This window comes from Trachurus japonicus, chromosome 15 (assembly GCF_045865225.1).
Source record: "Trachurus japonicus isolate A0001 chromosome 15, Traja_1.0".
Lineage (NCBI taxonomy): Eukaryota > Metazoa > Chordata > Actinopteri > Carangiformes > Carangidae > Trachurus > Trachurus japonicus.
In genome coordinates this window covers 8,766,925-8,975,532 of record NC_140921.1, presented here as the reverse complement: position 1 = coordinate 8,975,532, position 208,608 = coordinate 8,766,925, and the positions used below count along the sequence as shown (strand labels likewise).

Sequence of the window (208,608 nt, the reverse complement as noted above, 5' to 3'; positions counted from 1 at the left end):
TAATCAGCCTGGAAAAATAAAGACTTGTATTATACTTCCATCACCACTGATATTGAATGTTTCAGGCTTCCTCTCCTTCTGTGTGTGTGTGTGCTGTGTAGATGTGTGTGTGTGTGTGTTGGCCGAGATTACGGGCCACAGTTTTATTCATGAATAGGAGCCAACCAGGGACTTTAAAGCATCGCGCGGAGCCCCTTTCCTGAACAGCAGCCATAGCCGTGTCAGAGCTGTCGACGCGCTGCGCTCACCGACTAATCTGACAGCGCCGCGCGAGCCCTAATCCCTCACTGTATCGTAATCTATTTACTTTGCATTCTAAGAGGATTTCCAACCAAAAAATATACAAGAAGCGATGTTGGAAATGGACAGAAGATCAGCGAGGATGCTTTTCTGCTCCCTTTTTTTTTTGTTTGTTTTGTTAGCTTTCAAAAAAAAAAAAAAAAAAAGAAAATCATTGTATGTTTTTTGGGGAGTCAATCCCCTGCGAGAGGGATGGGTGAAAGGAATTACATTTCTGACTGATACTAATACTTCTCTTATGTAAACATCAAAATGTTATATTTCCTTTCTGATGATACAGTCACACTGCAGAGGCTGCTGCAGATAAGTGGCATCTGTCGTTGCCTTTAGTGCATCTCTTGACACGTTCATAATTTACAAACCAAGGCTGCATTATCTCCTGATTGTTTGACTTGACAGCTCGAATAAAAGCTGCAAAAAATTGCTTAACAGGCGAGCACGAGTTCCTCCCATCTCTCCGATGGCCTACACAGGAGGCTTCTTTTTCTTTTTTTCTTATATTGCAAACAGTGAAATCTCCTCTTTCATAACACACACAAACACACGCACTCACACACACACACACACAAAAAAAAAACAAAGTACGAGACCAAACGCTCTCCTCAGTTACCCTTTAAGCAATTATGTCAGCTTTGTGAAATCATAAATACTTATGCTTCATTTAAAATGTGGCCAGCAGCAGCTTTATTGTAAAACACCGCCTCGCGCTCAAATCTTTGCCATCCGAGATGACTCGCAGAGATAGGCTTATTAGTGGTATTAACATACTGCGCAGCGTGCTGGAGCTGTGAAACGGCCTTGTTAACATTTGGAAATGAATCAAGCCTGCAGCACTTGCTATTATCCAGGTTATCTGTTCTCTCTCTCTCTCTCTTTCTCTTTTTTTCCTCCTCTGTGCAACAGCTGTGCAGTGTTTCTGCAGAGGCCTTATCACATCTAATGATGCCGGATCTCTGATTGGACTGATAATGTTTTTTCCCCTCAGGGGCCAGTTGTATGTGTGTGTGTGTGTGTGTGTGTGTTTTAGGTTTGTTTCACTGATCTCCACAAGTCACACTAAAAATCCTAAAACATGACACGCGCCAACGAGACAAAATGAATCGCAACCGAGAGAGTGGTGTTGGTTTCTCTTTCTCTCAGTTATCATTTCCCATCATGCACTTTGCATTTGCATATGAATCAAACCACAATTGTTTCAACAACAAAGGAACTTTACAACAACATCATCATCTCTAAGACTAAAAAAAACATTAGACTTGTGATTTAAACAAAGCTCGAGGACTGAAGTTATGATTAATGTGACTTTTGATTTGTGGTCAAACAACATTAAACCCAAACACTTCCACTCCCCGTTTACTGTTAATAAGCAGATTATAGATAAAGCGGCTGCATTTATTTATATTGTGTATTGATGATGTGTTTATGCAGCAGCTTCCCCACAACTGTGAGGAGTTAAAATTGTAAACAAATAAGGGTAACGCTTTATAATAAGTACACAGTATTCAGCATTAGTTAAGCATTAAATACTGAATTCATCATTTATAACACGTGGATACTCATTAGTATGTAGTGTATAAACACAGTTAAAAATGTCTTACTCATCACTGATAAGCACTAACTGTATTTATAAACTACATACTAATGAGTGTTTATGCGTTATAAATGAAGAATTCAGCATTTATTAAGGCTTAACCAATGCTTAATAGTGTGTACCTATTGTAAAGTGTTACCACAAATAAGTTAATGAACACTTTAGAGTTTCTTATATACCATTTATTAAGAGTATCTCTTGGATTCACACAATATTGTGATTAAACATGATTTTGATGGCGATGTTTCAACTGGTGCAGCTGTTTTATCATTATTATCTTCAAATAACCTCAGAAACATTGGTTTTATATCAGTAGGAGTAAAACAGGGAGCTGCTCCTTTAATCACGATGTTGTATGACAAACTGTCTTTAAACGACTTTTTGCCAAACAAAAGAAAAACATATTTGTTCCTACGTCCTTCATGTTGCATATAAAACATGCACTATTCATATAGTTTTCTGTTTTAATGATCTTTTAAAGTCATTTCCAGGTTGAGTTACTAGTAAGTAAAAGTTAATACTTTAATACTTTTAATACGGTTTAATAAGAGAAGTAAGAAACTTTATTCTTTTCTTTTTCCAGCTGTTATTTTATAATTTGGTTTAGTTTAGTTTTAAGGGTTAAGGATTAAGATTCGCCCAAACAATGGAGAAGCGTTCTTCATCCTCTTCTCTAAACTTAATTCACCATGTTAACTTTCTTTTGTGTTTTTAGAGGAAAGTGTTATTTCCTTTTCCCCCCACGGTGAACGACTGCTGTGATTGTCTCTGTATGTTTTAAAGGTCAAATGTCACCGTGAGGAATGTTTAGATTCTGCTGTACAACATCCACGCTGCCTCTTCTCTGTATCACATGTCACACATCAGTCAAACTTTGTGCACGGACGCCGCACGTGGAGAGAAATTTGAAGAACAAACTTAAAAAATGAAAAGAGGAAATGTGTCAGACAGAAACCTGTTGACACACGGAGACGACGACATCATCACCATCATCATCGGTGGGAAACACTAACGCCTGCAGGCCGCCCCGCTCTCTCCATTAAAGCTGAGCAGCGCTGCAGGGAGGAAGACAAGTTGTGACTTGGGACGAGAGAGGCTGCCGCATCTTTTCCAGATGAGATAGTGTAAAGCCCCTCTTCAAATACCTCTGCGCTCCTGCGTCCTCCTCTCCTCGCCCCCGACCACACGGACTCACCGGGAAGGAAACAGGGGAAAGTGAGGATGTCGTCAGGAAGAGAAATGTAGTTAAACAGAGAGACTGAGCTGCAGGAAGGAAGGAAGGAAGGAAGGAAGGAAGGAAGAGTGTTACTGCTCCGACCCATTGACCGCCTCATAAAGAAACGTCTTGCCTCCATATTGGTTTCTCCAGAATGATGCAGCATCTTTACGAGAGGAAGTCTCAGTGATCAGAGTAGAGTATGGAGAGTTAGTTTGTTGGTCCAGGATGAAAACATCCCAACAAAGAATCAGACGAGCAGCCATGACGGTTCCTAAATCATTTGGATCCGCTCAGTTTCCATCTCGCACTGTCTTCAGGTCGAGTTTCACTTTGATTAACGATCAAATAACTTCTCATGAATCATCATCATCATCATCATCACACGATCAGTTAAGAGGATAAACATGTTCACTGTGCTGGTGCAAAAGGACGGCATTGATTATTTCCTCCCATCAGTAGATCGTTTAGTCTATAAAACATAAACAGTGTTGTATCCCAGCGGTTCGTTTTGTTCAACCAGCACCAAAGAGACTTCATTTAGTATCAAATATGATTTTATAAGACAGTTTATTCGATTTTTTGCTTGAAAAACGACTGATTGATTCACCAATAACCAAAGCAACGACAATAATGATAATGATTAAGTGTCGTAGCTGCACTAACCTGACAGATCTTGTCTTTTGTTATTGTCAATTACAAACCAATGGGCTCTTTGCACAGGTCCACTACTTCCTGAACTTAAGGCTGCTCCTTTGTTTCCTGTCTTACATTATTTGGACAAACTGATTAATCCAGGTGTGTCTGAGTCGTCACAATGGTCAGACACACCTGGATTAATCAGGTTGTCCAATAATGTAAGACAGGAAATGAAGGAGAAGTATTAAGTTTAGGAAGTAGTGGAGCTGTACAAAGAGCCCATTATAAACCAATTAAGTGAAAACTTCGACTTGGGGGCAATTTTTTGCTCATTTTTACAGATCTTTCTACCTCTGAACCTTTATTATTATCTCTATGTTAGTATTTCATGTCTATTTTAACTAGTTTGTTTGGTAGAGAGTCACAAAACATTAAAATCAACTAAAGTATCAGCAGAGTGTTTTGTGGACGATGCGTTCAAGAGCTTGGTGTTGTTGTGTCTTTAATGGTTGTTCAACCCTCAGAGCAGGAAGCAGCTGCAGGCCTCACCTCACCTCTACCCTGACTTGATATCAAACAAAACAAGATGCAAGAATAAAAAAAAACAGAAGTAGAAGGAGAAAAAAGAAGAAAAAAACGAAGGCCTTTCGTGACAAAGCAGAGAAACCGGAGACGACGACCTGGACTACACCCACGTCGCTGTACAGTTGACCCCCGATTAACCTCCCAGGTAAATATAATCCTCCTCTGTATCACCTCTCACTCCTCATACCGGCCTATGAACACACCAGGATGCCAAGGTCTGGCGACAGTCGACAGCCAATGAAAGACAAGTGTGTGTGTGTCTGTGTGTGTGCGTGTGTTGTGTGTTGTGTTTTTTTTTTTTTCTGTCCTGCATGGAAATGGAAGACAAAAAAAAAGCGTCCCAGCATGCAGGCTGCTGCTATCAGTGCATCTGCTGCTCCTTCGTATCGTTTTCTCTCTCACAAATACATACGAGGCCTTCGCTGTACACACACACACACACACACACACACAGACGCACCAACCGGTCGCCGTTCGTTGTCTTTATCAGTCTGTCCGTCTCTGTTTCTCTTTCCTAGATACAAATCACAACCGCTCATGCAAAAACGGTCCAGCTCGCTCGCTCGTCAGTCGGTTCCAGTTCATTTCCTGGACAAGTGTGAACCAAATGTCAAACAGTAACAGTTTCCACAGTCCTCAGTCCACTCCACCCACATTCAGACAGACGCCGGACGCCTCCAATCAAATCAAATCAAGGCCCCCGTCGTCGACCCGAGAGGCCAAAAGGTCAACGGGCCGACAACAACAACGGTGGCAGTGGTGCGATCGATCGTTTCCTATTGAACAAACAAGAGTGTGTGAAGGTGTCAGACCCTGAGCTCAGGTTAAAACACATGAACTGGCTCAATAAGGTTCATTTTCTCTTCACATATCAAAGTTTTCCTCGAACGCAGCTGTGAAACTTTGACCTCTGGATGGACTTTTTTTTTTTTTTTTAGTGAGGAAGTGACGTCATCTGATCGGTTATGAGTCACTTTGCCTGTTGGATCAAACCATGAGGGTGAAGGAGTTCAGTTTGTTTGGTTTGTCGTCGCTCCTCCTTTGGACATAGCTGCGATTTAACGTATTTTGTTTTTCTTCATGGTCGATGGTCCGAGAGAAATGAACTCAGGTGGATTTGAGCTTTTTTTTTTTTTAATACACACTAGTGAAGTATTTAGTTATGAGTCGTGTGCATTGTCTTCTTTTGTTTTATCGTCGTCTTCATCTGGACACACGGTGACTTATTGTGTCTGTACACTGAGTTCAAGATGGTTTATCATCTGCAGCCAGGGATCATTTAAAGGTTGAGTCATGTGTTTTTAATGCGATTACAACAGTCATTTTTAAATGGAAACGTTAAGTGTGTGTTTAAAGGGTTAGTTAACAATAAACTACTTTAATCTTCTCCTTGGGCGTAAAAATAAGCAGATATCAACAAAAACAAACAAAAAAAAACACTGAATTAAATAGTTTAGAGTTTTAAAATCCTTGATAGTCACATAAAACTCAACTTTTAAGAGTTTATTTTTTATATTTTTAACATCTATTTGTATTTCATCAAACTACATTTGGTGGTTTGGTGTTAATTCGTTTTTTATTTCATTAGTATCCTGTCAGTTTATTCAACCCCATAATAATAACAAAACTATCATCAAACAATCAGATATTCAGGTTTTGAAATGATGTGAGAATGGATTTTCAAAATAAGAGTATGTTTTTCTCACTATAACATAACATAAATATGTTGTTTTATTTTGAAGCTGTGGATAGAAACAAACCTATAAAACTTTTTTTTTTCCCTCCACAGTGACACTTAGTATTTTTTCAGCCAGAATAGTTTACATATAGATGATAAATAAGAATCTGAATTTTGTTTTGCATTTCTCCTCCTCTCATTTTTTTTTTTTTTTGATTTTTCTCGCACGTCTTCTTCTGTTTCTTCTCCTCCTTCTTCTCCAGCTCCTTAAACAATCCACATAAGACCATCGACCGCAGCAGCAAATGTTTGTCCGATGCAAATCCGAACAAATCCGCCGCTGTCGGTGGACACTCGCTGCGCTGTTTGCGGCGCGTCGTCTTGGCGCAAACACGTTTAATGTCCTGGTCCGCAGATATTTATTCAGCTGCTGCGAGTTCATTTACATAAAGAGAGAGAGAGAGAGGAGGAGGGGAGGAGGGGGCGACGGTGGGCTGCAGCTGATACACGCAGGAGGAGGAAGAGAGGAGGGATACAATATGTTGGCTATCGATCAGAGTGATAATCTGATCAGGTTGATAGGAGGAATTATTGATGGCTTTTTAAAAAGAGAGACAAGAAATATAAACTTAATTCTTGATAAGATCTTTTTTTTCTTTTCTTTTTTACAGTCACCTTTTTAGAGATTCACCTAATATTATATAGGATATATAAAGCGAAGATTTAGAAATGAAAAAGGACCAGAAAACCAACCGGCAAAACTATTGATAATCAATTAATCGATGACACTTTTAAATGCAAATATTCATATAGCCAGAAAACAGCAGATTTCAGCGTCACACTTTCATTATAAACTGATCATCTGTGAAGCGGGACACGTCGGAAACTGATAGGATTGATCAATTCATCGAGAAAATAATCAGTCGATAAACTTGATTAGATTAGAAGTTTAAAATACCCGGGCAGATAGAAGAAGAAAAAAAAAATAACATTTAGGTTTTTGTTTGTTTGTTTTCTCTAATTTTAGAAATAATCGTGCAGGCCCATTCGTCTGGATCTGAACTGCAGCAGTAGAGAAGCAGAGTAAGCGCCTCTCTCTCTCTCTCCCTTCCTCCCTGCTCCTTCGAGGTGGTGGTGGTGGGTGGGGGGTAATTTATTTGCACAAGGACGGTGGTGTTTTCTCTTATTGGGGCAATTAATTTGCATGAAATCTGTTTTTTTGCGGCTCGCGCCTCCTCTTGCTCTCAGTGCGGCCTTCACGGCACGCTCGTCTAAAACAACCTTGCCAGAGAACTGACGCAACCCCCCTCCTCTCCTCTCTTCCTCCTCTCCTCCATCACCCCCCTCCCCTCTCTTTATAATACGTTTATGCCTGCGAGCATGAACACATTACACACACACACACACACACACACACACACACACACACACACACACTTACATCTGACCCCCTAACCTGGCCCCACCTACGTAATTACCGCATCAGAGGCGGTGGTGAAATTCTTGCAGGTTATTTTGGAGAAAACCAACTCAGGGCGCAGGAGTAATTATCACGCCATTACAGCGCTGCATTCAATTACGCCTCGATCAAATGTCTCCCGGCTCAATATTTAGGGCTTTTTAACGCCGCAGTTTAAAAAGACACTTGGTCTCCCTAAAGCAAGGAGGAGAGATGTTAGTGTTTCAATTTAAGACAGAGAGGATTAAAAACCGGTTGCTCTCTAAAATGGAAATGCGGGGCCTACACGCCTTCACGGCTTGTATTAATTATGGACTCATTTGCATTTACCCCCCTTATAATTAAAAGGGGGAGAGAGAGAAAACAAACAAACAAAAAAAAATCAACTAGCTTTTATATAAATAAAAGTGTGACTATAGTTCAAAAGAGAGAAGACAGGAACCTGGAGTTTGTAACATGCATCTGTATAAAAACTAAAAGGAGACTTGACTCCATGTTGGGAGTTCAAGCTGAGACAGAATCCACTGTGGAAAAAATAAAATATGACTTAATGGATCTTTATTGGATGAACATGTATGTAAGGGTGGTCGCCTTAAAGATACATTCAACATCTCACTGTCATGTTGGAGCTATAAATCCACATTTCCTCTCCAAAAAAAAATAAAAAATAAAAATAAAAATGCTTTGACTCCAGTATCAAGCCAAGTGCTGCGGTTCAAACATGTCCAATAATCACGACAATGCCCAAGAGAGGAGGTCTGGTTTGAAAATGTAAGAGGCTAGAATAATAATAATAATAATAATTATAATAATAATAATAATAATAATATCCGGAAAACAAAATGTAGCCTGGACCAAAAGCCCAGAATAGTTCTGCATCTATATTTTAGATTTAGTTTCCCCCCCAAGACATTTCAAATCGCCAAAACATATCTTTTTTCTGAAGTAAAACAATGTATATAAAAGCTGAACTTTATGGCCAATTTGTTCTCTTTGGAATATTTGGAAAGATTTACATACAGTTTTTTTTTTTTTTTTTTACTTGTTTTTTTTTTCTCCCAAAGTGGTAATAAACAATTTTTTTTTCAAATTCGGAAAAAACACCAACTAAACATGGTCACTGTAACTGACCCAAATACATATTTACATATTTCAGCTCCTCAACGCAGCTGACTAAAAATCTCTGTCATCCTAAAATAACAAATTTCAGAAATAAAAACTATACAGGATTTGATTGGGTTGGAGGTAAAGAGGGGCAACTGCAGGCAGTTCCTGTCGGTGCACCAGAGGGCAAAATATTCCTCCCATCCAGAGAGCTGGTGGTCAAAGGAGTTTGGTTGAAATGACTTTTTTTTTTTGTTTTGTTTCTTTCGTTCTTTCCGTTGTTTTCACAAACAGTTTGGTTTTGTTAATCTGATCCAAGAAGAGGAGGGGAAAACCCCCCCAACTCTTCAGCGTCAGGGAAAACTGCTCCTGATGTTTTCTCTTCACAGGACTTTAAAGGACTGCTTCTCCTCCTCTTCTTCTTCTTTTTTTTGTTGTTTTTTTGTTGGATTTTTTTCATTTTTTTAAAAAAAAAGACGTGGAGAGGAACGAGAGAGGGAGGGAACAAAAAACAAAGTCCGATCGCGGAGCATTCCTGCTGCTATCTTGTTATCTTATGGTTCATAAACTCTTTTTGTCTTTTAAAAAAACAAGCAAATACGCTAATCTGGGGGGGAATAAAAAAAAATAGAGGGGGAGCAAGACGAGCAGGACGGGTGAGGGCGAGGAGGAGGAGGGAGAGAAAAAGAAAAAAAGGGGGGGAAAAGCCTGATCACAAGACTTGGAACCTCCAGGAGGCCTGGTCTTTGTAGTCCAAGCAGTCTGTGGTGTTGAAGTTGAGCTTCCACGAGGACGCCGCGCTCTGCTCTTTGTAATCCAGGCAGTCGGAGGAGTTGAACGCCAGGCCGCCGCCGCCGTACGCCTGGTGGTGGTGGTGGTGGTGGTGGTGGCCCGACGACTGGCTGATGTGGTGGTGCGCCGCGTGGCCCGGCATGGAGGACGCCGTCATGGGGCTGAGCTGGTGGTGGGCCGGGTGGTGGGAGTGCATGGGCGCCAGGTACGACCCGCAGTCCACGCCGCTGAAGTACGAGCTGGACGGCGCCGGGTAGCCCTGGCCGTAGCCCGGCGTCTGGTTGTAGGACATGGGGTAGGAGGCGGCGGCGGCGGCGGCGGCCGAGCCCGACATCGAGCGCTGCATACAGGACGCGTTGGACGGCGGTCCCGGCTCGGGGAGAGGGGCCACGGCGGGAGCGGGGGCGTTACCGGGGGAGATCGCCGGGCTCCAGATGGAGGAAACGGTGCTGATGGAGGTAGAGGTGCTGCTGAGAGCCGCCGCCGCCGCTGCTGCAGCCGCCGCAGCCGCCGCCGCCGCCCCCTGGCCCGTGTGGTTGGTGGAGGAGGACGAGCCGGACGAAGAGGACGAGCCGGTGCTGGAGACGGCCGGGGGCGTGAACTGGCCGCTGCTCTCCGAGCCCGTGCTCTCCCGGGCCGGGGACGACTTCTTCTTGGGCGGCCGGGCCTTGGCGTTGCTGCCGCTCTGCTGCTGCTGGCGACACTTGGCCCGCCGGTTCTTGAACCACACCTGGAGAGAAAAACAAAACAAAATAAAATAACACAAGAACAACAGGAGTTAGAAACCGAAAGACATAAAACAACCTCAACATTTCACCCCCCAAAAAAAGAAAAGAAAAAAAAAAAGCGGCTCCCATGCAGGTCGTGCTCTGAGTACATTATGGAGGAAAATTGGGGGTTATTAGCCATCGAGGTTCATTTCCACCCCGGCCCCTTGGCTCGGACCAGCCAGGGGTCTAATTTCATACCTGGTAGACGGCTCTAAGATAACAGGCTATTGGGTTTCACCACACAGTAGGGTAACTCTAGAGCACCGAGAGGGTAGGATCATGTAGAGCATTTTGTTTCACACACACATTCTGAGAATAACTCAAATTGTGTGTGTGAGAGCGAGGGAGCGAGAGAAAAGAGGGAGCGAGAGCGAGGGAAGCCGGCCTTGGTTTCTCCCCCTAATGCCTTTTCAAGAGTAGTATTTGTTCAGCATTGTCGAACAGCAGCAGTGAAGTTGTTTGTGCAGCGTTTTAGTCCGGTCCTCTTGGTTTAAAAGATCCCATATTTCAGATCAAATTACACGGCACGACTGCGGTTCTGCTGCATCAAGTAATAATAAATGAAATAGTCACGTGATTCAGGTTAAAAAAAAAAAGAAGCTTTTTGTTCACACTTCCTGAAATGTTTAGTTGTGTTTACATCACGGTGCAAACTGAACTGTTGTTTGATCTGAATCAGTGCCCTCTGAGTGAGCAGGCTGCTGTTAGTTATATAAACTCAACTGATGTGTGTGTGTGTGTGAGTGAGGTGAGCTATAAACCAAATATATTAATCAACAATGAACCCTTGAACACAACCCAAAAGTCAAAAGTTCACCATTATTATTATTATTATTATTATTAATCAAATGTCCACCCACCCACATCTTCATGATCCTCTTTTTCCTGAGCTACCATCCAAAAATAAACTGCACCAAACCTCCATCATTTTCCTCCAAAGCTCATTTCTATGACCCACGTTTTTTGGTTTTTAACACGAGTTTTTGTTTGTTTTTAATAGTATAATAGAGAGGAAATAGCCCTACTAGCCCGAGTATTAGCAGCATTAGCAGCATTAGCCAGCTTGAGTTAACCATCAACTTGTAAACACAGATGACGTCACCAACTGTCAATTTTGATTAGCGTTAGCCCAAGTTAGCTAAACCTCATTTCAACGTCGTGTAAATCTAAAGGAAAAATTACATAATTAACAAAGAAAAAGCTGTTTTTATTTTAAAATGTACTAGTTTCTATACTACAAAAACATTTTACCTAATCAAAATCGTCACATATTTAACATATAGGAGGCTATAACCTATATATATTTTTTTTACCTAGCTAAAATTAACGTAAGTTAACGGTTGATTGACGCCAACAAGTGGCTTCATTTAAAAAAAAAAGAAAAAAGGTCAATTTCGACGATTTAAATGAAAAAACAAATTAAACAAAATACGTTTTATAATTATTGGACTTGGAGTCTGTAAAATAAAGCTATCCTTATCACATTTCAGCTTCGAAAATAAACATACGACAGCTAATACGCCTAGTTAGTTAGTTAGGCCATTAGTTTTAACGAGTTATTAGCTTGTAGCCTAATAACCAAAAAATACCCCCAGAATTAACCGGAGAAACGGGAAGTGCAAGGTTAAAATCCCTCGTTGTTTTTTTATTTTCTTATTATAATAATTGTTTTTTTTTTTTACCTGGACTCTGGACTCGGGCAGGTTGATTTTCAGCGCCACCTCCTCCCGCATGAAGATGTCCGGGTAGCGGGTCTTGGCGAACAGAGACTCCAGCACGTCGAGCTGCGAGCGGGTGAACGTCGTCCGCTCCCGGCGCTGCTTCCTGGGCGTCGCTGCGGGAAAAGAAAAGCGACACAGAAAAAATAAGAGACTATAAATAAAGTGATAAAGTGAGCGGAAGTCCAGACCAGGCCCAGAGTTTTAAACAGGTGGGAAATAATAGCTAATAATTAACCGAAGTCACAGACAGTCTGATTTAATTTACCTAAAACATCAACTCCACGTGTTATTATTGGAAGTTGCATAAAAACATTTTGTAAACTATATTTTGTAAACTATCTATAAGAGCCAAGAAACTCTCCAAAAAAAGTTTACAAGCCTGAACACTTCCTGTTAGTATAATAGGCCCATGTTACTACCGTTTTTCAACTAGAAGTCGATTTAATGTTCTTTTACAGAAAACTAAAATTATTGTGTTTTAAAAAAAAAGAAAATCACACACACTTTATTCTCACACACACTGTTCATTAGGCCTATGCTTAATATTTTTAAATCCTGTATGGCTCATATCTACTTTTTAAATATTATAAAGGGTTAAATCTGTTCATTTTACACAATAAAAGTAAAGTGTCTTCTTAACTTTTGCATCGTTTTTAGGCTCAGGACTCACTCTTCATTAATGTAGCCCATTATAAGGCTATTGTTAGGCCTATTATTAATATTATTATTAGCCTATAGACCTTGTCGTTTTTTCTTTGTTTTTATCATGATGGAGCTGGTTTACTGGTGCAGATGGATGCAGGTGTGTCTGTCCTGGTGCATTAATCTTTTAAAAAGTGTGTGTCTATGTGTGTGTGTGTATGTACGCGCGCTCGAGAGAGAGGCAGACTCGTACCTGGGTAGCCCACTGAGGGGTGCAGCAGGTCCATGGCAGCGCCGCTGAGCCCCAGGCCGTTGACGCCGTAGGGGGGCTGTTTGAGGTAGGACATCATGCTACAGGCGGTCACTGCTCCACCCAGCTCAGGCCAGTGGTTCGGTTTCCCCCGATGCTGCAGCTTGACGGGACAGGGGGCCGATCCAAGTCACTGCAGGTAGGACAGCGCAGCGCGGGAAGAAGGGAGAAGAGAGAAGGAAAACGTGAGAAACAATGTCAGAGAAAACTTTAAAAAAAGAAAGAAAAAAAAGAAAACCAAACACGTGAATGAAACCAAAAGCACGAGCCATGTGATTTACACTAGTTCTGTCTATAAAACTTCATCTTTTCTCATCCTGTTCACCGGTGGAGATCTGGATGAGACCCGTCTCCACTCTGGTTTTACGCACGAATTACGCACAAACGCACAAAATCCATAAAGCGGCGGTCTCATGACAGAGCGTGTTGTGGGCTAATTATTATTTAGTGGCGGGAGGAAATAAAACCATTAATTAGTAAAAAAGGGATGAAGTGATTATTTTAAAAACCAGAGACTCGGATTAAATCCCTTCAGGAATATTGGATTTTTTGGAGAGAGGGGATAACGGGGGTCAAACGGCGGCTGACTGAAACCCCAGCGGAGGAAACACAACCCGTGAAGTGACGCTGCAAAGCGGCTCATGAAGAATTCAAATCACCTTAAAGACTAAAACATGAAACAGAAACAAATCACAGCTGCTCCGGAAACACCGCGCTGTCCATGTCTGTGTCTGTCACCGACTATTTACTGGATATTTACTCATCTATTTACTATCGATAACACACCAAACACACCACCATCAAGTCGCTCGGTGTGTGGATCAGTCTGAACTTTTTCTCCACCAGAAAAAACTTCTTTCTTCAACAGACTAATTAATTATTACACCCAAATTATCTAACAACCTCTATGACGTAATGCGGCATTTTGAAGACGTGACTGTCCAGATCAATAATCAATGTAAAAACTGAACAACAGGAACCTGCTCATTAGTTTGTTTTCTCCAGTATTTGAACATTTTAAAAGACAAATAACTAAATCCTGTTCAAAGGTTTAAATAAAAAACCTGAATTTATTTTGTCCTTCAATTAAAACGCGTGTTTTTTATTCTTTTGTTTCTTATTTTCTTGTAATTTTAGTTTTTATTTTCCCTGCAAATGAAACTCACAACCTCCTGAATTAAATATGTGAAGCCTGTGTGTGTGTGTGTGTGCGCGAGTGTGTATGTGTATGTGTGTGTTTGAAGGCCTGCATTTGCACTGACACACACAGACACACACACACGCTCGTAAAACAGATGGATTATGGCTGTGGTTTGATAATCTATAAAAATCACAGCTGTGGTTTCTGAACTCTTTCTGTTCTGACTCAGTCTGTTTGTCTCGGGTCGTCACACCGTCTGTGGATTTTCCTCCTGTGGATCCTGAGCTCCGCTGCAAACAGCTCACACGCAGCAGAATAAGAACATAAATACTGAATAAACCTGCAGTTTAGAGGGTTTTTCTTCTTCCCCAGGTTAGATATAAAGAATAAAAACCTGGAGTCAATTTGACTTGTTCCTAAAGGGAATTCAGTTTGTTACATTTATCTTTGCACCAGTTTTCTCTTTATTCTTTCCATTTCTCGACCTCTTTGATTTGTCTCCACATTATAAGACTAAATGGTGAGATTATATTTTCTATAAATCCCACATGTTATTTTAATCTGCTCTATAAAATACAATAAAATAAAAACATGAACCCTGTTTTATTAAATCCTGCAGCTCTGTTTGTTTTTACCTCTAATTACAGATTCAGCTTCTTAGAATAAAAACAATTTGCTCTTAATCAACTAATCAAACAAGTCTCATCCAACATTTAACTCCATTAAAATAAAAGCCCTGATCTTCCTGCTTCCAGCTTCACATCTAGTTTTTCCCCCCTCTTTCCTAAACTGATAGTTTGGGTTTTTTTTCTTTCTTCTCGTCTTCTCGCTGCACTTTTAGCGCCTGTGAATTAAATTAGTGGAGATTATTTTAACAATGAGCTCGTTGACTGACCAAACCAAAAAAGAAAAAACCCACCAAACGTGTATTCCAGCAGCGGTTTCCTCGGCCCCTGCAGCCGCAGCCAGGCCGCGGAGAAAAGGGCCGAGATCTCGGTGCAAATGAACTCAATTAGAATTTAGATTAGACCTCCGGGGAGCGCGAGCGTTTCAGGAGGAGCTCGAGCTTCTTATCAGCAAAATAAATTAACAAAAACCAAAAAAAACACGCCTCTCCAATTATCTGCTAAGTGCTTCAAACGCTCTAATGGACAATTACTCTAAAAAAAAAAAAAGAGGAAAGAAAGGAGAGAGAAACTCACAGGAATGAAGTGGAATAGAAATATGAACATTATTATTATTATTATTATTATTATTATCTACTCTTGGAGGAAGTTCACTCAGTTTTATCCAGCTGCAGCTCCCGTCCTGCACCGCGCGGATTCAATTGATAAAATAAAATTTTAAAAAATCCCTTACGCGTGCAGTGGTGCAAATTGAAATCGTGAAGAAATGTCACAGTTTAACCAGAGAAGAGTTTTGTTGCTGCTGTTTTTTCTTCCGTAAAACTAAAACAGAGCGAGAGCCACAGAGCTGCTCCACCACCGCAGCTGCAGCGTCTGGAGAGTTTGAGTTGCAGGAAATGAAAACTAAATAGAAAAAAGTTAAGAGACAGAGAAAAGAGAAAAGAGGAGCAGAAGCTTTTTTTTTACCTTGTTTTTCCTCCTACTTCTTCCCTTCCCTTCCCTTCTTTCTCCCGGAGCTGTGGCGGCCAGGCGCGGAGCGGCAGCAGTAAATTATCCAGCGGTAGGAGGAGGAGGAGGAGGAGGAGGAAGTCTGCGGGGCATAGAAGTGGTGGAGCGGCGGCGGCGGCGGCTGCTGACTCGCTCAGAAACAAACAACAGTGCGCGAACCGAGCAGCAGCAGCAGCATGACGAGGAGCGGAGAGAAGCTCACACACTCACTCACTCACTCACTACTGTAGCTACTAACTACTACACAACAACACACACCAACCAACCAACCAACCAACCAACCAGCGCGTCTTCACCTCACCACCACCTTCTTCGCTGCGGTTCCGGTGTGTTTTTACAGCCAAATAAATCAAACTCATTTGCTTTCATTCAGGGGGCTTGTCGTTGTCTGTCTGTCAGAGTGTTAAGGTGATTTCTAATGGAGACGGATGGAGGAGATTGATCACCTTCTCTCCGCCCTGCGCCTCTATGAGCGGAGGACACCTGCGGATCCGCCTCCCGCAGCCAATGGGCGCGTCCGCTGCGGCTGACGGACGGCGCGGGCGGCCAATAGGCGCTCAGAGAGGCGGCTGGAGGGAGCCCACTCCCACTCAACCCCACCACCACCACCACCACCAGCAGCTCCTCCACCCCTCCTCTTCTCCTCCTCCTCCTCCTCTTCTCGGTCCCGGTCCCGAGACCTGCTGCAGACGAACCACTGAGACTGAGACTGAGACTGAGGTCCTAGAAAAGACGGAAAGAAACGTGTCCCGGGCCTGCAGGGTTACGCTGCTGCTGCTGCTGCTGCGGGAAAAAAGAAAGAAAGAAATTAAATGTAGAGAAAGAGGCAGAGTTTGGTGTTTAGTGATTTGCATGCAGCTCACAGAGGAGGGGGCCCGTGCATCAGTGCAGCGGCCACACAAACTAAAGCTGCAAAAACTCATCTGATGCTAAAATCTCATGCATTTGACCAAAGTCTCTTTTATTTGCTCTAAAAATAATAATAAAAATCAAGAATCTGAACGCTTCAAGATGCAAAAATGTGAAAAATAGTTCCTCTGAGGTTTGAAATCAGATGTTAGTTTGACAGAAAACACGTTGTGTGTGGTTATTATTATTGGATGTTTGTGTTAACTGTTGCTTCCCTGTGATCGTTTCCTTTCAAAATAAAACGAAGGTGAGAATTAAATAAAAAAAGAAGTTAATTTTATCCATTTTGATTTTTATTGTGATACTCCCCCCTCCCTCCCTCCCTCCTTCCCTCTCTCTCTCTCTCTCCCTCCACACACATGCACCAGTCTCATGAATATTAATGAGGTCTAATCCCCATTTAGAATTACATTTGAGGATGGTTGACGTAAAGTTTAATAGGGATAGACCTCCAACTCACTGCGGAGGGAAAAGAGGAAGAAGGAGAAGAAAAACCAGCGGCCACTGAATCAAATCCTACAACTTTCTGTTCATGTGTTTTTATTGATGTGTGTGTGTGTTATTTTTTTAACCAAGTAGTTCATTTATTTTTCTTTTTTCTTTATTTTATTGTATTTTATTTTAGTCTATTTATCGTCTCTTTGTGGCGACCGCAAAAACATCAACTTCTATAAATGAGGCCTGAGCTGAAAGCGAGCTAATGTTCAGAGAGAGAGAGAGAGAGAGAGAGAGAGAGTGTGTGTGTGTGTGTGTGTGTGTGTGTGTGTGTGTGTGTGTGTGTGAGGAGGAGGGGTATCAAAGTGGAGGCAGATGGGGCTTAAAAGTCATGGAGGAGACACTTTGACAGAGAAACTTAGACATCAGTGGAGATGCAGGAGGTTTGTGAGTGGAGTGGAGGCCTGTTGTAGTGATGCTGCTTATTACAGAGAGGAGAGAGGCACCTGAACGCACCACAGAAACAAAAAAAAGCACGTAAACGCACCAGGAATGTATAGAAATCCAATTTTTATTTTTATTTTACACACAAAGAGGTAAAAACTCTGCAAGAAGAGGATGGAGAGAGGTGTATTTTTGTTCTTGTTGTTGTTGAGATGAGAGTCTGGACTCTGTGTGTCCTGCATGGCCGCTGACTGCAGGTCAAACACTTTAACGCACCTTTTTTTTTTATTTCCACCACATCTGAAGTCTGAGCAGTCAGAGGCCGAAATAGAAATACCATCACCCCTCCTCTCCTCTCCTCTCTTCTCTTCTCCTCTACACATACACACAGAGAGAGGCTCCGTTAAATTATGCAAAAAGGCCATTCAACAAATATGGTCCTCACAACACAAAAGAGTCGGTTATTCTGACATTTCCCCTACAACATGTCCTCCTGTTTTCCCCTCCTCTCTTTCTCTCTCTCCCTCTCTCTTCTCTCGATGTGAGAGAGGAGACCCCGAGATAAACCCCCCTGAACAAGTATCAACTTATCAAGTTGCACCAACCTTTTGTAATAAGAGTATTTTGTCTAATCCCAAATTGCAGTTGAATTTTCTTAATGCTGAGCTGGTAAAGCCTGTGGGATTAGGCGGCGAGGAGAGGAGAGGAGAGGAGCGGAGAGAAGAGAAGAGAAGAGAGGAGAAGAGGAGGGGGAAAAGTTTTGTCCCTTCTTCTTCCTCTTCTTCAGCAGCCGGCAGGATTGGATTGGAAGCGGGGATCTGCGGGGATGTTGTCGGTGCTTATTAAAACGATGATGCATAAAAACACAGAAGCCCCGGCGCTGCTTTGCACTCCCTCAGGTGCACCTTTTTGTGTGTGTGTGTGGAGGGAGAGAAGAGGAGAAGAGAAGAGAAGAGAGGAGAGAAGGAAGTGAAGCAGAGGCCGAGCGACCTGTGAGGTGAGGCCAGGAGGAGACATCAAAGCTCAGGAGAGATAATCCATTCAGCTGCAGCCGCCGCCGTTTACGCAGCAGCAGCAGCAGCAGCGGCGTCGCTCTTATTCACCGAGAAACAGCAAAGTGACTCCAAATGTTTTTACCGAGAAGCAGCGGCGGAGAGAGAGAAGAGAGAGAAGAGGAGGTAAGACCGGCTCTTTATTCTCCATACACACACTCACACTCTCTCTCACACACACACACACACATGGGAATATCAAGAGTGTGTTTTCATCAGAGGCCTCAAAGTGTGTTTAGGATGATTTAAGGTGGAAGAGGAAGTTCAGTCAATTAAAAAGAAACTTAAAAAAGAAAGAAAAGAAAAAAAAAAACTTTGGTTAAATTTAGGAATTTACCTTTTATTTATCAGGATAAAAAAATAAAAAAACAGTTTTTCCAAACATTATAAAAATTATTTTAAATATTTATATGATGACTTTAAATCCATCTACAGGTGACAGGTGCTGTGGACAATTTCTACTGTTTTTTCACACACACACTCTCACATAGACACTAACACACACACTCTCTCACTAACACACTGACACACACACTCTCTCTCGTGCTTCACCGGTTTTGCCTCCGCTGTTCCTCGTGCAGGTTTTTTGATAAACGCGCTGTTAATGCAAAGTTTAAAAAAAAAAAACCAACAACAAACAACAACAAAACAAAAACAGCGCTTCGAGGAGAGGAAGAGGAGGAGAGGTAGAGGTAGAAGAGGAGGAAGAGGAGGAGGAGGAGGGGGTTGTGTTGGGTGGGGGGGGGGGGGGGCTGGACGTAAAGTGCGTGATGTGCACGTGCAGAGAAGAAGAGAATCAGCAAATTAATTTTAATGCATCAGAAAGGGCCGGGGAGGACGTCCGCTGTCACAACCGATTTCCCTGCTTTAATCGGGGACTGGGGGCTGGGGGGGTTGAGGGGGGGGGCTGCCTGCAGCGACGGAGCCGAGGTTCAAGCGCAGACACCGGGGTTTGTTACAGGGAGACGCGCGTCAGGAAACTGCATGGAGGATTTTTTTTGGAGGAAAAAAACAAAACAAAACAAAACAAAGGGAGATAATTTAAAACGGTGAAATTATTTTTTTTCTTTATCTAAAAATGATTAAATCGATAGTTTTTTCTGACCTTCAGCTGTGATTTCCCTCCTCTTTTTCCCTTTCTCTCTCTCTCTCTCTCCATCCATCCATCCCTCCCTCCATCCTGGCTGCGGGTGACCGAGCCTCTGCAGCTCTGCAGCCCGGCGACAGCGCGCACAGAGCGGCCAGAGAGAGAGACAGAGAGAGGGAGGGAGAGATGGAGGAAGGAAAGAAAAAAGAAAAAAACATCTGCTCGGTACAAAGTGATTTCTCTAATCTTCCTCAGAGGAACCTGCTCAAACAAAAAAAAAACAAAAAAACAAAAAACCTCAACGCCAATTTTAATTTATAAACACGCAGAGTCGCAGGGGAACTGAACAGAGCGGCCGAGTAATAAGCTTTTTACTAAACGCAGCTCTCGCCGCTGAACGCAGTGATACGGGGCCAAGGCAGCCGGAGAGAGAGAGAGAGAGAGAGAGAAAGAGAAAGAGGCGCCGGCGTGGATTTCAATAAGTTTTTTTTTTTTTGTTATGTGAAGAGAGAAAAGAAAAGGAAAAGAAAAGAAAGAAAAAGTGTGGATCGGCGGCAAGATGGATGGATGGATGGAAGAAAAGAATGATAGTGTGGAGATGATAAGTTTTAGAAGAGTGTGTGTGTGTGTGTGTGTATCTGTGCGTGCAGTTGTAGAAAATAAAAAAATAACAGACTTCAAATAGGCTAACAGATTCAATCAAAACTCGACGTTAATAATAATTATTATTATTATATAAAGCGGTTTGTCCACTGATAAACATCTGCAGCTTTAAAATAAAACAAGAAAAGAAATAAAAAAGCGTTTGAACCTACATTAGAGGCTTAAAAAAAAGAAGAAAGAGGCCACACGCTCTCCCTGTGGAGTATGAAATCATAAGGACTTTATTATTATTGAAGACTTGGGTTATGACACTGGAATAAATAAACAGGTAAATGTTCACACGTAGAGAGACAAACTGCACCAGGTGTGGAGCTCTAAAGAGATGCACGTGGAAGCATATTTCTCTTCTTCAAGAATACAATAAATACAAATCCCCCCCTCCCTCCCCCCTTTCCTCCCCACCCTCACCCAATCCCCCCTCCAAAAAAAAAAAAAAGTTGTTGAGCAAAAATGCAGTGAACTGTGATGGTAGATTCAGTTAACAAGCAGCTTATTATAGGACAAAAACGGCAATAAATAATATATATAGGTGTTTTTTTTATGTTTTTGTTTTGATCCTGACAAATAAAGATTTTGTTGCTATTGGTCAGAGCAGTGATGGAAATATACAACATGAGTTTTTTTTGTTTTGTTTTGTTTAGTTTAGTTTTTTTTGTGTTTTTCTTAAATGTTAAATCTTTTGGTAAAACTGCTTTCAAGCCAAGACAATAAAAAAAAAGCAATAGGAAAGTTTAGATTTATGAAGGTCGAGGTGTGTGTGTTTCCTCACCGGTTAAGATATATATATTTATATATAATTTTTTTTTTTTTTACAAGTACAAACTTTTAAGAGACATAATTAAAAGATAAAACAGTCAAGTAATGAAGTAGCTTGGAACAAAAAAAACAACAAAAAGACAAAAAACAATGGTATAACCAGTTTTTTTTTTCCTTTTTAAAAGTCCAACATAATCGTCAGCCCCCTCATCATCATCATCATCATCATCAATCCTCCTCTCAACACGAGGAAGAAGAAAAAGAAAAAAAAAGATAAAGATAAATCCCCCTTTAAACCCTGTTGTACCTCAAACCCACTCCTCTTTTTATTTTACAGACAAGTACCGATCGATCGTTTTAAAAAGCAAAAGGAGGAGTAAAAATAAAATATATCAATCAATCAATCAATCAATCCATCAGTCAATCAATCAATCGATCAATCGATATGTGGGACAGTTCAGTTGGAAGTCGAAAGTAGAAAGTTGGTGCCAAGGCCGAGTCTCTGAGGGTCACGTGACCCCAAACAGCAACAACAACAACCAGATAAAGGTTCAAATAACTCATAGAAATGTCTAGAAGCCACTATCAAATAATAATAATAATAATCATAATATTATCAATAATAATAATATCAATAATAATATCAATAATGGTTAATGATACATTTCTTTTATCGGCTACATCTGTTGGTTGTGTTTCTGTGACAATCATTGAAGGACACACTTCTCCTCCTTCTTGGCCATCTTGCCTTTGTTCTGCTCCAGCGTTCGCTCCAGGTGCTCGTCCTCCTCCTCGGCCCTGCGGAGGGCAGAGGTCAAAAGGTCAGCCGTGTGTGTAGGTGTGTGTGTGTCTGTGTGTGTGTGTGTGTAGGCGTGTGTGTGTGTATGTAGGTGTGTGTGTGTGTGACGGGGGAAGAAGAGGGGGGGGGGCAGGTGTGCGCACGCAGGTTAACACACACACACCGTCTTCGCCACCGTCATCCTGCTGCCACCTGTGGCGTGTGGCTGCAGGCGCCCTGATGGTGGACAGCGGCGATGGTGGCCGATGCAGGCGTGTGCAGGATGCAACATGTCCTGCGGTGTGTCTTTTTTTTTTTTTTTTAGTATTTATTTGGGCTTTTAAAGCAGAAGTAAGCTGAATATTTGTGTTAATATAAGTCTTAAATAGTTCTATCTTCAGCATATCGACAGCAATCACTTACATAGAGTGTTTGGTCTGAAACACGGGTCTATCAGTCACTCTGCTCTGCTGTAAGCCGAGGAGAAAACTTTCCTTGTATCCTACAACCTTCATCCAATGAGGAGAGAGAACGGCATAAAGGGGCGGTCCTCTCTGTGTGTGCAGCCAAGGGATGCGCGTGAATGTGGTGACGTAGGGACGAGAGCGGGGACTCCTAACTCCATCGGCTGACAAGAAGTTAGCCAAAACGGCCGGATCGCTTTTACTTTTTTGGGCTTTTAATGCCTTTAATTGACATCTCAGTCGAGAGAGAGAGAGAGGAAATGTGGAGGCAGAGAGGGGGCATTGAAATGCAGGAAGCCCAATGCGGGATTCGAACAGGGGCCGCCTGCAGTGAGGACGGTAGCCTCAACATGGAGGGACAGCTCTACCAAGTGAGCTAAAACGTCTTTTTTTAAAAGTATATTTTTTGGTCTTTATTGGATGGTATAGTTGAGAGAGACAGGAAAATGCGGAGGCAGAGAGAGAAAGGGGGGAATGACATGCAGTAAAAGGCCGCCCAATGCGGGATTCGAACTGGTGCCGACTGCAGCGAGGACTATAGCATATGGGACTCGGCATATGGGGTGCCTGCTCAACCCACTGCGCCACACGTCCACAGTTTCTGAGCTGAAAACTAACCGGACGTCCCGTCACTGAGACGAAAACAAACTCTCAGTCTGTTTGTGTTGTTGTGTATGTGTGTATATGTGTGTTGTTGTTGTTGTCATGTGTTGTTGTTGTCGTGTGTGTGTGTGTGTTGTTGCCGTGGGTAACTCACTGTTTCTCCTGGGCGTCCAGGTCTCGGACCAGCGCGTCCCGCTTGTTGACCAGGATGACCAGCTCGTCCAGCAGCAGCTGCTCTCGTCTCTTCTGGGCCTCGGTCTTCTGCCAGTCTGCAACCACACACACACACACACTCGGTCAGAGACGGACACACACACTCAACAGGACGACGACGACAACGATGACAACATCATCGTCATCATCATCATCATGGCGTCTTCTCTTCTCTACAAACTCCTTCCCTCGCTCCGTCCCAGTGGATGAGACGCCACTTTCAGGACTCTGGCGAACACACGACGCCTCAGTGAACTTTAACGTTACGATTCTGCTGGAATAGAAACTCTCACACACACACACACACACACACACACACACACACACACACACACACACTGGACACGTTTATCAGGAGCCATCAGATCCTGGAGGACGCCGCCGCCGCCGCCGCTGCATCACGACGGACGTGTTTGGTAAAAGTTCATCTTGTCATTAATCTGTTGGAGCTGGAGACCAGAGCTGTGTGTGTGTCTGTGTGTGTGTGTGTGTGTGTGTGTGTGTCTGTGTGTGTGATGTGTAAACACACTCCGTCAGGTTGTGTGTGTCTGTGTGTGTGTGTGTCTGTGTGTGTGTGCGGTGATGATGTGTTGACCCGGGCAAACACACTCGAGTGATATTGTCATGTTAATGTGAAGCCGCGACGAGTCGACGCTCAGATACACGAGAGGAGAGAGAGAGTCCGACCGACTCCCACAGGAAAACGCTGCTGTTTGAAAAAGTGCTGAGTCATGGTTTTAAAAACACACTGACTTGTGTTTGTTTAGAGACGATTTATCATGACTCGGATCAAATCACATCACTTGAGTTCACCGTTTCCTGTCGATGTGACTCACTACAAACCACAGACTGTCATCCAGCGTCGTTAGAAGTGACGGATGATTGAAGAAAACTTCGCGTCACCAGGCTCTTCTTGGCCAAATTCACCAAAATAAAAGTGTTGACCAACATAAAACTTATAAAATAGACATTAACTTGTAATACAATAGAAGCAAAATGTTAACTTTTAATGGCTCTGGGACTTTCTTGTAAATTATATTCCTTAAATTAAAGAGTTTCACCTCATTTTATTAGCTTGGTGCTTTTATTTTGAAGGAAAGGCCTGTCTCTCCTGGCCCCAGACTAACAAACCACAGACTCTCATCCAGCGTCATGAGAAGTGACGGATTGATTCATGTCATAAACATAAGTGAAGTTTCTGTTTCCACATTTTTAAAAAAAAGTTTCATCGTCCAAACAAACAGAAACAGAAACACGTCGAACGCTGAGTCAGCGCCGGTTTGTTCCTCAGCTGAATAAATAAACAAGCAAACAAACTAACTAACAGGTGAGCCCCCGACTCCGCCCTCAATTCTCCAGGGTCTTTGCAGGAAGGGGCCCCACAGGGCCCCGCAGGGTCCAGGTGGGACCCCGATCCAAATCCCCTCAGCCAGCCTCCCACCGCCCACCGGAGAGAGCTCGCTCCCCCGAGGCTCAAATATCCGCCTGGCGCCCTCGGCTCCACATTCACCCAGCACCAGCAGCTCTTCCTCCCCCCTTCCTCCTCCTCCTCCTCCTCTTTCCTCCCTCCCTCACCCGCATATTAACACTGAACTGGTGTTTAACAAAAAAATTATCAACTATTTGCTTTTAAACTTCCTTTTTTTTTGTAAAATTTTAACAAAAATCTAACTTATAATTGGGAATAAAAACAATAAAGCGTCATCAGAGCCACATGTTCGACTCTTCCTCCTCCTCCCTCACCCACCTATTAACACTGAACTGGTGTTTAACAATAAAATCATCAACTATTTTGTAAAATCTTAACAAAAATCTAACTTATAATTGAGAATAAAAACGATAAAGCATTATCATGTTCACACACGACAACTCCTCAGCTCCCTGTGAGAACGTGTCTCCTCCAAACTCTCCATCCTCTCACACACAGAGGAAATAAAAACCTCGCTCCGTCCCAGAGAAGGAATCAAACGCCACCGAGTCGAGGCCGAGGCCGAGCCGTGTGCGACGTCTATCGCCCCTCTATCAATATTTAACCGTCTATTGATTCCACTATAAAAGCCATGTTGTAAAATGTCAGTCCCAAAATAAGTGTGGCTTTATTAAAAATAAATATTCCCCCTCCACCTCCTCCTCATTGAGTCAAATTGCGGCAGTCAGGCTGTGTGTGTGTGTGTGTGTGTGTGTGTGTGTGTGTGTGTGTGTGTGTGTGTGTGTGTGTGAGTGAGTGTGTGTGTGTCACGCTGGGCCCAGTGTGTTTGTCCTGAAAGGTCTGCGCTCTCTTCATTGGCCCCGCTCGTCCCTTTGAAGTCGACCACAGAGCGAAATGAACACAGTCCCAATATTTGGCTCTCTACGTTCCTCTCTTCCTCTCTGTCTGTCTTTCTCTCTTTCTCTCCCCCCCTCCCTCGTTCTGTCTCTTTCTTCCCCCCTCGGGAAAACAAATTTACTCTGCTCCGGCTTTGTAGAGGAAAATACTTAAAAACTGCCAAATATGTTCAAACCTGCGTCTGATGACGAGGAGTGCTTCTGTTTTTGTTTTTTTGTTTTTTTTAAAGAAGAGGAATTAGGTCGATCAGAGCAGAGCAGAGCGTCGAAAAAAGAAAAAGAAAAAGCAGTCGAGTCATCGTGTGAGTCATCATCTTTAGATAAATGTGAGACAGGAATGTGTCTCTGTGTCCGCCGCCATAACTGCACTTTCTCCCACAATCCTCTCTCTCCCTCTCTCTCTATAAGGCCGGCCCACGAGAGGAGGGTTCAGGAGGACGGAGAGAGAGAGAGAAAAAAAAAAACTTCCCACAAAAACACAGAGGTATGTTAAAAAAAAAAGAAAAAAGAAAAAAGAAAGTCCTCCTCCTCCTCAGCCAAAAAGCCAAAGTCCTAGTCGACAACTCAGAGGGGAGAGGGAGGAGAGTGGGGGTGAGGGAGGGAGGAGGGGGTCGGAGGATGGGATGGGGGGATGAAGGGGGAGATAGAGGGGGGGTCACAGAGCTGTCAATCACATGTCTCCGAGCCCCGCCCCCCTCATTAGGAAGGTAAACAATAAAGAGAGCCGATGAGAGACGTGACCAGGCAACAACCGGAGCAGCAAGGCAGGCTGGGTAACGAGACACCCGAGAACAAACAAAACACCCTGCAGCCACTCAGACCCCCCCACTCCCACCCCACTACACCCCCACGTTAGCCCCGCCTCCCCCATCACAGAGAGAGAGAGAGAGAGAGAGAGAGTGTAGAGAAGAAGTGTGTACAACTCACACGGTCGGTGGGTGCGTATTCAGATAAGCCTCGCCGCCGTGCACGCCGCTGGTAACCATGTGAGTCTGCACAAGGCACACAAGAATGCGCTGGTTCAAATCCCCATGAACCCCTCCCTCCCCTCCCTCTCTCCCTCCCTCTCTGCCTCCCTCGCTCTCTCCCTCCTCTCTCCCCCCTCCGACACCAAATTTATTCAAGAGAGCAAACTGGTCCAAAGCCTCGTCGTCGTTTCTCTCAAAGCGAGGAGAGACGGTCCGACATGCATCCGTCTGTCTGTCTGTCTGTCTGTCTCGCTTCCTGTCTCACACACGGACGGAGCGCCGACGTGACATCAGAGGAGTTTTTGATCCACAGCTTCATGAGTCGAGCTCACATCTCCAAACTTCTTCTCCTTCTTCCTCCTCGTCTTCCCTCTTTACGCCTCCTCCCTCCCTCCTAAAAAAAAAGCTGCTTTTGGCCGAAGTCCAAGTGGAGTCAAGAGACAAAAAGTGTCACCAAAAGGAGAAAAGAGCTGATAAATAAGAAGAGAAAAAACTCCTAAGGCTCATGTAAATGTTCATAAACGACATGTGAACGTTAAAAAGTGACGTGTTAAAATCAGCAGAAATAAGATCGATGGTTCATATTTTCTCTCTGATCCCACAGACACACATCATGTTGTGTTGTGTTGTTGTGTTGTGTTGTTGTGTCTGTGGCCGAGGCCTGAGCGCTCGCTGCAGCGTGCGACACAGACGCCCAGTGGGTGACGTGTAGCTTCATTGTGATGATGAACGTCGTGGCCTCGAACCCACAGAGGAAACCGTCCTGCTGCCAGAGACACTCACAGTGTATTCATCCACAGCTGGAAATAGATCCTCACTACAGCTTTGGCTACTGTGTGGGGGAGTTTAAGAAAAATATATTTAAATATGTTGTATCATCCTCGCGTGTTAGTTAAATACAAATATTGGTAACACTTTATAATAAATACACACTATTAAGCATTAGTTAAGCATTAATAAATACTGAATTCTTCATTTATAACGCATTAATACTCATTAGTATGTAGTTTATAAACACAGTGAGTGCTTATCAATGATGAGTATGAGTTTATAAACTACATACTAATGAGTATTAATGTGTTATAAATGATGAACACAGTATTTAATGCTTAACTAATGCTTAATAGTGTGTACTTATGATAAAGTGTTACTGTACCAATATTTGTATTTAACTCAATTGCCCCTGGTGGGATTAATAAAGTTGTTTGAAGTTGAAGTTCAAAATAAAACAGACTTTTTATGACTGTCGACCGAATGCTTTTCTTATACATAAACTAAACTATAAACAGAAGAAACAGAGCTTCAGGAACTGACTTGTTATTTTCACATCCTAGAGTAAAACACTGCTGACACATCAGCACAATTTCATAACATGAAGTTATTTTAAATCACTGTGGCTGCTGGTTAGTTTAACACAGATTGATTAGTGTGAACGGAAACCAGGCTACATTTGTCCGTGCTTTAAACGACTTGAAACGACATGAAAAACACTGGACAAATGCACCGTTTCTGTATTTACATCAATAAGAATAATATGTTAACAGTTTAATTCAATAATTTAAGTTGAGTGAAACACTTTAGCTGATGTAACTCTCCTCTTGTAACTCCATCCCCCTGAGCCACACACTGAAGAATCTCATCAAAAACTTTAAGAAACTCGACTAGAAACTGTGTCCGACAGCAGGAATTAACCAGCTCCAACTTGATTCAACAGAATCACGATGCAAACACGAATGCAAACTAAAAACTGCACAGGTTCAGCATCTGTTCTGCCAGATGTTACATTAACCAGCATGTGACATCACGTTAGCTACACAACAGCAGGTGTGAGGAGAAGATCCTGCACGTTTAAAACTAATCGAGGACACACTTTGGTGAAGAACACAAACAAAACATTGTTGCTCGTTACTGAAAACTAAAGTCGGGGAACAAAGTTAGTTTCTATCATCGGTTCCAGTCAACTAGCAATCCTGAAAGAGTTGGCGACATCATCAAATGTCGCCCATGTGATAGGATTGCACAGTGCACCTAATCAATCAGGGTCTGTAGCGCGCCGCCCCGATGTGTTACAAAGCCCAAATAGATTTACAAATGGGAAGTAAGTGTGTGTGTGTGTGTGTGAGAGAGAGAGAGTGTGTGTGTGTGTGTCAGGGGTGTGGAGAGGGATAAGCTCCTGCATAGGATTACATATTGATTTTAAACATATAAAAAAGCTTATCATATCAAACCGTAACAGGAAAAACTCTGGGACCCGGCTATGCATAAATCCCTTTTAGATGGCGAGAGGGCGTCCACTTTAAAAACACGCACGCACGCACACAAACGCACACACGCTCGCGCGCACAGGTTCCCTTTAAAGCAGCCAAGACACCGTTCTGTGTGTGCGCAGACATAGGTGTGAATCGGTAAGCAGATAAAGAGGGCATAGTGGATCAATTTTGTGGCAGGGAGATGAGAGTGTGGCATACAGATGGCATTTTCCTGCCTGGCATCACACCAAGGAGCTACAAGGAGGTGGTTATCGCCGAGCACGCTCTGAAAAAAACACAACAACATCGGCCCCCGACCCCCCCGGCCCCCGCCACCGCCGCCTCCACCTGGCCCCGGTCTGGACGACACCTTTCTGCTGCGGCTGCACATTTGATCGGACGATGAAAAACAGTTTTTAGAGCGTTGGTCGACGTGTCGGCTCGTCCTCTCACTGCACTCAGTACAACTCAGTACCAAGTTATATTAAACAACAAAATAGTATACAGTATATGCTTTTAAAAAATACATTATTTAAAGAGGAACTTTCACTAATTAATATTTTGTCCTTGATATAAACTCAACTCAACTTTATATAGCCCAAAGTGCTGCATAACATAAACACAGTCCAGTGCCAGCAATATAAATAAGATTAACATAACATAATAACTTATATTAACAATAAAAGTTAGGGCAATAAAGACAATCACTGAAATAAGGTAAAAACTAATAAAAGCTGTACTAATAACAAAAAAAAAAAGCCAAGGTGAGTCGAAGGCCAGTGAGGAGAGTTGGGTCTTTAAAATGCTCAAGGGTTTGAGCTGCTCTAATGTGGAGTGGTAAGTTGTTATATAACTCTTCAGTTTGGTTTTGGGGCAAGCCAGCAGTAGCTGGTTGCTTGACATATAAATATATGGGTTATATTCTAGTCCATTATTAATATATGGGTATCATTATATTATACAAGCTCAGTCGGAGCTGTTTTGTCTTGTTAGTTTTAACTGTAGTTATTGTTTTGTTTAAAATGTGTGCAATAGTGTATGTATCGTTTCATGTCTACGTCTATATTGTCCAGTGTGAATGTGTTTTCATTTATTGTCTCCATGTCATACGTTTTTGACCCCAGGAAGAATAATGGATGCTAAGCGGATGCTAATGGGTATCTGACTAAACATAAACTGTGGATCAGTGGGACAGGATTTCAGCAAATATTGTGTTTTCACTGGTTTTAATGATGTATGACGGAGGATATAGAGGTCAAACCGGGGTCATGACCTGCTCTGCTGTTAATGTGACATGTTGCCTGTTACTTCTTGTTCTCTCGTGTCCTCATTTCTCTGCCTATAAATTATAAATATGTACAAATAAAACACTCAGAAAAACTCTAACACACCATTTCTGTTCATTTTTCCTTGCTTTCCAAGAATATTATAAATGTTATCGTTGATCATCACTGTTATTATTCAACGTAGAGGTGAATTCATGCAAAACCGCTGATGCGTGTTCCTGTTGAGGGCAGTTTCTCAGCAAGCAGTCTCTGCATTTACCTCTAAAACAACTCTGTCTGGTAACGTTCTGTTATTATCTCTCGCGTGGTGAATGTGCAGGTCATAACTTGTCCACCAGAGCGTTTTGGAGTTGTTGGATTGTGTATTTGATGAGTTTGATGAGGGAAACCAAGAAATCCCATTAGCCTCTGTAGCGTAGCTCTGAGCAGCTCGCGGCTCTGCTCTGCCGTTCTAAAAATAGCTTGCACCGACAATTGAAGGTAACGAACCTACTGCTATGACTATAGGGATTATAGCAATGGGCCAATTTGCCAAATGTTGAACTATCCCTTTAAAAGTGATGATACTGAAGTTTGTTACAGTTGGGACTAAACTACACTGTTGTTAATGAGACGTGTTTAGTTCCACTGAACCTCTGCTCCGGTGTGTTTGTGTTTGTGTCGTGATTTTAATGAAGGAAATAAAACATTTCAACGACGACTAAGTCATAGAAACACGTAGACGAGTTTAGGAACATTTAAGTTTCAGGATTAATGTCAGAGTGATCCTTCCTGTCTCTCTTCCTCCTCCTCCTCCTCCTCTTCCTCCTCCTCTCCTCTCAGCAGCACAGATGTAGAATAAAACATGGAGTTGCTCTGTTTTCTCTCTCTGTTCATGTAACTATAGAGACGATACGACTGGTTTAATCTGATTTTACACACACACACACACACACACACACACACCTGACAAACAGTGTGATGACTGTTGAAGGAAGCTGTAACACACACACACACACACACACACACACACACTGACCTGGACCGAGTGTATGTGTGTGAGTCTGTACATTATGACGACTGTGGTTCAATATGTGACTGGGTGGAAGAGATAGTGTGTGTGTATCATTGCAGGTATATATTTTTCTCAGCAGGGTGTGTGTGTGTGTGTGTGTATGTGGGCAGGTGTATCTCAGCGATGTGTGTGTGTGTGTGTGTGTGTGTGTGTGTGTGTGTTTTCTCTTCTCTGCTCTGACTCTCTCTCTCTCTCTGTGTCATCGACTGGTCAAGCAAATCAGCAATTACTCGCACGCCCGGCCATCGCTCAATGGAGCTGCCCAAGCACCAAATAAGAGCTGGGGAGGTGGGCGCCAAACACACACACACACCTACCTACACACACAGAAAGAGACCAACGACACGACATTGAGGTGGACACTCAAACACACCTGTAAGATATGAACACATAGATGCAGACAGAGACCAGAGACCAGATGCTCTCTCTTTAACACACACACACACACACACACACACACACACACACACACACACACACACACACACACACACACACACTCACACACACACACACACACACACTCACACACACTCACATGCCAACACACACACACACACACATTTACACACTTACACACACACACGCCGGTCTCTTCTATCTGTGGCGGCGACAGAACGGCAGAAGCCTGTGAATGTTAAGTGTTTCCCTCCGGCCGGCTGATAAGTTAGTCAGCTGCAAATCCAACAAGTCCACACGACACGACACACACAATACACACACACACACACACACACACACACACACACACCACCTCTCCACCTCACCTCACACACGCTATCTCTGCTCTCTCACCTCTACACACACAGACACACACACTAACACACACACAAGGTAGCGGCACACGATACATGTCAGATACAGAGAGAAATATGCACTCACACACAGACACAGGTGTTAATGCAGACATGCTCACACACTTCAGCCCAACATGACACACACAACTACACACACACAGACACACACACAACATAACTACACACACACAGACAAACACACAACATAACACACAACATAAAGCAGACACACACACACACACACACACACTCTGACTCCTCGCTGCTGCAGCTCAATAAATATAAATAAATAAAATGGCCGAATGGCGGCGAAGAGCGAGCAAATCAACCCCCGGACGCAGGCGGTGCGGCGCCGCGGCAACAACGTCTGCTGCTGCAGCTCCTGCTCGGCTACGCATGTCTGCCCCCCCCCCCACTAACACGCACACCTCCTCCCCCCTCCCCCTCTCCTCTCCTCTCCTCCCCTGCTCGGCCCACCTCCTTTCTTGCTAATTACAATTGATTTATTATGGACCAGGTAGCTTATCAGGTGCCCGGTGAAATTACAATGGGTGTCTGAAGGCTGTAGGGAGGAAGAGGGGGAGGGAGGAGGGGTGAGGAGGGGGAGGGGGGGCAGTGGTGGTCAATGTCGAATGGTAAAATCAATTAGCATTGATTGGCAAAAGGTTCATTTTGCCAAAGAGGACACAGTCGAAGGGGATTAAACTTCCCTGGCCCCCTGACAACTTTGATACGACACAATGGCTGCTTCTCTGGCTGCGGTATAGTTAACAAGCTTTCAGTAATATAACTACATTTTTTTTTTTTTTGTTACCTCACACACACAAAAAAAAGTCTCTGAATGCTTCTGTGGCTAGATTTCAAATCAGGCATCGACTAGTCAGGTCTAGCTAGGAAACAGATAGCATTGATCAAGTATCAGGGAGTGAAATCCCTCGCATCTTAATCCTCATCAAGAAGCCGACGCAGAATTAAAATCCTCCTGCTTAAGGCTCGACATGAAGGTTTTTGTTCACAGCTCCACAAAAAAAAAACTGCTAGAAAACACTTGTGAAAACTGCACAGAGAGAAAGAGAGGTGATGTTAAACAACCTCGGCTGCAGCTTCACCCTCATGAAGAAGCAGGAAATAAATCTCAACTGTTGCTGTTTGTCGTCTTTAGTTTAGTTCGTCTCCATTCAAACCACTAAACATTAAAAGATTTATATTTAATGATATATATAATAAAACCAACAGATATAAACTCTAAGAGGAGGAGGTATAGCTTATTGCACAGCGCACTTTAATCTTATAGCACTTTGGCCATCTTGGTCTAGTAACAGCACAGTGTGTTTAATTTTATCAATCATTTATTGCCTTTGACCGTCAACATCTGTGATCTGTGCATTGGTTACGTGTAGTGCTTTGTGTTTGTATGTTGTTTTATGCCCCATTGGGGACAAATAAAGTTGTTGAAATCTTGAAATAAATCACTATTATTTGTCATGTTGCTTCATGAATGCGAATATTTTATCTCAAGTGGAGCTATTTTGTTTTTGAAATAACTTAAAAGCATCAGCAGCATCTGTGATTTGAAAAGCCAGTTATTTAAGAGTTTGTTTTGTTGCATCTTAAAATGATCAAATTGCAAACATAAAGATCCATCAAGAAAATTTCAGAAGCACAAAACCTTAAAGTATTGAACCCAAATTGATTCACATGTGCTTTGATGGAGAGACTATAAGAGGAAACGAGAAGAGTTTGTTGTTTTATGCTCCCAGTCCCCACACCTGCAAATGAATTACCACCAATGGGGACAAATAAAGTTGTTGAAATCTTGAAATAAATCACTGTTATTTGTCGTGTTGCTTCATAAATGCGAATATTTTATCTCAAGTGGAGCTATTTTGTTTTGCCAAAGTGGATCTAATGGCACGACTCTGTTGCATTGATATGAGTCACAGACTTTTAGCGCATACAGCTCAGCTTCTCTTCTTACCCTCGATGGCCAGCATGGCTCTCAGCTCTCTGTTCAGCAGTTCGAAGCGTCTCTCCAGATCGTGCTCTTTCTCCCTGTGGCAAGTTAAGAGTGAAAGAGAGAGAGAGTGAGAGTGACACAGAGAGAGAGAAGAGAGAGAAGAGAGAGAAAAAACACACACACAACAAAGTTCATCAATATGTTAATGACTAAATCATTAAGCACTTAAAGAAACCTGCAATAAACATCGATTCAGCCACTCGCCTGAACCTTCTCCGGCTTCGCATTAATCTACTGCACATAACTGATACACACACACACACACTGCGCCGCTCGCAACAAAACAGCCCTGGGTTGTGAGCTAATGTGTGTGTGAGAAAAGAAAAAAGGGGAATAGTATAAGCAAGAGGTGGTGAAGGACTGTGCATGAGATGAAAGAGAGAGAGAATGCAAAAAGGTGTAAATGCATTAATATATGGACATGCCACCACCATGAGTGTGTGTCGCCCTGTGTGTCCGTGTGTGTGTGTGTGTGTGTGTGTGGCACAAATTGAATTCTTTCCTCTTTCAGCCATATTAAAAAATGAGCTAATTCAGTCCCTAATAGAATTTGTCCTTCACAGGCGCCTTTTCTCTTGGCCTCCACAAAGAGAGAACAGAAAGGGCTAATAATCAGCCCTTCTGTCAATTGGCCACTTTAAAAGCCTCCCCTTTCCCACGATATAATGTGATTATGAATACTTCAATCTCTCCTGCTCGCACACTTTGAAATCCCAACAGCTGCAAATGAAGAAAAAAGGCAGCAGCCGCCGCCACCCGCTCGCTCGCCTCGCCTGTGTGCATGTGTGTGTGTGTGTGTGTGAAAGCGTGCGTCTCTCCACCTGTCGCAGCTGACCACATACAAAGAGACTGGCGATAGAGTGATGATCGCCACATTTCTATTGATTTCATATTCCGTCCACATGTAAATCAATGAGCAGGATAGACACATGGGGTGAATGGAGTGGCGAGTACACACACTAGTACACGCTACACAACAACCACCAACCACCGCCGCCCTGTGCAGCTTGTTTTTAATGATTTTTTTTTTGGTCTAGTTGGATGTTTTTACGGGGTTTTTGCTGCTTCTCGGCGCGTGAAAAAGTTATCGAAAAGGCAAAACAAACGGGCGCTAATGCAGCCGCCTCACAGGAAACAGCTCTCATCCATCTGAGCATGACAAAAAAAAAGGGTAAAGGGTTGTAACGTACAGCAGAGAGAGCTGGTTCTGTCGTCTGATGAGGGCGTTCTTCTTGTTGACCAACATGAACCACTCCTGCATCATGGCCTCCTCCTCCTCCTTGTTGTTTCCTGGAGAGCAAACACACAGAAAGAGAGAAAAAAAAAGAGAGAGATGAGCAGAGTTTAACACGTGTTAACAACAGTGAAGCGTTTCAGTAAAATCAACACCTCGCTGCTAAAAAAATCATCGACGCTGTCAGATGCACAGTTAAAGTCGGGGTGTGACATCAGTTATTACAGCGGATTTTAAGCCTCACGGATAAAATATCAGTTTTTTCCACCGTCGACTGTGTCTGTAAATAACAAAATTAGAGCATGGAGTGTAAAACAAGTGTCCGAAAACGTACACACACGACAGAGATGAGCCTCTGTTAAGTCTTTATGCCACTGCAGAGTCAGCGTCCATTTATATATATATATATATATAAATACGCTGCTGCTCGCTTATATTCCTTGTGTAAACATTCACATACTTCACACCACGTCTTCACAATGTCAATACGGCTTCAACCGGGGCGGGATTAACTCAGTGATTACCGTCGAGCGCCTTTACAGAGTGGAGCCTCTCACTGTAGGGCAACACATATCCCACCAATCACTCAGCGGGCCTTCACAACAACAACAAAAAAAAACTCTCCAATGCTTTAACGCAATACCTGCTACACACACAGACACACACAGAGGCAGAGAGAGCTAGCAATGCTCAGATGCATGGCTAATGTAAGCTTCGCCCACGCCTGGGGCTAAAGCTCTATGCTGTAACTTACTTACAAGGTACAATAGGATGCGCACAACTGATACGGACACAGCACATCGAATGTGGAAGCTTCAAACGCTGCGGCCGCGTAACGGCAACAGGATCAGCCTCCGTCGGTCATGTGTGACCTGGAATAAAAGGACTCCAGACACGGACCCCTCCTCGTTTCTCACATCCACTCAGATGTTTTTGAAATAACTTAACCATCTGCAGCATCTGTGCATTTGAAAAACCAGTTATTTAAGAGTTTGTTTTGTTGCAGTTTGGCATCTTAAAATGATCAGATTGGAAACATAATGATCCATCAAGCCCATCAGAGGAAACAAGAAAAGTCACAGTTATTTAAGTCTTGTGGTGTGTAAATATAAGTATGGAGGAATAAAAAAGATCAAATGAGACATAAAAGATTCATTTTGTATATTAGGATAGAATAAAAATCGTAGTTACAATAATAGGATTGAGCCTTTAATGTATGATCATCTTACATTATTCCCCTAATTCCTATTAGTCTAAAATGAGACTTAATTATAATTACATGATCATCCTGTTTAATCTGTCCAGACGAGCAGATTGCTATAAAATATTCAACAATCCAACACTTAGAGAATATAAATATTATGTTTTCATTATTCTACACTTGTATATTTTGCTGTTTCCACTGTGGTCAGTTCACTTAGCCTCTGTTTATGTCTAGATTTTGGGATCTGAGCCTCGTGGCACCGGAGGCGAAGTTAAACAGCGGCGACGGCATTAATCTGACACTCAGTGCGTCTGTGAGGGGAAGAAATGGATGAAAACAGAGGAGGCGAGATGAAAGATCGTCTTAGGGCTTATGTTATTATCTCTCGCTGTTTTTTTTCTTTTTTTTTCTCCCCTCTCTTCCTCAAGAGGAAGGTTTAATAGTCGAGAAGCTACAACAGGCATCATAACAGAATTAACACTAAGACGCCATTTCATACCACTTATTAATTGGCGGTCCTCTGAATAACAACAAAGGCTCTGCTGTGTGTGTGTGTCAACATATATACGCTAAGTTTTTTTTTCTCTCTCTAATGTATAGAAAACAATCTGCAGAGGATTGAAACAAGTCACGTGTGTTTCATTCTCTCCGACGGATCAAATGTCACCGACGTGGCGTTTTAAGCTCATTACACTGATGCTTTTATTGAGAGACTTTCTGGATCTGTGCAAATGTGACTGACTGAGCTGCTCAGCACCAAAGAAAACCAAGAGAAGTGTGTCTCTCTCTCTCTCTTTCTCTGTGTCAAACACACACACACACACACACACACACACTCACACACAGCAGCGCTCATGGCAGAGGAGAGAGAGAGGGCGCATTGGGGCCGCTGCGTCATTGACGACAAAAGGCAGGCGCGTGGATGATGTGTGCGCGGACACCGGTGAGTGTGTGGACATTTGTGATACTCTGAGCCAGCAGATGTATGTAATTTCATTTAGAAGGGTGGAGCGGGAGGGAGGGAGGGAGGGGAGGGAGGGGGGGAGGAGAGAGAGAGAGAGAGAGACGAGGAAAAAAAAAAGAATGTGCGAATGAAAGAAAGCTTCAGGATTTAGTGGAATCGGGGGCTCGTGGATTACTGTAGTCAACTTTGAAACGGACGACACTCGGAGGGGGGATAAAGCCGGCGCTGACAGGTCATTGTGCTGCCTCGAAGTCAAATAAAACAAGCAAATAATAATGGCAAATATTAAGCTCCTGTGACATTGTGGCGAGGCGGGCTAGAAGACGAGGGGGGATTATAAAGCTATATCCCCCACCGCTAGCCAGCCAGCCAGCCAGCCAGCCAGCCAGCAGCCACCAGCCAACCACCAGCCGCATTTTATGAAAAGGAGAAAAAAAAAAGGGGGGGAAGAAGAAGAAGAAGGAGGAGGAGGAGGAGGAGGAGGAGGAGGAGGAGGAGAGGGAAGAGAGACAGAGAGAGAGAAAGGCAGGAAGGTCAGAGGAAAGGTAGGGAGGAGAAAAGACAAGAAGGGAAGGGAAGGAAGGATGGAGGAGAAAATGGTGAATGTGGGAGTGAAATGGGATAACTGGGAGGGAGGGAGGGAGAGAGGGAGAGAGGGCAAGCAGGTGAGCGATTTGAAGGCAGAGAGAGAAAGAGAGAAAGAGAGGAGGAGGAGGAGGAGATGGAGGGATGGAGGCAGGACGAGTGGCGCAGGACGCTTGACAGCTGCTCAGCATCCTCCTCCCTTCACTCAACCTCTTCAGGGTCGAACTCTGACCTCCAGATGCTGCCGGCTCTTAAAGAGACAGACGAGTCTCTGAGATTAATACAATTTTTTAAAAAACTAATAATTTATTTTCCGTCCGAGACAGTTCAGTAAGATTTTTTAACGCGAGTACCTTTTTAAAACTAATAATTATTCACTATCTGTCCTTACGGTATCTTACAAATTGCTTGTTTTGTGTTTTCGTCCAAGGAATAAACAAACATTTAAAATTGCAATAAATGGACTCATTTAGCTCCAGTGTTCACATCAGTTAATCAGCTCATTAGATTAAGTGTATTATTTTAATTAAAGTGACGGTAAATTTAGACAACAAAGAGTAAAAAAATGAGTTTAAAAGCAAAAGCAAAGAGCTTCGATTCCCACTGGGACGACCCCCTTTTTCTAAAAAATGTATCCACTTGCTGCTACTGTAATGAGTGCATCGTCCACCACATTGAGGGAGAAAAAAAACACAAAACAAACATACAACAACAACAACAACAACAACTGCTGCTGAACGTCGTGTTGTATGAAGACAAATGGTGTAAATATCCCTGGCAGGCGGCGCTGACACTGTGTCTGAATCCAGCCTTGGCTCCGAGACGCTGTGGATCCATGCTGGCTCTCAGGGGGCCATCTTGGATCAAAGCATCTGGCAGTTTGGCAGGTTGCATTCTGGGTCTTGCTGCTTTTGCCTTTTACACGCCATTTCTCGGTTGCTCGACACAGAGCGGGGCAGAGCGGAGAGGAGAGGAGAGGAGAGAGGAGAGAGGAGAGAGGAGGACGGGCCAGGATCTACTGAGACTGAAGCTGCAGCCGTAAAAAAAAAAAAAAAAAAAAAAAATTGGCACCGGTACAATGTTTGATCAGGACATCAAAGGATTAGTGAAATATGTCTGATGGAGATACCCCGGGTTTCCCTGCCGACCGGAAACTTTATCGTCATTAATATCATGTTTTAGTGTTATACCTCGGCTATCAACGCCGAGGCCGCGATGGTGAAAAAAAACACACACACACACAAGATACAATCAACTCACACACACATGCACACACACAGATACAACTGATACACACATCCTGACAACCCCTCTATCTGATTGCCTGTCTCCTTCTCTTGTTTCACTCACACACTCACATACAAGCAGGATTCAATGATGTACTGTGGTTATCCTTAAGGCATGACATGAAAAAGACTGGTTTGTATTGGGTCAATGCGTTTATATGCATCCGTATGAGAAACACCAAGAGGAGGAATATAAGGAACTAAAACAGAGTCGGCCTCATAAGATTAAGATAGTTATCTCCTCCGCTGTTTCATTCACAGCAGACTGGAATAATGAGACCCATCCTGATGCTGCTGCTGCACTGCTACTTGTTAATTATATGTGTACTGCTATAGACTGTATGTGCTAGCTCATTAAACACATGCACGAGAAGTTTTTTCTGGTTCTGGACTAGAAAGTGGACCCGGAATTCACCAAATTCACCAAAGTAAAAGTGTTCACCAACATAAAACGTATAAACTAGACAATAACTTGTGATAAAATTAAATACAATAAAAGAAAAAGGTTAACTTAATGGCTTATTTGGACTTTCTTGTATATTATATTCTTTCACCGCATTTTTATTAGCTTGGTGCTTTTATTTTGAAGGGAAGGCCTGTCTCTCTCGCCCTGGTTCTAGTTGCTGTTGCTTACCGAAACAGCCATCAGCAAATACCGATTGATTTGACTGGATTTCCAATCGACTAAAGTTCACAAAGCATCAATGAGAACATACAGTTCGATTTGTCAGATTTCATATAATCACAATGTTATCAAGATCACGACACGTCCAAATCTAAGGTGATGCTTTTGATAAATGTAAAAATGCAACGTTAAGACGTAAAAGGACGTGTTTGTTTGGTACAAAACCCAACATTAGTCACATCAATTTTATATTTTTGTAAAAAAAACAACACCTGTCCATATAATCACTATATGATGTGTTTTACATATCGTGCAGCTCCAGCATCAACCAAAGAGAGCATCACGACTATTTTCACAATCAATTATTTCCCTTATTGGGGCTTTTAGCAGTAGAGGATGCTCTTTGAAATTTCTCAGAGGCCTAGATAACATCTTCACATTCTGTGTTTAGTCTGTTTAGAAGCTACATGTAGTTATTTTACAACACAAAAAACCTACAGAAAAGCAGAAAATCTTCCCAACTGAGAAGCTGGAAGCTGCTGTTGATACTTTGACCTTTGATCAGTCGCCATCTGGACACTTAAAAACTACAGGTATTTGTTTTGTGGTTTAGAAATCTTGGGCGGGGGGGGGGGGGGAAATCGTCTTTAACGTTCGTCTTCCCTTGAGAAAAAACTTCCTTGTGTTTGTGCCTTGAAGGAGCTTGAGTTTGGATAACGGGGCAGAACGAGCAAAGACAGACAGACAGAGAAAAACATTAAAAAGCTGTGATCACAGCACGTTCATCTCATTTCTTATCCCACCATTTTGCCATTTAATCCAATAGCTGCTAATCCAATTTGTCTATCGGACATGTAAAAAGGCAAAGGAGGCGGGGAGGAGGAGAAAAGGAGAGGGGGGAGAGGAGGAGAGGAGAGGAGAGGGGAGGGGAGGAGATAGAGCCGAACTTCTCTTCTGTGTCCAAGTCACTTTCTGAATTGCAGTTTATTTAGGGACGAGCCGCACTTGTGTCTCTCCCATCGCTCTCTCTCTCTCTCCATCCGAGCGTCAAGCCCCGTCTGATATCAGCGGGGATCAGGGGGAAGATGAAAGCCGAAGACGCATGAAAGGAAATGAGAAAAAAGAAGGAATAAAAAAGAAACAGGATGAACATTGTTTCCTGTGATTAGGTAAGAGCTCGTTAAAAGGCTGTCACCGCTGCGGCGATGTGAATATGCATGACAGGGGCCGGCCTAATCACAGAGGTCTGTGGCGAGGAGGGGGTGGTGAGGGGTAGGTGGGGGGGGGTTGTGCCTAAGTAGCCGACTGAAGACTTGATTTAATTAATGTGAGTAGAGGAGTGTCTTGTTAGGAGGAGGAACAGAGAGTGTAAAGGTTTCTGGTGCTCGTGAATTCAGCTTCAGCCAGAAAACACATCATCGAAAAACCTGCAGCGGTGGAGATGGAGGAGGTTTTCATTCCTCCTTCTTCTTGTTCTTGTTTTTCTTCTTGTTCTTCATCTTTCTTAAAATGCTGCTACTAAAAATAAAAAAATAAAAAAAGGAGAATAATATAAACTCAATGCAACAGTTGTGACAATCCCCTCCCAACTCATATTTTCAACACTTCTTCTGTTATGTCGTCTTTCGTCTCGGCGCTGCACATGTGCTTCCTTCTCCTCCTCCTCCTCCTCCTCCTCCTCCTCCTCCCTCCTCTCCTTCGCTCTCTACTGGAGTGGTGCTTTTTTTTTTTTCCAGGGAGGCCTGGACGAGGCCTTTTTAGCTGCTGCGACCCCTCAATGGGCACAATGGCCCCAGCATATAGAACAGATTCCTGCTTTATTGAACCTGTGTATAATGTCTGGTGAATGGAGCACATTAACCGATTCACACTCACCTCTCTCCCCCCTCCCTCCCTTCCTCCTCCGGATAGCAAAAAAGGGAGAGAAAAGTAATAAATAAGAAAAAAAACCCTCCTCCACCTCCTCCTCCTCCTCTCACACTGAGGCATAATGACTGCCTTTTCCACCGGTGTCATTTGTCAACCACTGCTTGCTTTACAACTTTACAAAAGAGGCGGAGGTGGAGGAGAGAGCAGGAGACGCAGCAGCGGGGTGGGACTGAGTGGGGAGGGGGGGTTGAATTGGGTCATAAGTGGGGCTGCATAATTATTTGTTTCTAATTGCTGAGTGTGTTAACAGAGGGAGCTCAGTGGAGGATGATGGGAAATGAAACGCCGCCATGCAAGAACAACGTGCACAGTCGCTCAATTACTTATGATACGTATGATTAGATTCCTGTTTCCATAATCAATGATCAAAGAATAAGAATAACGTCCAAAAAAAGAGCCACTGAGAGCGATTAATACCTGCTGAGGAGGCGTCGCTGCTTAATTAAATAAAAAAAAACAACAATTATCTGCACGCTGCACGCTCAAACCAAACACAGCTGCACCTCAACATCTGGAAAATGTCCATTAACGTGACAGTTGACGATGAAACGACAGAAACAGCAATGATTCAAAACGCTACATCGACTGGATATGACACGCTGATTTGTGAACATAATAAAAAAAACATGAAAACAAAAACACTAGATCTATGATTCTGTTCAATAATTAACCACGGCTGATAAATTCACTGTGGTTCTTGGCGTTTCTCGTCTTTGCTATAGAAACAACATTAACAGACGAGTCATCTGATCTGCAGCCTGCTGCTTTATGTTTATATTTATGTCGTGGGGTTTAAAACCATAACCCGGAGCAGCCGAGCGCCGAGACAAAACCGTAAAAATGCTCCTCGTGTTTTTCGCCGTAGAGGAAAAAACCTCGCTGTTGTGTCGCCTCTGCTTGTTTTTTTTTTACACTGAAACAGAAACAAAAGCCGGCGTTGTGTATCTGCGCTCGGGAATCAGACGCGTGACGTGTACCGACAACACAACAGAACAAAACAAAACAGAACAGAACAGCGCCGGCGTCGTCTGGGTTTTTTTTTTACATGGGCGTCGATTTGTCTCTGTGACCACCTCCACTCCTGGAAGAAGAAGGTGGAAAAGCAACGACAAGAAGAAGCAGAGAAATAAAAGACACGAAGAGTTTCTCAGTTCAGGACCAACAGAGATCAATAATCACAGTGATGATGAAGATGATGGTTGGTGCTTGTTGTATCTTGTAGGAGTGAGAGCTGCATGTGTGTGTGTGTGTGTGTGTGTGTGTGTGTGTGTGTGTGTGTGTGAGCCAAAGCCTTTTTTAATGAGCAGGACGACAGACACATCTCATGTCGCTGTGTGAACATTTGTGTTCAGAGAGCGTTTTAAACACATGATAGGTTTGTCCTCCTCTCATCCTCCTCTCTCTTTAAACACACCCACCTCCTCCTCCTCTGGCTCCTGTGCTGATGTCTACACACACACACACACACACACACACACACACACACACACACACACACACACACACACACACACACACACACACACACACACACAGAGCCCTGGGCAAACACATCTGACCTCAGAGCTAACAGTAGACCAACCTCCAGACACTTCTCATTCCTCCACCTCAGAGGTTAAGACGGGGGCGGGGGCTCGGGCAAACAGAGTTCACATAATGGACTGACTCCTGAGATGAAATGTTCATATTACACACACACACTGAAACAGACACACACACACACACACATTTCCTGCTGCTCAAACAGAGAGATGAGAGCAGTTTAGCTCTTCTCCTCTTTTGAATTTCTCATTTGAATTAAATAAACTAATCGTGCATTTATGATCACACTTAACGATTTGATTCTTTAATTCTTGTGTTATTAAGGAGCTGAACAGTAAACTTAAAAGGATAGTTCAACATTTTGGCAAATTGACCCATTGCCATAATCCCTATAGTCATAGCAGTAGGTTTGTTACCTTTAATTGTCGGTGCAAGCTATTTTTAGAACGGTGGAGCAGAGCCGCAGAGCTGCTCAGAGCTACGCTACAGAGGCTCATGGGATTTCTTGGTTTCCCTCATCAAACTCATCAAATACACAATCCAACAACTCCAAAACGCTCTGGTGGACAAGTTGTGACCTGCACATTCACCACGCTATGAGATAATAACGGGATGTCAGCGGTTTTGCATGAATTTACCTAGAAAACAACTCCGTCTTCTTATGTTTTTATGACTATTTTCTGGGTTAGCAACGTAAATTTCGTTGAAAACCTTTCAATGACAATAAAGGCTATCTATCTATCTATCTATCTATCTATCTATCTATCTATCTATCTATCTATCTATCTATCTATCTATCTATCTATCTATCTATCTATAGGTTCAGATTAGAGAAAGAAAAACAAATGTCATTCCTGGAGTATTTCTCTGTCTGGCAGGAACCAGCCAAGCTGTGACAATCACACAAATTCACTCCTCCTCCTCTTCCTTCTTCTCCTCCTCCCCTCATCTCCTCCCCCCTCTCTCCCTCTCCCTCTCTCCCCCCTCCCCAACTCCATCAAATTGTGTTTTTGCTACAAATCAATAAACATTATCAGAGAGTGGCAGACTATGGGCTGGTGGAGGCAGCCTCTGTCTGTTAAAGCCCAGACCGCCCTGTCTCTATCACAGGCTGGGTGAGAAGGCCAGGAGGATTCACACACACACACACACACTAACACACAGCAGACAACACACACACACACACACACACATATATATATATATACACACAACCATACATGTAACAGGGACTTATAGTAAGCATAAGATGGAAGCAGACACGCTCGACGATCAGAGAGGAAGAGTTGTTGGACGCATGCACACTAGTCCTATGGGGGAGTGATTTCCTCGCATCCGCACATACGGAGACGGTGGAAAACAATCAGAGTGCGCCGACTGGAAAAGAAAAGAGCAGCAGCGAAGCATTGAGGTGTTTAACAATAATCCCAGTGCAGTACAGTACAAGCTGTTTTGACCACGCCACTCAACGTCAATAAGAAATTAAAAAGAGGAAGAAAGAGAAAGAGAGGAGAAAAAAATAAAACCCAACGACGGCTTTAAACACTCCCTAACCCATTAGGTCGCTGCTGTATCGCCGCTCCATGCTTGTCAGCTCGCTTTAGCTTTAGCGTCAGAAATCCCTGCTCTCTCTCTCTTTCTCTCTTTTTTCTCCGACGCTCAACAAGAACCATTTAACCGAGCTCTAAATAAGATGATTTTCAACCTGTCCCCACTTAGCTTGGGGGGCTGGAAAAGGGAAAAAATCAGAGGAGGAGGAGGCCCTGCCATACACCGTTTCTCAATTACCTTTCTCATTATTGTCGCCCGCGTTCATTACTACTATTATCATCATCCTTCCTCCCCCTTTTTTTTCTGTTGCACCCCCTCACTTTAGGCGAGCTTAGGCCGCCGCGGCTGTCGTGTTTGGATGAAGAGGAGGAGGAGAAGGAGAGCGGCAGAATCGAGAGCTTTTTTTTTTTTTTGCGAGGCCAGAGCACTTCAGGTAATTAATATAGCAAGAGGGGGCAGATGAGAGGAGACGGGAGAATATGTGAGTGTATGTACGCCTGTGTGTGTTTTTTTCCTTGAAACGCCTGATTGGGGAGCTCACCTGCCGATACCCCCTAAAAGGTATTTCATTAGCGGGGGCCCTTTTACCATACAAGCAAGAGGAACAAAGCCTCGGTTACGCCTGTCTCCACTCCAGCTCGACGAAGGCCCCTCCAGGACGCCTGTAGCCGTGTGTGGGGAAGAGTAAAAAAAGAAGAGAAGAGTGGAGAGGAGAGGAGAAGAGAAGAGAGGAGAGGCTATCCCCGTTCATAATCTCATGACAAAAGGCAAAAAGGCATCATCCTATTAACAGCGTGATCTTCACCAGCTCATGCTAGCTGCTTTCCACAGGGGGCTCTCCTTTATTATTAAGGTGAGTGGGTGATAGGGAGCAGGGAAGGCGCCCTATTAGCTCTGGGACAAGAGACGGTATGAAGGAGTGGGGGAGAAAGAGAAGAGGAGAGGAGAGACCCCATGCTAGGGTCTTGCTCCCAGTCTTTTTTTTTCTTTTCTCCAGAACGAGACCCTTTGCTTTGCTTGGACCTTTGGGGGCTGCGCTCTTCTATTAGGGCTGCAGCGATATATACACAACACACACAAAGTAGTGTAGTAGGGGAGAGTTTCTTCAATCAAACAACCTCGACACCTGCAGCGATGCACACTGGGAAAACATCCTCCGCTCCACCTGGTTGGTTATAAAGAAAAAAGAAAAAAGAAAAACTAATTTGAAGACGGCGGCTCACCTTGCTCATTCTTCTCCCAACGTTTAACCATTTAATAAAACGTGTCAGAGATCGGCGCCGTCGAGGGAACATGTGTGAACGCTGCTGCTCTATTTGGTGCATGTAGTTCAAGACATGGTGAAAGTTCAGAATCAGATCTCTTCTTCTCTGTATCGGCTTAAAATTTCGATTGAAGCTGCGGTCACACAGAATAAAACTAAAGCACGATGACGTCGCTAAAAACCCAGTGGAGCTGCTTCAATGTGAATCACGGTTCCCACTCGTTTCTTGAAATCCTATTTCCAAGACTTCTCCGGACATTTTCAGATTACGCCACACACGAATACGTACATCCCCCGTCCCATTCACGCTTTTCAACAGTTGTACCATATTTTGTACATTTTAACCAGTTTGTTTCTCTGTTTATTCCTCTCTCACCCCCAGAAGTCTGATTTAAAGATGTGCAGTATAGACTTATCTATGAAATAATCTCTTACATGCTTAAAAATTGTGACAAATTTATCATAGAACAGTGTTTTCTGCTCCTCTATCTGTCATTTAGCAGAGGAGACGGTCCAACACTGGAAACACTCATCAACTCAAAGTCTCTAGTTTTCTCACAAGGCGCTTCTTTCAGAAAACAAATCCTTGGTGGGGTCTGAAAGAGTCAAACAGAGCTCTGATAGCTGATGTCACAATGTGATAAATATTTTTTTCCAAGGCAACTCAAGCTTTTCCAGGACATTTGACTTCTTTTTCCTCATGTGTTTTCCATGACTAGAAAAGTAGTCAACCATTTTCCAGGTTTTCCAGGATGCGTGGGAACCCTGATGATACTCGATTACTTGTTTGCGAACAACATTAAAACTGAAGACAGAGAGACTTGAGGTGTTAAAGAGGGAGGTGAAGGGAAATTCTTCTACCGAGTGTCCAACAGTAGAAAAAAAACTCAACTAGAAACAGACTGTGTGTGTGTGTGTGAAAGAAAGAGAGAAAGAGAGGGAGAGAGAGATTAGAGAGAGCTCTGTTTTTCTATTTGAGTGTTTTGTTTTCTGCTCGGTAGGGGTGCTTGCCTCTAGCCTCAGGTTACACAGGGGAATTGTGGGAAAAAAAAGTATCTTGAGCAGTGTTTGTGAACGACAGCCATGGCAGCCTGAAGAGGTGAATTTCTCACTTCTCCTTCGAAAAGATCAAATTCTGCCTTTAAAAACCAACAACAAACTGTTCGTCGGTTTACGTCTAAATTTGGGATGTTGTTGGTAACACACACACAAAAACACACACTAACACACATACACAGAGAGACCGAAGCTTATGCTGCAGTTGAACATGTTCCAGGAGCTTTATCGGTACAAACATAAACATAGACGTCCTACTCAGCTGCAAGCGCCCGGCCAAAATTCTGTGTGCACAATGACCGGTGGAAAATTTTTTGGCTGTTTCGTACGCCCACACACACACACACACACACACAAACACTTACACACAAACACGCTTACGAGACGGTGAGATGAACTGTCAAGCAAACCACCAGGACTGGGACATCCCAGGAGGAAGGGAAGAATAAACGAGGATGCGCGGCAGCAACGAGCGATTCAGAGAGATTTTACCAACAGGTTCTGAAAATCAAGTCGGGGACGGTCGAGTGATTCGGCGCCAAACTGAGAGAGAGAAAAGAGAAAAGTCTTTAACCTGAGCACACACCTGAAAAATGACGACAAGCGCCTTTATTTAGCTTGTTCCATGTGTTTAAATGGACTTAATGTGTTTGAGCAGTTGGTGTTTATGTCAGTAACTGATGTGTGAGAGGTTCAGGGACAAGAAAACGAGACGGGCCACTACAAATAATTGTACATGTACCTTTTTTATTGAATTAAAATAACCTTTTTTTCTCTTCTTAAAGGGATAGTTCAACATTTTGGCAAATTAGCCCATTGCCATAATCGCTATAGTCATAGCAGTAGGTTCGTTAGCTTTAATTGTCGGTGCAAGCTGTTTTTAGAACGGCGGAGCAGAGCTGTGAGCTGCTCAGAGCTACGCTACGGAGGCTCATGGGATTTCTTGGTTTCCCTCATCAAATTCATCAAATACACAATCCAACAACTCCAAAACGCTGTCATGGACAAGTTGAGACCTGCACATTCACCACGCTATGAGATAATAACGGAACGTTACCAGACAGAGTTGTTTTAGAGGGAAATACAGAGACTGCTTGCTGAAAAACTGAAATTGCTGAAATTCATGCAAAACAGCTGATGCGCGTTCCTGTCAGCAAGCAGTCTCTGTATTTACCTCTAAAACAACTCTGTCTGGTAACGTTCTGTAATTATCTCATAGCGTGGTGAATGTGCAGGTCACAACTTGTCCACAAAAGCGTTTTGGAGTTGTTGGATTGTGTATTTGATGAGTTTGATGAGGGAAACCAAGAAATCCCATTAGCCTCTGTAGCGTTAATTAAAGGTAACAAACCTACTGCGAAAACTATAGCAATTATGGCAATGGGCCAATTTGCCAAAATGTCGAACTATCCCTTTAATTCTATTTGCTGAAATCAACTTAAATATGTGTGCGCAGGTTTATCCTGTGTGATCCTAATATTCTTTGTTCCAATACAAACGCACATTAATCAATGCTTTATACTAATGTTATGTGCTTCAGGGATTCAACCTGTATTTAAAGATACAATAATAGTTGTTGTGCTACTGTGTGACAATCTGCTGCTTCAACACACACACACACACACACACACAAACACAAACACACACACTCTCTCTACCTGCACAGACAGAGGTCAATCAGTGAGACAGAGGAACTTTGAGGGACCTTTTATAAAGGTTTGTCAAAAAGTACAGAAGACTAGCGCAGATAGCGGAGAGATGCACTTCCTCCAACTCGCTCCTTCGCCGCCTTACAACCCCACACACACACTCACACACACACACACACTTCTCATCATGGTTGTCCTCCATTCTCCTCTGTAGCCCAGTAAAAAAAAGCCTGTGATGACCTGGGTGTGTAGCTTATTAACCTCTCCATCAGTTCTTATCAGCCAATGAATAGCCCAGTCATCTGCCCCTCCTGCTCAATCTGAGGGCAAAAAAAAAAAAAAATTTCTCCTCACGTCAGGCCTATAATTCAATCCACACACAAATCATTTAAGAAGTGCGCACATACACTCTCTCACACACTCTCTTTCGCTCCCGTTCACACACACACAAACAGAGGGGAGTGGATCGGTGGAAACGTTTCGTCCACCTCGGTCCTGGTCGGCTTCAAAGGCTGATGTGGACCAGATGTTACAGAAAGCATCAACAAAAGGAGAAAACAACAGCGGTGGTGTAATATGCTGTGTGTGTGTGTGTGCATGTGTGTGTGTGTGTGTGAGGGCCAGAATAAATTAATGGCTGATTTCTCCCCTTGCTTTGATGGCATTAAGAGCCCTCTTCTTCTCAATGTGCCGCGTTAAATGCTTTTCTCTCTTTCCCTCCGTCTCTCCCTTCTTCTTTTTTTTTTTCTCTTTCTGACAAGCAGGGCCACCCAGCAGAAAGCAACTGATGCAAAACGCCGGAGTAATCCCTCCTCCATCCACCACCACCACCACCACCACCACCACCAGCCCCCCCTCCCTCCCTCCCTCCCTCCCTCCCTCCCTCTCCCTCCTTCTATCTTCAGTCTTTGACACAGTAGCCATTATCTGTGGGATTTAGTTAAACCAAACCTTCATGTATTTGTTAGGCCCTGGGTTCGTTTTCTCCTCCGACTGCTCTGCTTGAGTGTGGCCGGGCTGGAGGGGGAGTGGGAGGGGAGTTACATCATCAGCTGCAGCTACCTCGGAGGGGAGGAGGAGGAGGGGAAGGAGGTGGAGGAGGGGGGGTCCTACAATGCCGTCTTAACTGGATCTTAAAATGTGGTTAAATCCAAATCTGCAAATAAAATGTAACCTGGTTTGTTTTGATTGCAACGGTATTTTACTGGATTCAAAAGCAACAGCAACACAATGATTCATTTAAACCAAAAAACTCAACACAGTCGGATCATGTGATGCTTCGTTTATGCCTCAGTGACACAATAATGTGTGCACTGGCTCATGCAACAGGAGGGAAACACACAATACGACAGTTTTATCTAACACATGTCACATGAAATATATAAAAACTACTTCAAAAATTCGACTTTTAACCCATAATTAGGAATAAATATACTTCATTACCACCACAGCCATGTTGGAGAAACTGTGGAGATGTAAATGTGAACCTTTCACATGTGTCCTGGCTCTGTCCTAAGATCACAAAATTTTGGGAAGATGTTCATTCAGTTATAGGCAGAATTTTGGGTTATGGTGTCTCCAACATTATTATATCTTGGCGTCATTGCGGGAAATGTTGTGTTGAAAGATGATAGATACATATTGAGAATTATGTTAGTAGCCTGTAGAAAGGCAATTACAAGAAAATGGTACAAGACAGACCCACCATGACAGGAAGATTGGATGGACGAAAATACATATTACGGAACAACTGAATTATAAAATAAGGATTCAAGAGGATCAATGCTGCCGGAAGTGGGAGAAATGGACTGAATATATAAAAACGACAGGACAAGGACCATCACATTGACATTAAAACAGGACCAAACTGTAGAAGCATGGTGATCCAATATGTTCTTTTTCAGATATTTGCTTTTTATATGTTCCCCCTCCCACCCCTGCCCACTTGCATAATGTTTATACACTGCTAAAAATAAAGTATATAAAAAAAAAACGACTTAACCTCTCTGTCTGTGGCTCGTTAACCCAGACAAACATATAAAAACAAAGTTCTAACATTAGAGAAAATGTTCGTCCAGTTGAAACCAAACACAAAATGACAAAAGGAGTCTTTTCTGATCTCCATCTTGACGATTTCCAGATCATTGTTTCCCTGTCAGCTCGTACCTGTGAGGTCTCACCACCACCACCACATGCGGCCACGGAGCTAAAAGCGCTGTTATGGAATCACTGTTGAAACTCGCAGATAAGCCCGGGCTCGGTGGGGCTAAGCTAAGGTTAAGCCAGGTGGCTTAGTTCCCCGAGTATGTGTTTACACACACACTGAGGTGTGAACCATTTGGGGGGCTTAAGAGGGGCGGAGAAAACACAAGTTGATTTAGTGCTAGTGAAAACCTGAGTACCTGTTGATGGCGCTGGTGGCGGGACGGCTTAACACAAACATCAGCAGCAAACCTGTGGGGATCTGGGTCTGATCCACGCCAGGAGTCAGATTATTTAACACACCGGGAGAGTAGGGACGGGTGTTTAAAACATTTAAAACACAATGTTGTTACATGTGTTAATCTGCAATTTATAATTTCTTCATCATCGTCATTGTAGCATCACATTTTTTAGTGGTAGTCAGTCTGAACAGAGTCGGACAGGTGGAGACTGTGGTCGTAAAAAAAGTTTTTATACAGTATTAGTTACTCAATTCGTTAATTGGAATTTAGGTAACACTTTATAATAAGTACACACTAATAAGCATTAGTTAAGGGTTAAATACCGAATTCTTCATTAAAATAGCATGAATACTCATTAGTATGTAGTTTATAAACACGGTTAGTGCTTATCAATGATGAGTTAAACATTTTTAACTGTTTATAAACTACATACTAATGAGTATTCATGTGATATAAATGAAGAATTCTGCGTGTATTAATGCTTAACTAATGCTTAATAGTGTGTACCTATTATAAAGTGTTTATAATTAATTTATTATTAATATGGAACTAAGTTTGTCATCGTTTCTCGAAACCTTTTAAAAGAAGAACCTACACAGTGGCTTTTTTTTTGTCTTGCAGGTGCGTTCAAACACCACAGGGAAACTGGAATTTACTTTTCTTTTTACTATTATACCTGGTCGGATTTGTTTTAGTTCATGTAGATACACTGGGGTTCTTGTGCAGCTTCTTATCTCAGGATTTAATATTTAAAAAGTCTTACACACTTTATTTTAAACGCAGGTTTTGCGGTTTATGAGACAAATGTGTTTATTTGTAAAAGGAATAAAAAGAGAGGAGGGCAGAGAAATTTTTCTGAATGAAAAAAAAATGAGAGTGCAGTGATAGCCCCCAGTGGAGGAGGAGGAGGAGGACTCAACCTGCTGACAGACAGCTGCAATCTTTTTAGCATAAGTGGCTCCGCCTGCTCCATTAGCAAAGAGAAGGAGGAGGGTGGGTGTGTGTGTGTGTGTGTAGGGAGGTAGTGGGGAGGGGGAGGAGGAGGTCGACCCCCCCTGGGGTAGATGTTAGAACAAATTTGAGGGGTGTCATATTACACGCCTTGTGACAGGAGGCCGAGGGGAGGTGAACGATGAATTTGCTTAATGAATTAATCTGCGGACCAGTAATGGCTCTGCTAACAACATTAGTCATCCTTCTTACATCTCTGTGCTGCTATGCACTAGTTGTTTCCCCCTCGTCTCCCTCTTTCTCTCTCCCTCTTTTTTTCTGCACAATCATTTCATCCTGTCCTTCGTCATCTTTACTTTCCATCTGTCTCTTCTTTCTCTCAGAGGTGCAGCTCGGTCTCCTTTTTCTAAACTAATAAAAATATATTAAAGTAAAAACAACACCCTGCCCTGTTGAGGTCTTTAGATAAATAAATATATAAAGAATTAAAGTCTGTTTAATAACAAACTCCCTAATATACAGTAAATTCCCCTTAATGTGTTTGTAAATGTGACGAGCTGCCACACGCGGCGCTTTTCAATTTGGAGCAACACATTACATTACAAGTGACACCAAACGTGAGGCTGTTAATGCCACTGGGCTCTGGATTGAGCTTTGATTCAATACACAAATGCAAAATTGCTGTGTTTAAATAGATATTTAAATGGAAATGTATTGGGAAAGACAGCTGTTGGTATTTGTAGCCTGGAGTGCTCATTACAATGGGAAATAGGGAGGAGTGGGAGGGTGGCGGGGGGCGATGACAACGGCAGCACGGCGAGCAGCTGTGTTAGCAAGTGAATGGTGTAATTACTGGCCAAACCTCTGTCATTAACCTGCATTGTCGAGTGCTACCACATCCGTTAACATAAGAAAGCCTTGATTAATTGACTGCAAGGCTGAAATTCAATTATGTCATTGGGCTGCAGTTTGCAAACTAGATAATAATCAATTGCATAAATACAAACAGCGAAATAACCCAAAACATCCTGAGAGCGTTTGTGTGTTAGAGATGAGAGCGAAGATTACATTTACAGTCACAAATACATATAAATACATGTGATAGCTTCACTTGAAACCAAATAACACAAAACATACTTAACACTTAAGAGAAATGAAATCAAAAACTGTTAAAGCGACAGAAGCAAAACAAGAGAATCAAACTGCTGCTGATTAACAAAAGTGCGATTTGTAGTTGAATGTGCAGCTCGTCGCCTCAGTGGGTGTGTGAACATATTCAGTTTGTTTGTTAATGTGGAACTTGTATATTTAGTGTGTGTTTATGTGTGTGTGTGTGTGTGTGTATATGTGTGTGTGTGTGTGTGTGACGATGTGTTTGGCAGCTTGCAGCACGGTTTGTTGGACCGACCGGCTGCTGCTGCATGGGGTCTCAGGCAGAGAGGCGGCTGATGAAAGCATTGGCGGGATGCTCCAATAAAGAGCAGATTATCATAAGCGGCCATTGTCCACCTCCCAATTCTCTCCAACTAACCTCCCCCCCTCCTCACCTCTCCCCCTCCTCTCCCTCCTCCCCTCTCCTCCCTACTTACTCACCCCTCTGCTGAAAATGTTAATCGGCCCTATCGCTGGCAGGCTGCATGGCCCAGAGAGGGAAACTTTAACTGATTGAAGGGAAAAAATTATGACAATTACCCTAGAAATAATTTTAAAAAAAGTGCTATAATAAAATAATAAAGTAATATAGAGACAGAAATAAAATGGAAGTGATACAGGAAGTTCACGTCACAATTATTCCTGTTTAGTTTGCAAACAAATTTTCCTTTCCACGTCTCCGAGCAGCAGCAGCTACACCCCACGTTTCCCTCCGTCGCAACAAACCTCCCCTCCCTCCCTCTTTCCCTCCCTCCCTCCCTCCCGTTGACTCCATCCACCCAGCTCGTTTTATCTGAAGATTCTCAGACAATGCCTAGAGGATCCCGTTCCCTAATCTTCCTAAAAATCCCCCTTTCATCCCCACTGTTAAAGAATGTATGAAAGGCTGACACCGAGCTGGAAAAAAAGAAAGCAAGGAAAGGGGAAAAAAGAAAAAAAAGAAAGAAGCGGAGCACATCTGGGGAGTGAGGGTGGTGTCACTGTGCAAGGGCTGGAGGGTTGGAGGAGGAGGAGGAGGGGCGAGGGTGAGGGCAGAAAGCGCAAAAGGAGGTAGGAGCTCAGCTCAGCAATGGTCGCTTGTGCAGAGTCCTCGCATGATGACTAATTAAATTGTTTTGCTGCTCAAACATTAAAATGGCCGAGGAGATTAAAGGCATGAGCGGGAATGAGTCTGTGTGTCGGTGGGGAGAGAGGGAGAGAGGGAGAGAGGGAGAGGAGAAGAGAGGAGGGGAGGGAGGGTGGAGGGTTTAATCTGTGTTCTGACCCAGCTGAACCTAGGAGTCACACACTCTCACACACACACACACACACACACACACACACACACACACAATTTCACACAAAACAAAAAAGCTCAAATCCTTTGTTTTGTCCCCCTCCTCAAAGGCAAAAAAGAAAAAGGCGATGGGGTTTTAAAGGAGTGATCCCTAGATTTCTTTCGCTCCCTACAGGGAAGAAGAAGAGCGCTGCATTTGCTCCTGAAGTGAATTCAAGATGACCACAAACACATTCCACTGTGGTCTAATAACAAAAACCCAGTCGATTGAAAGTGAGTGCTCTTTTCGTAACCCTGACGACAAGAGACAAGAAGAAGAAAATGACCAAAGGCTTCAAAAAAAAAAAAAAAAGAAAGAGGGCAAACGCATCTTTTCTGCGTGGCCGCTGTGTCTTGGTATCTCGGTCGCCACGAGCTTAGCTTACGAATTGGGGTCTGTGATTGGGGATAAACAATAGTTGCAATCTTCCTCTTTCTCTTTTTTTTCTCTCTCTCTGTGCTCGACTATTTCAATCAACATTTGCGGCGCCTGAGCCCTCAGCGTAGCCCGTAGTTCCTTCTTTTCCAATCTACGACAGAGAGAGTGTGTGAAAGTTAAATGATGCAAGAAGAAGAGTGGAAAAATACGACAAAGAGGGGAAAAATTGGGTGAATTGTTCAGTTTAGCACCTGAAAAACTAAATCATCAACACTAATGAAAACAAACAGCGAAACCCTCTGTCCCTCCGTCGTTCAGGCTGTGAACTGGGGAGGGTATTATAGTCTAAACACTTTTTCTTCTCTCAGTGCTGAAAGATTAGACTGGTTATCCCATTAAAGTTGGTAAAATGCCATTCTTGTGTCTTTAAGCTCTCGTATAGGAGGTCAAGATGAGTCTGCCTGCGCTTACAAGGCGGGCACGGATGTAATCTGCCCAAAGTTACAATAATTAATGTTAAGCTTCTCCCAGCAATACGTTTGTAAAAGAACTGGTCCTGATAATATACTTAAAGCTGCACACGCTGTTTGTGTTGCTGCGACGAGACAAGGCAGGGCTTGATGTGCATGTGCATGTGCATATATGTGTGTGTGGGGTGTGTGTGTGTGTGTGTGTGAGAGAGTCCCTATGCCACTCACGTAGCCCAGCTTAAATCTTTAGTCAAACTATAAGCTGATGCTGCCACAATGCTGGATTAGGACGACAGGCATGGGAAAAAGAGTGAGAGGCTGGATGACGTGACGCTGAGGAAATATAAACATAACACACACACACAGAGACACACACACACAGACACACACACACTCAGTGACAATGACGCCTGAGCCGCGGCACTATTAGTGTTAGAAGTGCAAATAAAAGGATCAGTGAAAACATTAATACTCGCTTTAAAGGAAGGAAACGCTATTGTCTGTAGATGCCATCTTTAATATGAGATAATAGATGCATCAATATGCTTCCAGAAACTTAACGTTATTGTATCGGAAAGTGATTTAAAAAACCATTTAACGCCAGACAAAACCAACAAACGCTACAATTAAATACAAAAAAATAAAAAATAAAGATGTGCCTGCAGGCTTCGGTTGTTGTGAACGAGTGGAGGATTTAGAGCCACAGGTTGACATTTAAGCCGTTGACGTTCTGCACAGTCCTCCACATAATCACAGGCCCAGTCAAAGCAGCCGGTCGCTCTCTTCCCAGTGTGAAGGCATTGACAGTCCGTCCTGTCCCCCCCCCCTTTTTTTCTCAAGATACTGAGGAGGATAGGCTGCATGTGCAAAGTACATTAAGCTCTTGCTGGATCCCTCCTTGTGCCATTCTCCTCTCGTCGACTCGCAGACACAAAGGCAGATTAAAGGAGCGCGCGCCATAAAAACCCTGTGTCAATCTTATCGGCTTCGAGTGCAATTTTTAAACATATGTTAATCTGGGGAGAGCTAAAACTCATTCTCTCCTCTCCCTGCTTGTTTATCTCTTATCAAATGCGCAGTAGGTGAGGGGCAGCTTTGCGGTGCGGCTAAGTGCCATTATTTGGATAATTGCGTCCATTGTTGCAGGTTATATAGCTATTTGAAATGGGAGGTGTGTGTAAATAGGTGCAGAGGCCAGGTAGGGGGTGGCGGAGATATATTCAAACAGGGGGCAAGGGGATTTTCTGCGAAGGCTACATGATGCATTTGAATGCTTCTTCATACCTCAAGCTGAATTTTCAATAAGGAGAGTTTGATATGTTTTTTTTTCTGTGCAACAATACCTTTAGAAAAACAACAATGCCAAGGTCAGAGGCATTACACGCATCGGCAGAAACACGTCGATGATGAATGGTATCTTCATTCTACTGACAATCACAATAAATAAAAGTTCACATTCACACAGTTTACATTCTTTACATTTCCGTGTGAAAAGGCTGCATGATACTTGAACAAAACTTTCATACTGTAGCACTGCAAAGAGGGTAATACAGAACAAAAAATGAATAATATATATGTAATGAATACGCAGCCTCTGTTCAAATGCACCAATAATCTGCTCATGAAATCATTTAAACTCCTATAAATAATCTGTGTGTTGCAGGAGGTGAACGTTCTCCTAATGTTGCATGTGTGAAGGACAGTGCTCCCAGTGGTGCAAGAATAACAAGTTCATTAGTCGAGAGAGGGGGGGGAGGCGTCGTCGCAGGAATTCAAATTCCCCCCCGACCCGGACCTGGCCTCCGATTGGCTGGCTGCGTCAGCATGGCGAGACTCATTAGAGCCCAGCAGTAATTAAGAGTTGTTAGAAAGTGAATTCTCCAACCGCAGATTAGAAAATTAAACTATTTACTGATTACATATTAATAGAAGACAACAATGGCGCTTGCCATAAGCTTGGAAGGCAACCAAGGAATAAATCTGTGTACTTAATTACCATAAACAATGGGGGCATAGAAATGGAGTTTTATGCACACTCCCTCCTGTAATGTGTCTGATATCAGAAGACACTTGACAATTCTTGTTCAATTATCTCTATTATTTAATGTGCTGTGAACTGCCTCTGAGTAAATAAATTAACCACCCCAATTACTTTGGATTCATCTGGGGAGGGCTGTGGCGTAATAGAAAATGCCGCAGAAAGCTGCATTGTGCCCAAACCAGGGGAGAGAGAGAGGGAGAGAGAGAAAGAGGGGGGAGGAGGAGGAGGAAATGTGTGAAAAAAACAGAGGGAGACAAGGGTGAGAGAAGAGAAGGAGAAGTAGAGATTCACAGGGATAAAAAGGAACAAATATATAAAGTGATGCAGAGAGGAAGAGGAAGAGAATATTGATTTAGGAGAAAAACAAAGACGTGGCGGAGGGAGTTACTTAAAAAGGGAAGGTTTTTTTTTTTTAAATAAAAGATTAATAAAGACCTAGATCCATGTGGGAAACATTAAACATGCATGTGTAGGCAACATGACCAAGGAGAAGAAGAAGAAAGGAGCGAGGAGAGAGGTTTCAAGGAATGACAAAGCAAAAGCATGTGATATCAAAGAAAGGCGTATCGAGGACCAGCAGAGCACAGTGGATCTTCCCAGGCTTTCTGCTGCTGGAGCAGAGAGATGAACAATCAAGTCATGGGTCAGTCGGTCTGTCTGTTCACATCTGCCCATCAGTCCTGCAGTGCTGTGTGCTGCCACAGCACCGCTGCACACTGAGCTCACCCAAACTCACCTCCAGAGGTCCGAATCATATGATCATATGACTGCGCTGCACATCCACACTCTGTCTATGAACTAACTGCAGAAACCCCCGACACACTGACTCCAACATGGCTGGTTTCAGAAAGACAAACCAACAGTGAATGAGTGGGTTGATATAATTTATAATAATATATAGATATGTTACTGAGAGAATTACATTCAAACTAAGGAACCAAACTATAAGACTTGATTTCATATAGATGGGAAAGATAAGGTCAAACCCTTCAATAGATGTTTTTTCCCTATTTTCAAGCAGTATCTTAATATTTTTATGTATGATGTGCTTATGTTTAATCATTTTTATTTCTTCTTTTGATAAATTGATGTTGGTTTGTTTTGATGTTGGTCTGTATGTGACATGTCTTTATGCCTATTGCCTGTATGACATGTTGCCTGTGAAGCACTTTGGTGCAAATGCTCTTCACTTTTAAGGTGCTATATAAATAAATTAAACTTATGTTGACTGCTGTTTTACTTAATGCCCAAATCCTCCCCTCGTCATGTTATGTTATGTTGTATGTTTTGTGCCCAACTGGCACATGTGTATGTTACTAAAAGAAAACAAATAAAAAAACAAAAAAACAAAACAAAAACATGGCTGAATCTATAAGTGTCTTTGTTGACCCAATCTCCATTTAAATATCAGATTATGAATTAATTAATTAAATCTGAGTCAAATTACCGACTACTTGAGTCATATTCTCTTCCCATCCAACCTGTTTTTGTTTTTTAAAGTCAGCCGCTGTCTTTTGTTTTTTGTATTTGTTTTGTATTTCAGGAGCACATGCTTCGGTTTGAGTGAGGAGAGGAATTGAAGTTGACGGAGGTTCGGGTTGGAGTTTTTCTGTGTCCTTTTTCATTGAATTCAGAAAAAGAGAGGTCTGAAGGTTGATGACAGCCGGACTCAGAGACGCAGCTGCTGGGAGAGGCTGAGCTGAGGCTGGTCTCGTGTTTACAGATGAACAACAAACATGTGATCAAACAGGTAAAGTGGCGTCCTGTGTCTGTCTGTCTGTGAGCACAAGTAGAAGCAGCTCAAACAAATGTCCACATTAGCTTTTTTAGCTCGAAAAGAATACATTTTCATTATGTGAGAATAAATAAAATGTGAACTAGAAAAAGACCTCACAACCGGCTTTTATATGGTGATTGGTTCGGTTGAAGTTTAATCGAGCTGATTCATCACCAAATTCGTCTTGATGCGTGGGAGAACTTCCCCCCAGAACATTTATTGGCAGCCGAGGAAAGTGCTCAAGCTCAAGATTTGCAGAAAGTAACGTTCTGTGAAAACTGTGCGCGGACTTTGTAAAAGGTTCAACATTAAACCAGTCACTTGGACATCTGAGCAGATATTGTGGAAATGAAAATGAAAAGGACCTCTTGACATTGGCAGAGATTCAAAAGTGTGGCTGGCTGGCAGAGTTTATAAAAAAAAAAAAAAAAATCAACACTTTCTGGTAGCTGGTGGAAATTTTCTCAACGCACAGCCACCAGTCAGATGGTGCGGATCAATACCGGATGTTTTGCTAACAGCCAATCAGCCGCCACTTCAATCATGCATTCGGGGGGAATTCAGAGAGGGAAAAAAACGAAAAAAAAAACGAAAATATCTATCATCTATGACAGCCTATAGAAAGGTGACCTCAGTGTCCGAGGTGATAAAGGTTACTTTAGTGACCACCTGTCACTGGCGCATCTCGCTCCGATGCCTCCAGACCTCGGCCCCTAAAGGCACAATCCATAACCTATTGGACGAGTCTCTGGGATAAGTGCTGCAAAATGAGATATGGAAACGGGAAAAACACACTTTTCAGGAAGTGAAGCTCAAACATCATGTGGTCGACTCGACTCGGTTTCCCTTCCCTTCGCTGCGCCGCAATGCCAGTGTGAGACGGATGCCAATTTCTGCTGGTGCCCTAAATACAAACTGATGTCTGCACAGTCTTTCCTGCAAACAGATTGTTGTATGTTTAATTGCTGCTGATGATTACAGAGCAAATGTGGCACTTGAAAAATATATATACGTATGTACACTAGTGCTAGATCCCTCAGTGTTGACTTGAGGAAACCACATTTTCTCAATTTCATTCCCCACTGATGTTATAAGGGGCTGAAAAGCAACCAAGGTGAATTTCTCTCCGTGATATCCTTGTCTTTTTTTTATTTTTTCTATTTTTTTATTTTGTCCTCACCTTCCCTGTTGTCGCCCTCTCTCTTTTCTCTTTTTTCTCGGGCGAATCCTATTTTTCAGGACGGGACCACAGGTATATATTTATTTATACAACTATATAAAGAGAAATCTTTATGGCTGAAGGTGTTTGGAAGTAAATAACCTGGCGTCTTGCTGGCTAGCGGCTGCTTTATCAGTGGGCAAAGGAGGAAGAAGGGGGTGGAGAAGAGAGAGAGAGAGAGAGAAAAAACAGCCCTTCAGATTGACACAATGGCATGCGCTCCAACAGGGGAAGAGGGCACAGAGGCAGGGAGGGAGGCAAAAAAAAAAGAAAAAAGAGAGCGAACACAACAAACAGAGGAGAGATAGTCTCGATATCAGAACCCAAATAGGATGGAGAAGGTGAGCGCAAATCCCACCGCCCCAGTTTCCTTTTCTTAAAAAAAAAAAAAAACCTCCTGTGTTGCTTTTTTTAAAGGATTTTGGGGGATAAATCCACCAAGTTAGACGCTGATATATCAGAAGGAGCATGAGAGCTGCTGCTAAATTACTACAGCGAATACTTGCAGCTGCACTTTCAGAACATTTGCAAACATCAAAATTTAACACTTCCCGGGACCATGTTTTTTTTTCTTTCTTTCCTTCTTCTCCTTCTCCCTCCAACAGGAGTGAGTGAGTGAGTGAGGGATGGGACGGTTTCACAGTATCACAAACGGGATGCTGCTATTCTCCAATTTCAGTTAGGGACTTAACGGAGCCAAGGCCCCTCTTTTTGGCTCGGCACACTGTCTCATGTCTTAACAAGGCTTTACCCCCGGCCAAATCTTAAATAAAAACCTTCCGAATCCGGCTACGGCTCGGGCTCCTCCGTACGAACGCCAAACCAAAAAAAAAAGAAAAAAGATTGCACTTTGTATGCACGGGTGTGTGTAAGCATTTGTGTGTGTGTGTCTGCTGCTGTCGTGGATTTGTGAACTGTGTCAGTGCTCATGTTGTGTGTTGCCGTCTTTTTCTTTCTTTTTTTTAAACATTTCTTCGCCTCCTCTCTCCTCCCTTTAACTCACCCCCGTCTTTCCTTATACAGCATATCAATGAAGGCCAGATATGTACTAGGGGAAGGAGGGTGTACGCATATGTGTGTGTGTATATGTGTGTGTGTGTGTGTGTAGCTGTGCATGGCTGAGCGCACTGTTCAATAGTGTGGAGGCTGGCTGGCTGGCTGGCTGGGGCCGCAGCTGGCAAACGGCTGCAGCGGAGACTTCGGCTATCGCACCCAGTTATCGTTTCCCCCATGAAGGGCTCCCTTATCACCCCAGCCCAGAGAGGTCTCCCTTCTTCTTCTCCCATCCCCGAGACACACAACTACCCCGCTCTCCCTCTCCCTCTCCCTCTCCCTCTCTCCCTCCCCGCCCCACCCTTTCCCCTCCCTTCTCCTCCTCCCTCCCCTCCTTTCATATCCACCCAGCGCTCCGTCGCTCAACATTCAACCGAGAGCGAAGGAAGGAGGGAGAGAAAGTGAGTGAGGGAAGGAAGGAGGGGGCTTCAAAGATTCTCTCGCACACATAAACACACGCACAAACTCCCCCCCCCAAGTGTACATGTGCATGCATGTGTGTGTTTCTGTGTGTGTGTGTGTGTGCATGTACGCTCAATTTGCCAAAACAGTTTTTCCAGTGTAATTGGGCTTGGGGTACCTGTGTCCATGAGATAGCGCAGCCTCTTCTCCACGCGAGCTGCTCGGGCGTCTATGTGCCTCTGCTCGCTCTCCAGCGCAGACAGCTCCCCAACCACATACTGACTGGTGTCTTTGAACGCCTTCTGTCAACCAGAGAGAGAGTGAGTGTGAGAGAGAGAAAGAGAGGGAGAGAGAGAGAGAGAGAATGGTTGTGAGAGAAAAGGAGGAGTAGTGCGATACAGCATTAAACAGAGACGGCAAGCAAAAAAAAAGGATAGAGGGATGAGACAGAACGAGGGAGATGGTGATGAAGGTGTGAAAGAGAAATAGAAATGAAAACAGAGGGAGGAGGAAGTGTGTACAGATGTGCAGCGTCTACAAATAAAACAAAACAAAAAGAGAATTTCCCCGAGAAAAGAGTTTAATTTCACAACAGATTAAAACCTCCAGCTCCAGACGAACTGTTGCTGCCTCTTGTTTCATCTGAGCTTTGTTTGGCGTTGTTTCTCTCACACTCCTTCTCTCACATCTTCAAAACCACTTTTTATTTATTTTTTATTTCTTTAGCTGTGTTATATTTTTATTTATAAATTTGTTATTTTGAAAGGACTGCACAACTCTAAAATAAACCGGATTAATTTTAATGAAGACATATTCAAGTGAATCTTCATTCACACCAAACTATCAAGGTAACGCTTTGAAATGCTAATTTCCTTAAATGATCGTTGGTCACTTCACTTTGCAAAAACTTGATTTACATAAAAAAAACAAATGGTTGTTTATCAATGTTGCCTTTTTTTCCACAGCATTCGGTATCGAAATTATTATCAATTAGTTATTAGAGAATAAAATAAACAGAATAAAGTGGCTCAAAGGAACAAACATAACAATTCAGCTGCACTTAATAAATACTTCAATGTATCAAGGAGAAAAACAGTTGACAACAGAAGTTTGTGTGTTTTAGGCGTCAGGTGTGTGTGTTGTGTGTGTGTGTGTGCGTGTGTGTGTATTCACTTTAAGTTCTTGTTGGTGAAATCTGGAGAACCAGTTTTGCAGGAATAAACAATAGCAGGACGGCTGAAACACCAGGAGGCACATCTGAACTTGTTACTCCGATGAATAGAGGCAGGCGACAGGCGTCTGCTCCGTGAACTCAAACATGTTACGTCACCAGGGAAACCGACACCCTCGCTGCATCACGGGCCGTCATCATCATCATCATCATCATCATCATCATAAACCGAGGCAGTTAAGCCCATGGATTCATTATTGATCAATGACTAATATCCCTAACGTCACTTTAATCTAACAGTATCCACATATAGAATGAAGAATCCAATATTTAATCCAGAATCAATACCACTGGTGAGTAACGATCATCACTGACTGATCTTTGATATTTCATGTTTAACGGTTGTATTTATCTGCCTGCTTAATTCATTAAAGGGATAGTTCAACATTTTGGCAAATTGGCCCATTGCCATAATCCCTATAGTCATAGCAGTAGGATTGTCACCTTTAATTGTCGGTGCAAGCTATTTTTAGAACAGCGGAGCAGAGCTGCAAGCTGCTCAGAGCTACAGTACGCTACAGAGGCTAATGGGATTTCTTGGTTTCCCTCATCAAACTCATCAAATACACAATCCAACAACTCCAAAACGCTCTGGTGGACAAGTTGTGACCTGCACATTCACCACGCTATGAGATGATAACGTAACGTTATGAGACAGAGTTGTTTTAGAGGTAAATTCATGCAAAACCACTGATGCGCATTCCCGTCGGGGGCAGTTTTTCGGCAAGCAGTCTCTGCATTTACCTCTAAAACAACTCTGTCTCGTAACGTTGTGTTATTATCTCATAGCGTGGTGAATGTGCAGGTCACAACTTGTCCACCAGAGCGTTTTGGAGTTGTTGGATTGTGTATTTGATGAGTTTGATGAGGGAAACCAAGAAATCCCATGAGCCTCCGTAGCGTAGCTCTGAGCAGCTCGCGGCTCTGCTCCACCGTTCTAAAAATAGCTGGCACCAACAATTAAAGGTAACAAACCTACTCCTAAAACTATAGGGATTATGGCAATGGGCCAATCAGCCAAAATGTTGAACTATCCCTTTAAACCAAACCTTATATTAAAATCTCTATACCAACACACATACGCACTCTTCCACACACACACCAGCCACTCCATATCTAAACACACACACTCATCATCACTCTCTAACCATAAGCACTTAATGCACCGTCCATTTCTGACCCCTCTTCACCTCTGTCTCCCGGCTACTTGCTATTCTCCAGAGAAACTCCCTCTGAGTGAGGAGGAAAAAAAAAATGTTTATTCAAATTCACCACTGAGGATGCATCCGAAAAAATATCTCCATTTTATTGCTGATGCACTTCGTTTTTCTTAATGGGAAGGAGAACTAGTGAGCAGGAGAGAGAGGGAGAGAAAGTTTTTATTTCATTCCACCCAGGCCAGCACTTTTTCCCCCCCTGCACTCCCTTTCCCTTTTCCAGTGTGCGAGTGTGTGTGTGTGTGTGTGTGTGTGTGTGTGTGCATCTGTGTGACTCTGTGCACATGTGATTTGTGCAAATGTGTGCGTGCGTCGATTCCCAGCAGCCCCCCCCTTGCGCGCTCTCGCTCTATCACCATATTTTTCCTTGGCAAATCAATTTTACACATGATCAGCCCACTCCCCTTGCCGCGCTCAGCCCAGCCGTAATTAAGAGGAGGGAAATTACCATATATATTATATTAATGCAAACATCATTCAGCAGGTAATTCTTGGCTGATCGGGATAATGGAAAGGTTGAACACCCATTAACCCTGGGGCCCAGGCACTACGAGGAGGAGGAGGAGGAGGAGGAGGGTGTGTGTGTGTGTGTGTGTGTGTGTGTGTGCATAGGACTGGGGTCGAGGGTAAGAAGAGGGGCTGCCTGGGAAGAGAGATTCACCCCCATGGTCTCCAGTGGCTGGCACACACACACACACTTGCACACACACTCGCACATGCTCGTTGAAATAATAGCATTCTTATAGACACACTCTTTGTACGCACAAGTTCAAACGAACGCACGTCGCCGAGGAGAGAGCACGAGCTTGTGTGTGTGTGTGTGTGTTTATACACTTGAAGGACACGGTTCCTTCCTTCCTTCTTCTTCTTCTCACACATGCACCTCTGAACGGACGGCTGATATCTACCATTGTTATAATTAAAATGGCAGTCTGTTAGATCAATACTTAGATGTCTGTGCGGAGAAGAGAAGAGAAGAGAGGAGAGGAGAGGAGAGGACAGCGGAGAGAGAGAGAGAGAGAATGAGGTTGACAAGGTGAAGAGAGAGAGAGCTCACTGACAGATTTATCTAAGACAAGACAGGAGAGACAGAAAGAGAGCTGACTAATAGGAAATATATAAAAAAAAGAGGGGAGCAATTAAGAGACACAACCTCACTCCTGACCTTTTACTCCCCCACTTTTACTTTTCCCTTTTTTTTCCCTCTCAGACTCGATCATCTGTCCATTACACAGACTTCACCAGGCAGAGCAGAGCAGAGGAAAACCAGGATGTTGCTGTGTTTTAAAACTTTCCTCTGCTTCCTTCACCTGTCTGCTGCTGCTGTGAAGTTTCAGGTTTGTATTATAGTGAGAAGAAAGAAAGAAAGAAAGAAAGAAAGAAAGAAAGAAAGAAACAAACAAACCTCTTCTTCAAATGGTCTGCGAATGTCGATCTCTGTCGGCGAACCTCTGTCCTCCTCGGCCTTCCTCAGATCCTCAGGGATAGACTTCTGTCTCTTCACCTCTGTTGGTGGAGGAGAGTGAGTAGATGGACAGATGTCAGCGATTAAAAGCAAAATGTATTTATTTATTACTCATATTTCGTCTTGTGAGATTTTGTTAAGATTTAAAATCTTTTGATTTATGAAAATTTGTATCCTTTTCCCACTCATTTCTCTTGAAATGCTTAGTTGTTGCATCACTGTCAAATGTAATGGACTGAGCGCTCCTGTGTGCATTATCTACTCACAATACACCTATATAACTGTATGCAATTATTCCCAGGGAGGTTGTGGGCTATGAATATCAGGAATTTCTACAACTTGTGTGATTTCTGTGGCCACTATTTGTTTGTAATGTGTTCAGTTTGTATGTTTATGGAAAAACCATAATAAAAAATGTAAAATTGCTGCAAACTACTGCAAAATGAAGCAGTAGTTTAGCAGTAGTAGCTTATTTTCGGTCGTATGCACATATGGTAAAAATCAACAACAACAACAGTCAAATAATCATCATCAATCTTCCTTCCAGATTATATTCAATCAAACTTATGAGTCCATAATTATGGCATTATGCCGAAAAGGAGTGGGCTGAAGCTATGGAGCTACACTTTAATCCTACTCATGTATTAAGCCTTAACTATTTATATTTCAATGGTGCCAAAAAAACTAAAAAAAGATGCCAAACTGCTTATCAAAGTCAAAACATAGTTATCATAATAACCCCATAATCCATCAACCTCAAATTGAGGAAACCTGCAATGCTTCTGTTTATTAATAAATGACCATTACAGTGTTTGTTTCTTAGTCTGAACCGATGAGTTACTGCACTTTTTCACTGTTTATGGATGCGTCCTGTTCTTTCATGTGTTCACAGGTGCCACTTGAGAGTTTAACTGTGACAGAAAAGTAAAGAAAACGTTTCTCCACATGGCAGCAGACGATGAACAGGTGAATAATTACAACCTCTGCACTGTTTGCTGCTCTCAGGTGTGAACTGGATATATGTGAGCCGAGTGTTAAGCGTGTGCAAACGTACCTCCCTGGGTAAATACTGCATGCACTCTTATGTGTGTCTGTGTGTATTATATATATATGTGTGTGTCTGTTTGTGTTGTGTTGTTCCCCACCTGGTCTGCTCTCCACGTACTGACTGAACGACTTCAGCTGTGTTTTCCGGACAGCCGAGTCCTTGTTGAAGACGACGGGGCTGCGCAACTTTTCTGTCGCCCTGCGCAGCCGCTCCGCTCGCAGCTCCTCTGCGTTATTCTGTCAGACACAGAAAAAAAAAATATATACATTCAGTCTCAGCAAGTACTAATCTGCAGACGCTAGACGTACAGTAGTGCATCCAATAATGGCTATTTGTAAACATGTTGATGAGGAAATCTGAACTATTTTTAAGCTGCATTCTCCACCTCTTGTGATTTGTTTTTGATTTTTGCACGATGATGTCGAGAAATGTGTAAAAATGCACAAATGGGTGAATAAAATCTAAACAAAGACAGGTCACACTGAGCAGAAAACACATAAACACACACGGATGGAGTCGTTGGTTTAACTTCAAATTACTGACTTTCAAAAAAAAAAATACAATGTCAGCAATTAGTCTGCTCCCTCTTCTCCACGTCCCGTCTATTATTCTGTCAGCCTCCACCAGCCACTTAGATCTGCTCTCCGCCTTTTATTAAGCAGCCGTTTAAGGATTTCACTGCTGCTCCATGATTATTGTGACCAAAATCACACACATGTAAAACGACACACCTACTGACAGGCCGCCAGATAAGTCTGGAAGAGGTCGATATGTTAGCTACATTGTTGTGTTTGCATGAATATCACACACACACAGACACAGACACACACACAGAGTCACACACTCCCCCTCACTCATGAGAGAGACAAAAAGGAGGCAATTAACTTGACTTTCAACAAAACCCCGAGCCAGAAAATATATTCAGATTATGCAAAATGCAAAAAAACGCTATTGTTTTCAAAGTGAACATGTGTTAAAAAGCTACACGCTCGCTTCTCCCACTATCAAGAAACGGCATGCAGAAATGTTTTATTACCAGGCCTCCAAATATGCCAAGCCGAGTGGAAAAAGAAACCGACTCGGGGCTAAGATTGACGTTGTGGCAACGTTAATAAGACGGCGAAACATGTAATAAAGTCGACAATTAGGGCAAACATGTTCCACTGCTTGAGACGGAGCGAGATAGTCAAGCAGAGCAAGGACGGCTAATAGAGAGACGGCGGCGCGGGCGGAGAGCGAGCTGCAGACTGGGAGTTGTTAGTTTAGCTTCAGATTATTGACTTTCAAAAACAATGTCAGCAATTAGTCTGTTCTCACTTTGTTTTGTCTATTAGTCTGTCAGCTTGTACCAGCCACTTAAAACCTCACGTCAAGTCAAATCGAGGCAAATTTATTTATGAGGAGGCGCTATGAACAAAATGCCCAATTAAACATTTTAAAACATAAGGACAGAGCTGGGATGTGTGAAAGTGCCTCTGTTTGTGTGTGTGTGTGTGTGTATATTTATACATATCTATCCAAGTCCACGACAGCACCAGCTCCAAAAAGAGCAGAGTACATTTAAAATCCTGACAAGTAAAGGGTAAAACTGAAACTTCCTGAGTCATGAAGCTCTTCCTGGAGAACCACAGTCGGTGAAAGTTTATTATAAAGAAGAAGGATGGGCAAAACATGTCAACTAACTAGTAGTTACTTTAATGAACACATGCAGGTGACAGGTCCTTTAAAAACATCTGCATGAGATTATGGTCTTAAACTGATGCTGTTATTCCAAACTGGATTAATCAATAATACCTCTAACGTCGCCTTCAGTGCCTCCTGTAAATAATAAGTCACTCACCTTTGACATTTTATGTTCAGCTGCACCTTTTTACATGTTTTTAATCTTAGACTTTCTTCACGTTACTCTTAATTAGGGATGCACGATATCGATAACTATCAATACTGATAATAATCGGCCATGATATTGACTGACAGATAAGTATGATAATGACATCACTAGAACCAATTATAATTAGCAGACATTGCTTTGATTTCACAAATTTTCAGTCCGTTTGCCCACTGAGTTGATCTGAAACAATCATAAATGTATTATATATATATATGTATATTATGTATTATTGTGTTAAGTCAGAGGCAGAGCTATAATGTTAAATTCATCTTTACTTTCTTAACATCTAGGTGTCTATATTAACTATTGAAAATGTTATTGGTTATAGGTATTGGTTACGAGAAGCAGGAAGCTGGCAGTTATTGGTATCGGTGCGTTCCTACTTCTAATGTCTTAATTCAACAGAAGGAAAGGAAAGATTATGTCAGATTTTTCTCATCAAATACATTTACTTTTAGTTTAAATTCATATTTGAACTAGGGCCGGGACTTTAACGCATTAATTACGATTAATTAACTACACAAAAATTAACGTATTTTAATCGCACTTATAAATTTTTTTTTTTTTTTTTTTTTCTCACTTGTGTCTACGTGCGGTGCGCCCGCACGCGAGAGAGGCGGCAGTTTGAGAGGCTGACTGGCAGAGATGAGAGCTGGTGAAACACTAGCATGGTTATTTAAAACACCATCTCTGATCTCTGCCTGCACATACTGTAGATACACAGACACGGCGCACGCTAAATGCGCTATATAGCGCTAATTGCTCAGCTGCAGCGCTATATCTATGACCTGTCACTGTCACAGGTGCAGCTCATCTCATTATGATAGGACTTCACCCTCAGAGCTGTCTGTCTTCAGACTGTCCTGACCTGTCCCTGAACATCACACAGAGACAACATGGAGCTGCCTGTGTGATTGGTTACTGAGTTTTATTAATGTTTACATCAAGCTGAGTTCAACAAATCAGTTTATGCTACTGTGATTGAAGTAGCCTAGTTAAATACTACAGTAATCATCATAGTGTATTGGAAGGAAAGACCATTTAATCTGTATGTATCAAATATTGATTAATGAATTAATCGATAATTTGCATCCCTAGTCTGTTGGTCTTGGTTAAGTACCACCTGAATGCTTAAGCTTATGTATTCAGTCATTCAATGGTATACTAAAATCCATGTGGTCAAATATTTATATGCGATTAAAATGTGATTAATTGCGATTAATTAATTACAAAGCCTCTGATTAATTCGATTAATTTTTTTAATCGAGTCCCGGCCCTAATTTGAACTGATTTCATTAATCAAAGATTTGTTAAGTTAATGTCTCCATAAACTAAACCTCATATTCTGCACTTCCTTAACCATGTGAATCCAAAAAAAATCACGTTATTGCCTCAGGAGGTTTATATTCTCACATAAGATGTTTTTGCTCTGGAGAAATGCCACTGTAAACTGTCATTTATTTTTGCAAACTCACACTAGGTGAACTAAGAGTTTTGTTAAAGTCAACATAACCACATATAATCTACAATAACAGCCCTCAAACAGCATCAAAGAACCACCAGAGGTGAGTTGACCTGTACTGACTCGACATCCAGCTCCGTTAACTTCAGAGTTTGAGTTTTTCCACAGAACAAATAATGACGTCGTGTGTCTATAAGTTCCTGTGGACATGAATCCATCAAGTGGCTGATTTCATGAACATCTAATCTGCTTGTTTATAGGAAAAAGTGTAACAATCACTGATAATTGGATGTCAAAGGATTTATTGGATTAATGTTGTGGTCCTTGTCATATTTTCACACGGAGGATTTATTGTTGCGTGTGTGTGTTTTTTTTTCTTTCTTTTTTTTTTTATACGTTGAGTTTCTTGACTGGTGGAAACTGCAAGCCTCTGCAGTATCGTATAGGGAGCTGTTTATTTAACAAAAGGATAAATCCCCGAGGAGCCTGATTAGGACACTGGCGGCCGTCGGCCCAATTATCACTTTATTGTTTAACTGTTGTGAATCCGTCTTGTTCACTGGGCTACGACCACGACGACGACCGGAGGTGAAACGGCCCAAACCCGCGTCAAGGTTAAAACCGCCGGCTACTGTTACAGCTACAACTGTACAACTTTGATGAGCACGTCGTCGTCATCGGCGCATGAACACACCACAATGATGACGACGACGACGATGATGATGATGATCAAAGATGGCGGCCTTCAACACCTTCTTAAACAGGGTTCCCACTCTTTTCTTGAAATCATTTTCCAGGACATTTTCAGCTGCTACAGTCTGATGGACATTAGTTTTTACGCCACACACTGATTCATCCTCTGTCCCACTCATGCTTTGGAGAAGTGTTCTTTTCTTTTCGACAATTCGACCTTATTTTGTAAATTTAATCAGTTTGTTTCTATGTTTATTCCTCTCTCTCATTCTCTCTCCCAGAAATCTGATTTAAAAATGTGCAGTCTATGGCTCTAACTTATGAAATAATCTCTTAAATGCTTAGAAATTATGACAAATGTATCATAGAACAGCACAAACATGTTTTTTTTTTTGGAAATGAAAACCTTAGAAGGGTCTGGAAAAAGTCAAATAGAGCTCTGGTAGCTGTGATAAATCTTTTTCCAGGACAATCCAAGCTTTACCAGGACATTTGACTTTTTTTTCTCATTTTCCAGGTTTTCCAGAACTTAAAAACTAACTGTACCAATGTTTTCCTCTCCCTCCCATACCGAACACCTGCCCACTTGGCTTCCTCCCCTTCGTCTCTCTTCTTGGCTCTGGGACAAGCAGATACTGGGTCGTCCCCTCCCTCCTCCTCCTCCCATCTTACCCCCCCACGTCCCCCACCCCTCCTCTCTCCCTCTTTCTCTTATCGCTGCTATCATCGCTGTGGTAAGCTGTGGCAGTGGTGATTCAGTGCTTTCGGTGTGTGTGCGAGTCTGTGAATGTGCATGCAGGGGGCTGCGTGACTAATGTTGCAGTCTGCTGAGCGTCGCATGCCCTTATCGTGCGCCACCGAGGCTGCGCATACACACAATCGCTAATGAGAGGGTGAGCGTGTGTGTGTGTGTGTGTGTGTGTGCGTGTGTTTGTGATGTTCCTGCAGGTCGTTCCACCCGCCTGAAGGACTTTTGGGATGCCCGATCCCCTTGGGACAAGACAGTTTATATATATTTTTTTTAAAGGACAGAAGAAAATAAAGTGACAGACGTCTGCATATAGAGACACGTTTACGTTCATGTGCACGCAGCAACTGTAACTCATCTGGTTTAGTTGTGTCAAGTCTATTTTCATTTGATGCAGCTTCATGTTTATGTCACAATGTGAACGATTAACGGCACTAGAAACTTAGCTGAGTGCAAATCATGGCTAAATGCATTTAACAGCCTAAAATGAAACGATTTCAGCAGCTGATGAAAAACTTATCGATTTAGTTTAACAACAGGTAAATGAATGCAGAAAAAATATTCTAAACATAAGGTATAGTATAAACCAGTGGTTTGGTCCAGAGACCCCCAAGGGTCCTGGAGAGGGTTGAAGGGAGTCCCCAACTTTCTCTTGAAATTTTACTAATTTTTAAACTTTTTTTTTTTTTGAGAGAGAGAGAAATTTTACCACTTTTTGTAGAATTTCTTTTAAACTTTTTGAGAAATTTTTACCAGTTTCTTCTAAAGTTTTTTTAAAAGCTTTTTTTGAGAAATATTACCACTTTATTGAGAATTTTTTTTACCACTTTTTTCTTGAAAATGTTTAACTTTATTTATTTTTTATTTTTTTGAGGATTTGTTACCACTTTTTTCTAGAATTTTTATTTTAAACTCTTTTTTTTTGGGGGGGGGGTTACCACTTTTTTCTAAATGTTTAAATGTTTTTGGAGAAATCTTACCACTTTTTTCCAGAAATTTCTCTACAATATTTCAACAAGTTCACGCCAATGGCCCTAATTTGAACGTACAGTGACTTTAAAAAAGTAACATTAATCAGTCTATTAGTATTTGTGTATTTTTTGGTGTTTGTTTCAAAATTTTGTCCAATGGGGGGGTCCGTGGTCTAATTTGTGTCAGTTTAGGGGTCCTTGATCTAAAAAAGTTTGAGAACCACTGGTATAAACTATACTAATTAAACTATATCGTCATTGGCTGTTGCATTTTAGGACTGAAGCCACAACAGGTAGAGCTCTTATGTCATGTATTAAGGAATAATTAAGTAAAGTTCACAAGTGGGTGATTATTATCTGCTTATCGACATATATCAACAGGAGTCTGAAAAGAAAGTTAAATCTGCAGCATCATCTCTGGATTTGAATAGAAAACACATTCAGTTCTGTATTATGTCATGGTAACCAACCTAATCAGCTGTTAAACTGAAGCCCCGCCCACTTTAATCAACCAATGACGACACTGAAGTTCACTGAGCAGGAGGCAAAACTCAGATAAACTGAATGTGCAGAGTGAAGAGTTTCACATTTGGTTTTTGAAGTCAATAAAATTGTGATTCTACTTTTACGACTGTGGGGGTCAAGTGGGAACACACACACACACACACACACACACGCTCACATGCACAAACACACAGACACCGACACACTCTCTCTCGTGGCCATAAAGGACTAAGCCTTTTAGGCTTTGAACACAAGAGGGTGTTTATGTGAATTGATGATCAAAGACACCCTGTGTCGCCATAAGCACAGAGGGTTTTGCTTGTACTGACAGCTACACACACACACACACACACACACACACACGGACATGCACACTCACTCTCACTTTATACCACTTGACATTCAAAATCAATTAAACAGATGTTAAGACTGGTCGACTGCGTTGACTCAATATTCACATCAGAAGATATAGACACATGCCGCAGCAACATCTCCCCCCTCCTCCTCCTCCTCCTCCTCCTCCAACCATCCAGACACACAGCGACCGTCTGAAAAGGTCATAGTCAATAGAGGGGACGGCTACATGTTATGTAGAGCATTATGATGCCCCTGTGTGTGTGTGTGTGTGTGTGTCAGGGGTTTAGTTTAGACAGACTCATATGGACGCGAGGGGATAAACCGCAGTCTAACATGAAGTGGTCCGACTGACTGATGTGTACGCAGGGTCGGTCAGCTGACAACCGGGGTCAATCGGACCTGATTGATTGGACTGACCCTTTGATGGTGCAGAGAGAGAGAGAGAGAGAGAGGGAGAGAGGCGGATAAAAGGAAAGAGAGGTGTGTATAAAAAGAAAAAGAAAGAAAGAGATGTAAAGAAGGAGAAGAAGGAAACCCAGTGTGTGTGTGTGTGCTGTACTGTACATACCTCCAGTCCGTCTGCGGGGCTGAGCGGGGAGGTGGAGGAGGCGGTGGGGGAGGACGAGGAGGAGGTGGAGGACGGGGACGAGGGGGAGGCGACTCCTCGTGGGCCGACCTCCGCCAGCTTCTTCAGCTTCAGGTCCACGTGTTTACTATTGGTCCCTGGACACAGAGAGAGAGAGAGAGAGAGAAGGATGATGAGTACAAATTACAATAAAAGGGGCATTTCCAGTCGTAGTCAATGTTTACCTCAGATATCAGATCTCCTATGATCAGTTCATTTCATACCGTCCATTCTCCCAACTGCAGCGTGTGGACGTTGATATTCGTTTTTTGTTCATGAATCTATCGTTTTGTCAATGTTTGTCAAAATGAATTAAATTAAATCAAAATTCGGATGTACCCCGGCTTCCGCATTGTTGCTTTCCGGCTCAGACAATACGTCCCTCATAGATATCTAAGAGAGTCCCTCTACTGTTGTGTTCTCTGACCCGGATTTTGCTTTAATTTAATTGTAAAGCGATTTTTAAAATTTAAATGATGGCCAAAAAGACGTTACTTGTGACCACAGAACAATTTTAAAATGAGTCCGGAGCCGGTCTGGATTAATGAACATTAACAAAACGATTCTTGAACAAAACGAATACACTGCAGTTGGAGGAGTATGGACGGTATGAAATGAACTGATCACAGGTGACCTGATATCTGAGGTAAACACTGATTACGACTGGAAATGCCCCTTTAAATAAGTATAACAAAATGTAAAATGTAAAATTCAGGTATTAAACCGTACAGACAGTGCATACACACAAACACACACATGTAGACACACACTGACACAGCTGAAGAGACGAGAAAGAGGAGACAAGTTTGCATTCATGTACACGCACACTCGGGTAAAGCTATTGATAAGCAGCACACACACACACACACACACACACACACACACACACACACACACACACACACACACGTACGTGAGAGCAGGTATAAAGCATATACACTGTGTATATATATGTGATGTGTGAGAGAGATAGAGATCTGGACAGACGAGGCGGCTTTAAGTCCTGTTTGTACTGCAGAGAGCTACCCAGGTATCGAGTGTAGTAGCCTACATTGCTTGGACTATCGCCATGGTAACCACAGGGAAAGGATGGAAGGAAAGAGGAACTCATATTTTGAGTGTTTGCTCTCTCTTCTTCTCACACTCTTTTTTTCTCAAGAGTTTATTCAACAGAACGACAACCTAAAGCCTCCGCAGCGATTTTCAAGTTGAATCAACTCTGTCTGAAATTTAAAAAAAAGAAAAACGAAGCCTGAAGAAGGTTAAACAACCGAAACGTTGGCCCTAGAGCTTAGAGCTGCAGCACTTAATCGAACAATAATCGATTATTAAATTTAGCGTCAACTATTTTGATAATCGAATAATCGGTGTTCGGAGTTGTTTTTTCAGAAAAAAAGTCCAAATTCTCTGATTTCAGCTTCTTAAATGTGAATATTTCTGGTTTCTTTGTTCCTTTATGACAATAAACTGAGTCTGTCTTTGGTTTGTGGACAAAACAAGACATTTGAGGACGTCATCTTGTGGTTTGGGAAACACTGATTGACATTTTTCAACTATTTAATTGAGCAAACAACTAATCGATTAATCGTTTAAATATACGACAGATTAATCGATAATGAAAATAATCGTTAGTTGCAGCCCTACTTTTAACAATAAAGAAGAGAAGAGAGAAAATATTATGAAAACCTACATGAGAGTGTAAGGCTGCGTTAGTTTGAGTTAAGTGTGCCTAATAAACTGGCAACTGAGTGTACTTTATCTTTTTCATTTACACCATAAAAACCTAATTTCCGGTGCTAAACGTCTATATTTTCAATGTATAAATTATTTGTGAAATTATTATATAATACACATAATCTATAATTGCCACTTTCTTTCCTTTTTTTTCTTTTCCAACCAATGTTTCTTACTCCATCTGTCAAAGTTAAATCTCTGCTTTTCTTTAACTCAAATACATTATGGATCATTTGTGTTCTCCTTTCCTTCTCCTCCCTCCCTCCCTCTCTCTCTTTCTCCCTCCATCTCTCTCCGTCTCTCTGCCTTCCAGTAGTTGTGTACAGCTTTTATTTTCCAGGGACTGGTAACCACAGCTCCCCTGCCAGGCCAGACCACTGCACTGAAGAAGATGAAAGAACAGGAGGGCAACCGTTTCATGTGTCATCTCTCCCCGTGACACACACACAAACAAACACACACATACCCCATGATGCATGCGTACAGATGCCAAACAGACACACACATATACACATACACGCTCTCTTGAACTTGGAGGATATGAAGGAATTCACATACAGACTCATGTAACATGCTAAAACACCACAGAAGTGAATGACCTGGGAAATTAACGACATTAGAGGGTGAATATTTACAGAATGAAGAAGTGTGTGTGTGTGTCTGTGTGTGTGTGTATCAGCAGCTAATTTAGTGGCACAATCACCTCCATCCATTTCTTTCAAGACTACAGAAAAAAATTACCACCAACAAAGAACAAAAACATAAACACGGTGAGAGAGAGAGAGAGAGAGAGGGAGAAAAAGAAGAAAAAAAACAGTAAAAACAAATGGCGCGGAGATATTGCACTTCAAAGCTGGAGGAAGCATTTGTCTGTTTTCATGTTTGTTTCTTCTGCTCCCTCACTGTACTCTCACCTATCTCACATCGGCAGGAAATTGAGGAAGCAAATAAAATAAATTAAATACAAAAACAAAGTAATTAGTTTACCTCTGAAGATTTGAGCAAATGCTTTCCTGCAGATATGATTTTATTTTTTGTCTGGGGAGCACTTTTCAGAGTTTATTAATTACTACTTAAATACGTTTCTTAAAAAGGGAAGAAAATAAAGAGGAGGGAGAGTAAAAAAAACACAACAACAACAACTGTATGTCTGCAACAAACTAATGTACACTGTGTGAAGCAGCAGCACCAGTGGGTTTTGGAGCCAACAGGATGCAAAGGTCAGAGCGAGGCAGAAGTGAGCCGATGATTATTCATGAAAGACGGACGGACGGGGTGAGTGACGGGAGAGTGTGTAAGTGAGTCAGGAGGAGAGGAGGAGGTGGGTGAGTAAAGCTCAGATCAGACGTGATGTGTTCAAATTTTGATGAGGGCAGTTCAGACTACAGGACCCGACCCGCCGGTCTTAGTTGAGTAAATGTTTGCGCTGCACTGAGGAGATATGATTACCTACTGGGTTAATGTGGAGTATCACAATGACACACAGAAGAAATCTCACACCGGTGTCTGAGTGCGATACATTATGTCCTTGGTAAACTAACTGTGTGTAACTGTAACTGTGTGTGTGTGAGGGCATGCGATACAGGACATTGAGGCCAAATCCCATTTTGCATGTTTTCAGATGATTTATACGTATATCATATCAGGATTTTTCAGGACCTACGAATAAAGGGTTGTGACAAATCTCCCATAATATCCCGGATACACCAGGTCCAGGTTACACAAGCAAACAAAAAGTCTGTATGTTACATTCAATAACATTGTTCATCATCTGATTTGCATGAAAGCCCCAACATTTAATTCAAGTTAAAGGGATAGTTCAACATTTTGGCAAATTGGCCCATTGCCATAATCCCTATAGTCTTAGCAGTAGGTTTGTTACCATTATTTGTCGGTGCAAGCTATTTTTAGAACGGCGGAGCAGAGCCGCGAGCTGCTCAGAGCTAGGCTACGGAGGCTAAAAATTCATGCAAAACCGCTGATCGGGGGGCCGTCGGGGGCAGTTTTTCATCAAGCAGTCTCTGCATTTGCCTCGAAAACAACTCCATCTCATAACGTTGTGTTATTATCTCATAGCGTGGTGAATGTGCAGGTCACAACTTGTCCACCAGAGCGTTTTGGAGTTGTTGGATTGTGTATTTGATGAGTATGATGAGGGAAACCAAGAAATCCCATTAGCCTCCGTAGCGTAGCTCTGAGCAGCTCGCGGCTCTGCTCCGCCGTTCTAAAAATAGCTTGCACCGACAATTAAAGGTCACGAACCTAATGCTATGACTATAGGGACTATGGCAATGGGCCAATTTGCCAAAATGTTGAACTATCCCTTTAACTATTTTACCACTTGTCCAATATATAAAGGCTTTATGATACAAATGTCGATGTATTACAGCGTAGTAGTGGTGTCTCACTTCAAGGAAAATATTTCTATCTAAGGCGTTAGGACGTAGTTGAAAAGATATGAATGAGAAATGGGATGTTGCCTCACATACAAGTATAAGAACGAGCAAGTGAGGAATGAGTGAGTGATGAGACAGAGAGAGAGGTGGATGAAAAAGGGAGTATGTGTGGAATAATACTGTAAAACTAAGCAGGCAGTTTAGTTAGACAGAGACAAACATGCAGCACCACCACCACACAGCTTCAGCCGCGGCTTTTACCCAGAGATGTTAGCTCAGAGCCGGGGTTAGTAAGCTCCAGGGGGCCCCGGGTGCTGGAGGAGGTGGAGGTGGTTGGACGTGGAAGTGGCGCCTCCAGTGGCAGTGGGTTAGTAACCAGTGCAGACGCAGATGCAGAAGCAGATGCAGATGTGGCCGCAGCAGCAACAGTGTCAGTGTCATCATCATCACCACCATCATCATCATCATCAACACCATCACCACCACCACCAGCACCAAAGTGGAGCTTCGCCTCCTCTGCCCTCCCCTCTTCCTCATCCTCACCCCTTCCACCATGATGCTCATAATGACCTCTCACTCCGTCCAAAACATCTGTAGGGACGTAGGGAGAGGAAACATGGAAGGGAGGGAGGGATGAAGGAAAAAAGAAAAGAAGATAAAAGAATGAGACAGTCAAGGCGGAGATGTGAGGAAGGAGGGATGAAGTGAGGAGAAGTAAAAACGATGGGTGTTAGAGGAAGGAGAAGCAGAAAAAAAGTTTGGTTAGTTCGTGTTAACAGTTGACTGAATACAAGTTAATTGACATGATTCAATAATTCCTTTATTAAACATCCCGGTAACACTTAAATAAGGGAACACATATTCACCATTAACTAGGTGCTTATTAATATGCATATAAGTAGCTTACTAGCTCCTTATTAGTAATTATTAAGCACGTATTAACACCTTATTCTACACAGCCTTATTCTACCTCTATTACACCATGAATTAAGGAGTAAATTAATGCATTGTTGTTTCTGAATAATGATGTGAATAACCAGTGGGTTATTTGGGCCTTGTACAGGGGCAGTAGCACAAGAACAGTAATTCTTCCTTTATCACTCTGAATTAGTAGCATTAATGCATTAATTTACAATGAATAAGCGATAATAAGGAGTTAATATCAGGAAAAGTCTTAATTCATGGTGTAATAGAGGTAGAATAAGGCTATGTAGAATAAGGTGTTAATACATGCTTAATAATTACTAATAAGGAGCTAGTAAACTACTTATATTCATATTAATAAGCACCTAGTTAATGGTGAATATGTGTTCCCCAATCTAAAGTGTTACCCACATCCCATAAACCACCACGATTTGTCCATTTGTGCATTCATTGCAACTTGCAGAACTTAGGTGTGTCTGTGTGTGAAACAACAAAATGAACAAATCTTCCCATCAGCTCCGTGAAAAAGAAAAATATCTGACACACAAAGTGAAACTGAGACTTTGGTTTAATTTTCTGTTGCCTGTGTTTTTCTATTTCCACATAAAAGAGAGAAAGGCAAACAAAACAAAACAAAAAGAAACACACAAAAACATGAAAGCACATGTTCCATTAAGTCTCCTGAGGGGCTCAGTACAACAGTGTCTCCACATTAGGAACAACCATGTTAGGAGAAACTCAAATGGAGACCTGAGCAGCTCTAGCTGCATGGATAACCCACCATGGATTAAAACAAAACAATCAGTAAACAGCGTCTGACATCGCAGGCTCCCCTCTCTGCTATTTACGACTCGGTGTGGAGAGGGACCGAGAACAAAGAGGGAAGGAGAGAGAATCAAACTAACAGCATTTCCTGTTTTTTTATTTTATGTGTATGTGTGTGTGTGTGTTTTTTTTTCTTTTCCTAATTTGCTAGCTGCGATGCGGAGCGTGCTAGCAAGCGCCGTTCCTGCGTGGCTGGCTCAGGCCTAATTAATGGGAGGCCATGGTGATGGAGTTTGGAAAGTTTCTTTGCGGGCAGACACTTGGAGGGGGCAGCCCGAGCCCGAGCTGCATTAAAGGACCGTGAATGGTGTTGAGGGGAGAGAGGGAGAGAGAGTGTGTGTGTGTGTGTGTTGGGGGGGCTAGGATTAGCCGTTCTGCTCGGGAGGCCTTGTGTATCACAGCCCACAGCATTTCTCTTCTCTTCTCCTCCTCCTCCTCCTCCTCCCTCGTTCCCGTTCTTTCCTCCAACTCCATTTTTAATGAGATCAACAATTAGTCCAATTCAGAAAAGCTGAAAGAGCAAATAAATCAAGTGCTGCCTCGCTCCCTCTGCCTCACTGTCTCTCTTCTGTCACTTCACCAAACAACTCGCCGCTGATCTCACTTCATGTTGTTTATAGAGTTTGTCTTGTTTTACATGCGTTCGTTCGTCCTCAATCGATCATTTCTGATTAATCGTTGAGTCTTGTTGTTCTTAACTTCCTCTCCTTTCACTGTCTTGTGACTATTTTCCTCATTTTCTGTTTTATATGATGTGAAACTCAGTATTTTTAGGCCATCGTGTGCTTTATGAAGCTGTAACAGGTATTTTTCTTTTCTTTTTCTTTTTTTTTTTTAAACTGAGGTCACATGTCGATGTCGGGTCATCTCTCCATCTCTCCATCCATCTCTTCCCTGGACTCACAGTCTATCGCTCATCCTCCTCATCATCTCCACTCGTCTATCTCTCCTCGTTCACATTTACTGTCCATTTTATCGCTGCCTTCCTTCTCTTCGTCCTCACCTGTCTACGCTCTCACCTTCCATTTCACGAACACTGCATCCTAAAACTACCTGAGCAGTGCGACCGAGAGAGAGAGAGAGGAGTGTAATGTGGAGGAATCTGAAACAAATGACAAGAGAGGCCTAATAATAGCCATTATCGTAATAACCCCAATTTCAAGGAAATGGAAAGCAGTGGGAAATGCGCGCGGCAGCATTTGCTACCCCTGCAAGCCGTTATTAGAAGTGTTTGGTATTTTGGAGCATAATTTGGCCGCACAATGTGTTGTGTTGATTAACAATTACTGGGCGAACAAGACAAGGGAGAAGTCGCAGGGTAAATTGCTGCTCTGAATATGAGGGTGGTGCTTTTTTAGACCCGCGGCCGTTGTCAAATGACATTTTGTTTTTCTCTGAGGATTAGGCAGAACCCCTTTAGAGAGCATAATGGAAATGTGCGAGTCGTAGCGGAGTGTGCGTATGAAGAAAGTGAGTGTATGTCAGAAGCATGCTAGTGTGACTTTTCTTTTGTATTACGGTTAATGAGTATTAGTAAGCGTTATAGCGAGTGTATGTGCTAATTGCGAGGCCTTGTGATAAAACTCTGAAACTCTGCTGATGAAAAGCAGCGCGGCCAAAGAGGCTACATGTTCATGTTTGCAGTTGTTGACTTTTGACTCTGTGTGTGTGTGTGTGTGTACTGACCTGCAGCAGGACTGGCCTTGCTGCCCTTCCCTCTCTCAGTGCTGGTGGCGTCCAGCAGGCTCATGTCAGACATCTTGACTCCGGATCGAGCCTCAGCTATCAGCTGCCGGGCTCGCTCTCTCAGCTGTCTCCGCCGCTCTGCATCCCGCTCCTGCACAAACACACACACACAGACACACAAACGTGAACAAAAGAACAGGTAGATGCAGAGGAAAGAAATCACAAAGAAGGGAACCTCTAATGTTACATAATTCAAAATGCTTGTTTACAGTAGCAACACACATTGGCTTGTATCAAACACTATTAAAAATGAAAGGGATAGTTCAACATTTTGACAAATTGGCCCATTGCCATAATCCCTATAGTTTTAGGAGTAGGTTCGTTACCTTTAATTGTCGGTGTAAGCTATTTTTAGAACGGCGGAGCAGAGCCGCGAGCTGCTCAGAGCTACGCTACGGAGGCTAATGGCATTGCTTGGTTTCCCTCATCAAACTCATCAAATACACAATCCAACAACTCCAAAACGCTCTGGTGGACAAGTTGTGACCTGCACATTCACCACGCTATGAGATAATAATGTAACGTTACGGGACAGAGTTGTTTTAGAGGTAAATGCAGAGACTGCTTGCCGAAAAACTGCCCCAGACGGGAACGCGCATCAGTTGTTTTGCATGAATTTACCTCTAAAACAACTACTAGACAACTTCTAAAAATAGCTTGCACCGACAATTAAAGGTAACAAACCTACTGCTAAAACTATAGGGATTATGGCAATGGGCCAATTTGTCAAAATGTTGAAATATCCCTTTAATTAATGTTGCTATGAACATTTTAACAATGTGCGCTACAGGCTGAGACATTACGAACCCTAATCTCTCTCTCTCACACACACACACACACACACAAAACCTACACAAACAAACCTGCTGCAGCAAAAACAAAACAAAAAGTTTTGTTATCAAAATAGAGGTGCACACATCTAACTGCATTGTGGAGTTGGGAATGACACACACACACAAACACACACACACACACACACACCATCTCGCCACTAGACAGATACAGTATTGAGCCGTCACCATCAGAGTAATGGCAGAAATGCCATTTTCAGGGCAATCCAATCTGATCCCACTGATAGCACCGGCCACCACACACACACACGCACACACTCACAGAGCAAACGGGAAAACCTTGATGATGTCAATTGACAAACACTTAACTGATAAAGACCCCACCGAACACACACAAACACACACACACACACACACACACACACAAGCATAGTAGGGGGGAGACGGCGACGCACAAATGTCCAAGAACAGGTTTAATTCAGAGTAAAGTTTTCAAACTCTGACGCAGAAAATGAGCCGAGACACAACAGCAGAGAGAAACATAATGAATTCAAAGCTGCTCTGAAAAGCAGATGGGGGCAAAGTAATGAGGAAGCACACTGATTCACAAAGTGTTCAGGCTGTGTGGAGTTGTGTGATATTTTCTGCGGCCGGTCGTGCTCGTTGCAGTGCATCAGTCGATTCTGGATGAGACTAAGGTAAAAAAAAACAACAAAAAAAACAAAAAAAAACATATTGGATGCTGTAGTTGCTGCTGCTGCTGCATGATTTAAGCCTCTGTGACAAAAACAACAAGTTACAGACACTACAAACACAAACTTGTCTTAATGTAAATGCAAACACTTACACACTCTCTACCACAGAACTCCACCTTACATCACCACCCCCTCCCTCCCAAACACACACACACACACACACACACACACACAACCACCTACGACCCAGGGGAGAGCGAAGCTGCATTTCTCTGTCACTGTTCTCCCTCCCTGTGGTTTTCTGTTAATCAGGCTTCTCCATATTGAGGCAGGGGTTTTAGGGCTGGCCCTGCTGAAGCCGCCCATTTATCCATTAACAAAACAAGCAGCGCCCGCTAATGAGCTACATCTCTCCATTTCCATGTCAATTGTTTGCTTGTAGCCATTGTTAGGCCGGGACAATGGGGCTGTTTTGTAAATGACAGCAACCCTAATGCACTCTGTGTATGTGTGTGTGTGTGTGTGTGTGTGAGAGAGAGAGAGAGCCCATGGGGATGCCCACAGGGGGAAGGGAACACACCTTAGAGAGAAACTGGTAAAGACAGAGAGAGAGAGGGAGAGAAAGAGTGAGTGAATACTTCTTCTTCTTCCACGAAACAAAGCAGGGAATTAGGATCTAAGGTGAAAGAAGAGGGGAGGTGGTATCTATCTACACTTCACTTTTGCAAGAAAAAAAATCACAATACAAAAGTCTTTACAAGACAAAAGTGAAGAAGACACAAGGTAAAAGCACAAAACTTAATCTTTTAGCTACTTAAGTCAATGGTTGGAAACAAGACTCAAAGAGGTGACTGACTGCTCGAGTTTTGTTTTTTGTTTTTTTTCATTGAGCAAAAGTTGTGAATACGACATCGTTCTGGTACTTTTTTCTTTTTCTTTTTGCATCATTGTATGTTATGTTCAGAGTTACGCGTTGTTGCAGAGACAAGAGCTGGGACACCGGGTCGGAAGCTCTGATCTTACAAGGTTGGTTTTCGGCCAAGAGAAGTTAGGTGGAAGGCAGAGAGCCTCAATTCTCCCTGGTAAGTCATTTATTAAACCATCGCAATTACTCCAAAGCTGTTTAAGTGAAAATCTTGCATAGTTCCTCTTTAGTGCATAATCTATAGTTACAGGAAAATGTATAGTTTTTGTGTTTGTCTATAGGTATGCAGGCTGATGACCCCCTCACACAAACAGCTTCAGTGCATATTTAACATTTGTTATGCACTGCTCACACTGCAGCCTGTTACATTATCCATGAGTTAACAACACTATACTTTAAGTTTGGAAACCTAGAAATGGTCACAACAGCTTTGTGCATCCTCTCTATATACACACACGACGCCAAGCTGGGGGGAGGTAACACTTATGGAAGAAGAAGTACCTGTTAGCAAAAGCCAGTAGAGGTGAGTGGAGTTGGCACCGAGTGGAGGAAAAATACTATTTGGCATAAGAAGAAACCTTTTTTTTTTTTTTACCTTTAACAGCTTTTATACAGAACGAGGAGGAGGAGGAGGGTAAAGACAGACTGTGTAAAAACAGCGACTGAGTCAAAGGCCTGGAATAGAATCAGCATAAAATTAATTGTCTCTGTTTATACCAGGTTTATTTTCTTCCAATCTTTCAATCCTCACTTCGTCTGTCTGTTTTTTTTTTTTCTATGCAGACCTCTCGTTTGCTTTTATGAATGTATAATATGATAAACAATAATGTCATTGGCGGCCTCGCGGCTGTGCACTGGTTCTGATATCCAATCTGGCCTTTACAGATATGGATACAACTACCAGTTTAAGTGTGCCAGTGTGTGTGTGTGTGTGTGTGTGTGTGTGTGTGTGTGTGTACATACTATATATATATGCAGCCGAGGCTACAACACACTCCAAAACATCCCAGTGCATTATTGTTGTCAGCCATTTTGGGGACAGGAAATAGGAAACTGACTTTGCTTGTCCAGAGGCAAGGATTAACAACAGTATGGAAAAATGCATCTGACTAGACTCTAGCTCCTAGGTCAGTCAGCTCCAAAAGCACTGATTAGAAAATAGAGGAGAGGAGGAGAGGAGGAGGAGGAGGAGGAGAGGAGAGGAGAGGAGAGGAGAGGAGAGGAGAGGAGAGGAGAGGAGAGGAGAGGAGAGGAGAGGAGAGGAAGAGAAGATAGGAGAGGAGAGGAGGAAAGGAAGAGGAGGTGGATGAGGAAAAGGAGGAGGAGAGGAAGAGAAGAGGAGGAGAGGAGGAGGGAAAGGAGGAGGAGAGGAGAGGAGGAGGGAGAGGAGGAGAGGAAGAAGAGGAGGAAGTGGGGGAGGAAAGGGAGGAGAGGAGAGGAGGAGGAGAAGAGAGGAAGAGGGGAGGAGAGGATAAGGAGGAGAGGAGAGGGGGAGGAGGAGGAGGGAGAGGAGAGGAAAGGAGGAGGAGGAGAGGAAGAGAAGAGGAGGAGAGGAGAGGAGGAGGAAAAGGAGGAGAAGGAGAATGAGGAGGAGAGGAAGAAGAGGAGTAGGTGGAGGAGGAAAAGGAGGAGGAGAGGAAGAGGAGGAGAGAAGAGAAGAGAAGAGAAGAGAAGAGTCGTAGGTTCAACTTGAGGAGCTGAAACGACGGCATTAGGTGAAACAAATGTTTTGGTTTCCATTATCAAACAAAAACACATTTATTTATGAAGCAGGTGAACAACTAAAGCTCATAATTCACCTCACAGGTGTTTTACGCTGCGGAGCAAAAAAGTTTGACGGTGCAGAGACGACGGCACCCGCAGAGAAAACGAGCAATAATACAAACCTGCAGGATGTAAAAACTGACTTAAACACACAAGATAAAAATAAAAAAAGAAGAAGTCTCAGACGTTCAAAGCTGTAAATAATTCAGATGTGGGGGAGGGGCTATTACGTTTATTTCCACTTTATTTTGGGAGCTTTAAAAATTCAAGGTCTTTGTCGAACCCATTGAGAGCGACGACCTGTCACCCGACTGTTACCGTCACTGACATCCCAATTACAACTCATTGTCCTGCAGCAACACGATACACCACAACTTTTCTTTTCTTTCTTTTTTTTTTTTTGAAGTCACAGGGTTGGACTTGTTGTTGTGACCACAGTGGTCCCGAAACGCCACCTAGTGGACATTACGCTAAAAAAAACGACTGCGTGCGATGTTTCCTATTCGGAAAAAAGTGGTGAAAGATCAAAATCAAACCAAACAAGAAAAAATAAACACCGACAATCCATCATCAGGATGCAACTTTGAAAAAAAAAAAACCCTCCAAGAACTCACAGACGCAACCAGCCACGTCGTTACATGATCAAAGCCCGGAGGAAAAAAGAAGAAGGAAAAAAGAGGAGTGAAAGCGTGTCAGCTGGTGGTCAGTGGGCAGAATGGAGACTCAGGAGGAGAAGAGACTTTTCCTTTTTTAAATGGCGACAGCGAGAACAATTGTGCACTGTGTCTCCTATTGACTGCTGGGAACCTCCAGGGGAAGAGAGGCTAAACGGTTGAGTGCGAGGCTGGGACAGAGGGCTCCTCTGTGGGCTTGGCGTCGGGGTGAGGACCCCTCTCCGCTCTGGAAGCTCTTCTTTAAGCAGAAGGGGAGCAGGTTGTCGCCTTGGTTGCTCTTTTCTGGGCAAGGAGAAAGAGAGAGGGAGGGCACGCACCACTGGTCATGTACAGAGACCTGGCGTGGGCATCGAGTGATGCCACACACACACACTAACACACACACACACACACACACAGAGGGATGAACACACAATCACTATCTAAAAGCGTTTGCCAACCTCCCAGATAGCCAGCCAGTCTGGCAGCCAGTCATGCAGCTCCAGACATTTGTCATGACAGGCTAATTCACAGTCAAGAGGTGCTTTAGGTCTCTATCTTGTCCAGGCACACACACGCACTAAAGAGCTGCAGAACACACACACACACACACACACACACACACACACACCCAATCACATAGCTGTGTATTCACACACTCATACGCATTCTTTCAAACACCAGCATCATGATTCAGAGGTGATGCAGACAGACACACACAGGTTCTGCACCTGCTTTATGTCATTATACTCATATACTTTTGTATTGCTCCAATGTCGTTATGTTAACTGTGGTTTGTCCTTTTTTTTGTTTTTCCTTTTGTTTATTTTTTGTTGTGGACAGTTTTTTTGTTTTATTTGGTGGTTTTTTTTTGTATTGTTGAGAACATGTTTGTACGATGAGTTCATGTTTGTCTATATGAAAACGAGATGATTCATCTCAAGGGGTTTATCCAAATAAACTAGTAACAATATTCACAATATGAGGTCATACAGGAACATATCTCACTTACTATTCTGGTTTCATTTCTTCTTTTTTGTATTTGTCTTACGTTTTATTTATTTGCACCATAAAAAATTTAACTAAACCTAAACTATCTACCTATTGCCATATGTGTACTTCCTGAATATTCACCAGATAAGAGTGCTAATTTAGGAGACAAGGATCACACACTGACTTCCTGGTCTCCAAAACAAAAAGAGCCTAATCATGACTAAATGACTAAATGGCAAACAAAGCCGGAGATTCCTGTTAAAGCTCCGTGCAGCTCCATTTCCATTAAACTGCACTATACAGGTGACTACAGTCAAGAGGTGGGGACAAAGAACTGATGGGTGGAGTCTGATGATATCAATCATTTTCATTCTAAATGAGTTAAATCACAACATACAACATTTTGATGTGAACAATATTATCAATTTTGCAAGATTTCTTTAGAAAATGATCACTGTAGTTATAATTAAGTCCTACTACTGTATGTACCATCAAGTGATCAGGTTTATGGGGGGAAAAAAAACTCCACAGATGTCAATATGGATCAATTCTGTGTGTGCATTGTGATGAACTCAACAACAATATAATTGTATATAAAAAACAAAAAAAAACACACATGTATCAAATTTAGAAATGCATTATGTTCAACTCTCCTTATTGCTCAAATTTTGGTTGAGAGAGTGAGAGAGGTGGAGTGAGATGGAGAGAGAGGGAGAGAGGGAGAGTGAGGGAGCGATAGAGAAAGAGGGGGGAGCTTATCGGCCGGCTCCAGACGGAGTGCGCGGATCAATGGGCGTGCGAGGCCCACAGTGATCAATGCATTTGATAAAGAATTAAAGAAGAGCCACTGTACATGGCTATCAAAGAACCAGGACACGGCCTAATTATGATTCGACGGGTGCGTGCCCATGATAGGGGTCTGTGTGTACATGTGTGTGTGTGAGTGTGTGTGTGTGTTACATGTACATAAGAAATATAAATCTGGGAGATGTCAGTATGTGACTGTGGGCTGTATACCTGTGTGTCAGTGTGTGTGTGTGTGTGTGTGTGTGTGTGTGTGTGTGTGATGGACTGTGTGAGTTTATTGAACATGTTATGTGTCATGTTATGGTTTAATGGTAAAACACATTTTAGTCGCCATGTGTTGTGTTCATAGCAACGGGTGTTTATGTTTATGGTGTTTGCGTGTGTGAAATGACTTCCTGAAGTTGCTCTTTTGTTGTTATTATTGCTCATAGCTGTGTCTCAATTCAAATGCTTCCATGAGTAGTATACTATCTACACTATGTACTTACTTTTCTAGTGTGCAAATTTCGACAGTTAGTGTTGTCTCCAATCGAATACGTAATTTTAATTAGCAATAATAAACGCCCTTTCTCATCCTTTTTTTCCCCAGAATTGGGCATTTCCTTTTATATTTGCTGCAGAGACAGCTCTGAACTGGTTGAACACTGGGTCTTTTTTCTTCTTTGTAATTAGAATATCTGCATTATGATTACTTGAATGTTATATTAGATGCATTTATTCTAAGAGCAAAGGGAAATAAAAGTGTCCTGGTGCAGATGAAGTAATGTCATTGCTGTGTTGTGAGCTTCTGCATAATTAAAACTCATGAAAACATGCAACTCATAGCATTTATGACGTGTTTCCTCATTGTGATAACAGGTTACAGCTGCCGACGCGTCATGGACATCGACAGTTAGCGTTGTCTCCAATCGAATACTGTCGTTGTTCACTAACGATCGCAACGCTTGTTTCGTTTGTAATTTCAATTAGCAATAATAAACGCCTTACCCATACTTTTTTGTTGTTGTTGTTGCTTATATGTCAGCTGGCTTTTCTTACTGGCTGAAAACATTAGCCTACCAGTATGTTGATTAACATATATTATCTTCTGCTACGTAGCCAAGACGGCGATCATTGAGGGTGTCCATCGTTCCACACTCAACTTTTTGGCCGTTATGACGGTTACAGACAGTACACTGCATTTTCACATACTCGTCAGTGTGAAGGCACTTACATACTCAAAATAGTTAGTGTACAGTAAGTATGGAAGTATTCGAACTGAGACAGAACACATATAATCATCATGTGTGTTGTACTGCTTGACATGTATTCTCCTGTTTAGGGTTAATTGGCCTCTAATAAGTGCTACTATTTTCAGCCGTATGTACTGTACTGGTATCATCATGTACGGTATGTTGTAATGCTTGACGTGTATTCTCCTAGTTAAGGTTACTATTTTTAGCCGTAGCATTGTTTGGCCCATGCTACAGTTCGTACTGTACTGGTCCCTATGGAAATAAATGACAGTATCCTTTTGTGAGAGAGCTGCAGCAACGCATGGGTGCACCTGTTAAAACTCAAAACACTGTGCATTGTGGGAAGAATATTGTTTGCATTTGTATGAATGAATGAAGCGTAATATTGATGTGGAGATGAATGTGTGTTACAGATTCAAAGAACAAAGGGTGTGTGTGTGTGTGTGTGTGTGTGTGTTTGTGCACGTGTGAGGAATCAAGCTGATATTCTTTAGCAAACAAATGTGCGTGTCTGACCTCTGAAGTTGTATCAACAGTTTGAGCAGTGTGTGTGTGTGTGTGTGTGTGTGTAACAAAGGGCACTTGTAGACTAGGACAGGTTGAACAGGTAGAGTGGGGACTACTCAACACACACACACTTACACACACATGTACACGTACACGCACACAAATGTCAGAGGAGCTCGTCACTGACAGGCGAGTAAGATGGGAAGGTTTTGCCCTTTAAATAGACAGGATAATTACTGGTGGGGGGTGGGGGGGAAAGAGAGACAGAGAGGAAAAAAGTAGTAGAAAGAAAGAAAGACAGAGAACATGATCTGAACTCTGTGGTGGTGGGCGACAGAAAAACACAGGTAACCTGTCAATGCATGAGATCCTTTGTGTGTCTGTGCGCATGTGTGTGTGTGTGTGTGTGTGTGTGTGTATGACGGGCTTCACTCTAAAAACAGGAAATCAGCAGTTTAACAGCAACTGGACGTAAACTGATCAATGATCCTGGATGATAAACCGGCTGCTATTATTGTCTGGCGGGGTGGGGGGGGGGGGGGGCTCACCATTAACAATATCACAGAAAAGTCAATTTCCAGTAGTTCAACCCCAACCAAGTATTGAGTGCATATAGATGGACAGTTTTCAGAAGGCCAACATTTCTATATTAAAAATGCTTTAAAAAAATAAAATCCTTTGCAATATTTCAATTTTGGAGATACTGATTTTTAGGTCTTCACTGAATGTTAGTCATAATTATTACTATTAAAATAAACTGAAGAAATAAAGACATGGGATTTAACATCCCATTCAGTGTGTAATGGACATATAGGCCTATATAATGTGTTAGTTTCACTTTAATTGAACACATTCTACATCGCGGAGGCGACGTCTCTCCACTCAGGGCTTCCTTCACCTCTGAAACGGGGCAGATCTCCGTGGAAACACCTGCCTGACACAGCAACGTAGGGAACCGTGCATGTCCGCGGCCACAGCTCCACGGACATGCACGGGGGGAAAAACGGCGTCGCCGCTTTGGGTAACGTGCGTGCATGTCCCGCGTCTACATTGGAGGTCGGCTGTTATCAGTATAATCAGAGACCATGAATGAGTTCGCCTCACGTGATTGTCACTGTCAGCCTGTTAGAAAAACATTTTACTGACCCGAGCTGAGACGCTGAGACCCCCCCCCCCAAAACAAAAACTCTTCGGATCTGAACGATTCACACAAGTCACCTAATTGGTCATGAAAAAAGCGAGTTTCGCTTTTCGGCGCGCTGTTTGCATCCCTGTGTGATGTTCAGGGACAGTCAGGACAGTCTGAGGACTGACAGCTCTGAGGTTGAAGTTTATATTAATGCACCATGACACTGTGGCAGGTCTCTGTACTAGGGATGTGAATCTTTGGGTGGCTCACGATTCGATTCGATTCCGACTTTTAGGGTCACGATTCGATTCAAAATCGATTTTCGATTCAACCGATTCTTGATTTTCTTTTTGCGATTTTTAGTTTGCTTTATTAACACCAGACCATGTGAAAACGTTGAATGATGATGATGTCTACAGACTATTATATCAGAAGCCATATTTCCCCCCAAAAAATGCACATCACATGTTTCAGATTTATTCAGCAGCAATATATTTGAACCATTTTAAAGTAAACTGCTACATGAAGCTGATTTTATAGGCTACTCTCTTTTCAAAAGCCTGGACTGAAGGATGTGAATATTTGGGTGTCTCTTCGATTCAAAATCAGTTCTCATGCACATGCACGTGGACATGTAGCCTATCACCTGTAACAAAGGCTGCTAAAAAAAAAAAAAAAAAGACGGCACTCTGCTCTCACGCCAGCTCACCTGCAGCCTGTCTGCAGCGCCACAGAGGAGCTGTCAGAGCTGCTGCTGCTGCTGCTGGTCCTCTCTCTTCAGCCTGCTGTTTGGCTGCACTTTGTATGAGTTTAAAAAAGTGAAGATCTAACGTCACCTGAGCACCGATCAGCTGATCCACAGCGCAGCAATCCAGGGCGCAGCAAGTTGTCTCTATAGTGTAGGAACACGAGTTGTAAAAAAAAACATAATGCAGGGTTTTCTGTAAGACGGCGCACCGCCCCCCGCCCAAGATGAATGAAGAGGCTATTAAAAAAAAAAAAAAGTCCGCTAGTCTCCTTGAAGCGGCCTTTATGTGTCGCACACACTGGGGTGAGCAGCAGAGCGGCCGCACCGTGACCACGGTCCGCTCCAACTGCCTGGTGTCCCCATTGCGCACCACGCGTCTTTTCAGTCACGTGTCCAAGTTCTCCTTTACTGTTTCTTTTCGAGACAACACTCATTATCTCTCGCTCTCTCTCTCTTTTACCGGCGGTGTCAGCTGATGTGCCCATCTGCAGCAACCCAAACAAATGCACATGTTACTGTTGACTGGCTCTATTCCAGCCACATGATTGGTTCGGCGCGGTGGAAATCTCATTATCATTGGTTATTTGTATTGTCTGCCAAAACATGGATGAATGAAACCTATCGACCACGTCTCATATTTCTATCGAGGAAAAGTTATTACATAGTTATTCCTGCCATCCAGACATAAACACTTACTGATACTGAGCCAAAGTGTGTTTTGTGTGCTTCTACATATTTTGTTTGTTTACATTGCAAAGTTCATATGAGCATAAATAAATAATTGATTTGATTGGATAAACAGTTGATTAAAATAGGCAAAAGATTAGGTAAATTCATTTGATTTAATTCATGATTAGTTAAAAAGGATTTTTGTAACCTTTTGTTACTGTCGCTTTAAGAACACAGAGGTAGTTGAGGCTTGGTTAGGACTGAGCCACACAGTTACACTTACACTTACCGTAGTGCTTCTCTGATGAGAAAACTTTGATTTTGGATTTTACTCCTAGATACTTTGGAAAACAAGGAATAAATACATTCTGTCTAATCTTTTTACACAGGAGTCCTGTGGACGCTTTTTTCCATTCAGTGAAGGTGCACGAGTCAAGTTAACCTGGTCGAAAGCTTCAACTCTCACACTTAACTGTATAAGATAAAACACTTCTACATTTTACTTTCAGTCTCCATCACAACCTGTGTGTCTCCTTTTCAACATCCATCCAAGAACATGACAATGCAGTAATTTCCTGAAACAAACTTTCTAATTACCCTGTTGTCCAATTTTTCAGTAAAATTCACAAATGCATCACAGGAGCATAAAGTTTCTGACTCCCTGTGTGAAGTTTCTCGGGCTATTAGGGCAAAACGCTCAGCAGTAAAAAAAAAAAAAAAAAAAAAAATCAGTCACACGTGACGTGACTGTCGCACATTCACAAAAGCACAATCCACATAAAGACGGGCGAAATATCATGGATTATTAGATACGTGTGAACACATTCACACATCAAATGGACGCTCAAGTCTATCACACAAAAGCACACGCATGGAGAGAGAGTAATTAAACTTTCCATTCAAGCTAAAACAGATTCTTTAGGCACTTAGTGAAGTAGTGGGATTAGTGTATTTACATATGGAATAAACATTAAATATTCTCTCGTCGGAGGACTTCAGCCTTCATATTTTATTCATGCAAAGTGGCTCTAAGACAGAGAGAGAGAGAGAGAGAGAGAGAGGGAGAGAGAGGGAAGGAAAGGCTGGGCAGGGTGGACATGAAAAACATCTGACACTTCCACTTGGTCAAACGTGAACACAAGGCATGTGATAACTTGACGAAGAGGAGAGAAAGAAAGAGAGGTACATGTGTTCAGACAAGGTATGTGTGTGTATGTGTGTGTGTGTTACAGCTTTCCTCTGTGATGGCTTGATCAGCTCTTGTGATGCAATTGAGAGAGCTGTCTTTCTCCTGCTCGTAACACACACACACACACACTCACATACACACACATGCGCGCACACTCAATTTAGAGACTGCCTTTGATCTCCACTCCAGCCAATTCAGCCACGACACATACCCACACACTCCAAGACAAGCGCGCACACACACCAAAGAAACTCCCCACCAAACTATTTAGTTTCATTAGGGGCACATTCTTCAAAAAGAAAAGAGAGAGCAAGAGAAAAGGAGGAGGATGGGGGGGGGCAGGGGGAGGAGGAGGAGGAGAGGGGGGGTCGCTGAAGGAAGAGGAAGAAGAGAGAAAAAGGGAGAGCTGGAAGAAGAAAGGGGACAGCAGCCACATTAAAATGAGACCTGGAGAAAAACTATTACTGCCGAGAGAAAGTTGAAAAGGAGAGAGGACAGGAGGAGGAGCGGAGTAAAAAGGACTAAAAGGACGGAGCACAAGGCCGTATTTGCATTTCCAAAATAGGGCATTTCTTTTTATATTTGCTGCAGAGACAGCTCTGAACTGGCTGAACACTGGCTCTGCAGTATGACTACTTGAATATGTTATATTAGATGCATTTATTCTAGGAGTTAAAGGGGAATAAAAAGTGTTCTGGTGCAGATGAAGTGATGTCATTGCAGCGTTGTGAGCTTCTGAATGATTAAAACTCATGCAAACATGCCACTCTGAGCATGTATGACGTGTCTCCTCGTTGTGATTGGGTTACAGCTGCCGACGTGTCATGGAAACAGCACCTTTTCAGAGAAGTTCAGAGAGTTTGCCTCTCCACATGTCAAGTGTTTGGCTGTCAGGGCCCAACAGCCTGGTGGTGACAAGGAGTCTGTTATAACACCAGCCTCTGACGAGCAAACAGAGTTTTTATTATTATCACTTGGATGAGACACAGTGTGATCTGGAAATACGTAAAAGAAAGAAAGAAAGAGAGAAAAAGAGACAAAAGGAAAAAGAAAGGGAACCCGGGGAGAAAATGAGGACATGAATGCGGTTTAAGTCGGGATCAGAGGACAGACAGCAGATGGGAGTGGATGACAACACCCACAGGTCACAACAGCAGAGACACAGGAGACCCCTCCACTCCTGAGGGGAGGAGGAGGAGAGGGAGCGATGGAGGAGAAGAGGAGGGAGGAGGGAGGAGGAGGAGGAGGAGGAGGAGGTCGGGGTGCTGGTCGGCAAAAATCAAACAGGACCCAATTATAGGAATCACAACGAGTCAGTGAGCAGGGGAACTCTCTTACCTGGAAAACACCAAGGCATGTGCGTGCACTCTCCAATGCATACCACACACACACACACACACACACACACACACACACACACACACTGAGTCACACATACACACACACACACACACACACACTGAGTTACACACACAAACACAAATGTTCAAAAGAATGTAAAAAGTGCACAGGTGCAACATAACTTGCACGCACACATTTCTTGCGGTACAGTTTTTTGCAAAAGAAATACCGTACACACACAAATACACACACATGCAGATACACACACATGTGGGAGTTTGTGTGTGTCTGTCCACATGCACACACACACACATACACACACACAAACACACAAAAGAGACACTTCTCCCAAACCTAGTGTGGATCCTGATAATTAGCCTGGCCAGGCCGGTGTGAAATTACTGTTCTCATCTGCTAATGGATGAAAAGACCTGAAGCGAATAGACACAGAAACACACACACACAGAAACACACACACAGACACACACACACTGGCTTCTCTATTAAAATAACACCAGTGGGAAAAAAGACTGGGAAGAGAGAGAAAGACTGAAAACAAAAAATTTGGGATGTCTGCAATGAGGATAAAGTAAAAGTCCCGGCCGTGGATATTTTAGGAACGCTCATTAATTACCCATCTGGCTGCTGTGTGGGTAGGGGGCGGTGGCATTACAACATTACAAGACATCAGCACGGAGACCACTGATATGTTTTGAAGGCCACCTATGAGGAGGAGGAGGAGGAGGAGGAGGAGGAGGAGGAGGAGGAGGAGGAGGGTTCAAAACAATTAGTAGCACTGCTCATCCATCAGAGATCACAGAGAGTTGGACAGACAAGAGGGAAGAGGAGGAAAAAGAAGAGATGCAGCGAGATGAGAGAAAAAACAGGGAGAAGAAGGAGAATAAACTGTAAAAAACAAAGAAGAAAACTGGTGCAAAAATGAAAAAAAAGACAGATGGACATAAAAAGGCAGATGGAGTGAGAGAGAGAGAGAAAGAGACTGAGAAGAGAAGACAGGGATGGAGAGAAAGAGAGGAGAGTGAACCTGTGACCTTAGATGAAAGAACCAGTCACTGTGGGCTACAATTAGGGATGGCAGGAGGGAGAGCATAGGTCAAGAGAACAGGGCTAAAGACAGACACACACACACACACACACACACACACACACACACACACACACACACACACTGAACGAGTACCCAACATATTGTTCGGCTACATTCACATTCACTCAGTCAAATGCTTTTGATTTGGTGCGTTTACTGTCAGCAGTTAGCGTTGGAATTCAGAAAGAGAGACTTTCTACATCTACAGTGTTACAACAAATCTAAAACTAAAAAACACAGATGTGACTTTACTCCTGTAAAAAAAGAAAAAAGAAGAAAGGTATAATGCTCTCTGTATTTGTTTTTTTACATTTTGATCTTATTGTTTTTTATTTTTAAGATTGAACACATCCAGAGATGCTGAGTGTACGTTTAGGTAAAAGCTGTGAAGGAGCGAGTGCAGGTGCATTAACGACAGAGGAGGAGTCACATGTGACATAAAGAACTTCTTATGCAGCTGAAATGTCATTTAGATTTAATTATTTCTAATTTTATATATTCTATTCTATTTTATTTCTAATGATCCAGGCTGCAATGGGACATGATCTCTGAATTTTATTTACAGCATATAAAAACTATAAAGAGACTTTGTTATCAAAAACATCCGCTGGAAAGTTTCTTCTTATTTATAGCCTAATCTCATCTTCAGGAGGTGTTACACTGAAAAGTTATCAATTAGTTTAGATTGATGATGGGCAGAGAAGATCATACAGGTCCCAGAGAGACTCACTCACCCCCAAATTAAAAAAGGTCCCTCTTTCTGTATGTGGATATTTGATTAGTGCAACAAATAACTATTATTTTGATTGTCAATCAATCTTTAAATATTCCTCTGACTGATCTATGACATCATCACTACAGAAAATTACACTGTCACATTAAAATCTCGACTTGTGCAGCTTTGGATAAAACATGATGTCATTTTGATCAACAAATATCAGACCAGTTTGATTTGTTACTTTATTTAAATCCCCACAACAGCAAACGTACCGTACCCCCCCTTCCTCCTCCTCCTCTTGTCCCTCGGCCCCCCCACCCCAACCCACATTAGCCACTTCCCTGGAAGAATGAAGCCTGCTTTAATTGAATTAAATTATACCTTATGCATGCTAAACCGCAAAGCACCTACTTAGATGGATGGAGAGTTAAATGGGAAAAGGCTTGGGCCTCTCCAGCTGATAACGCGGACACACACACATAGACACACACACACACACACACACACACACACACACACACAAACACACACACTCAACGCTAATCAAAACAAGACATCAAGTAATCTAATCTGAATCACTAACAATTATCAGCACATTGGCCTCGAGGCCAGTCGTATTCCTTTGATCAATGTTTTCTATTAAAAAAAGTGTAAACAATTCAATATCTCCCTCTCTCTCCCTCTCGCCCCTCCTCCTCCTTCCCCTCCTTCGCTTATGCATGGGAGCAGTGTGTGTGTGTGTGTGTGTGTGTGTGTGTGAAGGGGTTATTAACCAATTGTCCTTGGAAATGAGTAAGAAAATCAGGAGGAGAGGGAGCGAGAAGGAGTGGAGGGGCGGCTGCTTTAAGGAGCTAATCTAAGTGAAGTCAGCCATCTTGCCACACAACAAGGGGACGGAAGAGGAGGACCTTTTTTTTTTTTTTGTCGCTAAGGAAATATATATCGGCTCTGCAACAGCTTTGAAGAACTCTTTTAATTTGCTTTCTGCCTCTGAAGACTTTTAACGCCACCAGTCCTTGGAAGGTCCTCATTTATTTCCTAAGATTATGCTGAAATGGTTATTCCTGTGCTGTGTGAACACATACACACACACATATACACATTTGCATGCCTGCACACGAACGACAGACACCGACAACACACTTTAAAAAAACATCTAATTCAAGGGCGTATTTCTTTTTAAGGATTCAGGCGGCGAATGCAGGGGCATGCGGCTGCTGCCTTTTAGATATTTCATTACCAAAAGGTATTTATTTCATTTTACCCTCAAATCCCTTGTCGTCACAATTCTCACAAGACCGTTTTTTTTTTTTTGCCCTCCTCTTTCTCCTTTTCTCTGAAACATTTGGAAACGTCACTGAGGATTTGACCGCAGCTCTTTCCCAGGGTAACTCCCGGTCCATCGCTGTGCCCCCTCCCACTGCCAGTATATTATGTTCAGTGGAGCGTGCTCAGTTCAGAGCTGGCAATTTCACTCGCGTCTTCTTCTCTAGTCTAGTTTGCTTCGGTACAGCGATTCTCAACCCCCCCCACCCCCCCCACCCCAACCCCTCCTCCCCTTCCTTCCTTTACCGTAAATGTACTTTTGCTGACAGGTGTTTGTGTACAACATTTACTTAGCGTTCGGGGGTGGAAAGTGAAGGCCGAAGCAAATTTGGTCGGGATGTCTCAGAGAGAGAGAGAAAGAGAGTCCACATCATCCACATTTTTGGTTTTTTCCCTCACTGACGCGTTCAGGTTGCGACGTTCAGCCGTCCATTACAAGTGTCTCAGCAGAAGTTAATCAGGGAAGGGAAGTCTTCTCTCTCCTTCTCTAAAGCTTTCTCACGAAAAGGATTTAGCAAAGTGGACTGCCAGAGGATGAGACAGTTTGGACAGGATTTTCCAGCATGTTGCAAGTGTAGTGAGCAGCAAAGTACAGAGCTGTGGCGAAGTCACAGTGACATGAGGGTGTTGAAAAAGGCCGCTGGTCACTCTAGTAGCTGTTTCTGCACGCCGAGGCGATGCTGCAGCACGGCACTCCAGAGCATGAAGAGGAGAGGAGACAGGGACACAGAGCTCAAACTCCCCACTCGGCTTTAACACAGTACACGACGAAGAAGAAGAAGAAGAAGAGGTCAAACACACCTGCCCCCGCTCTTCAGAGACCTCAAGACCCGGGACGAGTTTTTATGTCTCCCTGACATGAGTCATGTTGGATCGTATCTCCACTCAGTCAGTTCTGGTGTCGTTTTGAGAGGCGACACTTCTGGTTGTGTTGTTTTAGGCCCAGTATAGAACGTCTCTGGCCCGGAAACAATTTCTTTATGTGCAATACCAGTGACAAACATTAAGAAAAACATAAAGACAAGACACAGCACAAGACAGGAAAGAACTACAGTAACACTGCAAAAAAGTAAAAGTTTTTTTGATAAACGCAGCTGTTTTCATCTGGTTTGGGGTCTGTACACATACAAACGTATTGAAAACGGAGATTTTTAAAAACTCTGGCCATTTATTTTTACGTGTGGATAAGCTAAACGCATATTAACCAATTTCCTCATTCCTCTCTCTCACCACTCTCGCCACTTTGTTGACTATACAAACAGTTGTGGTAGAAAATGGATGTGTACAAGATGGTAGTGCTTCTATCACTGTTAACAGGACTTCTCACCTGTTTGCAAATGAGTGCGCAGGTTCTTTTACACAACATCGAGAGACAGAGGCGATGGAAAGCGCAACGACAGGCACTTAATACATAATCCAGTCATCAGACGATCCTGCAGACCTGGTGTGTGGACTTAGATATTCTAATACCCGAACTTGTGTGGACGGGAATATTTAACAGTAACAACTCGTTTTCGTGTGGATCGGGCCTTCGATGAACACACCCAACAGGTTCAGCTACAAACAAAAGTTCATCCACACACACACAGACACACACACACCACTGTGACTTACATCTGCAGCGTTCGTGGCCCTGGCTGGCGCACTCACGGCCGAGTTGGGGACGTTCTTGTTGCCGGCCTTCATGGCGGCGTCTCTGCGGGCCTGCTCCAAGAGCAGCCGCGCTCGCTCCTTCAGCTCCTCCTGACGAGAGAGAACCTTCTGTGTGCCGGAGAAACACAGGGACGGTGATCAGATAAAACAACAACAGAGAGAAAGACCACATCACCTATAACGGAAGGACTCTGATACACTTTAGTATTTGCCTCTGGTGTTAAAAATCAGAGTTTTACCCATAGAAATGTGCTAATGTTGGTTTATTTTGTGGTATCATACAGTGGCTGCCAAAATTTTCACAACACTTGGCATATTTAAGAGGTTTTGGTTGTTTTTTTGTTGAATTGGCCATTCATTCAGTTCAGTTTTAGAGTGTAAAATCATCATGGTAGCTACATGTCTCAATACACTTTACTGTAACTGTTTATTAGTTATAATAATAATTAATAATAATTTCAACTCACCTTCTCAGCTGGAGGACTTGATAGAGGAGCGGGCGTTGTCTCCTTTGGAAAGAAAAAACTCAACATTAACTAGGAACCAAATACAAAAACACCTCTGGACTTGGAGGTAAAAATTAAGTGCATTATTAAAAACTGGGAGGATCATCTTCAAGGAAGAAATGTGGTCGGAAAAAATCTTGAATTCAAGATTCAAGATTTTTATTGTCACACAGGTACAAGTACATGCATTGTGAAAAACTTATGGGGGGTGCTCCACAATACTTATAAATAAAAACAGTAAATAACAATACTAAAACCTATCTGAAAGTTTTAAAAAATGAAAAGTTTAAAGAATCCAGATCAGCTTACAAGGCTGCAACGAAATCTTCATTGTTCAGAATGACTGTGATCATACTTTATTGTAAGACTGTTGCTCAGTGACTGACAGATGATTTCAGAATAATTATGTACTGAGTGAGGGGCGGGCAATATAAGTTGTATCTTCTCCCTGCTCCTTTCCAACCAGGGAATAAGAAAGTGTTGTGTTTTGCTATGTTTATTGTTAAAAGTCGTGAAATTACCTTAAAAAAGATCAAATCCTAAAAAACCAAGATTGTTGTGACATTGCAGAAGCTAATTGAAACGATGCTACAGTGAACGTGCGTTGTAATCAAAGCTAAAGGCGGTCCAACTACATATCAGAGTGTATTTCCCAGCAGTAGAGAAGCTTTTTCACGTGTGTTTCTTGAACAGTGAGCAGGTCGGTGGCGGCGGCGGCGGTTGGAAAAGGATTTAGACGAGCAGGTTAAAAGGTAGGAGAAGGTATATCCCTTGTGATATACAGGACCTGCTCTCTGGTATTATGGTCTGGTGTACCAGCGCGGCTCACACAGCCCTGTCTGGGCCCAGTGGTGTAGAGAGCATGACGGCTTTGACAAGGAAGCAAAACACACAGACACACACATACACACCTATACACCTAGCTTTCGAGTTTTATCAGCAGGGTAATCCTGGCTGTGTTATATTATTACGGGGGGTTGCAAACAGAGCAAACAGAGCTTTTTTACATTTGGCTTAGACACAGAAATATTACAGCCCGGGATGTTAATAACAACAGAAACATGTTTATCCTTCCAGTCGAGTCAGATCTGTTCCTGGGTGGAGCAGCCGGCGAGGACGCAGCATCCACCGCTAACTAGATAACAGCAGATCAAAACGGGGTGTCATAGCTGTCATCATAACCCTCCCGCTGGGTCCCGTGACCTTTTGACTTGTAAACAGGAAGCTGGTAATCTGGGGTTAACCGATGCAGGCAGCAATGTATTCAATGTGTGTGTGTATATGTGTGTGTGTGTGTGTCTCTCTCAGGGCCCGTGTTGGTGCGTTTTTTTTTGAGAGACGAGATGAGGTGTGTGCTCCCGCGCAAAGCGTCGCCACGCCTGAGCAGTCACGGCGCCAACTGCCATCAACTGAAGGGATGAGAAATATAATGAAAAATATAATGAAATGTCAAAGCAAAAGGGGGGGTGGAGGGGGGGTTTCTCCTAGGTGCCTTCTATAGTCGCCACAGGTTAACGGCCCCCGCTCTTTGATGCGTCTGGGTCTCGACAACGAAGACAGGTGACGACGACAACATCTAATGCAGAACGGGGGGAAGGAAGAATTTCGTCGACGGTCGGTCATCTCTCTCTGCAGCGAGGTCGGGATTTGAAGCTTAGCGAGCGAGCGAGCGCCAGGAGGGAATGAATGTTCGCTGCATCCTCTGTCTTATGACTGATGTTAGCCGTGGAAGTTTCAATCAAAGCCGGGGTGCACGGATAAAAAAAAAAAACCTGAACAATCCATTTAGCTGCAAAGCAAACGCCGTCAGAATCTTAATACCCGACTTTAAGTAGCACGATGAGAATTAGTCTTACATTGTACAGACTGATCCAGAGGTTGTTTAAGGTACAGGATTTATAATTAGATCTGAGATAGTTTAATTAATCTCTTACAAAAACCCTTAAAGGACTTGTTTGTGAAGATTCAAAGCTCTGTCCTCTGTTTCTACATCTCTGAGTTTAGTGGGTTTTACATGTGCACTCTGACACAAGAGGAGCTATTCAGGATTATCCAGATGAAGATGGTGAAAATAAATAAATATATGGGAACTGGACTCTTCTGGCCTTTTTCCACGAGCGCTACTCAGATTTTTTTTGCTTTTCCACTAAGGATAGTGCCTGGTACCTGCTCCTTTTTTTTGGTAACGCATCAACCAACGCCTACCAGCCGCTGATTGCTGTTTTGTATTCCTAAATGTCTTTTAGAGAAACACCACGTGGACGTCAACATGTTTAAGTTTCACCTTAAAGGTACATTGTGTAAGTTCTCCTGTTGTCTATTCACGAAAATCGATTATTTCGTTCAAAAGTAGGTTTTTCAATGTGAAAAGTCACAGCGGTGCAGTGAGGACTGTGAGGACTGCACGTGAATGCTGCATTCAGGTGCAGTCGGAAAAACGGCGGATTTTAGTCACAGAAGTCGAGAGAAAGCCGGTAAAACGTGGGTCAGGTCAACAATACGACATCGCCATGACAACATATTGTCACGTGTATTGTTTTGCCTCGTGCTGACGGGCCACTTGTTTACATAGAGGCTTGTTTAAGCTGTTACCTACAGCGGCTGTCGTCCGTCTGCCATCTAACCGATTTCACGTGAATGCAGCATGAAAAATACGACCGAGTTGCTTGCGATCTACAACCGCACCGCTAGATGGGAGTAATTCTTACACAATGTACCTTTAAGTTGGAGAAAGACGATCAAATTCACTCTGAGAGGGACTAAGGACAAATTTAACAAGGTTTGGATCCATTTTCTGGATTGAAAAAAGAGAGCAAGACAATGCGATCGTGGACGCTGTGATATGACGACCCCGCCCACTTTGCGGAGGAGCGAGCAGAGCTGTACCTGTGTAGTGGGGAAAGGCCTGTTGACGGTTGACGGTTGTGGTCGTTTACCTGTTTGGGAGCGTCGGTGTGGTTGACCGGAGCGGAGCCGCTGTCTGAGACGGGCTCCGAGTCCGAGTGGCGCAGACTGGCCCTTTTCTTCTTGATGAGGTCGGCGTCCCTGTTATAGGAGAAGCCCAGTTTCTGGTGCGGTGGCGAGGACGGGGAGGGGGAGGGGGAGAGGGAGGAGCCTCCTCTCCTGGTGGGAGACCCCGGTTCTATACTTCCTCCCTCCTTCCTCCCGTCTCGCACCTCCTCCTTCTGCTGTCTCTCCGTCTCCCTCTCCCTCTCCGCTCGCCGTGGCAACTCGCTGAGGTCTAACGTGTTGGCTTTGAGCAGGTTCGGCGGCGTCAGGTGGGTCGAGTCTGTCGCCGTGGCGGCGGCTAATACTGTGCGTGGTGACGGGACAGGAGGCGAGGACTGCAAAGACGCCGTCGTCTGCAAACTGGCTGAAACGGCGACTTCAGCTTTCCAACTTGGCTCCATCGCTGCTCCCACCGCCTCCTCCTCCTCCTCCTCCTCCTCCTCGGCGGCTTTGGTGCCGTTGGACTCGGCGCCGGCGGCCGCGTCGTCGGGCGGAGCGGCGCCCTGGCGTTGCTGCACGTCGTTGAGCTCGGCGTAGAACTTGTCCTGGCCGATGGAGGCGTTGGTGTCGGTCTCGAAGTCGCCCACCTTGTACGTGCTGCGGCTGCTGTTGGCCTCGATCTGCACCACGTTCAGCTCCTCGCCGGAGAAGTGGGCGCGGATCTGGTACAGGTAGGTCATCACCGTCAGCTTGTCGGGAATCGCCAGCAGCACCATGTCGGACGGCTCCAGCAGGCGGGAGATGCCCAGGCTCGCAAAGCCGTCATACGCCTGGGAAAGACACAAAAAAGGACAAAAGACTCACAGTTATAGTTTACAACCTCAGAGGAACATTATTGTTTGACAAACCAAATGTAAAAAAAATCACTGTGTTTCTGTCAAAGAAGTTAAAGGGATAGTTCAACATTTTGGCAAATTGGCCCATTGCCATAATCCCTATAGTCATAGCAGTAGCTTCGTTACCTTTAGTTGTCGATGCAAGCTATTTTTTAGAACGGCGGAGCAGAGCCACGAGCTGCTCAGAGCTACACTACGGAGGCTAATGGGATTTCTTGGTTTCCCTCATCAAACTCATCAAAAACACAATCCAACAACTCCAAAACGCTCTGGTGGACAAGTTGTGACCTGCACATTCACCACGCTATAAGATAATAATGGAACGTTACCAGACGAAGTGGAAAATTTAGGGGCGTACAATGTAAATCTACTATCAAAGCAAATATTCACATCTCCTTTACATTTATAATCTTCACACACATTGTAATGACAGATACCAGATTCTTCTATGTTTCACCAGTGTTACAAAACAAAACGTAAAACTGCAACGTTACTGGTTGCACAGAATAGAATAGAAAATACTTTATTAAATACCAATATAAATACTTCATTTATTCATTACATGCGCACGTAGATGAAAAAATTACTTTACTTTACTTAAAGCAGATATCAGTGGAATGTTTTTGTTAATATAAGTCCTAAATAGTCCTATTTTCCGTCAGCAATCACTTACATGAAGTATTTCAGCCTAAACACGAGTCTCTCCGTCACTCTGCTCTGCTGTAACCCGAGGAGAAAATTTTCCTTGTGGGATACAAGTGTTATCCAATGAGGGGAGAGAACGGCATGAAGGGCTGTGTGTGCAGCCAAGGGATGCGCGTGAATGTGGTGACGTAGCACGAGGACCAATTGATGCCTGACAAGGGCGGGGGCTGCTAACTCATGGTGCGTTCAAGGAAACTCGTACTTTGTGTTTTTCCTTCCTGTGAAGTCATACCAGTTCGATCTGGTACGAGTTCACGAGTCGGAAGTTACGAGTGGCCGTTATAGGGAACTTTCACAGACAACAGGACGGTAAAAACACGAGCTACGGGTTACCTGGAACGCTACCAAGTCGTAGTTGTGACTTGAAGCTGTAACTTACGGTTTCAAAAGCCTGCCTTGAACACAGCATTAGCCGAAACGGCCGTGCCACTGATATCTGCTTTAACTTTCTCATATTTGCAAAATGCCCTGATACTAGCAAGTTTTAAAAGACTATTATATGGAAAATTAAGTTTACCTATCTTAAACTGTTAATTTTGGATTTGTGCGCAGTGCAGCTATTTTTAGATTAGTAAAGTTTATAGATACGATTAACTTTTTGTAATTTGTCCTGTGATGAGTTTCATTTTGTTAAGTAAAAGGAGAAGGTGTACATGACCTTAGCTTCCGGTCACATGGCCTAACTGAGAAATCGGTCTTTTTATGCACCGAAATAAAACTCATTCATTCATTCAAATAAGTTTTACAGTTTGAAAAAAAATGCTGAATAAAGAAAATATCCAACATTAGAAGAAAAAGGAGTGAGGTTGTGAAAGAGAAGAAGTCTGGTCTGCATGCATGAACCATGTGTGAATGTGCTCATGTGTGTTTGTGCGTGAGCGACACCTTTGACGTGGCTGCTGACAGGTCATGTCAGGGATGGTTGTCCCCGATAAGAGACGCAGATACCCCAAGACAGAGCGCTTAATCCCAAAGTGTGTGTGCACGTGTGTGTGTGTGTGTGTGTGTGTGTGTTTGTGTGTGTGTGTCCCTTATCGCTCCCCTACATCAACCTGCCCACGCTCTCCGTCACGCGTGTAATTGGTCTGATTAGAGTCTGATGAGAAAATACAGGTTTGATTATCAAGCGACACAAGAAACCCAATCCCCCATCACCAGATAGACTGAGAGAGAAAGAGAGACAGAGGGAGAGAAGGGATGAAAACCATTATCGCAGCCAATGACAGGTAAATAAATAGATTAACAGCACACACACGCACACACACACACACATCCTCCCTTTCTGCACACATACACACGTTCGCCATCCATCTCTTCCAGGTATCACAGCTTGTATCTGGCCTGCTTGATAGTGTTGATCAAATTCCAACCTGTTGCGGCGCTCGTTTGTTTCACTGCCTTCGTAGATCGCTCCCAGTCCGTCAATCTCTCTCTCTTTCCCTCTCTTTCCCTCCGTCTCTCTCCCTCTCTGACTTACAAACACTCCTTCATGTATTTTAACCTCTATTTATCCCCAGGATTTGTTGTGAAGAGCCTGCTCGCTCTCTTTCAGCCCTATCCTGCTTCAAAATAAGTCCTTCTCCCTCTTCCTCCTACATATTTTTTCTTATTTTTATTTATCCAGTAAAACGACGTATTGAGCAGCTACATTTCATGCACATAAATGATCTCAGAAACATCAACTTTGGCTTTAGTGTTTCGCTCAGAGGAAACTCAGCTGTCACTGGCTGTAAGGACTCTCCATTTGACACCTCGTATACCACATTTCCTATCTGTAATTTTAAGTCACTGTCTGAACTACGGAGGCCAGGTTATGCCAGAGAGGGCCGAGCTTATACAATGTATTGCCTGATGATCACAGCGGCGGCATCGAGCACAAACCTCCAAGACTGTAAAATAAAGTCAACCTGGAAGAACCAAAAATTACTGTTTTTTAATTAATTACTGCATGGATGATTATGTTTCAGCTGGCAACTTATCTAACCCTAAACTGATGCAGTCTCATTTCTTAAACAACCATGTCGGAAGACACATCCTGTGGTCGTGGAGAAGATGTTAATCTGTTCCAGAAGGCTCAAATTATTGGCATCAAGCAAATAAAACATCTAAGGAAATTGCTTAGACTAGTAAAATTGGGTTAAGAACTGTCTAACGCATTATTAAAAACTGGAAGGAGAGTGGGGAACCATCATCAATGACCACAGAGTCCAGACCTGAACCCCACTGAGGATCTTTGAAACATTAATGCAGCTCTGGATGGAAATAAATATTGTGACTTTGCAGCAGCTTATCGAAATGATGCCACATAAAATGCATGTGATAATCAAAGCTCAAAGCGGTGCAACTAAATACTAGAGTGTGTGACTTTTTTTTGGACGGGCAGTGTATATTTAACATAGAAGAATACATAATATTGTCGATTGGCCCCATCATTAAACTTACAGTATGTATCGTGTCATGGGTAGGCTGTACAGTGTGGGAATAAAGGTTGAATTTAACTTATACAAACTGTCACAGCATTACTATTTAGCATACTGACACTATACTGTACATGCTCACACAAACATCTGGTCAAAACCTGGATATTGTTGGATTTACAATATCAAAAAGTGACATAAATTGTTTACCAATCACAATACGTCCGTCTAGTTTGACACCCAACACTGATCTATTAGTCAAAATGTTGTTATAGGTGTAAACAGTGGGATGCCTGGTGACTGCTTGTGTAAACAAGTGTCAGTAACGCCATACAGTAAGTGTTTAAAATAACAATGTATCACTCACTACATTAACTCGCTGCGTGTCCATTATGTAGCAGAGTGAAGGGAACAAGGAAGTGATTTTCGATATAGCCTCCAGTCATAAACCCTGGTGAATGTCGTTAATCTCATTTCTGTGACTGTACTTGTCTCCATAACCAAGAGAGTGAAGTGGAGACACGAGAACGGAGAGAGAGAGGGAGAGAGAGAAATGGAGAATGAGGAGGTGGGGCTTTTAACTGAGAGATATTTCTCAATTTACAATCAATTATGACGTCTTTTGTTGGGAGAAATCTTTTTCGCTCTCACCTCTTTTGTCCCTTTCTATTGATGGAAAGGGTAACAATGGGTGGAACATCTATACTCACACAGGGAAATGAGGTGCATGCGAGTGTGTGTAACTCTGTGTGTGTGTGTGTGTGTGTGTGTGTGTGTGTGTGTGTGTGTGTGTGTGTGTGTGTGTGTGTGTGCGTTTATGTGTTTGTGCGTGCAGAGGAGACAAGGCAGGAAGAAAGGAGTGACGGCGGGAAAAAAGCAAAAGGGAGAACAGAGAGCAGTTTGCCTTTACAGCGAGCCTGTTTAAGTTCCCCCCCTCCTCTCCTCCTCCTCCTCCTCCTCCTCCTCCTTCGCCCGAGTGTGAAAGAGAAAAGAAAGACGGAAAAGAAAGAAAAAGAATATGGGGAATAAGAGGGCCTGATTGGGTTTCTAACACGTATTCAGGGGAGCAAAGTGTGCTTGCATTGTTCCCCTCTCGCCCAGGGTAGGCTGTGAAAGAGAGCGACAACTTCGCTGCTCAATGGGGACAGAGTGAAAGAATGAGAGGGAGAAAAGAGTGAGAGAAAGTGAGAGCTGTGTGAGGAGGAAGGAAGGAGGGGAGGGAGGGAGGAGAGCTGGATTTTGTTTCAGGGTCAATGTTAGTCTTGACGTGTACTACAGTCTTTTTGACCCCGAGTGTCACGCTTTATTCTTCCCTACATCTCCTCTCGTAGCACGACGAGCTCCGGTCATGTCACACTGAGACACTGATGACTGCCGAGGAAGACCTGTTGTTTTCAGGGGAATTGTTTTCTGTGCTGGTGAAGTAGTGAAACCGACGCTGTGTGTTCAACTCGAGGACTGTACGTACGTCCGCTGCAGGTAAACAGGTGAGATCTCATGAAAAATACGAGAACCAGTAAAGCTTTAGTTTGTTTGTCCTTCACCCAACGACTGAAAACACTTTCATTACAAAAAGATGGAAAATTTTCCTAAAAGGGAAGTTGCTGTGCTTGTTTGCAAAACTTTCTCAAACACGAGTCAGACGCTGGGGAGATATTTTAAGCTGCAGATTTGGTTTCCTAATGAGTATTTACATGGCAGCAGGATGACGTCTGTGTCTGTGTGTTACAGTAGATCCATTCAAAATAATCTACATACTGTATATGACAGGTGGTGCAACTGTGTGATTCATGTTGTGTTTTTGACCTGGAGAGCAATGGATAAAAGAAATCATGCAGACTATACTGTGAAGTAAGTAGTTGGACTGTTCACTGGACTTGTTGACTTTAAGAAAAATAAAGAATATCAACTTATTTATCCTTTAAAAGTGCAGTTTGACCATAACTAAATTAAAATGACTACTTTGACTACTGGTCTTGTGACAGGTGTGTGAAAAGAGCAGAGGATGCATTGCTCGACAATAAATCAACATCATGTTTGACTGAGTTTTAATGTTAATGTCATTTTATCATTATCAAACTTTACACAAATTTATGAATGAATACTTTCAAGGGGCTCAAAAAGTGCATCAAAAATATTTACAACTTAAAGGTCTAGTTCAACATTTTGGCAAATTGGCCATAGCCATAATCCCTATAGTTTTAGCAGTAGGTTCATTACCTTTAATTGTCGGTGCAAGCTATTTTTAGAACGGCGGAGCAGAGCTCAGAGCTACGCTACGGAGGCTCATGGGATTTCTTGGTTTCCCTCATCAAACTCATCAAATACACAATCCAACAACTCCACAACGCTCTGGTGGACAAGTTGTGACCTGCGCATTCACCACGCTATGAGATAATAACAGAACGTAACCACACAGAGTTGTTTTAGAGAATTCATGCAAAACAGCTGATGCGCGTTCCCGTCTGGGACAGTTTTTCGACGAGCAGTCTCTGCATTTACCCCTAAAACAACTCTGTCTCATATCGTTCTGTTATTATCTCATAGCGTGGTGAATGTGCAGGTCACAACTTGTCCACCAGAGCGTTTTGGAGTTGTTGGATTGTGTATTTGATGAGTTTGATGAGGGAAACCAAGAAATTCTGACACTTCTGAAACCGACTGGAGCAACATTTTTTGTTCAACATGAAGATCATGTATTTTGGAAAAATACCTACTTTTCCTCACTTCCCATCATCCACCTGACAAAGCTTTGGGTCTGGACTAAATGTCACTGTCGCCTGCCCCAGGCCGCTGCTCCCTGCTCCCCCTCTTCCTCCTCCTCCTCCTCCTCCCCCCTCTTCCACTCCCTCTTCTCCCTCTCAGTGACTGACAGCTATCTATCGTTGTCAATCATCTGCACCCCCCTCCCCCTCGGCCCAGCCCCTCACGGCTGTGCTCAGGGTGCTTTAGCCTGGTGCTTGGTGCTACACTATCAGATGGCATGACAAATGACTTCTCCTTGGCCTCATTACACACACACACGCACACACACAGACACACACATACATACATAGCAGCACACTGACTAAACAGCAAAGACAGCGGAGTGTGAGCCGTCCATACACAGACTCCTCCTGATGTGTGAATCCGTCTATAATCACCCACAAACCAGCAAAACATACAAATATCCATTGATAAAAAGATCATTTCAAAGGCCGTACATGTTCTAAATATTCACCATGCTCTCTTTTTTTTTCTCTCTCTCTCTCTCGCGCCATCCAGCCTGATATTGATTGTCCTTATCTGTCATAATTCAGCACAGTCCCGAGCTCATTGCAATCACTCCGCACAGACTGTGAGAGGAGGAGGAGGAGGAGGGGTCATGTCTATCAACTGGCCATGAAAAGCAGGAGAGATGGTTGTCGTTTCTATACATTTCCATTCCTGCCCGTCCATTCAATAAATTCTATACATTCTAATAACTCTTCATGAAGCCGCTCTTATACAACACCGTGGATGGATGTATGGATGGATGGGGGGAGAGTTTATCCGTTTATCGACCTCTTAGAACATTTAATTTCCTCGTTTACTCGTCGTTCTCTCATTTTCTTTCTTCCATTGTTTTTCCAGTGTTTACTCTTTGGTATGGTATGTCCGTGCATCGCCTCGCCACCAGTGTGCTACATTGACACCACACCATGCATTTTTACAGTTACAAGGCGCCACGGAAACATCAATCACTTCTATTATAAAGCACAAATCAGGTTATGTGTAGATATTATTGTCACTTCACATGGAGATTAAACCAAGAACCAAAATAAAGTGGCACAAACCGCCAGTTTGACTCACTGCAACTAAGAAAAAACAGCAAAATCTCACTAGTTTATGAACCAATAATAGCTCAGAGCTTTACTTATCTGAGGAATCCTTGTTCTCTACCTGTCTGATCTTCTTATTGACTTAACCTGCTTTACAATAAACTGTATTTTTACACAGAGGATGTGTTATAAATGAAGTGTGTGTATGATTATACTCCTCTATTCATGAAATGTTCAGAGGTGAAAGGGTCAAATGTTAAGCAACGATTCAGTTTGTTTACCAGCTTCACTTGTTAAAGGGATAGTTCAACATTTTTGGCAAATTGGCCCATTGTGATAATCCCTATAGTCATAGCAGTAGTTTCGTTACCTTTAATTGTCGGTGCAAGCTATTTTTAGAACGGCGGAGCAGAGCCGCAAGCTGCTCAGAGCTACGCTACGGAGGCTCATGGGATTTCTTGATTTTCCTCATGAAACTCATCAACAAATACACAATCCAACAACTCCAAAACGCTCTCATGGACAAGTTGTGACCTGCTCTGCCGTTCTAAAAATAGCTTGCACCGACAATTAAAGATAACAAACCTAACCTACTGCTATGACTATAGGCCGGGGATTATGGCAATTTGCCAAAATGTTGAACTATCCCTTTAAAGATACTGTACTGTATGATTGTGTATTATCATCATTGTGTACTGCACTAAAACTACATTAAGTGCGTTAACGTAAAGGTTTCAATTTACAGACTCTAGAAGCTGCTGATTCCTCAGGACAAGGTGGGAGGAGAAAAAACTCTGTCCCTGCACAACGCAGCTTGTCCAGATGTAATGAGACGTAGACATACATTTACTGAGCTAATACCTTGTTTGGCAAATCGCCCATATTGCTTATGTACACACACACACAGACAGTATATATCCAGGTTCTTGCAGGCTGGCAGGAGGCAGCAGGTGATGTCTACTAGCGTCTCCTCTAATCACAGCTTGTTTTATTACGTGCTGAGATTTAACTCTGCGCTCTTTATGTGGCTCTGTAAAACATTTAATGATTAGCCTAATAGAGAGCCTAAGCAGAAGCAGGAAGTAACGTCGCCATGGGACCTCAATTCGGAAAAAGTCTCCATGTAAGTGAACGGGAGTCAAAATTTTATTCCATGATCCGATTGAATTGTGCCATGAGAAAAAAATATGACCTCTACCTGTTTAAAACATCACGTTTCATGCCGAGAAATCAGGAGTTTGTTGTAAAACTATTGTAAAATAGGTGACATCACACACCAAATGCTGCCCTTTCCCGTGTGAGTTGGTGACATATTTTTTGTGGGACACCAGATCTGTAGTCCGTAGATCATCTTCACACAAAATACATTCTTCCGTTGCCGTTTTACCATAAAATGATGATTTTTTGGCATGAAACATGATGTTTTAAACAAGTAGATGTCATATTTTTTCCTCATGACACAATTCAATCAGATCACAAAATAAAATTTTGACTCCCATTCATGGCGACGTTACTTCCTGCTTCCGCTTAGGCTCTCTATATCTGAGAAAACATCCTATAGAAATACATTTTTTCCTCAATAACAAACATCTCAGCTGTGGTGCGGATCTGGACGGAGGAGCAGCTCGGTTGCAGCACATTGCTACAGCAGCTATTCACCGGCTATCACCTTCTACGGCATATTCCCGTATTACTTATATCTAACCAATTCCTTCAGGGCTACTTGAGCACCTGGAGGGGGGGTGAGGGGGGCAGTTAGCAGATATGGGATTGGGTCTCTCTCTCTCCCCTTTTCCCTCCACTGTGGTTATTGTCAACAGGGTAGCATTCATGCCTAACAGGGCCACCAGAGGTTATCGCCGAGCCAGAGTGTGTATGAGAAGAGGAAATCAAGCTGCAGGAACCCGACGCATATCGTTCTGTGTAGCGCTCGGGGCCAGAGAGGGGACAGGGCCTCGGTGTGTGTGTGTGTGTGTATATATGTGTGTGTGTGTGTGTGTGTGTGTGTGTGTGTGTGTGTGTGAGTGTGTAGTGATGGTGGGAAACAGCGGTGTGTGTGTGTGTGTGTGTGTTGTGTATGTGGAAAAAGGAAAAAGGAGAAGGAGCCAGAGGGACAAAGAATAAAAATGGTGATGTGTGCACCTCCGACTGCGAATGTGCAGATATGACGACACAGGGTGAGGACGTATGTGTGTGTGTGTGTGTGTGTGTGTTTGCTTTATGAAGAGAGTGTGTGTCTCATATACTGTATATGTGTGTGTGTGTTACTTAGAATAGGAAGAGCAGCCGATGTGGACGACAGTTAATACCACACATGCACACACACACCCTCCGCCTGCACACTCTCTTAACCCTCCTGTTGTCCTCCTGGGTCAAGGAAGGAAGGAAGGAAGGACGAAAGGATAGATGAACGGAAGGAAGGAAGGACAAAGGGAAGGAAGGGAGGAAGGAAGGAAGGAAGGCAGGAAGGACAAAAGGAAAGAAAGAAGGAAGGACAAAGGGAACGATGGGAGGAAAGAAGGAAGGGGAAAGGTAAGGAAAGAAAGATGGAGGGAGAGAAGAGAACAGATTCGTTCAAAGAAGGAAGAAGGGAAGGAAGGACAAAGGGAAAGAAAGAAGGAAGGGAAAAAGGAAGGAAAGATAGACAGAGGGAGGGAACAGATTGGGTCAAAAAAGAAGGAAGAAGTAAGGACGAACGGAAGGAAGGGAGGGAGGCAAAAATGATTGTGGAAAGAAGGAAGGGAAAAGGGAAGGAAGGAAGGATGGAGGGAGGGAACAGATTGAGTCAAAAAAGAAGGAAGAAGTAAGGACGAAGGAAGGGAAAAGGAAGGAAAGAAAGATGGAGGGAGAGAACAGACCAGGTCAACTGAATCAAAGAGGAAGGAAGAAGAAATAAGGACAAATGGAAGGAAGGAAGGAAGGAAGGGAAAATGGATTGTGGAAAAAACAAATTATGGAGGAAGGGAACAGGAGGGTTAAATACACACACAAATAAAGCACTCTAATCAACACAAGGTAAATATGTTCTTATTATACACACAGACCAACACACACACACACACAGCAGAAGCGGTGCAGTAAGCTCCCAGCAGGCCGCTGAGTTAAGATACCATCTCACCTCTGCCAGGTGACTCAGTCATACTTTGGACACACACACATCATAGCAGGAGGTGTGTGTGTTTGTCTGTATGTGTGTGTGTGTCTTATGAAAACTGTCATACATGTGTGTGATTTTGAGTATACACACATTTTGCCCGTTCCTCCTCCTCCTCCTCCTCCTCCTCCTCTCGCTCGACAAACCACATGAACACACACGTACACTTCTATATCCAGGGATTAATGGCAGATCTCTAAATAAGGCCAAATGGAGACGTGGACGGGAGGGAGCTAAGTGGTGTGAAGGGCCCAGCAGTGGCTGCCTCTTACCTTTTTGTTGTTTTCTTTAATATCCTGAGGATTGAGCGACTTGTAGTCTCTGGAAGAACAGTGGGGAGGATCGGAGAGAGAGAGAGAAGGGCAGGTGAAGAGAGAGAGAGAAAATGGGAGAGAGAGAGACAGTGGAGAAAAGAGAGGTGTGTTTAAATATGCGTCACATGTAATGGCATTAGAACTGTAACATGCAATTTCATAGCAGTGCAATCAACAGAACCAATAGAGTGGAAAATATGTAAAAATAACACACCAGAGTGGCAAAGGCACACAAGCATAAACACACACACACACACACACACACACACGGGAGGGTTTTTGATAAATTATCATCATGTCTGCCCTCTTGATGGAGGCTGCAGGTCTTCCTCTATATGCTGTACTTTTAGTGTGTTACATATGTACACACATTTAATACTAAACATTAAAAGGGATAGTTCAACATTTTTGGGCAAATTGGCCCATTGCCATAATCCCTATAGTCTTCTAGTTTGTTACCTTTATTTGTCAGTGCAAGCTATTTTTAGAACGGCGGAGCAGAGCCGTGAGCTGCTCGGAGCTACGCTACAGAGGCTAATGGGATTTCTTGGTTTCCCTCATCAAACTCATCAAATACACAATCCAACAACTCCAAAACGCTCTGGTGGACAAGTTGTGACCTGCACATTCACCACGCTATGAGATAATAACAACGTTATGAGACAGAGTTGTTTTAGAGGTAAATGCAGACACTGCTGATGAAAAACTGTCCCTGAAGGCAACGTGCATCAGCGGTTTTGCATGAATTTACCTCTAAAACAACTCTGTCTGGTAACGTTCTGTTATTATCTCATAGCGTGGTGAATGTGCAGGACACAACTTGTCCACCAGAGCGTTTTGGAGTTGTTGGATTGTGTATTTGACGAGTTTAATGAGGGAAACCAAGAAATCCCATGAGCCTCCGTAGCGTAGCTCTGAGCAGCTCGCTACTCTACTCCGCCGTTCTAAAAATAGCTTGCACCGACAATTAAAGGTGACAATCCTACTGCTATGACTATAGGGATTATGGCAATGGGCCAGTTTGCCAATATGTTGAACTATCCCTTTAAACACACACACATGCTGGATGCTTACAATTTTCACAGAGCATTACAATCACACATACACACACACAGATACACACACACACATGCACAAGAATGAGATTAGTGTTGGCAGCAAACATGCCAACTCTGTATTCAAATATGAGTATGACAGATTAAGTCTGCGTGCACAAGTGCGGACACATCTGTCATCTTAATCAAACACGCCGACGGGGAATGATGGATACACAGACACAGCGTGACGACAGGTTAACTGTGCAAATACGACACCAAGTTACCACAAGAGTGTTAATCTAATGTGAGTAGACTTTCAGCTGTGACCTTCTGCAGATCTAAGAATCTCTTTCATGATTTAGCTTTTTTTTTTTTTCTTTCCTCGAGGGATGAACAGTTTGGTTTCCACCCAAATATGACTTGCTGTTCTCGGTTCTCGCCCTTTACGCTGCGAGAGAAATATTTCAGTGTGTGTGTGTGTTTCGTACATTGTGTCAGGTCTGAAGTGGTGCAGCAGGGCACAGAAGGCCAGCCCGTTCCTCCAGGAGGTGGTGAAGTTAGTGATCTTCACCCCGCGGTAGTTCTTGGTGACCTCGCGACACCAGGCCAGCAGAGACTGGCTGGCGTTCGGCTTCCCTCCCAGAACCGGACTCGGGACGGGGCTGGGCTGCAGGGCGGAGGAGGAGGAGGAGGAGGAGGAGGAGGAGGAGGAGGAGGAGGAGGAAGAAGAGGAGGAGGGAGAGGAGAAAGAGAAGGATGTTTTTATTTAATTATTACTGCCACAACTTTGAGTGTACTGATGCAACATGTCGATATCCATATATATATTCTATGACTAGTTTTTAAAAATCTACTTTTCATTAATTTTCATTTAGTAACACACACAACTGGGCACAAGACACATAACATTACATAAGATAACATAACATAATGTAACATAACGTAACGTAATGTAAGATGAGAAGGGGAGGATTTGGACATTAAGCAAGACAGCAGAGTCAACATTAAAGCAGATATCAGTGGAATGTTTTTGTTAATATAAGTCCTAAATAGTCCTATTTTCCGTCAGCAATCACTTACATGAAGTATTTCAGCCTAAACACGAGTCTCTCCGTCACTCTGCTCTGCTGTAACCCGAGGAGAAAATTTTCCTTGTGGGATACAAGTGTTATCCAATGAGGGGAGAGAACGGCATGAAGGGCTGTGTGTGCAGCCAAGGGATGCGCGTGAATGTGGTGACGTAGCACGAGGACCAATTGATGCCTGACAAGGGCGGGGGCTGCTAACTCATGGTGCGTTCAAAGAAACTCGTACTTTGTGTTTTTCCTTCCCGTGAACTCGTACCAGATCGAACTGGTACGAGTTCACGGGTCGGAAGTTACGAGTGGCCGTTATAGGGAACTTTCACAGACAACAGGACGGTAAAAACACGAGCTACGGGTTACCTGGAACGCTACCAAGTCGTAGTTGTGACTTGAAGCTGTAACTTACGGTTTCAAAAGCCTGCCTTGAACACAGCATTAGCCGAAACGGCCGTGAAGCTGATATCTGCTTTAAGTACATCATATATGATGGAAGCATAAAAATCCTGCTTGGAAATAGGAAAAAAAAACATTTTATATTAAAGGGTTTGATCTTATCTTTGCCATTTATATGAAATCGGGTCTTAAAGTTGACACACAGATGAATCATTTTGACCATTTTTCTTCAAAAATATCAACTTGGTTACTTAGTTTGAATGTATTTATCTCCATTATGTATATATTATAAACTATACCAATCCTCTATGACTGCAGATTTATAAAGTATTAAGAACAAAAAAACACTAATAAATAAGAGTTATTTCATTTATAATAAATATTTCATAAGATAAAAGTCAGAGCTTCCTTCGCTATTTGTTTCTTTACTCAGCAACCTCCATCCATCCATCCATCCATCCATCCATCCAATTACACACGCACACACACACAGCATAATGAAGGGTCATTCACAAAGCAGCGTATGACCGTGGATAATGTAAACATCTTATTAATTAGCTCCGCCTTTGAAGTCTTATCTGGGTCGAAAGCTTTCACCATTAGGAGCCTCCTTCTCCTCCTCCTCCTCCTCCTCCTCTCCCAGACTCCAAATCCCACAAATCCTTGGTGGCACGGAGACACTGGTCCTTCCTTCCTCTCGACGGCCAGCAGAACCAATGCTATTCTGATTATTCGGCCGGCTATTCACTAATCTGGTTGTGGAGCGACAGATACGGATTAATTCTCTCAGATCATTTTAGGGGAGAAATGGCAAAAAAATGTCACTGAGATTTGATTGAATTCATTAGAGGCTGGAGATCAAAAACGTGGCTGTGAAATGTGTCCAAAACCCAAAGTGCGCTCGCAACACAATGACATTAACACATGACTAATAAGACGAGATTTCCTTAATTACATGACACTATAGGTTTAACGAAGCTTTATTTGACTTTCAAAGGCTTTAATACGGTTTAATAAGATGAACTTTTAAACACTTATTAATGTGAATATGTAAGATAATATAATATATAATATAACAATCTGTTTTTTTGAAGACCAGACTCCAGACTAACGAATGCCGTTGAGTTCATCCTTCATGTCTACTTAGTTTTGATTGTTTACTTTCCTGGTTTATTCTCCCTGTATGCAAATGTCATGCTGATGCTCCTCTTGCAGACAGACAGACAGACTGATGTTTGATCTACGTTACATAAGTAGGTCGAACTCGAACCTTTACTTAACCTTTTAGAAGGTGCAAAGTGAATGAGAGAGATGTTGGTTGGACAACGACAGACAGTGACCACCAGAGCCAGTTAACCCAGTTTTTTTCTTTTTTTTTTTAAAGGCCTTGAAAGAAAACACAGCTCTGTCTGAGCGAGGCTTGTGGTGGCCGACCAACCCCCTCTGTTGGCGGCTTTGTGCTACTGCAAGAGCAGGAAACACACAGGGACGTGATGGGAGCTGCTTAGACTTTAGGACAAATTTGTCTTTTGAGTTTGAGTTTGGGGGGGAAACAGAATTGCTGAGTGATGGCTAACCTAACCCTGGTTTGCCGACTTGAGCACGATTAAGTCTTTGGCAGAGCAGCAGGTTTTTTTTAAGGGTGTAAGAAAAAAAAAGAAAAAAAAGACTTAACATCCTAACTTTGTCTACTTTTCATCCTCTGTCTCATCACTTCGACCCTTTAGATCAGGGCCCGTGGGCCAAAGGTGGCCGACTAGAGGGTCCAAATCCGGCCTGGGGTGAATTTGCCAAGTGTGGAAATTACATATTAGACAGAAGAGGCATAATATTGTTGAAACTGCATGTTTTTTTTTCTCAGGAAATTTCAGGTTGTTCATATTTAGTTTTTGGAAAAGGATCAAGTCATTAACTGTAAACACTTCTTTTCACTAAAACAAAGGTCCTCGTCAATTATAGGTTAATTGCACTGTATGTGGCCCCTGAACTAAAATGACTTCGACACAAACTGGCTTTAGATATTCAGATGTCATTGCTGCTGACAGATTTTACCAAACTAAAGTATGACATTTTTGGTAACACTTTACAATAAGTACACACTACATTAATATACTATACAGAATTCTTCATTTATAACGCATGAATACTCATTAGTATGTAGTTTATAAATACAGTTAGTGCTTATCAATGATGAGTATGAGTTTATAAACTACATACTAATGAGTATTCATGTGTTATAAATGATGAATTCAGTATTTAAAGCTTAACCAATGCTTAATAGTGTGTACTAATTATAAAGTATTACCACATTTTTTATTATCAACAGGTTAAAAACAAAAGAGAGAGACTCTCCGACCTGTGTGAGTGGAGTTAGCTGCTGCAGTCTGTAAAGCACCTGGATGTTTCTTGACTCCGTGCTCCTCCTATTGTTGTGGTTTAACCTGTGACCGCCAGCCTGAAGCTCGCCGAGATGCCACAAGGGCCAAAACAGATGAAAGAGACTGGAGGCCATCTCTAATAGCAACTCCTAACCTTTGTACCAGTGTGTGTATATGTGTGTGTGTGTGTGTGTGTGTGTGTGTGTCATGCGGGCCCCTATGGCAGTCTCAGTACAAGGAGACGGTAGCAGGAGCCTGAGGGGCGGACACTTGACATTTCCGGCTCATCTTTAAAAGAGGGCCTTAACCTTTCCCCACAGCTTCTCCAGACACGTTTTAGGCAGCCTCCACAATGCCTGTGTGCCGCTCAAACAAATGGAGGAAAGAAAAAATGATATAAAAAGTCAAGATAGTCAATAACGATTGTAAGTTGCTCACAATTATATGAGAACAAGGGGCAGTTTTTGGGACCTCATTTTAATCTAAGATAACGTGGGTAAATAAATGTCTCCATATCTTTCTTTCACAGTGAACTAAACTTGTTCCTCCGGTTGTTTTTCTGCATTTGCCACAGTTTTTGTTTTCTTTGTGTGTATGTGTCACTTGGAAGAAACTAAAAAAAAAAAAAGTGTGTGTGGCTTTGCAAGAGTTTCAGTGTGGAGTGGTCTTCCTCCAGGCCTTCCCCTTTCTGCTTTTTCAAGTGACGTTTGAAAGTAGCTGTCTAATTTGAGCGCCCTAATTACCTGGGATTAGAGACCAGGTGCTATTAAAGCAATTAGACACACAGCACACTCCAGCGCCGCAGACCCTACACCCTAGCCGGCAGAAAACACACACACACACACAGAGACACACACGCACACACACACATAGCTAGTGGGAAAAAAGACACATGCATTAGCCAGTGGGACAGTGACTTTGAGCTTCTCTCTTACACCTTTCCACAAACAGGTGTCTGAGCCAACGTGTAAACATGCACAATAACAAAATGCACATTTTTAATAAGGCGAAATAAGAAGTTAAGGAGTGTGCACTTTAGAGAAAATGCAAATCGACTCGGGTGCTTTAAGAAAACAAAACAAATGAATGTTTAAATCTTTTCTTCATTCCTGACAAACCAGTTTTTCTGAGTGACCCCGCCGCCACCGCCACGTTCATCATCACCACCACAACCCGCACTGATGTAATTTTTTCCCCCTCCGACACAATCTGCGGCCCAGACTGTTCCATTATTGCTCCGTCTCTGATAAAGGTTTTTACAAATGCATCTACACACTCGCAAAAGCTTTCATTTCATATCCATCAAATATTGAACACACACACACACACACACACAAAAAAAAAAGAAATACCATCATATCTTCGTCTACACGGGAACCGGCTGCATTTCCTTAAGACACAAACACGGGGAGGAGTGAAATTTTCATGAGGAGCAGAAATGCACCCGGACTTATCAAGCAGTTTGGTTTTGCTGTCTCGCCTGGAGGAAGGTGTGTGCACATGTATGTATTGTGTGCGTGTGTTTGTCTTTTATCTGTCTGTGTGAATGTCACTAGTTGTGTATGTGTGTGTGTGTGTGTATATGTGTGTAACACTGACACAGCCATGTAGCTAGCTTCGGCTCGAGGGTAGGATTAGCGGAGAGCATCGCCTCGGCCCACAAACATTCCATATTAAAAAATGAAAAGGCAACCTTCATTACTATCAGTGGCACATAACCTCCCCACTTCCTCCTCCTCTGCTACTATTATACACAGCCCTAACAGCCTGGGCGGAAAATACAAGCCACTGACAAGAGATTCCATTATTCCTGATGCCTCAGTGTCAACAACATACATCCGACGGGGCAAAGAAAGAAGGAAAAAAAAAATGGAAGAAGGGAAAAGGATGTGAGAGAGAAAGAAGGGGAGGAGGGGAGGGAGGGGAAGAAGGGGGGGGGGTTAAGCTTACTACAATGCCTGAATGACAAGATAGGAGGAAGAAACCTGGAAATGGAAGCGTTCAGGTTCCTGTTGGTGTCTGGTGTCAGCAATGTAATGTAATTTTTTTTTTCTTTTTGGAAAAAGGGTTGGGATTTGATTCGAGATCTGGAAATCATGGGGGTGAAGCGGCTGAAACATGATATGGAAAATAATTATTAAATTGTCACAGGTCGATTATAAGTTATCAGCAAAAAAACAAAAGTACCAAACTGAAGCCAGATTAGAAATTGTTGACCTGGCTATAATAATAATAATCCAATATTTACTGTAGTGTCTAAGGTCAGAGGTCATTATAAATACTTTTTTAGAGTACAGCAGGTGCAGTATATCAGAGTATATGGAGAACATTTTCCATAATATTTATTTATTTTGATTATTTTGTGGCCAACATATAAAATTTTATATGACAGATTTTTTATAGGGTTAAAACAAACCTTTAAAATACTTTTAGATATGTTGGACACTTGAGCTATGTTTACAACAGATTTAAAGATGGTCAACTAACCCTGTTGTCCCACATGGAGATGAACGCAAGTAAACAAAGTCACGTAAACGCAGTTCGACAACTATAAGAGTATGGAGGCCATTAAAAACCGGCCTTTCAGAGTCATAAAAAAGACACAAGTCAAAAGCTTTAAGTGGCAGCTTTGTCTCTCAGGCCGGGGCATAACGCTTCAATGGGAACTTAACTGGCCTAAACCCAATGACATAAACCCACGACTCTGTGGAGAGAAAAGAGCTTCCATGTCTTTTCCAATCTCACTTTCATGGCTTCAAAGCAGTGTCACAGAGTGTCAGATTTGAGGAGGTGTTGAATCTCATACTCTTTAAAACTTGTAATCCGCTCAAGGAGCCTACGGCTAAAAAAAAAAAAAAGGACACACACACACACACACACACACACACACACACACACACACTGCAAAGCACACATAAACACCGACTCACTTCCTTCCACATGACAACAGTGTCTACGGTGTAATTGCACACAGATACTGTATATGCATCACTCAGTCAGGCTCTAATGTGCTGATAGTGAACTGAGAGCAAACACTACGCGCACAAACTTCACACACACACATGCTGTAAGTATGGATCAACATGATTTAGAAAAAGGTTCACAAACGCACACTAACACACTCCGCTCTTATCCAACACACACACACACACACACACACACACACACACACACACACACACACACTTGAAACGTATTTAATACCTGTTCACATTTAAGAGGATAAAGGTTAGTGCACTTAAGTGGCCTGTCCATCCTGCTACTGGAAACCTCTCATCTGATTGGCTGAGCTCCAGCTGACTACCAACATGCTCAATTATTTAATTGTAACCTTCAATCAAAACAAGCAATTTGTTTAATCTGGGGGGGGGGGAGGAGGGGCTTTCTGCGTCCCGACGTCTTCACATTAGGAGAAGACAGGGGCGGAGGAGGATAGAAAGAAGGAAGGGAGGAAGGGAGAAGAGGAAGAAGAAACACGGATGATCACCTCACGTCATCTTGCCCATGAAATTATGCTTCGGATTTTCAAACGTTGCTGCATGAGAGCGGAGGGGAGGGAGCAAAGTCCAATCAAAAGTTCAATTATGTAAATGGAGATGTGGAGTGGATGGAACAATAGGGAAAAAGGGAGGGAAGGGGTGGAGGTGGAGGAGGTGGGGGTACAAAAGGCTGGAACAGGAGAGGAGAGCGAATGTAGCGTGAAAAATAATACACATTAACATACAAAGGAAATATCACATTACTGCTGTAATCACAGCGAGGAGGAGGGGGGAGGTGGGGTGGGGGGGGGGGCTTCTTCCACAGAGAGCCGTGAGAGAAAAAGTGTGTGTGCATGTACGTGTGACTGCGCATGAAGACGCCGCTTAGTTAAGTCAGGCTTCGTTCTGTGTGTGTGTGTGTGTGTGTGTGTGCACAGGTGGAGAGACAGCGATAACACTGCAACTTTGAGCGAGGCAACATTTGCTCCATTTTTTAACAAATCTTGCAAAAACTCACATATCTCACCAAGAATATTTGTCCTATTTCTAGTCAAAATGTCATTTCTAGTCAAAACAAATCTCATTATACTTAAAATAAGACTCATCACATTAAAAAGTAGCTTGTTTTTAGACACTTTTTACTTCTTTCAAGCATACTTTCACTTGAAATAAGTAGAAAAATCTGATAGTGGAGCAAGTTTTTCTTCCTTATTACACAAAAAGCACAATTTGCTTTCACTGGCAGATTTTTCTACCTATTTCAAGTGAAAATTAGTTTGAAACAAGTGAAAATGATCTAAAAAGAAGTTAATGTTTAGGTGATGAGTCTTATTTTAAGTGGAGAGAGAGATTAGTTTTGACTAGAAATGAGACATTTTGACAAGAAATAAGTGTTTTCGCAGTGTATGACTTTGTGTAATATCACAAAGTGGGAATATATGTAAATACATTCATCATGATGGCGATGATGATGATGATGATGGGAGGTGGAGGGGGGGCAGGGGGGGCAGGGGGGCGTGTTTCGCTCAGAAGCAGATATGCTTTTCCCATCTCAGCTCTGAACCTGCAGGCCAAGACAGAGGGGCCTTTCGGCAGTTGGCTACTGAGATGTAAAATGCAAAAATCGTGGAAAAAGCGGTTTCCTTTTCCAGGACCGTTTTGCTTCCAAGGCCTATTCTGCTCCAAAGGCATAACCATGCAAAGCAGCGGGGGGAGAGAGAGAAAAAGCAGAACGGAAAAGGACAGACAAGGCTTGAAATTGAAATAAAAACGATTCACTGAAAGGAAAAAAAAAAAAAAAACATCATGAAATAACACAGTTTGGAGGAGGCAGCAGACAAAGGAGTGACTGTGCCAGCTTGCAGTGTGCCCATCCGCCCGCTTGCTCATCTAACGTGTAACACAGGGGCATAATGCGGTGTAAGCGCTGGCTTTAGCTTGTCATGGAAACGGCAGTAGCATTACCCACACTCACGCCTCTGCAAATTAGCTTTGGCTGAGGGGGGGAAAGAAAAAATAGAAGAAGAGAAATAGAAAAAAAAAAAAAAAACGGCGTGCAGGGTGGGTAGGTTTGGGATGGAGGGTGTGTGTGTGTGTGTGTGTATCCGTGTGTGCGGTGAGGGTTGATGATGGTATGTATGGAGGCTGGGATTCAAAACAACATCACTTTATGGTTAAAAATGTTCAAACAGCTCTTCATCTTGAATCCATCTCCATCGTTCTCTCTGCTCCCTGTGGGTTACACTGATCCAACAGGAGATTACAAATCCCTCCTCATCATCCCTTCCTCTCAACACGAGGACCTTTTTTAAAAGCCCGTTGGTCCACTTCCCTCTTCCTGAGCCCCCCCACCCTCACCCCATCCCACCCCTCTGTTGTTGTGTCACCAAAGTTTTTATGCATCCACCTCTTTTCTTTGGCTTGTGCACAGATATTTTATCTGGGGTTGACAGTCTATCTATTTATTTATTTATTCATTATGTTTTATGGTTTTTATTTTACTGTACAGCACTTTGGAAACCTTTGTTTTCATTTAAAATTGTGCTTTATAAATAAAAGGGATTGGATTGGATGTATTTGTGACAACGACTCTCAGGTTAACTGTTGTGGTGCTGTTATGAGATAAAGTTACATTACATCTGATGAGACTTGAATGCAGCACATTCAAGTGACTGTCCTTAAAGCTAATAGGTCCATGAATGAGCTGATGAGGGCTTTTTATTAGCATAAACTGAGAAATAACAAGAGATTATTACTAAGTACGTCTCTATACGACATAATATCCTAGAGCAGGGGTGTCAAACTCATTTTAGTTCAGGGGCCACATTCAGTGCAATTTGATCTCAAGTGAGCTGGACTAGTAAAATAACAACCTATGAATAATGATAACTCTAAATTCTGCTTTGTTTGTTGCATCGAGTGCAAAGAAGTACATTATAAAGTATAGTTCATGGGCTTTTTGCCTTTAATTGATAGTGTCGTAGAGAGAGAGAGGAAATGAGGAGACAGAGAGAGGGGGAATGACATGCGGCAAAGGGCCGCTCGAGTCGGGACTGTAGCCTCTGCATACGCTACGAACTGAGCTTAACAACGCTGTTTTACTAAGATGTTTAAAGTTATTAATCTCCCCTCTTACAAAACCTTATGAACATCCTGAAATTTCATGAGAAAAATGTGTGCAGTTCAAGAATATCATGCATCTCCTGTCTTCTATGTAGTTTTTACACTTGGAAAATTCATCCCAGGGGCCTGATTGGACCCTCTGTTGGGCCGGTTTTGGGCCGCGGGCCGCACGTTTGACGCCCCCTGTCCTAGAGAGTATGAGAGAAAAGACTAATCTGATGTTTAAAACTTTTAAACGTCAGTGTCTGTGGCCTTAAATGTCAGAGAGCGGCCGTATTTGTTATAACAACGGCGTCCTGGTCATTTTTTAGAGTGACCACCAGAGTGACAGATGTTTGCTGTGATGTCACACACCACTGGCCTGGCAAATTAACTTCTTTTCCTTTTGAAATCATGAATATGCATCTTTAACATGTGTACAGATTTTAAAAGCCTCCAGTGCCCACTCACCCACCTCTTCGATCTTCCTCCTCCTCCTCAGATAAATAAATAAGCTTTGGGAGAAGGAAGCATAGGAGGAAGACAGAGGGGGCGGTGGTGGTGGTGGTTGGCTCTTATAAATCTGTACGGTATTAATCTCCTTTAACTGCCATCTTCAACAAACAAATTAGTGGTGCGATGGATTCAGAGATCAGCGGCTCCGATAACGCCACTATTTATCAATTAATCTAAGCCTGGGCAGGGAAAACTCATTAAGGAGGTCACTTTAGGAATTATGCTCGGCAGGTAAAGAGGCTGACTGTGTGTGTGTGTGGGTTAGGTGTGTGTGTGTGTGTGTGAGAGTGTGTGTGTGGTGGGGGGAGGAGGATCTTGACACAGCAGTTGCTCAACCACCACGTAACCCCCTCCTCCCTCCTCTTCCTCCTCTCCCTCCCTCCTCCACCTCCACTACAGGCTGCCATTGTCCGGTGCAGTATGTGGGGGGGCTCCAAAGTGATGAGAGGGGTGATAGCACAGCCAATTAAAATGAACATAATTACAAAGTCACCCCTTTGACTCCTGATCAGAATACACATGCATCAACACACACATAGCGATGGAGGACGGCTGTGGCAGCGGCGGGGGGAAAATCCCGCAGAGAGGAAGACGAAGAAGGAGGAGGAAGAGGAGGATGAAGAGGGAGGATGACAGGAGCATCCAGAAAGAGTAAAGAGAAGGAAAAGAAGGAGGAGGACAGGTGGACACTTTACTCTAGAAGTACTAACAAGCTGAATGGGTCAACTACTTTTAATCTACAACAACTTTGCAAACATCCATTAATACGCCACTGCTGAACCATTTGCCAGTTTATAGACATGTAAATGTTAGCAGGAATTCAGTCAGATATTTTGTATATTGCACTAATTAAATACACAAACAGGGATTTTTCGACTGATAGTGTTGGATGAAAGACGACAGGACTAATTCCTCGAACCTGTGCCGGTCGCTCCAACAGTTTTATGAGGATCCAACCAAACAGGAACATTTCAGCGTAGTGTAACATCTCTGGATGTACAGTGGCATCATGCAAAAGTTCGGCCACCTCTGGTCACATGTTCATGTAAACAGTTAAGCAACTGGAAGAAATTATCTCCGAAAGGCATCAAGTTAAACATGAAACACTCTATTGCAATATTTTAAGCAAAATCAGTGTATAATTTTTTTGTTTTCTACAGTTTTAGAGTGAAAAAGGGGAAACAAAGCAGCAGCCTGCAACAGAATGGGAAACGCAGGAGACTTGAGCTCTCAGATGACTTTGACCAAGGTATCAGTCAAGATATTTACTATTTACACACTGTGATAGTTTCCGATGGGGGGGGCTACTAGGTACTAACTATGGAGGGTGGACAAACCTTTCTTGCAGGCCCTTTTCCTCTTCTGTCATTTTGAAAATCAAAAAGATGAAAATTTATATATAGTTTCAAATATAAAGGGAATGTGTCATCTGTAACTTCATGCCTTTTGGAGATCATTTCATCTTCCACCTGCTGAACTGTTCACATTAACAGAAACTTTGACCAGGGGTGCCCAAACTTTTACACAACACTATATGTGTGTAATAATGGCTTGGATTTATATAGCGCTTTACAGAAACCATTATTCATTCATACCACATTCTCACCGCTGGTGTTGAGCTACGTGTGTAGCCACAGCTGCTACTAGTGTGGTCTGGTCTGACTGCTTCATGATTCATGATCAAATCTGTTTGAGAACGACTGAGCTGCTACAGCACAAGAGTGCGGTTAAAAAAAAAAAAGCAGAAGGAATGATCCCACTCAGCGATCCAAGAGTTAAGCAGTGGAAATGGCACTTAGTATTTCCTATGGCACATACGAGCACACACCTGCATACCATAACAGTCCAAAAGAGTGGGGGGTGGGGGGGTTGCTGGAGGGCTTTATAAAGAGGCAATTAAAGCCTTATCATTTCTTCACTCGCTATCCTTTCCTCAAACACAGACACAAGCGTGCGCGCACACACACAGGCGCCTTAACGCGCGCACGCGACGTGAAAGACAAATCACTCAGACTAATTCATAAGGTACTTCTAAGGTCCTTTTTAAATTATGGAGAACGGTTGGTTTAATTCAATTAAAATGTAGCGGGGGCCACTTAAGGATGACGGGGGAGGAAGGTATGGCATGACTAAGTGAGCGTGGTTTTTTAAGAATGTGTGGGGGGTCTCTTCTCTTCTTCTTCTTCTTAGACCCTCTGGGGGTCCAAGGAGTTTTCAAGTGCAAGGACTTCTATCTCCTCACCCGAAGCCCCCTTAAACCTCACCCCAAAACCCTGGATCCTTCTGGGTTTAAGCCCACACACACCTGGAGGACTGGGGCCGATTAAGCCCAGATTAAGATAAAGTTACCCCTTCTCCGGCCGCTATGTCATTCAAACCCCTGGATAGACGGACACACAAGACAAAAAAAGGTTTGGTTCATTCACATATACACACACACACACGCACACACAGGCACGCACACACAAAGGACTTTCTGGTCATCCTCATAAGCCCTATTAGTCTGCTATAGAGCCTCTCATAGCAGACATCAATCATGGAGGGATTAGTCAATTCCCTCTCTAAATGAGTGGCAAGGGAAACTTCCCTTCAACTCCAAAGCAGGTCTCTCTCTCTCTCTTTCAGAGATTACACAGCGATTTGTTTTCATTTTGTTCCATCTTCATCGTTTTCTGTTTGACTTGCTTTTCATTTCTCTCTCTCTTGCTCTGCGTCTTTTCCTTCGTTCTCTCTCCTGCTTGCAGCTTGTGAGGTAATCCTTGGCAGATAAAACTAAGGAGGACTTACCAAAGGCAGATTACAAGCGGCGCTTTGCGGAAGGCCCTTTTACACCAGTCGGAGCGGGTATTGAGGAGAGTGAGCTCTTCGCAGTGCTTAACTTGTGAACTCGACATGCACCCAACAGAGGAAGAGGTGGAAAAATGATAGCCGCATTACAGTAACTGGATCAAAATATATCCCTCGCAACACGCACGAGATTGCGCATTAGTACACACAACACAAGCGCTTGTCCTTTCATGGCAACTGTGTATAAAATTGAATTTGGAATAGCCACTGAATACATATTAACACTGACTTCTTTCTTTTTAAAATATTTATTCACTTTAAAAAAGTCACTCAACATATCAATGGCTGCACCTCAGCTCTGCGTATTAACTCTGAATTCCTAGTGGGTCATCTCGACGTGCAAAAAAAGTATTTTATATGTGACTTAACTTTTTAATCTTCACTGAATCCCAGAGTTTTTATCCACAAAACTAAAACTAAACCTCACACAAAGCGATCCAGACCATCACCTCATCAACGCATTCCTTAAACTTTTTTGACCCCAAGCAGCTGAGACCGCTCGCTAGTTCAGAAATGTCCTCTATACCTGTCTAACCTAACCTGATGACAGCGATGCCCTGCAGCATGAAGCGACAACAGGAAGCCCAATGATCGGACTCTGAGACTTGCATGAGAGAAGAAACTGGGTCTCCGCTCTCCCACAAGATCCAATGACAGCCAGGCCTCGCTCGGGGAGACCGGCAAAATAAGAGTTGGGGAGGGGTCCACGCTGGGAAAAGGCAGACATTGAGAGGTAGTGACTTAGTCGTGCTCCTCTCAAGGATTATTCTCCTAATATTACACAGCTTATGGAAAGGCCAGTGTGGCCAAGGAGAGCCGCTGAGGCTTCAATGCCTCCGTCTCAGAAACGGACCAAGTGCCTGTTAATATGGACTCTGGGCTCTGGCGTTTAAGATAAACAACAAGTCTTCAGTCTTCTCATCCTTTTATTTCAAGTTAATAATGTACAGAAGCTACGGAGATTGTATTGGAGTTAATGGGTTTAGCCATTTCTGCTCATTCATTTGTTATCTACAATTACCTTTGGTTAAACTTATTCATTATTTTCTAATTTCCACTGAACTACAGAGGAAAAGGTGTATTTAATTACTTGTATCTGACTACTTGAATACTTATTTTCTATAAGCGTCGTCACAAATATAGAAGCTCCATTTGTTTCCTGACAACAGTGTTTGAAATATAAGAACGTACAGTATAAGAGTAATTAATTCTTCAGTATTTAATAGTAGAAAGTGTTCTGCTACCGGTTTAACGTCATCGACGTGAGCCTGAGTTTCTCCGAGTCCTGCGTCTGAAAGTCTTTGTGCAAAGGTATGTCAAACTTATCAGAGAAGATGGAATAACTTTGGACTGGATGTGACGATAACAAGGCGAGAGACCTTGGAAAGGGGAGAGATCAGAGGAGGAGATGACTGTCCTTGTCTCTTGGGCTCCCCTCTGTCCTCCGAAAACATCCCTCAGTCGTCACGGCAACCTCGGTAACACTCGACAGCGCGGATGCGGTCCTCTCCTGCCGCGTACCCCGGTGAAAGCTAATTAAGAAATATCGCAGCCTTCTGCGAACTCAATTAAATAATGTTAATTTATTCTAATTTCAATTTGGAGGTAGTCTGAACTGAAGGGGGGCGGGGGCGGAGGGGGGCTGTGAAAACAAAGTCTGGGAGAGGAAGCAGAGCGGTGGCCTCTGCCTCCCCCGGCACGGGAGCTCTCACAACCTGCAAAACTCTATTTAATTTCAACCCTTTGATTAACATAAGTAATCACACAAGCCCTTCAACTGAAGGGGAGAAAGAAAACATACCTCTGGTGTTGGTTTACTTTCTCACCTCTGGAAAGAACGAGTGTGTGGTGCACATGTGTGTGTGTGTGTAAGAGAGAGAGAGAGAAAGAGAGAGAGAGAGAGAGAGAGCGAGAAGGAGAGAAAAAGACTGTAATTTATACCTTTTTTGTACAGAAAGCAGCACGTGGAGTTAGGTGATTAGGTGATATTGACTTATTGATAAGACTTCAGTGAAGCAATAGTAGTATTGTGTATTGTGGTTTTTGTATTGACATTGTATTGCGATGCACTTTAACTGTACATGTACTAATGTCCTGTCCATGCACCATTGTATGTATATACAGTATGTAGCAGCCTGCATGTATGTCCAAGACTAATTTCCTACCACACTAATAAATTGTACTTAAAGGTACCATTCCAGGCGGCACATTTTTGGCAAAATTATAAAAATCTGGTAAGTTTTAGACAGTAATCGATGACATAAGAGATTTGACATATCAATGAAGAAATTTGGTCGTCTGTGTGAGGAGCAGGTGCCAAGATTTGTCTCCTACCAATCAAATTAGTCTCACACAACTTTGGTTGGATGTCAGCCAAACTGCCAAATCATGCGACCGCCATTTACGTTTACGGGACACGTTTGTGTCGCAGACTCGTGGTGCCACAGAGACGAGAGCTGTGACACCGGGTCGGAGGCTCTGATCGCAGGTTTGGTTTTCAGCATCGGTGTGTAGAGGCAGGCAGAGAGCCTCCACTCTCCCTGTAACAAGTTTGTTTAATGACGGTAAAAATGAAACATAAGGTAAATATCCTGCATAGTTCTTCTGCTCTGTGCTACAGAGCGGCGTCCCTAGCAGCGGCCTGTTTTACTTAACAATGGTGTATTTAACAGTATTCCTGATTGGACGGAGGTGGTGGGTGCTTATCAGATGTGCAATTTGAAAATAAATCGTAAGACCAGCCGCCTGGGATGGAAACTTCAACTTAGATTTCCAAAAACCTATAGACCAGAGGTGTCAAATTTGCCAAATGTGAAATTTTTTGTAAATGGACAGTTCATTAACTGTAAACATCATAATAATGTACTTGTTCTTCTTTACACTAAAACAAAGGGAAACATTTTGAGTTCTCGTGTTATTATGCTGTTATTCTACTGGTTCGGCCCAGTTGAGATCAAAGTGCGCTGTATGTGGCCCCCTGCTATAGACTATTGTACATAAAATCAAACAACAGTCACAGGATGTACATGAGTTTCAAAGTGGCACCACCAAAGCCGAAGACGAAGCCTTGCTCTTTTTTTGAGATTCTCTGTGTAGATATTAAGATGATACAGAACTTCACTTCTTTGCTCAAACTTTTTGCCCACAGACGAACGCCAGCTTCCAACTTTTCTTATATGAAAATAAGGCTAATAATTCATGAAGCGGAAACTTGATGAAAATCCAAAGATCAGAGCATCTAAGTGTAGAGCGGTCTGACTATGAAATAGAGATGGAGATGAAACAAAAAAAAAAAAGGAGGAGCAGGGGATCACTGAATTACTGGGAGGGGTGAAATCAGCCCCAGGGAAAAGAGATGGACTGAATCAGACCCAGACAGAGCTCGCAGCCCGCCCAACAGGAACTCTCTCTGTTCATTTAAATTAATCCCACAGACGTTTCCATCCTTCCAGCTCCTTCACAGATGCTAAACTTAAACTTTGACGTCTTGGAGGATCTATATCTCTCCCCAGACAGACAGACAGACAGACAAGGACGGTGGACAAACACAACCGGGGCGGCCGCCACGGACACATGAGGCATCACACGAGACTAATCTAAGACACTAACAAACACAACCAGACGTAGGCAACACAACATATGATAAAAAAAATAGATAGATATTGTACATGCGTTGCCCCTGAACGATCACAACCACAGTTATGAATCGTCTCTGCTACAGCCACACCTGAGACTTTCAGAAGCAGCTGACCACACTTCAGTTTGAAAACTCCAGCTGTGACTTTTGGATTATATAAGAGCATAATGCAATAGTGGATGTGTCTTTAATGTATTTCAACTGTGTATATAATAATGTGTATATAATGTGTTCCTTTTTTATGTCTGTAATGTTGTATTTTATTCTTGCGATTCTGATTTATTTCAGGATGCTCCTTCAACATCTGGCAGAGAGACTACCGGTGAAAATTCGCCTCTCAGCCAACTCGGGTACATTTACATTTCGCTACAGTGTTTTATTAATGCACACTGTCCCTTTTCGACTAAACAAATCAAAAACAACATCTCCAGGGCTCCAGACTAACTTGTGTTTACTTGGAGCACAGTGGCCCCCTAACTTCAAATTTTAGGAGTGCAAGCAGAAAACGTAGTAAATTGACACTGTAAATTGACTTCCAAATCAAATATTAACGTTTCCTTTTCATTTCAGATTCCAGATTCTTTGAGTCTTTTGAAACTTTCCATGTTTCCTTACAACAACAAACAGCAAAATGCCCCCATTTAGGGGCCGTATGCATGTAGCCCTGGTCTCCTTCCCTGATTCTTCATGTCTCTGTTTGTCTTTTATTGTATTTTTATATTTCTTAGTGTTTTATCTGATCTTATGTTTTCTTAGTGCTTTTATAAGCTTTTAATTAACTTTCTTTATTTTACTGTTTTGTATCTGTTGTGCAGCACTTTGGTAACCTTGTTGTTTTTAAAATGTGCTATATAAATGAAGTGGATTGGATTGGATGTGACAGGAAAACAAACAACATAAAACAAAATGATACAGAGATTATTTCTGGAGTTGAAACTTTCTGAGATCCATTTTTTGTTGTTGTTTGTTTTAAGGTGAGGATGTATTGAGTTTGGACGTCATCTGAGTCAAACTGTGAAATGCCACCGCTCGAACTGGAGAAGCCTGAGTGTTGTAATGGAAGTTTTTATGTTTACGACCCTTGATTGAACTTGTATGAAGATGTATGCTCATGAACTTTAGGTGAACTTCGAAGAAAAGTGCAAGTTGCACTTTTCTGCTGTGCATAATAGGGCAATATGCAGGTGTTTGTCTTGGTTCCTGTTATTTTGTGATGATTACGCTTAAGCAAACAGCTATCTCGATATCCAAAACCACAAGTGAGATGTCAACGAGATGTCAACACGCTGAGGTGTGAAAAAAACACGACAAACCTGCAGTTACAGACAACAACTAGCTTCCTGCCTTTACATATGAGTTCATCTTATAATAGCCCAATGACATGTCAAAAGCACTAAGTGCAAACTTGTACTCTGCAAACGTATTCTGCAAGAATGCTATAATGTTACAAGGTATGATGCTGGCTCCTTCCTGCTCTTGTGCCTACAGTATGTAACCTGATGTAACCAAATCTTAGTGTGCACTCTCTCACAAGTTAAAGGAAATTTCCACAACAGTGAACTGTTTTGAGTGTGTAATATGGCAGCAAAAGAAGGGTAAAGATGCTCAGCCTGAGGTAAACTCTGGTACAGATAGTAATATTTTGCAACATACATTTGTGTCCTTGTCCTGTCCATGAATTGCTACTACTGAACGTGTCCTCTGTTTGGCAAGAAGCCAGAGCTCGGCGCTCTTGTTAGAGCTTAATGTAAATCCGATCCATATGTGTAATACCTGTATACAGAGTAAGTGGGCGCGCGCCATATGTCCAATACATGTCCTGATTTTCCACAAGCTGCCAGTGAAGTGGGCGTTTTTAATGCAATGAGGAGGAGGATAAAAAAAATTACATCCAAGATGAAGTTTAATGCTTAAATCTGCCAGAGTGAATACACGCATGACGAGGACAAGAGTGTCTGACAACAAAGGAAATGACAATCTGCATTTATAAAATATAATAAATATGTATTTTTGTGGTTTAAATCCTAATTTCACTATGATTCAACACATAACCTTCCTCACATCCTTCCTTTATACCTTATACCTGAAATGCTCCTTCTTTATTTTATTATTTATTCTATCTCTGTTTTAAATGTCACTCCCTGATCACAGAAATATTATTTCTGCACTGAAGCTCTGACCCTCACACTCTTTAACATTTGTCCAGCCGCTGCACCTCACCGTTACCTTTGCACTGACTGGATATGTCTGAATAAAATGTAAATAGGATAAAAGACATGCTAATCTCTATTGGTTAGCAAAGCTTTCATTTAACAAACTGCATATGAGACATTTCATAACCCTTCGGGGCAAGTTGTACATACTTTCAAATATATCAATTTCTATTCACATTCTGAGATTAGACCTAGTTTCCCCATGTGTGTGTGTGTCTATCTGTGTGTGTGTGTGTGTTTATCTTGGTCCTACACACCACCTGCCCACATGAATAGTTAGTAGAATTAAAAAACAGAGAATAGTACACACACTTTTATATGAGAGAAGTAGAGGTTAGTTATGTTTTAGGGGAAGGTTAAAACTGCCCCAGCTTGTATTCACTAAACTGAGCCTAAGGCGGACGAGAAACTATAAGAACAGACACACACACACAGAGTTGCTGCTGCTGCTGCTGCATGGGAACACGCGCTCCCACCATCTACACTCCGCACACGTTCATAGCGTGATGATGTGTTGGTTTCGTCTTGGCCTCTCATAGTGGGAATGTCTCCTCTTAATCCTCTCTGACTTCATACATTCAAAGGTCATCTCGCAGCCTACACATGGCTGAGGCGAGCGAGTGTGTGCATGTGTGTGTGCGTCTGTGTATGTGTGTGTGTGTGTCATAGTGTCTTGTGTGAATAAGAAAGAGAAACCTATTCACACTAGCAGTATATGTCAACAAACCCTGTAGGCCTATCCTTGTTTACTGTGAACATCCTATCTCTCTCTCTTCAATTCCCTGGCCATCTTCCCTCCATTTCTCTTCTTTCTCTTCTACCCTTCACTATCTTCCACCTATTCTCCTTCACAGCACCCCCTCCCCTCCCCCTCCTCACTCAAACACCCTCCCATCCTCACCCACTATTCATTCTTCGCATCCCATCCCTTCCCTCCCTCCCTCCCTCCCTCCAAGCTCCAGAGGCAGGGGCATCTCTTGGCGAAGTGTGGCCCACCACAGGCCACTGGCTCTGGGTAATTAAAGTGGTTTAGGCCCCCTCACCCACGGTCACAGGCAACTGCAGCTGGGTGATAAAGGCACTGTGCCATAATTACATGGACGGCCAGCATCACCGCCCAGCTACACTAAAACAGTCAGCTATAGCCAGCTGCATGAGGAGGAGGGACCCGTGTGTGTGTGTGTGTGTGTGTGTACAAGTAACTGTACAGAGTGTGTTTGCATGTGTGTGTGTGCACAGGGGGTCAACACCCCCTTCTGATCGCTCTGCTGTAGTTAAGCCCCCTGTGTTTAAGCCCCACATAGGCTCATTGAGCCCCTACACACACACACACACACACACACACACACATACGTTTTCAACCCCCACCCACCCTGCCCCCCCAGCCAATCATTCCCCACCAGTGGTCTGACTCCTGCAGTGAGTGTGTGTGACCATCAGCCATTTAATTAGACCCAGCCATGATTTACCTAATTTAAATAAATAAATAAACATACGAAAACACCCCAATAAACAAATACCTATATTCAAATGAGGAGCCGGGGAGTTTCATGAGCATAAAGAATGGGGCAGAAGATGGGATTGTGCAGGCGGAAAAAAAGCTAATGTAAGGACCACTGACTGGACGTGGACGCACAAGCGCACACACGCGCACACACACAGACACACAAAAGTCACTCACTTATAATAACACATGAGCCAAAATGAAGAGCAGTAAAAAAAGTAGCTCTTGAATTCTGGGAGTTGTTTAAAGACTCACTTCACTACTGTCAGTGCTACTTTCTAATTAAAACGTCTTCACTTTTACTGTTTTTGGCAAATTAACTGAAACTTTGGTCATTTCCATTAAAGCCACTGAGCCCCCCCTGGATCCACACATCATTTAAATACAATTCAAGACACAAGATAATATTATGACGTTATTGTTTCTGATGAGTCCATCCCATACATTTTACATTTAAGTCATCTAAACTCTGACCAATGTCCAAGTATCACTACCAGATGAAGAATAGAGTCGACACACCAGAAGCTGCTCCTTGAAAATGTCATAAACGTGACGTTTCGGGCGCCTGCCCTTCATCAGACATGAAGTAATATTCTTACACCTGCACAGATTCTCTTAAATATTTCCTAATCAATTGTCTATATTGGTATTCTGTTGTTTTCACATTGTATTGCATCTCTGCATGCATTTTCCTATGCTTATACGTTCTCCTATGCGACCATCACTACTGTATAGTAGCCATGACTGACAGTTTGTTGTGACGTTATGAACTCATACAGGGTCGTGATCGGTCGTGAACGATGATTGGTCGTTTGTGTGATCGTTTGATCTGACATCATGGTGACTATTGTGAAAGACAAAAATAACTGTGTGGTCTGAACCCGAACCTGTTTAACTTGCCTCCCGGCCCCAAAAAATGTGAAAATTGACAAAATAATCTGTAATTTTCAGGCTCCTGAGGTTGAAATCCATGTGGTTTTATGAGCTGTTCCCTCAGTTGTCTAACAATGATGTCATTAGTTTTCGAATTTGCATAATACCACCCGCCTACCTGTGAGTACTGGTGCAGGTAGAAGGGGCGGGGCAAATAGTGGCTCATTTGCATTTAAAGGGACAGGCACTGAAACCAGCCGTTCTGCACAGGGCTGTTTTGAGCAGAGCTGTGATGTTTGATCCTTGGGGTATTTTGACCGAAGCATGTCACAGACATGTCTTTAAGACACCTGGGAACTATTTTAATTTGTGGAAAAGGGGCAGAATATGTCTCCTTTAAGATGAGACTGCATTTGCCGTTTTGCCGCTGCATGTGCCTGCGAGGCCTGTCGTGGGGATAAATCAAAGTTTATTAAATGCAAGTGGAGCCTGTTTACCTTGGGGGAAGCGGAGGCCAGCTCTCTCCCCATCAACGCTGCCACTGGGCTGGGCCCGACTGGCTGCGCTCGCTCCCTGTCTGGGCCAGCGCTGGGCTTGGGAGCTGGCGGACTGGGGCCGAGGCCAGGGCCGGATCCCGGGGGCGGGGGAGCCCTCCTCTTCTGGCCGCCGCCCACATCGAGGGAGGGGCCGCCAGCGGGGGGCCGCGTGGGGCTCGATGTCCTTGGCTCGTAGAACGGGTTGGATCTGAGAGCGGAGGGGAGGAGGGAGACGACAGAGGAGAGCGAGACCAGACAAAAAGACGTCACGTTAGCAAGTGGGTGAATGTGGCACATCTATACAGTCATGTGCACAGATGGAAGAGCGGGATCTGATCAATATTTATACCAACAGTGTTTGTTTACAGGTCAACAACCCATAATTGAATAGCTCTGGATATTATATACAATACAATTCAGTGACAAAAAAAACACAAGAAATATTACATACTGAATATTAAAACATCTGAAAATGAAGAATCAAGATCAATTGCAGGATTTTCATTTAAAGCAGAAGTAAGTGATATATTTGTGTTAATATAAGTCTTAAATAGTTATATCTTCCGACAGCAATCACTTACATAGAGTGTTTGGTCAGAAACACGGGTCTGTCAGTCCCTCTGCTCTGCTCTGAGCCGAGGAGAAAACATTTATCGTATCCTACAGTTTTTATCCAATGAGGAGAGAGAACGGCATGCAGGGCTGTGTGTGCAGCCAAGGGACGCCGTGAATGTGGCGACGTAGGGACGAGGACTGTTATGGTGTGTTCAAGGAAACTCGGATTTTTCCGACCGTGAAGTCATACCAGTTCGATCTGGTACGAGTTCACCGGTCGGAAGTTACGAGTGGCCGTTATAGTGACTTTCACAGGTAAAACAAGTCGGAGAAACACGAGTGGGTTGCCTGGAACGCTACAAAGTCGTAAGTTGTGACTTGAAGCTGTAATTTACGATTTCAAAAGCCTGCCTGGAACGCAGCATTAGCGAAAACGACCGGACCACTTACTTCTGCTTTAATTAAACATAAGGAAATCGCGGTAACACTTTATTTGAATGGGTTTTCATAAGACTGTCATAAACGGACATTCAGTAAATTACGTCACTTTTGACACAAAGTTGACATTGTTTTAATGTCTTTGTTATGACAACTTGACATAAATCAAGACATGATAACGTGTCATAAACATGTTATACATAGCAGACGTAATCACACTTTAAAAAAAACAAACATTTAGCAGAGGGAAATTCAGTGCGATGTGGTTGTTTTTTCGTGCACGTCCACGGCGCACAGCTTGGTAGGAAAAAAGGAAAAACAATGTTGGCACATGCGCATAAGTTGTCTGGAGTGGTTTTGATGGTTTTGATATTCAACCTGCACTTCAACACATGTAGGCCTGTACTGGGTTTTGTTGTTATTTCTGTTGGAGGATATAAGCAAGGTGCCTTTTTCGTGCCAAATTTTTACTTTACAGGAGAGAAACTGTGTTCAAAGTTTAAAGAAAGCCATTAAAATAGTCTTTGAATTTAAATATACTTTCTTTGTGTTTATTCTAGACTAATTTGATGATTATCCGTAAATAAATATTCGTCATAAGTGGACAAATGCAGTTTATTCTTTGATTAATTGCAGAAAATTGTGCGATTACTTAGTTGTTTTTTTAAAATAGATTGACAGCCCTAATCTTAACATGACATTAAACTGTCATAGTTCATCAGTTAATTAAAAATTAGGGAAATTGCTACATGGAAACGAGAGTTTGGTGAAACACAATGAACAACACACACACAAGTGGTAAGGTAATAGAAGATGCAGGTGCACTGAGGTCAGGTCTGGGTGACCTCATATCCTCACGGCCCAGGGTGGACTACTGACAGACACACACACACACACAGCCACTCGTACGCACATACCAGAGTGTTATCAATATACAGGCATGCGCTTGTGACACTGAAAGCAGGGGCAGGGTCTTGAGACATTCACTCAACATGCAACAAGCAATCCTAAACAAACAAGAGAATTGGATGGAGAGGGGTGAGGGAGGGTGAGAGCGACTGTGAGAAAGAGAAAAAAAAAACTGATTGACTAGGTATCTGTCTGAAAGAAAAGGTTATAGCTACTCAGTGTCTATCTGACCGAGAGGGAGCAAGAAAAGAAAAGAAGAGGGGGGAGAAGCGAAGAAAAGAAAATCAGGCAGGTCTATAGAAGCTCTAACAGACCAGCACCGGCTAAAAGACATGTGAAAGGGCTCCAGTCAAAACACCGCGCTGCCCTCTTGAACTTTCTATTCTGCGGTGAGCTGCTCCCGATGTACGAGACGGAGCAAAAGAAACACAGCCAGTCTGTCTGTCTGTCTTTAGACTGAAACACACGTCCCGACTGTCGGCGTGACGGCTTCGCTCAACGGTCGGCCACAAACCTACAAGTCTACAAATTTTAAAAGGCAGAGGCGCTCTTCTGCAGAGGTCACACACACACACAATGAAATCAGCGACTTAGCGAAACAAAAAAGGATCCTCACAGTCTGAGGTTTTGCTGCTACAACTCTTAAATCGCTGATTAAATGTTATCATTAAAAAACCTGCTGAGGCAGTTAACAAGACGTCCTCCTGGTTGGCTGCGTAGTTTCTTTAATCATAATAAACCAACAACAACTTTTGAGGTGAGCAGAGCCTGAGGAAGTTAAGGAGGATGGCGAGGAGGGAAAGTATGGAGCAACAAATTGATAGGAGAGAGGGAGGGAGGGAGGGAGGGAGGGAGGCAACGACGAGGAGGGAAAGGAGGGAGACAAGGTTAAAGAATGCAGTGAAACAACAGGGCCCTTGTTCCTGTTGAAAGAGCTGCCTCGTCACTCTGACTTGATGGAGAAGAAGAAGGAGGCGCGGGGGGGAGAAGAAGGAGAAGGGGTCTTAGAGGACTTGGCCTGCCAACAGTAACTGAACTAGACAGTCTGGATCCTTCGAGTACAGGCCACTAGTAGAAACCACGTCAGGGAGCTGCTCTGTGTTTATCTGACTCCCTCTATAGCAAACAGTTTAACATCCCACACACACACAGAGAGAAGTGTTTAATGCTCTGGACACGTGTAGGAAGTTGCTTCAGGAGTCTTTATATGGCACCAGCGACAGGTGAAAGTTGAGAAAGTTAAAGTTGTAAAAATACAACAGGATGAAACCTGAGATTTATGAAAGTCTGGAAATATTGTAGCTCTGCACTGAGTCACTGTATTGTTTGTTTTTGATGTTTTTTTAAGTATATTTTTGAGGCTTTTTGCCTTTAAAAGGTATACTTCACCCAAAATCGATAATTCACCAATTTTCTACTCACCATCATGCCAAGGAAGGGTTCAGAGCCATCAAAACGCTTTTGGAGTTCCAGGGGGGGTCCGGCTGGCAACGGATTTTCATATAATGGTGGTGGATTGTGTGTTTTGAATCGTCCAAAACACACACTATGAAACATCCAGATACCTCTATACTGCTCGTGTCCGTACTGACCCAAGTGTCCTGAAGCCGCCACATGAAAAAGTTGTTTGTAAAAAAATAATGTGAGCTCTGTTTTTATCCTTGTTGTAGCAGTAGCTCCCAGTGGCTGTCACTACGACGAACGAACATCTCACAGCAAATCTCGCGCATGCGCACAAACATCAACAGAGCCACTGGGAGCTACTGCTACAACAAGGATAAAAACAGAGATCTAATTCATTTTTTCCGAACAATTTTTTCATGTGGCGGCTTCAGGACACTTGGGTCAGTACGGACGAGCAGTATGGAGGTATCTGGATGTTTCATAGTGTGTGTTTTGGACGATTCAAAAGTGAACTCTATCCGTCGCCATTATATGAAAATCTGTTGCCAGCCGGACCCTGGAAGTCAAAAAGCGTTTTGACGACTCTGAAAGTTCTCCAAACCCTTCCTTGGCATGATTGTGAGTAGAAAATTGGTGAATTATCAATTTTGGGTGAAGTATCCCTTTAATTGATAGCATAGTCGAGAGAGACAGGAAATGGGGAGGCAGAGAAAAGGGGCAACGACATGCAGCAAAGTGCCGCCGAGTCGGGATTTGATACAGCGTAATTAAGAAATAAAAGTCTGGGCCGTCGTGTGGTGCAGTGGGTAGAGAAGGCGCCCCATGGCAGTCGGCCCCGGTTCGAATCCTGCATTGGGCGGCCCTTTACTGCATGTCATTCCCCCTCAACTATACTATCCAATAAAGGGAAAACATATTTAAAAAAAGAACTAAAAGTCTTACTCATCAAGCTCCTCCTCCTCGTTGCGAGCCATGTCGGCGTACAGGTACTTGCTCATGTCAACGGGCCGTACGCCCTTCCTCTGCCGGGGCTTCGGGGGCTCTGGGTCCGGCTGGGGGTCCAGTTCCAAGTCCTGGTCCTGGTCCAGGTCCTGGTCTGGCTCCTCGAAGGGGTTCCCCGGTGTAAGAGCCTCCTCGGGGTCATCCGGCTCGTTGAACGGATTCGAGTTGTCGTGGTCGTAGAAGGGATCGTCGTCTACTCGCTTCCGTAAGACCGGCTGAGCAGGAAGACGCTCTGTGTGAACGGGAGGAGAGAGAGAGAAGTGTCTGGATGTAAAACACACACAATACTGATCTAAAACAGCCACAATGAGTCAAATACATCCTATAACCGCTGGATCGAGAGCTGGGCATCAAAATAAATGTGACTGTCTTGGCTGATTTGACTTTTCCTACTGTGTTTCTTCATAAAAACATGATCCACAAGTGAACATGTGGACTGTTTATGTCAACAGTTGTTGTATCAAACTTCACACCTATCAATAGCAGACACACATGCATGCCTACACACAGCTACGGCAGCAAGCATATCATCCCTAAAACAAATACAAACCAATAAAACTATGTAAAATTTCAATTCTGGTTTAAAAAGATTATTGTTGTGGCTGAACATAAAGTAAAAAAAACCCTGAACTTCAGATTAAAGACAACTTAAACAAGCTGCAGTGTGGGAGAGCGTGTCATTCAAAAACAAACAATCCACATTAATACACCTGGCTACTCAGGTGGCCAGACAAAAATATTGGTTTTAGCTATCGGACTGAAGCGCTGGAGCCCGGCTGCTGTAGTTACACATGACTACACACATTCACAACATGCGTGTGGGTCCAAACTTCAAATTCCAATGACACTCTGAAAATAAACCTTAACTTTTTTAGTGGCGGGTTACAACAATGACAATATCCACCCTCCAAAAAGCAACATGAGGCCGAACACACACATGCACACATACAAAGGTTATTATAGTTTTAAATGTTTCATTCGTTTTTATTTTTATTCAGTTCGCTTTTTTATTTCAGTTAAGTTTTAGTTAAACAAGTGATGAAGCAGTTTTAGTTTAGTTTTTATTTTTGAGAAAATGACTACTGGTAGTTTTTATTTAGTCTTAGTTTTTCAGGTTTTAGGAGAAAGCCTCTGTGAGACCTCTGAAGATGAACTTCCAAATTTGTAGGATTTTTCTCTTTTGCATCCCATAAATGTTCCCATCAGACCTCATCACGTTACATTCACTCTTATCTACCCATATTGAGCTGTGGTGTTTTCTTCCTGCAGCTTTAGACATGTATCTAAGAAAACTAAAACTAATCTCATGTTATCTGCAGTTCAGTTTAGTTTTAGTTAGTTTTGCGTTGTTCATTGTAGTTTTTTTAGTTCTCGTTTTTGGAAAAATTGTCATTTTTATTTTTATTTCAGTTTACAAAATTATTTTTTCACTGCTAGTCTTAGTTTTAGTTAACTATTAAACCTGTCCCGGATACATACCGTCGTCGTCGGGATCACCGAAGGGGTTGAGGTGGTTGGGATGGAGGTCGTCCTCGGGGTCGTCGAAGGGGTTGCTGCTCATGGCGGGAAGCGCGTCCTGATCCTCGTCCTCCAGGAAGTTCAGCTTGTTGATCAGCTCTGTCGCCACAGATTCAAACGTCAAGTCACAAAGACGTGCGACAATAACAAAGAGTCAAAAACAAACACCAAAAACATCAACAACAAAAACAACACATTTCCCCACAAAGAAAAAGAATGAAAACAATACAAACCCCAAAATATACCACAAAAAAATCACACTGCACTTTGGAGTGAACCACAAACATGAAGACCACTCAGTCTTTGCTGGGGAGCGCTGCCTAAACTTTTCTGTGGTGCTTCCCTCTTCCACCTCAGCCAACTGCAATGCATATACGCAACAGTGGCATTCTGGGAAAAAAAAACCCTGTGTGTTGGTATGGAGGGTTACTGTGGGAGACAGCGAAGGCAGCACGGAGTTGCTATGGAGATGCTGTCTGCGAGAGGAGAGCTAAGCCTTGTCCACTTTATCTTCATCATCCTCACTGTAGCTCAATCGCACGCTGCCAGTGTGTGGGGGTCAGTTCTGAAAAGAGTGTAAATGTGTGTGAGGTAGATGCCAAGAAGTGCTGCTGAGCGCGACGACAGAGTCTCTGTGTGCATGCCGGTCCTTTGGTCTATATGTAGTGTGGCTATGTGAAGTGGCGGCGCCTGATAAGCGCTACAGCACTTTCTCCTCGCCTCTTACCGACAACATTCAAGACCCGTTTTAGGCCATGACAAGTGCATGTGTGTGTGTGTTGTGTAGTGAGTGTGTTGTGCAAGCAGAAAACTTGGGAGGCACAAGTAGAGAAACCTCAGAACCCCAGAAACCCAAATAGTCAAGTCTGATATTTCACATTTTAATTTAAGGGATAGTTCAACATTTTTGCAAATAGGCCCATTGCCATAATCCCTATAGTTTTAGGAGTAGGTTTGTTACCTTTAATTGTCGGTGCAAGCTTGTTTTAGAACGGCGGAGCAGAGCCGTGAGCTGCTCAGAGCTACGCTACGGAGGCTCATGGGATTTCTTGGTTTCCCTCATCAAACTCATCAAATACACAATCCAACAACTCCAAAACGCTCTGGTGGACAAGTTGTGACCTGCACATTCACCACGCTATGAGATAATAACAGAACGATACGAGATAAAGCTGTTTTAGAGGTAAATACAGAGACTGCTTGCTGAAAAACTGTCCCTGAAGGCAACACGCATCAGCTGTTTTACATGAATTTACCTCTAAAACAACTCTGTCGTATGTTATAATCTCATAGCGTGGTGAATGTGCAAGTCACAACTTGTCCACCAGAGCGTTTTGGAGTTGTTGGATTGTGTATTTGATGAGTTTGATGAGGGAAACCAAGAAATCCCATGAGCCTCCGTAGCGTAGCTCTGAGCAGCTCGTGGTTCTCCTCCACCGTTCTAAAAATAGCTTGCACCGACAATTAAAGGTAACGAACCTACTGCTAAAACTATAGGGATTATGGCAATGGGCCGATTTGCCAAAATGTTGAACTATCCCTTGAAGTCTGAGGTTTGTTGTGAATTACAAAGAGTAACAATGAGTATGCAGATTTTATTATAAGATTAGAATTAATTGACGAGTGCTTATCTCATATTCTCCTCAATGTAGTTTTGAGTGAAAACTTTGCACTGTCCCAACCTGACTCTATATAACTTCCCAGCGTCTCTCCAGCTCGAGGCCACATCATAAAACCCCCCAAAAAACAACACTGATCGAAACGCACTCATCTATTAAAAAAAAACAAACAAATACATTTAATCCCAATTTGAAAACAAAGCAACACAACTTTTTTCCTCCTTTTTATTTGGATCCCCTTTTGGTCTGGTTTGGTTCACCTCCAATTGCAGTAAAAATGAAGGAGAAGATCATCACACCATCAAAAAAAAAAGAAAAAAAGAATAGGAACCAAAAGGATGAACACCGACTGATGTGTTCACGACACCTTTGTACGGCACATCACAACATGAACCAAAATAAACTGTAACACCAAACCACATGACCACAACACGATCACAATACCAGTGTCAATGAGGCTCGGGAAAGGAGGGAAGGAGAGGTGGGGAGGGGTAGAGGAGGTGGGGGTGGGGGTGGATTTGAGCCAAGGAGAAACAAAAAGAGGAGAGCTGGAGAAGAAAGGGATTAAGAAAAATAAATATATGGATAGAAATGGTGGTAATGAAAAGGCAGGAGGGGGAGGAGGAGGAAGAGGAGGAAGAGGAGAGGTGACACAATGTTCACGAGACGATGAGAGTCAGAAAAAAAAAGTAAAAAAAAAAAACAGGAGGTGAAAGAAAGGTGAAAAAAGACCTTGGGAGGAAGCGGCAGGCTTAGCGGTTGCTTTGCGTGCTCGCTTAAGGACACCACCTTCATCATCATCATCATCATCATCATCATCCCCATGTAAGCAGCTGAGGGCATTCAACTGGTTTACTATCTCTGTAAACGACAGGGCCATACAGGAAGGGAGGAAGGAAGAATAGCAGTGAACAAGGCAAAATAACACACCCCATCGAGAATATCAACACACACACGCACACACACACACACACACATACACAATCTCCTATCTGTACATAGATATACAGTATAACAACTGCATTTTCTCAGTGTGGATCTTGGTTTGTGTTAAACTTGGTCGCTCACTAACACAACATTGATATTAGTGGACAGACATTTCTAACACAGCTAACTTGTTATCTGTATCAGTTTATACAAACAGATGAAGGTTGAAAAACACATAACTTATCTTTAAAAATCATAATTTTCTAGTATTGTGTTACTCTGTTTTTTCTAAGGATGCACGATAACCCCCCCCCCCCCCCACCGATACCGATAACCGATAACTATCTGCTTCTTATAATAACCAATGCTGATAACATTTTTAACCCTTCTCTTGTGTGAGGGTCGCCACTGACCCGTTTAAATTTGTTTATTGCATCAAGTCTTTTTGACTTTGTCAGAAACCTCTATTTAAACAAAATAAAACAACAAAAAAAATTTTTAAAATTATGACATTTTTGGTGTTAGGGTCAATTTTGACCCGGTTATAACGATAAGAACAATAATGAGAGTTAAAACTGAAATCATAAGTGCAAAACCAACCTTTTCATGGATAAAGAAGCCTAACAACGTAACCAAGAGATGAGAAACAAATGGGATGATAAATAATTGTTTATAGTGTGTTTTACAGCTGATTTAAGACTCGGAACTGACCCTAACACAAGAGATGGAAGCAGAAAGCTAAAAAAAGACGAAGGTTAATAGTTTATATACACACCTAGAGGTTAAGAAAGGCTAAGATGTAGTGAGTAAAGATGAATTTAACACTATATCTCTGCCTCTGACTTAACACAATAATATAAACGACATCACTACTGTTGTGCTCACAACAAAAACAGTTATGACTCTTCCTAAATCAACATTTATTATCGCGGCAAACTGACTGAAAATGAGCAAAATCAAATTATTATATTGGCTAATTATAACTGGCTCTAGTAATCGACAAAAATCATCTGTAGCGATAGTTATCGTACATCCCCAGATATTTTGTATGTAGCACTGAAGAACATCCAACACTCATTCACACACATACTGTTCATTATTGAAATACACACACACAAATATATTTCCATGGGAGGTGTACAACACATCTTTTTAAAGGCGTAAAACATTCTCTTTTTATTCTTTACATATTTCATATGAAAGATAAAAAGGAAAACAACATGTTTTGCAGCGTTGTACAGTATGTGTTGGTTAGATCAGTGTTAGTGCTGGCGCCTCGGCGGCCAGGTAGCATCCAGAGGGGAGAGAGGGAGGGAGGGAGGGAGGGAGGGGAGGCGATAGGAGGAAGTTTTTGGCAGCTCGGCCAGGTCCTTTGATTCAGAGACGCACGCAAGTGGAATCGCTGTAGGCGCTCGATGCATATACATATACATGAGACAAAGAAGCAGGGGAAGGGAACAGAGAGGAGAGAAAGCATGAAGCTTAACATGAAGAGATGGCGCTAAAGTTGGATTAAGCAAAGTAGGAAGCGGCGCGGCCCATACATTAAGCCACAGAATGAATCCTCAACATGTATGTATATGTATGTAATATGTATATATGTATGTATGTAGGGAGCGAGCTGAGCCACCGTCAGTCCACCAGTCCACCGGCACGGGGAGGAGGAGAAGAAAGCAAAGAAAATGGGGTTGATGGTGGAGGAGTAGAGCGTAGGCAGCAGAAGACAACCTGAAGCGGACTCAACGTTGTGAAATGAAGCTCATGAATTTACAAATGTTCACTCCTTCGCACGTTTGCAAGCACACACACACACACACACACACAGACACACACACACACACACACACGGGTCCACTCACAGCAGCAGAAAGTTAGAGGGGAAAAATATCAACAAGGAAGCAAAGTTGATGCCCCACGTGAAGCCTGGGTCCTGGTTATTCTGGTATGGGAGGGTTGGACACGCTGGTCCCCGAGGTAAAGTTATTCAGTTTGGGAAAATTATACAGGATGTGATTTTTACATACAATTTAAAGGAGAATTCCGGACATTTTTGACCCCTAAAACATTTTCCTGATGGTCACCCAGTGTTGGAAGGAGCAAAAAACGCGACTAAAATTGATGCAGGCACACACTTTTTCCTTGTTGTAATGATTTCTTTACAAAAAACGGTCGGAGATATTTTTGGACATTACCACTGCACTGCTCCACCGTTTTTTTTTGTTTTTGTATTTTTGCCTGCCTCAATATTAGTCATGTTCTTTGCTCCCCCCAACACTGGGTGACCATCAGGAAAACGATTTAGGGGTCAAAAATGGCCGGAATTCTCCTTTAACTGACAACACCTAATAATGAACACACAACTGTCATGATGCTGATTGGCTGATGCCAGCAAAGCAGCAGCGTGTGTGACCTGTGATCCTACAAAACCATACGTTTAAAGAAATAAGAAGAAAAAGTGCTTTGTGCTGCGTTTTTACCTGTGATCTTTGCAGCCTTCTCCTCCTGGTTGACCCTGTTCTCCTCGTCCTCCTCGTTCTCCTCCTCAAAGTCGTCCAGATTGCCGATATCGGCCTGTTTCATGCTCATCAGGCTGGCCAGGCTCTGCATGTCCTCGTCACTGGATCAGAAGACACAGGCAGGGACAGCACTTAAAACACATAGACACACAAGATAGAGATATGATGATTTAAAAGAACAAACCCAGGCATGTTAAATAGATGAACAACCATCAGAAATAAAGATGCAGCGATGCACCATGTTAACTGTTATGTGGCGTATTGTGCTGAATCAGGGCAAACACCAGTTTTTTTTTTCTCTTTTTGGGGGGACGAGACATGAGAGGGCATGTGCATGTTCAATTTGTTAAAGTCAAGTGAGCAAAAAAGTTTTCTTTTCTTGTTTTTTTCTCTTTTATTTTCTTGTCACTTTCCATTTTGATACATGCTGCACCGGAGGTACTTCTGTTTTCTTTGTTTTGTTTTATTGTACTTGTGTGTGTATGTTCATGGTTAAGTCAGTATTCTGTCCCTCTTAGTGTAAATCATTGTATTGGTCTTCTATGGTTCTTCTATGTATTTCTCATGTGTGTTTTTTACTATTACAACAACCTACCTTCATGCCTTCATCCCCTCACTACCGACCGCCTTCAGTTAATTCAAAACGCTGCCGCCCAACTTCTGTCCAGATCCCACAAATTCTCTAACTTCACTCCCGTCTTAGCAACCCTGCACTGCCTGCCGGTAAATTTCAGGATCTAATACAAAATCCTCTATACAGAGCAGCGTTTAGCAGATCTCCTCTCTTTTTACCATCCTGTGAGGTCACTGCGATCTGCGTTTTCCACACAGCAGACTAAAAACCAGAGGTGACAGAGCCTTTCAGTCCGTTGCCTCTCTCCCTTTTGAGTTAAGAGTCGCTTCTTCTGCCGACACTTTAAAAAAAGAGTTTAAAACGTATCTGTTTAGGCAGCCATTTGAATAAGCCTGGGGGTGTTTGTATTGTGTTGCTGTACTTCTTCAAATGTGCTGCTACTTTTGTATACTAATGGTGTGATGGTTGTATTTTCTATGTATCTTGTGAAGCACTTTGTGGGTCTTCCCTGTGAAAAGTGCTATATAAATAAAATGTTACTTACTCACTTACCTGGGGACTACAGACCATGGCTATAATCTGGCATATTTATATTTGTACAATGTCTATTAATATGCGTTGTCCCCTAATCTAAAATTAAAAAAACAAAAAACAAAAGAGGGATAAAGAGCAATGAATCAGGACTGTATTTTCAATGCAGCTGTGAATCTCTCAAGTTAAACAGGTGACGACAGCTAGAAGTCATTCTCCATCTCTGAAACTGAACCTCCATAAACACCCGAGACCTCGACTCTCCTCCCTCGCCCTTTGTGTCTGTCTCTTCTCCGCCATCACTTTGTTCACAGATGCATCAATTTCCACATTATTTCTTGTATTTTATGTAGGCTTGTGTACACCCCCACCCCCACCCCACCCCCACCCCCACTCCCAACGCAGTCCCTCGATACCGCGGCTCCATCATAATCGCTGTATTCTCCTCTCTGTTCTTTGTGTTTGGTGTTTCCCAGGCCCACAGGCTCATTTGAACTGGTGTGATGGAGTTTGTTTGTGTGTGGTCGACATCATTCCCCGAAGGGTTAACAAGGGTTACGCGCCATCGACCCGCCGTCCGCGCCACAACAAAGGCCTTGTTGCTCCACTCTCTTAGTGTGTGTCTGGTCTTTGAGTGTGTGTTTGTGTGTGTGTGTGTGTGTGTGTGTGTGTCTCTGTCTCTAAATGAAAGTTGCTGCTATCAAATGAGAATGAATAACAAATGGCAACCACCGTGATTGAGACTGTGGGTTTGAGATATCAAAGAGGAATGTGTGAGAAAGAGCTACTGACAAAAAGAGTGAGCGTCGATATAGAAACAGTCTGTGTGAATGAAGCAGCGTCTTTCATGGCAATTATTATTATTACAGCAGCACGCGTCAACACGAGTGCCTTTCAATATGTCTGGACGACAACTATCTGACCTCAGAGCTGTTGAGGAATCAGAAAAAGAATCTGTCTCTTACGTGGCTTTTCCCTCACGGAGGAAGATGCAGGAGAGCGAGAACTGCAGCGTGGCCGACACCACCTTCTTGGACAGCGGCTTGAATTTGAGCTTGACGTCCGTCTGCGTGGGCATGGGACTGGCGTACTGTTTCATGTTGATGCTGCTGGTGGCCAAGGCCTTCCTCCGCCCCGATGGAGACTCCTATAGAGAGACAGAGAGAGAGAGAAGGGAGACGAAGCACATTTAGATTTAGATTTCTACTCAACTGATTGATCATAATATTGACACTTTGAGTGAATCAAACAAAAAACAATGGGAAAAGATGCAGTTTTAATTTAATGTCAGGATATTCTGCAAGACTTACAGGTGTAGTTTACAATGAACAATGCCCCAATCCCCCCCCAAGATGACCCCCAACCTACGGACAGTCACTCTGCACAAATATAACAATCTGCACAGGGTTCCTACACATTGGAAATTCCAAAATTTCCATACTTTTTCCAGACTTCTCGGTAAAAAAAATTCAAATAATTTGTGACATTTGAGTAATTAGATGTGTATCATGTAAATAAATGATGCAATGAATCGTTTTGTTTTCATTAATCTGAATTTGTATGCCATTATGTCACCAAATAATTTCCAGGAGATTGTAGCTAATACAAAATAATGAACCCAAATAACTTCAAGTAAGACCAAACCCAGATAAGTATTAAGATAAATATATTTTCATACAATAGTTTCCATTTTCCATACTTTTCCAGACCTGGAAAGGTATAAAATCAAATTCCATACTTGCGTAGGAACCCTGTCTACTAGTGATGCGCGGGCCGGGTTTTTTTCCAACCCGCGGGTCCCGCATCTATGAAGTATTTTGACCCGCCCCAGCCCGCCCCGCACCACCGCATCTATTTTCACAACCCGCCCCGACCCGCCCCGCTGCTATTAAACATCAGACAGCGGCCTTTTTTACTTTGAAAGGGCAGACAGAGGCGCTGTGTTGCCGGTAGCTTGTCAGTGTGGACTGTGGAGCTCATGAGGAGTGAGAGAGTCACAGTGCAGCGTGTAGCAGCCGCGGTGGCCGCCGCCTCTCGTCCTCCCCAGTCCCTGCTCTCAGTGAAACCAACCCCGCTCTGCTGATGCTCCCAGCCGCCGTCTCATCCGGTTCCCTCACACCTCCGCCGGCTTTCCCGTCAACATCAGCGCGGCCCTGATAACACACTCTGGACTTCATCGTCAGTTTTTTTAATGACCCGCCCCGACCCGCACCGCAAATAAAGTAAAGATTTCTTGACCCGCACCGCCCCGCCCCGCGGGCTACGGGTCAGCCCGCGCATCACTACTGTCTACACAGTAACTTTTCTGTATTCTGTATATATCTATCTTTATTCCATTTTATTTAAATCCATAATTGTATATAGTACAGTATATGCACATTTTTTGCACCAGAATATTTTTATTCATGTTATTTTATCGCTACTTTTCACTATTTTTTGTACTTTTCGTGCCTGCACCTGACACCACATTATGTTCTTTGTGCTGTTAAATGACCTTTACTGCTCTTGGCAATAAAAAACATTTCTGATTCTGACTCCTGTCCACTATTTTCCACCCTCCTTTAAGGTACATGGACTCCAGGGTTCAGCAAATAACACAACAACCAACAAGCCTGGAGTCAAACTTTTCATCTCTACTACTGTGACTGTGATTGCAACATCCAGATAAATACAGTAAATGGCATGTTTTGGTCACTGCTGGTTAGTAAATTCTGAACCAGCATCCTTGTGCACTCTTTATTGTGAATTTTTTGCTTGTAAAAAAAGAAAAAAAGAAGAAAAAAAAACATCCCTCCTGATATTTCCTATCAAAAAGGTCCATGCTGAAGCTATTTCTGCTGCTCTTCCCTCTCAGAGATGTGGCCCTGGGTCGGGGGCTAGCAGTCAAATTGGAAATTGGGAATATGCCACAGACTGGATGATAAGAGTCGGTGACAGCGGCCCTACAAGAGCGAGCGTGTGTATGTGTGTGTGTACGAATGCATGCAAACTGCTTACCAGAGGACAGTGTGTGGAGAAAAAAAAAAAGAGCTGCCCAGAAAGCCTAAGCCTTGTCACTGACTGCTAGATATGGAAACTAAACAGTTGGGGGACGCTTTTGTCTACCTCCAACACAAACTGATGGGTTTTGTCTGCTGTTAGTGCGACTATTGGAAGCACCACGCTGTCAGTGGATAGCAGACTGGTTCACCTCCTTGCTGTGTTGATACCACTGCCATCCCATGTTCCTCTCTCATTCTCTCTCTCTCTCGCTCCGTCTCTCTCCTCTGTTCTGCCTCCTCTGTTTGCTACCGATTCTGTGTCTGTGATGGGAAAACACACACACACGTTTGTTTCCCCCCCTGGTTTATAAGTGATCTGTGTTTTTCATTTGCATGTGAGGAGGAAGAGAAGAGAAGAGAGAAGAGAGAAGATGTCAGAACCAAATCCAGCGCGAGGATCAGACAGACACCGGTTCACACGTGTCTCTTCACACGAGGCCATGTGGAATGAAAGCAGCAGGCAGCGGAAACGCACACATGCACACACACACAGGCTCTCTTCCTTTTGAATCTGTGTCCGATTCCTCTTGGTCTCTCTCTGCTTTTGTCTCTGTTTCATTGTATGGATGTCTAAAAACAGCACATATGACTGTACACACACACAGACACACAGTTGTGTTATTATTATAGCTCAGAAAAATACCTTCTTGTCTCAGCTGTGAATCGAGCCCCGAGGTTTCATCCTCTCGTGCGCACAATGCCGAACAAAGCGAAGCAGCTAGCTCTCTTTCACACAACACCAGTTTGAGAGCACATATACATATACATATACACTCTTGGTGTGTGTGTGTGTGTGTGTGTGTGTGTGTGTGTGTGTGTGTGTATGGTAGATAAAGCGATACAAGCTCTTTACGTTGCCTGTTTCCTGATGTCTTCACACACACATCTCAGAGGCTTTGGCTCTGTGGGGAAAACTCAATCTCAGCCTTATCGCTGAGGACCGCAGGGTATTCATCCACACACACACACACACACACACACACACACACACACACACACACACACACACACACACACACACACACACACACACACACACACACACACACACACACACACACACACACACACACACACACACACACACACACACACACACACACACACACACACACACACACACACACACGGATGGAGACACACACACACACACACACACAGAGTTATTATCAGTACAGAGTGGTAAAGCTATTGGTAATATTGTGAGAAACTATGTAAGCTCCAAATAGGAAATAGAACTGAATGGGTCGGCCATCGGAGTGTGAACGTGTGTGTTGTGTTGTGTTGTGTGGTGACTTCAATTCACATTGTTTGCAACTATTATAAAAAAACTGTATTGGCATTGATTGTTATTAAAGTAAAGTGTCCACTTACACTTTCCCATGATGCACTGTGTCTTCATAATCAGAAGGTGCAGTAAAAACACAAACACAATCTAGTCAATAGTCACGTTTACACAAATTGACACAAATAATAGGAATTAATGCCGATCTGAATAAAATTGTGTCATGTAAACACGTCGATTGGACAAATTTTAATCCGAATGAACGGGCTCATTTGAAGAAATTCCTCTCCGATCAAGATGTGTGGTTTATGCCGGTCGATTTTCGGATCAAGATCCATGTAAACGGTTAATCTGATCGAAGTCGTCTCTGCTTCTGACCTCCGTCCACCGTCTCCTGGTGTTTGGTGGCGGTTGAAGCAAGAGGCACAAAATTAAAGCAGAAGTAAACGGAATATTTGTGTTAATATAAGTCTTAAATAGTTATATCTTCCGACAACAATCACTTATATAGAGTGTTTGGTCCGAAACACGGGTCTGTCAGTCACTCTGCTCTGCTGTAAGCCGAGGAGAAAACTTTCCTTGTATCCTACAACCTTTATCCAATGAGGAGAGAGAACGGCATAAAGGGGCAGTCCTCTCTGTGTGTGCAGCCAAGGGATGCGCGTGCATGTGGTGACGTAGGGACGAGGACCAATAGATCCATGACGAGGGCGGGGACTGCTAACTCCATCGGCTGACAAGAAGTTAGCCAAAACGACCGGATCGCTTACTTCTGCTTTAACCGTTGCTGTTATGTGACAATGTCCTGGTGTAGCCGACCCCCTCGCATACTGTAGATCGCAGTAGAAGATAAACTGCTGTGATTGCAGCTTTAATTAAAGAGAAAACCAGAAACAAAAGTAACGTTTGCAGCACACGATATATAGATGCATTTTGATCAGAGGATACACGAAGGAAAAGCTACTTCTTCTACTGTATTCAACAGGTTTCACAGACACGATTTAATCGGTTCACTTTATTTTGCATCCATGAAAACAGTGAAGTTGAAATTTCCAATCAGAGTTTAGAAAAAATGCACATGTAAACGTGGCTAATGGTTAATGATCGGTTGATGTTTTGGATCCCAGACAGACTCACCTCCTCTTCCACAGGAGCTGATGTGCAGGTGCATTTGGCACCAAGTAATAAAACTTAAACCTGCTCTTAAAGATGATGATCAGAATCTGTTCTTCCTTCTAACCTTTATCCGTTTCGTTTCTGCCACATCCCACTGTACAGCTCATCAAACCCCTGTATCCTTCCATCTCGGCCTCCTCTTTCCCACCTCGCTCCTTGCTCGGACCAATAATTAAATAAAAAACTACAGAGGGGGGAAAAAAGAAAAAAAAAAAAACACGGCCGACCGAGCATCTATAGCGAGGCCACTTGACATTTCGTGCTGACATTTGAGACTTGTCGCTTTGGCTGTGGAACATAATGACGTATCATCGCCCCGCCGCTAACCTCTTCTTCTCAGCCCATCACAAGAAGAAGAGGAAGAAGAAGAAGAAGCACAAAAAAAAAAAAAAAACTCTCCCTCTCCACCTCTTATCTCTCTGCAGATTACACCCTGGCTATTATACTAAGCTAATAACGCATGTAGATACTTTATGAATGAATTTGCCAAATGCACCAAACACTTAAGAAGAGGGGATTTAGCAAAAAAGGGAGGACGGGGAGGAAAGAGGGGGGGAGAGGGATGGAGGGAGAGGGGGTCTTGAAAAATAGGAAATACTTAAGGATATGCAAATACCCTGGCGAAAGAATGGAATAACCGTTTCAACAGATTTGAGTAGGGCCAGCAAACAATGGAAATCTGCTCTATTTCCCCGGATGCTACTTGTCAATCAATGTGTGTGTGCATGTGTGTGTGTGTGTGTGTGTGTGTGAGAGAGAGAGAGAGAGAAGGTGAGGAGGAGGAGGAGGAGGAGGGGGAGGGGGGGCAGTCAGGATTAGGGTGACTGGGAGGTTGTGACAATGTGTAAAATGAAAAGAAAGGACAATACAGAAGTTTAATTTATTACAGAGAGAATAGGACTATCAATATGCTCTCTCTTTCTGAGCCCAGAGAATGGCTAAATACCTGTGTGTGTGTGCGTGTGTGTGTGTGTGTGTGTCTGTGTGTGTGTTGAGGGGACACACTGGGAGAAAAAAAAAGAAAGAAAAGAGATAGAAATAGAAACAGAAATAGAAAGGAGGAGGGAGGGGTAACGGCTACATGCTGCCTCCTAGCTGCATGTCAGTACAACTGCAGCGTTTCATTACACACCAACTGGAACTTCCAGCTTTGTGCCACACACACACACACACACACACACGTCACAAGAGCATCAACGGATACAAGGAATCAAACCTGCGACCTGCTACCTGCCTTCAGTTACCCTGTTTATAGTTTATTATAAATATACAAGCACGATTAATGACTTTCATTTACAGTAAGTCAGGTATGAAGAAGAGTAAAACAGACTTTTGTAAGATGAAAAGCTGAATGTTTGTCTGTTCTGAAGACCAATGATGTAACTCAGACCATGTAGTTTAAGAATTTGCCTCGTTGAAGATGTTTTTACTTCTTTTCTTTTGTAAAAAAAGGGGTCTGCAAAATAAGCACGAGCTTCATCCCGCATTGTATATATTGTTTGTATGTATTGTTTATATTGGAAGTAAATCTCATTTGTTGAGGGGAAGGGAGGGGGTTAAATGCTAATCGAATAACCTGAACTAAACTTGTAAACTTGTATATACTGTAAGATGGGAGTGTTTCTATTAGGGACTGGCCCGACCGATATGTTTATTTTCAGGGCCGATACCATTTATTAGTAATCAAGGAAAGCGATATCTGATATTTATAACTGATATTCATTTGCAGTAAAAATGAAAATGTTGGTGTCACAATTTGGGATTAGACTGAATACTGTTTGTTTCTTTTTTGTACGCTGTGAAAATCTGTGATTAAAAAGACGTTAAATCTTTGTAGAATAAAACTTAAACTCCAATACAGATCTTGGTTCAGTGGGCGGGACATTGCTACACAGCTACAGTAGACAGCTACATTACAGCCAAAGGAGTGCATTTAAAAAATATATTTATTTATATTTTGGTTTAAATTTATTTTAATGGTTATCGGTGAAAAAACACCCGATACCGATTATCGATATTATCCGCCATGCTGATCATCGGTCTATCCCTAGTTTGTATTGAAGCATATAGAGTGTGTGTGTGTTAGTGTATGTGTGTGTGTGTGTGTGTGTTAGGGTACCAGTCCTGCCCCTCTCTCCCCCGGTGCCAGCTGGCCCCCGAATCGATCCACAGATGCTCCCCTGGTGGGGGGGCAGGGGTCAGGGCAGGAGGGGTGCCCGGGGGTCCTGCTGAATCCCTCTGCCCCCAAAATGCCAACGGGACGGGCCGGAGGGGAAGGAGGGAAGGAGGGAGGGAGGGAGGGGTCGGATCCTTTTGTCACCCAGAGATGGATTAATTAGACTGAGTGCTAAAAGGAGACCTGGCTTCTTTGTATAGACCTGGTCTGACACACACACACACACACAGACACACACACACACACACACACACACACACACTGACAGTTGGGCAGTGATAGCACATGATGAACAAAAAGAATTAAGTGCCCACTCCACACACACACACTCACATCAATCAGCTAATGGCTTTTTAACACAGGTCACCACCAGTCAATTGGTTTCTAATTTTAACAAACGGGGTCGATTGTTCTGTATTGATCCAGATCACTACTACTACTACTACTACCACTACCACTTTCAATAGTCACAAGTCACACATCTAAATTATCATCTATTCCTAAACTGACAATGTTTAGATATGAGGGAGTAAAACTATATAGTACACAGGTGCATCTCAAACAAACTTTTCCATGATTTTCTGATTTATCATGTCACTAATTCAATTCAAAAAAGTGAAACTAATACATTATATAGATCCATTACTCACAGAATGAAACATTTCAGGTCCTTATTTATCCAATTTCTCTTAATTGTAATGATTATATCTTACATTTAATGAAGACCTAAACTTCAGTATCTCAAAAAATGAATATTACAAAAGACCAACAAAAAAAAGGCTTTTTTTAATATGGAAATGTCCTTTTGGAAAGGCAAGGCAATTTTATTTGTATAGCCCATTTTTACATACAGTTTGTCTCAAAGGGCTTTACATGGCATCGTAACAACATCCTCTGCCCTTAGTCCCTCACATCGACTGAGGGAAAACTCCATGGAAAACTCTTTTAACAGGGAAAAATTGAAGAAAGTATGTCCGTCTATACGCACTCAATACTTGGTCGGGGCTCTTTGACTTGAATTACTGTAAATTGACTTTTCCATGATATTCTAATTGAGATGCACCTATATTTATATATATTTCAATTTTGCCTCTTGTGTTCAGTTTGTGCTGGTAGTGTGAAGGATACAGCCTGGTTGTCAGTGGCCGCCCTAAGTGAGTGAGTGTAGTGATGTTTAGTACGTAGTTGGGGGAAGATAAAAGATAAAAACGTGGTTCTGGTATCACAACGCTGACGACGATGACGATGATAAGTGATGAATCACTGGTTCCACATCAAGCAGATGGTTATCTGACTTAAGCCTGCTGCCACAAAACAAAACAATCCCAAACCGGAGGGGGAGAAGGGGACAAGCCGAGGTCAGTTTCACTCCGAGTGCTGCTACTTCATGTATTTTTTAACAGTGTAACATTGGGGAAGTTAACGATGGCGACTATTGATCAGGTACATACCAGGTTTTTCTGTGTTGGTATGAAACGTGTGAATTATAAAGCTATCAGCGCGTTTACATGGACTTATGAGCAATATCCTGGTTATGATCATATTCGGGATACTTGCGTTTACTGTACATGAACATGATAGAGAACCTGGTTATTCATATCCCTGTTTACATAATAAATACCAGTATCCCCCAATCTGACAATTGCGTCTTACTTGCACAGGTGCTTGTGGGGTTTATTGCTTTGACTGCGGCTGATCAAATGAGATGTAATTGTCAGAAACTGGGATACTGGCCGATCCTGGTTTCTGAAATCGCTATAGTCCTCGCTTTATCCAATCCCGACTCAGGTGGCCCTTTGCTGCGTGTCATTCCCCCTCTCTCTCTGCCTCCCACTTCCTGTCTCTCTCTCTTGACTGTGCTTTCAATTAAAGGTGAAAAAGCCCAAAAGATATACTTTATAAAGGAAAAAGAAAAAAGGGGAATACTCAAAAATCCGATCATATCCGAGATACTCAAGTCTGTGTAAACTCACTGAAACAAAACCTCAACCTTAAAGAGGAACTACCGGTAAGCAGGATTTCTCCCGTGGCTACGCTACATATTTACCTTAATTAAAAAGCTTTGGATTAATTGTGATAGTTGTGATAGATAATTTAAACTACATGACTTGTGACTTGTTACGAGTGAGAACTGAGGCTCTCTGCCTTCTACCTGGCGTCTCTTGGCTGAAAACCAACCTTGCAACATCGGTGTAGTTACTCGGTCGGTCGTCCCCCCGGTGTCCCAGCTCTTGTCTCTGCAGCACCACGACACAAACTGGCAATCTTTTGTTTAAGACGGTTAAGACTACACAATTACACACGTCGTAGCATCGCATATGTTATATAACGTCATCCACCGCTCCATGTTTTGATTTTTCGCCGGGTTCGTTGTAAACAAACGCACATGGAGGAGAGGAGGGTTAGCAACACAGCGGAAAAGCGACCACACTTGCATGGTGGATAATATACGGAAACACAGCAGGGCTATAAATATTACACACACACCCTCTAAACTGTACACAGGTCATTGTAATTTCTATTCACACGGTTTGAGAAAAAAAAAAAAAAAATCAAAGCTAAACTCAATTTACCCTATAGAATAACCCTGAGGTAGCACCGATTAGCCCTGCGCCCCGACGCCCAAAATCAGCTGGCTCTGGTTGAATTCAGCAGTCAGCAGATTGGAGGGTGTGTGTGAGGTGGTGTGTGTGTGTGTGGTGGGGGGGCACGGTGCTATTCCTCTCGCCTCAAGGTCACAGTTATTGGAAATGGAGACATCCAATGTGCTCACATCTCTCTTTGAAACCCACACACAATGGAGTGATTCCTCTGTGTCAATTTGGCCTCCCCTGATAACTGATAAGACGAGCCTTTTTACATACCACCTATGAATACCGCACTATAGACACACACACACACACACAGATTAAGACCAATTTATTCATCTGCTATTATATGTGAGGATTTATTTTTTTTCCCCAAGCAGTGTGTGTGTGTATGTGTGTGTATTTTAAAAAGGCAACAATGGACATAAAAAGGCATGCAATACTATCACTGCAGTTATGTGAATTACAATAACAATGGTGATAATAATGGAATGAACTGTGCAAATGGCTTTAGTGTGTATTATTATGACATATTGTGCACACTCACAAAGTCTCCAACACACACACACACACGTGGAGAAAAAAAAGAAGACCACCACAGCATTTCTCTTCACTAGAAGCACCGAGTGCAGGCATGTCCAAAGTCCGGCCCGGGGGCCAGTTGCGGCCCGTGTTCAAATTCCCACCGGCCCGCAGCCTCTGTCATAAAATCAATAATATGCGGCCCACTAGTACGTACCAAAAAAACAAAACACGTACAAACAAAAGCTATTTTATATTTCACCAGATGATGGCAGCACCTGTGGTCGCACTCTAGTCGTGCGACCCTTGACCGTTTCTAAAATATAATGTAATATAAAATATAATATGCAATGTTTCAAATGAACCTAGATATGTTTAAGCTTCATGAAAGTTTTTTTTTTTTTCCCAGACAGACTTTTTCTTCATTTTATGTGGTCTTTAAATGAAAAGTAGAGTGATTTTGGTAAAAACTTGTTTAGATTTATTTATATTTTATGTAAAGAAATGAAAAGAATGCCATTTGCAATAAAAAAAAATGTATTAAATCATTTGTTTGCATTTAATGTTAATGGTTCAAAGGATGTCAGGCTGAATGGTCGGCCCCCACACATTTTCACTTCACCAAATCTGGCCCTCTTTGCAAAAAGTTTGGACACCCCTGACCTAGTGGATCATACTGAACTTAAACCTTTTGCAAAATGGGAGAAAAAAAGGACAAACAGTGGAGGAGAGCAGTGACAGTAAATTACAGCACAGTGTGTGTGTGTGTGTGTTAAAGTTAAATGAATATAGTTCAGGATGACTCAACTCCAGACACGTAGTCATTTTTCTGTAACAATGAGGAGGGACAGACTGAGTGACGTGCAGCCAGGAGCCACGTTAACTACAGTTACAAACAATAACAACAACAAATGATGTGCCAGAAGGAAACTAAACTCACTTTAGGTTTCACATCTTGTCAAGAGTAAATACAGAGTCTAAAGACAGGACTTGATGTGGTTATGTGTCCTTATGTATTAAGTCTTCGTCTTGGGTTTTGTTCTTTAGTTGTGGTTTTTGTCGTCTCTTGGTTCGTTTTTTTTTTTTTTTTGGTCTTCTCCTGTCAGCCACTTGTTACTGTTGCATTTATTTGTCCTATTGTAAACAACCAATAAACAGATTGTGTGCTAAAAAAAGGATGGAAGATGGAGCTGTTGCCATTTTTGTGGCTAAAATTTGACCTTTGACCTGAGACTAAAACATGAAAACGACCGCATCTGGTTTTCAGCGTCACCTCCGACTCACAAGTTATTTTCTAAAACAAACTGATTTATACCCTTAAAAAAAACATCAAATGCACAGTGTGTGTGTGTAAAATGGAGAAGAGAGGGATGGGGGTCAATCTAGAGAGCAAGAAAAAGAGAGAGAGAGAGAGTGAGAGAGAGAAAGAGAAAGAGAGAGAGAGAGAGAGAGAGAGGAATGCCTTTAATGCAGAGTTGCCTCTGATGGCAGCAGATGAAAGGAGCAGAGTCACAAACCAACCAGCCCTTAAAAAGGCCTAATCCTAACTAAGAGGAGAGGCGTTTAACTGGGGAGAGTAACCTACTGCTAGCCTGCAACACAGAGCCCACACACACACACACACACACACACACACACACACACATTAACTGGATGGCTGCAATATTTCTGAGGATCAGCAACATTAAAGAAACCTCGGCTCTGAGATATAAAAGCCATCACCTCTACACCAACCAACCAACCAGGAGCAGCTGCCCTCCCCCTCACCCCCCTCACCTCCCCACTGAGGTCACCGCTGATGTAAAGTGAAAGTCTGTGTTTAACTCATTATTTAATATGTTTATATATCAGACAGAGAGGAATCTGATAGAGCATTGCTGTAGCTGCACGGGATGTTGAACACCGACAGCTTTACGAAGCTTTTACTGATGCTGCTCAGTAGCAAAAGAGTTTACCTCCACAACTAGTGAAGACAGCACTAGCAGCTGTTGTGGAGGTAAACTCTTTTGCAATGAGTAGACAATCTCCTTACTGTTTACATCGGGCTATGGCTATTCCTTTGTTCCATGTGCAATCTACGCAATCAACTTGAACAATCCTTAAATGCACTGCTCTTGTCGCATGACTGATAAATGTCTTTCTTTTTAAAATTCAAATGTTGGCCTTTTAAATTGAAGACAGGTTTCACTTCTTTTATACTCTTTGGATACTTCTATTTTTACTCCGTTTAGGATTGTTCTTATCAAGTTGGTTGGTGCTGTACACTGCAACGTTGTTATTATTGTGTTAGTTGTACTGTCACTGCAAATCACACGGGGCTCAATGTCCAAAGTATCTTGAAATATAAACCTCTTTAGGGTGGGAAATAAGATATAACAGGAACAGTAACCTGTGTATCCACTGGGCCTGCAACTTTATAGTTAAACTAATTAATCAAAGTCAAAAATGGTGAAAATAGTGAAAGAACAGTTTGTTTTGTCGAACCAACAGTTCAAAAACACCAAAAAGTAGCCAATTCTCAATGTTAGGAAGCAGGAAACAGCAACATTTGGGCTTTTCTTATTGGATTAAAAGACAATTGATTCCAATTTTTTGTCAATGTCCCAGTGGAAGGATTAATCAATTAATCGTTTTAACACTTTCCATCAAGCTTTTTTCTAATCAGTCTCCATCATCATTCCTCATAACCAGTTTTAAAAAAAACTGCTTAGATGGACACCAAGCCGGTATCACATGTCCTTTCTTTCTCCCTTCATTTCTGCCCTGCCTCCCCCCTCCCTCCCCTCTCTCTCTCTCGTCTTATCAGTGTGTCCAGGGTGCCCTCCTCTCTTCAACTCTCCGGGTCTTTCTTTTGGGTGGCCCTCAGTGCCCCACACACACACACACACACTCAGACCCAGAGCATGCACTTCAGACAGGGGGCTAATGGGAAAATAAATTACCAGCAGGCAAAAGCCCTGGCTCTGCACTTCTTCTGCCGGAGAAAGAGAAAGGGACAGAAAGGGGGTGGTCAAGAGAGAGGGAGAGGAAGGGAGAGGGAGAAATGAAAGACAGAGAGGTGGACAGCAAAGAGAGAGAGAATAAGAGGAGTCATGAGGGAAGAGGGGGAGAAAGATGGAGAAAATGAGGAAGGGGGAGGAGAGAGAGAGAGAGAGAGAGAGATAGGTCCACGGGATTATAGCTGGAGTTCATTCCTGCTCTATGAAGTGCCTGCTCATCACTTTTCCTGCCATTTCACCATCTCTGACCATCGTTAAGGCCTAAAAATGGCCAATAACACCAACACACACACTCACACACACACACACACCCCTGCTGCTGCTCTATCTGGGATTGATTACTCCCTCTGTGTGAAGCAGGAGTTCAGATATCAGGGTGGTGGATTCACCTCGGTGGAGGTGCGTGTGTGCGTGTGTGTCTGTGTGTCCAATAAAATCTATGTTGTGTACACGTATGAATTTTGACGGGCATGAAAAACGGAGGTGAGGGTCTGTGTAAAAGTCAAAACCCACTCTCTCTGTATCTCCGATTATTGCATAATGTATTTTGTATGTATGTACATGTATTTTATTTGTTCATTTTTGTTATTAAAGGGACAACGAGGAGTTTGTATTTGGTTATAAAAGTCTCATGTTAATGTGGATGAATCTACGTTACCCACACTTGTTAATGGATTTCCTATACTTTTGGTTTCACTGCCGCCGAATCAACGTTTATGATCGGAACTACGACGGTATGTGATCGTCTTCGAATCTCCGACTTTCATTCTTGATCAATGAAAACATTCTTGGCAAATGTTTTCGCTTTCGTCCGTCTTGCACTGGCTCATGGGAAATGTAGTGTGAAAACACTTTCCAAAACTCCTCGTTGTCCCTTTAATATATATTTTATTTCTTTTCTTTCTCCACTTTCTATTGTCCTGTCATTGTGTCATAATGTTCCTTTCATTTTTACTTTGCCACCTTGTGGATATTGACTTTGATTTTGTCTTGTCAGTTGATAACTGTGACTTTGTATATTATATACAAAAAAAATCAAGCAAGAGAAGAAACAAGGCCAGTACAATACACACATGTAGGAATACAGGTTATAAAGTGTTATAAAGTATCATGGTGTTGTCATTATGACTGTATGATGATAGAACAGGATGCTCAGAGTTTCTGTCACCACTGGACACTCCGTTGTGTATCAAAAGGTGATTTCCAGGTAAAGACAACATGAGAACTTTTAAATAAATTTAAAAAAATCTGAATCTCCATATCCACTCAATTCTCACTTTAAGGATCTGTTTGTTTTAGCCGTTTAAGGCAGGCTGCTGAGATCTGACAGAGCTATGATAGGGCTCTAATCCAGAGCAAAGCTGATTTGCTTAAGGGGGTTGGTGGTGGTGGGGAGGGGGGGTTAAGATGGCCTGTGACAAGAAACAATTGCCCCAAGTGAGAGTCTGCCTCTCTCCCACCCTGCTCCATGACAAAGGTGTACTCTCCATGCTAAGTGACAAATCTGGGGAGACAAAGAGCATTAGCAGGGTGATGCTCTGCTCCAGTGCCTCTGATTGTGGCCAACTCAAAGAGAATCTAATATGGATTTTAAAAAAAGGAGAGGGAGAGATTAGAATGAAAGAGAAACAATGAACACCTTCTACCAAGGGGGAATTAGTGGAGGGATTGGATAAGGAGCCGGTGTGCCTTAGTGTGTGTGCATGTGAGTGTGTTATATATATGTGTGTGTGTGTGTGCATGGATGGGTGAGTGCTTGTTCTTTGAAATTCCTTTTTCCACGAAAGAACAATAGGGTTCCCCCCAGTTCTTCTGTTGATGTGCTTTCTATTTATGTGCATTTTTTATGTGAGACAGACACACAAACAGAAACACAAACAGCTCCCTCTCTCATCTAAAAACATGTGCATCATGCATGAGCCGTTTATGGTCTGTGATCTTTTTCCAAGTGACTAAGGAAGGAATAACCTTTAATTGTCGGGGTTCGTTCATGACTAATTATCAATAAACTGAGGGCGGACACCACACTGCGGCCTGAAACTCACAGTCTGCTACACTGGTAGCTCGAGGGCTGCATTAAAGGACATTTTAATGCAGTACTCTGCAGTGACATTGTCAGATTTTATTCAAAATGCAAAACCTTTATTGAGATGTTTCACAGATTATTAATAATGTTTCTTTGTCTGTAACAACATTCTTTTATTGATTATTTTTCTATTCTTGTATATAACTGTATATACCTATATTCCTGAAACATTTTAGTACATAACTATGTTCATCTTACATCATTTTTATCTCTCTATATTTGCATATTCTTCTACTTATTTACCTTGTCAGGGCTCCACACTAACTTTTTCTACCGAAAATTTTAGGAGCGCAACGAGAAAATTTAGGGGCGCTCACCACTTACTGACAGATTCAAGATTCATTAAGTCGCTCCTTCACGTTTCACCAGTGTAACAAAAAAAATGGCAATTTTACTGGTTGCACATGCGCAAGTAGATAAAAAATGTAATTTACTACTATCAAAATTTAGGGGCAGAATGCCCCCAATAAGGCAGGGCAGTCTGGAGCCCTGCTTGTATGTTACAAATGCTACTGTAACAACCACATTTCCCATGTGTGGGGATTAATAAACAGTCTTATGTCTTAAATTAACAGGCACATTTTGACAAGTGACGCATCCGATACCAGCAGCGCCGCTCTCGTGTCCTTCCCTACATCTCCTCAACACCCGTGGGTTGATCCAAGTGCAGATTTATATCCCAAACAGAGACAGAGACGTGTTTGGGGATCAGTCTAACTGTCAGTGGCTGGCTTAGCACTGGCATCAGAGCACATCACAAGACCCTATTCATTGCCACTTAGCAGAACAGTCGCCTCAGTTTGCCAGAAACTCTGTGTGTGTGTGTCTGTGTGTGCGTGTTTGCTGCCTAAAATGCTCACACACACACAAACACACCCATGCACGTACTCACTGTGAGCGGATCTTGAGGAGATAATGTCAGACGGGTGTCGACCTACGCGCAAGTTTAACCTGAGTTCATCACATATGCCTCTGTGCATGCACACACATCCACCCACACACACACCCACACACACACACACACACACACACACACACACATATCTACGGAGCGAACGACCAAGCCCACGCAGGCCCAGCGGGTCAAGCTTGTGGATAAACAGGGGGATTTGCTGGGCCAGTGTTTTGCGGGCCACACAGGCCTGTCTCCATCGCGAGCAGCCATCTTAAGTCGCACAGAGAAAAAATAAATAACCGAGAGATGGAGATAATAACTGTTCCACTGACTTTGTCCCATCGCGCCTCACGTCGCACCAGAACTGTCTGACCACCCATCACCGCCATGTAACACATGACACCAAAAAAACACACAAGGTGAGATGAGGACAGGGGAGGAAAAAGTCGGATTAGAGCCAACCGAGGAGGAAAAGGAGGAGGAGGAGGAGGCGGAGGAGGGCAGGTGACAGGATGTGTAGCCATGAAGTGATAGAGGATGACCTCGGAGATGACTGATAACTGAGGGCGTGGCAGCCAATAACGTCCGACTGAGAGTCTATACGATGAGATAGCAGGCCTGTAGCGCTCAGAAAAAATGGGAAAAAGCAAAAAAATATGGCAACAACACGGCTGAGGGAAAGTGAGGTTCAATAAATCGTTCAAGAAAACTGGAGTCAACAGTTGTCGTCGATGAATGCATTTGACAAGTTCAACAAAGAACTTAAAGCTGAATCAGTTCCTTCAGGTCGGTGTTGAACGTGAAGCTGCACAACAATTTTAAAGGAGACTTTATGATGCTGATCCATATTTTAGAACAACCTTACAATGTTATAATGTCATATGTCTATGCTGAACCTCTGAACCTTAATCCACCAACGAGATTTCACATGGTTTCCAGTCTCTCTGAACGCTCAGATAGAGAATTATGCGAGATTTGCGCAAAACCTGACGGGTTGAATGCCCAAACTGTGAGGGGATCTACCCAAAACACGCCCACAACGCCACCCCCAACCAGTATCTGTATGGAGGGGAGGAAAACCATAGGTTAGACACGGGGTCCAACACGTACGGACGCACCCCGTAGCTGGCCATGTTTGTAAAGCTGGCCGGTATGTATGTTAAGAGGAACTATGTAAGTCCGGTCCCTTTTCCTCTGTTTTGCTAACCCTCCTCTCAGCCATGTGCATTTGTTTATGACAAAGCCCGCAAGAAATCAATCAATAGAGAGGTACATAATGTTATATATCATATGTGATTATACAAAGTGTATATTTGTGTAGTCTTATCCGTCATAAACAAGAGATTACGGGTTATGGGGTGCGTTTGTGTCGCGGTGCCAAAGAGACGAGAGCTGGGACACCGGGGCGGCGGCTCTGATCTTACAAGGTTGGTTTTCAGCCCAGAGACGCTAGGTGGAAGACAGAGAGCCTCCATTCTCCCTGGAACAAGTTACAAGTCATTTATTTAACCATCACAGTTACTTCAAAGCTGTTCAGGTAAAAATGTAGCAGAGTTAAGCTACAAATCCTGCATAGTTCCTCTTTAACAATGCAAGGTAAACAAGCACACGTGGGCCTCCGCTAACTTGTTGGAGCTGAAAACCATGCAGAACTACTATGTAGCTGTTCAAAACTGACACAATGGGAAGCAATGGCAGTGAAATATGCATAATATGTCCCCTTTAAGAGAGACTCAGAGCGTTGGATGCCATTTACAACAAATGACCCTCCTTGAACAAACAGCATCTCAGTCTGAAACCCTCCTCTTCTCCTCCTCCTCCACTTCCCAGTTCACATCACTGTTACTGGTTCAAGGCTCCTCAGTTTACACCTGCCTGACACAGTAGACACCTCTGATGAACCCTGCCAGCATTTGTGTTTGTAGGTGAATGTGTGTGCGTTTAAGAGGAGGTGGGGGGGGGGGTTTGGTTCAGGTGTGTGCGAGTGTGTGTCTTCTGGGTCAGCTTGGGGACAGGAGGCAGTAACAGGAGGAGCTGGTACAGACTGTTTTCTAGACTGGCACAAGCCCGTACACAGCGAGCTGGCAGCTGCTGCAGCGCCCAGACAGGCCCGGCCGCCCTCATATACTGTAACAGGAATAAGCTTCTTTTCAGGTATTTCTCTCAAATAAATGTCTTGTTTTGCTACACGCTATTGCTATTTCATTACACAACGGCATATTTATGCAATAAAGGTCGCCTCCCACTTGCATATACAACTATAGACGCTGAGATTACATGGTGTGAATTATAAACCTCTGGGTTTTTACCAGTGTGCCAAATATTTGCTGTAGGTCTTAGAAAATGCCATGCAGATGGCCGTTTGTTTGATATACATGAAAGCATTGATCAGTTAGCATGTAAACAACAGCTAAATAAAACAATTAAAAGACATTAAACGCTACAAACTTTAACTGTTCATTGTTCATATGTTTATTTTCTGTATTGTGGAAAGGGACTGAGTAGAAAAACAGTACTACTGCTTCTCATGTACTCTTCTTTGTGTTTAATTGTGAGTTTATATCTTATGTCTTTAATCTGATGTGTGGAGTATGGGTATATATTTATAAAAATTGTATACAAGATATAAAATGTTGATCATGATAATTAAAAAACAACAAAAAAGACATTAAACGCACTGTAATAAGTGTAGTATGACAGGAGACCAGTCACTTCCACGTTACTTCACTTGCTTCAGTATCAGATCGCAGCGAGTTGGACGACAAACTTTATTAAATTTTGTTGGGGGTCAAATGTCAGACTGAAGCTCGTGCCACCTGGACCTGATGTGTCCTGAACCAATCACAACCTCTCACCTTGTTCAGGCGTGTTACTGAGGCACCACGCCTTCATGTGTGTCATGTGTTGAGATGCATCTTTAGATTTAGCTAAATAATAATGTGAATGTGAACAGGCTGATGCACAGTTTATAATGTTGATATCTCTCACTGCACACACACACACAGACACACACACACAGTAAGTGGGTCGTCGTGTGAAGGCCACACAGGTGGAAAGACGGATGTTTCCCAGGTGACACAAGTGTTTTGATGTTTATTTTGAGGGTCAAACGTCACACTGTATGAAGCAAAACAAAAACCTGCCTGGGCTGTTTTAGACTCTGCATGTGTGTGTGTGTGTGTGTGTGTGTGTGTGTGCAAAATGTATCTATAATGTTTGTGTGTGTGTGTGTGTGTGTGCATGACAGGATGTGAGTGTGTCTGTGTCTGGTGACATCTGCTGTGTTGTTGGCCGGGAGCGGAGCCCAGCGGGCTGCAGGAGTCTCAGACTAAGGAGATGAAAGCCGAGGTCACAACCTGGACCAGTGGGACAAGACACACTAACACACAAAATACAAAGTCACACATGCAAACGCACACACACACACACACATACACACACACAAGACTTGCAAACAACATACACAGACACACAGCAAACATATGTCTCTCTCACTCGCAGCATGCAACACAAGAACATAAGGACGAGAGACAAGAGTAAACCGGGCGAGGATAAAACGGCGAAGCAGACAAAACAATACCAAGACAGACTAAACATAAAGCTGCACACAAACACAGAGAGAGAGAGAGAGAGAGAGAATGAAAAAGATGATGTAAGCACAGAAGCAAAGCCCCACATCGTCAGGGGCAATAGTTTAATCAGTTTAATTAAAAAACACATGCATGTATGCATGTAAGCAAAAAACACTCACACACAAAGATAGGAGATATGGTGTGTTTATGTGTGTGCCGAGCGATAGTGTGCCAAAACTGTACAGAGCAGAGCACGCCTGTGTGTACTAAGGTGTGTGAGTGTGAGAAAAGATGCATTTAAATATCGCCAATATGAAAATAATTAAAATACAAATCATAGTATCCGTTGATACTTTCAGAAAACAACTCAAAACTCATCAGTTTAGACGAGCGTTTGGCAAATCTCCATCATGGTCAAATGTATTTTGCTGCTGTTGTGGAATTTCATCTTTATGTCCTACGATTGTGTCCTCGTATAAAACATTACTGTTTTCATTCAGAACTGCTTTTACTTGACTCTTTTCTCGCGTATACGCACTAATTACAGGGTTCCTACACATTTGAAATTTCAAAACTTTTTCCAGACCCTAATATCCAGACTTCTCAGAAAAGAAAAATTCAAATAACTGTGACATTTGAGTAATTAGATGTGTATCATGTAAATAAATTATGCAATAAATTGTTTGTTTTCATTATTCTGAATTTGTATGCCATTATGTCACCAAATAATTTCCAGGATTTCCCAAATGACTTTGCATAAGACCAAACCCTGTATAAGTATTAAGATAAATATATTTCCATACAATAGCTTCCATTTTCCATACTTTTCCAGACCTGGAAATGTATAAACTCAAATTCCATACTTTTCCATACTTGCGTAGGAACCCTGTAAATAGAGAACACAATTGTAGATTCCCTCCAATGGACAAAACGCACCCACCCACACAGACATTCACACACAAATGTGACACCTGCACCAAAGACTCACAGTGACACACACACACCTCATGGTGGTGGTAGCAGTTAGTCAGCAGACCGGCCATGTGACGGTGGTGTGGTGTGGATTAGAGGCCAGTAAGCCTATTAGGGCGACAGGAGGGACCACCCGGCCTCCGCTGCCACCTACAACCCACCACCGCACACAAAGACACACACACACACATACACAGACACACACACAGACAGAGCACCCTGACACATAACTGACTGGACACACATCAGAAAACCGGTTCCCCTCCAGACACAGGTGCAGTTTCACACAAAAGACACACACACACACACACACACACAACTCACATGCAATAATGGAGTCATTTATTCTGTGGTGTCATTTTCTCATTCATCCCAACACACAAAAAAAAATACTAATCAATGCTTCGATTTGCAAAAAAAATGGCAGCATTTAGAGGTGTGATAGCTCTGTGTGTGTGTGTGTCTGTGTGTAGTTTGTGCCCGCAGTGGGGAGGGGTCCATGCAGGCATGGTGGGTAATCACCAGCATCTGTTGCCTCTCCTCAGGGCGATTAATTAGATTCAATTAATTTGGAAAGCGTGTGTGAATGTGTGATCCCATACTAAGAGCCCCCCCACCTATACTGACACACACAAACACACACACATACAAACACACACACAATAATTTACATCTTTCCACCTTTTAACTATAAGGCACATATCATTTAAAAAATTAGCATTGTGGGCACACATACACACACATACACACACTTCGTTCCGACACAATAAACGAAGCCCTTTGAGTTCTGAAAACTATTTAAGAAATGGGAAATGAGCAAAGGTGAAAACTTTGGAGACACACGCGTGCACACGAGCGCAAATTAATCCCAATTTGTCGGCCTCGGCACGGGAGAAACTTTTGGGATTTCATACTTCATACCAGCTTTTGTCACCTTTGCGTGAATAGCCGAGGGGTTGAAATAATTGTGTTTTTCTTCCCCGAGGCCCAGTCAGCGCTCACAAGCCACTGGCCTACGTAATGTGTTCCAGACAGAGACAGAGGGGCGGCGGAGGGGTGTGTGTGTGTCTGTGTGTGTGTGTGTGTGTGGAGTGGGGGGCTATACACACCATGGCTATGGGTACAATACAGTGTGTGTGTGTCTGTGTGTAAAGGTGATAGAGGCAGGTCGGTCTATGTATGTGTGTGTGTGAGTGGAGGGAGGAGGGTGTCATTGGTTTTCCACTCTCCGTGTGTGTGTGTGTGTGTGTGTGTCTGTGTCGGTATGTGACATTGTGTGTGACTGTACGAGTGTGTGTAAGAAGTGGGAGCTTTGTGGTGTGGAAATGGTCTTAATGGAGTTGGATGTGGTCCACAATAGACAGGAGGACATCACCTCCGAGAGAGAGAGAGAGAGAGAGAGAGAGAGAGGGAGAAAAGAGACGAGAAGAGAGAAGTCGCTGGTGAAACATCATCGTAATAATAAAAACACTGCTATAAATATATATACTCTTCTGACCAAAAATAAAAGTCACACTCTAATATTTCGTCGGATCGCTTTTAGCTTTAATTACGGCATTTGCTTTGGCATCATTTCGATAAGCTTCTGCAAAGTCACAACATTTTATTTCCATCAATAGTTGCATTAATTCTTCAAAGATCCTCAATGGGGTTCAGGTCTGGACTCTGTGGTCACATTGGTTCCCCACTGTCCTGGCTAACACCAGACCTCATCTCAATGTAGATTGATATTTGGTCTGGGAACCACCCGTTCATTTTTTCGTATTCGAGGTGTGGTTTACGAAAGCCCAGAGCTGTTTATTGGGCGCTACAAATGTCTACCAAATGCGTCTGTACGTAGCTTATAGCCAATTGTATTATTATCATACCGGATAACGTGTAGAGCGACAGAAATCTGCTCAAAGTAAACGTGCGGTCTAAACTACTGAAAACACTTCCTAACGCTGCATCGAAAGGTAAAGCGGCTGCCGCCATGTTGGATCAACAAGCTTTGAACAAAGTCGCTTCGATGTGTCGTCATCGTCTTGCTGCCCCCTCCCCCATTCTGTGATTGGCTGAGAGAGCCAATAGAGCGAATAAAATTACACGCAAGGCAGCATGGGTATACCCAGGCTAGTTCCTCACTACTCGCCCAGTTTTTATTAACTGGATAATGATGCATTGAACAGTTCTTAACCCAATTTTTCTAGTCTCAGCCGTCTCCTTAGGTGTTTTATTTGCTTGATGCCAATAATTTGACCCTTCTGAAACAGATTAACATCTGGATGTGTCTTCCAACATGGTTGTTAGGGTTAGATAACTTGTTGCCAGCTGAAACATCATCATCCATGCAGTAATTATCCAATGGGAGGCTCTGACCCATTAGCTTAGTTTAATCCAAGTGGTTACTTTTTTATTTTTTGGACGGGCAGTGTATACGTATATATAAATATACGCAGCATGACTGGCCTTCGGAGGACAAAATGTTCCCCGAACAAACAAACAAACAGATCAGTATTCAGCAGCTTTCTAACCTTCTTGTGTGACAGATCTTTTTTTTCCTTTCATGCAGCAGAAGAAAAAAAAACACAGTCACACTCCGACTGCACCGACTGTCCAGGTTCTTAAGTATGAGATGTAGGAACGTAGGACGTGGCAGTCAAATGCCGCCATTACTATTTCAAAAAATATATATATCGATATTTAAAATGTGAAAACGTGCGGCAGACAGGCTGTCAAGACAGGGCTGAGAGCGGTGATGTGGCAGAGCGGACGTAGATTTGGAAATTCCTTCTTCTCTGAGTGACATTGATGTAATGTGAGTGAGGAGGGGGAGAAAAAAAAGGTGAAGTACGAGTCGAGATGAGGAGGGGAAGGAAGGAAGGGAGGGAGAGAGGGAGCGAGTGGTGGGCCTTGGAGTGTGTATCACTGTATATTCAGTGTATTCAGATATAATAGCTTCTCTCTTTAAATACAACACTCCTGTCTGTGTGTGTGTGTGTTCAAATCCTCCCACAAAGCTTTGAAGATGAGGGAAGTTGGTCTCTACCATCTCCAGCTTTTGGTTGATATGCAAACACATGGAGAATACACACACACACACACATACATACATATATACACACATTAACCCCTCCTCCCCTCCCCTCTTTCTCCTCCTTCTCCTCCTTCTCCTCCTTCATACACACAAAGAACAGCCTGTAAGCACAATGCCTTCAAATATAGCCGTCCAATCTTTTGACTCTCAATTTGCCCACCTTTTTGATAATACGCGCCTATTTGAAAAGAGGGTGAAAGGCAAGGGTAGCATGCAATTTAGAGATACTACTGTGTAGCCATTTTCAGCCTGCCACCTCTCTCTCTCTCTCTCTCTCTCTCTCTCCATCTTTTGATTATGCGATTCGCCTTGGCAGACGAACAAATAGAGGAGAGAAAAAGGTAGTGTTTGACACTGCCATTTTTCAATGACAAAATACAATCTAGCCGGGGCCAGTAATTCGACGGGGAGGGATTAGCCTACAGCGCGAGGTTGGGCCCCCAGATTAAGACGAAGCCACAGCGCTGGGGATCTTGAATTTCATCATCTCCGGCGCTCGGGCACAATGGCGTATTCTTCCCCTTTTCTCCTCCGCTGTCTGATGAGGGGTCAGGAGAACTCACCTCTCCTTCTTCGTCATCCTCCTCTTCATCAGAGCAGCACTCACCTCTGCATTCATTCATCTCTCCTCCTGACTTTACATTAGCTTAGATACCTAAGGGGTGTGTGTGTGTGTGTGTTTTGTGTCAGCACAAAATATGATCAGATGTACACACCAACAATTAATTTGAATAGATAATATGACACACCAACAGAAAGACACGCTGCTTCAATAACACACAAACACACACACGCATGGGTGACATAAGGAGGTGATCCAGAGAGTTAAGTAGGCTGGTAAATATCTGTACCAGGGCTTTCCACAGCTCTTAGGGCAGACTGCCCTCTTGTGGTCAATTTATTTTATATAATAAATCTGTTCTTTCTCCTCATCTGCTCTGTTAATGGTGAGAAATCCCAAAATTAAAAAAGAAAAAGTGTGTAAACTCTTTCAAAATAAAAGTCTTTCTGCAAACTTCAGGCACGTGTTACGGAAGACAATGATACTAAGATAGATAGATAGATAGATAGATAGATAGATAGATAGATAGATAGATAGATAGATAGATAGATAGATAGATAGATAGATAGATAGATAGATAGATAGATAGATAGATAGATAGATAGAAAGAAAGAACGATAGATAGACAGAATGATAAAATTATAGAAACGATAGATAGATAGATCGATAGATACTTCATTAATCCCCACAGGACATTCAGTTTCCCAGTTGCACAATCAATCATCAGCAAATAAATCAATAAAAATAGCAGCATAGAAACAGAGTAAAAGAATAATTATCAATAGAGAATTCAGGTAAAAGGTAATAAATAGTAGTAAACAATAGAGAGTGACAACAAATAGCCGATGATACTCAAGTAAAAGTTAAATGCAGAGTGGAAAGTGCAAAGTGCATACATGTCCAAAACATCCCACTCGCTATTCATCACCCTATTAATATAATATAATAGAAAAAATGACTCAAGGCTATAAAACATTAAAATATTCCTTAATAAACAGATACACCAAATCATAAAATAATATTTTGTGATTTTACCATCCCTCCATCATTGCCCTCTGACTAAGGTATAAGATCTCCTCCTCCTCCTCCCTCTCCTCTGTTCACGTCTCCCCTCCCTCCTCTGTGCTCTCTCCATTCCTGCTCTGGGCTTTGATCTTTCTGTCATTAGTCAGGTATGCAGAGACACAGTCAAACCCACAAAAACTTGTCTTTTTCTCTCCCTTTCTTGCTCTCTTTTCACTCTCTCCCACGCTCTGGCCAGTGAACACCGGCTGACCTGCTTGTCTTCTCAGCTTTCTATCAAAGACTCCGCAGAGGTAGAGGAGTTTCTGCTGTCGCTCCTTTTGAGCTTGACATGTACAGAAAGTGACAATGTCAAAGCACTCAGCCTCTTTTTTTTTTCTATCAACGTTCTTTAAAAAAAAAAGAGAGAGAGAGAGAGGGCAGGGGAGTCTCAGAGGTCTGTCCTCGATGATTACTAATGATACTCCCTCGCTCAGCAGTCACAAAGATTTATTTGCTCGTCTTGCTCCGTCTCTCCTGAGTTTTAAAGATTGATTCCTGCAAATAGCTGTTCCCCCGACAGCAGAGAAAAAGCCACCGAAAGTGCAAGGGAGCTATAATTTCATTTAATCTCCACAAAAAGCTTTTATATATATAAAAAAAACACAACAAAATAAGAGCAGCAGGAGGAGGAATCTATTTTTTTCCCTCCAAATTGTGGCAGCAGTTTTAGCAACACGTGTAAAGATAGAAGCTTTTACGTCTCACAAAGTCAAAAAGTGTAACAGGTTCTTTAAAACTAAAGACCTCAAGGACATTGTGAGCAGCAGAAAGTGATTTGGATAGATGTGATATTTGAATATGTGTTCATCCTTCAATTATAGGACCCATCTGACAACAACGAGCATGAAACAGACTTGAAAAGGCTCGTGTCCTCGTCTATAAAGCAGCGATAATCGATCCAACAGAGCAACAGCAATTAGCTCAACGATCACATGTCCTGTTGGGTTTTACCCTCTACATTCACAGTGAATAAACTGATTGTAGATCAGGCAGTATATTTACAGGAAAAAAGACATGACATCACAGCTCTGCCAAGGAAAGCACAGACCTATGATGACTAATAGGTTTCAGAGGAACTTTAAATCTTCTAGGAGCAACAACCAGAGTGAGAACAAAAGCCTCATGTGTTCAACGTGTCTGTGTCATTTAGGCAAAACATGTCACAGGCTCCAGCAGCAGATGTATGCAGCAGCACAAAAATAAATGAAAAAATCACTCTGAGCACAGAGTTTCCAGGCAGACTGCTCAACGATGTTTAGTCTCCACCTCTCTCTCTTTCTCTTTTTCAATCCCCCTCTCTCTTCTCTCAATCCATCTCCCCATCCCTTCTTATAATACTTCATCAATTCCTTTCGTCCCTTGACCTTCCCTGGTGTAGTAGTAGTTAGTATTTGTACAATTTCTGCCCTTTTTAAAAAAAAATATGACTTTTTGTTACATAATTTGTTTGTAATATCTATTTTAATCGATTGATTGGTTGATTGAAACCTGTAATGATAACCGTAGGCAGATTCAGGTGTCCGAAACAGCAACAGTTAAAAAAGGAGAGACAGAAGGCAGTCGTTTAAAAAAAAGAAAATTGGTTTAAGAAAGTTAATTGGCTAATAAGGTTAATAAATAAATAAATAAATAAAAGGACAACACGAGAGAAGCAAAACCAGCTTCTGAAAAAAGTATTAAAGTGCGAAGTCAAAGTTTAAAAGAGAGCCAAGTCTGTTCAAAAAGTGGCATGTCCATGGGTCAAAGTGCCTTTTGTTATCTATTTGAGTTTTCATGTAATATTTCACTGCTGATTTCGATGCCTTGCACAGGAAAGAGTTAAAAAATCTCTGCTCCATTGTGGAAATGCAGCTGATTTATGTAACAAGTAAACTAATCACTAAATAAATTGAAAGACAAATGCTGCCACTCCTCCCTTGTACAAATGCAACAGGATATTTTATAAGTCCACCGCCTACAAAACACACACACACACCAAGCCTGTGTGAATCAGTCATTGTGGTCATGGATGAGAGCCAACATGATCCAAGTTAACACCTTTGGTTTATCCTGAGTGTTGGCGTTCCCACACAGAGAGAAACATGTAATAGCATGAAACGACCACATGGTGGCAGAAGCTGCATGTGTCATGGATTCACCAGGAAAACCAGCAGAGAGGGAGGAATTCATCTCTTCACCTTGTTTTACCCCCAAACTATAATCCCCATTCATTAACAATGACAGTACAGGTGCCTTTGAACAAGGTACAGTCATATGGTTTCATTACGCATCCTGCTAACTGTTCCCATGGGGTTTAAAAAAAGAAAAAGGGAAAACAAACTGTAGTGTATTCATTTATCCAGTAAGAAAGAGCAAACAGAAAGAACAAGGACTCACGTTTTCAATGACAAACGTCCACTCTTTGTCTTCAAACTCCTCTGCATGTGGATCCTGCAACGACAACACAACAAGAAGACATGTTTAAGAGCTGAATATACAACGTATCAGAGTCAAAACTTCACTTTAGACATAATTATGAAGAAACCTGAGGACGCAACACTTCTGTTAATAATTTTCGAACTGTTATTTCCATTGGCTGAACCCTCACCCTAACCTACGACACAGAAAACACTGGCTGCACATTTGCTGTCTCTCTTTCTCTTTCTATTCTCACTCTTTTCACCCACTGACCTGGTTTGACCGTCTTGTTTCTCTTTTCATACAAGTGTCAAGTGTTTTTGCATCAACAAGCCTACTGCAAATCACACAATAAAGACTACATTGTGTGTAAGTGTAATGTACACTAGGGCTGCAACTAACGATCGATTCATCTGTCGAGTATGTTGACGATTAATCGATTAGTTGTTTGGTCAATAAAATGCTAAAAAATGTTGAAAAATTTCAATCAGTGTTTCCCAAACCACAAGATGACGTCCTCAGATCTCTTGTTTTGTCCACAAACCAAAGAGATGCTCAGTTTATTGTCATAAAGGAACAAAGAACCTAGAAATATTCACATTTAAGCTTAAATCTGTGAATTTGGACTTTTTTTCTCAAAAAAATTGATTATTGTTTGATTAATCGATTAATTGTTGCAGCTCTAATGTACACATCCATTTAATACGCAATCTTAACCTGAAAGGAAATGAATGCAACACTGACAGAGAAAATACATCAGATTTGCTTCTCTCTCTCTTTCTGTGTCTCTTTCTGTCAGGCTGGCTGCCAGGCTGCTTCTGTGTCGATAATACTGTATTTGTGTTTTTGTGTTTGTCTGACTTCCTGTCTCGCTCCCTGCAGAGCTGTGAGGTGATGAGAAGAGACAGTAATGGAGGCAGCAAGACGTCAGGGAGCAGCGTGTTAGCATGGTGGCACGAATGACCTTCACTGCCCTCAAGGAGCACACACGCATACACACACACGCACACACACAGGAGCACACGGGAGCGCATTAACGCACAACCACAAATCACTGCTGGAGGATTAAGACATGAACATTTAGCCTGATCGACTCTGATCCTGATCAAATATCAAATGACTGATTTGTCGGTGGCTTTATAAAGTGATTATCTTCCAGCTTTTCACATTTATTGCTGTTCTTTCGCAACAGAAACTAAAAAAAACTGAGCGTTGAAGCATCACCAATACATTTTGTGATATGTAATAAGCATCACCTAATTGTTTCTAATATTTCCATTAATAGTCAATAGAATCAACAGTAATTGTTCTTAAAGCCCCGGCATGTTGAACACAGGCACTGATGGTCTTTTCTGTCTGACTGCACTTGTGACACACCCCAGGAAATCAATATCGCTGCAGTCTGGCACAACAATCAAACAACGCCCACATGGGTAGGAACACACACACATATACACACACACACACACATATACACACACACACACACACACACATAGAAAGCAAGTTGAACAGCTGCTTCATCCAAACAAATTTTAAATGCTCCATTATTTCTCAGCCACATAGCGGCTCCTAAAAGGCAACAGAGCGCAGCATCACCAGCCATCTCACTTTATTCTCACTTTATTCTCACTTTACGGCGACGTCTGCAGCTTTAGTGCCACAACTCCTTCCGTGTTACACCTATAATTTGTCTGAAATATTGCCGCCATTAACACGTTTTAACTTTAACAAGATTTGCATTGATTTAATACTCTAAACTGTTTGCGTTTTTTTTTTTTGTGCAAGCAAACATTTATCTCTTCTTCTTGTTCTTCTACAAGTTTGGAAAACGCAGATGTGCTATAAAATTTCACGAGCCAACTCCCAAAGTGCTTCACGGAGGATCTGTTAGCGCTAAGTGTCCACTCGGCTTCCTGTACATCGTCTCTGTTTGGATCGATTCTGTCTGCACGACGAGCGAGCGAGCGGTGGGAGGAGAGCACGGCCCATTGAAGTTACTTCTTAATTTAACCGTTTTGTTGCTGCCGACAGAGTTCATCTGAGGCTGCTGCTGCTGCTGCTGCTGCTGCTGCTGCTGCTGCTGGTTGTGTTCACCTCCCCGAGCTGCAGGTTGTAATATTGCTGAGCTCATCTGATTTCACCGCAGAGCTTCAGGCCACACGAGTCCTTACAGTATCTTTAAATCACTCAACACTGGTTTGCTTTGAGCTACGGTCGACACACGACACAAACACAAGTCATTAGATGTTAGAGGTTAAGAAATCCACAACTGCATTAAGCAATATAATAATAACATGCAAAATTTACACTATACAATGCACGATAACTCTTTTTTTCCACCAATACCGATAACTTCCTGCTTCTCATCACCGGTGCAAATACTGATGACCAATAACATTTTGAATACTTTATATAAAAACACGTGAAGTTAGGAAATGTTAAGATGTCGTGACTAAAGATGAATTTAAAAAGAAGATCAGTTATGACTCTTCAAAAATCAACATTTGTGATTGTTTGAAATCAACTCAAATGGACTGAAAATGAGAGAAATCAAGGAAATGTTGGCTGTTATAATGTCATTATCTGACTTATCTGACTCATCTGTGTATCTGCCAATAATTACAAGACAATATCGGGGCCGATGATTATCTGTACCTGTAGCCCTAATTTATGGTATTAAAGAGGCATTCAAGATTCAAGATTCAAGAGACAGATTTTAAAAACTGTTGCAGTGTAGTTGAGATGAGACATCCAGACTATTTATCCCTGATATGGGTGAAGCTTTAAAAAGTAGCAGCATCAGCAGCATCTTTCTGTTACCCACCCTGTCCTATTGGCTCACTGCTTTGGTCTACTGCTTTTAAACATCTTTAAACTGCAGACAGCCCTATTGAGTAAAGCTCAAACTCACCATATATAATAAAACATGTCAGAAAATCAAACAACTATAGCAAACTGCTGATGCTCAAGAGTCGCATGATGCATGATTAACCTCCCAGGTAATTCCTAATTCTCACTCTAAGAGGCACAGCGGAGAGAAAAAAAACTATGTATACAAAGATAACAATCTTATAGCTGGTGGAAGAAATGCTCTTTGATTTGTGGCTTCACCCTAGAGCGGTGAGGGAGAGCTGTGCAGCCAGTGGCTTTGTGCCTCATCAGAAAAACAGCTTTATTGCTTCCTCTGGGACAGGAAGTGGAAGTGGGCTCAGAATAAAGTGACACTGACATGTACTGTACAGTGGTGCTACACTACACTACACTACACAAACCTTGGCCTGGAAAACAGAAAGAAAAAAAAAAAAGAAAGCCAGTTGCACATGAAACGTCAGACTTTTTCCCAGCATCCTCCTTTTAAATAGCACGAATCAAATTTATTTATAAAGCACATTTAAAAACCAGAGTGCTGCACAACATCAGACATAAGTGTATCTAAAAAAATCTGGAGATAAAACTTGTACTTTTTTTTTTTATCGCGCTGTATCGAGTGCCTGCTTGGAATTCACTTCTCTGTTTTTATAGGAGTTTTAAAAAATCTATATAAAAATCTACCAACACCTCCACTAAGCCACGGCGGGTAATGGATGGAGGCATGTGCAGCAGTGGGAGCTCTGGTTAAGAAACACTGAACACTGAGGTAACAGGACACTGAGCTCTGAGCCGGTCTGTCAGCACAAAGACCCAGCATGTTTAAGTAAGCGGGGCGCAGTGACAGATACTGTCTGTACATGTATGTCATTTACAGACACAACTGTATCGCCTTACTGTGCACCTTCCATTCATAAAATACTTGTTTTTTTTTTAATTATCAACCCTCACTTTACCACATAAATACATCCCAATATGGAGCAGTGTTGAAATAGTTTTAAACAGCGGCAGCTTTACCTTGAAAAGAGTGACCGTGATCTCAATGTTTTCTGGTACAGGCCACACCACCACTCCTCTGTAAGGGTTTTTGATACCAGGCTGCCAGCTGTGGGCCTGCAAGAGAAAGAAGAATTTAATAAAAATCACATTTGTTTTATTATTTCTTTAATTTACTCCAGAATGATCCTCCTCAAGAAACAAACCTTGGAAGATTTCCGTCGACTCCTGCGTGTCCAAACCACCACCAGTTTGTCTGGTTGCCTGATAGAAAAAGATAAAAAAAAGACAAAAACAAATGTGAGTGAAAGGAGACTTGTTTATCAATTCAGCTGTCTCCGTGTCTACCCGACATATGAACATGATGTTCAACTGTCAGTCCGACTGATCAAAGCTTTCATCTTAAATGCATGAAGTTTGAATTGTTTGGTATGCCTACCACTTACTGCGCACACACACACACACATACAGTACACACACCTGCACACAGTACACACACCTGCACAGTCATTCATGGTATGAATAAATCATGAGACACAGCTAAACCCTGGCTTTGTCTCTGCCGACTGCAGCACAAAAACACACACACACATACACACGAACACATTAAAGGAGAATTCCGGTAATTTTCTAAGTAACGCTTTACAGCTCTAGGTCCCCGGGTGCGACCAGAGGAAAAAATCTGAGAAAAATAATGCGCAGGCCGAACCTAGCTCTCCTCCTGCTAGCTGCGCTACACTGCAGTTAAGCAGTGAAGTAATGGGGGCAGTTCTTCTAACTGCGACTCTGGCCTCTATATAACGCTCAAAATATCATTACACATGCTCCGTTAATATGAGGGAGCAGTGTTAATGTAGGAAAACATGGATTTAGGAAGACAAAAAAAGATTTTGAATGGGGAAAAAGTGCCAATTAGAATATAACTGCTTTTTTCCCATCCAAAATTAAAAAAATTTCGTGCTAAATCCATGTTTTCCTCACATTTTTGTCTTTGTTGATGGAAACAGTCCCGAGCTCGATAGTTGACTAGTAAGGTCTACCCAGGAAGCTAGAATAGACAGAGGTACGTGATAAAAACACGTTAACACTGCTCTCTCATATTAAAAGAGTTATGCACACTCAGTGTTGTGTGTTAAGGAACTGGTGGATGTTGCAAAGCATGTGTAGTTATATTTTGAGCATTATATAGAGGCCAGAGTCGCGGTTAGAAGAACTGCCCCCATTACTTCGCTGTAGCGCAGCTAGCAGGAGGAGAGCTAGGTCCGGTCTGCACATATTTTTCTCTGATTTGTTCCTATGGTCGCACTCGGGGACCTAGAGCTGTAGAGTGTTATTTAGAAAATGAGTGGAATTCTCCTTTAAGAGTTTATTGTGACAGGAACAAGGCTGAAAGAGGCTGAGAGTTACAACGACCTAACCTCAAACAGGTCAGAGTGACACTGAACTGACAGCTGACAGTGAAACAGTGACACATGAATTAAATTAGAACAGCAAATGAGGAGAGAGAGAACAGACAGAAAGCAGGTAAAACCCCAAAATCCCCCCCAAAAAAACTCAATTTACACAAATGGGCTTAAGACAACACAGGTGATATAAAGGACTGGTTGGATTTAGCATGAAAGAGAAGTGAGGTGCTGAGAGAAGTGACACACAAAGCAGACTGGGTGTTGAGACAGATTAGCCGCTGTAAGACGCTCAGCGAGGCTCAAGGTGGACGTCTTTGTCATGCGTGTGTCAAACTGAATTGAAGAGTGTGTAATGTGAATACAACAAGAGGCGCAGGTGTGTTAAAAAGCTGCTTAAATACCTAAACCACAGTGCGTTGCTTTAGCATAAGATATGTAGCAAGAGGAGCAGTGATCAAATGTTGTATTAAAAGCTGAAAGAGAAAACTTCTCTCCATAAAACACAATCTACATAATCATAAAGATAAACCTCGATGCAGCAGCGGCTTCATAAATCATAACTGTCTCACTACTTGATGTGAGAAGAACAGAAAAACAAATTGAGTGCTGTTAAATGTTAAATGTTCTCCCTTATGCATCTGTCAGTACAAGAAATCATCCAAAAAAACCCTGTTAGCTGGCAAGTTGACAAGTCTGGACCTGCTTTGCTTATCACTCCTGGCGCATACTGTAGTAGACAAGTGTGTGTGTGTAAGTGGTGACTGTAGAGAAGTGTGTGTGTGTGTGTGTGTGTGTGTGAGTAGTGGAGGGTGACAGATCTGTTCCCCTGTGGATGTTGTGGAAATGTAAAACGATGCAAAGAAAATGTACTGCAATCCACACGTCAGTGCAATACTCTCATATTTCACTATCAATTCTACACCTTGCATAAGTGCTGGGGCTTTATATTAGGCTATATTAGTGAGTTTAAATAAACCGATCACGATCCGATCACATGAAATATGTCTATTTAAATAACTTGTTTCTTTACTGTATATATATTTACTTATGTACTGTTTACTTGGATCTTGGAGTATCAACAATGAGACGTGTCTCTTTTGCTTTGTTTGTTTAAAGCAAAACAAACATGTCTCATTGGTTAAAATGTGTGTTTTATGTCTGTGTGGCGTTTATGTTTTGAGCCCTGTCACTATGTTTTTTGAATCTTGAATCATTAGCTAGCGACAAACAAACATGTCGGTGCCGTGGAACTTCTTCAGAGTAAATGAGATGGATAAAACACAAACCATCTGCGATCTATACAACCGGAGCATCTGCAAAAAGCTTCAACAAGACAATGACGTCATTGATCAAATCTGTGAATTAAGACATTACGGCCGATCTAACAAATTGCATAAAATGCAAAATATCAGCCAATCCAATTGGTGGAAAGTCTACTTTATATATCTTGTGATATTTGTGCTGGACTGTATGAGGTATCAAATGTTGGATACCACCCAAAATCAGTGCTCCATATCAGCAGATATCATAATAAGAAGTTGCATCTCTACATTTCAAACCAGAACCAAACTGTTTGAGTCCAAGTTTGAGCCCCTGTGAGTCCGAGGCCCTGCAGCTGACCTCTGACCGCACTACTAAAAAAAAAGGGAGACAATTGCCCAGCAGGGACCAATTAAAATCACTTAATTCTACTTTGTTAGGCTTTGATGAGGCCTGGCAAAACTCATTTACAACGGCTGCGTCACTATTGGCATCCAAGTTGAAGAAACTGGTTTGAATTATTCACACACTGCGCCTCCTTCATGAATGACATGTTTATTTTGCAACAGTATCTTGGTCTCGGTCTTTCAGAGACAGAATTGAAGTGATCATCACCCGCCCCCCCCCCCCTTAATTAGAGTGGCATGTGGTAATATCCCTCCATCAGTGTGTGTGTGGACAAGACATATACCCATTTATAGTTAGTGTGCATTTACTATTCTTGTAGAAGAATGACTGGCTGTCAGAGATAGAGGAGAACAGAGAAAGGAAAGAGAAGTGAGAGGGAAGAGAGAGAAAGAACGACAGGCAACAACTTCCAGCCTCGAGGACAGGCCTTGCATAGAGAAGCTATTGTCCAACAACACAGGCCATATCAGAGCGCACGCACATGCACATGCACACAAAATATCACCCTGTTTTTCTTTTTTTTCTCCTTTTTTCTTCCTCTCTTTGTACAGTTCTCGCTGTGCTATGAGAAAAATTTAAACCATTTGTCTGCAGGCTAACCGACTTCTGCACACTTCTCTCTCTCTCTCTCTCTGGTGGTGTGTCTCTTCTGCTTGTGATCGGCTTCGGCCTCACTGCTGCTGCGTGTGTTAACGGGAATCAATGAGCCATCAGAGAGGAATGCCACAACAAAAGAGACCAGAAAAATGTGATAAAGATGGAAACCAAGACCCTGAAGAAAAGACATTTACAGTGTGAGTGCGTTCATCATCAGCCCACGCACAGAAAAAAGTTATTTTTAACATTAAGGCCTTTGGTTTACAGTGGATTTGAGGTTTGGATAAAAGTTGGCTATTCCAATATTAGGAATAGAGATAAAGGAGGCTGAGCATACATCTGGCAGTACACCCTGAAAGGCTACGGCTGAAATGAATTGACCTTTTGGGATTAATAAAGTATCCTGACTCTGACTCTGTTTTATTTCACTGAGTGTTGCTTAAACTAAATCAAGAGTAAAGGTTGAATACTTTAGTCAATGTGAGTTAAAGGGGAAGTATGCAAGTCTGGTCGCTTTTTCGCTGTTTTGCTAACCCTCCTCCCGGCCATGTCACTTTGTTTTCAACGAGCCAACGAGAAGGAAATCCATGAAGCAGCAACATTATACATGTTATAATATCTGTTATAAACAAGAGATTACGGGTTACGGGGCGATGATGATGATGATTTTACAAGCTTGGTTTTATGGAGGAGGAATTATGCAAGTCCGGTCGCGTTTTCGCTGGCTATGTGCATTTGTTTTCAACAAAGCCGGCGAGAAAACAATCAATAGTGCGTTAGATAACATTATATATCGTATACGATGTTACAATGTGTATATTTGTGTAGTTTAATCTGTCATAAACAAGAGATTACGGGTTACGGGTTACGGTGCCGCGGTGACGAGAGCTGGGACACCGGGTCGGAGGCTCTGATCTTACAAGGTTGGTTTTCGGCCAAGAGACGCTATGTGGAAGGCAGAGAAATTTAACCATCACAATTACTCCGAAGCTGTTTAACTAAGGTGCAAATCTAGCATAGTTCCCCTTTAAAATCTGCAGTAAACTTTCTAAATAATGTTTTCACTGTGAGGACGGAGGAACTTTGGCGTCACATCACCTGTCAATCAGACGTTATAGGGAAGGTAAAAGTAGATTTCTCTGTGCTGTATAATACAGCAGCTGCAAGAGATGAAACACAACAGACAAGTGCTTGGTGGTGCATACTAAAAACAGACACTATGCTGCAACACACACTGATATATAATCTCTCTGACTAACACCTACTGCAATGCATGAAAGGTCGTTTCCTTCAAGTGTATAAGGCGAGTGTAGATTCACTGAGATACTGTAGACTGCTGGGCTAGAAGAGGTGAAGTAAGCAGTCAATTCAGCGTCTGTGATTTATATAATCTAGCAATACTGCATTCCTTCTATGTCTATACATATACATACCGACCAATACCATGAACATCTATCTTAATACTGTCATTATGCAACAGTGCAACAGGGGTTTAATACTCCATGCATGTTTGTGTACAGAAAGGCTTGTTTTGCTTCTCTCACACATTTGACTGACACAACACAACAGTGTGACTAAGCTTGAATCCGGGGAGTATGAAAGCTTTTACATCTAAAACACTAAACAGCGCATGTATTATGCATTGCAATACACTAAAGAGTGGATTTTATGTTTCCGAAACTAGCCTTAGCTGTTTGCTTGGATTAAACAGCAGGGATACGGAGCGTGCACATGCTGCTGCACACTCAGCTGTGCTCTTCAGGGGGAACTCTTCTTCGCTTCCCCCCAGTGTGAACTGTTAAGAGATATTTTCCCTTTATGCATGAACAGATGGTTTAAGTTTGATGCTGTCAGATAAGCCTCAGTCTGGTTACTTTATATAAAGGGTTGTCATTATTCTCTGCATGTTTCCCAGTCAAAAATCCTCACTACTACTTCTCTCTCTTGTGATACAGACGACTATATAAACCAGAGGTCAGCAACCTTTGGCACATCACGGCATAATCATTGGCATGCTGGCACTGCTCTCTGTTATTTAAATTCATCCATTAACGGCGACCCCAGCCTTATGTGTCATCAGATGCATAGATATAGATAAGAAGACTAGATGTTTTTGACCAGTTTTCAAACGGTTTGGGTTTGTTATGAACGTCAGAAATGCAGTTTTCAGTTAAACATGTAGCTGTATGCTGTGACTGTTTCATTCTGATATAATATAGCCTCTATATATTTTTTGGGGGATGCACTGTAGTCTCTGTTTAAGCATTTTCCTTCCCAGTGCAATATGTTTTACAAAAGTGTCTGAAAAGCAGTGTTTTGAAATGGGATTCAGGCCCCTGTTGTGAATCCCAGGAAAATATCTTCAAAATATGATTGAATGTGGCCTACGTGGAATATAATAAAATCCCAGGTATGTTGGAACTGTTTTTGTATTTTGTGTCATATTTTAACATGATGTTATTGTTGATAATGGCACACTCATTGACAAGAAAATTTCAAACTGGCACGCCACGTCACAAAGGTTGCTGACCCCTGATATAACCAGACTGCTGATGTCACTGGACTTCCCACACTTTGATTTTAAGTGTTACGCTGTATGAAAAGTGTGTGCATGTGTTTATCTGCAGCACTATAAGACCCCCCAACGCCTACTTCTGCTTCTGCTCCTGCAGTCAAAATGGAAAAAAAAAGAAATGACACAGTAACAATTAAAATGCTTTTAGAGGAGCGTTTGCTCACAGCCTCGTCATGAAAGGCTTAGCTAAAAAGATTTTTTTTTTTATACCTGACCTACTTGGCAATTTCTGATTCAGCAAAGACAGCAACAACAAGATGGTAGAGAGTGAAAGAGACGGATGAAAAGGGAGAGAGAGGAAAGAAGAGAGGAAGACGAGGAGGAGGAGAAACAGAGAGGGGAAGGATTGCTCTTGCTACGCTATCAGTCAGACCGAGGACTCTGCTGCTGCTATCAAGACAGATGTAGCAGCGCAAACACAATCTGTGTGACTGTCACACTACTGACTGCTTGATAAACTAAACACACTCAACAACACCACCACACACACTGGGCATGATGACGTGACAAGGGAAGGTGGCATTTTACATTGACATCAAATCTGCAGGACGCAGTGTTCACAGTGTGTGATCAGCAGAGGAAGGAGCATTTGATTAAAATAAAAATAAAAAGTCCAATCTGTTTTTTCATTTTCTGCATCAGATGTTTCGCTTGATATTTGTAGGTTTCTGGGTTTATTTTTAGGACTCTCCAAAGTTCAAGCTCATCTATTGTTTTATCCCAGTTTCGACACTTATTATTCAATATATCTAACATTAATATTCCACGTCATACTCATACTGACCTCGCTGAATGTACAAAACCGTAGAGGAAGCGGCGTTTTTTGCTGGATTTGTGAAAACACTGCGTCTATTCAGCATAAAGAAGAAGAAGAAGTTGATTTTGCTGTGAAAGTGTTTTATGATATTTCTGTTGTGCATGTTTGACACTTTCGGTCAGACTCTGCGTGTGTGTAACTACAGTGTGTATCAAGAGAGTGACCATGAAATCGACAGTGTATTTATTTGTGTGTAAACTGACAGTCCCTTGACCTCCATTTCTACAACAGTTTGGGTGTGTGTCAACCAAAAGCTGGGTCAGTGACACAGAGTTAGCGTTGGCAGCGGCGCTAAAGCCAGACTCAAGTGTCTGGAGTAAAAGCTAAAGCATCTCACTAATCCGCTATGTGTGTGTGTGTGTGTATGTGGGTGCACATAAATGTTTGTTTGTCACTGCAGCAAGTTTAAATCAAGTTTAAATCTAATTAAATTTCCAGGATTAAACAGGGTTTGCGTGACGTGTTTGAGCTGGCACCTTATTCTACTTGGGCTACTCCATATTTACAGTGAATATTCTTATTTGATGCTTTAAATATGTGAATATTCTGTAAATAACATTTTAATTTCCTGGATATAAACATTTGAAGACTGGCGAAAAGCATGACAAAGACCTCACACTGCTGAGTGACCCTGTGACACATTTTTTCTATGCAGGATTTGTAGCTTAACTATGCTACATTTTTACCTTAATTAAACAGCTTTGGAGTAATTGTGATGGTTTAATAAATGGCTTAACTTGTTTATGACCGATTAAACTACATAAATATACACGTCGTAACATCGTATATGATATATAACGTTATGTACCGCTCTATTGATTGATTTCTCGCCGGCTTGGTTGTAAACAAATGCACATGGCCTAGAGGAGGGTTAGAAAAACAGCGGAAAAGTGACCAGATTTTCATAGTACCTGTTTAAGATTTTAACAGTTGGAAAAAAACAAAACATTTCATTAGCGTCATCACGTAGCTGGATTCATCTGTGTCACATCAGACTATTGTTAACTTCAATACAGTAACTGATCTGAAAGCTGAACATTTGCATGCTCCATTATTCCCAGTGAGAGCCTAATGACATCAAGTGTGAAGGCTCCTTTTGAAACAGACAGAGTTTTTGTACAGTCGGTGGTTTGTTTCAAGTCGGAAATAAAAATAGAAAAATAGCTGCATGGAGACACTCGAGGCTGAAAGAGAGCTTAACTGCAGAGGTAAGACCAAACTGTACCAAGGTGTGTGTGCCCAATTATAGCTCCGCCACGGATGGATGTGGAGGGAGATTAGGTGGGAGCTGGTTACAAGCAATAAAGCAGGAAGGTTGGACGGATGAAAAGTCAAGATCAGAGGCTCGGCGTGCCCCGAGGAATGGAGGTCAGCTAAGAGTTATTTAAAATTACCCCCCGAAGAAAGCATACAGGGAGCAGAGGAGTCCAAAGACTAACAACCAGGAGAAGAGAATTAATTGTTTCCGTGCTGACAGGACAGTCAGAGCTCACCTGGTGGCTGAGGGGGTTAAAACCATCCCAGAGGCATTTTGAGAGAAACTGGTAAATAAAGCAGGGAAAAAGTGTGTGTGTGTGTGTGCTGAGACGGTGACACTGACTGATACCCAATACCTAAACCGACCCTGTTTACAGTTTGTGCTGAAAATAGTCAGTATGTTTACATGCACAGCTAAGTCGAGCTGTGCTCATCCTGTAGCTCCATTTGAGCGCCTCGTCGGGAGTTCTGTCCTTGTCCCAGTTTACATGCAATCGGGAAAATCAAATAATTGACAATGGTGTCCGCCTCCTCAACACGAGGAGGAGATATGCGTCGTTTCAGTGGGTTAATACGGAGCAGACCCCTGTCCAGTTGACTTCTCTGTCACCTAGTAAATAACTGGAAATAAATAACTCTCAACTTTGAGTTCCCAAACGGACGCGCCAGCCCAAAAATAATTAGCCTACAGATGACTTCCTTTTTAAAAAAAAAAAAAAAACACATCTTCTCGTTGGTTGCACTGTGTGAAATGCCCTGAATCAGCGCTGATCAGCCAAAGTGCTTCTTTTTTTGGGGGGCCGTGTTTGGGCCAGCTTCTATGCTTCACTTTGTGTCGTCTCTACTGTTGTGAAGAATGTGCACATGGATTGTCCAGTTTCAGTCCGATTAAGGCGAATACATACATACAGAAAACCGGTTTCCTATGGTATTATCTGGGTGTTTTAGTCGGATTTGGAGAAGTCCGGTATACAGTAAGTCGGACTGACGTGTTTACATGCACTTGAGTTGTCGGATTAAGGCAATAATTTGGTTTCTTCAACTGTCATGTAAACATACTGAGTGTTTGATACCGAATAAAACCAACAGACAGTCTACAGTTTGTGTTGAAAATAGTGTCAGAGGCTACAAGATGTGAAAAGATTGGAAATTGTATGCATTTTATTTTACTGGCTCATCTCCAGTGCTCTTACATTCCTCCCTTATCACATCCTCTAGACGTCTGCAACGGGCGAGGGAGGCCACTCACGGCGAGTAGCAAGACAACGATGAGGGGGTCTTAGGTCTGCGCTTAAGAAGGAGCAGAAGCAAAGATGAATACAGAAAGCAATGAGATAGGGGACGGAAAAATAAGTGCAAACAGTAGCTCAGACAGAAGGCACAGTGAAAGCCTGAGGGTGAGGTCAGGCTTAGCAGGAGTCACTCTGATCATGTGTTAGAGAGCATCCCCGACGTAAAAGAGGGGGATGATAGGAAGCTGTCTTTCAGGAGAGTAAATGAAGTCATAAAAATCTCCCTTCGTTTAACGACTACACCCCCTTTTACCAGCTTGCTAACTAACAGCCTGGAGGAGACACTGCCACAGCGGGGAGGGACCACAACCATCATGTGTCTCAGACTGCAGAAACACAAGGAGCCCCGGTGAAGACGACAGCAACAACAACAGCAACAACATCTATTTCTTAAGGCAGTGACACACAAGCAGTCAGGCGGCCGGAGCTTCAGCAGTGATGTTAATCATCAATCATCAAAGTTATTTTGCCTCACCAACAAACAAATTGAATTTACAAAGTCAAATGTTTATAACAGAGGAGGAGCTCTGAGCGCCGCCGGTCATGCACTCTCATGGACTTTCTGCATCATTTTCATTTTCGCTGCCAGTGGCCGAGAGCATCGACAGTGGGAAGTGTAATGTGACTATTAGCTCAGAGAAAATACGGACACTGAGGTCAAGAGTCTAATTCAACATTTGGGACTGTGCTTGTCTTTTATCGGGCAGTGTGGTGATGAATTAACAAAAACAATGCGATCAACCAGGAGCTTGTTAAAGGGATAGTTCAACATTTTGGCAAATTAGCCCATTACCATAATCCCTATAGTTTCAGCAGTTGTTTTCAAGGTAAAGTCATGCAAAACCGCTGATGCGCGTTCCCGTCGTGGGCAAGCAGTCTCTGTATTTGCCTCAAAAACAACTCTGTCTCATAACGTTACATTATTATCTCATAGCGCGGTGAATGTGCAGGTCACAACTTGTCCACCAGAGCGTTTTGGAGTTGTTGGATGGTGTATTTGATGAGGGAAACCAAGAAATCCCATGAGCCTCAGTAGCGTAGCTCTGAGCAGCTTGCGGCTCTTCTCCGCCGTTCTGAAAATAGCTTGCACCAACAATTACAGGTAACAAACCTACTCCTAAAACTATAGGGATTATTGCCAAAATGTTGAACGAAAGGGATAGTTCCCTTTAAAGGGATAGTTCCGTTACGCAAACTAACAGTGTATTTTTGCCGGTTTAAGTGCACTTTATTCAAATTATTTCCAGTGCATCATCTAGTTGGAAAAGAAGCTGTTTAACCAACTCACTCAGTATTCCTCCACACAGGCAGGCTTCATGACGTGCTGTATCACTCCGCCTATCAGCTGTTTGAGTCAGACTCTTAGCGGTGTGTGTGTGTGAAAGAGGAGCCTGGTCTTTATTCACTATGACATGTGCTGCCTCCTTTCTTGGCCATGTCACCCTTGTGAAAGAGGTCTTGATCTCAATGGGTCTTTTATCTGGTTAAATAAAGGTTAAATAAAATAAAATAATACGCTGTCAGTTTGCGTCAGTTCACTGCCTGTGTCTCCGTCCCGGCTGGTATGGCGAACTGGGAGAGAACAGAGAGCCGTCGACTGCAGATATTATACTTAGAGGCCATTTGTACCTCATACAACCCCACTTTTAAAAAGAACTAAAGGTACAATGAGGACAGGGAAGTAACTAGTGCACAGAGAGCACGATTTTTACTGACTGTGAACTTACGGTGCCCTTGAGAGCTGCAAATTCGGAAAACATCTTCATCAATTTGACAACCTGACTTTAAACCTGATCAAAAATAAACTTTCTTCTTTTACTATGTGTTTTCATCCAGCAGCGGCAGCAAGATGTGCATCCTAAATTCAACCTGCACCATCTACCATACATCTTTCAAAAACAGGGTTTACGAAATGTAACAGCATTACACTTATCGCCCAACGGCTTGTGGTGTTTTGCTTTTGCTTTCCCAACAAACATATAAAGTGTGTATTTATCAGCCTGCGGATGCTGCAGCAGCGCTCTGCAGGCTGATAAATGATGAGCGCTCTCCAGGGCCATACATGTTTCCCTGCCTCTGACAGCAGTGAGACAGACACACCAGCACGACTTTTCATCACATTTAACACCCCATTGACTGCTTCACAACCCTGCAATGTTTCATTTCTCTTGGCGCGCGTGTGTGTGTGGGAGGGAGGGGAGTGTAAACGCCTGTTTGTGTCCATAATTGCAGCACAGGAACATCCACACTCGGGTGGATTCAACTAAAAAGCATTTAAAGTGACATTATCAGAAAGAGTAAGGAGAGGGAAGATGTGAGGGGAGGTGGCGAGAGAAGAGATTGAGTAATCTGGAAATTAAGAGACAAAAGGGAAAAGGAGGACAAGGAGAGGAGATAAGAGGGGGTACAGCGAAAAAGAAAACGAGAAGCGAGTGGAAAGAGGAGCCTTAATGATAGTGTGAGTGTGTGTATGTGTGTGTGCGCTGCCCCAGATGACAGCAGTGGGCTTGGTGCAAGGAAAACAATTACAGACTCGCAGGAGAAGAGGATGAACAGATGCACGCTGCTCTGGGAGGATCAGCAAAGTTAAATCAACAGCAAATGTTATAATTAAAAAAAATGATAAGCAAGCACGCAAATTGGAACAACTCGAGTATAAACTATGGAGACATGTGTTCGCCATGCTTTGGGAATCAGTTAAAAAAGAAAAGAAACTCTCGACTATTTAAGCGATGAGTTTATTAAACCCAGAGGAACAGTGTAATTTCCTAACGAGCTAACGAACCCCCCCCCCCCCCAAAAAAAGAAAATTGTGTGTCCTCATCCAGAATCTCTGCACAACAGATCCCGACTGCTCCGTACTATCACCTGGCAGCGAAACGGCCTCCCGGTGCCAAACTTGTGCTCAGGAATGTGTCATGGCCCTGAAATTTGAATAGAATAAAAGGGGGGGGGGGGGGGGTCAGCCACGTCAGACGACTCAAGAGTTGGCAGGAAGATGCTTCTCTGGCAGCGACGTGATGGACGCTTGCCCTAATGCACACATGCTCGGCAGAAGACAACATGTCACAGCCTGACACACACTGGTCACATTCACTTAGAAGTTGTGAGGCGTCAGGCGTTGAGCCGATAGGACGATGGATGGATGGATGGATGGATGGATGGATGGACCGTTTTAAGTATTCGCATTCAAAAACGAGCGTAAAAAAAAAAGAAAAATTCTCATTGATTCTCTCTGGCACGGCGTGAATGAAAGCGTGGTTATTGGTTGTGTAATGAATAAAAACGACGTGGGCTGATGATGATGATGTGCGACACATCTATCAAGCGGCGGCGGGTTAAACGCTGTGAAAGAGTCGATTCAAAACACTAAAAGGACGAGCGAACGTCTCAAAAGGAGAAGCATAAATCCACATGTTTGTCTGATGAGTGCGTATGTGTGTGTGTGTTTGTGTGTTTGGTTTCTAAATCCCTTTAAAATGACTGTTGTGTGTTGTGCATGTGTCAACGTGCCCTCGGGGTTTCAGCACGGGCGTGATTGATATGAAAACCTCTTCCTTCCTTCACTAACTCCTCCTCTGTGTCTTTTCCATGTGGCAGGGAAACGAAGAAGACGAAGAAGAAGTCCTGGTTAGTCACGCTCGCATGTAGCCAGATAGAATTACCATGTAATCAATAGCGTCTCTGTGTCGCTTCCAGTGTGTGTGTGTGTGCGTGTGTGACTCTCACATCCTTGGCCCACACGTGTCAACGACGAGCCTGTCAGCGGCGATGACACTCTTGACTTTTGACGTTTGTTTTTGAAGCTGCACTTCAGCAGACAAGTTTGAGTGAAACCACATCCTCATCTGAAAGGTGCCATCCTCAGGGGAGAGCTGACAGAGAGGGTGAAGGTTTATACTTGTTGAGGGACACAGCAAAGCCTTGACTGGTGCTGCACCCCCCGCCGCTCCCTCCCCTCCCCCCGCAGGTCTTGTTATGCGTCTGAGGGTTTGAACCGGCAACTCTCTGCTGGTCACGAGCTGATATTTATAGATATAATGATACGGCTCAGTCGGGAACATAGGAAACATCATATAGCAAAACCACATGCACAATAACGTGCCAACATTATTCTTATAGAGTATTAGGGAGAATAAAGTCATAGTTTTACGAGAATAAAGTGGCAATTTTATGAGAAAAAAGCAGCGATTTCCTCCAAGTCCGCCTGGTTCTTTCTGCGGAATAGATGCATTTTCTTGCATATTCTTTTCAAAGTCCTGATACTGATGACAATGTGGTGCTGATGTGCCAAAAGATTAAAGGGACTAGGAGGAGTTTTGGAAAGCGAAGTGTTTTCACACTACATTTCCCATGAGCCGCCACTGTGAAATTCTTGGACCGGCGCAAGACGGACTAAAGCAGAAACATTTGCAAAGAATGTTTTCATTGATCAAGAACGAAAGTCAGAGGTTCGAAGACGATCAGATACCGTCCAACCATAATCGATGCCAACTAGCGATCCGGCGGCGTTATTCCCATGACCCGCCGGGCAGCGGAAATGCTGGGCGAGTCGACCACTAAATGATAACAACAAAATATAAGATAACTATAAAGACAAAACGATATATTTATCGAAAATGGAGCCATTAACAAGTGTGGGTAATGATTCATCCACATTTATATGAGACTTTTTTTATAACCAAAAGCAAACTCCTTGGGGTCTCTTTAAGTATCTCCTTCTTTGTGAAACCTATACTGAAGTACAACTGCACAAAATTCTCCACTGCCTCATTTTAACAACTTTCCTCCTCCTTAACAACAGGTTACAGTATTATTCTCATAAAATCATCACTTTTTTTCTCATAAAACTATGACTTTATTCTCGAAGTCTGTGGAAAAAAATGTTTTCTCAATGTGGCCCTAATACTCCTCCGTACCAACATACAGATACTTATGAGTGCATCAAAAAAAGGGGGAAGCCTGCAGAGAGCAGACGTGGTTTTGCACACCTTTCTAATGAAAGCACTTAAAAGTAGGCCTGACTAATGAAGTTAGCTCCTCTCTTAACCAACAAGTAATGAGTTTTATTTGCCACAAGAAGAAGATTATACCATGCATCCATCCCATTTAATTATCTGAGCAAGCAACATGGGCTACTTGGTTGCAGACCTGTGTGCGGTGTGTTCAAGAGCAAGAGAAAGCCTCTAAAAATTCAGAAGTGGGTGCTTATTAAAAGGGACACAGACTTCTTCAAGAGTAGACTTATCAAGTCGAGTAACAAATGGGTAAATAAACAAGCTGAAATTTAAAGAGTGGTGCAGATTAGCAGCAGCAGATAGAGGGAGATACGATCAAGTGAAAAAATAAGTACATCCCATAGAAGCTGCTCCTTTGATGAAATGACCACAGATCCGTCTTCCTTACAAATTCCTTGGGTTGCTTGTTGTTTCTTGCACATACTGCCCATTCCAGATCCTGCACCCCACCCCCCTTCTGGTTCAATTTCAACTTTCAGACATTATCGTCCGGTTGCTCTTTGATATGGAGCAGAATTCAAAGAGTTGAAAGTCACCCTGCAGCCCCCTGAAGCAACGGAGAGAAGAAAAAAAACTCAAATCATAACATTTTTCCATGCTTCACAGTTGGTTTGAGGTTCCACACCTGAAAAGCCGACTTTGGTCTGCGCCCAAACGTGTCTACTGTTACTGTGGCTGGCTACGCTGCTAGTGCTACATCTTTTTGATTTGTCTGGTTCAGGGCACACTGCTTTAAAAAAGGTCTGCTCTGTGCCTATAGATATATTCATTGGCAAACCGTACTCCCGCTCTAATGTTCTGTTTGGACGGCGAAGGCTTTTTCCTGGCAGTGCAGGTTAAAATCTGTGCTTTTTTATTTATTTCTGATTGTAAAAACATGAACTTTCTACACATCACCCTCTCATTAACTGTTTATTAAATCCAATCATGGCCCTTCTAATGGCTAATTTTGGAGTCAGTCGACCAGTCAGGTGCGCAGACGGCTGCCAGGTGGCATAAGCAGATCAGTCATGAAGTGAAGAAGAGGTCAACGGGCCGTTACAACAGGAAAGTAGTCAGATGGTGATGTTGTAAACTAGATTAACAGAATAACAGATTAGCAACTACTAGAGAGATGTGAAAGCGTTAACACTGGAAAGTCACCAGACTACACACGTAGTTCATACACAGTTATTAAAGCAGCTAATTAAGGTACTAAACCATGATAACGTGCAAGAAAATTAAATGTTGTAAAGATTAAATTTCTTATTTGTCAGTGTCAGTTTATCGATTTATATATAAAGGTGAAACTCTCTTCTTATCATGCGCCATGGTGCTTTAATTTCCAACTCTGAAATTAATGATTATAATTACCTACTAATGCAAATAAAAGTTAATTTTTCATCAAATGTGTTAACATCAAGTTTCAAAGGGGCGGTGCTGCTGCTGCTGCTGCTGCTGCTGCGACGGCGCTGTGAGTGGTGCTTCATTTCACTGGCAAACACAAACACTGAACTCATTAATGTTTTAATGCTCAGTCTGAACTGATTCTGGAGTCTGACATGGGCGTGTGAGGCGAATGCCAACTCCCTCCTCTCCACAGAGGGATCGGCTATAGCGCAACTAGGCCGCAGATAAAGACCAAAACATTACTTAACAAACATAAAATATGACAGGAAACTCCCCCCACTCCTCGGCTTCTCGTCTCTGGAATTAAAATAATAAATGTTGAGCAAATTGATCAAAGGAAAACAGATTGTTAGTTAGTTAGTTTGTAGAAAAAACATGGCGGAGAGGGGGAAAATAAAGCGAGACCTTTTGAAAATAGTGAAATCTGTGATCACAAACTCACTCAACATGCTGACTTAGCTCAAACTACGAGGAACAAGAAGTGCAAATGCTACCAGTCATATCCGTCAAGCAGTGGCCCGAAGGCCGACTGTCGACACGCTCCATCACAGCCCATAAACATCCATCATCTTTCATCTGCAGGTGATGTTTACAGATTGTTCTCCATCCTGACCACTCTCAGAATAGTACATCTAGAACATGCTGTGCTTTGGAGGGTCACACCAACAGTCAGATCCATCATTACGGAGGTCTTTCTTCTGTTTCGTGACAGTGCTGTGTGCTTCATTATCGGCAACTCAGTTTAAGTAAGATGAAAGAAAAATGTAATTGAAACAAGAAGTCCTGTGTGCTGTGAGTGATGTTCCCTCCAGAGAAAGACAGAAAGAGGCCAAACTACCTGAGGCCACGAGCGAAGATTCAAGCACCGAATCATTCATCCAGACCGGAAGAAAATGCTCATGCAAGCTGCATGCACGGTGGACTTCACAGAAGAGGAATCGAACAACTGATCACACCTGAGTGGTGGGAATAAGACAGGAAGGACGCAGCAAGAGGACAGACCTGTGAACTTTCCTACCTCCTCCAGTAAATCATCTAGACTCATGTTGAGCCTTTCAGTGTGTTGAATGTTTTCACATTTCACACAATGTACATTCACAGCCCCCACACCTTTACATGCGTGTACTGTATGGGCGTACATGCACCAGAGCACTGGCACAAAAGAAGTGTGGAGTTTTTCCTTCCTGTTATTGATTGCAGAAATGAAAAAGGGGACGTTGTGGGTTTTTCAAAAAGAAAAAGAAAAAAACTCTCCTGATGGCTTCAGGATTTCAGATCCATTGGAGCTCAGGGGACTGTTTCCAGTCTGCAGAGATGGAAAGTTTCCACTGCAACAATAACATACCGTACTGATGAAGTCCAAGGAAGGCAGAGACTGCGCGCCAACGCTTTCTCACACACTTTAACTCGAGACTCTCAGAAACACTCGCTCGAAGACAAGCGAGGATCCTGAGGCGTCGGGACTAGATCTTAGAGGGCACATCACACATCACAGAAGGTATATAAATACTATTTTAATGACATCATGAAATGGGGATGATGTAACCCTGACATGATGACAGGGTGCGAAGTAGTCGTCTGCAGCCAAGAAGCATCTGATCAAAATCTGAGCTCTTTGTAAATCATCTCCTTAGGTTGATATATTTAGATTTCATGTCTTTATAAATCAGCTGTCGCCAAAACTACTGCAGATAAGGACTAAATTATGTAACAACTAATTTCTATTTGCTCATATTTCTTCAAAAAAAAAACATGACAGAAAAAAAGGAGTCCTGCTCAGATTGCAAAACAAAGCAGCATATTACTGACTGGGTGCTGCAGAGCCCACCCACCCTTTGCTCTGGGAAGAGATGTACATTTTTCTCATTCCATTCTCCAACACGTTAACATCTGTCCCAGGTCGAAGCTCTGTGGGGCTGCGTTATTCACGCCTACAGCGAGCTGCTTGGGAATCCGTGTCTTCAGGCTACATCTTAGCTTCGCCAAGTCGCCGCTTTGCTTTGCTTTGCAGGACACACACACATACCTGCAGGATGAAGTGTGCGGCATGTATCCGGCTTTATCTCTCTACTCTATCTACACACCTCACCTGAAAACATGCCGCCGATAGCTCGTCTAACCTCTTTGCAATGAATATCATTTATTATTCCATTACTGAAGAAATCGCCTCGAGTTGTACTTTCATACATAAGAAGGAAGAAGCCAAAGGAAAGGCTGCTAAAAACAGAAAATGTCAGTATGTGGACGGCATTTGCTGTTATTTCTAACACATCACTCATTCCTATCTGACAAAGAGGAATTAATGAATTGACATCTGTTTTTACAAATTTGAGCTTTCACTCTGTGTTGTTGTATTGATGTCAGTAATAGATATGCTCATAAGTTTGCCAATTGTTTGATATTCGTGAATAGTATTGATTCACACAGTCTCTGGCTAGAGTGAGACAAGACAGATCCAGCCAGCAGCTCTTATTCTCAGCAGCTGTGAGTATAATGAAGCTCCTGTAGCGTTATAACTTTCTACACATTATCACTTTGCCGGAGCCTACATTATAGGAAAACACAATCGGATCCACAATTTGGCTCATAGTTTGTCTACTTTCTGTCAGCTCCGAAGGCAAAATCTGATTCCTAACAGCATCCCTGCAGCCGGGAGGAAGCAAGGGAGGGAGGGAGGAAGGGATATAGTGGTTTGCACAAGGACACTTCAGGAGAATGAGTCAGGTTGAAGGGAAATCTCTCTCTCTCTCTCTCTCTCTCTGTCAGCCAGCGTCTTTACCCAAGACTCAAACCAAACAAATTCAACATTGGTGCACAAGAGAGGAAAAAAAAAAACAGTAATTTTACAAGGCAGCCGGGCCCCTCCCAGCATGCAGACATGCCTGCACACCAAAGGAGAGACTGTGTGTGTGTGTGAGTGTGCCTGCATGTGTGTGTGTGTGAATTATAGCCACCAGGAACGAGCTCGGCATTCCAGCAAAGACAGAGACATACAGTTTTCATGGGGCGTAAATGACAGCCCTGTTACCCCCACCCCCACCCCCTCCTTCCCACTTACCCCTCCAAAAAAAAAACAACTCACCATTTCTTAGTGCACTCCACCATCAGTTCCTGATAGGAAGCCACGAACTGGAATTTGGAGGCATGCTTCCCAACACGTTGCAGTCTTTTCCAAACAGAAGCCATATTTCTTTGGGAACGGGTGGTTTCAGTGCACCTATCCCGTCCTGGACTTCCTTCTTTGGGCTTCCTTCACACGACTTCACGCTAATGTTTATATGAATCCGAGCGAATCCAACCCGCATAGACACATTGTTAATGTTTTACCGGAAGCACGCTGGTTGGTGGGGTAAAAATAAAAAATAAAAAAAACTGCACACATCCAGTCGTAGGTGCTGCTTTTTGTGTTTTAAAAACTGGATGATGATAGTAAATCCAAACGTAAAGACGAGGAGAAATCTCTGCAGCAGTGAGCGAGATCTGATTTGAGGGCGTGCATGGTTTCATATCAAGGAAATCACTCCATAGTATCGAAAGGCGTGCAGAATATAAATCCTTCTGGGTGAAAATACCATCTTTCCAACTTGTGATCGCCCTGCAAATGCAAATGCAAAAAAAAAAAAGAGAGAGAGAGAAAGAAGAAGTCACTGTCAGTCAAGCAAGCAAGCAAGCACCGGTCTCCCTGATGATCCTCAACGCTAAACATCAAGTAACTCCACTAACACGTCAACCTCCCACCCCGGTACAGAGCTGCTTTGTCTGTCTGTGTTAACAGCTTTTCCCCCGTTACCGTCGCTCGGCTGTTAGCTGTGAAGCGCTGCAGATGTTTAAAACAACAAAACACTTTGTTCATGTGTTAGAGAATAAAATCGGATGAAGTGAAGTCTCCTCTCCCTCTCCTCTCCACTTGACTGAGCTGAGCTGAGCTGCCACCCGGCAAAAAAAGCTAAGGTGGTGTCCTGCCGTGCAAGCTAACTAACTTCCAAGTGTTATTATCATCATAATTATGATGGTAAAATGCGGTTTTATGTACAAGCAGTGACTGAGAAGCTGTGACAATAAAGTAAATCGGTGTTTAAAAATCAATCAATACATAAATAAAACCAGCCAAACCCTACAACTGAGACTTCAATGGGGCTTTTCTCTTCTTTTTTTTTTGTCAACATGGATGGAATATTTGCTGGAATGTCTCCTACTCCAGGGATTAGCCGGACCCGACGTGCTCCGCGTCAACAGGGAATATTCAGTGGAATGTCTCGGATTCCAGGGAATAGCCGGCGCCGCTGTGCTACGAGGCTAACGAGTTAACATGTGAAACTAGGTTATAACGGTGCAATGTATGACAGTCGCCACTCACCTCACTGGAGCCACCGCCACATCCGATGCATTATTATTATTATCCGTTTGGTTGTTTTGTTTTTTTATTTAGTGTCAGAGGAGGGGGGGGGGGTTTGTCCAGCAGCTAATTATCGCCTTCTTCTTTACACCAACATTAAACACCAACAACAGCCATTGAGCCAGCCAGCTGAGCTTAGCCTGCTAGCTCACAGCAGCTAACGGCGGCTAGCAGCCACCATCATCATCATCATCACAACACGGTAACGTAACGTACGTAAGAAGACCCGACTGGAGGAAGAAGGAGAAACCGTTGCTGCCAGTTGAGTTGACACATTTGCTCCACAGGTAAAAAAGAAGAAAAAAAAGAAAGAAAGAAAGAAAAAGAAACGCCGAGACTCAGCAGCAGCAGCAGCAGCAGCAGGACCGACGGGTTGGATATAACGTCTGTTGTTGGAGGAGATTGTTTGACTTTCTTTCACTAAGTTTGTACAGAAAAAAGTGTAACCTATTCCGACCCCCGGGCAGGAATGAATTCCCACGGCAAAGTGGTGTAGTAGTTGCCGATAGTTTGACCGCTCTGCTGCCGCCGCTGCTGCTGCTTCACTGAGGAGCTGAAGCGTGAAGCTAACGGAGACGTAGAGGAGCCACTTCCGCTCTGGGGTTTTCAAAATAAAACGTCATTTCTCTGTAGGCTACAACTGGTCTGGCTGGCTTCCCCGGCTAAATCTGAACATTTAGCCTACCACAGTTTAAAGCTGGGGTAGGTAGGATTGCTTTTAAAAATAAAATATTAACTGTTTTTGTTTTGTTTTGTTTTGTTTTAAAAAGAAAATTGTGTTTTCCCATTAAGCTATCAGTAAGGAAAGGTCTGTCTGTGTGTTCCCGGCCGGGCCCTTCAACCCATCAGGAACCCCCAGACCAGAATAGATTTGATTGACCAAAGATACTTACTGAGAGCTGTAGGCTTGTTTTAAAGTAAATCCTGTCTACCTTATAGCTTTAATATATCAACATTTACTAAACATATTCACAGTTGTCGCTCTTTGTTAGGGTTTCCCAACCGGATTGGGGGGAAAAGTGTTCATTTTACAAGTAGCGATTACAAATTTTACTACCTCGTTGTTTATTTGCACTACCAACTCACCACCTTTAATCCAGATTCCAGTCCCCACTTTACCTATTTATATTGTACTTACCTGTTGTAGGCTATTGTGTTATTGCCCAGTTTTTGCTGCCCTCATTCTGTATGTCCTTTTTATATATATGCGTACAAGCGAGTGACAAGTCATATTTCTTGTCTGTCTGCACAAACTTGGCAAATAAATGTGATTCTGATTCTTACTCTCATTCTGAAGTTTTATGATTTTATTTTGAAAGCTAGCTCCCAAACTTCCGTTATGGTTCTATGTTATTCTTGCAGAGCTTGACGCGGCTTCGGCTCTCTCCATCATCTCGCCTACCGCCTGGATGACTGAAAGGCTGGAGAAACGCCCCCGGGTTTCAGCCATTGGTGGGAATTTCGTGCCATTTATAGAGTGTTTACTGATTCATGAGGCATTTCTGGGCTGTTGTGTTATCTCACTGGTCAAATCCAACATCCATCAAAGACATTTAATCCTTGAGTGAGAGTGGAGATAAAATGCTCTTGGGGGCTCAGGTCTTTCCTTTAAACCTTTGCATTGATGGACTTTGCATTGGATGTAGCATCTACTGGTTGAATTTATACGCATTAGCTGGGAAGTTGTATGCAAAACATTGTGAATCCCTACATTCAATTAATGCATTTTTATTCCATGCACTACACTTATGGCAAAAATACTTGTAGCTTGTGCAAAAGTTTGGCCTTACCACTAAATTTTTATGTGTACTGTTGAGCTTGTTTCACATCGGAAATCAAAACATTTCAAGGTTTTCAGCAAACGATAAATTATTTAAAAAATACAGTATTTATGATTAAATATTCCTTGCACAGGACTAAGTGGAGAAATGTTTGGGTGAGGAGAGACCTACTTAAATCAAACTGTAGCCAAACTAGAGAGAGGATTTTAAGGATTTTAGATGAAAACAAAAGATCTGGTTCACTCAGGAAACTATAGTATCACCCATCAGGTTTGTGCTAATGAGGACGACACCTCCGTTTCCTGGTCCTTTCATATTAATACACGAGTGTTAACCTTGTACTCCTGCATACTGTGGGGGGTCTGATTCAACATGTTGAGAGGAATTAAAGCACCTAACATCCATCAGAAATCAATACCTTCACTACCACCTCCTCCTCCTCACACACACACACTGTCAGATGTCTTTCTCACCCCCTTGTTGCAACCACAGGCTTGTAAGTGCAGAACAGAGCAGACAGAAAGGAGGGGGCCGCACTGCTGAGGCAAACAGGGACAGACAATATGAGGCGGATTAATTCAATCTCAAATAAGATATGAGCATAATAACAACAGGAAATTGACAACTTATCCTTTTGTACATTGCTCAGGGCTATAAACTGAAACAGAGATGGTGGATTTATTTCTCTTTTTTTTAAGGGGGTTGGGCAGCAGAGAGCCAGAGACAAGATACTAGTGTAAAAGCCGCCCAGTCGAATTCAACTCCTCAGAGTGATACAGCAGAAATATAGAAGAACACAGAGCCTGTGTTTCTATTGAATGATTTATCTTTAGATCTTCACCCAATCTGCTCTTTTTGGTGGACACATAATTTTCAGATGAAAAGAAGCAGCAGCTCTGAATTTTAAAATCACATGAGAGATATTGATTTTTTTATTTTTTTTCCTCCAGCCCTGTGGTCAAATACATGGACAAGACGACTCTTTAACCTAATGCAACAGTCGTACATAAACACTGAGCTGTGGAATATGTGGAGCAGGTTGCAGAGGAGCGATAGATTATAGATTGCATGCTTCTTTTGTGCGATAAAAAACCCTGCATGTCTGTCTTCCCATTGTTTGCATAAAGCAGTATTTTCAGATCAGCTTTCATCCACATGAGTATTTGTTAACTGAGAACAATTTGGGGTTTAGGGTCAGAGACGATTTGACAGCAGGGGGCCTGCTGATCCCGCCGCTCTGTGTCGCCTGTTTACATTTTACTCTGACAGATTACAGAGTGCCTCCCTTCATGCGTCAAGGAATGCTTTGATGTGACAAATGACCCCGTGCTAAATGACGCTTTGTGTGTCTGCCCACATGTCAGCAAGGGCCTTATTTCATACATAACACAGAGAGGGGGTTAGAGAGGAGGGGTGGAGGACGGTGTGTGTGTGTGTCTGTGTGTGTGAAAGAACAGAGTGTATTATAGAGGGACAGTGAGAGAGAGTGGCAAAGGTCAAGTAGAGTCCTGCATGCATGTGTCACCTCCCGCCACTTCTTTCTTTCTCTTTTACATGTCTCATTCATTCATGAAAACAAAGCAAATGGAGTTTTTTTTATTTCCCATCCTATACTCACGCTGCTTTAATGGCTTAATGACTGAAATAAAAAATACAAAACCAAAAAAAAACCAAACAGATAATACCGGCAGATAATCTCACAGCAAAAGCTACTTCATCCCATAATCACAATAACAACTTTAATACTTGCACCAGGGAATTGTTTCTCCTCTGAGACCGCAGCAGAGACAACGAGCAGCACCCCCCCCCCAGCTGAGATTTGCCCTATTTGGCCACGGTGTTTTTTCTGTTTCTACACTTTGACACCTCTCCAAAAACCAAAGGACGACACACACACAGACCGTCAGCAGAGCACCGATCACTGATCGACAACATGATTAATGATTACCTGGTTTTTATTGGAGGTGAAATCAGGTCGCGCTCAACATGAGTGAATCTGTGTGGTGAATATTTAATGAAGGTTGATTTTTTTTCCCTTCTTCTCCTGTTGCACAAGTTGTTGCATTACTTCAGGTATCAACCACACACACTGAGAGATATAGGCTTCTGCACATGCATTGAATTTTCATATATCACATTTATTGTGCATGCATGATGTAAAAATCATATATTAAAACTTTTACAAACTGAAACAATTTCATATCTTAAGGAGAGACACTACAGGTGAATAGGGTAAAAAAATAAATAAATAAACTAACAGATATCACCATGAAACTTCCCAAGTTTATCACTTACATTAAGACAAATATTTTTTGTAATGCAAGTTTTGTCAAATTTTATGTTTAAATATGTAAATGAGGCAATATCTAATGAAATATGTGTTAATTTGCATACATTTCCAGAACAGAAATCTGAACAATGGATAAAGCTGCTTTCAAAATTCTTGTTTTGTTTTGTTGACATATTAGAGTCAGAAGTTTTTACAGAGGGGATTTTGGATATCTCTGTTTATCACTCTGTAAATGAGAAAATACTGTCACCAGCCCTAAAAAAAAAAAAATCAAATTTCGCCATGTTTTTAGGAATAAAATGTTGTATAAATCAGGCTTTGACTAATATATCAACAATCCCCTGAACAATCCTCCTGTTCAGGAGAGAGAGAGCTTTACAAAGACACTTGACATGACATGGGTCAGAATAACTTTTGGTGAATTTAGGAGAAATCTACTGACGAAAGAGACAAAATGAAGTATAGCTAAAATAAAAACACCTTAATGTGGATTTTCTACCATTTCTTTCGACTTTTCTGAAAGAATACATGTTAAGGAAGAAAAATAGCCCAAAATCTCAAAATTGAGCAGTGCATGAAGAAAACTGTCTTACCTTAACCCATACAAATATTGTTACTATATACAGTTGCAACAACATATCTTCATATCTATATTTGTGATCATAGTGTATCTCCGTATTAGTGATAAACATATGCTGACATCATTCTCTATATACTATATGGAGATATGTGTCATATATTACATTTCTGTGTAGGTGAACTCACTGCATCTCTTGACTGGAATAACAACAACAGTGAGTTCCTATTGTGCAGCGATCCTGTCGTTAACCAACCAACCGAGACAACGAGAAGTTTCACACCTAAAAAACTTCTGTCGCCCACTCACTCACTCACTCACTCACTCACTCTGTTTTCCTGGAGTTGAAGAGCCAACAAAAACACACACACACACACACACCCTCCCGGATCGGGGCCAGCTCCTGAAGCGCACAGTCTCAGGCGTTGGGTGTTCAACCACTTGAAAAAAACCTGTTAACAAAGCACAGTCCTTTAGATATAAGCCAAGTGAGTCTGAACCACTTCAGTGGAGCACAGATAGCCAAGAGTATCTGCTGCTGCTGCTGCTGCTGCTGAGTGTGGGACTGTGGGACAATCACACTCAACCAGGGGCTGGAGCCTTTTTACTCCGACCTGTAACCTGAGGATGTGTTGAACAAACTCTTGTAAGGGGCATTTTGACTGAGCTTCTGCATTAGTGCAACAAATGATCATCACACACTGCTGTTTGCAATCATGTAAGCATGCTCGGTCTGGTGAAAGTAAATCTAGTCCGAGCATGTGTAATTATATGTTTTTTCTCAATTAATCATGTCAATCACAACTATATAGATATATATTTTTTTATGTCATGTCAGCCACATCTGTATATATATTTTTATATTTCAATGAATCATGTCAATTGCAACTTACTGTATAGATATATACTGTATATATATTTTATAATTCAACGAATCATGTCAAGCACAACTGTATAGATATATATTTTTATATTTCAATGAATCATGTTAATTCCAGCTATATAGATTATATATATATATATTTTTTTACAATTCAAAGAATCATGTCTAACCCTGTAACTATGTAAATGTACTTTTCCTGTTACCTACTGGTCCTCCGTCTTTATGGACTTTTTATGTTAATTTGTTGTATTGTTTTGGGGTCTACGGATGTAATTTAGCACATGTGCTAAATCCTGTGTATTTACTGTGGGTACTCTAGCACTCACTGTCCATTAATATGCATTGTCCCAACTAAATAAACAAAATAAAGTAAAGTAAATATAGTCCACAAACATGCACACATTTTTACTCCAGTTTGTCAAAATCAAATCAAAAGCCCACCTGGTTCAGGCAATAAAAATAATGTAGAGTATTAACACGCACAATCCTGTCCTGTTATGGCTGTAAAATGATCTGGGGAACGCTCCACAAAATGTATATCAAGGAGGCAAAAGCATAAAACAAACTCATTATAACTGATTCTATCTCCATCAAGGCGGCTCGGGTGATAAAAATCATATTTTTCTCTTTCCTCCTCTGATTTCTGTTTGTGCTTGTTTGTGCTCCCCCGTGGAAACGTGAGTGCCAT

At 42.6% G+C, this 208,608-nt stretch overlaps 2 protein-coding genes and 1 long non-coding RNA gene across 7 annotated transcripts; 1 reads left to right on the top strand and 2 right to left on the bottom strand.

Annotated features, from left to right (window-relative positions):
* Nucleotides 1-8,008: 8,008 nt before the first annotated feature.
* otx1 (orthodenticle homeobox 1) lies at nt 8,009-12,940 on the bottom strand. The gene is made up of 3 exons (XM_085799434.1): nt 12,751-12,940; nt 11,817-11,968; nt 8,009-10,094 (listed from the first exon to the last, which is right to left on the bottom strand). The coding sequence occupies exons 1-3, from the start codon at nt 12,845-12,847 to the stop codon at nt 9,285-9,287; spliced, it is 1,059 nt and encodes a 352-aa protein (XP_085655560.1). The 5' UTR covers nt 12,848-12,940; the 3' UTR covers nt 8,009-9,284.
* An 8,437-nt stretch (nt 12,941-21,377) lies between these two features.
* Nucleotides 21,378-201,328, bottom strand: ehbp1 (EH domain binding protein 1). Of its 5 annotated transcripts, none has more exons than XM_085799425.1 (25): nt 201,076-201,328; nt 182,181-182,238; nt 181,996-182,091; nt 178,087-178,140; nt 150,661-150,842; nt 148,552-148,691; nt 145,880-146,008; nt 143,490-143,627; nt 141,951-142,242; nt 137,664-137,910; nt 116,129-116,307; nt 114,562-114,610; nt 103,305-104,147; nt 100,330-100,371; nt 99,824-99,970; nt 81,552-81,702; nt 78,378-78,707; nt 73,930-74,084; nt 66,833-66,971; nt 65,628-65,728; nt 61,953-62,076; nt 34,873-34,972; nt 33,644-33,717; nt 22,928-23,042; nt 21,378-21,726 (listed from the first exon to the last, which is right to left on the bottom strand). In XM_085799425.1, exons 1-25 carry the CDS (start codon nt 201,177-201,179, stop codon nt 21,636-21,638), a joined length of 4,080 nt encoding a protein of 1,359 aa, XP_085655551.1. In that variant the 5' UTR covers nt 201,180-201,328; the 3' UTR covers nt 21,378-21,635. The 5 variants fall into 5 exon arrangements, with proteins under 5 accessions (XP_085655551.1, XP_085655554.1, XP_085655555.1 ...); XM_085799428.1 differs by having other exon boundaries at nt 21,379-21,726; nt 78,660-78,707; XM_085799429.1 differs by lacking the exon at nt 78,378-78,707 and having other exon boundaries at nt 21,379-21,726.
* LOC146973175 (uncharacterized) lies at nt 76,400-76,735 on the top strand. Its single transcript, XR_015037718.1, has 2 exons — nt 76,400-76,490; nt 76,527-76,735. It is a non-coding gene; the product is annotated as an uncharacterized LOC146973175 (long non-coding RNA).
* Nucleotides 201,329-208,608: the final 7,280 nt, after the last annotated feature.

Bases quoted from the DNA above. Each gene is read 5' to 3' on its own strand.
- otx1 (XM_085799434.1), bottom strand. From the start codon at position 12,847: ATGATGTCCTACCTCAAACAGCCCCCCTACGGCGTCAACGGCCTGGGG. The intron at 11,969-12,750 runs GTACGAGTCTGC...CTTTTCCCGCAG, and splicing joins CCCCTCAGTGGGCTACCCAG to CGACGCCCAGGAAGCAGCGC. The intron at 10,095-11,816 runs GTAAAAAAAAAA...TTTTCTCTCCAG, and splicing joins TGCCCGAGTCCAGAGTCCAG to GTGTGGTTCAAGAACCGGCG.
- ehbp1 (XM_085799425.1), bottom strand. From the start codon at position 201,179: ATGGCTTCTGTTTGGAAAAGACTGCAACGTGTTGGGAAGCATGCCTCC. The intron at 137,911-141,950 runs GTAAGACTTTTA...CTCCGCTCTCAG, and splicing joins GAGGAGGAGGAGCTTGATGA to ATCCAACCCGTTCTACGAGC. The intron at 104,148-114,561 runs GTAAGAGGCAGC...TGTCTTTCCCAG, and splicing joins TTAAAGAAAACAACAAAAAG to GCGTATGACGGCTTTGCGAG.